Source organism: Dendrobates tinctorius, unplaced genomic scaffold (genome assembly GCF_039654945.1).
Source record: "Dendrobates tinctorius isolate UK_male_01 unplaced genomic scaffold, ASM3965494v1 ptg000015l, whole genome shotgun sequence".
In the NCBI taxonomy this organism is placed as follows: Eukaryota; Metazoa; Chordata; class Amphibia; order Anura; family Dendrobatidae; genus Dendrobates; species Dendrobates tinctorius.
In genome coordinates this window covers 25926939-26215296 of record NW_027361683.1, presented here as the reverse complement: position 1 = coordinate 26215296, position 288358 = coordinate 25926939, and the positions used below count along the sequence as shown (strand labels likewise).

The following is a 288358-nucleotide window of genomic DNA, read 5'->3' as shown; positions in this document are numbered from 1 at the left end:
CTCTTTCCTGCCGGCTGTGACTGCACGGAGGTGGGTGGGCAGGCAGCTGCAGGACACACACACACACACGTACTCAAACACACACATGTACTCACACACACACACCCCACACACACACTTCCCTCCCGATGCGATAGCATTGGGCACACCTCTAGTACAGTATAATGAGCCACATATATTGCTACATACAGTATAATGAGCCACATATATTGCTCCATACAGTATAATGAGCCCCATATATTGCTCCATACAGTATAATGAGCCACATATATTGCTCCATACAGTATAATGAGCCCCATATATTGCTCCATACAGTATAATGATCCCCATATATTGCTCCATACAGTATAATGATCCGCATATATTGCTCCATACAATAGAATGAGCCACATATATTGCTTCATACAGTATTATGGACACCACATAGTGCTCCTTACAGAATAATGACCCCCATATATTGCTCCATACAATAAAAGGAGCCCCATATATTGCTCCATACAGAATAATGACACCCATATATTGCTCCATACAGTATAATGAGCCCCCTACATTGCTCCATACAGTGTAATGAGCCCCATATATTATTCCATACAGTATTATTGGCACCACATAGTGCTCCATACAGTATAATGAGCCCCATATATTGCTCCATACAGAATAATGACCCCCATATATTGCTCCATACAGTAAAATGAGCCCCATACATTGCTCCATACAGCGTAATGAGCCCCATATATTGTTCCATACAGTATTATGGGCACCACATAGTGCTCCATACAGTATAAAGAGCCCCATATATTGCTCCATACAGAATAATGACCCCCATATATTGCTCCATACAGAATGAGCCCCATATATTGCTCCATACAGTATTATGGGCTTCATATAGTGCTCCATATAGTGCTCCATACAGAATGAGCCCCATATATTGCTCCATACAGTATTATGGTCACCACATAGCCCTCCATACATAGTAACATAGTTATTAAGGTTGAAGGCAGACTTTAAGTCCATCTAGTTCAACCCATATCCTATCCTAACCTTCCCTAACATGTTGATCCAGAGGAAGGCAAAAAAAAACCCATGTGGCAAACAGCTTCACATTGGGGGAAAAAATTCCTTCCCGACTCCACATACGACAATCAGACTAGCTCCCTGGATCAACGCAATATTGAGGAAACTAGTGTATATACCCTGTAATATTATACTTTTCAAGAAAGGCATCCAAACCCTTCTTAAATTTTAGTAGGGAATCACTCATTACATCATATGGCAGAGAGTTCCATAGTCTCACTGCTCTTACAGTAAAGAATCCGCGTCTGTGAGTATGCTTAAACCTTCTTTCCTCCAGACGTAGAGGATGCCCCCTTGTCCCCGTCACAGGTCTAAGAGTAAAAAAAATCATTAGAAAGGTCTTTGTATTGTCCCCGCATATATTTATACATTGTAATAAGATCACCCCGGAGCCTTCGATTTTCCAAACAACTAAATAACCCCAAGTGTAATAACCTATCTTGGTATTGTAGACCCCCCATTTCTCTAATAACCTTGGTCACTCTTCCCCTCACCCGCTCCAGTTCAGCTATGTCTTTCTTATACACCGGAGACCAGAACTGTACACAGTATTCCAAGTGTGGTCGCACTAGTGACATATAGAGGTAAAATTATGTTCTCCTCATGAGCATCTATGCCTCTTTTAATGCATCCCATTATTTTATTTGCCTTTGCAGCAGCTGCCTGACACTGGCCACTAAATGTGAGTTTGTCGTCCACCCATACACCCAGGTCTTTTTCAGTGACAGTTTTGCCCAGTGCTTTATAATTAAGCACATCATTATACATATTGTTCATTCTACACAAGTGCATGCCCTTACATTTATCCCCATTAAAGCTCATTTGCCATTTATCAGCCCAAGCTTCTAGTTTACATAAATCCTCCTGTAATATAAAATTGTCTTCCTCTGTATTGATTACCCTGCAGAGTTTAGTGTCATCTGCAAATATTGAAATTCTACTATCCATGCCCCTACAAGGTCATTAATAAATGTTAAAAAGAAACTGGCCCAATACTGACCCCTGTGGTACCCCACTGCTAACAGTCACCCAGTCTGAGTGTGCTCCATTAATAACCACCCTTTGTTTCCCATCCCTGAGCCAGCTCTTAACCCACTTACACATATTTTCCCCTGTCCCCATTGTTCTCATTTTATGTATCAACCTTTTGTGTGGCACCATATCAAAAGCTTTTGAAAAGTCTATGTACACCACGTCCCCTGCATTCCCTTGGTCCAGTCTGGAACTTACCGCTTCATAAAAGCTTATCAGATTAGTCTGACAGGAACGGTCCCTCGTAAACCCATGTTGATATTGGGTCATGAGGTTATTCTTCTTCAGATACTCCAGTATAGTATCTCTTAGAAAACCCTCCAGGATTTTACCCACAGTTGAGGTTAAACTTACTGGCCTATAATTTCCAAGTTCAGTTTTAGTCCCCTTTTTGAATATTGGCACCACATTTGCCATACGCCAGTCCTGTGGTACAGACCCTGTTAATATGGAATCTTTAAAGATTAAAAATAATGGTCTCTCTATGACTGTGCTTAATTCTTGCAGTACTCAGTGGTGTATCCCATCCGGGCCCGGGGATTTGTCAATTTTAGTGATTTTTAGATGCCGCCGTACTTCCTGCTGGGTTAAGCAGGTGACATTTAATGGAGAATTTTTATCCCTGATCATGTTATCCGTCATGGGATTTTCTTGTGTAAATACTGTTGAAAACAAGTCATTTAGCATATTGGCTTTTTCCTCATCCTCATCCACCATTTCACCCAGACTATTTTTAAGGGGGCCAACACTATCATTTTTTAGTTTCTTACTATTTATGTAGTTAAAGAATATTTTGGGATTATTTTTACTTTGTCTGGCAGTGAGTCTCTCTGTCTCAATCTTTGCTGTCTTAATTTGCTTTTTACAGAATTTATTTAATATTCTGTATTTATTTAATGCCTCATCACTACCTATTTGCTTTAATTCACTAAATGCTTTCTTTTTGTCACTAATTGCTCCCCTTACAGTTCTATTTAGCCATAGTGGTTTCCTCCTATTTCTAGCATGTTTATTCCCATATGGTATATATTGTGCCCAGGTCCTATTCAGGATGCTAATAAACGTCTCCCATTTTCTTTGTGTATTTTTATGTCTCAAGATATCGTCCCAGTTAATTGCACCAAGATCATCTCTCATCCATTAGAAATTTGCTTTCCTGAAGTTTAGTGTCCTTGGAACCCCTCTACTACACATCTTATTAAAGGATACATGAAAACTTATTATTTTGTGATCACTATTACCCAAGTGACCCTCAACCCTTATATTTGATATGCGGTCTGGCCTGTTGGTTAATATTAGGTCTAGCAGTGCCTCTCCTTCTTGTTGGGTCCTCCACCAGTTGTGAAAGGTAATTGTCTCTCAGTTGTCAAAAACCCATTACCTTTGCTGGAACTGCAGGTTTCTGTTCCCCAATGTATTTCGGGGTAGTTGAAGTCCCCCATAATAATGACTTCTCCTTGAGTCGCCGCTTCATCTGTTTGCTTTATGAGGATATTCTCTGTTACTTCCATTATTTTTGGAGACTTATAACAAACCCCTATCAGTAATTTATTATTTTCTCCCCCTCTCCTTATCTCCACCCACAGTGACTCTACATTTTCATTAGATTCACATATATTATCGCGCAGGATGGGTTTTAAGGATGATTTTACATATAAACACACACCTCCCCCTCGCTTACTTGTACGGAGCTTTCTGAACAGACTATAGCCCTATAAATTAACAGCCCAGCCATGGCTCTCGTCCAGCCATGTCTCAGATATCCCCACCATGTCATAATTATGTTCCATCAAAATTAATTCTAATTCCTCCATTTTGTTGGCGAGGATTCTGGCATTGGTATACAAGCACTTTATGTATCTCTCTGTATCTCTATTCTTTCTTAAATTATTAACTTTTCTAACCCCACCCCCCATGCCACCCCCAATTTCATTATTTGTGCCCAGGTCTCTATCTGCACCGTCTTCCCCTCCTATAAAAAGAATACCCTCCCCCCCAGTCCCTAGTTTAAACACTCTTCTAGCCATTTTCTCCCCCAGCACAGCTGCACCCTCCCCATTGAGGTGCAGCCCATCCCTAGCGTAGAACCTGTAGCCAAATGAGAAGTCTGCCCAGTTCTCCAGAAACCCAAATCCCTCCTCCCTACACCAATTCCTGAGCCACTTATTAACCTCCGTAATCTCCCGTTGCTTCTCTGGTGTGGCACGTGGTACAGGAAGTATTTCTGAAAATACCACCTCGGAGGTCCTTGCTTTAAGCTTGCAGCCTAATTCCCTGAAATCATCTTTAAGGACCTTCCACCTACCTCTAACTTTGTCATTTGTGCAAATGTGCACCATGACCGCTGGATCCTCACCAGCCCCTCCCAGTAATCTGTCAACCCGATCAGCGATGTGTCAGACTCGAGCGCCAGGTAGGCAGCACACCATTCGACGATCCCTGTCTTTGTGACAGATTGCCCTATCTGTTCCCCTAATAATTGAGTCCCCCACTACCAGCACCTGTCTGGCCTGCCCTGCTCTCTAATTTCCCCCTTTACTGGAGCAGACACTCCTCCGGCTTTCAGAGGGCATGCCTTGCTGCAGCAGTGCTACCCCTGTACTGACAACCCCTCATCTGCCAACTTAGCAAACTTATTGGGGTATGCCAGATCAGGACTAGCCTCCCTGGCACTCTTCCCTCTACCCCGCCTTCTAACTGTCACCCAGCTAGCTGCTTCACTGTCCTGCAGCTCCAACCTAGCATCCCCCCTCATCTATCCCATTGAGCGTCTGCTCAGTGAGCAGAAGACTCCTTTCCATATTGTCTATGGATCTCAGTGTTGCCAGCGGCACATTTAGATCCAGTATCTGGGCTTCCAAATGCACAACGTGCTCACATCTCACATAGCAGTATTCACCCTCGACCGGCTGTTCAAGGATTTCATACATGGCGCAAGACGTACACTGGATGGCATTGGCAATAGTGGAGAACATCCTAATGGGGATTTCACCAGACAGAAAAGATAAGTAAAAATAAATGAAGAGTATTAATAAAATATAAGTAATTCAGTAATACCTCCCTTGGAAACTCCCTGAACCCAAAGTCACTGAATCACAATTCACACACTTACCACAGTTCGCACTTACGCTCAGGTCACACTCAGCTCGTTCACACTCGCTCACTATACAGTATAATGATCCCTATATAGTGCTCCATACAGTATAATAAGCCACATATAATGCTCCATGCAGTATAATGAGCCCCATATATTGCTCCATACAGAATATTGTGCCCCATATATCATTCCTTAAAGTATTGTGGGCAGCACATAGTGCTCCATGCATAATAATGAGCTACATAGAACAATGTGGGAAGGGAAGCAAAAGGCCAGAAAATGCCAGACACCTGACAAATACTATTGAGAACTCTGCTATTAGTTGAACAAATCCAATTATTTCAGGAATTAAATCAAAAGAAGTGAACATATATTCCCTTAAAAACAGTTTTTAATATTCATGTTAAAAAAAACACTGTCAGGAACACCGCACTGCACTTGCTCACTGTGCCAGTGCGGGTGTCCTGAGTACAAAGACAGTACTCACAGATACCTGTGGAGCAGGGCAGCAGCGGTGACGATGCGTGCTTCAGAGTATCAGGACCTGAAGCACATGACTGCTGGGGGTGTGGCCTAAGCTCCACAGATCTAGGAGCTGCAGGGAAACTCCTAGAAAGGTAACTACGGGGCAATGTTACCAAGGAGCATAGACAGACAGAAACCAGACGAAGCCAGGGTCAAAGCACCAGATAGCAATACAGTACCACGGGGTTTAGACAGAAAGGATAGTCAGGACGTAGCAATAGGTCAGAAAACCAGAACGGGCAATAGACGGTACAATAGGGACAAACTGTAACGGAGTAACGATAGCCAAGCCAGGAGGTCAGAACCGGAGAAGACAGTAGTACCAAAGCGAGAGACGGAGTACAGAGTGAGGGAACAGGCCGGGTCATACACGGGAATCAAACAAGCAACGCAGAATACACGCACACCAGGGGTCAGACACACCAGAACAACAGTATAGCTGACAGAGAACCCTGGTAAAGAGTGAGTATAAATACCCCTCCCAGATCCAGAAAGAGGCCACGAACACTTAACCCTGTGAGTGCAGGGCAAGAACCCTGTTCAAACCATGACAGTACCCCCCTCTTAATGGGGGGCCACTGGACCCCCAGGCTTGTCTGGGTATCTGGCGTGGAAAGCCCGCACCAGACGATCGGCATGCACCGAACTGGCCGGAACCCATGACCGATCCTCCAGAGAGTACCCCTTCCAGTGTATCAGATACTGGAGTCTCCGGCGCACCCACCGGGAGTCAACAATGCGCCCTACTTCATACTCCAGCTGCCCCTCTACCAGCACTGGCGGAGCATTTGATGAGGGATCCTCTCTCACCGTCCCCACAGGCTTTAACAGGGACCTGTGGAAGACATTAGAAATTTTAAAGGAGGTGGGCAGCTGCAGTCGGTAGGCTACTGGGTTAACAACCTCCACAACTTTGTCTGGGCCAATAAACTTGGGGCCCAGCTTTATAGAAGGTATCTTAAGCTTGATATTGCGGGTGGATAGCCACACCTTCTCCCCTACTGCAAATGCTGGACCTGGCCCCCTCCTCCTGTCAGCAAACCGCTTATAGTTTTCCTGGGCCTTGGAAATATTCCTCTGAACCTCCCTCCAAAGAATTCTAAGATGTTGTGTCACATCCTCAGCACCAGGACAACCTGAATCCATACGGGAAAACTCTCCAAAATGTGGGTTAAAGCCATAGTTGACCTGAAAAGGAGACTTCCCAGTAGACTGACTCACACGACCGTTGAATGCAAACTCTGCCATGGGCAATACCTCACACCAGTCCTCCTGCCTGGAAGAGGCCAAGCATCTCAGAATCTGCTCCAACGATTGGTTCGTGCGCTCCGTCTGTCCATTAGACTCTGGGTGGTAGGCAGAGGAGAAGGACAACGAAATCCCCAGCTTTTTGCAAAAAGCCCTCCAGAACCTGGCTACAAACTGTACCCCTCTGTCTGACACCACATTCATAGGCACTCCATGTAACCTAATTATATGCTGCATAAATAAGCGGGCCAGGGTTTCAGCAGATGGTAACGCGGGGAGAGGTACAAAGTGAGCTTGTTTTGAAAACCTATCCACCACCACCCATATCACCGAGTTGCCCCTGGAAGGAGGAAGATTTGTGATAAAATCCATGGACAAATGTGTCCATGGTCTATCCAGAATTGGCAAAGGCACCAATTCTCCGGCTGGCCGGACCTGAGAACTTTTAGAACGAGCGCACACCCCACATGCAGTCACAAACTTTTTAATATCTGTTACCATAGAGGGCCACCAGAAATCCCTCGCAATTGCCCCCCGGGTAGCTGCAATCCCAGGATGAGCACTCAACACAGAATCATGAAATTCCTGCATAGGTCCGAGACGGAAACGTTCCGGTACAAACAATTTACCCGGGGGTTTACCACCAGGAGCCCGAGCTTGGGCCTCCAAAATCCCTCTCTGTAACTCAGATGAGATTTCGGCCACCACTACTCCTGGCTGAAGAATGGAGGAGGGAGGTTCTGGAGGGGACACCGAATCAAAGCTTCGGGATAAGGCATCAGCCTTGATGTTTTTAGATCCCGGGCGGAATGTGATGGTAAACTGAAAACGAGAAAAAAAAAGTGCCCACCGAGCCTGTCTGGGGGTCAATCTCTTGGCAGACTCGATATAGGCCAAATTTTTGTGATCAGTGATGACTGTAATGGGATGAACAGACCCCTCCAGGAAATGCCTCCATTCTTCAAAAGCCAACTTTACCGCCAACAACTCTCTATTGCCGACATCGTAATTTCTCTCAGCAGAGGAAAATTTTTTAGAGAAGAAGGCGCAAGGCCTCAGGTTAGTAAGGGTAGGAGGGCCCTGAGACAAAACTGCCCCCACCCCCACTTCCGAGGCGTCAACCTCCACGACAAAAGGTCTTGACGGGTCGGGTTGTACCAATACAGGGGCTGAAGAAAAGCACTTTTTTAATGTCATGAAAGAGTTTTTTGCAGCTACAGACCAATTTTTTACATCAGCTCCCTTGAGAGTGAGGTCCGTTAGAGGCTTTACCACCTGCGAAAAGCCCTTAATAAATTTCCTATAAAAGTTGGCAAAGCCCAAAAATCGTTGCAACCCTTTCAAGTCATGAGGTTGCACCCACTCCGCAACAGCCTGGACTTTCTTAGGATCCATGCGGAACCCCTCTCCTGACACAATCAACCCCAGAAAGGATACTTCTTGCATGAAAAATGAGCATTTTTCCAGCTTGGCATACAAATGATTCTCCCTCAGTCTCATGAGAACCATCCGCAAATGGTGCAAGTGAGATTGACTGTCCACCGAGTACACCAGAATGTCATCCAAATAGATAACCACAAAACGACCGATTAAATCAGAGAAAATTACATTAATAAAATTCTGAAAAACAGCAGGAGCGTTGGTGAGACCAAAGGGCATAACCAAGTTTTCGAACAGCCCTTCAGTCGTCAGGAATGCTGTTTTCCATTCGTCCCCTTCACGGACTCATAAGGTTATATGCCCCACGTAAATCCAGTTTAGAGAACCACTTGGCCCCGGTGAGTTGGTTACATAGATCAGGAATTAGGGGGAGAGGGTATGTATTTTTCACAGTAATTTTGTTTAATTCCCGAAAGTCGAGGCACGGCCGCAAACCACCATCTTTTTTCTTAACGAAAAAGAAGCCCGCTGCCACAGGTGAAACAGAAGGCCTAATATGCCCTTTGCGGAGACTCTCAGTAATGTACTCCTTCATGGCTAGACGTTCGGGCCCGGACAAATTGAACAGGCGAGCCTTGGGTAACTTGGCTCCAGGGACTAGATTAATGGCACAATCAAAGGATCTATGTGGTGGTAGCGCCTCAGCCTCACTTTCAGAAAATACGTCTTGAAAATCTTTCAGGCACTCCGGAATACCTTCCAGATCGACAGACGACACTGACACAGATTTTACTGGGGTGACAAGGGTTGTCAAGTTACAACATAGACCATTAGCCATACAACCCCACTGAATGATTTCCCCTGTGACCCAGTCAATAGTAGGATTGTGACGTTGAAGCCAAGGCATACCCAGTATCAGTCCAGCCGGCAGATTGTTTATGACAAAACATCTTACTTTTTCTCTGAAAGTGGGTTCCACTCACGTGGAAAAATTATCAGTCATGAAACAAATTCCCTCCTGGGTGATAGGAGAAGAATCAATTGCCATGATTTTAACAGGATCTTTTAACCTGACTGTCCCTATCTTATGAAAAGTCACAACTTTGGCATCGATCAGATTAATAGAAGAACCACAGTCAACAAAGGCGGTAGTCCCAACCGGACCGCCTGTAAGTTCCAGTTCCACCGGAAGCAGAATTTTAGTAAGCGAGTAAAAGGGTACCTGGGAGTCTGGGCAACCTCCTCGATTGTTACCCAGACTCAGTCGTTTTCCTGACGGCTTCACTGAAGAAGGGCAAGAAGGACAGTTCCTTCTCCAATGTCCAGCGGATCCACAGTAAAAGCACAATTGGTTGTTTCTTCAGTGTCTCCTCTCTTTTTCCTCCAATGACGTGGCACCAACCTCCATGGGCTCAGGACTAGATGCAGAGTCTCTCAGATTGGAGAATAAAGGGGTCTCCTGCAGCATGACCCCTCTTGCCCACAGCCTACGGTCCATGCGGACAGCCTGGATCATAGCGTCCTCCAAAGAATCCGGTGGAGGATGAAGGGCTAGGGCATCTTTCAAACGTTCGGACAGGCCTCTACAGAACAAACCCCGGAGGGCAGCGTCATCCCAGGAGACCTCCGCTGCCCAGCGTCTGAACTCAGAGCAGAACCATTCAGCAGAGTTCCTTCCCTGTGTCACACTCATCACCATATCCTCTGCCAGACGCACTATCAGGCTCATCATAAATGTGCCCCAGAGCCTCAAAGAACAAATTCACAGACATGCGTTCAGGAGCAGAGGAAGAGAGAGAGAAAGCCCATGCCTGTGGAGCCCCCCGAAGTAGGGAAATGACGACCCCCACCCTCTGGAACTCATCCCCGGAAGAGCGGGGCCTCAGAGCAAAAAAAAGCTTGCATCCTTCACTGAAAGACCTGAACTCCTTTTTATCCCCTGAGAAAAGGTCTGGCAATTTGACCGGAGATTCTGGGAATGCCAATGACACATCTCTATCCCCAGCACAAGAATCCCCTGTAGAGGCAGCCCCCTGTACTGTATCCACCAACTGTTGCTGGGTCTGGGCCATCATGCGCTGTTCCACATTAAGTTTGTGGAACATTTGGGTCAGGTGCTTGACCTGATCAGCCAAGGCTTGTATGGGATCCATGAGGATAACACACTTTTTTTTTCTCAGAGGGGGAAAAAAAAACTGAAATGGTCAGCTATAATGTCAGGAACACCGCACTGCACTTGCTCACTGTGCCAGTGCGGGTGTCCTGAGTACAAAGACAGTACTCACAGATACCTGTGGAGCAGGGCAGCAGTGGTGACGATGCGTGCTTCAGAGTATCAGGACCTGAAGCACATGACTTCTGGGGGCGTGGCCTAAGCTCCACAGATCTAGGAGCTGCAGGGAAACTCCTAGAAAGGTAACTACGGGGCAATGTTACCAAGGGGCATAGACAGAGACAGAAACCAGACGAAGCCAGGGTCAAAGCACCAGATAGCAATACAGTACCACGGGGTTTAGACAGAAAGGATAGTCAGGACGTAGCAATAGGTCAGAAAACCAGAACGGGCAATAGACGGTACAATAGGGACAAACTGTAACGGAGTAACGATAGCCAAGCCAGGAGGTCAGAACCGGAGAAGACAGTAGTACCAAAGCGAGAGACGGAGTACAGAGTGAGGGAACAGGCCGGGTCATACACGGGAATCAAACAAGCAACGCAGAATACATGCACACCAGGGGTCAGACACACCAGAACAACAGTATAGCTGACAGAGAACCCTGGTAAAGAGTGAGTATAAATACCCCTCCCAGATCCAGAAAGAGGCCACGAACACTTAACCCTGTGAGTGCAGGGCAAGAACCCTGTTCAAACCATGACAAACACCTTCCCAGTGAAAAACAGGCCAATACCCAAAATACACAAAAAAAATTATCTAAACCGACCAGAAAAAATCTAGGCATACCTGTAACGAATGGAAACGGAGGCAGAGATGGTGAAGTTCACATTCGTTTTTTATTTTTAAAGTGGAACCTCGGGACCACGGTCCGGGGGGCTCCAAAGGGGGCGTAACTAGTGAGCCCCGGGTACCCGTAGTAAAGCCCCTCAGACAGGACCAGAATGGAATACCCAGAGGACACAGGTGCTACATCCAGTTAGACCCCGGACACGTGGCAGCTGTCCCAGCAGGACCAAAAGGGATAACAGAAATGACAGCAGAGTTCATAATGAGACGGGTCCTGGATCCGGGTAGATGGTGTGTAGCTGGCTCCGATAACCAGGGTGGATAAAAATCAATGTTTTTTTAAAAAAATAAAAAATAAAAAAAATCGGATTTTTTTGATTTAAATCGGATTTTTTTTATTTAAATCGGATTTATTTCAATAAACTGCTTTTTGAGGAAAATATTTTACCATCCAAAGGTTCTTCCATCATGAGATAAAGCCGAGTTGTTTAACTCAGTAGAATAAAGGCTGTATATGTGTAACATTCACAATGCCATGCTCTTCCAGAGGTTTCTGTAGGATTAGTAGGCAGTTTCTCTCCTATATTATCACAGACGCTCGCTTTACTTACGCAGTTCTCAAAACTGAATTTGACTCCGCAGAGGTCCCAGCCTCTTCTTCACGGCAAAAATGTTACAACATGAACAGAGTTGAGAAAAAGACCTTAATCCTATTGTTCTACAAACCTATGAATACAGAATCAACCCCTTCAGTGCCAAGTCCAAGAAGTTAGACAATATGTTTCTGATTGTTTGGAGTGGAATAGATCTGCACAACACAAGAAGAATGTGAATCTAAGTATGAGGAGGAGGAAGGGCAAGCAGACAAGAAAATGAAAGTGTAACTTTGAGCACAATACTGCAGCATAGCCACAGACAGACAAGTCTGGATCTGTTTGTGTGTACGATCTGAGGTTTATTACATTCTTTCCTTATAATGGCAGCAGGCCGTAAAAGAGACCCAGTTTGGGAATATTTTAATGAAGCTCCTTCGCCTATCGGTAAGGCAGGCATGCGTGCAAAATGCAAACGATGCAACAAAGAGATGCAAGGCCTGGTGGCGCGAATGAGGCAACATCATGAGAAGTGCGGTGATGAAGATGACCAAAGAAACACTTCTGAACAGGCAGGATCTTCAGGTTGGTAAACAATTTTATTGAATCCTATTTCTAAAGACTGAACTGTCATGTGTGAGAAAAATTATATTTCTTATTATTACTGCATGTTACTGTCATTTGGTACAGTTATGAAGAAAAACAAATATTCCTTTTGGGGCAGGGGCAGTGATGTGTTGTGTACAATAGGCAGAAATTATATAAACAATAAAATAACAGCATTGACTTTTTTTGTTTAGGGGAATTCATGGATTCTGGAAACTATCCACCTCCGAGATCACCATCATCCTGTTCTACAGTTTCAGAGTTATCCATCCAGGATAGTGCTTCATTAGCAGCAGCAGCATCATCATCATCAGACACCCACAGCCACATATCACCATCACCCAAAAGGAAGAAAAAACCTTTACCTCCTGGAACCACCATAGATAGGTTTGTGATAAGAACTAGCAGATTAGAAAAAAAGAGTTGATTGATGAAAAAATTGCCCAGTTTATTTATGCAACATTCTTTCCGTCTGACTGAGAACCCACATTTCATTAATATGGTTCAGTCACTGAGACCAGGATACAGTCCACCCAGCAGAGCTGATGTTGCAGGGAAACTGCTGGATCAAGTGTATGACAGAGAAATGGAGCAATGTGCAACAGCTCTGGAGGGTAAAATTGTTAACCTAAGTATTGATGGGTGGAGTAATGTCCACAATGATCCTATTGTATGTGCTTGTATAACAACAGAAGAAGGTAAAGTCTTCCTTGCACAAACAACTGATACGTCAGGAAATGCACACACAGCAGAATACTTACAAGAAGTGGCAGTAAAAGCTATAACGACATGTGAACAAAAATTCAAATGTCTAGTACGCAGTTTGGTCACTGACAATGCTGCAAACGTATCCAAGATGAGAAGAGATTTAGAAGAGCAGGGAGGGAATACAAAGCTGCTAATAACATATGGTTGCAGTGCTCATTTGCTGCACCTCTTAGCCAAAGACTTAAGTGTTCCAGAAATAAAGGCTAATGTTGTTGAAATTGCTAAATACTTCTGTAATAATCATTTTGCTGCAGCAGCTCTGAAAAGGATGGGTGGAACCAAGCTAACGCTCCCACAAGATGTTAGATGGAACTCTGTGGTGGACTGTTTTGAGCAGTATATCAAAAACTGGCCTATTCTGATGACACTTTGTGAAGAAAATCGAGATAAAATAGATGGCACTGTCACGGCCAAAATCCTCAACATTGGGCTTAAGAGAAATGTTGAACATATGCTGAGCTTCCTGAAACCCATCTCTCAAGCTTTAAACAAAATACAGAAAAATAGCTGTTTTATTGCGGATGCTGTTGAAATTTGGAAGGAACTGAGTGAACACTTAAAAACAGAACTACACATGGACAGAATTAAATTACAAGCAGTAAACAAACGAATGGGACAAGCACTGACTCCAGCTCATTTTTTGGCAAATATTGTCAATATCCAATATCAGGGTCAAAACCTAAGTGCTGAGGAAGAGGAGTTAGCTATGACATGGGTATCCAGCAATCATCCATCTTTAATGCCAACTATAATAAACTTCAGAGCTAAGGGGGAACCATTCAAGAAATATATGTTTGCTGAAGATATTTTAAGGAAGGTCACACCAGTATACTGGTGGAAGTCACTTAAGCGCTTGGATTTAGAGACTGTTCAAGTAATGATTTCACTTTTAACAGCAGTAGCTTCTTCTGCAGGCGTTGAAAGAATATTCTCTTCCTTTGGACTCATTCATTCTAAATTGAGAAATCGGTTGGGACCCAATAAAGCAGGAAAGCTTGTTTTTCTTTTCCAGATTATGAATAGGAACAAAGAAGAAGATGACGACAAGTGAGCTACAGAGGACAGCAGGGACAGTAGTATTTAAGTTTTTCATGTGTCGGCTGGGCTGACAGTCTAAGTTTCTTAAAATATATATATATATTTTGTTTAGCCAAATTAGTTAACAAACATGGATGTTTGTTTAAGCAAATAACTTATGCTGTAATGTTATTGTTTCAGTTGAATAAATCTATTTAAATTGTTATTAAGGTCAGGATTATTTTTCTCCTTCCTAAGTACAACAGAACAGTGGTGTCCAAATATGAATGATTAACCCATTAAACTGGGGAGAAAAAAGTAATATAAAAAGTGATTCTAAAAATCTTCATCTACTTGCATGTTAAAGTAGCAAGAACTAGTTTAGGTAGAAACTTTGATTTAAATCACTGATTTAAATCAAGCCTTACTGACTAGTGATTTAAATCGTCATTTAAATCAGTTAGATTTAAATCAAATCCACCCTGCCGGTAACCTTGACTCAGTTCTCGGATTCGGATGGCTGTTGGCGGAATGGGATGGCTTTCGCCCAGATGATTGCAGGTATAGCCAGGGTTATCAGGATTCAGATATTTCTGTGGCGACAGACAGCATAAGAAAATGCACAGAGACTGCTACGCAGCGCTGTCATGATCCATGCTGGATAATGACTGATATAATGCAAAGAAACTTTTTTTTTTTCCTTGAGCTGTGTGCTCGGAGTTGGGTTTGCCCCCGGTGGCCATTAGGATTATTTCACGGTGGTGTCTGTTGTTCTGTTTGCCCCGGTGGCAAGTATGGTCATTGCACTGGTGTTTTTAGAGATGGTTTGGCCCCCGGTGGTGGTTAGTGTAATTGCACGGGAATCACTAACAGGTGTGTTTACTCAATAAAGGTGTGTCAGTTGTGCTGCTCACTGACGTTGGTGATATTGTTGGTCTTTCCAACCATGCTGGGTGAAGGAAGGAGCTGAGGAGAGTCCAGGACAACTCAGTCAGAGTCCTGGAGTGTCAGCTATAGTGTCAGCGAGGAGTTTGTGTAAAGCATGGTGGAGTGGCAGCTATGGTGTAGAGCTGCACTCAGTTGCAGGACTCTTTAGCTGGAAGCTGCACTCAAGTGCTGGACTCCGTTGCTGGACAGCTGCACTCAGGTGCTGGACTCCGTTGCTGGACAGCTGCACCCAGGTGTTGGACACGGTGGGAGGAAGATGCACTCAGGTGTTGGACTCTGTTGCCTGGAGCAAGTGCATCAGAGCAAAGCTAAGTGTTTCCCTGTTTGTCACTTTTCCTCATGTTGGTGTTAGTACAGCGGTGAGGCCAGTGCCTGCACCACCCAGCTCCCTAGTAAGGAATAGGTGTAGGGTGTGCTAGGGTTACAGGTATCCTGATCGGCGACAGGTGAGGAGCCTGTATAGGGAACGTAAGGAGTGTTAGGGACACTGACTCAGGGGAGTGCAGGAGGTCTCCACATCCCCCGATCCCTATCGCAGGGCCCACCGTTGTAAATGTTTCCCTATCCCCTGTGTCTTGTTGTATTAGTTACCGACCTGCGGGCCGCGTCACACTAGACAATTACACGTGCCGAGTCCTGTTGTATTAGTTACTGGCCTGCTGGCCGTGTCACACAGGACGGGACCCGTGACAAGCGCAGACAGGTTAGCAACAGAACCGGATGTAGCAATGATTGATACTCGTTGCTCCGGCGCTCTCCCTATGGAGGAGAGGCTAGAAATAGCAGCCAGTGCGCTGCCATTGGATAACTGCTTATTTTGAAAAATGCACGCTGTCCCTTTAAGAATCCAGGGGGGCATGCCCTAATAGCTCTGGCTGAAAACCTGTCGACAGGACGCCAGGGGGTGGGGGAAGGGGAGAGAACTGAACGCTGAGAAGCAGGATGGGACACAGGGAGCCAGCTGCTGCACAGGCACAGCGTGCAAGGCACGAGGTGAGTGCCCTGAACGGGGAGCAGCGGCAGACCGAGGCGCAGAGCCAGGACAGAGACCGGGTGTAACAATACCCTACAATAGGCCTGTCTGTCATCATGCCTTGCTGTGGAGGTTGGCACCCTGGAAGAAATGATTTTTTGGCACCCTCACTCAACGAAGACTCTTCCTCACTCCTTTACCTCACCCTGATAATATATAGGATAGAGACAGAGAGTGTGCAAGTGTCTAGATGTGCGAGGGTTCTGCGGGGGTGTGCATGTTTCTGGGCGTGGGTGACAGGTGAGGAGGATAGAGATGAGAAAGTGAGTAGATGGTCAGATAGAAGGAGAGGGGAGGTTGTGAAGTTAGATAGGGAGCAGAGACGGGTGAAAACCAGGTCTAATATGTGTCCTTCTGTGTGGGTGGCTGAAGAGGACCACTGAGTAAGTCCAAAAGATGAAGTGAGCGACAGGAGTTTTGAGGCTGCTGACTGGTGGGTGTCAATGGGATGTTGAAGTCACCCATGATGATAGTTGGAATGTTAGCAAAGAGAAAGTGAAGGAGCCAGGTAGAGAATTGGTCAATGAAGGCAGTGGTTGGGCCTGGAGGTCAGTATATGACAGCCACTTGGAGGTTGTAGGGAGAATAGATGCAGACAGAGTGGACTTCAAAAGAGGGGAGGACAAGGGAGGGAAGAGGTGGAATTGGGTTGAAGGTGCAGTTGGAAGAAAGGAGAAGGCCCACTCCTCCACCATGTCTGTTGCCAGGGCGAGGAGTGTGGGTGAAGTGGAGGCCGCCACAGCATAGCGCAGCAGGGGAGGCGGAGTCGGAGAATGTCAGCCATGTTTCAGTGAGGCCAAGGAAGGAAAAATTGCGGGAGGTAAAGAGGTCATGAATCACATTGAGTTTACTGCAGATGGAGCGGGCATTCGAGTGATCCCGAGAGAGGGAGCAGGGTGGTGGGCATCAAGGGCATGTATTTGAGGTTGGAAAATTTTGGGTGTTTATATTGGATTGGGAGCGATAGAAGGGGGTAATAATGGGAGGTATGAGCTGTGGGGGTCCAGGGTTGGGAGATATGTCGCCAGCAGTGAGGAGAAGCATAGAGGGGCAGAGCAGGTGGGAGGAGAGTGGGCGATTTGTTTTGTGTGTTATTGGGAGAGATCTGAGGTTGAGGAGCAGGTCAGTGGAGGAGGTCAGGTGGGGGGCAAGAGGAAAGGAGAGATTATTACTTGGTTAGAGGGTGCTGGGGTTTGTGGATAGCGAAGGAGACTTAGGAGTAATGGAGGCAAAACCATTAGAGCATAAGTCAGCATGGTAAGAGTAATTGTGGAACTAACAAAAATAAATTTATAAAATTTAAACAGAGTTTAGAGGTACCTTCTGGTCACTTCTGGCTCATTTCTGGCATATTTCAATTGTTATCCTTAAAACGACATCTTGGAATGACAGACCAGGGTCTACACAGAACAATGGTTCTGAATTTAGAATTAATGCTCCATACAGTATTATGGGCACCACATAGTGCTCCATACAGAATAATGAGCCCCATATAATGCTACAAATAGTATTATTGATCCCCATATAATGCTCGATACATACGGACGCAGCTCCTCTGCCTTGGGTCCTGCTCCTGTGTCCAGATACCGTGTGTGCATTTCCCTGTGGTCTGTGACACTAACAGGCTCAGCGTTTTCGTATGTATATGTTGCGGCGCCTCTGTGTGTGAACAGAGTCCGCTTTGCGCACTTTGGGTGAAGTCTAACCCGTGCGCATTATACCGCCATATTGCTCGTCTGTCGTTACCTAGCAGCAGTGTAACATCTATTGCACGGTGGACCGCGAGCGTCGAACGCACTTTATTATTTATTTTTATTTAGTGTGTTCCGCCGTTCCTAACATTATACTAGCGCCAGGATCTGGCTAGTAATGGCAGATCAGCAGCAACTCCTTCAGTGCATTCACCAGCTAGAGGGCCGGTTGGCTACTCTTGAGAGTGTTATCTCAGCGGCGAAGTCTTCAGAGGCTGCTGTACAGGCGATTGCAGAGGCGGTTTCATGTATGTCCACGTCCTCCCCTGCGCCGACAGTTTCCCGATACATTTTCTGGCGATTGCGCCTCCTGTAGGGGTTTCGTGAGCCAGTGCTCTATCCAGCTGGAGTTACTGGCTGCACGATTCCCTATGGAACGGGCTAAGGTGGGGTTTATTATTTCCCTTCTGTCTGGCAGGGCGTTGGAGTGGGCCACGCCACTGTGGGAGCGTGGTGACCCTGAGGTTCGGACCGCTGCTCAGTTCTTAACATCTATCAAGCAGGTTTTCCTGGGACCACGGGTCATGCACGATACCTCTCTTCAGCTCCTTGCATTAACTCAGGGATCCCTCTCGGTCAGCCAGTATGCCGTTCGTTTTCGAACACTGGCTTCCGAGCTGGAGTGGTCTGATAGAGCCCTCATCTGTTATGAATGAGTCACCGTAGGAGGCAAAAACAGAAATACTAGCTAAATCCAGAAAACTAGAGAAGATGGCAGCTATCGGATTGCAGACCCCTGAACCTAACAACAACAACTAGCAGTAGCCGTGTGGGGTTCCTACGGTGCCCTAGACCCCTCGATCACAGCCGGAGAACTACATAGCCTAAAGACAGAAAGGGAAATCTAAACTGCCCCAGAGCAGACCCCAAAGCAATAGGCAGCCCCCAACATATAATGACGGTGAAGCAAGATGAAAAAACACACAGATAGAAAGATAGGCTGAGCAAATGATGGGGCCAAAGCTAATTAAATAGGACAGGATAGAAAAGCTGCTGTCTGCAATCCGCCAAAAACCCTCTCAAAACAAGAGTCAACAGACTGATAGGGAAAAAAGGCCCTGAAGACGCTAGGCTTCAAAAGACTATATCAGTACTCAGGTATTTTCTGAAGACAGAGCAAAAAGGAATTCAGCTCACCCAGCAGGGGAAGGCAGAAATCCAGAAAAACAAGGCAAAACAAAACCAAAACACAAATGCAAAAAGCAGAGCAGAAAACTTAGCTTTTGAGGAGCAGGAATCAGACTGGTCTCCTAGAATCCCTCAGAGAAATCACCCGCAAGGCAGAAGGGCGTCGGCTGCCTTATATCCAGTCAGCAATTCTAGTCACCCAGTCATCATCATTCTGCTCAGGTGCTTTTTAATCAGCCTCACTACCTTCCTTCACCAGAAGAGGGAGTTCATCAGACCTCAATGGTGAAGGGGAAAATGAACTCACAACAGTACCTCCCCCTTGAGGAGGGGTCACCGAACCCTCATCCACGCCACCAGGGCGATCAGGGTGAGCCCGATGAAAGGCACGCACCAATCTTTTGGCATGAATATCAGAGGCAGAGACCCAGGAATTATCCTTCTGACCATAACCCTTCCACTTAACCAAATACTGGAGTCTCCGTCTAGCCAGACGGGAATCCAGTATCTTCTCTACCTCATATTCCATGTTACCTTCAACTAATACAGGGTCCGGAGGTGCCACCCCAGGAGCAACTGGTTCAACAAACCTCTTCAACAAGGACTTATGAAACACATTATGAATTTTAAATGTGACAGGAAGAGCCAAACGAAAAGAGACCGGTTTAATAATCTCCAAAATCTTGTAAGGTCCAATAAATCTAGGCTTAAACTTAGGAGAAGCCACCTTCATAGCGATATTTTTTGATGATAACCAAACCATATCACCAACCTTAAACTGGGGACCAATGGTCCTATGTCAGTTGGAAAACCGCTGGGCCTTTTCCTGGGTGAGAGATAACTTATCCACCACTTGGTCCCAGATCTGGTGCATTCTGTCCACCACAGTGTCAACACCTGAGCAGGCAGAAGGCTCCACCTGCCCTGAAGAAAATCGAGGATGAAACCCAAAGTTACAAAAAAAAGGTGACATCAAAGTGGCAGAACTAGCTCTATTATTTAAAGCAAATTCGGCCAAGGGCAAAAATGAAACCCAATCATCCTGATCAGCGGAAATAAAACATCTCAAATACGACTCCAAGGTCTGGTTTGTTATCTCCGTCTGCCCATTGGTCTGAGGGTGAAAAGCAGAGGAGAAGGACAACTGAATTCCCAGCTTGGAACAGAAAGTCCTCCAAAATCTAGACACAAACTGAACTCCTCTGTCAGATACAATGTTCTCAGGAATCCCGTGCAAGCGAACCACCTGTTGCAAAAACAGGGGCACAAACTCAGAGGAAGATGGCAACTTAGGGAGTGGTACAAGATGAACCATCTTAGAGAACCTATCACAAATCACCCAAATAACAGTCATTCTCTGAGAGACAGGCATATCAGAGATGAAATCCATTGAAATATGGGTCCATGGCCTCCTGGGGACCGACAAAGGCATCAACAACCCACTAGAGCGAGGTCAAGGTTTAGACCGGGAGCAATTCCCACAGGACTGCACAAAATTCCTGACATCACGAGACAAGGCGGGCCACCAAAAAGACTGACTCACCTGATCTCTAGTACCAAAAAGACCTGGATGACCAGCCAATGCAAAGCAATGAACTTCAGACATCACTCTCTTCTTCCACTGGTCAGGAACATACAACTTTCCAATGGGACAACGCTCAGGTTTGTCCTCCTGAAACTCTTCCAGAGCACATCTCAAATCGGGCGAGATGGCAGAAAGAACTACCCCCTCACCTAAGATGGTAGCAGGCTTGGTCACAACAGGAGAATCAGCAAAGAAACTCCTAGAGAGGGCGTCTGCCTTGACATTCTTAGTGCCTGGAAGAAAAAAGAGACCACAAAATCAAAACGTGTGAAAAACAAGGCCCACCTAGCCTGTCTAGGATTCAAGCGTTTGGCCGACTCCAGGTAAATCAAATTCTTGTGGTCAGTAAGGACCACGACTTGATGTCTAGCTCCCTCCAACCAATGTCTGCACTCCTCAAATGCCCATTTCATGGCTAACAGTTCCCGATTCCCCACATCATAGTTACGTTCAGATGGGGAGAACTTTTGGGAAAAGAAAGCACAGGGATTCATTTTAGATGTTACCGGATCTTTTTGGGACAAAACAGCTCCTGCACCAATTTCAGAAGCGTCCACCTCCACCTGAAACGGGAGCGAGACATCAGGTTGCCGCAAAACCGGAGCAGAAGTGAACCTTCGCTTCAGCTCCTGAAAGGAAGAAACAGCCTCCGGAGACCAATTCAACACATCAGCACCCTTCTTAGTCAGATCAGTCAATGGCTTGGCAATACTAGAAAATTTTGATATAAATTTCCGATAAAAATTAGCAAAACCCAAAAACTTCTGGAGGGCCTTCAAAGAAGTGGGCTGAACCCAATCATAAATGGCCTGTACCTTGGCCGGGTCCATTTCAGTAGTTGACGGAGACAAAATAAATCCCAAAAATGAAATCCTCTGTACCCCAAAAAGGCATTTCGATCCTTTGACATACAGGGAATTCTCCCTCAAGACCCGGAACACAGTCCGAACATGTTCCACATGAGAGTCCCAATCCTTGGAAAAGATCAAAATATCATCCAGATAGATGATCAAAAATGTATCCACAAAGTCTCGGAAAATATCATTCATGAAGCACTGGAAGACAGAAGGGGCATTAGTGAGCCCAAAAGGCATCACCAGGTACTCAAAATGTCCCTCTGGAGTATTAAACGCCGTCTTCCTTTCATCCCCATGCTTAATGCGAATAAAATTATATGCCCCCTGAGGTCAAGCTTGTTAAACCAGCAAGCACCTTTAACTCTAGAGAATAGATCAGAAATCAGGGGTAACGGATACTGATATTTAACAGTAATTTTGTTGAGGGAACGATAGTCAATACAAGGCTTTAATGAACCATCCTTCTTAGCCACGAAAAAAAGCCCAGCACCTAAGGGTGAAGAGGATGGTCTAATATGACCCTTCTCCAACGACTCCTTAATATTGGATCGCATAGCCTCGTGCTCAGGTACAGATAAATTGAAAAGTCGACCCTTGGGAAATTTACGCCCAGGGCTCAGCTCAATTGCACAGTCATAACTCCTATGAGGAGGCAAAGACGCAGACTCATTCTCACTAAATACATCATAAAAATCAGCCAAATAGTCAGGAACATCATGCGACTGGGGAGAGGTGGAGAAAACAGGAGCGTCACTAAGGGCACACCGACAACCCCAACTCACCACAGACACAGATTTCCAATCCAAAACTGGATTATGGATTTGCAACCAGGGAAACCCCAGAACAATGGTATCATGCAGATTATGCAACACCAAAAATCTGCAATTTTCTTGATGGTCTGGGGCGACCCGCATTACCACCTGGGTCCAAAACTGAGGTTTATTCTTCGCCAAAGGAGTAGCATCAATACCCCTCAAAGGGATAGGTGTCCGCAGAGGTGTCATAGGAAATCCACAACGTTTAGCAAAATCCAAGTCCATCAGGTTCAGAGCTGCTCCCGAATCCACAAAAGCCTTAGCGGAAAATGTGGACAGGGAGCAGATCAGAGTAATTGCCAGAAGAAATTTAGGTTGAACACCACCCACAGCAAATGTGTGTGCAAAACGTTTCTCTTGTTTAGGGCAGACAGAAATAATATGCGAGGCATCTCAACAGAAAAAACACAGCTTATTACGCCTTCTGTACTCCTGACGTTGCGCCCTAGACAAAACTATCACATTGCATAGGTTCAGACATTTGTTCAACAGGTGGCAACACCTCTCGTGCAGTTTTGCGTTCACGCAAACTCCGATCAACCTGAATGGCTAATGACATAGGATCGTCAAGACCAGAGGGAACAGGAAATCCCACCATAGTATCTTTTACGGTTTCTGACAAACCCTTTCCGAAAGAGAGCTGCCAAGGCACCATCATTCCAGGTAGTAAGGACTGCCCACCTTCGGAATTTTTGACAGTACAACTCTGCAGAATCCTGACCCTGGCTCAATGCCAACAGGGCCTTTTCAGCCTGATCAATAGCATTAGGTTCATCGTACAACAGCCCCAAATGCGTTCACATTAGTTAGAATAGGATCATCAGGTTTCAAGGAAAACGCCCAATCCTGAGGATCGCCGCGCAGCAAGGAGATGACAATTTTAACCTGCTGTGCGGAGCTCCCTGATGAGTTAGGCTTCAAGGCAAAAAATAATTTACAATTATTCTTAAAGTTCAAAAATTTAGACCGATCCCAAAAAAACACATCAGGAGTAGGGATCTTTGGCTCAGCAACATGTGAATGAGCAAGATAGGCGGAAATTCCCTGCACTTCAGCAGCGAGCTGCTCCACACGATCAGACAATTGCTCCATCTCCATTGAGAAGAAAAAATTCCCCCTACAGCCTCAAAGACATAGAGGAAAAAATATACACAAAAAAGAAAGAAAAAAAAATTCTGATACTTTCTTTTTCTTTTTTCTTTCCCTTTTTTTTTTTTACAATTCTTTCCTGCTATTGAGTACCCTAGAATCTGCGGTATGGCTGGTGATTCTGTTATGAATGAGTCACCGAAGGAGGAAAAAACAAAAATACAAGCTAAGTCCAGAAAACCAGAGAGATTGGTAGCTATCGGATTGCAGACCCCTGATCCTATTCACCACAACTAACAGTAGCCGTGGGGGGTGCCTACAGTGCCCTGGACCCCTCGTTCACAGCCAGAGAACTAAATAAGCCTAAAGAAAGAAAGGGGAAATCTAAACTGCCCCAGAGCAGACCCCCAAAGCAATAGACAGCCCCCAACATGTATTGTCGGTGAAAAGCAGATGAAAACACAAACACAGACAGAAAGACAGGTTGAGCAAACGATGGGGCCCAACTAACTAAATAGGAAAGGACAGAAAAGATGCTGGCTGCAATCCGCAAAAACCCTACCAAAAATGTCCCAACCGTCTGATAGGGAAAAAGGCCCTGAAGTCGCTAGACTTCAAAATCACTATATTAGCACTCATGTATATTCTGAAAACAGAGCAAAGAGATAAACTGATCAGAGACAAAAATGGAGCTCAGCCCGTCCCAACAAAGGCAGGCTGAACACAAAACACGAAGCAAACAGACAAAATCTCATGGAAAAATAAGAGAGCAAAAACTTAGCTTTCAGTAGACAGGACTAACTGATTGCAAGAGCTCAGAGCAGAAAGGATCACCAGCACCCCTGTAGGGCGTCGGCTGCCTTATATCCACTCAGTGATTCCGGGTGTCCAATCAGGCTCCACCTGTTCAGATGACAGGTTCTTCTCAACCCAATCAATTTCACTACCTCTCTTCACCAGCAGAGGGAGTTCATCAGACATCAACGGTGAAGGGGAAAATGAACTCACAACAGGATTCCATATAATGTTCCATGCAGTATATGATGGGCCCCATATATTGCTCTAAATGTAGTGAGCCCTATATAATGCTCCATACAGTTTAGGATGGGCGCATAGAGTATAATGACCCCCATATATTGCTCCATACAGTATCATGAGTCCCATATAATGTTCCATACAGTATATGATGGGCCGCATATATTGCTCTATACAGATTGGCCCCATATAATGCTCCATACAGAATAGGCGCCATATAATACTCCATATATAATGGATCCAATATGATGCTCCATATATAATGGACTTCATATAATGTTCCATATATAATGGGCTGCATATATGATGCTCCACTGTATGATGGGCCCCATATAATGCTCCATATATAATGGGAGTCATATTTGATGATCCAGTGTATAACGGGTAAATATATGATGCTCCAGTGTATAATGGACACATATATGATTCTCCAGTGTATAATGGGTCCATATATGACGCTCCAGGGTATAGTGAGCCCATATATGATGCTTCAGTGTATAATGGGCCCCAAATATATGATGCTCCAGTATATGATGGGCCCCATATATAATGCTCCAGTGTATAATGGGACCCATATATGATGCTCCAGTGTATAATGGACACATATGATTCTCCAGTGTATAATGGACACATATATGATGCTCCAGGGTATAATGGGCCCATATATGATGCTTCAGTGTATAATGGGCCCCATATATGATGCTCCAGTATATGATGGGCCCCATATATAATGCTCCAGTGTATAATGACCCCTATATATGATGCTCCAGTCTATAATGGGCCCCATACACACATGGTCAAAAATGCATAATGTGCAGTGGATTTTCCTGGACCCATCCAGTACCTGGGTTCAAAGGCTTATTGGGGTGCAACAAATGTTGGCAAATTGGTTAGGACACGGAAGTCTTGCCTGTTAGTAGTCTTGCACGCATGGTTGACTTTATGTTGCGCTGCGTTTCCCGTGACCCTCGCATTCTAAAAATTTTCGGGGACACTCATTACTGGTTGGTGACACTTCTAGACTCACGCTACAAGGAAAACTCTCATTCTCTTCTTCCAGAGGCAGAGAGGTGTATAAAAATGATGATGTAACAGAGGGCCCTTGAAGCTGAATTACTCAAAAAAATCCCACGTGAGAACGCTGGCAGCTGACGTCAGAGTTTGTTGTACAGCCGAGGAGTCCAAGCAGGAGAGACAGGACTACAATCCAGTTCAGGCAGAGGAACAATGGCAAATTTCTGGGACTGTTTTCTCACAACCTCACATCGTGCCGCCACAAGAAGTGCAATGTTTGGTAAGATGGTGAGGGAGTACCTTGCAGATCGTACAAATGTCCTCCGGGATTCCTCTGTGCCTTTTAACTATTGGGTATCCAAGCTGGGCACGTGGCATGAACTGGCTCTCTACGCCTTGGAGGTCCTGGCCTTCCCTGCTGCTAGCATTCTGTCAGAGCGGTTTTTAGTGCCACTGGTGGAATTATAACAGATAAGCGCATCCACCTGTCAACTGACAATGCTGACAGGCTGACTCTTATCAAAATGAAGAAAGGCTGGATTGGCCAAGACTTCTGTACACCACCAAATGAAAACATCCAAATATAACCTCAAATAATTTTTTTGGGTGTTTGGGGAGGTGTATTCTCATGCACCTCTTCACAATCACACATGGTTAATCACTTCCTGATTGGGTCTGTTTGGTGTTATCCTCCTTATCCTCATCCTTATCATCCACAACCAGTAGAACACCAGGGTCAACGTATTCCATGATGCAAAAGTCACTATATTTTTATTTATATCCCTGTCTCTGAGCTGTTGCTAGGGACAAATATCTCGTTGAACACATTCTGGCTTCATATCTATGAACCTGTGTTCGCCCCACCCTTTTGTTAGCTTCTTTCATAGGTGAATTCACATTTTTTATTTATTTGTTTCATTTCAGTATGATTTCTCATTATGTCTCCTCATTATCCACCACTAGATCACCAAGGTTAGCGTGTTCTGGCCTGCTATAGGCAGTTTAATTTTTGGCAAGGGTGTCTAAGGCTAGTTTCACACTAGTGTTTATGAGCGCAGCGACGGCCTGCGCACGGCCACCGCTAAGCCCCGCCCCCTGACGCGCCACCGCCGGTAGCTCCGCCCACGGCGCATGATGCTGCATGTGCCCTGCGTCCCCTATCTTTATCACAGGGGGCGCAGTATGTGTTTGGCGGCGCATGCGTCCTTTTGACGGTGCGCCGACCTGCGCCGCCAAACGCATACTGCGCACGGCCTGCGCCCCCAGTGATAAAGATAGGGGACGCAGGGCGCATGCAGCATCATGCGCCAGTGGGCGGAGCTACCGGCGGAGGCGTGGCAGGGGGCGGGGCTTAGCGGCGGCCGTGCGCAGGCCGTCGCTGCGCTCATAAACGCTAGTGTGAAACTAGCCTAAGATGCCCATAGTATACTTTTAAAAAATGTAACCCCCATTGGGAAATGTTTGTCAGGCATGTATGTGCATTCCAAGTCTAGGAGGCACGCTCCTTTACATTGGGCCTAGTGTTTATTGAGGCCTTCATCAATGTCTCTTCATTCTCCGGCACAAGGTCACCAGGGTTCACGTCTTCCATGCTGCCAAAGGCAGTCCAATTTTTGGCAAGGGTATCTAAAATGCCCGTAGTACAAGTTTTAAAAATGTAACCCCCATGGGGAAATGTTTGTTAGGCCATGCACTGAGTATATGGGGGTTACAAATCTAGGAGACCCCCTCCTTAACATTGGGCCTAGTGTTTTGATTAGGTAACCGAGGAGGATAACAGGGGAATAGGCGAGGCAACCAGATAACCAGAGAGGTTGGTAATTTAGCGGATTGCAGACCCCTAAACTGACAACACAACTAGAATTAGCCATGGGATGTACCTACGATACCCTAGACGCCTCGGCACAGCCAAAGAATTAACTAAGCCTAAAGAGAGAAAGGGGAAAGCTAAACTACCCCGGAGTAGAACCCCAAAGGAATAGATAGCCCCCGAACATTGCCAGTGAGACAAGATGAGGCACAAACACAGGCAGAAAATAGAGTAAGCAAATGATGGGGCCCAAACTGTCTACATAGAATAGGACAGGAAAGAATACTGTCTACAATCACGCAAAAAACCCTAAGAAAAACTCCAACACGTCTGATATGCAAAAATACTGAGGCCACACGACCTCTCCCCCACTAAATCAGAACTCTGGTGTAACTGGATGCAAACAAAAGATGCTGATATAACGGGGGATTAGAAATACTGCAAAGACAGACATAAGCTGTGGCAAATAAAACAGTCCAGCACAGGTCCCAGCAGGGAACCAGGCTGGACTCACACCAGCAAGGCAGAAATCAGAAAAAAGCAAAAAATGGATCAAATGCAAAAAGATTCAAGCAGACAAATAACTTATCTGAAAGATGCAGGACGAAGCAGCAGGCAAGCAGACTTCCAAAAAGCTCAGGAAGAAAACCAAATCACCGGCAAGAGCTGAGGGAAGGTTGCTCACTTAAATCACTCCAGTCTGTAACACCTGAACTCCAATCATCCTGCTCAGGTGATTGATTTCTGTCAGCCAGACCAGCTCCATTACCAGCAGCAACCACCAGAGGGAGCCCAAACTCAGAAGCCAGGTCAAAAGTGTTCACAACAGCCTAATTTTTAATGAGGCTTTCATCAATATCTCTTCCTTCTCCGCCACTAGATGACCAAGGTTAATGTGTTCTGTGCTGCTACATGCAGTCCAATTTTTGGCAAGGGTGCCTATGATGCCCATATTAGACTATTAAAAAATGTACCCCCCCATGGGGAAATTTTTTTCTGCCCATGCACTGCTTGTATGGGCATTACGAGTCTAGGAGACCTGCTCCTTTGTAATGGGACATTTTTTTTGGAGGCCCTCATCCATGTTTCGTTCAAGGGGGGATTGTGGTGTGCGAAAATTTGGGTCAAGGCGGCCCTTGCATTCAAGGCATAAGGAAACTGTATGGCAGGACCAACTGAAGACTGTGAAGTGGGTTTTCATTTGGCCTTCCTGTATGTGGGTTCAAAAGCTTATTGGGGTGCATATGACTTGGCAGCAGGGCAGGCCTTGCTGTCAATGCATAAGAAAAGAGTGCAGGAGTACAAAATGCATAATGTGAAGTGGACTTTCCTGGGCCCATCCAGTACCTGGGTTCAAAGGCGTATTGGGGTGCTTATGACTTGGCAGCAGGGCAGGCCTTGCTGTCAATGCATAAAAAAAGTGTACACTAATTAAGACACACATCACATCCAGGGAGTTCATCCCAGAAAAAAGTCCATACTGAATAGTAGAAAAGACAGCGCCTGTGGCACAGGAGGTAGAATAAAATGTGAATTCTTTTTCACCAACGTTTGAGGCGCTGTCTTTTCTACTATTTGGTGTCTGCTTATGTGTCACACACCACATGGCCAGCTAGGGTTGTTAAATGTTACAATGACATTTCCCAGTGAATGCATTTGTATTGGTTGAAGGCAATGTTAAAGTTGAAAAACGATTCAAAAACGCTGCGTCTGAACTAAGCCCAAGTGGGGGAGGAACATTTTGGCCTGGGGTTAATTATTTTGCCTTATATGCAAGTAATTAACCTGCAAAGGATGTACCTTAACATATTTCCCAGCAAAATCCGTTTTGGTTTCGTTTTCATATGTTTTTTGGTGCACCGGTACAAATGGTATGAAACTCTGAAAAAATTGTTTAAAGCTGTGAACTAGGAGTCAGAAATGCTTCCAGGGCCAATCCCCATGATGTCCCTGTGTCATTTGAGCAGTGTTTCCATCATTTTAAGACATTTTTAGAGCCTAAAAGGACGCCCGGCGGGGATCGCGGCAAAAATGCTCGCGTCTCTCATAGACTTACATTGGGCTCATTCTGTCCAAGTACCCGAGTATTCCAATTTGCACGACCCGAACAACGAGCACCCGAGCATTTTAGTGCTTGCCCATCACTACTCATTAACAACAACAAAAAAAATTTTCTGTTACTAACGTCTTACATCAGGGTAGATCTCACTTTGAAATTGTTTGGAGTATTTAGTCTATTTTATACAGGTCTCATCCACACCAGTAAAACAAAATTGTTCTGTTACTAACATTCTACATTAGGTGAGATATCATTTTGAAATTGTTTGGAATATGTAGTCTATGTTATACAGGCCTCATAAATAAACACCTCAAAAACATTTTTTGTGTTACTAACATCATACAATAGAGTAGATCTCACCTTGAAATTGTTTGGAGTATCTTGTCTATTTCAGGGTATGTTCACACGTTGCGGATTCTGCTGTGGAATTTTCCGCGCAGATTTTGCTAAATCCGCAGGTAAAATGACCTGCGTTTTACTTTCGGATTTAGTGCAGATGTACTGCGGATTTTCTGCAGTTTTTGTGTGGATTTCCCCTGCGTTTTGACACCTGCGGATTCCTATAATGGAGCAGGTGTCAAAACGCTGCAGATCTGCACAAAAGAAGTGACATGCTGCAGTTTTGAATCCGAAGCAAATCTGCACGGAAAAATCCACAGCATGTGCACAGCGGTTTTTTTTTTACATAGGCTAAAATGGTACTGTACATCACTTGCAGATCTGCTGCACATCCGCAGGGCCAAATCAGCTACGGATCTGTAGCAGAATCTGCAATGTGTGCACATACCCTCATATAGGTTTCATCCACACACAAAAATATATATTGTTACTAACAATCCACAGTAAGGCTATGTGCCCACGTAGCATTTTAAAACGCACACTGAAAACCGGACTCCTTCCCAGAAATCGCGCGTTTTTTTCCGTGCGATTTCACCGCGATTATGTTCGCGATTTTGCCGCGATTTTCGCGTGCAATAGTCAAGCACTTTCCAAGCGATTTGAAGCATCGCTTGGAAAGTGATTGACAGGTTGGTCACACTCGTCAAACATAGTGTTTGACAAGTGTGAGCAGCTTTTTACTATTGAGGCTGCCTATGCGGCCTCAATAGTAAAAGATAAAATGTTAAAAATGATAAAAAAAAAAAAATCGGGGGTATATTTACCTTCCGACGTCCCGCGCTGCATTCCCAGGCCTCAGCGTTCCCAGCGATGCCTTGTGAGACCTGTGATGACGTTGGTCTCGCGTTACTGTAGCGATCTCGCGAGACCGCTAGAGTCACGCGACACTACGTCATCGCAGGACCTTGCCGCAAGGCATTACTGGGAACGCTGAGGCCCGGGATGGCAGCACGGGACGTCGGAAGGTAAATATACCCCGATTTTTTATTTTTTATTCTTTTTTTTACAGGGGTATGGTGCCCAGGGCCTGGAGGACAGTCTCCTCTCCTCCACACCATGGGTATCAACCGCACATGAGATGTTTAACTTCCCGCATGGTGGGCATAGCCACATGCGGGAAGTAAGCGATTCTCATGCATTCCTATGGGTGCAGAATCGCGGCAATTCTTTGCGATTCCGCACAAAAGAATGATCATGCTGCGATTTTTTCCGCGATGCGATTCCGCCGCGGAAAAAAGCGCAGCATTAGCACAGCATGTGCGGAATGCCATAGGAATGCATGGGGTGCATTCTGTACATGATTTTTAAACGTTTTCACAGCGTCTTTGCACCGAAAATCCAGGCCTCATCCACACAACAAAAAATTTGTTCTTTTACTAATGTCATACAGTAGGGGAGATCTCACATTATATAGCAGGGTAGATCTTATTTTGAAGTTGTTTGGAGCATCTAGTCTATTTTATACAGGCCTCATCCACACACCAAAAAAATTCATTCTGTTACTAGCATCATGCAGCAGGGTCCATCTCACTTTGAAAATGTTTGGAGCATCTAGTCTATGTTATACTAGCCTCATACAAACACAAAAAAAATTCTTCCTTTACTAATATCAACCAGTTGTGGCCAAAAGGATTGACAACCCTGCAATTCTGTCAGATAATACTCAGTTTCTTCCTGAAAATGATTGCAAACACAAATTCTTTGGTATTATTGTCTTCATTTAATCTGTCTTAAATGAAAAAAACACAAAAGAGAATGAAGCAAAAAGCAAAACATTGATCATTTCACACAAAACTCCAAAAATGGGCCAGACAAAAGTATTGGCACCCTCAGCCTAATACTTGGTTGCACAACCTATAGCCAAAATAACTGCGACCAACCGCTTCCGGTAACCATCAATGAGTTTTTTACAATGCTCTGCTGGTATTTTAGACCATTCTTCTTTGGCAAACTGTTCCAGGTCCCTGATATTTGAAGGGTGCCTTCTCCAAACCGCCATTTTTAGATCTCTCCACAGGTGTTCTATGGGATTCAGGTCTGGACTCATTGCTGGCCACCTTAGAAGTCTGCAGTGCTTTCTCTCAAACCAATTTCTAGTGCTTTTTGAAGTGTGTTTTGGGTCATTGTCCTGCTGGAAGACCCATGACCTCTGAGGGAGACCCAGCTTTCTCACACTGGGCCTTACGTTATGCTGCAAAATTTGTTGGTAGTCTTCTGACTTCATAATGCCATGCACACGGTCAAGCAGTCCAGTGCCAGAGGCAGCAAAGCAACCCCAAAACATCAGGGAACCTCCGCCATCTTTGACTGTAGGGACCGTGTTCTTTTCTTTGAATGCCTCTTTTTTTCTCCTGTAAACTCTGTGTTGATGCCTTTGCCCAAACAGCTCTACTTTTGTCTCATCTGACCAGAGAACATTCTTCCAAAACGTTTTAGGCTTTTTCAGGTTAGTTTTGGCAAACTCCAGCCTGGCTTTTTTATGTCTCGGGGTAAGAAGTGGGGTCTTCCTGGGTCTCCTACCATACAGTCCATTTTCATTCAGACGCCGTCGGATAGTACGGGTTGACACTGTTGTACCCTCGGACTGCAGGGAAGCTTGAACTTGTTTGGATGTTAGTCGAGGTTCTTTATCCAACATCCGCATAATCTTGCGTTGAAATCTCTTGTCAATTTTTCTTTTCCATCCACATCTAGGGAGGTTAGCCACAGTGCCATGGGCTTTAAACTTCTTGATGACACTGCGCACGGTAGACACAGGAACATTCAGGTCTTTGGAGATGGACTTGTAGCCTTGAGATTGCTCATGCTTCCTCACAATTTGGTTTCTCAAGTCCTCAGACAGTTCTTTGGTCTTCTTTCTTTTCTCCATGCTCAATGTGGTACGTACACACAAGGACACAGGACAGAGGTTGAGTCAACTTTAATCCATGTCAACTGGCTGCAAGTGTGATTTAGTTATTGCCAACACCTGTTAGGTGCCACAGGTAAGTTACAGGTGCTGTTAATTACACAAATTAGAGAAGCATCACATGATTTTTCGAACAGTGCCAATACTTTTTTCCACCCTCTTTTTTATGTTTGGGGTGGAATTATATCCAATTTGGCTTTAGGACAATTCTTTTTGTGTTTTTTCATGTAAGACAAATTAAATTAAGATAATAATAACCATGAATTTGTGCTTGCAATCATTTTCAGGAAGAAACTGAGTATTATCTGACAGATTTGCAGGGGTGTCAATACTTTTGGCCACAACTGTACAATAGGGTAGATCTCACTTTGAAATTGCTTTTAGCATTTAGTCTATTTTATATAGGCCTCATCCACACCAGAAAAAAATATTCTTCTGTCACTAACATTCTACGGTAGGGGAGATCTCACTTTGAAATTGTTTGGAACAACTAGTCTATGTTGTACAGACCTCATAAACACAACAAAAACATTTGTTCTGTTACTAAAGTCATACAGTAGGATAGATACACTTTGAAATTGTTTGGAGCATCTAGACTATGTTATACAGTCCTCAGCCACACAACAAAAAATTTCTTCTGTTACTAACTTCATACAGTAAGGGAGATCTCACTTTGAAATTGTTTGGCGAATCTAGATTGGTTTATAGAGGCCTCATTAACACCCTGTTAGGGTTAGTGGATCGCACGGAATGTAAAAGATGGTCGAGTGTGATCACAACCCGGGGTCCACCATGTGGTGATGGGAAACCGCAGCTATTGAGCAATGGTGGAGCGAAGCTGCGAGCAAGCACCGTAAAAACACCGAGTCAAAGGTCACTTAGTCTGAACAGAGTGCAAAATACCTGACTCTGTTACTCCACAGAGCAGTATTACAAGAGGAAACACTCGAGACTATACCCTGTTAGATGGCACAGGAGTATAGCGGTAATTATGCTAGTTGGAGGTCCCTATAGCTACCCCCCAGGGAAGTCTAGGCTGATGGTGGTGTTCGCTCTGATGCTCAGCTGTGCTAACTGCACACACGACTTAGGACACCCGGAATCAGATGCTGAGCCAAGCAGGAGTTCCCACCCTACACTGCCTGCCTAGACACACAATCGCAATGCTAGAAGCGGCACACGTACACACAGGGTGGCAGTGTATCCACTAGCACAACAAACACATATGATCTTAGCACACCAGTGAGTGCTCCAGAGAACCTTTTATACGTTCTGTTCAAGTCCAGTCAGACAGGATCTTGCTCGTGGATCAATCTGGAACTGCCACATCATCCGAGCAGCTGACGACCGACCACCAATGAGAGATCGCCACCTCATGAGCATGCTCAATAGGGTGATTTCTGGACTTAGCCTCTTCAACATCTGTTCGCCACTGCCTAAGCTTTGGCTGGAGAGCCAGCAGTAACCAAGCAAACAGCACGAGCCTGAGCAAGACGTTTAGACCGACGTCTTTGCTGAGCAGCTCCCAATGCGGCTGAAGCAGAATGGGAGACAGCAGAGGCAGACAAGGCTTGGAATATACCCCGTACAGAGGGAGAATCCTGGCGCCGAAAATTACCCCCCCCCCAGTGCCACGCCCCGGCGAGCCTCGCTATGCTCGAAGGCCACAATAGGCTGGGGACATGAATGTGCTTGACCGACTCCCAGGTCCTATCCTCCGGTCCATGACCCTTCCAGTAGACCAACAAAAATTTTTTGACGCACGCCACCTTGGAATCGACAATCACGTTCACCTCAAAATCATCCAAGACAAATCCGAAGCCCCAGCAGAAGACTCAGGATACCGAGACGTGAACGGGTTTCAAGAGGGAGACGTGAAAGTTGTCGGTAATATTTAGATGCGGAGGAAGGCTCAGGCGTTACACTACAGGGTTCACCTGCTCAAGGACTTTGAAAGGACCTAAATAGCGAGCAACAAATTTAATGGACTCTACGTGCAGCTTGATATTACGGGCTGAGAGCCACACTAAATCACCAGGCACAAAGACAGGAGCGGAAAAAAACTGAACCACACAGAGAACAAGGAGTTCCATTAGTGATGAGCAAAAGTTCCCGTGGCTGCATGTTTTGTGGATGTTAGACAGCAGCAGCACATGAAGGGACTCAAACATATTATCCAAGCACATTTGCTCATCACTAGTGTTTACCAAAGAGAAGAAAAAAGGGAAGGTGAAGATGGAGATCAATGGATTACTGAATGAAAAATTAGTTGCATAAGTGTTGTGCTCATAAAATAGCCAATGAACACCCACAGATAGCAGTGGGCACTAATTATCCTTAAAAATGTGAATAAGATAACAGTATTGTATACCCATAGTGAAATAGAAGGAGCAACACAATCAATAATGATAAAATATATTGATTTTATTAAATATACTAAGAAAAGTTATAATAGAAAAATACAATAAAAGCAACGACAGAGGTACTATTTTCACCGTCACACATGGTACATACAAACAGTGACAGAAATACCAGAAAATCAGACCATAATATCCTAGAAGAATAAATGCTTAAATAGCACTATGACACTATAATAACAAAATACCTTATGCCAAAAACATCAATTCTTATTACTGAAGCTTGTCAACCTTAATTTACTTCATAATAATAGCTACGCATTGAAAACTGGGGGTTATTTGGCTAAAGTTGTGGGGGGTAGGGCTGGCTCCAGGTTTTCGTGTGCCCTGGGCCAAAGAGTGTCAGTGCGCCCCTTTAACACATACCACAACTCATGATGCTCTGATACGGCACAGAAATATAGGTATAGTACAATGACAAATACTTCACTGCTTACATGACATGACTGATCTATTTTAAACTGTACAATAGCTCAAAAAAAGGACAGTATATTACTCCATACAGTATTATGGCCACCACATTGTGCGCCATACAGAATAATGAGCCCCATATATTTCTCTATACAGACTAATTGGTCACATATAATGTTCCATACAGTATATGATGAGCTCCACATAATGCTACAGTAAATGATGGTCCCAATGGGCGATGCTCCAGTGTGTTATGGGCCCAAATAATGCTCCATATATAATGGGCCCCATTTGTAATGCTCCAGTGTATAATATGCCCCATAGATGCTGCTCCAGTGTCTGATCTGCCCCATTTAGAATGCTCCAGTATATGATGGGCCCCATGGATGATGCTCCAGTGTCTTATGGACCCAAATAATGCTCCATATATAATGGGCCCCATTTGTTATGCTCCAGTGTATAATGGGCCCCATAGATGCTGCTCCAGTGTTTGATCTGCCCCATTTAGAATGCTCCAGTATATGATGGGCCCCATGGATGATGCTCCAGTGTCTTATGGGCCCAAATAATGCTCCATATAATGGGCTCCATTTCTAATGCTCCAGTGTATAATGGGCCCTGTAATTGCTGCTCCAGTGTCTGATGTCCCCCATCGGGAATGCTCCAGTATATGATGGGCCTCATGGATGATGGTACAGTGTATGATGGGCCCTAATAATGCTCAATATATAATGGGCTCCATTTCTAATGCTCCAGTGTATAATGAGCCCCGTAAATGCTGCTCCAGTGTCTGATGTCCCCCATTTGGAATGCTCCAGTATATGATGGGCCCCATTTTTAATTAACCCAGGCATGGTATGTGAAAAGAGCTCCATGGAGTAATCTGAAGTGTGTGCTGCCGCATCCTTCACTTTTGGTGTGGGTGAAGGACACAAGGAAAGGGGTTTCTCTTGACCAGAAGCCTGCACTGACGACTCAGTGCTTGCATTTTTTTAAACTTCAGAAGAGGAGGCGATAGAGCTGGAGGCTGTTTCAGCAATGTAAGCCAAAAATAGTTCCCGATGCTCCGGCTTTAAAAGCAGTCTACCTACTCCCAGAAAAGGGAGCCTTACAGGCCTTCCAGAGCTACACCATGACGCAGGCTCAACACCTCCTGCCTTAGCTGCTATTGTGTTTTTGGCACTACCAGCAGATGCACCACCATCACCATCAGTACCAGGTGGCCCCCCACGCCCACATCCGCATCCTCTTTCACCATACTTCCTCATGTTTTGGAAAATGGACTCAAAATACCAGCAGATATATGGTACTGTATCAGAAGCGTACAGCTCTATACAGTCTAGGGATAACAGTAAATCTCTGTATATATTTCATGAGTCATACACAGATGCTCACAGGCTCAGTATGGCGTACACAATAAAATAAAAAGTTGAAAAAGGGTACAGTATCACCAGATACAAGGTATATATAGTAAAGTGTAAACTTTAGGAATCTCCGTATATATTTCAGGAGGCAGAAACAAATGCTCTCAGGCCCAGTATGGATTACACAAGAATATGAAAAGCTGTAAATGGGTAATGTAACACAAGCATACAGCTGTATACAGTGTTGGGGTAATCTTAAATCTCCAAATATATTTCCGGAGTAACAGACAGACGTTCACAGGCTCATTATGGATTACACCAGAATCTAAATAGCAAAAAAGGTTACTGTATCAGAAGCGTACAGCTGTATACAGTGTTGGCCAAATTTAAAATCTCGGTATATATTTCCGGAGTCACCCTCAGACGCTCACTCAGTCTGGGTTTGACCATAATAAAAAATGTTGCAAAAAAGGTACTGGATAACAAGATAGCAAGTATATGTATTATAGGGTACAATTTAAATCTCCGTATACATAGTCCTTTAGTCACTCTTACTCAGTATGGATTTGACCGTAATACTAAATGTCGAACAAAGGTACTGTATAACAAGATACAAGCTGTATCGAGTATAGGGTAAAAATTGGTATCTCCGATTCACCGTATATAGAAGGCGTAAACCACACACGCTCACTCCCAGTGGATGATACCGTAATAGCAAATTTTTAACAAAGGTACTGTATCAGCACATACCAGGTGTATCCAGTCTAGGGGTAATTGTAAACTTCCATCTATACTTCTGGAGTCAGACACAGACACTCACAGGCTCACTATGTATTACACCAGAATTTAAAAAGTAGAAAAAGGGAAAGGTATTCGAAGTGTACAACAGTATACAGTGTTGTGGTAATTTTAAATCTTCGTTTATCTTTCAATCTCAGTAAGCCAGTCCAGACTCTCCGCTACTGGAAACTACATGGATACAAGTACAGACGGAAAGTTGAGTGTTAGCAGAAATTTGGGAATTACTCATCGCGGGAAAACCTCCCGGTAGATGTGGCAGAGGTGATGCAGACCCTCAATTACTGTGTCTGTGGAGACAGCAAAAACGGTTCTTTGAGAAGAAAGGATTGCTTTATCGCAGTAGCGTGGATCACATGACCGTTACTCGTCTCCATCAAATTGTGATCACAGGGAGAGATGTAGACATGGTTCTCACTGCCCATCATGCTGTGTCTGGTCATTTTGGAGTGAAAAAGACAGAAGCCACAGGCCGTAGGCGATTCTATTGGATTGGCATGAGAGGAGACATTGAAAAATGCTGGCAGGAATGTCACACGTCTGTGACTATCACAACTGTGAAAGGTGATCATAAAGCACCGCTGCATCCGCTTGTAAGTTGACGTCCATTACAAATGGGAGCCATTGATCATCTGAAGGTAGAGGCCAGCAGGACAGGCCATAGCTACATCTTAACCATCATCGATCAATACACCAAATTTCTAGTGGCCGTCTGTGAAGGATTTATCTGCCCAGACTACACAGCGGTGGAGCAGGGAGAGGTAAGTATTGCAACTTGCAAGTGCTGTGGCAATGACCAAGCAGGGGGCACACTCGTGGTCGACGGTACTGGCACAGGGCCCCTCATAGTACGCTGGTGTGTCTGACGGCGAGTGGCCCCCCACTGTCAGAGACACTGTATTGTACTATGAGGGGCCCTGTGCTAGTGCCGTCAGCCATCAGTGGGCCCATCCACCTGTTCAGAGCAACGGCACTTGCCTGGGTGCGCCAAGTGTTGGCCCCAGCCCTTGGGGGGGTGGGCAGCCCAGTTAGGGAGGTTTAAAAAATGGCATATGTTGATGTGTAGGCTGGACATTCAGCTGCTGCAAATGGCGGAATTGGGCAAGTCCGAGGAAGAGGAGGACCAAAGCGAGGCAGTTTTCTGGCAAACTATGTGTCATCAGGGGAAGGTGGGACAAAATCCTTTGAAACTCATGCATGGTTCATTTTAATGAAGGTTAGATCATCAACATTTTGGGTTGACAGACGGGTCCTTTTTTCTGTCAGGATTGAACCAGCAGCACTGAAGACTCTTTCAGATAACACACTAGCAGCAGGGCAAGCGAGTTCCTGTAAGGCATAGTGTGCCAATTCAGGCCAGGTATCCAGTTTAGAGGCCCAATAGTCAAAGGGGAATGACCTGTGAGGGAGAACATCGATATGGGAGAAGTAGTTTGTAACCATAGTTGACAACTGCTGTCTCCTGTCACTTTTAATCGATGCAGTATTAGCAGTCGTGTGAGCGGTACTTTAGAAATCATTCCACAACATGGTCAATAAACTCCTGTCTCCAACGCCACTTCGGCTGTGTGCACCAAAAACACCTCTTCCATTGTGCCCACTACGGCTCGTGGGAGAACCAGCACTGCTGTTGTGTGCTGAGAATGTCTCAAACAAATGGTTTACCAGAGTTGCTTGTTTGTTAGCCAGTATTATCTCTAGGTTCTCCTGTGGCATAATGTTGTGTAATTTGCCTTTGTAGCGTGGATCGAGGATGCTGGCCAGCCAGTTGTCATCATCCTTCATAATTTTGGCAATGCGGAGGTCCCTTTTTAGGATCCGCAAGGCATAATCGCACATGTGAGCCAATGTTCCAGGTGTCAATAATGCACTGCCACTGCTGGGTGAAGGAGCACTTTCTGGAAAATCCACATCCCTACAGTCACGCACAAACACTGTACCTGACCTTGGAATGCCGACATTTTCTCTTGCCCCCTGAGAAGCATCCTCCTGCCCAAAATAATCATCCCCCTCATCCTCCTCTTCCTCTTCTTCCTCCACCTCATCCAGGACAGTTCCCTGACCAGACAATGGCTGACTGTCAGCAAGGCTTCCCGCCTCCTCCTCCTGTTCCTTCTCTGCTGCAGACGCCAGATCCTTAATGTGCGTCAAACTTTGCATGAGCTTTCACATAAGTGGGATGCTCATGCTTATGATGGCGTCGTCTGCGCTTACCAGCTGTGTGCATTCCTCAAAACACTGAAGGACTTTACAGAGGTCTTTCAGCTTTGACCTCTGCACACCCGACAATTCCATGTCTTCCCTCAAACTGCCTGCCCGTGTATCCTCCCACAAATGCATTACAGCCTGCCTCTGTTCGCACAGCCTCTCAACCATGTGCAGGGTGGAGTTCCACCTTGTTGCAACGTCTATGATTAGGCGGTGCTTGGGGACGTGGAGCAATTGCTGCAGCTTCTGCATACGACTGGAGTGTATGGCCGAGCGACGGATGTGCGAGCACAGTCTTCGCACCTTATGGAGCAGTGATGTTAACTCCGGATAATTATTAAGGAAGCACTACACCACCAGGTTCAAAGTGTGAGCCAGGCAAGGTATGTGTGTGAGTTTTGCATGGGCTATGGCTGCCACAAAATTACGGTCGTTATCACTGACTACCTTGCCTGCCTCAAGATGTAGACTGCCCAGCCATGACTCTGTTTGTCGCTGCAAGTAGTCGGCCAGTACCTCCGCTGTGTGTCTGTTGTCGCCCAAACACATAATCTTTAACACAGCCTGTTGACGCTTACCACTAGCTGTTCGATGGTGGGATACCTCGTGTGCAACACTGCCAGCTGCAGATGGAGTGCTCGTGCGACTGCGCTCTGTGGACGAGCTTTCGCTTATGGAGGAGGAGGGTCGAAAGCCTACAGCCAACTGTTTCCTATACCGTGGGCTAGGCAGCACTGTTCCACCGCCGCTGTCCCCTGTGTTGCCTGCATCCACCACATTAACCCAGTGCGCAGTGATGGACAAGTAACGGCCCTTACCATGCTTATTGGTCCATGCATCTGTTGTGAGGTGCACCTTTCCACTCACTGACTGTTTGAGTGCATGGACAATGCAGTCTTTCACATGCCGGTGGAGGACAGGGATGGCTTTTCGAGAAAAGAAGTGCCGACTGGGTAGGTCATAGTGTGGGACAGCGTAGGCCATGAGCTTGCGGAATGCTTCGCTTTCAACCAAACGGTAGGGCTTCATCTCTAATGAGATTAGTTTGGCAATGTAGGCTGTTATGAATGAGTCACCGAAGGAGGAAAAAACAAAAATACAAGCTAAGTCCAGAAAACCGGAGAGGTTGGTAGCTATCGGATTGCAGACCCCTGATCCTATTCACCACAACTAACAGTAGCCGTGGGGGGTTCCTACGGTGCCCTAGACCCCTCGTTCACAGCCGGAGAACTAAATAAGCCTAAAGAAAGAAAGGGGATATCTAAACTGCCCCAGAGCAGACCCCAAAGCAATAGACAGTCCCCAACATGTATTGTCGGTGAAAAGCAGATGAAAACACAAACAGAAAGACAGTTTGAGCAAACGATGGGGCCCAACTAACTAAATAGGAAAGGACAGAAAAGATGCTGACTGCAATCCGCAAAAAACCCCTTCAAAAATGTCCCAACCGTCTGATAGGGAAAAAGGCCCTAAAGTCGCTAGACTTCAAAATCACTATATCAACACTCAGGTATATTCTGAAAACAGAGCAAAGAGATAAACTGATCAGAGATAAAAATGGAGCTCAGCCCGTCCCAACAAAGGCAGGCTGAACACAAAACACTAAGAAAACAGACAAAATCTCATGGAAAAATAAGAGAGCAAAAACTTAGCTTTCAGTAGACAGGACTAACTGATTGCAAGAGCTCAGAGCAGAAAGGATCACCAGCACCCCTGTAGGGCGTCAGCTGCCTTATATCCACTCAGTGATTCCGGGTGTCCAATCAGACTCCACCTGTTCAGATGACAGGTTCTTCTCAACCCAATCAATTTCACTACCTCTCTTCACCAGCAGAGGGAGTTCATCAGACATCAACGGTGAAGGGGAAAATGAACTCACAACAGTAGGCGTTCAAACACAGTGTACGCGGATGAGAGGATGAGTACTTTCTTGTCCTATTCAGAGTGTCTGGTAGGGTGAGCTGGACTGGAGAGCTGCATATGGGGGAAGTAGCTGTGGACCGGACGGAGTGAGAGGGGGTTGGTGATGGTATTGGTGGTGATGGCCTAGATTCTGTGTTGTGTTGCAAAACCATTGTGATTCCCTGAGTGCTTTGGCATTGCGACGACACCTCCACATTTCTGGTGGTGTGCTTAACGGTGGCGGTGGTCTTACAGTGGGGGAAGCGATGGAGCGTTGCTGGCTACCTTCAGTCACAGCAGGTGCACATGTGGTACCTGAGGTTTTGTAGTCCGTCCACGCTTGCAAGTGCATGTTGATTAAATGTCTAAGCATCCAACTGGTATTCAAATTTCTGAGTTGTTTACCTCAGCTAAAGGTCCTTCCGCACTTCTTACAGGTAACCTGTGCCTCATCAGTAGGATTTTGGACAAAGAAGTGCCACACTGCACTCTTCCTACTATGGTATACATTTTCTGTCCTTGCACGCTGTGCTAAGTTGACTGTCTGGCCAAGCTGTCCTGCAACTCTTTTAGTTTTTGTTCCATGTTTTTGGACAGCTACGGGCCTGCCAGGCTGTCAATGTCAGCTACGGCTGCTGCGATGTCAATGCCTGCTGCGGATCCTTCTCCTTATCTGAACTATTGCCAGCGCCACCCTCCTCCCCCAATGGATGCCAATCCGGGTCAAGAACTGGGTCATCCATCACGTCCTCTTCAAAGTCATCTGCACCTTGCACTTTACCTTCCTCTGTGTCACCGTGTAAGGTGGTATAGTATGCGGGAAGGGGCACCTGAGTTTCATCAGGGTCAGATTCTAGCTCAGTAGACTGCGAGGGCATTGTAGTGCTCTGGGTCAATGGGTCAATGTACCAGCAGAATCATCTAGCAGTGGCTGTGCATCAGTGCACTCCATGTCAGATTCATCTTGGACTGGGGAATTCAGGAATTGACTGGATAACCCAGGCATGGTATGTGAAAAGAGCTCCATAGAGTAATCTGAAGTGTGGGCTGCCACATCCTTAACTTTTGGTGGGGGTGAAGGACACAAGGAAAGGTGTTTTTCCTGACCAGAACCATAAACTGACGACTCAGTGCTTGCATTTTTTTAAACATCAGAAGAGGAGGCGATAGAGCTGGAGGCTGTTTTGGCGTACATGTACGCCAAAACCTGTTCCTGATGCTCCGACTTTAAAAGCGGTTTTCCTACTCCAAGAAAAGGGAACCTTACAGGCCTTCTTGACGCTCAACACCTCCTGCCTTAGCTGCTATTGTGCTTTTGCCAGAACCAGCCGATGCACCACCACCATCAGTACCAGCTGCGCCCCCCTGCCCACGTCCGCGGACTCTTCCACCATACTTCCTCATGTTTGGGAAAATGTGCCAAAATACCAGCAGAGAGATGGTACTGTATGAGGAGCGTCCAGCTGTGTAAGGTGTATTAAAAAAATTAAATCTACGTATATATTTTGTTAGTCACAGACGCTCTCCCAGTATGTATTTGACCGTAATCCAACAGGCAGATATACGGAACTGTATCAGAAGTGTACAGCTGTATGCGTTTTTTGTGTAACTAACAATCTCCGTATATGTATTTATGGAGTGTCACACACACGCTGACTCTGTATAGATGGGACTGTAATGCGAACGGCAGATATACAATACTGTTTGAGAATCGGACAGCTCTATACGGTGTCTGTATGGAAATTTGTCAATCTCCGTCTGTTTGTATACGGAGTGACACACGCTGTCTCTGTCTAGTTTTGACCGTAATCAAACAGCAGATATACGAAACTGTTTGAAAAGTGGACAGCTCTATAAGGTGTAGGTCTGGAAAAATGGAAAATCTCCTCAGCTTGTTTTTCCAGAGTCACACCCAGATAGCTTCTATTTGTCCGTTATACCAGCCGGTATACGGTAGTGTGTGAGGAGCGTACACTGCTATACGGTGTGTGAAAAAATGAACGCTCGGTAACTCACCAGAACAAAATAATAAAAGTTGGAGTGCTTTGATAAAAGCAGTTTGAACAGCAGTGTGCACAAAGCAATGCAGCTATCAGGTAGCCTTAAACGGCTGCCTAATCACCACCAGCGCTGCTGCACACAACAAAAATCCTCCCCTTTCACTGCACACTAACTGTACAGTGAAATGCGCTATCAGCAGAAGCAATTTTTTTTTCTTCCCTGCCTAACGCTCTGCCTACTCAGAATCAGCAGCAGCAGTACCTCTCCCTATTCTAAGATCGGCAGAAGTAAGATGGCGGTCAGCGGTCACGGCCTTTTATACCCACTGTGACGCCACACAAAGCCAGCCAATCACTTCAATGCCCTTCTCTAAGATGGTGGTGGCCGCTGCCCATGTCATCGCGTTGCCCACAGTGTGCATCCACTTTCATTGGCTGAGAAAAGGCGCTGGAAGCATTATTTGAAATGCGACTTTGGCGCTCGGCGACATGCTAAAGTCGGCGTTTTTTTAATTTGACCGACCCATTTCTCTTAACTCTACTTATGATGGAGAAGATGCTGAGGCCACTTACTTTGCCTTAGGTCCTGAATATGCCCTCAGTCTTTACACTTCCCTCACCCAGGGAAGAGGGTAGTTGTAGTGTACCATAATACATCAACTAGACTAACAAGGTAATATGAACAAGGGTAACAAAACATACCAAACATACAAATATACTCACACATGTAATAGAGGAAAATACCGGAGAGTGGAAGATGGGGTTAAATCAAAGTAAAAGAAAGGGAATTATCACACGCTCAAAACCTAGCAACAGTCAGATAAATCCACCAAACACCTTTTCCAACAACAACAACCACCAGCCATGCAGCATAAGCTATGCTGACAATGAGTGCTAGCCAGGGCTATACAACTCAGCAGATTAACCCCTGCTCTGCCTAAAGAAATTTACACCATTTAATATGAAAGTGAAGTGCTTCTAATCAATTCAGGAGTAGTACAAATCAGACACTGTGGTCTTCTGTCTCGTCTCTGTAAACCTGTGACAGTGGAGCTACTTGTCAAATGACAAAACCAATATGAGCAAAAAGAGCAAAACAGGGCCTTCACATGTCAGCCAGATCTGTGCAAACAACCATAATAGGTTTAAAAACAAGACTGATGATCCTTAAATGAATGTCGATAAACAGACGACATAGTAAAAAACATGTTAAAACAAATGATGGTGTTCTGCCTTCTTCCACGTATGACGCTGTGTGGATTCCAGCATACGGCTAAACCCTTCATCCACTCCCAGTAAGAAGACTGTACGGGTGCTTAAGTCTATGCTTATTGGGATGATATAGACAACAATGGGAGATGATAACAGATGGTATAGTAGAACACAGTAGTAGATGATATCAGAGGTTGTTGAACACAATTGTGTATGAATCAGGTAAAAACTAAAAGGAAACAGACAATGCAGTATGTCAGTACTGGCAGATATTAACAACAACAGTATTACAAGGTGCTATCATAACAGTAAAGCAATGATACAGAATGCTGTTATATCAGTAGCGTGCATTATACAGAAGCTGAACAATACAACACACAATGCAGTGAAACAAACAGACTGCTAGCATTGTGCTAACTGAACAGAAATGCATATAACTAGATGCAGAGCAAGAGCATTACAGAGCTGAAATGCATTGCAAATATCATGGGGGGCTGCTGTTATGAATGGGTCACCGAAGAGGATAGAAGGACCAGGCTAAGCCACCAGAAAACCAGAGAGGTTGGTAACTAAGCGGATTGCAGACCCCTGATCCTATCCACACAATTAGCAGTAGCCGTACCTACGATGCCCTAGATGCCTCAGCACAGCCGGAGAGCTAACTCAGCCTAAAGCAAGAAAGGGGAAATCTAAACTGCCCCGGAGCAGACCCCAAAGGAATAGATAGCCCCCAAACATATATTGTCGGTGAGACAAGATGAAAACACAAATGCAGGCAGAAAAATAGACTGAGCAAATGATGGGGCCCAAACTGACTAGACAGGACAGGAAAGGAAAGACACTGCCTGCAATCATGCAAAAAACGCTGAAAAATCCAACACGTCTGATGCACAAAAACACTGAAGTCACACAACTTCGCCCCCACTATATCAGCACTCTGGTATATACTGAAAGCAAAGCAAAAAGACCAATATAACAGGGGACAGAACAAACTGACACAAGCTGTAACATATGAGCGGTGATCCAGCACAGCCCCAGCAGGAGCAAGCTGACCTGCACAAAGCAAAGATAGACAAAATCAGATCAAATGCAAAAAGATTAGCAAATGAACACTTAGTTGAACCATGCAGGAACAGAGCAGGAGACATCAGACCTCAGAAGACACAGGAAGAAAATCACCAGCAGGGATTGAAGGAAGTCAACTGTCTTAAATACACCAGTCAGAGACCCCAGATCGCCAATCGTCATCATCATTATCAGGTGGCAAGCCTCTGTCAATCTGACCAGCTCCACTACCTCCTGTAAGCACCAGAGGGAGCCCAGAAAGATAATTCACAACAGGCAGCACTATGACCAGCTAACACAGATGCATAGCATATATTACATAACTGCATTAAACCTAACCGGAATCCGCTTGATATAAGCAGTGATCTTACAGGGAGCTGAGCACATGTGTGTTCCTCAGAGATCTGCGAGAAATGGTTACATGTTGCTGACCCGGGAAGGATGAAGGGGCAGTTCTGAACAGAATAGCCATTAAAGAGACAGAGGATTCTAAACACATGAATAGGAAAGAGAAGGGCAACTATGACATCTAATGGCCATAGCTGGAACAGCACTTGAGAAATGTCTTTCTGCTCATGAATGGGCAGAACACTCCCCGCTTGGCATCAACAGATGTCACTATTTGGTTCTTTTGTTTGAGGGTGGTAAACGCATGCTTGCAGTGATGCCATCCTTTACAAGGTCTCTGGCTTGCAAGTAATGCTGACTTGTAGGAATGGGCCTCATGAAGTAGACAAGCAATGGCTCGAACAAGTGACTTCCAGGTTGAGAACCTGCTGAACCGATGAGATTCCAGGTGATGACTTGAAATCCCTGTGTGCAGAGCGGACACTTGAGGATGGAGCTCTTCGTCGGCATCTGGATTCACTAATTTGAACGTATCAGGCCTGTCGATGTGGGGCGTCGAACGGTACAAGGAAGCAGGGCCTGTGAACCATGTAGTGTCCTTAAGATTACTTGGAGCAACGGATCTAGTCGCATGGTCCTCAGGATTGAGGTGCATAGGCACATAGTGCCACTGATTAGGGCTTCTTATCCTCAGTACCCGGTTGCTGATGTAGACATAAAAGCATCGCGTTTCATTGCAGATGTATCTTAGACCCCCTTGCTATCGGTGTAGAACTCTGCATCTTTGGTCTCCAGATTCATCACATCTGAGATAAACTCGGCCAACTCAACTGCGAGGACAGCAGCACAAAGTTCCAGTCTGGGTATCGTGTGTTCACGGAGTGGTGCCAGTTTAGTCCGGCTCATCACAAACCAGATGTGGCTCTGTTCATCCATGTCTATAATTTTGAGGTATTGTACTGCTGCGATCGCTTTGACTGACGCGTCACAGAAGATGCAAAGTTGTTAGCAGCGGATTAATCAGCGTAACATCCAGAGGCGGCAACACAGAATGTAGATTTATTCATATCCAGGTTGAACAGCTTACAGCATGAAATGTGATCAGTCTGGTATCTGCTGTGGCTTTCAGCATGGGAGCATACAACAACAAGAAGGGAAGAGAAGGAGGGGGCATCCTGTCCTTTTTTTTTTTTTCACTGAACTTTGTTAACAATCTCACAATATGCACAATATATAAAACAGTACAGTAGTAGTTGTTGCAATACATACAGATCAATATGCATTATTCCAACACCCCCACTCAACAACTACTTATCCTCTTAGTCCCAGTGTGGTTCTCAATTCTTGGAACCTGGCTCGTGGCAATGGCTTTGTAATAATGTCAGCTGCCATCTTATCAGTTTCACAATAGACAAACTGAATTATGCCATGATCTATCAAATCACATAAATGATGATGTCTGACGTCAATGTGCTTGGTTCTTTTCACTGCATGCAAGTTTAATGCATCCTTGATTGTCCTCAAATCACTGTCGGCTGAGTTGACGGTGTGCCAAGATCATCCATCAATTGTCTTAGCCAAATGACCTCCTGGCTTGCATAGGCTGCGGACACATACTCCGCTTCTGTAGATGACAAGGCAACAGACACTTGTTTCCTACTAGACCAGGAGATTAAACTTTCTCCAACTTTAAACAAGTATCCGCTTGTGGATTTACGATCATGCGAATCACCAGCCCAATCTGCATCTACATAGCCGGTGAGTTCCAGATCTCCCGTTGCAGACAGCTTTAAATTTACATCTTGCGTTTCTTTTAAATATCGGAGAAGTCTCTTAACAGCATTCCAGTCTCTTTGGCGTGGTTTTTCCACATATCTGCAAAGGATTCCAACTGTTGTTGTGATATCCGGTCGAGTCATAGTTGATATGTATAGAAGTGCCCCCACTGCCTGACGATATTTCTCATTGTTTGGCAACAGGTCGTCTTCTCCTTCCAGCTTCAGGTAGGATGGTTCCATTGGGGTTGATATACCTTTGGCTTCTGACATTCCAAACTGATTCAGAATCAAATTAATTTTTTGGTTTAGAAGAAAACTTCCATCTTCCTCTCTCTGGATTTGGATTCCTAGATAATATGTCACATTTCCAAGGTCTTTCGTGTCAAAATGCTGGTTCAGAATTTCAGCCATTTTTCCAATTTCTGAGTCTTCCTGATGAACTACAATCACATCGTCCACATATAAGAGAATATACATCCACTTTCCATCTGTATATTTTGTGTATAAGCATCGATCCGCTTGACCTCTTTTAAAACCTTCTTCCAACAAGACCTTATTCATCTTGGTATTCCATGTTCTTGCTGATTTGCTTAAGACCATAAAGGGATTTTTGTAGTTTGCAAACAAGATTCTCTTCACCCCCTTTTACATAACCTTCTGGTTGAGTCATGTATAAGTCCTCCTCAATGTCTCCATTTAAAAAGGCAGTTTTTATATCCAAATGTCTGACATTCATCTTTTGTACAGCAGCTACAGCTAACAAAGCTCTATACGTGGTCTGTTTAGCGACTGGAGCAGACGTAGCATCGTAATCTTCGCCATACTTTTGAGAATATCCTTTTGCCACCAACCTTACTTTAAATCTGTGGACTTTACCTTCAGAGTCATATTTGGTTTTGAAGACCCACTTGCACTTGATTGCCTTTTTGCCCTGTGGCAGCTTGGTGAGTTTCCAAGTTTGAAGTTGATGAGGCGATTTGATTTCCTCATTAGCAACATTGATCCACTTTGTTCTTTCATGGACAGGTAGTTCTTGCATTTCATCCCATGACTGCGGCTCTGATTCAGGTAGTGTCTTGACTATGTAGGATAGACGTTTAGCTGGTATGCCTCTGTTTGATCTTGAAGATCTCCTGATTTCAGATTCACCTGATTTTTCTGTTGTTCCTTCAGTGGTTGAAGAATCCAGCCAGACCTCTACATCCTCCTTGTTATTGTCTTGTAATTGTGACTTCAGCTGGACTACTGGCGTGATGTCACAAAACTTGGGGGACACAAAGTTCTCATCAATCACTACATCTCTACTTATTGTGACCTTGATTGTTTCTGGGTATAGAATCCTATAACCTTTCTGGGTTTCACTGTAGCCTACCAGGATCCCTTCCTTAGCATGAGATTCCCACTTAGTTCGCCTTTCTTTGGGAACATGTACAAGCGCTTTACTTCCGAATATTCTTATATGATGTAGTTTTGGCTTTCTGCTGTTCCATTGCTCAAACGGAGTTTTCTCTGTAGCTTTACCTGGTAGTCTGTCCTGAAGATAGCAAGCTGTCATGATTGCTTCACCCCAATATGCTGTGGGCAGATTTGCATCAAGCAACATACTTCTTCCACTTTCACAGAGTGTTCGGTTCCTTCTTTCCGCGACACCAGTTTGCTCAGGATTGTACGGTATAGTGGTCTGAAATTGGATTCCATTTTTCCTTAAAATGCTCTGTGTCTCATTAATTGTGTATTCAGTCCTATTATCTGCACGTAGAATCTTTGACATTCTCCCAAATTTATTATATACCTCAGCTAGTTATACTTCAAGTTTCTCTGGAACTTCTTTCTTGCTGTGAAGCAGATGGACAACTGTATATCTTGAATGATCATCAATAAATGTGAGAAAATATCTCTTCTTCCCAGGAGTCTGAGTGCTCATTGGACCACAGACATCTGTATGTATTAAATCTAGTGTCTGTTCTGTTCTTGTAGTACTTCTCTTAGGAAAAGTTTTTCTAGACATTTTCCCTTTGATGCAGCTAGTACATTTCATTATCTGGTTACATAGATCAATTGTAATGTCCTCAGCTAGTTGCTTTAGAACTAACTTCCTTATTGCTTCTGGGTCTCTGTGTGCTAGGCGCCTATGCCATACATGAATGCAGTTATTGTGCCTTTCTTCCTGAGCAGTGTACACACACTCTTTGCATTTAAGCTGGTAAAGTTCATTTGTGATTTTTCCTTCTGCTAGTGTGTGGCCCTCTTGAGATGATGCAGCTATCATGCTTAAATGTAACTTAATTTCCTTGTTTTGTGAGTTTCTTCACAGATAGTAAATTACTCTCAAGACTAGGCACATAGAGCACATCTTTTACTGGGATCTTCTTGCTTTGTGTTGGTGAGATTTGACAATCAATATAACCATCTCCTATACCTTGTGAAGTCATGTACTGACCATTAGCCATAATCACTTTCTCTGACTTACTTTGGTTAAGTTTAGAAAAGAAGTCCCTGTTATTAGTCATGTGACTAGTTGCTCCAGAGTCTATACACCATACATGCTTTGATGTATTTACACTGACAGTAAATGCAGTTTCAGTATTCACAGAATCTTTTTCTGCAGACACAGCACTTTTAACCCTTTGAAGACTGCTTTGCTTTTTCAGCTGATTCATTCTAGCTTTCCAGACTCTGCAGTCGGCTTTCAAATGTCCTGATTTCTTTTAAACAAAACATTCACATGTTTCTTTTAGGTGCTTTCTGTTATCATTTAGATTTTGTGTCTGAAAAGCAGATTCTGCATTGCATGTCCTGCTGTTTACACCTTCCGCTTTCCGCTTATATTCATCTATGAGCTTCCCTCTGACATACTCCAATGTAAGCTCATCATCTGGGCGCGCATCTAGTGCGGTTACAAGCGTGTCATAGTTTTCTGGAAGACCACTAAGCAGTAATGCGGCTACATGAAAGTCCTTCAAATCTTCCCCAATGCCTCTCAGGCGTTCTACAATCTCTAGAATGCTTGTTATGTAGTCCTGCATATCCTGGCCATTCTGTAGTTTAGACTGGTACAATTTTCTCATGAGATAAAGTTTATTGCTTAAATTTATCCTCTCATGCACCTTTTGCAGCTGCTCCCACATTTCTCTTGCAGTTTCACTTTTACACACATGCACAATCTGATCATCATCTATACTGAGTGATATGGTACTTTGTGCTTTCTGATCCATCTCTATCCACTCCTGTGATACTGGGTCAGGTTTAGGCTCCTGTGTGTATTTCCACGTACCTTCTCTTAACAGCAGCATTTTCACTTTGAATTTCCAGGATTGATAATTGTGGTTAGTGAGACTTGGTACTGTAAACTTCATGGAGTTGCTGCTGCTGGTGGCCATCTTTGCTGTCTTCCTTTCTTTTCTTTTCTCTGTGCTCTGGGGATCTGGGACTCTAGGACTCTGGGCCCATAACCTGTTAGCAGCGGATTAATCAGCGTAACATCCAGAGTCAGCAACACAGAATGTAGATTTATTCATATCCAGGTTGAACAGCTTACAGCATGAAATGATGAAATGTGATCAGTCTGGTATCTACTGTGGCTTGCAGCATGGGAGCATTACAACAACAAGAAGGGAAGAGAAGGAGGGGGCATCCTGTCCTTTTTTTTTTTTTCACTGAACTTTAACAATCTCACAATATGCACAATATCGAAAACACTACAGTAGTAGTTGTTGCAATACATACAGATCAATATGCATTATTCCAACAAAAGTCTTTGTGTCTTGACTTCTGTGGATGGCACAGGAGCATACGGTAAGGATCTGAGGTCTGACCCATACTTTTCTTCGCCCTCTTTGGTGGAATTTCAGAGGCCATAGATAGCGACTGCTAGGGAAGGGCTGTTTCCGAACATGTGCACCCTCATCCGGAATTCTGTAATGTCTTTGTCCGGATTGTTGTCACGGTACCAGACGAACCTCAAGTAGTTTGTGTTCCTCTTTGACGAGAAAACAGTGGAACATCTGTTGTAGGTTAGCCATAAATGCCACCGTATCGCTGCGGAAAGAGTAGTACTTCCCGAAGTCTGTTGTTGAGGTCTGGACCCGGCAATAGGACATCATTCAAAGAAACATCTTCGCATTTGGCGCTTGAGTTAAATACCACTCGTATTTGACCTGGCTTCTTAGGATGGTATACTCCGAAGATGGGCAGGTACCAACACTCCTCTGAGGGCCAAAGTGCAGGTGCAATCTCTGCGTGATTGTTCTGGAATATCTTCCCCATGAAGGTAAAGAGGTGTTCCTTCGTCTCAGGTGATTTCTGAAGCTTGTGCCTGAGGGAAATGAATCGGCTGTAGACCAGTTCCCTGTTGTTGGGTAGGCACCTTCTCTGAGGTCGAAATGGTAAAGGTGCAACCCAATTGTTCGATTTGTCTTTGACTATTTGTCTATCCATGATGTCCAGGAACATCCTCTCTTCTATGGACATCGCTACCTTGTCGTCTTCCTTGTGGAAGACCGTACATCCCATGTGGTCTTGTTTACCTTCACAGGCGTGGTCTTCTTTGGTAGGTACTGAGAAAGGGCAAGGTAGGGGAGTGCTGTTTGGCAATTCCTTTACCAGCAGACTATTGTGACATGGCCAGAAGTGAGACGGACGTCCATTTTCTAGTGTGCTGATAAGCATACTGTTGACTAAGGCCTGCTTGTGTGCTCCTCCTAGGCAGAGATCTCCTATGATGACCCATCCAAGGTCGTGCCTCTGTGCGTACAGAGTGTTCCTGGAGCCATTTATACATTCTCTAACCTTGTGGACTCGTAGTATATCTCTTCCCAGAAGTAGAGCTATTGGGGTTCCTGGATCCATCTCAGGACTCAGGTGGGCTATACGCTTTAGATGGGGCTGATGTGTCGCCACCTTCCGTGAAGGTATTTGACCTGTTGTCAGGAATCTGGTTGGACTCCAGGATGGTCGGTAGTGATAGGCAGAGTTGGTCATCTATGGGCTCCACCTTGTATCTGGTTGCTTTCCTCCCCGCTGTCTCAACGGTACCTGAATACGTCCTCAGGGTGCAGGGCGAACCAGGGCCTACAATGCTGAAGTTGTCAAAGAAGATGGACCTGGCTAGAGACCTGTTACTTTGGTCATCCAGGAAAACATCTATCTTGAGGGCTTTGTCCTTGCGGCCTGCAGGATAGACTCGAACAAGGCAGATTTTTTAACAGGACCTTCCTCCTGTGAGTCCCTTATAGATCTCTTTACATTTAGAGCTGACCTCCGGGGTGTCTTTGTCACTGTCCTTCTGCTTCCCATCGTGCTCCTCTGCTTGCAACAACACTCGTGGAGGTGATCCAGGGTGCAAGGCTGTATTGTGATCCATGCTGCTGTATTCTGCACATTTCACGCTAGCTTCGCAGTTTCTGGCGAAGTGAGAGGTTGTGGCACAACATTTGAAGCAGATATTGTTCTCCTTGAGGAAACCTTTGCGATCCTCCAATGACTTCTCCCTGATGACTCTGCATTTTAGTAGAGGATGTGGTTTCTTGTGTAGAGGACAATGTCTACTGACATCCAGAGGCTTATTCTCGTCTGGAGGAGGTTTATTCACATTGTGAGGAGGGCCTGTGGAAACAATGTTAGTTTTGTGGACTGCCACGGGTGTCTTACTGGGTGTGACACCGGGGGCAGTGGAACATGACAGAGTAAAGTCAAAACTAGGGTCATTTCTGATCCTAGACTGTTGGGTGACAAAATCAACAAATACAGTGAAAGGAGGGAATGATACATTATGATTTTGTTTATACCGTGAACCACATGTAACCCACTTTTCTTGCAGGTTGTAAGGAAGTTTTTGTACTATCGGATTGACACCCTTAGCGGTATCCAAGAATGCCAATCCAGGCAAGTCTTCTTCCTCCTGGGCAACCTGTAACTCAACTCAATCAATAAATCACTTAGCTCTCTAAGCTTTTGATAACCTTTAGGTCCTATCTTAGGAAAATCATCAATTCTTTTATATAGAGCATTCTCTATTACTTCTACTGTCCCATAGCATTCATCAAGTCTTTCCCACACTTACAGTTGTGGCCAAAAGTATTGACACCCCTGCAATTCTGTCAGATAATACTCAGTTTCTTCCTGAAAATGATTGCAAACACAAATTCTTTGTTATTGTTATCTTCATTTAATTTGTCTTAAATGAAAAAAACACATAAAGAATTGTCCTAAAGCCAAATTGGATATAATTCCACACCAAACATAAAAAAAGAGGGTGGACAAAAGAATTGGCACTGTTCGAAAAATCATGTGATGCTTCTCTAATTTGTGTAATTAACAGCACCTGTAACTTACCTGTGGCACCTAACAGGTGTTGGCAATAACTAAATCACACTTGCAGCCAGTTGATATTGAATAAAGTTGACTCAACCTCTGTCCTGTGTCCTTGTGTGCACCACCTTGAGCATGGAGAAAAGAAAGAAGACCAAAGAACTGTCTGAGGACTTGAGAAACCAAATTGTGAGGAAGCATGAGCAATCTCAAGGCTACAAGTCCATCTCCAAAGACCTGAATGTTCCTGTGTCTACTGTGCGCAGTGTCATCAAGAAGTTTAAAGCCCATGGCACTGTGGCTAACCTCCCTAGATGTGGACGGAAAAGAAAAATTGACAAGAGATTTTGTGGATGTTGGATAAAGAACCTCAACTAACATCCAAACAAGTTCAAGCTCGAGAGTACAACAGTGTCAACCCGTACTATCCGTCGGCGTCTGAATGAAAAGGGACTGTATGGTAGGAGACCCAGGAAGACCCCACTTCTTACCCCGAGACATAAAAAAGCCAGGCTGGAGTTTGCCAAAACTTACCTGAAAAAGCCTAAAACGTTTTGGAAGAATGTTCTCTGGTCAGATGAGACAAAAGTAGAGCTTTTTGGGCAAAGGCATCAACATAGAGTTTACAGGAGAAAAAAAAGAGGCATTCAAAGAAAAAAAAACACGGTCTCTACAGTCAAACATGGCGGAGGTTCCCTGATGTTTTGGGGTTGCTTTGCTGCCTCTGGCACTGGACTGCTTGACCGTGTACATGGCATTATGAAGTCTGAAGACTACCAACAAATTTTGCAGCATAATGTAGGGCCCAGTGTGAGAAAGCTGGGTCTCCCTCAGAGGTCATGGGTCTTCCAGCAGGACAATGACCTAAAACACACTTCAAAAAGCACTAGAAAATGGTTTGAGAGAAAGCACTGGAGACTTCTAAGGTGGCCAGCAATGAGTCCAGACCTGAATCCCATAGAACACCTGTGGAGAGATCTAAAAATGGCAGTTTGGAGAAGGCACCCTTCAAATATCAGGGACCTGGAGCAGTTTGCCAAAGAAGAGTGGTCTAAAATTCCAGCAGAACATTGTAAGAAACTCATTGATGGTTACCGGAAGCGGTTGGTCGCAGTTATTTTGGCTAAAGGTTGTGCAATCAAGTATTAGGCTGAGGGTGCCAATACTTTTGTCTGGCCCATTTTTGGAGTTTTGTGTGAAATTATCAATGTTTTGCTTCATTCTCTTTTGTGTTTTTTCATTTATGACAAATTAAATGAAGATAATAATACCAAAGAATTTGTGTTTGCAATCATTTTGTCATGGTATGCCTAGGTTGCTTTAGGCAAAAACCCCGGGACCCCTGCGATGTCCCTCAGACTAGGGGAACCCTGTCTGTCCCTCTACCCAGGGTTTACACTGAAGGTGTGCCTGCCTGAGCCTCCACCCTGTCCCTGTCTCCTGTCCAGCCCTAAGCTGAACCCACCTCCCTCCACCCAGTGAGGGGACCAGACACCAGACCCCACAAATACGTATGGACAGGGGTAAAAGAAACACCACACAGTTAATACACAAGGGAATACAATAATGTGCAAGGGCAACCAAATATATATATAACAGATTGAAGAAAGAACCACTGAGGGATATACTGCACCAGATATCAGACGCTCCAACACCACCACTGCTGACCGGTATTGCTAGCACTAGGCTAAAGCTATAGTCGGCGATGCCCATAGTCAGGACGAACTATTTAAAGACCAAGGGCGTGGCCCAGCCCTCAGCCAGCATGACAACCTGGTTAACCCTATCCTGACTGGAACAGAATACCCAACAGGGTATTACCGCTGTCTGCCGGACACCCTGGTGTGAACAGTGTCCGACATGACAGTACCCCACCTTCTACGAGGGACCTCCGGAACCTCACCATGTCGAGGACCTGGCTTGTCTGGATGGCGACGATGGAACATAGTAACCAGTCGATCAGAATGAATGTCAGAGGCCGGCACCCATGTCCTCTCCTCAGGACCATAGCCACGCCAGTGGACCAGGTACTGTAGAGTGCGACGCACAACCCTAGAGTCCACCACTTTGGACACCTCAAATTCCAACGCGCCATCCACCAAGACGGGAGGTGGTGGCCCGGGGGAACCATCCACCAAACCCACGACCTTCTTTAGCAATGCTTTGTGAAATACATTATGAATCTTATACACAGCCGGCAACTCCAAACGAAATGCCACGGGGTTGATCACTGCGGAGATTCTAAATGGGCCAATGAACCTGGGACCCAACTTAAGTGACGGTATCTTGAGCTTAATGTTCCTAGTAGATAACCACACCCAATCACCCACACACAGGTCCGGACCTGGCACACGTCTGCAGTCAGCCACCCGTTTGTACCTGGAACCCACCTTCAACAAGCGCTGCTTGACTCTCCTCCAAACAGACGACAATTGAGCTCCCAACTGGTCCTCCTCAGGGACGCCAACTGAGCACCCCTGACACAAGGTGCAAGATTGAGGATGTTGACCATACACACAAAAAAAAAGGAGATTCCCCAGACGATTCCTGGCAATGGTTGTTTATTGCGAATTCTGCCAGAGGAAGAAACGCTGACCACTCTTCCTGATTGTCGGAAATAAAGCAGCGCAAGTATTGCTCCAGGTTTTGGTTCATCCGCTCAGTCTGTCCATTCGACTGAGGGTGGAAAGCCGATGAATGAGATAATTTGATTCCAAGGCGAGAACAAAAAGCTCTCCAAAACTTTGCCACAAACTGCGTACCTCGATCAGACACAATGTCAGACGGGACACCATGAAGTCTGACCACCTCGCGAATAAATATCTGAGCAAGAGTCTTAGCATTGGGCAAAGACGGTAAAGCAACGAAATGTGACATTTTGGAGAACCTATCAACAATTACCACAATGACCGAGTTCCCTGCCGAGGCGGGCAAGTCAGTAATAAAATCCATGGAAATCTCAGTCCATGGCTTACTGGGCACCCCGAGAGGCTGCAAGCTACCAGCGGGACGGGAACGAGGAGTCTTGGCCCGTGCGCACGTGGTACAGGCAGCCACATATGAGGCCACATCCTGCCGGATTTTAGGCCACCAAAAACGACGCGATACCAGTTCCAGAGTGCTCTTAACCCCTGGATGACCTGCCAGTACCGTGTCGTGATGTTTGCCCAACACTCTAGAGCGTAGATGTAGCGGCACAAAAGATTTATTAGCAGGCAACCCCGGCGGTACCACCTCCTGAGCCTCCGCAATCTCTGCCTCAATCTCTGTCGTGATGGCAGATACCACCACACCCTTTTGGAGAATAGGCACCGGCTCTTCACATAACTCTCCACCAGGAAAACACCTGGATAAAGCGTCTGCCTTAACATTCTTCGACCCAGGTCGATAGGTAACAATGAAGTTGAACCGGGTGAAGAATAATGCCCAGCGAGCCTGTCTGGAGGACAGGCGCTTAGCAGATTCTAAATAAAGCAAATTCTTATGGTCGGTTATCACAGTAATCTGATGAACAGCCCCCTCCAAGAAGTGTCGCCACTCCTCAAATGCCAGTTTGATGGCCAATAATTCCCTGTTGCCAATATCATAATTACGCTCCGCAGGCGACAGCTTCTTGGAGAAGAAGGCACACGGATGCAACTTGGCCCAAGAAGGGCCCTGAGACAGTACAGCCCCCACTCCAACCTCCGACGCATCCACCTCCACGACAAACGGTAAGGAGACATCGGGCTGCACCAGAATGGGCGCTGAGGCAAAACTATTCTTGAGGAATTCAAACGCCTGTACCGCAGGCTCAGACCAGTCAGAAAAGTCGGTACCCTTCTTAGTCATGTCAGTCAGTGGTTTGGCAATCATAGAGAAGTTCTTAATAAATTTCCTATAGTAATTGGAGAAGCCAAGAAATCGCTGAAGCGCCTTAAGATTATCAGGCTGATCCCAATGTAGTACCGCCTGCACCTTTGCGGTGTCCATCTTAAAACCTGAGGCGGAGATTATATAACCCAAGAACGGTAGCTCCTGTACGAAAAACACACATTTTTCAAGCTTGACATAGAGCCTGTTCTCTCTGAGCAACTGCAGAACCTGTCTAACATGCTCTATATGTGTATCATGGTCGCGAGAGAAAATGAGGATGTCGTCAAGATAAATTATAACGAACCTCCCCAACAGCTGAGAGAAGACATCATTAATGAAGTGTTGAAAGACCGCCGGTGCCATAGTCAACCCAAACGGCATTACCAAACTCTCAAAGTGACCCTCAGGGGTATTGAACGCCGTCTTCCACTCATCCCCTGACGGACTCTTATAAGATTGTACGCCCCCCTGAGGTCCAGTTTGGAGAACCACCTGGCACCAACCACTTGGTTGAATAAATCGGGTATAAGTGGCATAGGGTAAGGATCACGGACCGTAATCTGGTTGAGTTCTCTGAAATCCAGACACGGGCGTAAACCGCCATCCTTCTTTTTAACAAAGAAGAAGCCAGCAGCCAGAGGAGAAGAGGAAGGTCTAATATGACCCTTGCTCAGGCTATCCGCAATGTATTCCTTGAGAGCTAGCCTCTCGGGACCTGAGATATTAAACATTCTAGCTTTAGGTAACTTGGCCCCTGGTTTCAACCTAATAGCACAGTCATAGGGGCGATGCGGTGGTAGTTCTGAACAACCCTTCTCAGAAAATACATCCGCATAGTCCAGCAACGGCTCCGGGATACTGGGGGTCAAAGCGGAAATACATGTAGCCAGGCACTTCTCCTGACACTCCCTGCTCCACTGAATTATGTCCTGGGTCTTCCAATCAATAACAGGATTATGCATTGACAACCATGGAAAGCCCAGAACCATCTGAGCCGGTAAGTTACTAAGCACCTTACAAGTTACCCGCTCTGAGTGTAATACTCCAATGTGGAGTTGTATATCCAACACACACTCTGTGATCTCCCCTTGAGACAACGGGGAAGCATTGATGGTAACCACCCGGATGGGGTTCGGCAATTTCTCCACCGGAAATCCCGCTGTATGCGCGAACTTCTCATCAATGAGATTGGCAGCTGAGCCACTATCAACAAACACTGTAATAGAGAGCATTTGCCCCCCAAGTGCTACCCTAGCAGGGAGCATACACTGGGAAACCATGACGGAGGATACACAAAGGCTCAGACTAGACTCCTCCAAACTCTCTGAGCCTATCAGTTTTCCGCCGGTGCGCCCTTCTTAGGTACCAGGGGGCAAGCGTTAATAAAATGTCCTCCTTTGCCACAAAAAAAACAGAGCCCCTGCCTTCTGTGCCAAGGACGTTTAGGCTTGTTACTCGGTGACTGTGCTATACCAGCGATCTGCATGGGTTCCACGGATTCAGCCGCGGCAACCTCACCGACCACTCCCCCACCTCCCGGAGGCAACGAAACCAGCGCCCCCTGACGGAGACGTCGGTCTATGCGTACTACAAGTGCCATCGCAGCCTCCAGAGAGGCGGGAGTCTCGTACATTAGGAGAGTCTGTTTAACCCTTCCAGAAACCCCATGCAGAAATTGACTTCTAAGCGCAGGGTCATTCCACTGCGTGTCCACCGCCTAGCGCCGGAATTCCGTGCAGTAATCCTCAGCTGGTCGATCACCCTGTAGCAGTGAGCGTATCTTAGACTCTGCTAAGTTTAATCTATCCGGATCGTCATAGATCAAACCCAGAGCAGAGAAAAAAAAATCTACAGATTCAAATGCCGGTGAGTCTGAAGGGAGTGAAAAGGCCCAGGCCTGTGGGTCACCACTCAGCAAAGAAATCACCAAGCCCACGCGTTGAGCCTCATTACCTGAGGAATGTGGACGCATACGGAAATACAATTTGCATGACTCACGAAACACCGTGAACCTACCACGATCACCAGCAAATCGTTCAGGAAGGGGAAACTTGGGCTCAGCTGCCCTGGCTGCAGCCTCAGCAGGTACTGCAGGAGCTGACAGGCCTTGTTGCTGGACCGCCCCCCTGAGTTCAGTGACCTGTATGGATAGAGCCTCCAGCTGCTTGGTTAGGGAAAGTATAGGATCCATAGTAAGTAACCCCTATATTCCCTATCTATACCTCTTTTTTTTTTTTTTTCTCTCACTTTATTATTTGGGCCGACTATAATGTCATGGTATGCCTAGGTTACTTTAGGCAAAAACCCCGGGACCCCTGCGATGTCCCTCAGACTAGGGGAACCCTGTCTGTCCCTCTACCCAGGGTTTACACTGAAGGTGTGCCTGCCTGAGCCTCCACCCTGTCCCTGTCTCCTGTGCTGAACCCACCTCCCTCCACCCAGTGAGGGGACCAGACACCAGACCCCACAAATACGTATGGACAGGGGTAAAAGAAACACCACACAGTTAATACACAAGGGAATACAATAATGTGCAAGGGCAACCAAATATATCTATATATAACAGATTGGAGAAAGAACCACTGAGGGATATACTGCACCAGATATCAGACGCTCCAACACCACCACTGCTGACCGGTATTGCTAGCACTAGGCTAAAGCTATAGTCGGCGACGCCCATAGTCAGGACGAACTATTTAAAGACCAAGGGCGTGGCCCAGCCCTCAGCCAGCATGACAACCTGGTTAACCCTATCCCGACTGGAACAGAATACCCAACAGGGTATTACCGCTGTCTGCCGGACACCCTGGTGTGAACAGTGTCCGACATGACACATTTTCAGGAAGAAACTGAGTATTATCTGACAGAATTGCAGGGGTGTCAATACTTTTGGCCACAACTGTACGTAGACCCATGCATGGATGCTTTATATTAATGTCTCTCAGTCTTTAGGCATGCTCGACCGACTCACTTCCGAACCACTTTACTAGGAGATCTAACTCCTCACTACAAGAAAAGTCCAGACCACGAATAACGTTCTGGAATGAGGCTCGCCATGATCTATAGTTCTTGGGTTTGTCAGTAAACTTTACAAGTCCTTTTGTAGCCAGTTCTCGGCAGGCAAAGAACTTTGCAAAGTCCATGGTGGCTCCGTCAGTGCTGGCACGAGCGGTGTCTTATAGTCATGTCTAGAGTGTGGTGTATCACCATACCTGTAAGACGCTTCTGACTCTGGATAGTCTGTGCAGTACCTTCTCGGTGAAGAAGGTGGCTCTTTAACCCCTTCATGACCAAGCCTATTTTGACCTTAATGACCAGGCCATTTTTTGCAATTCTGACCAGTGTCCCTTTATGAGGTAATAAATCAGGAACGCTTCATCGGATCCTAGCGATTCTGAGAATGTTTTTTCATGACATATTGGGCTTCATGGTAGTGGTAAATTTAGGTTGATAATTTTTGCGTTTGTCAAAAAATCAGAACTTTGGCGAAAATGTAGAAAATTTTGCAATTTTCAAATTTTGAATTTTTATTCTGTTAAACCAGAGAGTTATGTGACACAAAATAGTTACTAAATAACATTTCCCACATGTCTACTTTACATCAGCACAATTTTGGAAGCAAAATATTTTTTTGTTAGGAAGTTATAAGGGTTAAAAGTTGACCAGCGATTTCTCATTTTTACAATAAAATTTACAAAACCATTTTTTTTAGGGACCACCTCACATTTGAAGTCACTTTGAGGGGTCTATATGGCAGAAAATACCCAAAAGTTACACCATTCTAAAAACTGCACCCCTCAAGCTACTCAAAACTACATTCAAGAATATTATTAACCCTTCAGGTGTTTCACAGGAACTAGAGCAATGTGGAAAGAAAAAATGGACATTTTAATTTTTCCAACAAAAATTTTCTTTTAGCATCAATTTTTTCATTTTCACATGGGAAACAGGATAAAATGGATCCTAAAATTTGTTGGGCAATTTCTCCTGAGTACAACGATACCTCATATGTGGTCATAAACCACTGTTTGGGCGCACGGCAGGGCTCAGAAGGGAAGGAGCGCCATTTGACTTTTTGAATGGAAAATATGCTGGAATATTTAGCGGTTGCCATGTCGTGTTTGGAGAGCCCCTGTGTGCATAAACATTGGAGCTCTTCCACAAGTGACCCCATTTTGGAAACTAGACCCCCCAAGGAACTTATCTAGATGCATAGTGATCACTTTGAACCCCCAGGTACTTCACAAATTGATCTGTAAAAAAAAAAAAATCCTTTTTTTCACAAAAATTTTCTTTTAGCCTCAGTTTTTCCATTTTCACATGGGCAACAGGATAAAATGGATCCTAAAATTTGTTGAGCAATTTCTCCTGAGTGCACAGATACCTCATATGTGGTCATAAACCACTGTTTGGGTGCACGGCAGGGCCCGGAAGGCAAGGAGCACCATTTGACTTTTTGAATGGAAAATTAGCTCCAATCGTTATCGGACACCATGTCGCATTTGGAGAGCCCCTGTGCACCTAAACATTGGAGCTCCCCACAAGTGACCCCATTTTGGAAACTAGACCCCCTAAGGAACTTATCTAGCTGTGTAGGGAGCACTTTGAACCCCAAAGTGCTTCACAAAAGTTTATAACACAGAGCAGTGAAAATAAAAAATATTTTTTTTTCCTCAAAAATGATTTTTAGCACACTATTTTTAATTTTCACAAGGCTAACAGGAGAAATTGGACCACAAATCTTGTTGTCCAGTTTGTCCTGAGTATGCTGGTACCCCATATGTGGGGGGAGCCACTGTTTGGGCACACGGCAGGGCTCAGAAGGGAAGGAGCGCCATTTGACTTTTTGAAATGCAAATTACTTCCAATCGTTAGCGGACACCATGTCGTGTTTGGAGAGCCCCTGTGTGCCTAAACATTGGAGCTCCCCACAAATGACCCCATTTTGGAAACTAGACCCCCTAAGGAACTTATCTAGATGTGTGGTGAGCACCTTGAACCCTCAAGTGCTTCACAAAAGTTTATAACGCAGAGCCGTGAAAATAAAAAAAAAAAAATTTCACTCAAAAAATTATTTTTTAGTGCGCAATTTTTTATTTTCACAAGGGTACCAGGATAAATTAGACCCCAAAATGTGTTGTCCAGTTTGTCCTGAGTATGCTGGTACCCCACATGTGGGGGGGAACCACTGTTTGGGCACACGTCGGGGCTCGGAAGGGAAGTAGTGACATTTTGAAATGCTGACTTTGATGGAATGGTCTGCGGGCATCATGTTACATTTGCAGAGCCCCTGACAGCGCCGGACTGGAGTACCTGGGGCCCACCAGGAGAACTCAATCTTGGGGCCCACCAGCCCCATGCAGTTACCGTACTGTATATAAAAATAACATAAGTCCACAAACTCTTTCAAAATTAATTAACTTTATTAACCAATAAATAACCAATAAAATGAATAAATAACAAACTAAAGAAACACTCTGGCAAAAGAGGACACACTGGTGTCTTATTCACATCAGTGTGGGATAAAGTGCCATAACAGAACAATAAATACTTTCAAGGTACATTTTCTTAAAGTATAAGTGCCACAAATTGAACCTGCATCTATCTAGTATCCCAGCAGCCAGCATCATTGTAGCAGTACCAAACTTGCCCCACTCGGAAAACTTAATGAATTCTATAGGAATTTTGGAAGTTTGTATTGCACGTTTTCCTCTCATCTATAATACAATACCATTCAATTTTTATGGGTTCACACTACCATTTTTAGCTCTTTAGCGCTTATGCGCTTCTGGAAAACATTCTAAGTTTTAAGCGGATGCCGATAAAACCTGCTAAAAATGGTAGTGTGAACCCAGTCGTATATTGAAAGGACCTATAACAACAAATAAACACACAACAACGGTCATGCAGCAGCAAAATTGCAAAAGTTTTTTTTTCAGAACAGAAGATGACATTGCATATGTATTAATAATGTCATCATAGTCTAAGTTCCTTGAAATGTCATACTCAATGTTCAACAGAAGGAGTGACTCTAAAAGCCCCTGTCCAATCGAAGACCTCAGACGATTTTTTACAATCTTCAGCTTTGAAAACACTCTTTCACATGAAACCTGGGTGCAAGCTAATGTAAGAAGTGTCTTGTAAACGGCAAAAAGGTTTGTGTAAGCAGCAGAATGTAAATTGTAGTCATATAAAAGTCTGTAGCAGCAGGAAAGACAGTTTTCACAAGCTAACTTTTTGGTATCAATGACCTCCTCTTCATCATCCTCTATTTCATGTGTGATTTCATCCATAGGAGGGCATGGATTTTTGAGAGCAGAATAGTTTTCTTTAAAACTAACTAGCTCAACTTTAAGTTGACTAACATCAACTTCAGCCAGTGTAGCTACAGTCTGCAAAGCCTCTGATGGAATGTCAGTATAGCTAATACGGTCAAACTGTCTGGGGTCAAAGTACGCTAGATCTTGAATCAGGTTTTTTGTTTTTTGAGAATTTGTTTTCAATGCTCATTGTTGCCTGGTCAATGACAACATAAAAAACATGATGCTGAAAACTTTTCAGGGGGTCAGAAGAAGGCTCATCCTTTGCTAACTCACCAGGCATAATTTTTTTTCTACCTATTCTTTTCTGGGGTAAGGCTTTTTCAATAATAACATTGATTGACTGTTCGTCAAGTGTAGAATCTACATTTTCAATAAACGAATTGACTGTTTTAATAAGGTCAGAGAAGGAATCCCTGAGCCTAAAGATCTGAATTCTGGCACTTTCGATCATGCGCCATGCCTGTAAAACATCCAGTCCACGAGTTTGGAGGTAATCAGAAATCGGATTAGCAATTTCAAAAATTTGCATAAACAAAAATGCAACAAGCAAGGTTTCATACTTTGTCCAGCAGTGAAGTAGATTAGTTGCCTCAGTTATTGCTTTGTCATCAAAAGTTGGGCAAGTTGAAATGTAATGCAAGCAGTACAATAATGTGCTGTACAGTTGCCTCGATTGGTCATGGTAGGATCCAAAAATGATATGCAAAGCCCTTGGTTTGCTCCACCAGCGAGTGTCAGCAATTTTCTTAAGTCTAGCCAATTTGTCATGACCTTCAGTCTGTGATCTAACATGTTGAGTCCATACACCAGATCTTTTATAGGATTCTGAGAAAAAGACAGCTGTCTTCTCTAAAAGGCCAAAGAATGATTTTACCTGATAGGCAGATTTTGTAGCATCAACAATGACCAGGTTAAGTATATGCGCATAACACCAAGTAAACACAGAGTTGCATGACATGGTCTTTATGTGGGCCTGTACACCATTGTAGCATCCACTCATATTAGCAGCTCCATCAAAAGAACAACCAACAATATTGGTAACACTCAAAGAAAACTTATCTAATTGTTCTTTCATTCCTGAGAAAAGATCTTGCCCAGTTGTGCTACTGACATTAATTAGAGAAAAGAGTCTTTCATGTACCGTCCTGTCCTTCACATAACGCAAAATTATGCTGCACTGTTCTTGAACAGAAACATCTTGTGTGCTGTCCATTTCCACACTGAACTTAACAGCATTTTTCACATCGAGACTTATTTGGTCTTTCACCATTTTTCCCATTATTACAATTAGACGGTTGACTGAAGTCTTACTTAAAAATGTCACCAAACCACCACGTCCTTTGCTATGTGGGTGTGCTTTTTTTTGTTTCTCACTAATTGCCACAACGTCATCTACATGTTTTTTCAGTATACTATCACACTTGCTAATAAGCAGTGCTATCTCTAGAAAATTTCCATGATTTAGATCAGGATTTAGCAAAGAATGAGCAGCTTCTTCCTTTCCTCTGTACGCAAGGTTTAGTTTGGCTATGCAGAGTATAATGTCAATTACTCTTTTAACAACTGTTCTATTTTGTTGTATTTTTTCTTTGTTTTTATTGACTAAATTTATATTGATCATTGTTTCAATGTCTTTTTTTCTTTCAGCAGACAAATAGGCTGTTGCAGATGACTGATGTAGGATCGATTCCTCATGTTCCTTTATGCGAGCATACACATGTGTTTTATCAACTACCCAGCCATTAATAAAATGGCTTCTTCTGTTGCTACAAAATGCCATGCAAGTAGAGCAAAATAAGTTTTGACTTTGTGCACAGTAAGAAAGCCATTTTCTTTGAATGGCACTACCACCTGGTACAGCACTGAAGTAAACTTTGTGTGCATGGAATGGCAATGTATGGGTTGCATCGGATGATGGTTGAATTGGATGTTTATTCATAAAGTGCAGCTTTGCAGTTAAACTGCTCATCTGATCTGGTGCTCTAAAAGCAATGCAAGTGTCAGACAATGAAGACACATCTGAGGATATGACATCATAGGCTGAAGCAGAACTCTCTGAATCGGAGTCACTTATTGGCTCACAAGTTTCATCTGTGCAATACTGTTCAACTGTATGTGATGTGTAAGGTTCTTTTGCATCACATATTGCATCTACAGTAGTAGCTTCATCTGGCAATACCTCAGGTTGACTAGTAGCAACGTCCGAGGTTGAGGCTGTTTGCTGCACAAATGTTTCACTGGCAACACCTCTTGGTTGCCATAACCTCTGCTGTCCTGGTGCTGAACTGGCTTTGGCTAGCCCCTTTCTTGATGTCTCCTGTCTCTTTATTGCACCAGATTTATATATTTTTTTTGCCACCCTCTTCTTCTGCCTTGTCTTTTGAATCAGAATTTCTTTTAGAAGACATTGCGCTGTCTTCTTCCTATTGACGAAAAGGTAATGTAAGTTATAACTAATTAGTGGATTCTCACGAATAAAATCAGTTTCCCACCATGGCAGGATCAGGTCCGGGGCTGTCCGATGTCAACCTGACACCTCAGACCCGATTTTCACACAATACAGACCTATGGTGCCAGACAGGACTGGATGGCAGTTATTTGCCATCCGGTTTTGTCCCTGTCCGGCATCATCAGGCTGCAAACGATTTTTGCCCCGGACACAAAAATGGAGCTTGCAGCATTTTTGTGTCTGGGCCGAAAAATTAAAGCAAACTGGACCCTGCCGTATTCTTACGGGTCGACAGCGATCCGGCGCCCCTCAACATGGGATTCTATGGGGCGACCGATCTGACAGAGAATCTGTCATGTTCCCAGACTCCGGCTGCTGCAGTTCAGCGTGAGCTCTGCTGAACTTTAGCACTGGGGAGCTGTCTCATGTGAAGAGGTTTAGCACCATTTCAGCAGGGGACAGCTTCCTCAGCTGCGTTCTGTAGAATCCGGCTACAAACAGGACTGGAGGGCATAATAACCCTCTGGTTCTATTTGTCTGGAGCTGTCAGGCTCTGTCCAGTGCCTTCTGCAAAGCACCGGACACAGCCTTACAGGGCAAAAAACGTGGTATGAAACTGGCCTAAGTACAATCTTAGCATACGAGCCTATGCACTTGTACTTCATAAAGCCATGTCAAACTTATATTGTAGCATATAGAATCAGTATGGATACACAATATTCAGCCAAACATACTCCAGCTGCCACAAAATAGAAACTTTGCATTTGCTTCTAAAAAAGAATACTATGTCAACAGGGAGAACTGTCAGCTTACATGTATGGTGTGTGAGGGGCCCGCTGTATGTCACTGCTGGGGCCCGCTGTATGCCACTGCTGGGGCCCGATGTTGCTGGGGCCCGCTGTATGACACTGCTGGGGCCCGACGTATGCCACTGCTGGGACCCGATGTTGCTGGGGCCCGATGTATGCCACTGCTGGGGCCCGCTGTATGCCACTGCTGAGGCCTGCTCATGGGCCCCCTCAGTCACCACTGCACTACAGGCCCCCAGCCAGCAGGACAGAAGGAATGTGGGGGCTGGAGCACTGTCTGGGACCCTGACCCTGGCCCCAGGCTGGTGAGGTGACTGAGAGGAGCCCATCATTTATGGCACTGGCAGAACAGATCATGGGCCCCCTCAGTCACCCACCACACTCAGAGTCACCACCAGCACCAACACCCTCCCCCAATCCCCCCCCGCTCACCCTTCACCCGGCCCCCTGCCTTCCATACTCATCAATCATGCTGCCATGGTTTTTCTCCTTCAGGCAGCCGGGTTCTTCCTCCGCAGTGCGACACAGCGAGCGCCGGCACCCGCGGCACAGGAAGCAGACAGTCATGACTCATCATCGCCGCCAAAACTGTCTCCTCCTGCGCGCATGTGCCGGGCAAGGCAGTGTCGCGCTGCGCAGAGGAGACTCAGAGCTCCCGGCAGCAGCAGCAGCACTGTGCGGAAGCCGCTGCAAAGAGGGGGAACAGAACATGATCACATTCCCTGTGTGCTGTGTCACTGACTCACTGATCATATCGGCAGTGCGCCGATATGAGACAGTGTGTACTGTCATTACCGGACGGGGGCCCCAGGGGGGTAGGGGGCGGGGCTTCGGGGCGTGGCCAACAATGGTCGGGGCCCACCGGGGATTTCCCCGATCTACCGGTGGGCCAGTCCGCCCCTGATGTACCTAAACTGTGGAACCCCCCCACAAGTGACCCCATTTTGGAGACTAGACCCCCCAAGGAACTTATCTAGATGTGTGGTGAGCACCTTGAACCCCCAAGCGCTTCACAGAAGTTTATAACGCAGAGTCGTGAAAATAAAAAATATTTTTTTTCCTCAAAAAAAATGTCTTTTAGCCTGCAATTTTTTTTTCACAGGGGTAGCAGGATAAATTGGACACCAAAAGTTGTTGTCCAGTTTGTCCTGAGTACGCTGATACCCCATATGTGGGGGATGACCACTGTTTGGGTACACGTCGGGGCTCGGAAGGGAGGTAGTGACATTATGAAATGCTGACTTTGATGGAATGGTCTGCGGGCATCATGTTACATTTGCAGAACCCCTGATGTACCTAAACTGTGGAACCCCCCCACAAGTGACCCCATTTTGGAAACTAGACCCCCCCAAGGAACTTATCTAGATGTGTGGTGAGCACCTTGAACCCCAAGTGCTTCACAGAAGTTTATAACGCAGAGAAGTGAAAATAAAAAATATTTTTTTTCCTCAAATAAAATGATTTTTAGCCAGCAATTTTTTTTTTCACAAGGGTAGCAGGATAAATTGGACCCCAAAAGTTGTTATACAGTTTGTCCTGAGTACGCTGGTGCCCCATATATGGGGGGGAACTATTGTTTGGGCACACGTAAGGGCTCGGAATGGAAGTAGTGGCGTTTTGAAAAGCAGACTTTGATGGAATGGTCTGCGGTCGTCATTACGTTTGCAGAGCCCCTGATGTGCCTAAACAATAGAAACCCCCCACAAGTGACCCCATTTTGGAAACTAGACCTCCCAGGTAACTTATCTAGATGCCTGGTGAGCACTTTGGACCCCCAAGTGCTTCACAGAAGTTTATAACGCAGAGACATAAAAATAAAAAATAAAAAAATTTTCCACAAAAATATTTTTTTAGCCCCCAATTTTTTATTTTCCCAAGGGTACCAGGAGAAATTAGACCCCCAGAGTTATTGTGCAATTTTTCCTGAGTACGCTGATACCCCATATGTTGGGGTAAACCACTGTTTGGGCACACGTCGGGGCTTGGAAGGGAGGAAGCACCGTTTAACTTTTTGAACGCAAAATTGGCTGGAATCAATGGTCGCGTTTGGAGACCCCCTGATGTGCCTAAACAGTGGAAACCCCTCAATTCTAACTCCAGCCCTAACCCCAACACACCCCTAACCACAGCCCTAACCCCAACACATCCCTAACCCTAATCCCAACCCTAACCATAACCCTAACCCCAACATACCCCTAACCCTAATCCAACCCTAACCATAACCCTAACCACAAGCCTAACCCTAATTCCAACCCTAACCCTAATTCCAACCCTAACCCTCATTCCAACCCTAACCCTCATTCCAACCCTAACCCTCTTTCCAACCCTAACCCTCTTTCCAACCCTAACCCTAACCCTCTTTTCAACCCTAACCCTAACGGAAAAATAAAAATATTTTCTTTATTTTATTAGTTCTGCCTACCTATGGGGGTGATAATCGGGGGGTTTATTTACTTTTTCTTTCATTTTGATCACTGTGAGAGGGATCAAAATGAAAGAATGGAATCTGCAGCCGGCAGATTTGGGCGGGCGCACTGCGTCCCGGGAGGGACGGGGGGACTCAGGAGGTACCGGGGGGGTGAGGGGGGGGGGCCGGAGGCTGGCGGGGAGCAGATGATGACAGCGGCGGCAGATCGCCGCTGTCATTCAGTTGCGGGGGGCGATCGCCGGTAAGGGGGGGGGGTGGAATCGGTTTCTCCAGCCATGTCCGATGCTACAGCAGCGTCGGACATGGCTGGATTGTAATATTTCATCAATTTTCATTGATGAAATATTACTATCGCTCTGATTGGCTGTTTCACTTTTAACAGCCAATCAGAGCGATCATAGCCACGTGGGTGCGAATCCACGCCTCCTGTGGTATATTACAAAGCCCGTCAAAAAGGCGCATGCGCCGCCAAACGCATACTGCGCACGGCCTGCGCCCCCTGTGATAAAGATAGGGGACACAGGGCGCATGCAGCGTCATGCGCCGGTGGGCGGAGCTACCGGCGGAGGCGCGGCAGGGGGTGGGGCTTAGCGGCGGCCTGCTAGAACTTGCTCATGACCTCGTTTTGAGTGAGGATGTGCTGTTTCGAGACATTGTGCGCTTAGCTGTGTACTGCTGAGTTTATTGGCGGGAAACTGAGTCTATGTATGGCAGGCTTCTGCGTGGCGGGAAAGGTGTAGCATTTGTTGGCGGGCTGCACTCTCGTTCTGCGGCTGTAAGGCAGCTGCTGTGATACCTGTATGCGGAGCAGTTTGGGTGTTAGCAGTCCCATACAGTCTGTGCAATCGCCGCGTTTGACCGGCGGCCCTTTACTGAGCCCTGGGCTCTTATTCCCTGCAACTGTAGGGCGGCTGCTGTAGTACCTGTATGCGGAGCAGTCTGGGTGATAGCGGTCCCTTACAGCCTGTGTAATCACCGCGTGCGACCCGCGGTCCATTTTTTGGGGGCCCTGGACTCTTGTCCCCTGCAGCTGTATGGTGGCTGCTGTAATACCCATATGCGGAGCAGTTTGGGTGATAGTGGCTCCTTACAGCCTGTGTAATCACCGCGTGCAACCAGTGGTCCGTTTTTACTGTTCTGCCTTCTTCCATGTATGACGCTGTGTGGATTCCACCCTTCATCCACTCCCAGAATGAAGACTGTATGGGTGCTTAAGTCTATGTTTATTGGGATGTTATGGACAACAATGGGAGGTGATAACAGATGGTATAGTAGAACACAGTAGTAGATGATATCAGAGGTTGTTGAACACAATTGTGGATGAATCAGGTAAAAACTATAAGGAAACAGACAATGCAGTATGTCAGTACTGGCAGATATTAATAACAGCAGTAATACAAGGTGCTATCATAACAGTAAAGCAATGATACTGAGTGCTGTTTTATCAGTAGCGTGCATTATACAGAAGCTGAACAATGCAACACACAATGCAGTGAAACAAACTAAAGGCCCCTTTACATTTAGCGATGGACCAGCAATCCCGTCCAGCGATATTACCCGGTCAGGATGGCTGGTGCATCGCTAAATGGTCGCTAGTGAGCTGCCATACAGGCAGATCTCACAGCGATGCAGCAGCGATCTAGAAGTCGTTACTTACCTTTCAGATGAGACGATCCTGACGTCCTCCGTCTGCGTCCAGCGTCGCTCGTCGGCGCCAGCAGGAAGCGCCCGATGAGAAATGGAGCTGCGCGATCTCGCATGATCAGCGATGGACAGCGGGGGAGCCGGTCAGAGGTATCACACATAGCGATATCGCTAGCGATATCTCTGCTGCATCACCAAATCAGTGATGCTTTAGCGATATCGCGATGTGTAAAATCCCCTTTAGACTGCTAGTATTGTGCTAACTGAACAGAAATGAATAACTAGATGCAGAGCAAGAGCAATACAGAGCTGAAATGCATTGCAAATATCATGGGGGGCTGCACTATGGCGAGCTAAGGCTACTTGCACACTTGCGTTATCAGGCGCAGCGCTCGGCCGCTGCTAAGCTCCGCCCCCAGCCACACCTCCTCCGGTCAGCTCCTCCTATGGGCGCATGATGCTGCATGCGACCAGCGTACCCTATATTTATTGTTGGGTACGCTGGGCGTGCGCTGGTATGGTTTTGACGGCGCATGCTCCCTTTTTGCCATGCGCTGAGCACACAAAAATGCAATATGGTGCGTTTGGCACACATCGGCACAGCGCAAAAACGGCGCATGCGCCGGCAAAACCATACCAGCGCATGGCCAGCGTACCCAACGCTTAATAAAGGGTACGCTGGTCGCATGCAGCGTCATGCGCCCATAGGAGGAGCTGACCAGATGAGGCGCGGCCGGGAGCGGAGCTTAGCGTTGACCGAGCGCTGCCCTGATATCGCAAGTGTGCAAGTAGCCTTACACAGATGCATAACATATTACATAACTGCATTAAACCTCACTGGAATCCGCTTGATATAAGCAATGATCTCACAGGGAGCTGAGCACATGTGTGTTCCTCAGAGATCTGGGAGAAATGGTTACATGTTGCTGACCTGGGAAGGATGAAGGGGCAGTTCTGAACAGAATAACCATTAAAGGGACAGAGGTTTCTAAACACATGAATAGGAAAGAGAAGGGCAACTATGACATCTAATGGCCATAGCTGTAACAGCACTTAAGAAATGTGCTGCTGCACATGAATGGGCAGAACAGATGGGATGCAAAAATGGTAAGATATTAGTTAATGATCTTTTAAAAACTATATGGCAGAGAGCAAATCAAATTATTACCTTGATGGCCCAGAGAACTGAGTGTGGCGTATATTGGCTGCGGACGCCTTTCCATATCCTCAGTCCCAGTGTTAGGAGTGGCGGAAGGCACTAAAAAAAATAAATAATTAAAGTGCCTTCGCCACTCGGGGTCCACCGTGCGGCAGGTGATATGACCGCTGCTAGAGAGGCAGGGCACTGTGGCGTTAATGTGCACGGGGTTAACTGCACCCAGAGTGCACCAAAGCAAGCTCTGTTAAAGTCACAGAGCTGCACGCTTAAAGCATACAAAACCGCTGAGTCTGTTCTTGGTCACAGACTCCAGCGGAGCAGACACGGTATAAAGGTATAAATAGTCACAGGAGTAGCCTTAGACGTCAGGACAACTCCATCTAGACCTACCGTGAGAGAGAGGTGGGAAACGTCGCAACTGCGAACGCTCGAGGAACTGCAGATGCAGCGTGGTGAGTACAGAGACTCAGCGGAGACACCGCGATATTGCTGGCGCGATGCAGGACGCTAGCTGCTGAGACAGAAATAGCTGGAGCGCGCTGACGCTAGCGCTGCTACTGGCGGCTGCCCAATCACTCACACAGTCGTAATATCAGAGGGAAGGGGTTTCACAATAAGTCAGCCACCAGTCCAAGCATCCATCACCATACATACAGCAGCAGTATGAAAATACTAGCGCATGGCATAGCGGCCATGTGCACGTTTTATAGCGTACGGGACCTGCCAGAAATTTCCAGAGCCCTGAGCTGAGCCAATGAAATCAGGAGCAGGACCTGAGCACCTGACTCCTGAACTCCAATGGGAGCTCGTCCCGTGGGCATGCTCAGAAGTTGGAAAAAAGGACTTAGCCTCTGGAGACAAATGTGAGAATCTGGATTCCTGCATAGGCAGCATAGAACCCAGATTCCTAACACCCAGTATGACACCATACCCTGACGAAGGTTTACCCAAAATGTATGTCGGGGTGAACGCCACACTCTGTTCTCTGGACGACAAAGGTAATACTATAATTTGCTCCCTACCATGTGGGTTTTTAGATTTTTCAAGGTAGCTAACATGTGAAGCCCCTGTTTTGCCATTTTTGCTCATATTGGTTTTGTCATTTGACAAATAGCTCCACCTTGTGGATGCCTATAGTATTTATATCACCACTTATACCATCATTAGCTATTATTACATCTGACTGGCACTATATTTCTGATCAGTACTGTCATCTTATTTTCATTTTTATGGATATCTAGCTGAAGAGCCCGGCGCTGCCCGGGCATAGTAACTAACTACGGTTAGTTATAACAAATTATAATGAATATATATATATATATATATATATATATATATATAAAGCTGAGTGTAGAGCCCCACCCATTCCGCATAGCCACATTCACTATAATATCCCACATCATCCCGTCACCCAGAGCTACCGGACTGCTACCCATAATATCCCACATCATCCCGTCAACCAGAGCCACTGGACTACTACCCCTAATATCTCACATCATCCCATCAGCCAGAGCCACCGGACAACTACCACTAATATCCCACATCATCCCGTCAGCCAGAGCTACCGGTCTACTACCCATAATATCCCACATTGTCCCATCAGCCAGAGCCACCGGACTACTACCCATAATATCCCACATCATCCCGTCAACCAGGAGTATGGTCGCCACAGTGGCTTTGCCTTCCTCCAGGGGAGGGTAATGCCAGGCTTGGAGGCAATGATGGGTCTCTCTCGCAGTCAATCCATGCATGCAACACAATTCCACTCCAGGCCAGCAGGGGGAACTCTGAACCAGGATTAAGGGGAGGAGTGCTCTCTGAGGGCCAAGGGAAAGGAGTGGTCAGTTAGTCTGCGGAGGGTGAAGTGTGCAGACATGTAGAGAGAAGCTGGAGTTTGAGCTGGGAAAGGAGAGCTCCCTCACAGTGAGCATGAATTGGAGCCTGGTCTCCACGGTTGTACGGATACTAACGGTCCTGCAACAGACACCAGAGGAGTAGGAGGCTGTAAATGCCCTACTCCCATCTAAGACTTGAGGGCACAACAGCAGCTTGAATAGAGAGCCGGGACTCAGGAGAAAGGAGCCCCCGAGATAGGCTACAGCTGTCTGCTGTGCAAGTGAGGTTCTTGAGAACATCTGACAGGAGGAACTTCAGTGTAACTCGGTACTGGAGATCCTGCAAACAAGCGCTAGTAAGGAGACTGCACAGCCCGTCTGCTGAGAGAATCCCTGAATTGCTTCCAGGCTAGCCTGCTCCAATACCATCTGTAATCAGGACCCTGGACTGCAGTTATCAAGTAAAGGTACAGAAATTGCACCCGCTGTGTCTTGTCTGCTTCCTACCCTTCCGGCACTGCTACATCCCCGTGCCAACGACATCTACACTGCCCTGGGACTATAGCTTCACCTGTGGGGAGCTATTACATCTTTGCTGCACCATACCATAAGTCCCAGCGGATCTGTCTGCAGCGTCGGCTTAACACCTCCCTTGCCGAGCACCCCAGATGGCGTCATGTACTATTCATCTAACTACATTCCACCATTCACATCTTCCTATTACTTGGGCGCCCAGGGCCACGGTCCGGGTCACCGCTGCTGTGACACGTCCCACTGATACCAGCCCGGTACCGAGTACCCCACACCCCTGGGAGGGCGACCCACTACTACTCCTAATATTCCACATCATCCCATCAGCCAGAGCCACCGGACAACTACCACTAATATCCCACATCATCCCGTCAGCCTGGAGTCAGAACCAGAGCGCTGAGTGGAACGGTCCTAACTTCCATACTGGGGATCCCATTAAGAGAGGCCTGGCGTCAGAACCAGAGCGCTGAGTGGATTTGCCCTGACTTCCATACCAATGATCCCTTTAATAGAAGCCTGGGGTGAGAATCAGAGCGCTGAGGGATTTACCCTAACTTCCATACCGGAGATCCCTTTAAGAGAGGCCTGGGGTCAGCACCAGAGCGCTGAGTGGATTTGCACTAACTTCCATACCAGGGATCCCTTTAAGAGAGCCTGGGATCAGAACTAGAGCACTGAGTGCATTTGCTCCGACTTGCATACCAATGATCACTTTAATAGAACCCTGGGGTCAGAATCAGAGCGCCGAGGGATTTGCCCTAACTTCCATACAGGAGATCCCTTTAAGAGAGCCTGGGGTCAGTACCAGAGCATTTGAAGGCAATTGCCCTGACTTCCATACCGGGGATCCCTTTAAGAGAGGCCTGGGGGTCAGAATTAAAGCGCTGGATGCATTTGCCCTGACTTCCATACTGGAGATCCCTTTAAGAGAGGCCTGGGGTCATTACCAAAGCTCAGAGTGGATTTGCCCTAAATTCCATACCAATGATCCCTTTAAGAGGGAAGATATGCCTATGGGATGGGGGAAGTGTGATGGGGATATAGGTACGTGGGGGGGTTTCATTTCTGTCATGTGCTCTCTGCTCCTTTCAGGGGGGCAGACAATGGCTGGGAGCTTATGTTCCTAGGGATGCTAGATTTTTCCCACCATGTCAGTGTCTGCTGAGGTGTTGTCAAGTGGGAAAACTGTTGGTCATAGCAACCAATCACAGCTCAGCTTCTTTTAACCAGCTCTGGTGAAATGAGAGATGCTTAGTGATTGTTTGCAAGGAAAACTGTTCCTCATAGCAACCAATCACAGCTCAGCTTCTTTTGAACAGCTCTGGTGAAATGAAAGATGCTTCGTGATTGGTTGGTGATACACACACACACATTCATTTTTATATAGAGAGATTAGTGCCCATTACTATCTGTGGGTGTTCATTGGCCATTTTATGAGCACAACACTTATGCAACTCATTTTTCATTCACTAATCCATTGATCTCCATCTTCGCTTTCCCTTATTTCTGCTCTTTGGTAGATATCTTATTCTTCGTGTGGTTCAGAGATTTTTTTACACATTTATACACATTTTAGTTACCATATTTGTACATACAATACCTGTTGTTTTTATCCCCTTTACCCCCGAGGGTGGTTTGCACGTTAATGACCAGGCCAATTTTTACAATTCTGACCACTGTCCCTTTATGAGGTAATAACTCTGGAACGCTTCAATGAATCCTGGTGATTCTGAGACTGTTTTTTTCGTGACACATTGTACCTCATGAAAGTGGTAAAAATTGCTTTGATATGATTTGCGTTTATTTGTGAAAAACTGAACTTTGGCAAAAATTTTGAAAATTTCGCAATTTTCCAACTTTGAATTTTCATGTCCTTAAATCACAGAGATACAGTGGGGGAAATAAGTATTTGATCTCTTGCTGATTTTGTAAGTTTGCCCACTGACAAAGACATGAACAGTTTATAATTTTAAGGGTAGGTTAATTTCAACATTAAGAGATAGAATATCAAAAATAAAATCCAGAATATCACATTGTATAAATTATATGAATTTATTAGCATTTTACAGTGAGAAATAAGTATTTGATCCCCTACCAACCATCAAGGCTGCATACACATGCTGCGGATTGCTCTGCGGAATGTTCCTGCGCGGATTTGAGAAAAAACGCAGTTTTTCTGCTATTTGGCCTGCGGTTTGACACCTGCCATTGAGCAGGTGCCAAACCGCAGCGGAATCCACACAAAGAATTGATATGCTGCTGTTTTGAAACCGCAGCAAATAAGCGCAGAAAATTCTGCACAGTGTGCACTGCGGATTTAATTTTCCATAGGCTAAAAGGGTACTGTACAATGCAGCAGAAGCTTCTGCGGACCCGCAGGGCCAAAACCGCTGCAGATCCGCAGCAGAATCCGCAGCGTGTGCACACACCCAAAGAGTTCTGGCTCCTACAGACCAGTTAGATGCTCCTAATCAACTCGTTACCTGCCTTAAAGACAGCTGTCTGACATAGTCACCTTTATAAAAGACTCCTGTCCACAGACTCAATTATAACCCCCGGCAAAAATTATGGAATCACCGGCCTTGGAGGATGTTCTTTCAGTTGTCTAATTTTGTAGAAAAAAAGCAGATCACAGACATGGCACAAAACTAAAGTCAATTCAAATGGCAACTTTCTGCCTTTAAGGCTAGTTTCACACTAGCGTTTAAACGAGGCGCGCACGGCGCCGCTAAGCCACGCCCCCTGCCGGCTCCCTGCCCGCCCCTTCCTGTCATCGCCGCCTCCGAGCGCAGAGGGCTGCATGCGTTATGCGCACCCTATCTTTAGCATAGGGTGCGCAGGCCGTGCGCAACTATGAATATAGCGTGCGCTGCGCATTTTTGGAGGTGCGCCATGCGCGCCGAACGCAGCATGTTGCATTTTGGCGCGCACGGCGCACATTCAAAAATGCGCAGCGCACGCTATATTCATAGTTGCGCACGGCCTGCGCACCCTATCCTAAAGATAGGTTGCGCATAACGCATGCAGCTTTCTGCGCTCGGAGGAGGCGATAACAGGAAGGGGCGGGAAGGGAGCCGGCAGGGGGCGTGGCTTAGCGGCGCCGTGCGCGCGTCGTTTAAACGCTAGTGTGAAACTAGCCTAAGAAACACTAAAAGAAATCAAGAACAAAAATGTGGTAAGTCAGTAATGGTTACTTTTTTAAACCAAGCATAGGCGAAAAATTATGGAGTCACTCAATTCTGAGGGAAAAAAATTATGCAATCATGAAAAACAAACAAACAAAAAAAGCACTTCAACAACACATCACTAGTATTTTGTTGCACCACCTCTGGTTTTTATAACAGCTTGCAGTCTCTGAGGCATGGACTTAATGAGTGTCAAACAGTAATCTTCATCAATCTGGCTCCAGCATTCACTGATTGCTTTTGGCAGATCAGCTTTGCAGGTTGGAGCCTTGTCATGGACCATTTTCTTGAACTTCCACCAAAGATTTTGAATTGGATTGAGATCCGGACTAATTTGCAGGCCATGACATTGACCTTATGTGTCTTTTTTCAAGGAATTTTTTCATAGTTTTTGCTCTATGGCAGGATGCATTATCATCTTGAAAAATGTTTTCATCATTCCCAAACATCCTTTCAATTGATGGGATAAGAATAGTGTCCAAAATATCAACATAAACTTGTGCATTTATTGAAGATGTAATGACAGCCATCTCCCCAGTGCCTTTACCTGACATGCATCCCCATATCATCAATGACTGTGGAAATTTACATGTTCTCTTCAGGCAGTCATCTTTATAAATCTCATTGGAATGGCACCAAACAAAAGTTCCAGCATCATCACCATGCCCAATGCAGATTTGCAATTCATCACTTAATATGACTTTCATCCAGTCATCCACAGTCCACGATTGCTATTCCTTAGCCCATTGTGACCTTGTTTTTTTCTGTTTAGGTGTTAATTATGGATTTTGTTTAGCTTTTCTGTAAGTAAATCCCATTTCCTTTAGGCGGTTTCTTACAGTTCGGTCACAGACGTTGACTCCAGTTTCCTCCCATTCATTCATTTGTTTTGTTGGGCATTTCCTGTTTTGGAGACATATTGCTTTAAGTTTCCGGTCTTGACGCTTTGATGTCTTCCTTGGTCTACCAGTATATTTGCCTTTAACAACCTTCCCATGTTGTTTGTATTTTGTCCAGATTTTAGACACAGCTGACTGTGAACAACCAACATCTTTTGCAACATTGCGTGATGATTTACCCTTTTTTAAGAGTTTGATAATCCTCTCCTTTGTTTCAATTGACATCTTGTGTTGGAGCCATGATTCCTTTCAGTCCACTTGGTGCAACAGCTCTCCAAGGTGTGATCACTCCTTTTTAGATGCAGACTAACGAGCAGATCTCGTATGATGCAGGTGTTAGTTTTGGGAATGAAAATTTACAGGGTGATTCCATAATTTTTTCCCTCAGTATTGAGTGACTCCACAATTTTTCCCCTATGCTTGGTTTAAAAAAGTTACCATTACTGACTACCACATTTTTTGTTCTTGATTTCTTTTAGTATTTCTTAAATCCAGAAAGTTGCCATTTGAAATGACTTTAGTTTTGTGCCATGTCTGTAATCTGCTTTTTTTTCTACTAAATTACTGAATGAACATCCTCCAAGGCCGGTGATTACATAATTTTTGCGAGGGGTTGTAGTCAGACAGACTCTAACCTATACAACATGGGCAAGACCAAAGAGCTTTATAAGGATGTCAGGGACAAGATCATAGACCTGCACAAAGCTGGAATGGGCTACAAAACCATAAGTAAGATGCTGGGTGAGAAGGAGACAACTAACTGTTTGTGCAATATTAAGAAAATGGAAAAAATACAAAATGACTGTCAATTGACATCAATCTGGGGCACCATGCAAAATCTAAATTTGTGGGGTGTCCTTGATCATGTGGAAGGTGGGAGATCAGACCAAAACTAAATGGGGTAACTTGTTAATGATCTCAAGGCAGCTGGGACCACAGTCACCAAGAAAACCATTGGTAACACATTACGCTGTAAAGGTTTAAAATCCTGCAGTGCCTTCAAGGTCCCCCTGCTCAAGAAGGCACATGTGTAGGCCCATCTGAAGTTTGCCATTGAACACCTGGATGATTCTGTGCGTGATTGGGAGAAGATGCTGTGGTCAGATGAGACAAAATATTGAGGTCTTTGGCATTGAATAATAACACCAAAACTTTTTCTCCACTCATGGTTAGTGGTTGGGTGAAGCCATTTATTGTCAAACTACTGTGTTTTCTCTTTTTAAATCATAATGACAACCCAAAACATCCAAATGACCCTGATCAAAAATTTCCATACCCTGGTGATTTTGGCCAGATAACATGCACAGAAGTTGACACAAATGGGTTTGAATAGCTACTAAGGTAACATCCTCACCTGTGACCTGTTTACTTGTACGTAATAGTGTGTGTGCATAAAGCTGAGTGAGTTTCTGGAATCCAGACACTGACATTTCTGGATTGTGAATCATTGGGAAAGCAAAAGAATTGTCAACCGGATCTACGGAAAAAGGTAGTTGAACTGTATAAAACAGGAAAGGGATACAAAAAGATATCCAAGGAATTGATAATGCCAGTCAGCAGCGTTGAAATTGTAATTAACAAATGGAAAATCAGGGGCTCTGTAAAAACAAAACCACGGTCAGGTAGACCAACAAAGATTTCATCCACAACTGCCAGGAAAATTGTTCGGGATACAAAGAAAAACCCATAAATAACATCAGCTGAATTACTGGACTCTCTGAAAACTAGCGGTGTGGGCTGCATGTTCGAGTCGCCAGAAGAAAGCCATTACTTTGCAAATGCCACAAAGTATCTCGCCTACAATGCGCAAAACAGTACAAAAGTTAAGCCTCAAAACTTTTGGAACAAGGTAATTTGGAGTGATGTGACCAAAACTGAACTTTTTGGCCACAACCATAAATGTTAAATTTGGAGAGAGGTCTATAAAGCCTATGATGAAAGGGTCACCATTCCTACTGTAAAGCACGGTGTTACACCGCTCCACCATACTCACCCGACCTCCGCTCCCACGCCGCAGTCGGTCTCCGCTCCCACGCCGCAGCCTCTCTCCACCCGACGGCCGCGGCGGTCACCTGAGACGGGCTCGCGACTGATGCCTTCCCTGCATGCAATGCGCATGCCCCATAGGCCGCGGCCGCGCCTCCTTCCTGCTTCTTATGCTCCGGCTGTGCCCTGACCCTGAAGCACCTTTGGACCAATGGCTGACCAGACGGGGCCATATCAGGCCGCTTCCCCCTGAGGGAGGCGCCTGATCGTTGTGTTTCCTAGCACTCTGGCCTCACTTCGTGTGCTCTCTGCTCCTGCAGTTCTGTTCTCGGCTGCTCCCCACAGCAGCCTCTCAGTTCTGGTACCTGTGTTCCTTGTTCTCATCCGCAGTCCAGCCTCCAGTGTTCCTGCCGTCCTACTCCAGTCCTGTCTCCAGTGTTCCTGCCGTCCTACTCCAGTCCTGTCTCCAGTGTTCCTGTCGTCCTACTCCAGTCCTGCCTCCAGTGCTCCTGCAGTCCTGCTCCAGTCCAGCTTCCAGTGTTCCTGTTGTCCTACTCCAGTCCTGCCTTCAGTGTCCTTGCCTTCCTACTCCAGTCCAGTCTCCAGTGTTCCTACTCCTGTCATTCCTCGTCATTCCAGTCTTCTGTCTCTCTTCATTCCAGCCTCCTGGTTCCAGTCTTGTTCTGTTGCTCTTTACTCCAGTCTCAGTCTTACTCCGGTCCATCCTGAGCCGCCCCTCTCGGTACCGGCTACCGTGGTACTCAAACCCCTGGGCCTGCTCCTAACGGCCCCTGTATAGGGGTCGGTTCCATCTGGCAGCTCGCCCGGGGCCCCTCGGTGCCACGGTCCAGAGGGTCCACTCCCGGAGGTTCCTTCTCCAGACCACCCACGCTAACACACGGAGGTGGATTGCTGATGTTTTGGGGATGTGTGAGCTACAAAGGCACAGGAAACTTGGTGAAAGTTGAAGGAAAGATGAATGCAGCACGTTATCAGCAAATACTGGAGGCAAATTTGCAATCATCAGCACGGTAGCTGTGCATGAGATGTACTTGGACCTTCCAACATGACAACGATCCAAAGCACAAGGCAAAGTCGACTGGTCTTTGGCTACAGCAGAACAAAGTGAAGGTTCTTGAGTGGCCATCTCAGTCTCTTGACCTCAATATCATTGAGCCACTCTGGGGAGATCTGAAACTTGCAGCTCATGCTAGACAGCTCAGGAATTTACAGGAACTGGAGGCTATTTGCCAAGAAGCGTGGGCAGCTTTACCATCTAAGAAAATAAAGAACCTCATCCACATCTACCACAAAAGACTTCAAGGTGTCATTGATGTTAGAGGGGGCAATACACGGTATTAAGAAATGGGGTATGTGAACTTTTGATCAAGGTCATTTGGATGTTTTGGGATGTCATTATAATTTAAAAAAGAAAACACAGTAGTTTGACAATAAATGGCTTCACCCAACCTCTAACCATGAGTAGAGAAAAAGTTTTTGGTGTTATTCATATTCTCTGAAAGGCCAAGAAAACAAAAATTCTGCCGAGGTATGTAAACTTTTGAGCAGAACTGTATATTAAAATACTTGAGGAGGTCATGTTGCCTTATACTGAAGAGGATATGCCCTTGAAATGGGTGTTTCAACATGACGACCCTAAACACACCAGTAAACAAGCAAAATCTTGGTTTTAGTCCAACAAATTTGAGGGTATGGGGTGACCAGCCAAATGCCCGACCTTAATCCCATAGGACACTTGTGGGGTGACATTAAAAATGCAGTTTCTGAGGCAAAGCCAACAAATGCCAAAAAAATGTGGGATGTAGTCCAAGCATCCTGGCCTGGAATAACAGTTGACAGGTGCCAGAAGTTGGTTGACTGTATGCAACTGTGACGCTTCAGGGATTTGGCAGCGTCCGAAAGTGGACACTCTGGGTCGTGGAACTGAGGCCTCCGGGTGAGCGCGCCAGGTGGATCTGACCCCTATACAGGGACCGTTAGGGGCAGGCCCACGGGGGTCAGACACCGCGACAGCTGGAACCAATAGGGGCTGTTCGAAGGACCGGAGATACCACGGGCAGAGGCGGGATACCGGACAGGAACCAAGGCACGGGACTCCGTGCGGTAAGCGCGGGGAGAGGCACAGAGCAGTTTAGCACCAGGAGCAATTAGGACCACAGACGGACAGCAGACAGGAGAACTGGACAGGAGGCGAGACAGACACTGGAGGATGGAACGGAGACGGGGACCAGAGGAGACAGGACCAGGCAAGGCGGAAGACAGGCATGGAGGCAGGAGAAGGCTCACAGTGACAGAGACAACAAGGCTGGGTCAGGGGAACCACGGGACAGAGACAGGGATAATACAATAGCTATAGGCGGCCAGATAAGTGCAGGTAAGACACACGATAATCAGGCATCCTCCCCTTATGGGAGACGCCTGATATATCTCCTGTTAGCAGGTGATTGGCTGGCCGAGATCCGGCAGCCACCCACCGCAGGGTTAAATGATCAGGGGGACGCACGCCCGCGACCTAAGGCGCATGTGCGGCCTTCGGGAGGAAGGAGAAGGACGTGCGTGTGCACGGAGAGGAGCGCGGCAGGCTGGCTAAGGAGACGCAGCGGCGGGACCCAATGCTGAAGGGACGGCGGCGGGCACGGCCGCCGACGTTACAGCAACATAGATGTGAAGCAGTTCTAAAAAACTATGGGTATACAACTAAATATTAGGTTAGTGATTCACAGGAATGCTAAATCCTCAAAATACAGTACATATTGTGAGATTGTAAAGACAAGTGCAGACACTGCTATTTTTTAGAACAGCCCAATGTTCATTTTTTTGTTATTTTCTGTAAAGTACTTTAAAATTATATACAGAGTGGGCCATTTATATGGATACACCTATATGGATACCTAAATAAAATGGGAATGGTTGGTGATAGAGTGGATTGGTCATCGTGGGCCAGTTGAATTGCCACCAAGGTCTCCTGCTCTCACCCCCTTAGAATTTTATTTTTGGGGTCATCTGAAGGCAATTTTCTATGCAGTGAAGATACGAGATGTGCAGCATCTGAAACAACGGATACTGGAAGCTAGCATTTCTTCTGTGGTTTTGCTATCAGTGTGTCAAGAGTGGGAGAAGAGGATTGCATTGACAATCCAACTGTGACGGAGTCAGCTTCTGCTGAGTCGATTTCTAGAGTGGATCCTCTGGGTCATGGCACCCACCCACCTAGGGCGAGCTGACCTTGTGAGGAACCCCCCATACAGGGAGTGTCAGGGGCAAGACCAAGTTGGTGAGTCACCACGACTGCTGGAAGCAGACAGCCAGCTCAGGGAAGACACGGGTGTGAGTGTCTGGCAACAAGGAACGTGCAGGATACAAGACAAGACAAAGCATGGTCACAGGGTATCAACAGGTGCAAGACATAATTACGAGGACAAAGTGACGCATAGCAAGGCGCGTGCGAGGGCACACCAAGGTCCAAGGCATGGTACGTGCTAGGTGGCATGCCTAGGGCTAGATGGCATCGGACTCGGGACACAGCTAAGTCACTGGCTGACAAGCACGGCTGAGGCACAAGCAGGCGGGCACGACTAAGGCGGGCACGGCTGAAGCACAAACAGGCGGGCGAGGGAAGGCCAGGCGCATGCAAAGGGCACGCGGAGAAACAAGGCAAGACAAAGTACAGAACAAGGAGCGGAACGTAGGCTGAAGCACAGAGCCGGGTAAGAAAAGAGAAGCGGAGCGTATGCTAGAGCCCAGAACCGGGTCAGAGACATAGAGCAGACTACAGACAGGTAGCAGAACGTATGCGGAGGCACAGAGCCAGGTACAAGGGAAAAGCAGAGCGTATTCCAGAGCACAGAGCTGGGTATATGGCAAAGCAGAGTATAACACAAGAGTTGTGCTAAAGGAGCATGGGAAGGCAGAATACAAAGATAAGGCTTAAAGCAGAGTACATGGCCAAAGCGCGTACAGACAGCAAGGCGAGGGACAGTGCGGAAACAGGCTTGTGTAAGAGAGCACGATAGGGCAGAGCAAAGGAAGGAAGCAGAGCTTGTTCAAAAGGAGCACAATAAGACAGAGGATAGGAAAGCCAGGCAAAGCAAGATACACAGGACACAAGACAAAGTACAAGACAACAGACGAGGTACAAGACAACAGACAAACACAAAACACCAGGTGAAGTACAAGCACAGAGAGTATGCGAAGACGCACAACAGGGCAGAGTGCAGGGGCACAGAATACAGGGAGCAACCGAACAGACCAAACAGCCTTGCTGGGAAGCAACATGATACTCAGGCCCCGACCATAGGAAGGGGTGGTCTGATATAGGGCATTAGCACCTGAACTTCCGGGTCATGACCATGGAAGGACTTCCGGGTCGAGTCCTCCAGGACCATAGAGAAGACCACATGGTAGGGTCCTCCAGGACCATAGAGAGGATTGCTGGATTCGGTCCTCCAGGACCATAGAGAGGGCCACAGCAGGCAGAGCAGAGACGGGCACGCACACAGCAAAGGCATGCAGCCATGAGGTAAAGCACACATGCGCACAGCAATGGCATGCAGCCATGGTGAGGTACACGTGCACACTAGCGATGGCGTACAGCCATGAAAGGTAGCACATGTGCGCATAAACAATGGCGTATAGCCATGAGGTAGAGCACGAGTGCGCACCAGCAATAACAACCAGCAATGGCAGGCAGCCATGAGATGAGGTGCGCATGCACAGTGCTCCAGGGGTCATGCAGCATAACAGATATGACAGGTATAACAGTGAGGTGCGCGTGCACACTGCTCCAAGGGTCATGCAGCATAACAGACATGACGGTCATGACAGTACCCCCTCTTACCGGGGCTGGGAAAATTTTTTTTTGACATAATCCAGAGTTTTCGTGCAAGCCACTCTTCACAACATTGATCCACCATCTTGAAACAGACACCTGCATTGGTTAAGATACAGGAGCCGCAGACGAAGACACGGGTATCCAGCGGAGAGGGCTATGAGTAGTCAAGGAAGTCTTCTTTCTCTGGCTGCCACAATATTCCAAGCAAGTTCAAAGGACAGAAACCAGGTTCGATTCTTCAGTAGGAAACACCAGTCCAATTAAAGCAGTAGCCGAGGTACCAGCGGAGTCCATGGCCTGAGTATTCTGTGATGGAGTCAGCTTCTGCTGAGTCGATTTCTAGAGTGGACCCTCTGGGTCATGGCACCCACCCACCTAGGGCGAGCCGACCTTGTGAGGAACCACCCCTATACAGGGAGTGTCAGGGGAAAGACCAAGGGGGTGAGTCACCACGACTGCTGGAACCAGACGGCCGGATCAGGGAAGACACAGGTGTCAGTGTCTGCAACAAGGAACGTGCAGGATACAAGACAAGACAAAGCATGGTCACAGGGTATCAACAGGTGCAAGACATAATTACGTGGACAAAGTAATGCACAGCAAGATGCGTGCGAGGGCACGCCAAGGTCCAAGGCATGGTACGTGCTAGATGGCACGCCTGTGTTCAGGCTAGGGCTAGATGGCATCGGACTCCGGACATCTGACAACGATCGACAGGCTCCGGACATTAAGCCACAGTCATCAGGCTCCGGCCCTCTGGCAGGGATCGGCAGGCTCCGGGGATCCGGCAGGCAAGCCAGGGTTCAGGCAAGGAGGCACGCCAGAGTTCAAGGCATGGTGCGTGTTAGGAGAAACGCCAAGGTCCAAGGCAGGGTTCCAGGCAGGATGCGTGCTAGGAGACACACCAGGGTCCAGGGCAGGGTTCAAGGCAGGGTGCATGCTAGGGGGCACACCAGGGTCCAAAGTAGGGTGCAAGGCAGGGCGAGTGCTTGGAGACATGCCAGGGTTCAGGCTAGGGTCTGTGCATGCTAGTGGGCACACCAGGGTACAGGCTAGGGCCTGTGCGTGCTAGAGGGCATGCCAGGGTACAGGCTAGGGTCTGTGCATGCTAGGGGGCATGCTAGGACCTGTGCGTGCTAGGGGGCACGCTAGGGTTGAGGCTAGGGCCTGTGCATGCTAGGTGGCATGCTAGGGTTCAGGCTAGGGCCTGTGCATGCTAGGAGGCACACCAGGGTTCATGGCAGGACCTGCGCGTACTTTAGAGAAGCACAGGGAGGTATGCCAAGGAGCAGGCCAGGGCCTGCACGTGCCAAGAGGGCATGCAATGCACAGTGCAGGGACAGCGTGAGTGCAAGGAAGCACACAGCACGACTGGGGCACTCGCTAGCTGAGGCTCAGACAGGCGGGCAAGACTGAGGCGAGCACGGCTGAGGCACAAGCAGGCGGGCACGACTAAGGCGGGCATGGCGGAAGCACAAACAGGCAGGTTAGGGAAGGCCAGACGCGTGCAAAGGGCATGCGGAGAAACAAGGCAAGGCAAATACAGAACAAGGAGCGGAACGTAGGCTGAAGCACAGAGCCGGGTAAGAAAATAGAAGTGGAGCGTATGCTAGAGCCCAGAGCCGGGTCAGAGACATAGAGCAGAGTACAGACAGGTAGCGGAACGTATGCTGAGGCACAGAGCCAGGTACAAGGGAAAAGCGGAGTGTATGCCAGAGCTCAAAGCAGAGTATAAGACAAGAGTTCCGCTAAAGGAGCATGGGAAGGCAGAATACGAAGATAAGGCTTAAAGCAAAGTACATGGCCAAAGCGCGTACAGACCGCACAGCGAGGCACAGTACGGAAACAGGTTTGTACAATAGAGCACGATAGGGCAGAGCAAAGGAAGGAAGCAGAGCTTGTGCTAAAGGAGCACAATAAGACAGAGGATAGGAAAGCCAGGCAAAGCAAGATGCAGGACACAAGACAACAGACAAGGTACAAGACAACAGACAAATACAAAACACCAGACAAAATACAAGCACAGAGCGTGTGTGAAGGAGCACAACAAGGCAGAGTGCAGGGGCACAGAATACAGGGAGCAATCGAGCAGACCAAACAGCCTAGCTGGAAAGCAACACGATACTCAGGCACCGACCATAGGAAGGGGCGGTCTGATATAGGGCATTAGCACCTGAACTTCCGGGTCAGGACAAGGGGAGGACTTCCGGGTCGAGTCCTCCAGGATCATAGAGAGGATCACATGGTAGGGTCCTCCAGGACCATAGAGAGGATTGCTGGATTCGGTCCTCCAGGACCATAGAGAGGACCACAGCAGGCAGAGCAGAGACGGGCACGCACACAGCAACGGCATGCAGCCATGAGGTAAAGCACACATGCGCACAGTAACGGCATGCAGCCATGGTGAGGTACACATGCATACTAGCGATGGCGCACAGCCATGAGAGGTAGCACGTGCACACAAGCAATGGCGTATAGCCATGAGGTAGAGCACGAGTGCACACCAGCAACGGCAGGCAGCCATGAGATGAGGTGCGCGTGCACACTGCTCCAGGGGTCATGCACCATAACAGACATGACAGGGATAACAGTGAGGTGCGCGTGCACACTGCTTCAGGGGTCATGCAGCATAACAGACATGATGGGCATGACAGTTATGGGCGTGTGCACTCTGCTCCAGGGGTCATGCAGCATAACAGACATGACGGGCATGACACCAACACAATGGGCGGAACTTTGAACACATTTTAGAAGTGGTCATAAACTTGTAAATAACTCATGAAAGAATAAAGTTACATTAAGGCTATGTGCCCACGTAGTGCTGTAAACCGGACACTCAAAACCGGACTCCTTCCCAGAAAACGCGCGTTTTTGCCACGAGATTTTACCGCGATTATGTTCGCGATTTTTGCGTGCGAAATTCAAGCACTTTCCAAGTGATTTGAAGCATCGCTTGGAAAGTGATTGACAGGTTGGTCACACTCGTCAAACATAGTGTTTGACAAGTGTGACCAGCTTTTTACTATTGAGGCTGCCTATGCGACATCAATAGTAAAAGATAGAATGTTAAAAATGATGAAAAAGTAAAAAATCGGGGTATATTTACCTTCCGACGTCCCGCGCAGCCTCAGCGACGCTCCCGTTCCCAGTGATGCCTTGTGAGACCTGTGATGACGTTGGTTTCGCGTTGCTATAGTGATCTCACGAGACCGCTAGAGTAACGTGAGACTACGTCATCACAGGTCCTTCCCGCAAGGCATTACTGGGAACGCTGAGGCCCGGGAAGGCTGCGCGTGACGCCGGAAGGTAAATATACCCCGATTTTTTATTCTTTTTTTTACAGGGGTATGGTACCCAGGGCCTGGAGGACAGTCTCCTCTCCTCCACACCGTGGGTACCATCCGCACATGAGACGCTTAACTTTGCGCATGGTGGGCATAGCCACATGCGGGAAGTATGCGGTTCTCATGCATTCCTATTGGTGCGGAATCGCGGCAATTCTTTGCGATTCCGCAAAAAGAATGAGCATGCTGCTTTTTTTCCGGGATGCGATTCCGCCGCGGAAAAAAGCGCAGCATTAGCACAGCATGTGCGGAATGCCATAGGAATGCATGGGGTGTGTTCTGTACGAGTTTTTAAAATGTTTTCGCAGTGTTTTCACTCTGAAAATCGCAGCAAAAACGCTTAAAAATAGCATCGTGGGCACAGAGCCTAAAAACCAAGCACACCATTGATTTTCTTGTTGAAATTCTCAATAAGTTTGATGTGTCACATGACCCTCTTCCAATTGAAAAAATAAAGTTGGATCCAAAATGGCCGACTTCAAAATGGCCACTATGATCACCACCCATCTTGAAAAGTGAAAAGTTTTTCCCCTCCCATATGCCAATGTGCCACAAAAAGGAAGTTGATATCACCAACCATTCAGATTTTATTTAGGTGGATCCATATACATAACCCACCCTGTACATTTCTCTTCATTCCATCTCTGTACATTAGAAAACAGTGTGCAATGTTCCCAATGCATGGAAATAAAAACTAGTATAAAGATTTTGTGATTAACTCATGTTTAGAACACACTGCAATTATTTTCAACACTACTGTACCACAAAATGACACAGATGAATCTTATTATGCCCCCAAAAAATAGCCCTCATTTCCTCTATCGGACGTTTGTGAAACTTGGGCTCTAAGAATAAGACAACTCAAAAACAATTTTTTTTCAAAGTGTATTGATAGTAGAAAAAAATAAAAATATATAAAATTGGTATTGCCATAATCATGCTGACCCACAAAATAAAATTAACACTTTCATTACAGCATGAAGAATAGTATAAAATTCTAAATGCATAGTAGCAGGCAGAATTGCTGTTTGATTTATATCCATTCCCTTAAAGTTATGTTAATAATTTATGTGTATTCCAAAATGACGCCACTGGCAAACAACTCATCCTGAAAAAAAAACCCTTGCATGACTTTCGTTGATATATATATAAAAAAAAGTGAAACACCACAATAAAATCACCTTGTCCTTAAATGGCCACGAAATACTGAGAATATGTTTCTAGGAGCATGAATGGGTGTGGCACCACAGGAGTTCGGTTGCCGCAGTGGCCTTGCCTCCCTCCAGAGGGGAAGTGATGTCATGCCTGGAAGAAATAAGGAATCTCCTTACCAGGTAGTTCCAGCATACAACACTGTTCCCGCTCCAGGCCAGCAGAGGGAGCTCTAAATCTGACTTCAGGGGAGCTGCTCTCTCTGGTCAGGAGGAAGTTAATAGTAGTTAGTGCCTGAACAGGGTTGAGACAGGACGTGTGGAGAGAAGAGCTGTGGGACAGGAGCTATAGCTGAGCTCACCCCCAGGCTTGAGTATCAGAGGCTGGACACTGGAGCCCGAGGCTGTGTGGGTACTAAAGCCCCAGCAGCAGAATCTAGAGGACAGAAGACCACAGATTCTCTGTCCCCAACTGATACTCGATGACACAGCAGCTCATGTGAGCCGGAGACGCCTGTCATGCGAGTGGAGTTCTACCTAATTAGCAGACAGAGAGAGGAATTTGAATAGAGTTTACAGCAGCAAGGACCTCAGAGAATAGCGCTAGAAAGGAAGCCTCACAACCCACCTGAATAAGGAGATCCCCAAATTGCTAACAGACTGACCAACTCCAGAACCATCTGTAACCTGAGCCCCTGACTGTACCTGCACAGCTCAGTAAAAAGGTAAAGGAAACTGCACTGTTGTGTCTTCTGAATCTTTCCTGTGTCACCTGCCTTGCACCACATTCACCTCCAACATTATCTTTAATATCCTAAATGCCCTGGGACATAGCTCTGCCTGTGGAGAGCTGAACCAACTCTGCTGCATCAACAACTGTCCCAGTGGACTGAATCTGCAGCGTCGGCTAACACCTTTATTGCCGAGTACCACAGGTGGCGTCACGAACACTTCAGTACAAACACTTTATTTTTCCCTTTTTCTCTATTCCCTTTATTGGACGCCCAGGGCCACGGACCGGGTCATTGCTGCCGTGACACTGCCTCTTTAAGAAGCGGCCCGGTACAGAGTATCCCCACTGCCCTGGCGGGTGCTCCATGGGCAAGTGACATCCATATTGAACGCAAATCATGCATGCGGCTATCTTTTTCCTCGGACATGTGTACGGCCTCATTGAATAACATTGACCCGAGTGTGATCCAATGTTTTGACTGATCGCAACAGACGACCAAACCTATGGTCTGCACGAGCCCAATAGGAGGTTGCTGTATAGCAGAAACTTCATGTGACCTCACTGCGAAAAATGATACCCATGCAACCATTCATCTGAGCATTTTGAATGCACAAGTTTTCCAGAATGAAAATTATTCTTCCCATAGATGTAATTTTAGCACCCAAGAAGTTGTGCCCAATTTGTGCCACTGTAAAAGGACAATTGCGGAGATTCTAAAAATGAAAATATGAAAAAGCTCCAAGATTTGATCCCACACAAACCTCAAGGCATTTATTAAGGGTTGCAGTGATCAGTACGTACAGCACGAGTGGTATCCATGTGCCCTCCGTTTTTAAGATTATAAAGTACAGGAGAAGCTTTGTAGTTTATTTACTTATCCATCTGTGAAATACACTGATGACACTGATGGTAAAACCGGACACATGGACTGAACATATGCACAGCAAGTTGTTTTGACAATGCAATGCACATTAATATTTTTAGCAGTTAAGGCGCTTTTCAGAGCAGATCTCAAGAAATCCCATGTCCACTATGCGTTCAAAGACGCAGGCGGCAGACCTGCGTAAACGGACATGCGGAGCATCTTTCCAGACCGCAGCGTATCCATTTCCGATGTGGAGACGCTCAGTCCCTGCAACGTAAATTTCCCATAGACTATCATTAGATGCAGTAAAACCGCATCCAATTATTAATCATATGCGTAATAACTGCGGAAACACAGCTTACTACACACGTGTACTAATTTACATATGTTGAATCTTGTGACACATCCGGTAGTACATGACACAGGAAGTTCCTGAAAGCAGAGAGGTCAGTAATATGTAATGTCCTTTCCCTTTTTTTTTTACTTTGTTAACCAGCCAGAGTAAAGCAGCCAACTGGTATTTCAGGCTGGTAAGGATCCAATATCCATGAACCTTACCAGCCCGATAATACCAGGCCGCAGCAGTCTGCTTACCTTGGATGGTTAGCAAAAATAGTGGGATCCCTGCAAAAAAAAAAAAAAATAGCGTGGGGTCCCCTTATTTTTGTTAACCAGCCAAGTAAAAGCAGACAGCTGTGGCCTGGTATTCAGACTGGCGAGGCCCATGGGTTTTGGCCTTCACCAGCCTAAAAACAACAGCCCGCAGTAGCCCCACATTTGGTGCATCCAAAGATGCACCAATTGTGGCACTTTACCCAGCTCTTCCCATTTGCCCTGTAGCGGTGGCAAGTGGGGTAATATTTGTAGGGTTGAAATCACCTGTGTATTGTCCAGTGACATCAAGCCCCTGGCTTAGTAATGGAGAGGTGTCTATAAAGACATGCATCAATTACTAATCCTATAGTTACATGTTAAATAAAGACACAACCAGAATAAAGTATTTTATTGAAGTAAAACACAACAGTTTTCCCTTTTTATTATACACCTAATCCATGCGACGCCCTCGATCTCCTGGAAAAAAATAAAATAAACCACCACAAATACTTCCTGTCCAACTTAGTCCTAAATAACGAGTGTCCCACGCTGACTCCAGCTTTGTTACATCTGGATGCCTGGCTAAGCCTCACATTCAGATACAGCAGAGCTTGTAGATGACCACCAGAGATAACTCAGTCTAAAGCGGTCACCTGCACTGCAGTACTCACGGTCAGCTGACCATGAGAACTTGCCATGGTCACGTGCACGGCAGTTTTTCTCAGACAGCTCAGTCATCACGAGAACTGCAGTGTACGCAAACTTCCGGTAGTGTCACAAATACACTATTTAAATTAGTTCTCATGCGTAGTAAGCTGCGTTTTTGCAGTTATTACACATGTGACTAATAATTAGATCCGGTTTTACTGCATCTAATGGTAGTCTATGGGAAATTTACGCTGCAGAGACTGAGTGTCTCCGCATCGTAAATAGACATGCTGCGGTCTAGAAAGATGCGCCACATGTCCGTTTATGCAAGTCTACCACCAAAGTCTCTGAACCACAGAAAAGAGGGATTTTTGGTACTTACCGTAAAATCTGTTTCTTGGAGCCTTCATTGGTGGACACAGGTTACCATGGGTGTATACTGCTGTCGCTAGGAGGCTGACACTATGAAAATAAGAAAAAGTTAGCTCCTCCCCAGCAGTATACACCTACTGACAGGCCCAAATGACCTCAGTTGGTGCAAAAGCAGTATAAGGAGCTACTATAAGAACTCAACCGTAAGAACTCAACCTATGTATCAACCAAAACAACGGCACATTGGCCAACACGGTACAACATTAAGGGATGGTGCTGTGTCCCCCAATGAAGGCTCCAAGAAAGAGATTTTACGGTAAGTACCAAAAATCCCTTTCTTTCTCACTTCATTGGGGGACACAGGTTACCATGGGACGTCCAAAAGCAGTCCCAAGGGTGGGAAAGAAATGCTGAGAGAAGGGTACTTAAGTCGGCCGGTGGGAGACCGCCACCTGCAATATCTTCCTACCCAAGCCTGCTTCAGCAGAGGCATGAGTATCTACCTTGTAAAATCTCACGAAGGTATGGAGGGATGACCAGGTATTAGCCTTGCAAACCTGCAAGGCCGAAGCCTGGTGACGAACGGCCCAGGAAGCTCAGACAGCCCGGGTAGAGTGAGCCCTCACCCCCCGAGGAGGCTGTTTGTCCTGGACGCGGTATGCCTCCAGAACCGCTGAACGAATCCAATGAGCAATGGTGGATTTGGAGGCTGGAAACCCTTTCCGACGACCTTCAGAAACGACAAACAGGGAATCGGACTGACGGAAGGGAGCAGTCCTAGCAAGGTAGATTCGAATTGCCCTGACCAAGTCCAACTTGTGAAGGGAACTCACCAAGGGATGAGCTGGAGAGGGACACAGAGGGGAGGACGATGTCCTCATTGATGTGAAAGGCGGAGACTACCTTTGGCAGAAAGGCAGGAACCGGTCTGAGGACTACCTTATCCTGGTGCAAAACTAGGAAAGGGGAATGGCAGGACAATGCTGCCAACTCTGAGACCCTCCTAATAGAGGTGATGGCAACCACGAGAGAGGAGGGAAAAAGAAATATCCTGAATAGGCTCAAAAGACGCACGCTGGAGGGCCCCCAAAACAAGGCTCAGATCCCATGGGTCGACCGGAGACTGGTAAGGAGGCGCTATGAGCGACGCCCTGAAGAAAAATCTTCACCTGAGGAAGAGAAGCCAGATCCCTTGGAAAGAGGATAGCCAGAGCGGACACCTGACCCTTTAAGGTACTGAGGGAAAGGCCAGAGTTGAGACCCGTCTGCAGAAAACCCAGGCCCAGGACGGAGGGAAGAGAAAAAGTCATAGGAAACAAACTGTTGACCTCGCACCACAGAAAGGCTTTCCAACATCTGTGATAGATGCGAGATGACGCTGGCTTCCTTGCCTTAATCATGGTCTGGATGACCTTGTGGGAAAAACCTGCATCCCTCAGGACCGTGGCCTCAATGGTCATGCCATTAAATTCAGAGACCGAGAATTCGGGTGGAAGAGGGGCCCTTGGGATAGAAGGTCTGGACGGTCTGGTAGCCTCGAGGGAACGTCCGAGAGCATGTTCACTTGCTCCGCATACCAGGCCCTCTGTGGCCAGTCTGGAGCTACCAACAGAACGGGGACCCCTTCTACCTTTATCTTTTTCATGATTCTTGGAATCAGGGGAAGAGGTGGGAACAGATAAGGCATGCGAAACTGGGACCACGGGATCACAAGCACGTCACAACCGACGGCCAACGGATCCCAAGACCTGGCTATGTACCGGGGAACATTGTGGTTTGTTCGAGACGCCATGAGGTTGACATCCGGAACGCCCCACCTCAAATTTGGTGGAAGACGGCACGGTTGAGAGATCACTCGCCTGACACGAGCCTGTTATGATTGAGTCACCGTAGGAGGCAAAAACCGAAATGCTAGCCAAGTCCAGAAAACCAGAGAGGTTGGCAGCTATCGGATTGCAGAGCCCTGATCCTATCACAACAACTAACAGTAGCCGTGGGGGGTTCCTACGATGCCCTAGACCCCTTGATCACAGCCGGGGAATTAAATAGGCCTAAAGAAAGGGGAAATCTAAACTGCCCCAGAGCAGACCCCAAAGCAATAGGCAGCCCCCAAGATATAATGATGGTGAAGCAAGATGAAAACACTAACACAGACAGAAAGATAGACTGAGCAAAGACGGGGCCCAAACTACCTAGATAGGAAAGGACAGGAAGGCTGCTGTCTGCAATCCGTGAAAAACCCTATGAAAATAAGAGCCAACAGACTGAAAAAGGCCCTGAAGACGCTAGGCTTCAAAAAAGCTATGTCAGTACTCAGGAATATTCTGAAGACAGAGCAACCGGCAAAAGGAGATTCAGCTCATCCCAGCAGGGAATGGCAGAATCCAGAAAAGCAAGGAAAACAAAAACAAAACATAAATGCAAACAGGCAAAGCAGAAAACTTAGCTTTAGGGAAGCAGGAATCAGACTGGTGTCCTAGAAGTCCACAGAGAAATCACCCGCAGTGCAGAAGGGCGTCGGCAGCCTTATATCCAGTCAGTGACTCCACTCAGCCTGTCATCCTCATTAGGCTCAGGTGCCTGATAATCAGGCTCATTACCTTCCTTTACCAGAATAGGGAGTTCACCAGGCCTCAGTGACGAAGGGGAAAATGAATTCACAACACGAGCCCCTGACAGCTCAGGAAATCGGCTTCCCAGTTGTCCACCCCTGGAATGTGGACGGCTGATATAGCGGGAACATGGCTTTCCGCCCAACGCAGAATCTTTTCCACCTCCAGCATGATCTGCTTGCTGCGAGTTCCGCCTTGGTGATTTATGTACGCCACGGCCATGGCGTTGTCTGACTGGATGCGAACCGGCTTCCCCACGAGGATGGACTGCCAGCGGATGAGGGCAAGAAGGATTTCCCTAATCTCCAAGAGATTCATTGGGAGGAGAGCTTTCTGAGCATCTCAGCGGCCCTGCACACAAACAGGAACGTGCAAATAAGCATCCTGAATGTCCACAGAGGAAAGGTTTTCCCCCGGCTCCATGGAGGCAATCACCGAGCGCAAGGACTCCATTCGAAAATAGCGGACCCGAAGGTGACAATTCAACTGTTTGCGGTCCAAGTTCGGATGAAAGGAACCGTCCTTTTTTGGGACTTCGAACAGGTTTGAGTAAAATCCGGAAAACCGTTCGGGCCAAGGAACGGGTACGATTACTCATGAGTTTAGGAGGGAAGAGATAGCCTGGGAAAGCACTGGGGCATGAGAGGGCTGTTTTGATGACGAGAGAGGAAGAAACGTCCATTTGGGGGCGAAGAAAATTCTATTTTGTAGCCTGATGTGACAAGCTCCCTGACCTAGGCGTCATTGACCGCCGCCAACCAAGTTTCCTTGAAAAGAAGCCTGCCTCCCACCCTGGAAAGATTTCCAGGTGGGGGTGACCCGTCATTTAGAGGAAAATCTGTGGCCGCGAGAACCGGAGGGCTTAGAGGGGCGGCTCCTACACCTCCAGCGAGGGGCAGGTTTGAAGGAAGGTTTCCTTTTTTCTCCCTGTGTGGATGAACGGTCCTGCTGAGAGGATCCGCCTGAGGAAGAGAAAGGCCCGAAAAGGCTGGGGGCCCTTTCTGCTGAAGGGGCGTCTTGGCATGGATTGGGGCAGAGAAGTACTTTTGCCTCCGGTGGCATCCAAAATGATCTGGTCTAGTTTGGCCCCAAAGAGCCTGGCGCCCTGGAAAGGTAGGCCAGTGAGATTTTTTGGAAGCCAGAACTGCGTTCCACGCCTTCAACCAAAGGATGCGGCAAATAGCAATAATGTTGCTGTTTGCTCTTGCTGAGCAAGCAGCAGCATCCAGGGAGGCATTCAACAGGTATTTACCTGCATGGGCAATTTGGTCTGCCAAATCTGCTAGCTCTTCTGTGGGAGCTGCCGCCACAATGCCTTGACAAAGAATCTTGGCCCAGGGAGATACTGCTTTCACCACCCATGAGGAGGCAAAGATTGGGCAAAAAGTGCCTGACGCTTCAAAGGCTGATTTGGCTAAAGCCTCGATCTGTCTGTCCGTAGCGTCCTTGAGGGACGCCACATCGGGAATGGACAGGACGGTGTGAGATGCTAAGCGTGACACCGGCGGGTCCACCTTAGGAGATTCTGACCATTTGCTGACAGGACTAAAGGGGTATAGGATGTCCAGACGTTTCCTTCCCGGGAAGAGCTTCCCGGGATGTTTCCAGTGTCTAGAGGTAGTGACCTCAAACTCGTTGTGATTGGGAAAAAGCTCGGAAGGACATTTTACCCGTTTGAATGAAACGGATTGGCCTTGAGCAGTAGCATTTTTGTCTTTTATTTCGAGTGTTTGAACAATAGCCGAAATAAACTGTGTTCCAAATTATTATGCAAAGAGTTTAGGAGTGATAAGGTTAGAATTTTTTGTTAGTCATTTAAACTCATTGATGGTGATGTGTGTCAGGGCTCTATATATCACTGAAAGCAATTGCAGATACCTGTGCAAATTAGTTTGGCAGGTGTGTCCAAATAAAGGCAAGACTAATTAAGAAGGCTGTTCCACATTATTAAGCAGCCTACATTTTTTGCCAAAATGGGAAAGAAAAAGGATGTGTCGGCTGCTGAGAAGCAACAAATTGTGGAGTATTTAGGTCAAGGCATGACTACAATCAACATTGCCAAGACACTTCATCGTGATCATCGCACAATCAAGAAGTATGTAGCTGATTCCCAGCACACACGTGTGCGTGCTGAAAAGGAAAAATTGAGGACTCTTTCCAACAGGCAATTGCATCAGGTTGCATCAGGGGGGGGGGGGACCGGACATACTACCTGTTTCTTGGATCTGGCTCCTCTTCATGGCTGAGGATGACATCAGGAGCCCTCGGGATGGAGAGGGTCCTGGGAGTAAGATCCTCCTTCCCGCACCGTCAGAATACGGCGTCACCCCTTATGAATAAGGGGGAAGGCCACCACCGGTGACCACTGTCTTCCTCTCAGCCCTCTCCGAGGAGAGGGGTGAGGAGGAGATAAGGTAAGGACTGGCCACCGAGATTCGCCCTGAAACACCCCGACGGGGGACAGGGGACAAAGTTCTGCCAGCGGGTCTGAGAGTGGGCTCTGTAAAGCACTTGGGGGTTCACAGTGTTCACCACACATCTAGATAAGTTCCTTGTGGGGTCTAGTTTCCAAAATGGGGTCACTTGTGTGGGGTTTCACAGTGGATAAATTATATACATTTATTTGTATTTTGCAGTGAGAAATAAGTATTTGATCCCCTACCAACCATTAAGAGTTCTGGCTCCTACAGACCAGTTAGACGCTCCTAATTAACTCGTTACCTGCATTAAAAGACAGCTGTTTTACATAGTCACCTTTATAAATGACTCCTGCCACAGACTCAATTAATCAGTCAGACTCTAACATCTACAATAAGACCAAAGAGCTTTACAAGGATGTCAGGGACAAGATAATAGACCTGCAGCAAGCTGGAATGGGCTACAAAACCATAGCTAAGATGCTGGGTGAGAAGACAACTGTTGATGCAATAGTAAGAAAATGGAAGAAATACAAAATGACTGTCAATCGACATCGATCTGGGGCACCATGCAAAATCTCACCTTGTGGGGTATGCTTGATCATGATGAAGGTGAGAGATTAGCCTAAAATGACATAGGGGTAACTTTTTAATTATATCAAGGCAGCTGGGACCACAGTCACCAAGAAAACCATTGGTAAGGCTAGTTTCACACTAGCGTTTATGAGCGCAGCGACGGCCTGCGCACGGCCGCCGCTAAGCCCCGCCCCCTGACGCGCCCACCCCGGTAGCTCCGCCCACCGGCGCATGACGCTGCATGCGCCCTGCGTCCCCTATCTTTATCACAGGGGGCGCAGGCCGTGCGCAGTATGCGTTTGGCGGCGCATGCGCCTTTTTGACGGTGCGCCGACGCAACCAAACTGCAGCAGGTTGCGTTTGGCGCAGGTCGGCGCACCGTCAAAAGGACGCATGCGCCGCCAAACGCATACTGCGCACGGCCTGCGCCCCCAGTGATAAAGATAGGGGACGCAGGGCGCATGCAGCGTCATGTGCCGGTGGGCGGAGCTACCGGCGGGGGCGCGACAGGGGGCGGGGCTTAGCGGCGGCCGTGCGCAGGCCGTCGCTGCGCTCATAAACGCTAGTGTGAAACTAGCCTAACACATTAGGCCATAAAGGTGTAAAATCCTGCAGTGCCAGCAAGGTCCCCCTGCTCAAGAAGGCACATGTGCAGGCCCATCTGAAGTTTTCCAATGAACACCTGGATGATTCTGTGAGTGCTTGGGAGAAGGTGCTGTGGTCACATGTGACAAAAATTGAGCTCTTTGGCATTAACTCAACTCGCCGTGTTTGGAGGAAGAGAAACACTGCCTATGACCCAAAGAATACCGTCCACAGCATGGAGGTGGAAACATCATGTTTTTGGGGTGTTTCTCGGCTATTCACCGCATCAATGGGAGAATGGATGGAGCCATGTACCGTAAAATCCTGAATGACAACCTCCTTCTCTCCGCTAGGACATTAAAAATGGTTCGTGGCTGGGTCTTCCAGCAAGACAATAACCCAAAAAAGCCAAGGCAACAAAAGAGTGGCTCAAAAAGAAGCACATTAAGGTCATGGAGTGGCCTAGTCAGTCTCCAGACCTTAATCCCATAGAAAACTTATGGAGGGAGTTGAAGCTCCGAGTTGCCAAGTGACAGCCGCAAATCTTAATGATTTAGAGATGATCTGCAAAGAGGAATGGACCAAAATTCCTCCTGACAAGTGCACAAACCTCATCATCAACTACAAATAACATCTGACTGCTGTGCTTGCCAAGGGTTTTGCCACCAAGTAATAAGACTTTTTTTGCCAGCGGGATCAAATACTTATTTCTCACTGCAAAATGCAAATAAATGTATATAATTTATACAATGTGATTTTCTGGATTTTATTTTTGATATTCTCTCTCAAGGTAAAATTAATCTATGCTTAATGTTATAGACTGTTCATGTCTTTGTCAGTGGGCAAACTTACAAAATCAGCAAGGGATCAAATACTTATTTCCTTCACTGTAGATCAGGAGAGTGGACAGTCAGTCAATACATGTCTCACACTGGTAATGCCCCCTTTCATTTAAAATAAGCTCTGGGAGGTCAGTGTCTTCCCCATAAATCTTAATACTTAACATATTAAGTGTTATTATTATTCAGCCTGCAGGGCTGTAGCGACGCAAGATGGCGGAGAAGACGTCTGGCGGTTCGCAGAAAGCGGGCTCTAAGCAACCTCTCCTGGAGAGTAAGCTCAAAGCATTCAGTATTGGCAAAATGTGCCCTTCAAAGAGAACACTAAGCAAGAAGAAGCAAGAGGAACTGAAAAAGAAGGAAGATGAAAAAGCTGCTGCAGAGATCTATGAGGAATTCCTTGCTGCGTTTGAAGGAGGTGATGCCAGCAAAGTAAAAACATTTGTCAGAGGGGGCATTGTCAACCCCACTAAAGACTTCTCCCGTGCTTCCCCCATACTGTGGAACTCTCTGCTGCAACACATCAGACTCTCACCATCAACGGAAACCTTCAAGAAGAACCTGAAGACCCACCTGTTCCGACAAGCCTACAGCCTGCAATGATCCTCGTTCTACTGAACCACCGCACGACCTGCTCTACCCTCTCCTACTGTATCCTCACCCATCCCTGTAGACTGTGAGCCCTCGCGGGCAGGGTCCCCTCTCCTTATGTACTTGTGTCCCTTGTCTTACACGTGTTTATTATACTTGTCTATATTTCCCCTTTTCACATAGCGCCATGGAATAAATGGCGCTATATAAATGCATAATAATAATAATAATGATAAATGTAGATTTCTCTAGAATAAGATTTTGATATCTGCAATTCAATGTATCGTTTTATTCAACTTCCATATAGTTGGCTTTGGAGAGTTGATCCTTCTGGCAGAAGTCTTTCACATTTTTTCTCAAATTTGTTTGATTGCTGGTATAACACACAAGCCAGTATTACAGAGACACACAGCCTATTAGGCGCCACTGCTCATATTTCATCTTCTTCTATACAGTGTCTAAGAGTAAGGAGGGTTTTCTTGTGCATGGAAGCCACACAAATCACCATACATTAAAAACACAAATCAGTGATTTATTGTACAAGCAGGAGAAGAACAAATACACAAAATGGGACTACTTTGTCTTTAATATTAAACTGTAACTGCTAAAACAAGGAAAAAAACAGGAAAAAATAAAAAGAGAAAATCATTACTACCCTTTAAAATACAAGGGAATAGGAACATAATACACTACAAACATGTCTGGGTCCCCTCTGATAGAAAAAGTGTAATGCTTTAATAGTAACGTCCAGAGCTCTGGCTTTACCTCCACCACAAATCTCTCTTGTTTTACCTGTGCTTGGGTGACCATGGTTTGTGATATTATAAAAACACTATAAAGTCTTCTTTTTCCTTCAGTTCTACAAAACAGATCTAAGTCAAGGTTGCTTAGTCTTCCGTGGTTGATAGGGAAAGAGGTGTTACTGGAAAGTTTTGAGAACGTCTTTTCTAAGGTTTCTGATGGAAGATTTTATCTTTATTGTATGGAAAGCAGAGCATGATGCATGAAAATAAACCGCTATGGTCACATCAACTCTAGATGATGCATGTTAATTATGGGATTTTTTTTCTTATTATTTATCGCTACTCAAACCGTTGTAATGGTAAAAACACAAAATGTACATAAATGGATTTAAATTCAACCTATTTATGCAGCAGTAACTACAGTAGTGGGGCCAACACTGCACACTAACTTTATAGGGAGGATAACTCAAACAACTCTGTTGTAGTGACATTTGTCCCACTGAGTTCACTTTGTAACTGTGTGTCCTACATTATGCAGAACAGAATACTAACTACCGAAAAGAACAGGCCCCTGGGCTGAATACACGTAAGTGTCTGTGCACAGGAGCCATTTCAGTTGTGGTACTGTATCTGTGGTCTCATCTGGTCTATGAAGAAATGGAATCTGGTTCCTGTGAGTTAGATAAATTCAGGCCTGTGTGGCTTGCTCTGCTTATTGAAAAAAAAAAAAAAAAAAAGACTGCAATGTGTGAATGCTTCACTTGAGCCTAAAATTGAAAATTTCAATGTAATTATCTAAATAGAAGAAGGATTTTCAACATGATTTACACATACTTTTCAATAATATAATGTGGGTGGCACCTCAATGCAACTACTCCATTGTAAACCCTTTCTGACATTTCCTACATAGCATTCAGAGACATTTACACAGTAGAAAGAGCTAAAAGTGATCCCCTCTTTGCTCCAGTTAAAAAGAAATTACAGTTTCTATTGTGAGTCTATCACCTAGTTTTAGGTGTAGCATCATGAGAGTCATTTGCTCATCTCTGAGCTCGTTCTTCTACCATAGAAATCCTGGACTGTGTATTATATGTTCCCATCAGTCCCAGCAGTTCAAGACTTTTGTCCATTCATTTCCGGGGAGGGCGTTGAGGGGCTCTAAGGGCAGAGGAGAGCAGTGCACCAGTTCAAAGTGAAAAAAATGTTATGTTCACAGTTCTGCGCTAACCCCAGTTTAATTAGAAGCGGTTTACTGTTTCTGAGTGGGGCATCTAGTGCCACTTTAATCAGACAACTCCCCTTCAGAGTCCTCTTTTGCTTTGGTCAGCTCTTCATGAACTTCTCGAACCATGAGAATACGAGTTAGCATGCTGTCCAATGTGCCTGGGTCAATGGGTAGTGTGGAGAACCACATTGGACTATTGGGTACACAAGAACGTTCTGGCTGAAGGTAGAATACGTCACTTCTCTGCTTTACACTTTCAGAACTGCATGGGAAAAGAAGAAAAGATAATCACAAGTTGCTGTAATAAACAAATGGAAAACACACCAATATAGGCTGGCCTGTAAGAGTCCAATGAACGCAATTCTGAGACAAGTAGTGAGACAAAAACATTTCTGAAACCTGATTGCAACTTGCTTTCAGCTTTTTTTTTTTTTTTAAAGCCCTGATTTTGCAGTAACTCTCTCTCTCCACACCCCAGCCCCCTCCCCACCAAACAAAAACCGCCAACCACTCATTCCTCAGTGGTTCTCAGCCTGAGCAGTCATATCTTGGCATCGTCCAGGTTAAAAACTTAATCCCCAGACAAGGATTGAGGCGTGGGATAGAACGACAGACATGTGAGAGTAATGGTTGTTTTTTATTTTTGTTTTATTACAGGAGACCATGGCTTCAGTGGAATGGGTGATGACGTGAGTATGGTTTAATTTAAATTCATTAACCCCTTTCCAACATCGGGCGTAATAGTACGAGGATGTCAGAGACCCTCCCTTTGATGTGGGCTCCGGCGGGGAGACCACATCTTTACAGGCACATATCAGCTGTTTTGAACAGTTGACATGTGCCTGCAACAGCCGCGGGTAGAATCGCGATCCACCCGCGGCTATTAACCCATTAAATGCCACTGTCAAAAACTGATAGCGGCATTTAACATGACCTTCCAACAATCGTTCCGGAAATCCGCCCATTGGTGACCCCCGTCACGTGATCGCGGGTCACCGCTGGGTGGGCATAACAACCAGAGATTTCCTGGAGTCCTCTATGGTTGTCACTGCCGGCTTGCTGTGAGCGCCGCCCAGTGGTCGTCGCTCATAGCAAGTGAGTAATTCAGCTACATATAGCCGAATTGATCATCGCCTGAATGTAGCAGAGCTGATCAGGTTATGGCAGCTTCCCATGGAGACTACTGAAGCGTGCCAAAAGTTAAAAAAAAAAAAAAAAAAAGTTTTTAAAAATATAAAAAAATATAAAAGTTTAAATCACACCCTTTCGCACCATTCAAAATAAAACAATAAACACAAATTTGGTATTGCCGTGTTCAGAATCACCAGATCTGTCAATAAGAAAAGATTAACCTCATCGCTAAACGGCGTAGCAAGAAAAAAAAAAGTCAAAACGACAAAATTCCGTTTTCTTGTCGCCACACGGAGACGCTACGGGTATCGTAAAATGGTTTTTTTTTTTGTTTTTTTTTTCTTTAAACAAACTTTGGAATTTTTTTCACCACTTAGATAAAAAACAGGGATTTTTGTGATAAACTCACCGTAAAATCCTTTTCTCCGAGACGCTCATTGGGGGACACAGATACCGTGGGTGTATGCTTCTGCCGCGTGGAGGCTGACACTAAGTGAAAAAAAGAGGTTAGCTCCTCCTCCGCCGTATACACCCTCGCCCCTATTGTGGGCGGAAATCAGTTTGGTGCCAAAGCAGTAGGAGGACAACAAAATCAGCCTTAATACAGGTACAACATGTCCAGAAAAAAGACCACCCTTATATGACAAATAAATGCATATAAATTAAACAAAATAGAAGCCAACTTGGCTAATAGGGTGGGTGCTGTGTCCCCCAATGAGCGTCTCGGAGAAAAGGATTTTACGGTGAGTTATCACAAAAATCCCTGTTTCTCCTTCGCCTCATTGGGGGACAAAGATACTGTTGGACGTCCTAAAGCAGTCCCTGGGTGGGAGATTGACTCACCGATCCAAGCTACATGCACCTCTTGTTTAAAGGTTTGCCACTGCTGCTTGGAGAATCCTTCTACCCAGGCTTGCATCCGCTGAGGCCTGAGTATGGATATTATAATGTTTGGCAAATGTGTGCAGGCTGGACCAGGTTGCTGCCTTGCAAACCTGTTCCGTCGAAGCCTGGTGCCGAAGCACCCAAGAGGGGCCCACTGCCCGAGTAGAGTGCGCTCTGATCCCCGCTGGAATCGGCGTGCCTCTAATGCAGTAGGACTCCTGAATAGTCAAACGAATCCATCTGGCTATGGTCGATTTCGAGGCAGCGAGTCCCTTCCTGCGCCCTTCGGGGAGCACGAACAGCGTGTCCGTCTGACGAAAGGGTGCCGTCCTCGACACATACTTCGAGGGCTCTTACCAGGTCCAACGTGTGAAGAGCCTTTTCCACACGGTGCACCGGTGCTGGACAAAATGAAGGCAAGACAAAATCCTCATTAATGTGAAATGAGGACACGACTTTCGGCAGAAAAGGAGGGGCTGGTTTGAGCACCACCTTATCCTTATGGAAAGTGATGAACGGAGCTCGGCAGGATAGGGCCGCCAGCTCTGAAACCCGCCTGATAGAAGTGATGGCCACTAGGAACACCACTTTCCAGGAAAGGTACCTCATAGAGACATCCTGAAGTGGTTCAAATGGAGCTTCCTGCAGAACACTTAGGACCAGGTTAAGGTCCCAGGCATCCATAGGCGCTTTATAGGGAGGTGCCAAGTGGGAGACTCCCTGGATGAAAGTCTTAACCTGCAAATTGATAGCAATTCTGCGCTGGAACAGGACGGATAAGGCCGATATTTGTCTCCTGAGGGAACTTGGGGCCAAGCCCGAGTCTAGGCCCGACTGGAGAAAGGCCAAGATGTTGGGAATCGAGAATCTCAGTGGAGAAACACTCCAGCCTCGACACCAAAGAACACCTTCCAGGTGTGGTGGTAAATCCGTGGTGAAGCAGGCTTCCGGGCGCTAACCATTGTAGCGACCACCTTGCTCCCAAACCCTGCCTGGGTTAGGATCCAAGATTCAACGGCCATGCCGTCAAACACAGGGCCCCTGAGTTCGGGTGGCAAATCGGCCCTTGAGAAAGTAGATCTGGGCGCTCTGGCAGTCGCCCAGGAACGTCGGCGAGCAGCTGCATTAGCTCTGCGTACCACGTTCGACGGGGCCAGCAGAATCCCCGGAACCCCTGCCGTCTTGATCTTTTTGATGACTCTCGGGAGTAGTGGCAGTGGGGGAAATAGATATGGGAGGCGGAACTGGTTCCATGGCAGAACCAACGCATCCACAGCGACTGCTTGCGGGTCCCTGGCCCGAGCGATGTCTGTGGGCACCTTGGCGTTCACTCTGGACGCCATCAGGTCCACATCCGGAGTTCCCCACAGTTGACAAAACTGCTGGAAGACCTCGGGATGTAGTGACCACTCTCCGGACGCAAGACCCTGCCGGCTGAGAAAGTCTGCGGCCTGGTTTTCCACGCCCGGGATATGGACTGCGGAAATCACCGAGTGGTTTGCTTCGTCCCACTGAAGAACGCGCCCCACCTTGCGCATGGTTGCTCTGCTGCGGCCTGCTAAGAAGTGATGAAACTGCTGCAGAGCCAGATGAATTGCTCGTATCTCCAATAAGTTGATTGGGAGGCGTGCCTCCTGTGGCGACCACCGTCCCTGGGTCGTGTGGTGGCGAAACACCGCTCCCCAGCCGAAGAGACTGGCGTCGGTGGTTATCACCAACCAATGGTCTGGGGGGGGGGGGGGGAAGGGTTTCCCCTGGGTCAGAGAGGAACTGGTTATCCACCATCCGAGTGACTGCCTGTCTTGAGAGGACAGTCGGCACCGCCGATCGAGTGTGAAAGGATTCTTGTCCCAGGCTGACAAGAGAGTGTGCTGCAGGGGGCGAAAATGGAACTGGGCGAATGGTATTGCTTCCATTGCTGCCACCATTCTTCCTAGAATCCTCATCCCGAAACGAATGGTATGAGGGACTGGTTGGCGAAGAGTCCGAACACCCTGCCGGAGAGCTAGGGCTTTTTCATGAGGGAGAATTACCAACCCTCGGCAAGTGTCGAAGACCATTCCTAAGAAGGAAATCCTCTGAGCTGGCACAAGGGATGACTTCTTCGCATTGACCAACCACCCTAAGCGGGCAACAGTATCTAGCGTGATGTTGACATTTTCCTCGCATGCCCGTCTTGAAGGGCCCTTGACCAATAGGTCGTCCAAGTAAGGCAAGACGACTATGCCTCGAGAATGCAATATGGCCATGACAACTGCCATAACCTTTGTGAACACTCTGGGAGCCGTGGCTAGCCCAAAAGGTAGCGCTACGAACTGAAAATGTCGACCGTTCATGGCGATACACAGGAACCTTTGATGAGGAGGAAAGATGGGAATATGCAGATATGCGTCCTGGATGTCGAACGAGGCCAAGTATTCTCCCTGCTCCATGGCCGATTTGACTGAACGGAGAGACTCCATCCGGAAATGTCTGATCCTGATGAATTTGTTCAGAAGTTTGAGGTCCAAAACAGGTCTGACACCCATCCTTTTTGGGAACCGCAAATAGGTTGGAATAGAAGCCCTGAGCCCTTTCGTGATCTGGCACGGAAACAATGACCCCATTGAGCTGGACCGATTCGATGGCTCCCGACAGAGCTCTTGCCTGGGTATCCACCCTGGGAAGACGAGAAAGAAAAAAACGTTTTGGAGGGTTTCTGATAAACTATTTTGTAACCTGAGGCCACCAACTCCTTTACCCATGCGTTGCATGCGACACTGAACCAGACGTGGCGAAACCAGAGTAGTCGGCCGCCCACCTTGCTGGTGTCGTCTGGTAAACACCTCAAGTCATTTGACTGACGATCTTTGGGATCTGGATCCCCTCGATCTGGGCTGTTGAGTACGCATTCTCCCCAATGGGTTGGTTCTATATGAGACCTGCCGCTCCCTATCCTGGTTGGGTCGGCCTGAAGCGGTGGAATTGGCCGCTGTGGTCCACCCGGGGTTGTGAAAGGCCCGAATACGTGCCTGAAAAGGGTGGCAAAAAGGTGGTTTGACCTTTTGTTGATGGAGAAAACAGCTCTTTCCTCCTGTGGAGTCAGAGATAAGTTGATCTAACTTCTCCCCAAATAGACGGCCGCACTGAGAGGGCAGGGAAGTCAAGGACTTCTTGGAAGTAGAATCGGCCCGCCATGTCCTTAACCATAGAGCTCTTCTGATAGAAATTGCATTAGCGGCAGCAAGTGCCAAGCAATTGGCCGCATCCAAAGATGCATTGGTTACGTAGTCTCCGGCCATTGCGATCTGACTCCCGATCTCAGATATCTCTGCAGGTAGCTCTTGCTCCTGCGCGACCTTGTTTAATGATTCTGACCATGAGATCATGGCCTTGGCTACCCAAGTTGCTGCGAACGAGGGAGAGAGCGCTGATCCTGATGCCTCATATACTGAGCGAGCTAAACTCTCTATGAGGCGATCCGTGGGATCCTTAATAGCGGAGCCACTAGGTACGGCTAACAGAGTTTTTAGTGGCTAGGCGTGACACCGGTGGATCCACCATCGGAGATTCTGTCCATTTTTTACGGAGGTCCGGGGCAAATGGATACCTTGCTTCGATTGCCTTTTGACCCGAGAAACGCTTGTCTGGTCCTTCCCTGTGTCGCTGCACTATGTCCTCAAACTCAGGGTGAGAGGAAATAATTCTGTGCGGCCACTTCACTCGCTTAAACGCCACCTTATGCCCTGTAGTCACTGCGGGATCATCCTCAATCCCCAAGGTCTGAATGACTGCTTCTATGAGGCTGTCCACTGTCTCACGTGACCCTGGAGCATCCAGGTCAAGGGGCTCGTCTGAGTCGAAATCTGAGGTCTGCTCGCTATCAACCACTGGTGATGGGGAGCGAGAAGCAGAACTTACAGATGCCAAAGCACCGGATGGACTGGGCGACACCGCGTGGATTCTCTTCCCCCGGGTCTGCCTGGAATGAGAGCGGCCCCTGCAGGCCGAAGGCTCTAGTGAGGTGGAGGTTCCCTCTAAGGCCGGGGAGCCACTGTCCCTGCCCCTATCTGGGGCCTGAAGGGACTCGATTGCCCTCGTAAGCGATGCAATGGACTGTGACAGTGATAGGGCCCACTCCGGGGGGTTCGGGACCTCTGTCACAGTCACAGGGGAGGGCTCCTGGGCGCGTTTGGACTCGCAGGCTTCACATAATTGCTTGCTCTGTGCCCGCGGAAACGCAGCCCGACAAAAGATACATGCAGCGTAAAAAAAACGTGTGCGTCTTTGCTTTTTCGGACATGCTGTATTTGTCCGCTGCTGGGTATGGGGGGAGGAGGTAGCACCTCGTTTTCCCTGTAGCATGGCCTCTCGGGCAGCACTTACCCCAGTCCTGTGCCCCCACGTTCCTGGACTCCTCCACAACAAAATCGGGCGCCACCAGCTGTGGGGCGGGTCGCCAGCATATAAACTGCTCCAGGGTCGGTACTTCCGGCTCTGCGGCCTAGCCGCGCTCCGAATCTGGGGACTAAATTTATCCACCGCCGCCCAGGCCTGGGGGGCGGGCCGCCGGAAGCGACGCGCAGCCTGGAGGCGGAACTTCTGGCCGCGGCCTCAATATATCCCCTGCCCGCGACAGGGGGGGGGGTCACGCGGACCTTCCATGGCGCCGCAAAAACTGGCGCTACTTACTGGCGCAGGCTGCTCCACACCGCGCTCTCCATCTGCAGCCACGCTCAGCCAAAAATGGCATCCGCCAGCTAAGGGCTCCAGCCCCGGATCTTCGCTGCGGGATCCCTCCCAGGCCCACCACTCACTGACGATCCTCTTCTGCTTCCCAGCTCAGGTATGTGAGGGGGCCTTGAAAAATAGGCACCCTAGCTCCATCTAACCCCTTCAGGGGGTGAGGAGAGGGACCGACCGCCGCCTTGCAGCACCGCAGTCTAAGCATTGGTGGAGCAGTTGGGGCCGCACGGACTAGTCTTGTGCCTCTGTACAGCCCATGGTTTCAATACCTAGGGGTGGTTAGGGCTATGTCCGGCATCATGTCCCACGTCGCGGGAGAGGATACGTGGAGGGACACTCGTACGTGCTCGCCCGTTGTTGGTTTGGGGAAATCGGACCCTTTCAATAGGATCCGTTGCCCCAGTCTAATCTTCATGGAAATAGTCTGGAGCAAAAAACCAGACATGTGTCTCCATGGACACTAAGCAAAAAACTGATTTCCGCCCGCAATAGGGGCGAGGGTGTATACGACGGCGGAGGAGCTAACCTTTTTTTTTCACTTAGTGTCAGCCTTCAAGCGGCAGAAGCATACACTCACAGTATCTGTGTCCCCCAATGAGACGAAGGAGAAAGAACCAAGACATGTTTGGTGTCTATGAACGCTTAATGACCTGAAGAATCATAATGGCAGGCCAGATTTAGCATTTAGTGAACCTAGTAAAAAAATCAACTGTGGGATTGCACTTTTTTTTGTAATTTCACCGCACTTGGATTTTTTTTCCCGTTTTTCAGCACACGAAATGTTAAAACCAATGGTATCGTTCAAAAGTACAACTCGTCCCGCAAAAACAAGCAATCACATGACCATCTTGACCGAAAAATAAAAAAAAGTTATGGCTCTGGGAAGAAGGGGAGCAAAAAATAAAAACGCAAAACCGAAAATACCTCAGGTCATGAAGGGGTTAAAGGAGCCTGTGTCATTCTTTCAACTGAAGGACTTTATTCTTGCTGTGTGCTTATTTACAATATAACTATAGGATTACTAATGGATAATTTATAAACGCCACTCTGTTACCAAGCCGTGGACATGATGTCACCGAACATTACAAAGGTGACATCAACCCCTCAAATATGAACCCCACTTGCCACCACCACAGGGCAAGTGGGAAAAGCCAAGCAAAGAGCGAGAATTGGCACATCTAATAGAAGTTTTAGGCTGGGGGGAGGGGACATTATCCATGGCCCCTTACCAGCCTGAGAATACCAGCCTCTAGCTGTCAGCTTTAGCTTGGCTGTGTGTCAAAAATGGGGGGGGGGGGGGGGGGGGGAGGGAACTCCACGCAGTTATTAATTTTTATTTATGTAAATAATTTAAAGAAAAAAAAAAAAAACAGAGTGGGGAACCCTCTATTCTTGTTGATAACAAGCATGCAGCTTGTTATCACAGTTATGACAGTATGACAGTACTGTTATGACAGTAACACAGTTGCTTTAAGATGATAATGTTGATGGATCTAAAGTGATTGCTACCCAGAAGTAGCTCACGTATTACAATTAAGACACTTACCATTTGGACAAGTAAAATTCGTACAGTCTAACTGGGCACCTGAGTGGGTTGTCTGTGTTTTCAGCCATTTCCATAACAAATTGTCCATCTTCATCTTCTGATCTCTTCCTCTTCCCTAATACTTTCTCTGTAAAACATTTAAAATATTTATTTATACCTTGTTCTGGAATAATTTGCTTATTACATTCATTTTGGGCATGGCTTTATTTCCCTAGACCCATTAATACATTAAAATAATCAGAAAAGGGGGCAGTAGTAACAAAACCAAAGTCTGGTGCCATCATAGAAAGGCTGGTGCTCATAAAATCAGTAATCAAAACTGCATCGCCAGAGGATGGCTCAACAATGTAATGATGAATGATTTGCAGCCTCAACTGGTGTTTTCACAGGCCACTATACTATTCAGATTCAATAGAACAAGGCTGCAATAGTCAGCACTGCAAACTGCTGCACTCACGGAACACTGTAGTCCCTTCAAACACATTAATCGGATATTGATGGCCTATGGTAAGGATAGACAATATTCTGAGTCTGGACATTCGACCCAGTTCCTGAGCAAACTGTATTTGTGTTGTGAAGAATTTCTAAAATATGTGCATATGGGCACAAACTGCATTTTTTTTTGAGCTATGGGGCTGGATTTTTTTTTTTACTAATTTTTTTATGCTTTTCGTATTTATGGTTTTACACACTCCCTTTGAGAAAGCAAAACTGTGAAACACGCGTTGGGTCGGTTGTGGTAACGTTTATGGTCTGCCGATTTCCCCATGGGTAAGCAATATACTGCATTTAATGATCGTTCTACATGTATTTTTGAATTTGATCAGCATTTTCTGGCTGAACATTGCACAATAAAAATCTACTGACACCCATGGTCAGACTTGACTTACCTCCTTTTTCTACACTTGATTTACTTTCCTTTTTTGAATCCTCTAACATTCATAATTTATGATATGGTCCATGTGTTTTATGCAATAAAATTGTACTTAATTTAATATTTCCATAAGTGGTGTTTTTCATGGATACTTTGTATACTTATGCAGGTTGTATAATGTAGTAACCCACTTTCTACTAACTGAATATTAATACGGACATGTCTAGCCACTATACCGTAATTATGAATATGTTGTTTTAACATTTTTATGATTATTGTATTTTTCGGACTAGAAGACGTACCAGACCATAAGATGCACCTAGGTTTTAGAGGAGGAAATTAGAAAAAAAAATAAGCAAAACATGTGGTCCATTCTGTACTTAATATCCCCTATCCTGGTATATATGGTCCCCTCATCCCTATCCTGGCATACATGGCCCCCTCATCCCCATCCTGGTATGCATGGCCCCCTCATCCCTAGCCTAGTAGGCATGGACCCCCTCATCCCTAGGCTGGTAGGCAGGCACATGGCCCCCTCATCCCTAGCCTGGTGGACATGGCCCCCTCATCCATATCCTGGCGTGCATGGCCCCCCCATCCTGGTGTGTATGGCCCCCCCTCATCCTTATTCTGGTACGCATGGCCCCTCTCATCCCCATGCTGGTATACATGGCCCCCTCATCTTCATCCTGGTATGCATGGCCCCCTCAATAGCCTGGTAGGCATGGACCCCCTCATCCCTAGGTTGGTAGGCATAGCCCCTCATCCCTAGCCTGGTAGGCATGGCCCCCTCATCTTCATCCTGGTATGCATGGCCTCCTCATCAATAGCCTGGTAGGCATGGCCCCCTCATCAATAGCCTGGTAGGCATGGCCACCTCATCCCTAGCCTAGTAGGCACGGCCCCCCCCATCCTGGTGTGCATGGGCCCCCTCATCCTTATTCTGGTACGCATGGCCCTTCTCATCCCCATGCTGGTATACATGGCCCCCTCATTTTCATCCAGGTATGCATGGCCCCCTCATCCCTAGCCTGGTGGGCATGGCCCCCTCATCCCTAGCCTGGTATGCAGGGCCCTCCCCCATCTCCATCATGGCCCCATCCTTATCCTAGTATGATTGGCCCCCATCAGAAAAACATTTAAAAAAAAACATTACCCTTACCTTCCTGCAGGGTCTTGTTCCGGTGCCAACAGCTACGTTATACTTGTAAGCAGTGCATGGCAGTGACATCATGCGCAGCTTACAAGCCAAAGGACAGCTGCCGGATTACTCACCGCTCTCCTTGCCGGGACTATGTGCGTGGAGGGCAGTGAGCATTCATAGCGAGCACAGTGTCAGCCGCAGGCTTCCACGTGTGCTGCTACTAAAGGGAATGAATATTAACTGCTCTCCACTCCCACTCCTGCGGCTAACACTGTGCTCGCTATGAATACTCACTGCCTTCATCGCACCTAGTCCCGGCATGGAGAACGGTGCACAATCCAACAGCTGTCCATCTGCTTGTAATGATTTCACTGCCATGCGCTGCATACAAGCATAAAGCAGCTGCTGGCACCAGAACAAGATGCTGCGAGGGCGTGTAAGGTTAGAGTAAGGGCGTGGAATGCAGTGAATATTCATTTCTCTTTAGCAGTAGGCACAAAAGTAAGCCGCAGCCGTTGACTACTGCCTCCTGTGACCCGCTGCTCGATTTTTCATTGGCCATGAGCCAAGTTCTTACATATTTGTCAATTTTGTTGATTTAATACTTGGGGATAGTGCAATTTGAGCCGGGTGATCAATGGCTTATTGTTTTTGGGCATGAAGCAATATGAAAATGTGCTGTTATGGGGGATTAGAGGTAATAGCAGCGGTTGGTGATTTGAGAAATGTTTATTAATGCTGTTTAAGAATACTCAGATGGTTGTATATCTGTTTTGATTGATACCTTACCCCCTTTATTTGAAACTGCCTTTGTCAAAGTACTATCACCCCGCCTACTATATATATTGAGGTGATTTTTCAGTGGCCATGAGCTAAGTTCCTACATATTTGTTAATTTGCTGATTTTTTTTTTTTTTTTTTTTTTTTTTTTTTGGGACAGTGCAATTTTGAGCCTGAGCGATCAATGGCTCATTGTTTTGGGCATGATGCAATATGAAAAATGTGTTGTTGGGGATTAGAGGCAATAGCAGCGTTTTGTGATGTGAGAAATGTACATTAATGCTGCTTAAGAACATTTAAATGATTGTGTATCTGTTCTGATTGATATCTTACCCCCTTTACTTGCAACTGCCTTTGCTAATGCACTATTATCCCATACACTGTACACATCAGTTTGCAGATACATTTTTTTGTTATTATTATTAAAACATTTTTTGTCTTTGGGGGGGATCTTTTCAGGGATAATTCTAAGTTATTACCCCTGTCTCCCTTGGCCATATGTTCTGACACCCTCTTTCCTCTTTCTGGGTGAGACGTGTAGGGGTCAGTAAGGGTCAGCCCACGTGGAGCGGGGGCACCAGAGTAACGTAGGGTGTAAAAGCTCCGCTGTCAGGCAGGGAGACACCTAAATAGGGTTATTTAGACCCCTTTTCCTCCCAAAGCAAATGTTTACAAATCTGCCAAAAATTAGAGTTTTTTCCAGTTACTATTCCTCACATTTTTGTCTTGGTGGTTTGTGGCATGGGGTTATTATTTATTATATTTTTGTCCCCGGCCATCTGTTGTACTCCAAGCTGATGTCATTTAGATAGGAGACAACAGGGTGATTAGGGAGAGCCGCCGAGGAGCGGGGGCGCCATTTGCGTATCAAGAGGGTGCCAACCTCCGCTGTCAGGTAGGAGAGAGATATAGGGCCCTATAGGGACAAATAGGTTTGTGACCCTCTACCTGACATTGGAACGACTCTCAAGTGTTTGTGGCTGGATTTTGAAAATCAGCAATAAGCCTATTTTTGTTTGCCTGTTTTTTGAAGTTTTGAAAACTTTTTAATGATTGGTTAATAAAGTATCTTTTAAGGATTGATTTTTTTTGTATATGAGCCGTTGAATAATTAATCCAGAATTATATTTATTAAGAATTTTTGAATACTCACTGCCTTCATCGCACCTAGTCCCGGCATGGAGAACGGTGCGCAATTCAACAGCTGTCCATCTGCTTGTAATGATTTCACTGCCATGCGCTGCATACAAGCATAAAGCAGCTGCTGGCACCAGAACAAGATGCTGCGAGGGCGTGTAAGGTTAGAGTAAGGGCGTGGAATGCAGTGAATATTCATTTCTCTTTAGCAGTAGGCACAAAAGTAAGCCGCAGCCGCTGACTACTGCCTCCTGTGACCCGCTGCTCTGCAGCACCCCCACCTCCCCACCATAGCCAGAGAAGGTACATCCCGACTACGACCCCCCCCCCCCCCACCCCCCATTTTCCTTCACATTGTTGGAGGAAAAAAGTGTGTCTTGTAGTCCAGAAAATACGGTATATTTCAAATACGGTCTATTTGGACAGTTGAAGCTTAGACTAGACAATCTTAAAATGCACCAGATTGATCATAGTGATTGATGCAGTTTGAAAAATCCGACATATTATACGTTTACCCAAACCTATTAGTGGGCTTACTTCGTGCCACAATTTTGACAGAAGGTGTTGAATGCTAGACGAGACCTCTATTCTGGCAAACCATACCTCATTTCAGCAAAGCAATGTCTGTTGTCGGACATGGTACATAAAGGGTGTAAAACATAACAAATTATGATGAAAATCATGAAAGACATTTTTCTTGATAAATATGCCCCACTATGAATATGTTCCCTACTGGCCCATGTACAGATCCCTGATGAAAGTGCAATAATTTAACAGCCTCACCGTTATCGGTCATGTTTATATACACAAGCTTCTGACACAGGGTCCAGCAAAGGGTTAATCATTAGCCCAGTAATAGAGAAAAAAAAATTATTATATATATATATATATATATATATATATATATATATATATATATATATATATATATATACACACATATACACACACACAGCATTCAAGTGTGATAATATTAAGACTACATAAAATGACAAAGCTTGCTTGTGATTCTGTTCTACAAATGGTCCAAATTCGGTTTTGATCAATGAATACTTGTTTTCTGTGTTATTGTTATTTAAGAGGAGTGAGACCTTGAAGGCTCTGCTTAGATACTATGGATTATGTGCAAAACAATCTGCAGTAAACGTGTGAAAAGATGCATGAAAAAAAAGAAAAGGATCACTTGGATTTTGTTGCAGATTCCATCCTACGCATAGTATACATCATACTGCAAAATAATACCATAGCCTAAAGGCAATCAACATGAGATGTCTGAATCAGGTCCTATGGCAAATTGCAAGGTTTGATATTTCTGTACTGGGAAAAATTCTTTTTTATTAAAGTATCCGCAGTCCTACTGCTAGTGAATAATCTGGCTGTTCTTCTGATTGTTATTGAGTAATGCATCTTGAAAAAAAATTGCACTCAGTAGAAAGAAATAGATCTCCACGCACTAATACTGTACTAAATAACGAAACTCACCATGCTCCAGTTCTGACTTTGAGAGAGGAGGCATGAAACGCAGATATGTGGTCTTGGTGTTGTACTTTAGAGTCTTTGTACGTCTCATGACATAGGCAAAGGAAAGTTGCTGGTGCTCAGTGATGGTCTTCAGCTGGAAGAATTTGGTGGTGAAGAAAAGCAGGGTATTGAGAAGGATAATAGGCGAGTAGGCACCAAGCTGTTTGCACTCCCATAAATGTTCTTCCTCAATCCTCGAAAACATATAACCTAGAACAGAGTTGTACAAGTCAGCTAAGCAAGCATGCTGTAAAAATACATGTAGAACGTACTGTGACAAATATATGCCAACTGCTCTACTGATTTACCATTGGGTAAGACAGGCAGGTGCCAGCTCTTCAACAGCTTTGTAAGGTCCACCATAAATCTGGAGTACGGTTCTGTAAAAATGTTGTCTATCCTTCCATTCTCAAAAAGAAACTACAAAAACAGAAAGGGGGAACCTATGAATAGAAGACTTATACCGGCTTCAGAAATAAGTAGAGAAAATGCAGAATGTTCAAAATCTTTTGATTCTAGCCATGTTATTGTGCTGTTAGACGATTTTTCCCAGTTTAGTGTCCGTGAGGATTGTTACACAAAGATAGACCGAAGCAAGCTTGTCCCCTGTAGCTGTGATAATAAAGCTAATTTTGATATTAAAGTGAATTTTGTACGAAACGTTACTAGGAAATTCCAAATGTCACATAAAAGTAACAATGCCACTAGAACTGTTGCTTCAAAGCTTTATGGATTGCTTTTTATGGCCTAACGCCCGCATGCATTGACATCAACATTTGCTATGAAGCAAAGGAAGTACATACTGCTGTGAAACTTCAACTCCCAACATGCTGTGACAACCTGTGGAAAGCTGGGAGTTGCAGCATCACACCGCTAGGTTACCAAAGGTTGCCGATTCCTGATTTAGAGTTGGGCACTATTTTAACCTTCCTGTTTTAGAACAACAATGCCACCAAGCACAAATTAAATCTTTAAAGCTTTATATAACAAGTCTGCCCAGACAAAAACGTGACCAACTCCAAATTTGAAAGAACAGTCACTAATTTACCTGCTGAACTCCAAGGCACAGGTACAGGATGCTATCTGCATTGTATTTCTCTCCATTGGGCCGACGTACTTCATGGATAAACTGACATAAGCCAAAACTAAGTTCAGCAAAGGTGCACGACAGAATATCTTCTTTGAATTTTACAGGTCGTACTATGAGAGAACAAGATAGTAAGTAAGAAAATAAGAGAGAAAACAGAATATGATGTTTGTCGCACACAAAATTTACCTCCAAATTTAATGTCTTCTGGTTCTTCTTGAGCATTTTTCCATCGTACCCAATTCTTCCAGGCATTTACCCCATACATGTATTTTAATGTGGAACCTAATGCAGAACATCCAGGATATGATCCCTGCATAAGGTTTCGTGGCTCCACAGCAACTACTGACTTTTTGCGACCCTTAGAAAAATCAGAAAACAATGGACAAATAATTGTCTGAAACACAGTGACTTGTAGTTGCTGCGGCATGATCATTTGCCAATATTGCGTATTAACAACAAGTCACTATACATTTCTAAAGAAAAAAACGTCACCAAAAGTCACCAGCGCTAGCACAGTGAGTATTACTGTATTTTTCGGACTATAAGATGCACACGACCATAAGACGCACCTAGGTTTTAGAGGAGAAAATTAGAAAAGAAAATTGAAGCAAAAAACATGATCAATTCTGTACTTAATATCCCCTATCCTGGTATATATGGTCCCCTCATCCCCATCCTGATACACATGGCCCCCTCATTCCTATTCTGGTATGCATGGCCCCCCGCATCCCTACCCTGGTATGCATGGCCACCCTCATCCCTACCCTTGTATGCATGGCCCCCCTCATCCCTACCCTGGTATGCATGGCCCCCCTCATCCCTACCCTGGTATGCATGGATCCCCTCATCGTTATCCTGGTATGCATGGCCCCCTTACCCCTATCCTGGTGTGCCTGGCCCTCATCCCCAACCTGGCATGCATGCCTCCTCATCCCTAGCCTGGTAAGAATGGTCCCCCTCATGCATATCCTGGCAAGAGTGATCGCCCTCATCCCTATCCTGGTATGCATGGCCCCCATCTCATCCTAGTGTGCATGGCCCCCATCTTGTCCTAGTATGAATGGCCCCATCCCTATCCTGGTATGCATGGCCCCCATCTCATCCTAGTGTGCATGGCCCCCATCTTGTCCTAGTATGAATGGCCCCATCCCTATCCTGGTATGCAGGACCCCACCCTTAACTTGGTATGATTGGCTCCCATCCTGGTCCTGGATGGTCCCATCAGAAAAAATAATTAAAAAAAATAAAATAAAAAACAAACACATTACACTTACCTTCCTGGCCCTCCCTCGCAGCGTCCTGTTTCGATGCCAGAGACGCCACGCGCTGCTTGCAAGCCGAATACACAATGCTATGCATGCTGGGACTGTGTGAGTGCAAAGCAGTGAGTATTCATTGCTCTCTAGCGAACACAGTGTCAGCCAGAGACTTCCTGCAGCTATGGTCACGTGTGCCGCTACTTAAGAGAAATGAATATTTATGGTAATGGGGTGAATATTCATTTCTCTTAAGTAGCAGCACACGTGACCGCCGGCAGCAGCAGGAAGGCTCCGGCTGACACTGTGCTCGCTAGAGAGCAATGAATACTCACTGCCTTGTGCGCACACAGTCCTGGCGTGCAGAACATTGAGTATTCCAGCAGCTGCCCTTCAGCTTGCAAGCAGCGCATGACGTGCCTGCCATGCGCTGCTTACAAGCATTAAGCAGCTGGCATCGGAGCAGGACGCTGTGAGGGAGCGCCGGGAAGGTAAGTGTAATGGTTTGTTTTTTTAAATGTTTTCTGATGGGGCCATGCATGCCAGGACCAGGATGGTTGCCAGTCATACCAGGATAAGGAAAGAAAGGGACTAATCATACCAGTACCGGGATGGGGGCCAATCATACCAGGATGCCATTAAAGAGAGATGAATAGTCATTGCCCTCCACGCCCATGGCCAAGAAATGCAGTGAATATTCATTTCTCTTTAGCAGCAGGCACAAGAGTTAGGTGCAGCCGCCGGCTCCTGCCTCTGTGACCCGCTGATCCGCCGAAACCGCTCCCTCACCTCCCCACCACAGCCAGAGCAAGTACTTCGGACTATAAGACCCACCCCTCATTTTCCTCCACATTTTTGGAGGAAAAAAGTGCGCCTTATAGTCCGAAAAATACGACATATGCACAGTTTAGAAGAAAGAACATAACATTTTCTTGCACCACTAACTTTAAATAACAATGACTCACCCGGCGTTTGGGCTGTGGGAACCCATCACGGTGTTTTCGCCTTCCTCGAGTCCGACCAAAGAAACTCGAACCTTTACTCAATGGGTCAAATGCTTCTACGATAGGTAAAAGTGCAAGTTATTACATAATCTTCTGTAACATTTCACACAAATTAACTCTAATATCTGAACACTTGCAGAAATCCAATACTAAAGTGTCATGTTTTCAAGGTTTGTGACACTGTTTTGATGAATTTGTTACGGTTATTGATTTGTATGATATAATTGTTGTATGCAGATAGGTTATAATTTATAGCACTGGTTAAAATAAAAACCACTGTTTGTACAATTGTTTTCCTTACTCTTATTGGAATGTGCACATTGTAGAGAAAGACTTAAAGCAGCAAAACCTCAAAGGAACACAGAGGGAAAAAAAGAGGAAAGAAACATGTGTAAAACAAAATCAGAAAAGTGTTAAACCTCAAACTCCTCAAAATCCCATTCCACTCCTTTTACTCTGATCACAACTTTAAACCCCCTTAACATTCTTGTAAACAGATTCATCAGGTAGTCACATGGAATGAAAGGTGTACCCAGAGGTGCTGAGCACTTTTTGGCTGTTTTGCCTTCACTGAGGTCAAACTCATCCCAGACCATCTCAATTTGGTTGAGGTTGGGTGATTATGTAGACTACATCATCTAAGGCAGCAAACCATCTCTCTCATTCTTGGTCATAGTTCTTACATAGCCTGGAGGTGTGCATTTATTTGGTCATCATCCTGTTGCAACACAAATGATGGTCCTACTAAGTTTTAAACTATTTTTCGCTTTATAAGACGCAATTTTGATCCCCCAAATTTTGGGGGAAAGTGGGGAGTGCGTCTTATAAAGCGAATCTGTGTGCTGCTGTGCTATAGAGTGGGGGGGGCAGCTCTGGCGTGGAGTCAGGGGGCTGGGGTGGGCTGGATGGGGGCTGCAGAGACAGCGGGAGGTCCTGTGCTCCCGCTCATTAGCCTCATGTAGTATTCATTGCACCCGCTGTCCATGACCTCGGTGCTGAAACAGCGCCGAGTTGGTAGACAGGGGAGCGGTGCATATTACATGTGCCTGCACTCACCCCCAGTCACTATAGACACCTACTGATGATCGCTCCTGCTCCCAGCTCCCCCGTAGCTTTAATGTATCGAGCACATTGAGCCAGCAGGGGGGATTATAGGACCGGGGGGACAATGTGAATGCCAGCAGGGGGGAACATAGGGACGGGGGGGGCCATGTGAATGCCAGCAGGGGGGAATATAGGGACGGGGGGACAATGTGTGCCAGCAGGGGGAATATAGAGATGGGGGGCCGTGTGCGTACCAGCAGGGAGGCATATAGAGGGGGGCCATGTGAGTGCCAGCAGGGGGGCATATAGTGACTGGGGGGGCCATATCCAGGATAGAATGGGGGGGCTATGTGCCAGCACAAGAGGGCAATGTGCCAGGATGGGGGTTATATAAATACCAGGATGAGGGACATATACAGAATATGATTTGAAAGACGGACACTGGCATTATAAGACACTTCCATTTAACATAAAAAAACATTTTTTTCTCTTTTTCTTCACCAAATTTGGGGGTGCGTCTTATAAAGCGAAAAATACGGTAAGTGAAAAATAGATGGGATGGCACGTCATTGTAGAATGCTGTTGTAGTCATGCTGGGTAAGTGTGCCTTGAATTTAGAATACATCATCAATAGTGTCAACAGCAAAGTATCATAACCCTTCCCCCCTCTATCAAACACACGTAGAAACCATTCACTCACCCTTTTTTGTGTCTCACAACGACATGACGATTGAAGGCAAAGTCTCTAATGTTATTAACCAGCCCGGCGTCCGCACTTACCTGTACGCTGCCATGAGAAAATAATCTTTATCCCCCTACCCTGTCAGCGCTCGGGTTTCAGTCACGGGCTGGCGCCAGAGCAGGTTCAGTCACCGCTCTAAGTATACAGATAGCGGCATCTGTAACCAACCCTAACAAAGGCTCCGCAATGGGGCCACTTGTCAGTCAGAGACAGAGGCACAGTTACAGTTGCCACTCTGAGGCTAAGGCAGAGCAGTGACTGAACCCATGCCGGCTCAGCCCCCCGTGACTGAAACCGGAACGCTGCAGTGGGGAATAAAGTTTGTTTTCTCCCCGCAGCGTTCGGGAAAGTGCGGGTGATGGGCAGGTTAATAACATTATTAACCTGCAGATTAATCCCATATCTGCAGGGTTAATAGCAATTGTTCTAGAAGGTGACAGGTTCCATTTAAGACCTCAGTTCACGTTTCCACAAATCCAATGTCCAGTCATTGTGTTGCTTGGCCCAAACAAGTCTCTTCTTGTCTGCTTTCCTCAGTAGTGAGTTCTTTGCAGCAATTCAACCATAAAAGGTCTGCTTCTTGCAATTTCCTTTGGACAGCGATTGTAGAAATGTGTTGGCTACTTGAAGTCTTTGCATTATTTATGAAGGCAGTTATCAGAGGAGCAGTTAATTTGCAATTTCTAAAGGCCCCTTCACACATAGTGACGCACCAACGATAACGATAGCGATCCGACCTGGCAAAGATCGCTGGTACGTCGTTACATGATCGCTAGATAGCTTTCAAACAGTCCATTCTCATCAACGACGCAAGACAGATCAGCTATCTGCATAACGACCTCGTTGGTCGTTGAGTACCTTTCAAACAACTTAATTGTAACCGATTCAGACCTGTATCGCCGAGCTCTGCGTCGCTAACGACGTCGCTCGTCGTTTTTAAGCTTCAAACACAGCGATAAGTGCTGGCCAGCGGGACGCCAACGATTGAAAAATGGACCTGCTCATTCTAGCTCGATTAGCGATAGCCAGCGGGGGGTCCGGTCGCCGCTACATTTCACACTTAGCGAGATCGCTAGCGATCTCACTGTTGCGGCACAATATCGGTGACGCTCGAGCGATATCGCTAGCGATCTCGCTATGTGTGAAACCCCCTTTAGGTTGGTAACTCTCATGAACTTCTCCTCTGAGATATTCCTTGGTCTTCCATTTATGGGGCATTTTCCCCTTAGCAATAGATGGTTGTTGTGATTGCATTTCAGGATACCTACAAGGTTCTAACAATTTTCTGTACTGACTTACCTTAATGTTTTAAGGTATCAGTGGACTATGTGTGCATATTCATCTCGTTGTAGCTCATTCCACTTTTTGTTTTAAAATGTTAAATAAAACTAATGGAAAAAAAAAGTGATGGACCGTCATATCTCTTTGCTGAATCCTATTCCTCAACTGTAGTAAACCACTCAACTAAGTACTGTATCGAACTGTGCACCAACACTGTCGTTGCAAAACACACCTGAAGTTTGGAAACACTTTCTGAATCCAGGCAATTCCACAAATAAACTCTTGAGGTACACCTTTCCATTAGAAGCAATTTCACAAATCAACCTAATGTAGCTACTTGATAAAATGCCAAGAGGGTTTAAAGCGGTCATGAAAATAAAGAAGAGGGAAACTTTGAGAAACGTATGGCTTAATACATAATCTTGTTTGTTTCACACGTTTCTCTTTACTCCTTACTTCTATTTGCATTGTTTCATGGTTTTGTGCTGCACATTCCAATATGAATAAGAAAACCATTGCAAGAACAAGTTGTATTATATACCATTTAAACCAATATTTTTAATTGATCACTATTCATAAAAACAAACAAACAAACAAACAACCTGTTGGGAAGTCTAATTCCAGATCTTGCTCAGTTCCCACTCTGGAAAGCTGCCGGATCTCTGTGTCTGGCTCTTGCAGGTTGTTGGATTTAAGGGTGTAGTGGTTTAATTCATCTTCCCAACTGTGTGGAGTAGATACAGCTTCAGATTCTAGGTCTCCACTGTAAGTACTGCCTTGATCTGGAGAAAACAAACATATTAGTATGTGCAATCATGTAGGAGAGGAGGGACGTTGGTTACAGTGACTACCAGGCTCTCCAGAGGGGATAGAAATTATTTGCATAGCCCCAGTCTTCAATGAGTGGTACAACATAGGATCAAGCAATGCACCACGCATGTATCTAACCTGAGGTTCATATATTGGACAGATATCCTGCCAGTTTTAACATGGCTCAAAACAGCTTTAAAAAGTCAAATGAAACACAGCAGTTTTTGTTTGCATGAGGTGAAATGCAAACCGAATGTAGAAAATCTATATACGGTATATAAAAATGAATGTATGTGTGTATCAGCCACATCTACTCCACAGAGCCCCACCCAATCACTAAGCATCTTTCATTTCACCGGAGCTGTTTAAAAGAAGCTGAGCTGTGATTGGTTGCTATGAACAACAGTTTTCCCACTCCACAACACCTCAGCAGACACTGACCGGGTGGGAGAAATCTAGCATCCCCGGGAACATAAGCTCCCAGCCATTGTCTGCCCCCCAAAAAGGAGCAGAGAGCACATGACAGAAATGAATCCCCCCTCCCTACCCATATACACATCACACATCCTCCATCCCATAGGCACATCTTCCCTCTTAAAGGGATCTCCGGCATGGAAGCTAGGACCGTTCCACTCAGCGCTCTGGTTCTGACCCCACACTTCTATTAAAAGGATCATTGGTCTGGAAGTCAGGGCAAACACACTCGGTGCTCTGATTCTGACGCCAGGCATCTCTTAAAGGGATCCCCGGTATGGAAGCTAGGACCGTTCCACTCAACACTCTGGTTTTGACCTCAGACCTCTCTTAAAGGGATCCCCGGTATGGAAGTGAGGTCAAATCCACTTTGCGCTCTAGTTCAGACCCCAGGCCCCTCTTAAAGGGATCCCCGGTATGGAAATGAGGGAAAATCCATTCTGCGCTTTGGTACTGACCCCAGGATTCTAGGGATCACTGGTATGGAAGTCAGGGCAAATCCACTCAGCGCTATGGTTCTCAGCCCAGGCCTCTCTTAAAGGTTTCCTCGGTATGGAAGCTAGGACCGTTCCACTCCACTCTCTGGTTCTGACCCCAGGCTGACGGGATGATGTGACATATTAGGGGTAGTAGTCCAGCGACTCTGACAGGATGATGTGGGATATTAGTGGTAGTAGTCAGGTGGCTCTGACGGAATGAAGTGGGATATTAGGGGTAGTAGTCCGGTAGCTTTTGCTGATGTGGGATATTAGGGGTAGTAGTCCGGTGGCTCTGATGGGATGATGTGGGATATTAGGGGTAGTAGTCCAGTGGCTCTGATGGGATGATGCGGGATATTAGGGGTAGTAGTCCAGTGGCTCTGTCTGGATGATGTGGGATATTAGGGGCAGTAGTCCAGTGGCTCTGGCTGATGTGGGATATTAGGGGTAGTAGTCCGGTGGCTCTGGCTGACTGGATGATGTGGGACATCATCTCGTCAGAGCAACCAGACTACCACCACTAATATCCCACATCATCCCGTCAGAGCCACCGGACTACTATCCCTAATATCCCACATCTTTCCGTCAGCCAGATCCTACAGACTACTACCCCTAATATCCCAGATCATCCAGTCAGAGCCACCGGACTACTACCACTAATATCCCACATCATCACGTCAGCCTGGGGTCAGAACCAGAGAGCTGAGTGGAACGGTCCTAACTTCCATACCGGGGATCCCTTTGAGAGGCCTGGGCTGAGAACCAGAGCACTGAGTGGATTTGCCCTGCCTTCCATATCAATGATCCCTTTAATAGAAGCCTGGGGTCAGAATCAGAGCCCTGAGGGATTTGCCCTAACTTCCATACCGAAGATCCCTTTAAGAGAGGCCTGGGGTCAGTACCAAAGCGCAGAGTGGATTTGCCCTCACTTCCATACCGGGGATCCCTTTAAGAGCGGTCTGAGGTCAAAACCAGAGTGTTGAGTGGAACGGTCCTAGCTTCCATACCGGGTATCCCTTTGAGAGGCCTGGCGTCAGAACCAGAGCGCTGAATGGATTTGCCCTCACTTCCATACCGGGGATACCTTTAAGGCTGTGTGCACACGTTGCGGATTCCGCTGCGGATTTTTCTGCGCGGAAACGCAGGTAAAACCGCAGGTAATGTGACCTGCGATTTGGTCTGCGGTTTTACACCTCTACTATGTTAAAGATGTGAAACCGCTGTGGAAACCGCACAAACAATTGACATGCTGCGGTTTGTAAACCGCAGCAAAACCGTGCGGAAAAAAACGCACCGTCAGCACAGCGTTTTGAAACCCCATAGAGTTTCATTGTACTGTACTTGGTCAGCGGAACTGCTGCGTTTCCGCAGGGGCAAAACCGCTGCGGAAACGCAGCAGAATCCGCACCGTGTGCACACAGCCTAAGAGGGGCCTGGGTTCAGAACCAGAAAGCTAAGTGTATTTGCCCTGACTTCCATACCAATGATCCTTTTAATAGAAGTGTGGGGTCAGAACCAGAGTGCTGAGTGGAATGGTCCTAGCTTCCATGCCGGAGATCCCTTTAAGAGGGAAGATGTGCCTATGGGATGGAGGAAGTGTGATGGGTATATGGGCACGGGAGGGGGTGATTCATTTTTGTCATGTGCTTTCTGCTCCTTTCTGGGGGGCAGACAATGGCTGGGAGCTTATGTTCCCAGGGATGCTAGATTTCTCCCACCCGGTCAGTGTCTGCTGAGGGGTTGTGGAGTGGGAAAACTGTTGGTCACAGCAGCCGATCACAGCTCAGGTTCTTTTAAACAGCTCTGGTGAAATGAAAGATGCTTAGTTATTGGGTGGGGCTATGTGGAGTAGGTGTGGCCGGTACACACACATTCATTTATAGATAGATATAATCAATATAATTGGTTATAACTAACCATAGTTACTATGCCCGGGCAACGCCGGGCTCTTCAGTTAGTAAGATATATTTCTAATGAATCCCACCCTCTATTGTGAACATTTAGCAAACTTGACAGACATCATGTTTTGCTTTCACCATAAAAAGTAACCATGGCATCAAATGTCTACTTCACAAAACGGATTAGTAAATTAGAGAACTATTTGTGAAGCATTAATCAAAAGAATGATTTTTCCAGTTACAACTCTAAAATGAATGAAGTTTCCAATAATGAAAAGTACCATTTTCAAGAAAAAAAAATTACTGCTGCATCTACTGACCTCCATGAGATAACGTTTTCTCCTTTTCCTCATCTTCAGCAATCATTTCTGCCATTTGAAGTATATCTGCCTCAAAGGGATCAGATGGGATTTTTTCTTTGAGGTCCTCAATGGCATCTATAATCTTGTCGGCATTATCAAGAGTGGTGGGAATCAGCATTGGGACAGGCACCTTTTTATTTAAAAAGAAAAGGCCTGAGTTTAAAATCACTCACTGAGAGAATACTACCTTGCATTGACAGAGTTGTCCATCCCTGTGACACAATAACAACAGGCAGTGTTGGAATAACAGAGTAGGAGGATCAGGAAGGTGAGTCAACTGTATACTGGATTTTATTGTCATAACATTATGAATTATCAAAAAGTAAACAACCCCTTTAAAGTACCAAAGACTAAAAACTTACCGGGACTGGTAAACTTAGTGGAACTGGGGCAAACTGAGTATACAAGTGCATGGGAATAGGAATAAACACTGGCACTGGCACAGGAAGAACCAGGATCTGTGGCTTCCCATCATCTTCTATAGATTAAAAAACATAAATAGGAATTAGGCTCATAAAGCAGAACAAAAGATCCAAATATTGCCAAAATGCTTTGGAAGCATGAGAAATTGAAGCTAAATATACTTGTGATGCTTATAGAAAAACTACAATGCATGTTACCCATATGTTATATGATACCCATCTGTATAACATAATACGGGAGGATCTACTTCAGACTACTCATTTTCACATAAAAAGACCCTAGATAACTGTCTTATTTACAGCTGTTACCAGTAAGGAATTCAGCTACATATTTTTTGCTACAGGGAAACAGAACCATTATACACTGAACATGAAAATTATTGGACATGTTGTAGCTGTGGGGGTCCCACGTATTAAATCATTGTGCACTGATAAGCCATATGGAAAAAAGTGGAACATTTAAATTACAAACGTGGACTTCACGACTCAACAAAGAACCGCAACACCATGTGCATACCTGTCTGACACTCCTTGTGCTGAGTGTGAGGTTTGCACGAGGTTGCCTTGGTTTGTGTAATCGGTTTGCAGAGCAGAGCCTTATTTTTTAGGAGACGTGGGGGCTGTGAAGCAGGAAGTTTCAGGGCATCTGTCTGAGTACTTGCCTAGAAGACCCCCCAAAAATTGAGAAGGTTAATGATGAATAAAAAAACAAAATATGCAATTTACATAAGAAAAACATGATTCCACGGGTTAAAAAAACCAAAAACTTACATCTCCAATTATTTTTGGTGTTGCTGTTGGGACAGCACCTAAAGAGCAGTGAAATGATAAAAACACTGTTAGACTTTGGAAATCAGAATTGTATGCCTACTATATGGGAACTGGAAGTTTTTTCTTCCAGGTGACACTCTTTCTACAGATCACACCTAACCCGTAAAATGTGTTAAACTATACCAAGGAGTGATTCTGCAAGATGATGTGCACTTACCTTGTAAGACATTATTGGAGTTTGCAGTGGGTTGAGTTGCAGGGGTACTTGCAAGGGACACTACATTGGCAATAACTGGAGTGGAATCTTTGGCTCCAGAAGAGCCAGTGGAAGCTGGGACAGCTTGGACCATGGGGACATTGGATGCTAGAAGTAGGAAAGTATGACCATATTATAATATTTAACCACATAAATACATTGAGCAGCATTTGTAAAAAAAAAAAAAAAAGAAAAAAGAAAAATACATAACAGTATTCTGGGAATTCATAGGTGTTCAGAATTGTCCAATTTTAAACAGAAACAACAAAGTCCCCAACACAATATGAAATATGGTGATTTAGGAATAACACACAATCAGCCTTATATTTAAGTAGTTATGCAAGTCAATTAAAATGAAAGACGAGTTTCAAAGAAAAAAGTAGGAACATAGAGAAAGTAAGGAATCCTGTGGCCCATATACGGTTCTCCTCACTGGTCCAGCTACAGTGATTTTCTTCTCTTTGGGAGCTGCACATAAGTCAAGAATAGGGCTCACATCCAGGTAAAGAAAGAATGAAGCAGAAAACAGAATGGAATAAATGCACAACCTTCATTCATTTTGTGTTCAAAACACTTGAGTCAGTGCTATGGAAGTTACAGGAAAACAGACCATGTGGGACAGGGTATCCCCATTTTCTACATAGGCAGACGTCTCAAAGGTAAGACCAGCATCTATCAGACAATTATGACACACCTGTAGCTATGACAAAATCATCTTAGAAGGGAACATGCCCCTAATCAGTAGAATCATGCAATATATATATATATTTATTACCATTCATATGCCATCAACGACAGCAAACAAGAGGTTGCTAAACTAGACAGATTTTATGGCTATGTGCACACGCTGCGGATTGGTCTGCGGATTTTTATCTGCGGAACTGCAGGTAAAATGACCTGCGGTTTATCACCTCTACAATGGAGGAGATGGTAAACCGCAGCAGAATCGCAGAAAAGAAGTGACATGTCATTTCTTTCTGCGGATTCAAAACCGCAGCTTTTCCGCAGTTAAAAATCCGCAGCATGTGCACTGCAGATTGTAAATCTCAGACTTACATTCTACAGTACACTGTCTGCAGAACTGCTGCAGATCTGAAGCGGATCCGCAGCAAAAACCGCAGCGTGTGCACAAGGCCTAAGGCTACGTTCCCAAGTAGTAAAAATGCAGACTTTCCCATTTTTTTTTCTTGCAACAAATCTGCTACCATTTTTTATGCCAGCAAAGCGCATGAGATTTTAGGAAATCTAATGCAAAACATATGCTGTGGATGCAAGTGCATAATTCACTGCAGTGACATCTGCAGAGGTGATTACTACTGCAGCGATTACAGCATAACTTCCACTGCGGGAAGCCCTCAGTAAATATGTTCCATATAAATGATTCCCACTGCAGTGTGCATGCAATGCTTTTAGCATTTTAGCAGTGTAGATGGGTTTATACCTTATATGCATGAAATTATGCACATAAGGCCCACTTCACACATCAGTTTTTCATGGCCGTATGCAGTCCGTTTTTTTTTTTTAAAGGACCATAAATACAGACATATGCACACCCATTGTATTCAATGGTGGTGCGCACATGAGGTTTTTCACATGGACTGTGTATACATGAGAAAACCCTGCAGACATGTCCTTTTTTTCACGCCGCACAGTCAATATGCGTGCTGTACATGTGCACACTGATGACATATGGATTACATCCTTGTGTCATCAGTGTGACATGTACCGGCGCCTGGGAAAAGCAGTATAATTAGCGCTGTTGGGAAAAGCAGTACAATTAGCCCTGTTCCCAGGCGCCGGGTACTGAATGTAGCTCTCATCATTGCCGCTTGGTCTCCTTGCACTCAGCGAGACCAGGCGATAATGATGACAACTGTAGTCAGCGCTATACACTGACAGCGACCGCTGACTACAACTCCCATCATTATCGCCTTGTCGTGCTGATCGCAGAGAGACCAGACTACAATGACAGCTTTAATCAGCGGTCGCCGTCTGTGTATACCACTGACTACAACTGTCATCGTTGTCGCCTGGTGTCCCTGTGATCAACGTGACCAGGCAACAATGACGGGAGTGGTATTCGCACCCGCTGTGCAATTTGTTTTAAATAAATAATTTAAAAAAAATATGGTGTGGGGTCCCCCGTAATTTTCATAACCAGCAGAGGGAAAGCCAACCACTGGAGGTGGAAAGGGGCCAATAGCCCTAAAGTTTCCCAGGCTATTAATAACAGCTGACAACGGTTTGGTTAGTACACATTATGTACCTTTTTTCTTTTTCTTAAAAATGGATTATAGCTGATTCATGTTATCTTTGGACATATAGGTTTTTTTTTTTAACATGTTTAATGTCTCATGCCACATATGTTGGAAAATGTTAGGTTTGGGCAAAAGCTAAACAACACAACTGTATGATGTATACTAATAAAATCTTTGTAATACAGGTAAGTTAATCAAGTTCTTTATGATTTGCATACAAACCTGTATTACTGACTGGTGAAGGGTCTCCTGTGCCTTGCTGATTGCAGAAGACTAGTGCACACATCAGATTACAAAAGTGTTTCATATCCCCTCTCCATTTCAGAGATTCACAAAGCTTCCCTTGTCTCTTGCAGCTTTCACATTTCCCCATCTATGGAAGACACAAACATGCATTAGACAAGTTTTAAAAGGCCAACTTGCGACAGGAAGTTTGAGGGGTGTTTTCGTGGTATCATAAGTATAAAAAAAAAAGGAGGATTTCAATACTTCATTGAGAGACACAGAATCCAAAAACCTACTGGCACCAAGCTAACACCAGGTACTAACAAGGAGAATAGAGAAAACTCTACTCCACAAAGAAAAGAATGGAAACGCCTGTTAGGGCAACCAGGAAGGGAGCTATTTCCCCAGTAAAGGCCATGACAATGTAATTTTACTGTAGATACTAAAATTCCTCTTTTCTCTGGTGCTACGGGGAATAACACAGGAACTATGAGATGTCCTAAAGCAGGCCATTGGGTATGATAGTTATAATGAGGAAAATGGAGTAGGTCCTGAGATTCCAGGCTGAGCTACTGCGATCGGCAGCACCTTCCTGACAAAAGCCTACATCTGCAGACGGAAGGGTTTGCACTCTACAACGTAGGTGGCCCAATTGTCTTTTCTGGATATGTGAACGGCTAAAATTGCTGTGCTTTCCACATAGAGGAGGATCTGGAAGACTTTAGCCATGGACAGGCAGCTGCGTGTTCAACCCTGATAGTTGATGTATTCCACATCTGTGCCGCTGTCCGTTTAAATTAGACATAGAGGGGGACCCTCAAAGTTTGTCATGCCAAAAGTGAAATGAAAGACGAATGGCTGTTATCGCCAGAATCTTGTTGGGAGGGCAGGTAGGCTGGCTTCTCGATGGTTCCAGCATCTCTTGACTGCAAACTGAAAAAAGACTGCTCCCCAGCCTAGGAGATTGGCATCCATGGTTAAATATCTTCTGCTGTTACTGTTTGTATATACCTCATATCAACCCGTGACTAATGAAGGTCCATGTTCTGGGACTGAAACATTCTATTACTACAACTTTTTGGATTGCCTACAATAAAAAAATTGAATATATTTTTTCAAACTTCTTTTTGGAGTGCAAGTTCTTCAGTATTCCTACTGTAACAGAGTAAAACCCTTCTTGAGCACCCCCTTCTTATAGGAGTGCGGTATACCCATAACATCTAAATTAAAATAGTGTTAGCTTGGTGCCAGTAGGTGGGTTTAGCCACCTTTTTTATTTCATAGGGTCAACCTCTTTGTGGCAGCAACTAACACCCATGCTTTCTGCATCCCCAAATGAAGTGACAGAGAAATTAAGTTTTTGATTAACCCAATTTCACTCTTACCTGGTAAAACAGCACTGTATACTTTGACATGCACTCTTCCCCACAGAACTCCTCCAACCTCCCTCCAAAATGATTCCGGACCAATTTAGACGAGGTCTGGCTGCAATAACTACACATTTTGCAGTAATTGCCCCACTTCTTTGAAAGGTCATGCTTATATAGCAGCTTGCAACCTGAAGAAAAAGAAAAAATAGTAAAATATTCAATAAATTCTAGGCATTTCGAATAAGTAGGAAAAAAAAACGGACTTGACTGTACAAAAATAAATCTATTACTCACCTTCACTGCAGAACACCTTCTCAATCCCTGTGAAGCGTACAACCTCCTTGATGGTCTTCTCTATCTTACAATACTCACACATGGCCATAACCATGTTAATCTTTTTGTACTCATCACAACATGCTTTGCCACAAAACTGATGCATTTTACCCTGAAAATAAAATGTAGCATATAAAGTCAGTTCCAAATACATTGTAATAAAACTTGTTGGGTGAACACTCATCTGTTTCCTTCTTTATGCAGATTTACTTACTAGAAGGGTGTGTTACATCCCTCTCGCTTTGGTTTCTCATAGTGATGAGCGGATGTGCTCGGATAATGTGCAATCAGAGCATGCTCCGAGTATCTTGGGTGTGCTCGGATAATATGGGGTGACTGCCTAACAAACAGGAAATACCCACGTGTTGCGGATGTCTAATAGCTGTAAAACATGCAGCCACAGGGACTTGAACAAAGAAACTCTGTTAGGCTATGTGCACACGTTGCGGATTCTGCTGCGTTTCCGCAGCGGTTTTGGCCCTGCGAAAATGCAGCAGTAACATGTTACCCTATGGCATTTCAAATCCGCTGTGCTCACGCTGCGTTTTTTTCCGCGCTGTTTTGCTGCAGTTTACAAACCGCAGCATGTCAATTGTTTGTGCGGATTCCGCAGCAGTTTCACATCTTTAACATAGCAGAGGTGTGAAACCGCAGGCTAATCCGCAGGAAAACCACAGGTCACTTTACCTGCGGATCGGCGCGGAAAAACCCGCAGCAGAATCCGCAACGTGTGCACATAGCCTAACTCTGACAGCACACAACCATGTTCGGATAACACCTTATCTGAGCACGTTCGCTCATCACTACCCATTAGTAACAGAAGACAAATCACAACTTGGCAGTAGTATAAAAGCTTCAGAGCAAATAAAAAGCACCTGTCTTACTGAAATGTCACCTAGTAAATTCGTATTCTGCTAGTAGACAAGCAGAGTCAGGGATTATTTTTTGTGAGACAATTTTTCATTGGTACCATTTTGGGGTAAATATGCCTGTTTTATCACTTTTGATAACACTATTTGAGAGGCAAAATGAACACATTCTATTCGATATAATTGACATACTATATTATCCGGGTTCGGTGGGAGATACAATTATGAGAATAACACATTTATATTGATTTTTATAGGCTGCCATATTTTGAGACACATACATATTTTATTTTTCTAGACAAGGAGTTATGTGAGGATGTAATTTTTTCAGGCCAGGCTGTAGCTCTCAGTAATACTATTTTGAAGTACTTACAACTTTTAATTACTTTTTTTTTTGTTTTTGAGAATCGGCATGAACAATTCTCCATTTTTTTTATATATTTTTCATCTGACGTTCACTGCGGTGGAGGACATTGTTCTGCAGGTAGATATGATTACAATGATTTTTTTTTTTATATATGTTTTACTACTTTTGGTCAAGAAAAAATACTTTAAAGAAAACAATTTTTACTTTGGTTTTCATATTCTGAGAGTAAGGCCAGGGTCACACTTGTGAGTGTGATGCGAGAAACTCACATCTATACCCGGCACTGCCGCCGGCACTCAGGACAGGAGCGTTCAGCAGAATAAAAATACATGCAGCTGCACACTCCGGTCCGAGTGCCGGCGGCAGTGCCGGGTATAGATGTGAGTTTCTCACATCACACTCGAAAGTGTGACCCTGGTCTTAGAAAGTTATCATTTTCATTATTTACCGAGTTTTGTAAGGGGGCTTGTTTCTCTGTGGATGGGCTGTAGATTTTCTTGGTAACATTTGGGGATACATACAACTTCTTTATTGCGTTATTTTTATAAAGTGAAATGAACAAAAACAGCAATTCTGGCATTGTTTTGCACATATTTTTTTTTATGTCATTCACCGTGGGGGATAATTACGTGGTGGTACATGATGATACTAAATATGTGATTTTTTTTTTTTGTCTTTCGCTAAAGTGAAAGAGCTTTTAAGGGTCAGGTAAGCCAACATTCTTGACCAGTGATCCATCCAAATTCCTCCTCACCGTGTTCCTGGAGCTTAAAGGGGTTGAGGAAGGACAAGAGAATTAGGACCTTTCAGGTTGTCGTATCACCCACATATCTAACAGCTATCACCTATCCATTGTATGCTTGCTGCTGTAAAACTTCATTATTCCCCTATAAATTACATTATTTAATATGTCTGTACATTTCAGGGTTTAAAAGAAAAAAAAAAAAGACGAAGATGCTAGATTTAGAACTGTGTGAAGAGATCCATATTGGGTGACCTTTCAGCGAATGTATCCGTAATGTTGGCCTAATATCATAGTTCCAGATAGATCAGTATAAAATACCCATATATTAAGAAGGGGTAAAGTTTTGTGACTGTCCAATGCTGAAATGATGCATTAAGGTCACAAATAAATTGTACTGAGGTAAAATGAAAAGCCACAATCAAGAAATCACAAAAGGAATGGGAAGAGGTAAGGGTTGCTGAAAAATATAGCAATTAATGCAGTCATTGCATTTGCCTCCTTTCATGAACATGTCAAATGTAATTGCTTGGAAGCTTCATATAACCATGTCATCGGGATCTAGTTTGTACCTTGTAGTCCAAAAGTTCAGGCTTATTGGCAAATAGTCGATTGCACTGCTGGCACCTCAGTTTAACAGGAAGTCGTGAAAAGGCGTTTTGTTGCTGGGATTGTGTTTGCGCCGCAGCTAGTCTCTGTAGACCGGCGGCTGCTGAACTGGTGACTGTTGAAGAGGAGGACGTCGATGTAGCCGAGACCACAGATGGTGTGCTATTCCCCGCTTGTGTTGCTGTTGCAGCATTGATGTTCATAATCACTTGGCCCTGGGACAGTGGGACCACAGATGAATTCATGCCTCCTGAGGACTTGCTGAACAGGTTCTGTTAGAATGAAAACATTAAGGCACAAAAGAATGGTGATAAAGCTGAAAAATGATTTATAGCAAAATCAAATCATTTGCATAGCGTTTTAAGCCATTACGGTTTTATAGTTTCACTTCTTAAGGCTCACCTGAAATGACACCACACAATTGTAGGTGCAGAAATTTCGGATGCTCCCATCAGACATTGCCAAATGATACTGGGGCACAGCCATCACTTTGCAGCTGTTACACTGTATCTGTATGCCTATTGATCATAAAAATAATGGGCGATCACCACATAAATTATTTTTATCATAGTATAATGATTAATACACAGAGAAACTGAAGGTATAATAATCTCAAAAGCTTTCTCTTATTATGTGTAATCCACAAAGGAAGATTACAAGTAACCTGTTATTGTTTGCAGTGCTGATATCACATTGAGAGCGCTACAGCCAATACCTGAGCTCAGCGGCTTTACCCGGCTGGTGCATGTCTCGTGCTCAGTTATTGGAGGCAGCGCTCCCGATGTGCCGACAGTGCTGCTGACAATAACGCTCACCAGGAGCAGAGGCGGAATCGCAGGACTCCACTAGGAGGGTAAAAAAAAAAAAAAAAAAAAAAAAACTGCAGCCAGGGTACAGAGATTTTCTAAAACTGTAAAAAAAAAAAAAAAAATTTTGCCTACTGTTCCAAAAGCGATAATTTACATAAGTGCTTGTTTTTGAAGGACTAGTTGTAGTTTTGAACGACACCATTCATTTTATCATATAATAGGCTGAAAGATGGGAAAAATTTCAAAGTGATACAACATTGAAATCTACCCCTCCTGCCCCCACAATCCTGCTATTGTTTCTTGTTTATACAGTATTTTTTTGTGTGGCAAAAATGAATGGGCAAAATGATTCTCCGGGTCAGTATGATTACTAAATGGTTTAAGTTATTTTTGCTATTTTAGTGGTGAATAAAAATTCTGAAACTTGACAAAAAAAAACAAACAAAAAAAACACTCTGTGTTGTTATTTTCTATGACCCGTTAATTTTTCACTTTTCCCTCACATTGTAAGCTGATGCTTTCATTTATACCATTTTGGGGTAGCTATCATGTTTTGATCACTTTTTATTGCTTGAATCTTTGTGGGAAGTGGGGCAACCGAAAAGAGATAATTCTGACTTGTTTTTAATTTGGTTTGAATTTTAGACTTTGACACAGTGATACCAATTATGCTTATTTTTTATGGGGAAAAATGTGAGTGATTCTAAATTTTACATTTTTAAAACTTTATTTCACTTTTACTTTATTTTTTAGATTGGGCGGCACTCCGGTTTCCTCCCACATTCCAAAGACATACTGATAGGGAATTTAATGTCTGTAAAGCGCTGTGGAAATACAGTGCTGTGAAAATTAATTGGGACAAAGCATTTTTTTAAGTAAAATCATAAGTTGGTTACCAGTCAGTGATTCAAACCAGTTTTAACTGCTTTGAACAGGTGTGAGTGCCTGTTCAAAGCAGTTAAAACTGGTTTGAATCACTGACTGGTAAACAACTTACGATTTTATTTAAAGGGAATCTGTCCCCCCTTTTTTGAGATATCATATAATGATATCAATCAATTGTGTGTCACATAAGGATTCTCTTAGTACTTTTGCTTCCCCCTGACCCTGCACCTTTCATGCATAAATACCTTTTTTATATCGGTTCAGATGTATGTAAACTGCCGCGGTCCGGTCCGATGGGCGGGGCTTATTCAACTGCTCCCCCCCTCCCTGTCTTGCTCTACACAAGAAGAAATGCATAAAACAAGACAGGGAGGGGGGAGCAGGTGAATAAGCCCCGCCCAGCAGACCGGACAGCAGCAGTTTACATACATCTGAACTGATATAAACAAGGTATTTATGCATGAAAGGTGCGGGGTCAGGGGGAAGCAAAAGTACTAAGAGAATCCTTATGTGACACACAATTGAATGATATCATTATATGATATCTCAAAAAAGGGGTGACAGATTCCCTTTAAAAAGATGCCTTGTCCCAATTTGCACAGCACTGTAATAGTGCTATATAAATGAGACACAGGTACTGTGGGACGTCCCAAAGCAGTCCCTGAGTGGGAAGTTGACTCACCGATCCAAGCTACATGCACCTCCTGTCTAAAGGTGCGCCACCGCTGCTTGGAGAATCTTTCTACCCAGGCTCGCATCCGCTGAAGCCCGAGTATGGATATTGTAATGTTTGGCAAACGTGTGCAGGCTGGACCAGGTTGCTGCCTTGCAAACCTGTTCCGTCGAAGCCTAGTGCCGAAGCGCCCACTGCCCGAGTAGATTGTGCTCTGATCCCTGCTGGAATTGGCGCGCCTCTGATGTGGTAGGACTCCTGAATAGTCAAACGAATCCATCTGGCTATGGTCGATATTGAGGCAGCAAGTCCCTTCCTGCGACCTTCAGGGAGCACGAACAGCGCGCGTCTGACTGACGAAAGGGTGCCGTCCGTGACACGTACCTCTTGAGTTCTCTCACCAGATCCAACGTATGAAGGGCCCTTTCCACACGGTGTTCCAGTGCTGGACAAAAAGAGGGCAAGACAATATCCTCATTAATGTGAAACGAGGAAACGACTTTTGGCAAAAAAGGAGGAGCTGGTCTAAGAACCACCTTGTCTTTGTGAAAACTCAGAAACGGGGCTCAACAAGATAGAGCTGCCAGCTCAGAGACCCGCCTGATTGATGTTATAGCTACATGAAACACGTCCTTCCAGAAAAGGTATGACAAATACACATCCTGTAGTGGCTCAAATGGAGCTTCCTGCAGAACGCTTAGGACCAGGTTAAGGTCCCATAGGCGCCTTATAGGGAGGTACCAAGTGGAAGACCCCCTGGATGAAAGTCTTTACCTGCAAGTTGGTAGAAATCCTGCGCTGAAGAAGGACGGATAAAGCTGATGTGTCTCCAGAGAGAACTGGGGGCCAAGCCTGAGTCTAGGCCAGACTGGAGAAAAGCCAAGATGTTATGGATAGAGAATCTCCATGGAGAACAACCGCGGCCTCGACACCATGCAAAGAAAACCTTCCAGGTGTGGTGGTAAATTCGTGCTGAGGCAGGCTTCTGGGCACTAACCATTGTAGCAACCACTTTGCGCCCATACCCCGCCTGAGTCAGAATCCAAGAGTCAACGGCCAAGCCGTCAAACACAGGGCCCCTGAGTTCGGGTGGCAGATTGGCCCCTGAGAAGAGAATGTAGATCTGGGTGCTCTGGTAGTCGCCATGGCACGTCGGCGAGCAACTGCACTAGATCTGCGTACCATGCCCGACGAGGCCAGAATCGCTGGCGCCCCTTCTGCCTTGATCTTCTTGATGACCCCCAGAAGTAGTGGCAGCGGGGGAAATAGGTATGGGAGGCGAAACTGGTTACATGGCAGAACCAGCGCATCCACGGCGATTGCCTGCAGGTCCTGGAACCGGGCGACAAATATGGCCACCTTGACGTTCACCCTGGAAGCCATCAGATCCACATCTGGTGTTCCCCACCGTTGGCAAATCTGCTGAAAGACCTCGCGGTGTAATGACCATTCCCCGGATGCAAGCCCCTGTCGGCTGAGGAAGTCTGCTGCCCAGTTTTCTACACCCGTGATGTGGACCGCCGATATCACTGTGCGGTTCCTCTCGGCCCAGTGAAGAATATGCCCTACCTTGCGCATGGTTGCCCTGCTGCGGGTGCCCCCTTGGTGATTTATGTAAGCCAACGACGTGGCCTTGTCTGACTGGATCCGGACTGGGCGGCCTGCTAGAAGGTGATGAAAATGTTGAGTAAGCCGGATCGCTTGTATCTCCAACAAGTTGATCGGGAGGCGTGCCTCCTGTGGCGACCTCCGTCCCAGGGTCGTGTGGTGGCGAAAAACGGCCCCCCAGCCGAGGATGCTGGCGTCTGTTGTGACCACCAGACACTGACCTGGGGGAAAGGGTTCCCCTGAAGAAGGGAGGAACTGATTGTCCACCACTCTAGTGACTGTCTGACCTGAGAGGACAACCGGCATCGATGATCGAGCGTGACCGGGTTCTTGTCCCAGGATGACAAGAGGGCGTGCTGCAGGGGGCGAAGATGGAACTGGGCGAATGGGATCGCTTCCATCGCCACCACCATTTTTCCTAGAATCCTCATGCAGAAACAGATGGTGTGAGGGACTGGTTGGCGCAGTACCCGCACTCCCTGCCGGAGGGCTAGGGCCTTGTCTCGAGGGAGAATTACCAACCCTTGGCAAGTGTCGAAGATCATCCCTAAAAAGGAAATTCTCTGAGCTGGAACAAGGGATGACTTCTTTACATTGACCAACCACCCTAAGCGGGCAAGAGTATCTAGCGTGATGCTGACACTTTCCTCGCATGCCCGCCTTGAAGGGCCCTTGACCAAGAGGTCGTCTAAGTAGGGAAATACGACTATGCCCCGGGAGTGCAGGATGGCCATGGGGACTGCCATGACCTTTGTAAAAACTCTGGGGGCAGTGGCTAGTCCGAAGGGCAGTGCTGCAAACTGAAAATGTAGACCGTTGATGGCGAAGCGTAGAAACCTTTGATGCAGAGGGAAAATGGGAATATGTAGATAGGCATCCTGGATATCGATAGAGGCCAAGTACTCTCCCTGGCCCATTGCCGATATGACTGAACGGAGACTCCATCCGGAAATGTCTGATCCTGATAAATTTGTTCAGGAGCTTGAGGTCCAAAATGGGCCCAACAGTCCCGTCCTTTTAGGGGACTGCAAACAGGTTGGAATAGGAGCCCTGAGTCTTCTTGTTTTCCGGTACTGGAATGATGACTCCGTTGTAGCTGAGGGAATCGATGGCTCCCAGTAGAGCCTTTGCCCTGGTATCTACTTTGGGAAGACGGAAAAGAAAAAATCGTCTTGGCGGGTACCTGACAAATTCTATCTTGTACCCTGTGGATACCAGGTCTCTCACGCATGTGTCGTGTGCGACATTGAGCCTGACGTAGTAAAACCAGAGTAGGTGGCCGCCTACCTTGTTGGTGTCGCCTGGCAGATGCCCCGAGGCTCTATTCAATGATTCTGACCAAGAAATCATGGCCTTGGCTACCCACGTTACTGCGTACGAGGGAGAGAGTGCTGATCTCGATGCCTCAAACACTGAGCGAGCCAAGTTCTCTATGAGACGATCAGTGGGATCCTTAATAGAAGAACCACTAGGTACGGATAGTAGTTTTTGTAGCCAAGCGCGACACAGGTGGATCCACCGTTGGGGATTCCATCCACTTTTTACGGAGATCCGGGGCAAAAGGATACCTCGCCTCGAGTGCCTACTGGCCCGAGAAACGCCTGTCCGGCCGTTCTCTTTGTCGCTGCACTATGTCCTCAAATTCAGGGTGAGTGCAAAATACTATGGGGACGCTTGACTCGCTTAAATGACACCTTATGGCCCAAAGCCACGGTGGAATCATCCTCAATCCCCAGAGTCTGTTTGACGCATCTTTGAGACTGTCAACCGTTTCCTGACCACCCGGCGTATCTAGGTCAAGGGGTTCGTCCGAGTCGTAGTCCGAGCCTTGCTCGCTATCGACTGCTGGTGACGGGGAGCGAGAAGCAGAGCTCACGGATGCCGAGGCACCGGATGGACCGGAAGACGCAGTGTGGGTTCGTTTGCCCCGGGTCTGACTGGAGTGAGAGCGGCCCCTGCAGGCCGGAGGCTCCTGTGAGGTAGAGGACCCCTCTAAGACAGGCGAGCCACTGTCCTTGCCCCTATCTGGGGCGCGAAGGGACTCGATTGCTCTCGTGACGCCATGGATTGCAACAGCGATAACGCCCATTCCAGGGGACTTGGTACACTGGGCTCGGTCGCAGGGGAGGGCTCCTGGGCGCGTTCGGACTCGCAGGCTTCGCATACTCGCTTGGTCTGCGCATGCGGAAAAACAGACGACAGGAGATGCATGCAGCGTAAAGAAACGTGTGCGTCTTAGGTTTTCCTGACATGCTGTACCTGCCAGGCATCCGTGCCGCAAAAAAAAAAAAAAAAAAAACCGCTGGGGGCGGGCGCTCCTTGTTTTTTCCTAGTGTGGCTTCTCAGGGAGCTAGACGGCAGCACTTACCCCACTGCCGAGCCCCAGCAAAGGCCGGAACCGTGTCTGCCGCTGCCCGACGCCAGGGAGCTCGTTGTGGCGCCTGGACGCTGAGCCGCTGCAGGGGCCCTCCCAGGCCACCTTCCTCCGTGCTTCGTCTCCATACCTGCCAAGTATTCCCTCAGGTAGAGGGGAGGGGGGGCTATATGACAAAAAAGGACGGTGCAGGCACCCTGGCTCCATCTTCAAGGGTTGAGGAGAGGGACCGTCGCCCCCCTGCCGCACCGCAGTCTTAGCACTGGTGGCACAGTGGAGGCCGCACGGACTGCACTTGTGCCTCTGCAGCCTAGGGTTTCAATACCTTAGGGTGTCAGGGCTAAGTCCGGCATCATTCCCACAGTGCGGGAGAGGATACGTGGAGAAGACACTCGCACGTGCTCGCCCGTTGTTGGTTTGAGGAGATCGGGCCCTTTCAATAGGGACTGTCGCCCCTGTCCATGGAAAAATCCCACGTTGCGGGATAGGATTCGTGGAGGCGACACTCGCACGTGCTCGCCCGTTGTTGGTTTGGGGAGATCGGACCCTTTCAATAGGATAATAATAATAATAATCTTTATTTTTATATAGCGCTAACATATTCCGCAGCGCTTTACAGTTTGCACACATTTTCATCACTGTCCCCGATGGGGGCTCACAATCTAAATTCGTCACCCCTCTCTCATCTTCATGTAAGAAAGGAACGTCCGGAAAAAAATCCCCGTTGTGGAGAGGAAACATGGAGGTCGACACTCGTATATGGTCGCCCGTTGTTGGTTTGGGGAGATCGGACCCTTTCAATAGGATCCGTCGCCCCTGTCTCATCTTCATGGGGAAAAGAAAAGAAAATAAAGAAAACAAAAAATCCGTCTAGAAACAGACAGACGTGTGCCTCCAACAGACAATAAGCAAAAAACTGATTTCCGCCCGCAATAGGGGCGAGGGTGTATATGGCGGAGGAGGAGCCAACCTCTTTTTTTCACTTAGTGTCAGCCTCCAGGTGGCAGTAGCATACACCCACAATATCTGTGTCCCCCAATGAGGCAAAGGAGAAAAATGTTTTGTTTGATTTACAGTGTATTTATTGTACAAAACTAGTAAGATAGAAATAACATGTATGGACGGTGAGCCCTCGTGGGCAGGGCCCTCTCTCCTCTTGTACCCGTCGGTGACTTGTATTGTTCTTGCTTACTGTCATGGAATACATGGCGCAATAATAATAATAATAATAATAATAATAATAATAATAATAATAATAATATACCGTGTAAGCCGAGATTTTCAGCCCATTTTTTTTGGCTGAAAGTCCCCCTCTCGGCTTATAAACGAGTCATGTATGCCAGGGGGTTAGTGGGGGAGGGGAAGCGTCAGATCATACTTACCCCCTCCTGGCGCGCTCTCTGCGGCCGCCCTGCTTCTCCTACGGTTTCAGGCTCCTTCCTTCAGCGGTTACGTGGTACCGCTCATTAAAGTGATGAATATGCGCATATTCATGACTTTAGTTAGCGGTACCACGTGACCGCTGAAGGCAGGAGCCTGAGACCATAGGAAAACCAGGGGGCTGCAGATACCGCGCAAGGAGGGGGTAAGAATATGCGATATTCACTTGTCCCCGGTCCACCGCTGCGCGCCGCTCTGTCCGCCACTTCCTCTGGCTGTGATGTTCAGGTCAGAGGGCGCGGTGACGTAGTTAGTGCGCGCCGCGCCCTCTGCTGCCTGACCGTCACAGACAGACGACCCGGAAGACAGAGCGGCAGCGGTGGACCGGGGACAGGTGAATATTTGAGGAGTCGGGGCCCTGAGCCACCGGCACCTGGCCCCCATAGCGCGCCGATGTCCCCGCCTGCTCAGGACACCGACACCTGGCCACCAGCGACAAGAGGCGAGTATGACATTTTGTTTTATTTGCAGCAGCAGCATATGGGGCATATTCTATGGAGCGTCTTATGGGGGCATAATCTATGGAGCATTTTATGGGGCAGCATATGGGGCATAGTCTATGGAGCATCTTATGGGGCAGAATATGGAGGCATGATCTATGGAGCATTTTATGGAGCATCTTATGGGGGCATAATCTATGGAGTATCTTATGGGGCAGCATGAGGCATAATCTATGGAGCATTTTATGGAGCATCTTATGGGGGCATAATCTATGGAGCATTTTATGGGGCATAATCTATGGAGCATCTTATGGGGCCATAACCTTTATGGAGCAGCATATGGGGCATATTCTATGGAGTATTTTATGGGGCCATTATTAACCTTTGTGCATTATATGGGGTGTATTTTGTATGGAGCATCTTATGGGGCCATCATGAACTGTATGAAGCTTTTATGGGGCTCCGGATTCAATATGGATATTCAAAAACATTTAACCTACTGATGTCTCAATTAATTTTACTTTTCTTGGTATCTATTTTTATTTTTGAAATTTACCAGTAAGCTGCTGCATTTTCCACCCTAGACTTATACTCAAGTCATTAAGTTTTCCCAGTTTTTTGTGGCAAAATTAGTGGGGTGGGCTTATACTCAGGTCGGCTTATACACAAGTATATACGGTACACTTAGCATTCCTATATTCACACTAACCCACAGAATAAAATTAACACTTTATTCAGTATTTTTAACAGCAGAAAATGTAACATCAAAAACCAACAGAACTGCTGTTTATGTTTTTTGTTTCTTTCCCCATAAAGCGGTAGTAAACATTAGGCAAGTTATATCTATGCCAAAATGGTGCCAATGCCAAGTATAACTCATCTTGAAAAAAAACAACAAAAAACCTTATACAGTTTTGTTGGGAAAAAATAAAAAATATAGCCCTGAAATGAAATGTGACAACAAAAAATGTTGTGCCCTAAAAAGTCCAAAATAGGCACACACTGAAAAGGTTAATGAGATTCTGTATAGGAAAACTATAAAAATGAGACTGCAGCACAAAATGAATTTTTCAACCAAAGCACATCTCTGGTATGGCTGAGCAGTTCAGTTCACCATCCCAACCTATTTGTTTTCCACCTTTCTCAGCCATCCTCTTGTTCATGGTAAAGCCAAAGCTGTTACTCAAGGAAGAAGAGAGATAAAAACAAAACAAGTAGGTGGGAAGGTTCACTGAACTGCTGAGCCATGCCATGGGCGCACCAAGTGCTTGAGCTTGGTTTGAACAGTCATCTTGTGACGACAGACTCCCATTAACATTTTAAACAAAATAAAGACTATTCATATCTGCGTTATTCAACTCTTTTATTCTGCATTGTTATAGAAAAACAATATTGACAGAGGGCCAGGTCAGTAATATGACCGATACCAAAGGCACCTGATGGACCCCACTTAATTATAATATGATCCTTCAAGTTTTAGCCATGACAACATTTTATTGGAAAAAATAGTGCAGAACGCCAAGCTTAATTTTTGGGAGACTCCAACACAGACGTGTTAAAAACATTTTCTAAATGTCTCATGTCCTCCAACCTACAACTGAGAAATAGGTCTGCATATACGAGGTACTGTGAAAAATAAAGTTTTAAAGGTTTCCCTCTTAAACTTGCCATTTGGACAGTAAAAATGTTACCTGATGATGTGACATTCTGCACTCTGTAGGCAGACAAGCAATTTACCGAACAATACAGCTCAGTGCGGCCCACATTGTTGGTGTTCTCGATCATTTCTGCTGATGAGCGTAATGTTTTACACAGTGCACAAGGTGTGATCTTAGCAGTTTTCTGGGAAGGAAAAAAATCTCATAATGAAAAAACAAATGGTAGAAAAATTCTGTGGCATGTGTTTATTATACACAAACAGCAATTGATTGCGTAATCAGGATATAGTTGAAAAGAAATGTTAAAAAAAGGATACAAAACAAATTGCTTACATTCACTATACAGGATAAGAAACCCTTTATATGACACTAGACATGACAGTGTAAAAGGAATTAGGGGTGATGTTGCATTCACCTGCTTAAAGGCGGTCACACACGTTGAACTGCAGAACTTTTTGCACTGGCCATCAATGTTCAGCAAGTGACATTGTCCAGAACCGCTATAGCAATATCCCCCGCAATTTTCACAGCAATTCATAGTCAGGTTGTTGGCAGAGCGAAATTTAGAGAAGCAGCCATCACTGCAGAGCTTGTGAACCACATTCTGGTAGTTTACTTCATGCCGGATCTAAGAAAAAAATAAAAAAGTTTGGGATAATTGTAATGTTATCACCTTTAAGAGCCTGTATGAGATTAGGCTGCTTCTGGACGTGACCTACAGTATGTTTAGCACCTTAATGACCGTCAATAAGTCTTTTTACTGACCTGAGATATAAGAGAATATTATCCTCCTACAGGTGACCATCCAGCATCTGTCAGCTGTGCACTGTAGCTGACAACTTGCTGCATCAGCCACGATCAGTGTTGGCACCATCCATATCTGTTTAACCCCTTAAATGCTGCTGTCAATAGTGACTATCATATAAATGTTTTAAAGAGTGTGGCTTCTCCCTCTTTATCCAATTTGGCACTCTGAGATCATGATTGTGTGGTCCTGATGTTTGCCATGGCAATTCATGAGTAAATAGAGTCCTTAAGGGCCTGTCACACTAAGAGATATCGCTAGCAATATTGCTATAACTTGTGACGTTATAGCGATATTGCTAGCGATATCGCTGTGTGTGATACTTACCTACGACCCGCTCCCCTGCTGATTATCGCTGATCGCGCGAGAACGTCCAGGACCGTTTCTCGTCGTCAGCTTCCTGCAGTGACGACGAGCGACGCGTGGAGCCGGGCGGGAGAACGCAGGATCGCCTGGTGTGACAGGTAAGTAGCGACCCCCGACCCCTGCGATGTCGCTGGCGAGATCTGCCTGTGTGGCAGCTCACTAGCGACCACTTAGCGATGTACCAGTGATCCTGACCGCGTCATATCGCTGGTACATCGCTAAGTGTGACAGTACCCTTAGAGTCTGCTGGCTACACTGACCTGTTCAAAAGTCAGCAACATTTAGGTGTTAAAAATCAACTTTTTCATTCCTATCATGCCTTTTGTCTTAATTACTGAAAAGCACCTGAAGGGTTAATAAACTACCTGACAGCAATTTTCAATAAGTCAAGGGGTGCTGTTTTTAAAATGCTATTACTTTTGGGATTTTTCCAATATATACGACCCCCAAAGTCACTTCAAACCTGGAGAGGTCCCTAAAAAAAATTATTTTGTAAATTTCCATGAAAAATTACTGCTACATGTTTCAACCTAAAATGCTAACAAAACAAAATAACATTTTTCAAATGGTGCTGATGTAGAGAAGACATGTGGGAAATATTATTTATTAAAGTTTTGCTATGGTATGACTATCTGAATTAAAGGGATAATTATTCAAAGTTTGAAAATTACTAATTTTTTCAAATTTTTGTGAAATTTGATATTTTTATAAATAAACACAAAAAACATGTGAACCTAAATTTACCATGATCATAAAGTATAATGTGTCACAAAAAAATCACTGGATTTTGTTAAAGCGTTCCAGAGTTATTACCACATAAAGTGACACTGGTCAGATTTTTAAAATTTGGCGGTCAATAAGGGGTTAGTATTGCAGCTCAGTCCCAAGGAAAATATTGGAGCGGAGGTACAACACAAAACTTTCTAAAATCACAAGCAAGTCCATTAATCTCATTTCCCTGCAGTCAAGTTTTGTATTTGCACAAAAGAATGACTCCATTCATTTTACCATTCAATGTACTGAACATTCGAAGCAGAGTGAAAATGAGAAGAAAAAAAAAAAGTAATTTATTTATTTTAGTCATTTATATAGCGCCATTAATTCCACAGCGTTTTACAGACATTATCATCACTGCACCCGATGGGGCTCACAATCTAAGTTCCCTATCAGTATGTCTTTGGGGTGTGGGAGGAAACCGGAGTACCCGGAGGAAATCCACGGAAATACGGGGAGAACATACAAACTCCTTGCAGATGTTGTCCTTGGTGGTTTGAACCCAGGACTCCAGCGATGCAAGGCAGCAGTGCTAACCACTGAGCCACCGTAATTCTGCCATGTTTCTTTTTTGGCTTTATTGTTACAGCCTACATTCTGTGGTAAAGGGCCTGTTATTTTTGCAGGACCAGCTGACTGTTTTATTGACATTTTTGGGGTATATATGACATTGTGATCGGTTTTCATTGCATTTGTGCACAGAGGAGTGGGGATTGAAAAGAAAAACAAAACAATTCTGGCGTTTTGATTTTCCTTCCCGTTATATATTGATTGGGTTAATTAGATATTTTTATAGAACTTTTATGAAAACTGCAAATACCAAGTATGTCTTTTTTCCATTTCTTTATTATAATTGCTCAAAAAGTGAGCAATTTGAACTTTAGGTTTTTAAAAACTTTTTTTTTTAGTTCCCTTGAACCTGCAATCATTTGACCACTTGTACTATATACTGTAACACCACAGTATTGCACTATAGTGAAAATCAGTCTACTTTGAAACTCGGCACATAACTGAGGTCCACAGAAGTACCAAGATGGCAGTGACAAAGGCTGCGGCGGCGGACATCTGGCTGCAATGGTAAACAGTCAGCGCTCTGCAATCGCGCCATGGGGGTGGCGTAAATTACGAGCACCGCTTCACATTCCATTAACATTCTGTTCTCAAAAATTGACAGTGGCATTCAAAAGACAAAAATCTGCGGCTGGAGCTGAGCTATTAAGAGGCAAATGCCAGCTTTGTAATATATCCAGTATCTGCCACATGTAAACAGCTACTGCTCCATCTCCATACACAATCGTCCCTCAAATTAAGTGCATGTAGATTAAGGGGTTAAAGCGAATCTGCCAGCACAATTTTATTATATGGAAATAGTGGTATGGCTGTATAGGTGCTTGTCGTGAGAAACCTATTGTATATGCCATATGCAAATCAGGCTGGAAGTGCATAGGGGGTGTGTCAATGCACTTGGAAGAAGCAATCAGAATAACTTCTACACTAAATTTCTCATTGGTCACACATTGCATCTCTACAAAACAGATCAGTTTTACTGGGGGTGATAGGGACAATCGCTTTCACAGCCATACCACTACTTCTGTATGTGTAGAATGTGTAATTTGTCAGCATGGTATTACATAAGGCTCAGCTAGTCAAGTTCTCATTGCCTACATCAAGCAGGGAAATAGTTAAAAGGCAAACATTACTACTATAAGGCTAAGTGCACACGTACCGGAACTCTCGCGGAAATTACCGCGAGAATTCCGGAATTCCAGTCCGCGGGAAAATCGCATTTTAAATTCCCGCGATTTTCCCGCGGAAAAACTAGCATTTTGCAAGTGTATTTAGCTTGCAAAATGCTAGCGTTCTCCAAGCGATCTGTAGCATCGCTTGGAAAACTGATTGACAGGTTGGTCAGACTTGTCAAACATAGTGTTTGACGAGTGTGACCAACTTTTTACTACTGAGGCCGCCTATGCAGCATCAGTAGTAAAAGATAGAATGTAAAAAAAAAATAAAAATAAAAAACGGTGTTATTCTCACCCTCCGACGTCCCGCGCATCCATTCCCAGTAGTCCTTTGCGAAAATGCCCGCGATGACGTCAGTTCTCGCGGGATCGCGACGTCTCGCGGTAATTCGCAATGACGTCGCGCGAATGACCGCGAGACTTCGCGATCCCGCGAGAAGGGACGTCATCGCTGGCATTTTTGCAAAGGACTACTGGGAACGAGAGCGTGAAGAGAAGCGGGAAGACTGCGCGGGACGTCGGAGGGTGAGAATAACAATATTTTTTATTTTAAATTCTATTTTTTACAGGGATATGGTACCCAAAGCCCGGAGGACAGTCTCCTCTCCTCTGGACCGTGGGTACCATCCGCAATTGTTCTGCTTACTTTCCGCATGGTGTGCACAGCCACATGCGGGAAATAAGCGGAACAATGCATTCCTATGGGTGCGGGATCGCCGCGATTCCGCAAATTAATGAGCATGCTGCGGTTTTTACCGCGAAGCGATTCCGCCGCGGTAAAAACCGCAGCATTAGCACAGCATTGCGGAATCCCATAGGAATGCATGGGATGCTTATTTTTCGCGTTTTCGCGGCAAAATCGCGCGGTTAAAACCACCGCGGAAACCCGAAAAAAACGCCACGTGTGAACTCAGCCTTAGAAAGCCTGGCACTTCTAGCTAGTAAATTGCAGTTATTGTCATATTATAATTGCATTTAAGTGTTAGGTACATTTTTGGTTTCGTCTACTTACCACGGCATTTTTCAGACACACACTGCACTTCGTAGAAATGCTATTGGTGTGAATGGTTAGTGTTGCCTTCTTCTCATAAGATGCCAGACAGGGCTGACTGCAGAAGTCCTTACTGCCACTAGGGTTTTCAAACTGGGCGGTAATAACATCCTTGGGTTCTGCAATAACCCTAAAGAAAAGCCACAAATAAAACAATGTGAGGTCATGTGACAGGCCAATCATCTGTCTGCATACAGAACTATTTGCTAAGGGATATAAGTCCAATGGAAGACATGGCCGAAGTGCAGTGTATGTTCACATGGGAAGAAAGTTTGCAGAAAGTGGGGGCACATCTAAAGTAGCAGAGCCTCACCAAATAATGCAGATTTGGTTACAGATCTGCCTGCACTCTTGCAGCTGCTGAAAAGGTAAAAGTCACTAGGCTCGCTCTTCACTAAAGTGCTTCTGTGGATTCCTTGTCCGATTCTCCGCTGCACACACACTGCAGAGCAGCCTATCAATGTACTGCTGAGAGCCACTGTATAGTGAATGCTGACTGTATGCGTTCCCTGTACTGCACCTATTTATTTCTCTCGCTTCACACTTCAATTTTTTTTCTGTACTTGTACTTGAATGAGACTGATTACAATCTCACCCACTTTGTCCTACTTAATACACTGCATGTTTTCTGAAATCTGCAGTACATGTGAACATACCCTAAGAGCAGCCATGAATAAACAGCTGATGAAAAGGTGATTCACTTCAAAGAAAAAACTTCATACAGGACAAAATATTGGTCTAAACACAAACACCATAATACACTTTTTAAAAATGCTTCAAACTGTGACAGATTTTTGCATGAGATTAATATAATGTATTAATATTTGATATCTATATATTTGACATATATATTATATATACATATATGTATATATTACACTATATATACAGTAGAGACCAAAAGTTTGGAGACACCTCATTCAAAGTTTTCTTTATTTTCATGACTATGAAAACTGTAGATTCACTCTGAAGGCATCAAAACTATGAATTAACCCATGTGGAATTATATAATTATCAAAAAAGCGTGAAACAACTGAAAATATGTCTTATATTCTAGGTTCTTCAAAGTAGCCACCTTTTGCTTTGATTACTGCTTTGCACACTCTTGGCATTCTCTTGATGAGCTTCAAGAGGTAGTCACCGGAAATGGTCTTCCAACAGTCTTGAAGGAGTTCCCAGAGATGCTTAGCACTTGTTGGACCTTTTGCCTTCACTCTGCGGTCCAGCTCACCCCAAACCATCTCGATTGGGTTCAGGTCTGGTGACTGTGGAGGGCAGGTCATCTGGCGTAGCACCCCATCTCTCCTTCTTGGTCAAATAGCCCTTACACAGCCTGGAGGTGTGTTTGAGGCCATTGTCCTGTTGAAAAATAAATGATGGTCCAACTAAACCCAAACCGGATTGAATAGCATGCCGCTGCAAGATGCTGTGGTAGCCATGCTGGTTCAGTATGCCTTCAATTTTGAATAAATCCCCAACAGTGTTACCAGCAAAGCACCCCCACACCATCACACCTCCTCCTCCATGCTTCACGGTGGGAACCAGGCATGCAGAGTCCATCCGTTCACCTTTTCTGCGTCGCACAAAGACACGGTCATTGGAACCAAAGATCTCAAATTTGGACTCATCAGACCAAAGCACAGATTTCCATTGGTCTAATGTCCATTCCTTGTGTTCTTTAGCCCAAACAAGTATCTTCTGCTTGTTGCCTGTCCTTAGCAGTGGTTTCCTAGCAGCTATTTTACCATGAAGGCCTGCTGCACAAAGTCTCCTCTTAACAGTTGTTGTAGAGATGTGTCTGCTGCTAGAACTCTGCGTGGCATTGACCTGGTCTCTAATCTGAGTTGCTGTCAACCTGCGATTTCTGAGCGATTTCTGAGGCTGGTGAACTCGGATGGACTTATCCTCCGCAGCAGAGGTGATTCTTGGTCTTCCTTTCCTGGGGCGGTCCTCATGTGAGCCAGTTTCTTTGTAGCGCTTGATGGTTTTTGCCACTGCACTTGGGGACACTTTCAAAGTTTTCCCAATTTTTCAGACTGACTGACCTTCATTTCTTAAAGTAATGATGGCCACTCGTTTTTCTTTACTTAGCTGCTTTTTCCTAGCCATAATACAAATTCTAACAGTCTATTCAGTAGGACTATCAGCTGTGTGTCCACCAGACTTCTGCACAACACAATTGATGGTCCCAACCCCATTTATAAGGCAAGAAATCCCACTTATTAAACCTGACAGGGCACACCTGTGAAGTGAAAACCATTTCCGTTGACAACCTGTTGAAGCTCATCAAGAGAATGGCAAGAGTGTGCAAAGCAGTAATCAAAGCAAAAGGTGGCTACTTTGAAAAACCTACAGTAGAATATAAGACGTATTTTCAGTTGTTTCATATTTTTTTGTTAATTATATAATTCCACATGTGTTAATTCATAGTTTTGATGCCTTTCAGAGTGAATCTACAATTTTCATAGTCATGAAAATAAAGAAAACTCTTTGAATGAGGTGTATCCAATCTTTTGGTCTGTACTGTATGTATGTATGTATGTATGTATATATATATATATATATACACACACATACATATATATATATATATATATATATATATATATATATATATATATACACACACACACAAACATATATACACACATGTATATTACACTGCTCAAAAAAATAAAGGGAACACTTAAACAACTGAACATAACTCCAAGTAAATCAAACTTGGAAGCAACACTGATTGACAATCAATTTCACATGCTGTTGTGCAAATGGAATAGACAACAGATGGAAATTATTGGCAATTATCAAGACACCCTCAATAAAGCAGTGGTTCTGCAGGTGGGGACCATGGACCACATCTCAGTACTAATGCTTTCTGGCTGATGTGAGCACAACCCCCATCTGTGGACGTCGGGCACTCAGACCATCCTCATGGAGTCGGTTTCTAACCGTTTGGGCAGACACATGCACATTTGTGGCCTGCTGGAGGTAATTTTGCAGGGCTCTGGCAGTGCTCCTTCTGTTCCTCCTTGCACAAAGGCGGAGGTAGCGGTCCTGCTGCTGGGTTGTTGCCCTCCTATGGCCCACTCCACGTCTCCTGGTGTACTGGCCTGTCTCCTGGTAGTGCCTCCAGCCTCTGGACACTATGCTGACAGACACAGCAAACTATCTTGCCACAGCTCACATTCATGTGCCATCCTGGATGAGCTGCATTACCTGAGCCAGAATGCTGTAGATAAGTCCCTGATGGCGGTGCCGGCAGCTCATAGTTGAAAAATGGGGTGACAGATTCCCTTTAACATCTGCAACCAGGTTGATATGGGGCCCGGTTGCAACCCGGAGGATATCAAGGACTGTGTATGGTTGTGATTAGAGACTGTGATACAGCGTTGCAGGACACCCACGAGAACTAGTCAGTGGAGGACTAGTGGGTGTAGTGACTGCAATCTAAAGGATGCTGTGTACTAAGAAGTGCTATGAACTGGTGTGAATTGAACACTGATAATATGCACTGAAGTTATATGCAATTGTGTGGATTGGAACCTTCTCTGTGTGAAGATAACGCAATAAAGAGACTTTTATGTTTGAACTTTATGGGTCACTGCCTCATCACTGTGTACGGTGCTACGCCTTACACATGCCATGGCATACAAGTGCCTGTGTGCGCTCAAACTTGATAATGAAGTTTTGAAAAATGTTTTGTTTCCATTTTTTCATTATTTGCATGTTAAAAACATATCTATTGATCCTGTCATTTCTATAATTCCACGACTTTTCAAGTTTGCTGTTGCAATTTCAATGTTGAGATGTGTATGCACAAATACCTTAAAGGACCTTTTACCATTTTTTTCATATTGAACTGGACACACAATTTTATGGTCTAGAGAGAAGAATATAACATTTTTCTTTTTTCATTTCATCTCTCCGTTACGGAGATATTAACAACCAAAGTGTATGGCACCTAATGAGTTAACTAATTATTTTTTCTTCCCCCAAACTGGAGTTATCAGTTTTCACTGAGGGCATGTACTTCCACTCCCTGTATGATGCTGACCAATCATAAACAGGCAGCAACACTCAAAGGAAAGAAGAACATGCCCCCACTATAGCCTAGAACATTTTTCTCAGAGTGTGAGATACATAATAACAGACAGTCCTGATCTTTTCTAACTTCTTGAGTATATTAGTGAGAAAAGAGGAGTAATGTGGCAGAGTTTAACGGTGTCAAATTACAAACTATTCCATCAGCTTTCCTGATTACTGAGAGTGTAAGTAATGACTTACGGTATATCTTCTGTGCTCAAGCAACTTGTAATGCAGTGAAATCAGGGCTATCATTATGTACCACACAAAAGTAACTTACCTGATCTGTGCTAATTCTCTGTGAGATCCTGCTCTGATCTCACTGCAGAGCAAGTACAAGTTGTGAAGTTCTCATTTGTGTATAGACACTGTGTGGGTAGGAGCACAACAGCAAAGCTGGCAGTGCTAGGAGATGAGAGCTGATAAAAGGGTTTGTAATGGAGCACGGCAAAACTCGGCTGTGGTTGCCCCTCCCCTCAAACATCTTATCTGAAAAGTGTTCCTCATCTGTGCTTTCTAATCATTCACAAGGTTACAACAGGAGATCAAAGCTGTATTATTACATCAAACATACCTGAGAAATCAGTCCTAAGTGAGTTAGGGATGTGATCGCCTTTCCATTGAGTGTTGTTACCTGATTATGATTGGTCAACATCATACAGGGGAAAGAAATACAATGAATACTATCTGATAACACCCAATTATCCTAAAAAAAATTATATCATTGAGTGTCAAATACTTTGATTGTTAATATCTCTGCAACATAGAGGCAAAATAAAAAAAAAAAAAGAGTTTTAGTCATCTCTGGAACAACTGTTACATCGTGTGTCCAGTTGAATAGAAAAAACATTAGAAAAAATATGGTGAAAGGTCCTTTTTAATGACATTACCAAAATCAGAATCCTTTGCTTAACTTTAACTGCAACTAAATGCTTGTCAAAATGCAGATAAATTGGTGACATATTAATAACAATTGCAGCCTACTTTGAGCAGCTGGAGCAGGTTTTCTTGGAAGCAGGAAATGGCCGGGTGCCGGGAGGTACAGTGTAGCCAGTAAGGCAAAGGGTGGAGCAGAAGAGTTGGGTAGATCCCTTTCGCTGGTATGCAGTCTGTCCCTTCTGGAGAATTTTTTTGCAGCCTGAACAGGAGACTCTGACAGAGGTTGCAGGGACTTCTGGAACAGATTTGTTTGCCCCTGGGGAACTCTCGGGTGCCTGCACTCCACTGGAGAGCTGGGGAGCTATTGAAGAACACATGAATCAGCAAACTGGTTAGATTGAAAGTGGCAATAATTTACTTTCTTATAAACAGAACTTACAAATATGCAACAAAGGAGCAACGAAGGCCTGCGCTTAAATGTCAATGTGCAAAAATATCCAGCCTTTATTTCACACTAATTGGAAATTCTACTGACGCAGATGTGCACTTCCCTAGTTTTTGAAGATGCCATAAGGCAGTTGCATTTTACTTTTTTGTTTGCCCTCTGCTTTTGAAACACTATTAACCTAAAAAACACTAGCAATGGTAAAATCATTAAAAATTGGGTTATGTTCACACATGGCGTTCTTTTCTGCAGCTAAACCTTCACCGTTGGCAATAAAAACCATACATATCAAACACAGCAAATTCAGTGCATGTAAAAGTTTGGGCACCCCTAGTCAAAATTACTATTATTGTCAACAATTAAGCAAGTTGAAGATGAAATGATCTCTAAAAGGGCTAAAGTTAAAGATAACACATTTCCTTTATATTTTAGGCAAAATATATTTTTTTATGTTTTACATTTTAAAAATTACAAAACTTTCAACTTCAGCTTTTTTTGCAGATGATGCTATGTTTGCATCAAAAATGTGTTGAAATGTGATTGAATCCATTCTTACCTCAACCTGTGAAATGCTCCACGTGTCATTGGCTGCCACACAACCCCAAGGCATGAATGATCCACCCCCATGCTTAATAGTTGGCGAGATGTTCCTCCACACATACCTTTGATCATTGTAGTCAGAGTTCTGTTTTAACCTCATGAGTCCACAAAACTAGTTTCCAAAATGCATCAGGCTTTTTTAGATGTTCTTTTGCATATTTCTGAAGCCAACTTTTATGATTTTATGGTGAGGACGCAGGAGAGGTTTTACTTCTGATGACTCTTCCATGAAGGCCATATTTGTGCAGGTGTCTCTGAACAGTATAATAATGTACCAAAACTCCAGAGAGTCTGCCAAATCTTTCTGAAGGTCTTTCGCAGTCAAACAAGTGCTGATTTGTCTCTAGTAATCCGACAATCAGCTCTCACTGAAACTTTTCTTTGTCTTCTAGACCTTATATTAACCTCCACAGTTTCTATTAACCACCATTTTTTAATTACATTTCGAACTGAGGAAAAGGCAACTTAAAAATGCTTTTCCATCTTCTTATAGCTTTCTCCTGCTTTGTGGGCCTCAACTAATTTAATTTTCAGAGTGCTGGCAGCTGCTTAGAACCACCATTGGCTGCAGTTTTTTGGTACAAGGTTAGAGGAGGCTGCGTTTTTATAAACCTGGGAAGTTTGCATCACCTAGCCTTTCCTAATGACGATAGAGAACAAGCCATTACCCTAACAGGATAATTAAGGTCTGAAACCTTGGTCAAAATGATCTGAGCACACAAATCTCCAAAGGTACCTAAACTTTTGCATCAGCTCATTTTCCTTTTTGTAATTTTTAAAATGTAAAAAGTTACTTTTTTTTGTACCTAAAATACAAAGGAAATGCATCATCTTTAACGTTAAGCCTTTTAGAGATCATTTAATCTTCAACTTGCTTAACTGTTCACAATAACAGTAATTTTGACAAGGGGTGTCCAAACTTTTACATGCCACTGAAGCTGCAATTTCAGGTGAATCACGTGTAATTTATCTACAGTACGTTACATTCATTCACACAAAAAAACGCTGCATAAATGTGGCGCTTCATTTTTTGCACTCAATGCCATTTACGGATAAAAAGAAAAAAAAACACTATACAAACGTTGCAAAAAACTGAAAGAATTGTTTTACTGCAGAGTGTAAAAAACACTACAGTGCTCAAATTCAGTCACAACAAAAAAAGCTATGTGCATGACATTTTCAAAATCTCATAGGTTTTGTGGATACACTAAAATGCAGCTTTTTTGCCTTCAGAAAATATGGCAGCAAAAAAAAAAAAACAACACTGCAAAAATAGAAAGAGTAAACAGCCTTTGAGTTGGAAAAGACCAAGACGACTTTCCCTAGAAAAGGACAGGATTGTTCACGCTTATTCATTAATGGTGGAGTCTAATTTATGCTGAGGACGTGCAGTTTAAAGAAAATTTGTGAAAACAGTTCGGACTTTTAAGGATGACACAAGAATTAATTTATACATACTAAGGTTACAGGGATTGTACAAGACTGTGATACTGATGACGTCTCCTTTTGTTCGGGCTCTAATAACAGGTCTGTGTGCAGTGCCTATTCCTGCAGTTCAGTTCCTACAAAAGTGATCAGAAGCTGAACTGCAGTAATGAAGACCAGCCACTACAAAGTGAAAAGATTAGTGCTGTACCGCCTCTGCTCATGGCTGACTTTCGGCCATAGCTGGAACAGCTGATCGGTGGGGGTGTCAGATCCCCACAAATCTGTTATCAAAGGGCTTGTCTAGCCTTGGAATTTTTGGCAAGCTGCCGGGTCCTAATAGATTGTAATCTGCAGATAGGATTCTGTTCCGTTTGCCGGTTACAGCAGGCATCACGTGATCGCTAGTGTGCAATTTGCATTCCTGCAGTCATGTGCCACCTATATGCTTCTCTCCGTGTACCATTGAGACAACTGTTAGTGCTCAATCAGTCGTCAGTTTTATACATATTGATGCCATCAGTGTTTTCAAGGATAGAACTCGCATCTTTAATCTATGGTTCATATGTCTGATTTTTTTCTTTTCTTTTTTTAAGGACAGAGTGGTCTGTGCAAAATCACAGGCGTGTCCAATATTGTGTGTCGGAGTGTCAAACCCAAAAATTAAAGTCTATGGATCGTTGAATAAATCAGACAGCACTCTGATGATAATCTGATCAAACTCAGTGATAAAACTCGGTCTGTTTTTATCGACTATGAAAAAAGCTGACGTTTGAATGAGCCCTTAGAATTCAGCAAGCGGCAACACATGTCCAAAATTCCACCAGAGCTGGAAAACCCCTCCACTGACCTATCAAAAGAGCAGGTGCAGACTAGCATAATTTCAGTCCTAGTCCAATCCGACAAAAACATTGGATCGTACTTGGACAAATTCTATTGGCCTGTGCATATGTCCGTTTTTTTTTTTTCCTTAGGTCAGTACCTGTTTTAGGGGAAAAAAATTGTTGCATGCCAGAGTTTAATCTAATCTTCATATCGCACTCGGGCAAGCCAGTCAATGAGTGCGTATTGGAAACATCGGACTGTACTCGGATGACATTTGAGTGCAGTCAGATTTTTATAGCCTCACAGAATGGAAATTTTTTTTTTCCATATTCTCTTCATACAAAAGAATCAGATCACACTCTGATCAAACTCTGAGGTAGAGACGGAGAAGCAGACTTCAAGGATGTGTCACTGTTTCTATACAACACATGTTTAATTACAAGCAGATTATCTAAGAGTGCTCTGAATGCTAAGCCCTGTATAACCCCGCCCACACCAATGATTAGCAGCCTTCTGTGTAATCTACAGAAATGTAGGGAAAGAGAACCCAATTCCAACAATGTACCACTAGACTGCTTGCCGTTGTTTTAATAAAACTCGTATTATTTGGTTGTATATGTGTTGGCATAATGCTAAGCACTATAAAATCCCGCTCACACCACTGACTGGCAGCTTCCTGCGTACAGAGAACATTGTCTGCAAAAAGCTAATCAGTGCATGACGTGGGGTTAAAAAAAAATTAGCCTGATATGAGATGTGCTCCTGAGACCTAGTTAGTGATAATCTCCTGCTGATGAAACACTGATAGCACTGAAACAACTCACATTCTAGTAAGATATCCTTGGAATAAAGCTAACCTGCCCTATATTATGCCGCTCTCAAATTATATAGCAAAAACATGCTGACATATTACGTCAAATACCATAGAATTGCAAGTATTGCAGTGTACAGTGAAAATTGCTGTCTCCTTCAAAGCTCTGCAAAAGGGAACAAGATGGCAACAACTAAGGCAATCAGCAGGGGGGAGCTGATAAGTGATTCTCCGGTATTCTTCTCCATCGTTCGCGCGTGTGCAAAGCTATCTTGCTTTGCGCACGAGCAGTATGCTTTGCGCACGAGCAGTATGCTTTGCCCACGAGCAGTATGCTTTGCCCAACTGCGGGCAAAGCCGAAAATCATTACTGCACATGCGCCGGCACACTATGTCCCGGAACACAGCGAAATACTTCCAGGACATAGTGTACCGGCGCATGCGCAGTAATGATTTTTTACTTTGCCCCAAGTTGGGCAAAGCATACTGCGCGTGCGCGAAGCAAGATTGCTTTGCGCGAAGATTGCTTTGCACACGCGCGAACGATGGAGAAGAATACCGGAGAAGAGCAAGGACGGGGGCCACGGATAGGGTGGAGAAAAAAAAGAAGAAACACCGCCCATCGGACCGGACCCAGGCCATTTACATAGGCCTGCAACTTCCAGTGACAGATTCCCTTTAAAGGCCACTGTGGATGATTGACAGTGGTGCTTAAATAGTTAACAGCCGTTACATAAGAACAGTTCTGGTAGCAGTGGAAGGACAAAGAACTTGGCTATTTAATATAGCCAGTATCCAACATGTGTGGAGAAAGCTCCACCATTAATGAGGCCCGACATGATTTTGGTTTATTTATGAAAAAATATAACAAAATTTGACAAGAAAAAAATTAGAAAATTTCACAAGATTCAAAAACTATAAATTTTATAAAATTAGAAGGGTTAAAAGTTTATCAGCAATTTTTCCAACACTTACAAAACAATTTTTTTTTAGTTATCACATCACATTTGAAGTGACTTTGAGAGGCCTATATAACAAAAAAAACAAAAAAAAACCAAAAGTGACACCGTTGTAAAAACTGCACCCCTCAAAGTGCTCAAAATACACAATCTAGAAGTTTATTAACTCTTCAGGAGTTTCACAGGAATGAAAGCAATATGGAAGGGAAAAAATAACATTTTTTCCCAACAAAAATGTTCCTTTATCCCCAAATTTTGCATTTTTACAAGAGTAACAGGAGAACATGGATACAATTTGTTGTTCATTTTCTCCTGAGATTGCAAATACCCCATATGTGGTGGAAAACTACTGTTTGGACGCATGGCAGGTCTCGGACCATTTGTTCTGAAGTGCAAAACTGGTTGAAATAGATAGCGGATGCCATGTCACGTTTCCAGAGCACCTGATGTGGCTAAACAGCGGAAACCCCACACAAGTAACCCCATTTTGGAAACTATACCCCTTAAGGAATTTATTTAGAGGTGTGGTGAGCACCTTGAAAGCACAAGTGCTTCACAGAATTTTATAAGGTTAAGCGGGGAAAATAAAAAAAAAACAACACATTTTTCCCACAAAAATTTCGCTTTTGCCTCAAATTTGTCAATTTGTTGTGCAATTTCTCCTGAGTACACAAATACTCAATATGTGGTGAAAAACTACTGATTTGGTACAAGGCAGGGCTTAAAAGGAAAAAAAAAGTGATTTGAATTTTGTAGCCCCATTTTGGGTGAAATTGACTGCAGAAGCCATTTGAAGAGCCCCTGACATGCCAACACAGCTGAAACCCCCACAAATTACTCCATTTTGGAAACTACACCTCTCGAGGAAATCATCTAGGGGTGTAATGAGCGCTTTTAAGCTTCCGTCGGTTCACAGAATTGTTTAACATTGGGCTGATTAAATAGAAAATTACCATTTTTTCCACTAAAATGTTGGTTTGGCCCCAAGTTTTTAATTTTCAAAAGGGGTAATAGGAGAAAATGAATGGTACAATCGGTTAAACAATTTCTCCTAAGTACGCCAATACCTCATATGTGGTCAAAAACTACTTTTCAAAGTGTAAAGCTAAAAAAAAAAAAGTGCAGATTTACTATTATGGTTTAAGGGTGCTATGTCACAATGGCAGAGCACCTGAAGTACCAAAACAGCAGAGCGCCCCAAAAGTGACCCCAATTTGCAAACTGCACTTCTCAGTTCAGTCATCTGGCTTGCAGTGACCATATTGACACCACAGGTGGGTCACAGAATTTTATACCCTTGGGTGGTGAAGAAAAAATAGTCACATTTTTACCACAAAAATGTAGGGTTTTTTTCACAAGGGAAAAAGGGTAGAAATTGCACCAGAATGTGTCCCACAATCTCTGCTGAAAGTTGCAACACCCCATATGTGGCTGTACAGTACTGCTTAGCCACGTGGCAAGACTTCGGAGAGAAGCAGCGATTTTTGACTCTTGCAGAGAAAAAAAAGATTGTAAAAGAAATTATGGACTCCATATACAGAGCCCCTAAGTGTCAGAAGAACAGGATCCCCTCCTCTGGGATTTTATCTACAGGTGTCTGACAATATTGACTCCATGGGTGTTTTCCAGAAACAAGCGCAAGGATGTTACTGAGTAAAAATTGCAAATCTGCCATTGTAGTGCCCAGTACGTTGTAATCCCTATATATTGTGCCTAGATTGTGATTCTGGGGTCATGCACACCATAAATTAAGCGGGCTCTCTTCGCTACAGAAATGACAAATATGTGAACACTAAATGTGGTTTAGGCACACTGTGGGGTTCGGAAGGGTGTCATGCATTTGGATTCAGGAGCGCAGAATTTGCTTGATTCTTTTTTTTTTTTTTTATTGGGGGGGTACTTCCAGAGCCTTTGTGCTACCAGTAACGTGGAAGGCCATATACTTCCATTGACTGTGGCAGACCCAAGTGGGGACTTGCTTTGTGGATTATGTTGGTGCTTTTAATGGGAACATTTTGGATAACATTTATCCTGTGCTCTACACTGAGCACTTACTTATTTACTTACGTCTGGCCTCTGTTCAGGGGTGTCCTTTTCAGAGATGTGCAAAACTGTGGCTAACCATGCTTTTGTGAACATCTAAAAAGACGCTTAAAAAGATGGATACCGCTGGATCACAGGCCAGACCGCATCCAGAGTGCCTCTATCTGCCTCATTATAGGGAATCTTCCACCTGAGGTTTTGCCCAAATCACATATTGCAGAGATTTACATGGAGACCCCAGTGTAAGCGCTCAGCACAGGAAAAATGCGAGCCAAGCATTACTGCGAGCTTTGGGAAGCAGAATGAATGAATCAACAGCAGCTGAAGAATTGGTTTTATTTTTTTAAGCGTTCCTCGTGTGTATAAATGATTAGATGACTTTATTCTTTGGGTCGGTGCGATACCAGATTTACATACAGCATTTTTCGGACTATAAGACACACTTTTCCCCTCCAAAATTTTGTCGGAAAATGTGGGGTGCGTCTTTAGTCTAGATGGACCTGCTGTGTCTGTGGATGGGGTGGTGGAGGAGCGGCGGATGAGTGGGTCACAGAAGGCAGGAGCTACTGCAGCTGCAGCAAACACTGTGCCCAAAGTTATACTCCACAAGCCCATAATCCTGCCTACCGCCATGCACTGAAGCGGCGTCGAGAGGTTGGAGCGACTATGAGCAAGTGGAGCACTGGAATATTATTCTTCTTTAATAGCAGACACACCATGGGCCGCAGCAGCCAGCTTCCTGCAGCAGCTTGGTGATCACATGAGCCCGCTATAAAATAGAATGAATATTCACTGCTCTCCACTCCCATGGGCGTGGAGAGCAGTGAAAATAGATTCTCTTTATTAGCGGGCATACGTGATTGCCCGGTGGCTGCGGCTACAGGCTCTTTCACACATCATGATATTTCTGATACCGGAAAAAAACAGTACCGGAGATATCGGTGTCTGTGTGTACAATACTTGTGACATATGTGTGACAACCATGTGCAGCATCAGTACTACACCTACCGGCCCTTGGGAAGCGGCGGTATTGTTTATGCTGTTCTCCCGACCAGGGTGCTAAAGACAGCTCTCATCATTCTCCCCTGCACATGCTGCATTGTATTCTTATAGACGCCTTTCCATTACTAATCCGTAGGCTTGATGTCACTAGACAATACAAAGGTGGAAACACACTGACATGTGCACAGACCCATTCACTTTAAAGGGTCTACATGCGGCAAGTGTCTCCGGTACGTGTGAAAACTCATGACACATACCAGACCCACTGACATGTGAAAGAGCCCTTACCACTGTGCCTGCTATTAACCCCTTTATGACCAAGCCTATTTTGACCTTAATGACCAGGCCATTTTTTGCAATTCTGACCAGTGTCCCTTTACGAGGTAATAACCCTGGAACACTTCAACGGATCCTAGCGATTCTGAGACTGTTTTTTCGTGACATATTGGGCTTCATGTTAGTGGTAAATTTAAGTCGATAATTTGTGTGTTTATTTGTGAAAAAAATCAGAAATTTGGCAAAAATTTAGCAATGTTCAAATTTTGAATTTTTATTATGTTAAACCATAGAGTTATGTGACACAAAATAGTTACTAAATAACATTTCCCACATGTCTACTTTACATCAGCACAATTTTGGAAACATTTTTTTTTTGTTAGGAAGTTATAATGGTTAAAAGTTGACCAGTGATTTCTCATTGTTACAACAAAATTTACAAAACCATTTTTTTTTTTAGGGACCACCTCACATTTGAAGTCAATTGGAGGGGTCTATGTTACGTTTGCAGAGCCCCTGATGTGACTAAACTGTGGAAACCCCCCACAAGTGACCCCATTTTGGAAACTGGACCCCCCAAGGAACTTATCTAGATGTGTGGTGAGCACTTTGAACCCCCAAGTGCTTCACAGAAGTTTATAACACAAAGCTGTGAAAATAAAAAAATAATTTTTTTTCCTCAAAAAATGATTTTTTAGCTCGCAATTTTTTTATTTTCACAAGGGTAACAGGAGAAATTGGACCCCAAAAGTTGTTGTACAGTTTGTCCTGAGTACGCTGGTACCCCATATGTGAGGGGGACCCATTGTTTGGGCACACGTCAGGGCTCGGAATGGAAGTAGTGACGTTTTGAAATGCAGACTTTGATGGAATGGTCTGCGGTCGTCGTTACGTTTGCAGAGCCCCTGATGTGCCTAAACAGTAGAAACCCCCCACAAGTGACCCTATTTTGGAAACTAGACCTTCCAAGGAACTTATCTAGATGTCTGGTGAGCACTTTGAACCCCCAAGTGCTTCACAGAAGTTTATAACGCAGAAACGTGAAAATAAAAAAAAATAATTTTTTATCCACAAAAATAATTTTTTAGCCCCCAATTTTTTATTTTCCCAAGGGTAACAGGAGAAATTAGACCCCCAAAGTTGTTGCGCAATTTTTCCTGAGTACGCTGATACCCCATATGTTGGGATAAACCACTGTTTGGGCACACGTCGGGGCTTGGAAGGGAGGGAGCGCCGTTTGATTTCTTGAACGCAAAATTGGCTGGAATCAATGGTGGCACCATGTCGTGTTTGGAGACTCCCTGATGTGCCTAAACAGTGGAAACCCCTCAATTCTAACTCCAACCCTAACCCCAACACACCCAACAACCCCTAACCACAACCCTAATCCCAACCCTAACCACAAGCCTAACCCCAACACACCCCTAACCCTAATCTTAACCCTAATTCCAACCCTAATTCCAATTCCACCCCTAACCCTAATTCCACCCCTAACCCGATTTCCAACCCTAACCCGATTTCCAACCCTAACCCTAATTCTAACCCTAATGGAAAAATAAAAATATTTACTTTATTTTATTATTTGTGCCTACCTATGGGGGTGATAAAGGGGGGTTTATTTACTTTTAATATTATTTTGATCACTGTGAGAGTTTACCACAGTGATCAAAATGAATGAATGGAATCTGCAGCATTTTTCAAGATGGCGGCACCCATGATCCAGGACCACGGGAGCGACAGCGGCAATCGGAAGGTACCAGGGGGTGGGAGGGGAGGTGATCGGAAGCTGGGGGGAGCGGAGGGAAGGCGGGGGGAGCAGATGATGACTGCGGCGGCAGATCGCCGCTGTCATTCAGTGGCGGGGGCCGATCGCCCCCGTTAGCCGGTGTGGGGGGGGGGGGGGGTGTCGGATTGGTGTCTCCAGCCATGTCCAATGCTACTGCTGCATCGGCCATGGCTGGTTTGTAATATTTCATCAAATTTCATTGATGAAATATTACTATCGCTCTAATTGGCTGTTAAAAGTGAAACAGCCAATCAGAGCGATCGTAGTTACGTGGGGGCGAAGCCACTCCCCCTGTGGTGAAGTACAAAGCCCCCTGTATCTGCGGGTCGGGTGACCTTCCACTAACCCCGGTCACTTGACCTGCAGGGGGGCTTTAAAGTCATGACACAGCATATGCGTCATTGGTCGGATTGGTACCGACTTTCATGATGGATACGCTGTGTCACTGGTCGGGAAGGGGTTAAAGAAGATGAATATTCACTACTATCCATGCCCATTGGAGTGGAGAGCAGTGAATATTCATTCTCTTTAATAGCGGTCATAGTGATTGCCCAAACGCTGCAGGAAGCCGGCGACTACGGCCAACACTCTGGCCACTATTAAAGAATTTGAATATTCATTTCTCCACACGCCCATAGACCTGGGGAGCAGTGAGAATTCCAGCAGCTGATCTTGGCTTGTAAGCAGCGCATGACGTCACTGCCGGCATCAGAACAGGATGCTACGAGGAACCAGAGGGAAGGTAAGTAGAATGGTTTATATTTTTATGTGTGCAGTGTGATGGGGCCCATGTACACCAGGATGGTGATGAGGGGCCCATGTATGTATGCCAGGATGATGATGAGAGGGCCATGTATACTAGGATGAGCACGCGGGGCCATGTATAAACCAGGATGGGGGATATTAGTACAGAATTGGGGGACATTACCTCTATAACCATGTTGGCATCAGACCCCCCCCCCCCCCCCACAATAGTGCCTCATGACCACATACCACATTTCTTTGCTTCAATTTTTTTCTACTTTCCTCCTCTAAAAGCTAGGTGCATCTTATGGTAAGGTGCGTCTTATAGTCCAAAAAATATGGTATAAACGGTGTTCCAAATTATTATGCAAAAAGCGTTTAGGAGTGATAAGGTTAGAATTTTTTTGTTTGTCATTTAAACTCATTGATGGTGATGTGTGTCAGGGCTCCTTATATCACTGAAAGCAATTGCAGATACCTGTGCAAATTAGTTTGGCAGGTGTGTCCAAATAAAGGCAATAAAGGCAAGACTACTTAAGAAGGCTGTTCCACATTATTAAGCAGCCTACATTTTTTGCCAAAATGGGAAAGAAAAAGGATGTGTCGACTGCTGAGAAACAACAAATTGTGGAGTATTTAGGTCAAGGCATGACAACAATCAACATTGCCAAGACACTTCATCGTGATCATCGCACAATCAAGTAGTATGTAGCTGATTCCCAGCACACACGTGTGCGTGCTGATAAGGAAAAATTGAGGACTCTTTTCAACAGGCAATTGTGTCAGATTAAAAGAGCAGCTGCAAAAATGCCTTGTCATAGCAGCAGACAAGTTTTTGAAGCTGCTGGTGCCTCCAACGTCCCCCGAACAACAAGATGCAGGGTCCTTCAGAGGTTTGCAGCTGTGCGTAAGCCATCCTGTCGACCACCTCTATCCACTGCACACAAGCAGAAACGGCTCCAGTGGGCCAAACGATACATGAAGACTGACTTCCAAACTGTTTTGTTCACCGATGAGTGCCGTGCAACGCTCGATGGTCCAGATGGATGGAGTGGAGGATGGCTGGTTGATGGACACCCCATGAAAACACGGCTAAGGCGCCAACAAGGAGGTGGTGGAGTATTGTTTTGGGCTGGAATCATGGGGAGAGAGATTGTCGGCCCCTTTAGGATCCCTGAAGGGGTAAAGATGAACTCCATAATCTATGTGGAGTTTCTAAAACAGCACTTCCTGCCATGGTTCAAGAGGAAGAACCGTGCTTTCCACAGCAAGATCATTTTCATGCATGATAATGCACCGTCTCATGCTGCAAATAACACATCTGCATCTCTGGCTGCTATGGGCATAAAAGAGGACACCATCTTCCCCTGACTTCAACCCCATTGAGAACCTCTGGAGCATCATCAAAAGGGAGTGTCTATGATGGCGGGAGGCAGTTCACATCTAAGCAACAGCTCTGGGAGGGTATTCTGTCCACATGCTAAACAACTGAAGCACAAACCATCCAAAAACTGACAAATTCAATGGACGAGAGAGTTCAGAAGCTTCTTTTGAACAAGGGGTCCTATGTGCAAATGTAACATCACCTAGAATAAAGTTTTGACTTGAAAACTGATTTCATTTTGTAATAAGCTGATAATGCTTATAATTTCACAATTGACCATTTTTTGGTTCAAAATAAAAATAAAAAGGTTGAAAACTCTGCTGTTCATAATAATTTGGAACATGCATTTTGAGTGTTTCTTATTTTTAAAAATATACTGTTTTCATAGGCAGTTTGTTCAAAAACATTGCAATTATACTAGAATATTAGATGACTGGAAAATAACAATGACTGCAATTCATATAGGTAATTTAGAGAAAATATGAGGAAATATTTTTTTCATAATAATTTGGAACACAGTATGTTTGACTACTAACACACAAAAAATGTTTTTTTCTTTACAAAAATTTTTTTTGCATAACCATATTTTGAGAGCTATAGTTTTTCTATACTTCTGCTGAGACATGAGAGGACTTCTTATTTGCGGGATGAGTTGAACGTTTTTATTGGTACCCTTTTCAGGCACATAACATTTTCACTTTCTATTCCGCTTTCTGGCAGAAGGAATGAACAAAATCCAGCAATTTGGAATTGATTTCTGTTTGCTTTTCTGCCATTCTCAGTGTTGTAAAACTGATAAGGCCGCTTTATTCTTTGGGTCGGTACATTTACAGTGATACCATAATTACAAATTTATTTTATTTTTGGTGCTTTTACACAATAAAATTTTTTTTAGACAAAAATTGTTTTTGCATCGCTATATTCTGAGAGCTGTAACTTTTATTTCTCCACAGACAAAGCTGTATGGCAGCTTGTTTTTTGCATGACCAGAAAAGATTTTCAGCGATACCATTTCAATTTCCATTTAACTGTACGATTGTGCTTTATGTCACTTTTTGTTCAGCAGTATGATGAAAAGCATAGTTATTTTTCTATGTTTTTTATTTATTTATTTTACGGCGTTCAATGAAGAGGTTTACCAGTTTTATAGATCAATTTGATTTGGATGCCGCGATAACAAATATATGTACTTTTTTTGTTTATTTTTCTTCTCACAAATATATGTCAATATTGGTATGATTTTTTTCCTTGTTTTGTTCCATATTTTGTGATTTAAAAAATTATATATTTTTATAATTTGTTTTTGTTTTTTTTTACTTTGCCCCTCTATAGAACTTCAACTTCCTACTAGCGTTTTTGATGGTGACCGATTCCCTTTAAATCACGGGAACCCACTTTAATCCCTTAATACCCAGCAGTCCTAAAGCTAGTGGTTAAATGGCAATGGAAAACAAAAGAAAAAGATGGCTCTGCTGCCTAGTCCTTCTCCCTTGGCTTTCACAGACGGATACAAGACTGCAATCCATCTTCTGAAGTCTGTTCCAAAGCCAAATTCTCAAAGGGCCTTTTCAAGATAGGCCCAATGGGCCGAAACAAATGCCTTATCAGTATCCAGAGGTGACAAGGCCCAATCTCATTGTCCTTTTCAACCCTACTGTGCAATTAACTGCGCTCTCCTTATATTTTCGGATGTAGACCAACCTGGAACAAATTTGCGCTGGTTGAGGTGAATAATTTTCTGAATTATTTTATTTAGTGGTTTTGCTCACATTTTTGTCCATACTTTATAATCTAATCCAAAAGGAGGATTTTTTTTATATAGATGGTAGATCTATAACATCCATGTCCCCTTCTTTGAAGCAACTAAGGAACAGGAACGGAGCTTGGTTGGAAAGAGGAATCCATCAAACGTAACTTGATTTGCAAATTTGAAAAGATGTGGAGTCCCTGGTTGGAAATTCCAGTTCTTCTCATAAATCTTCCAATTAAAGACACAATATTTACGATGCTATCCCTTGATTGTTAGTCCTCTTTTTTTCCTTCTCCGCACATCGACTAACTTTATACTCCGTTATTCTAGAACTGCTCTGACAATGAAAATGGTCTTCTCAGGAATGTTGGGATTTGGGTTTAGGGTGGTTTAAGGGAACTGAAGTTGTGATAGTTTGTCTATGTTTTATAGTATGGTATTATATTTTTCATTCATGCTATTTAAAAGATGAAAAGTCTGTAATAGGACTTTTTCAATAAAAGATATTTGATTTAAAAAAAGGAACAAAGCTTGCATCGCTGCTGCCAAACATCTTGAATTTGTTTCTAACGGCTTAAATAAACCTCTTAAATGCCACTGTCAATCACTAACTAATACTGGCATTTAATGCATGAGAACCAGGGAGACCGGCAGTGCTGATGGGTTGCTATTGCAGCTGAGGGTCTGGTAAAACCCCAGTGCCTACATTACAATACCACTATGAAGACTAGCCAGTGGCTTGCGTTCATAGGAGATTGTGATTCTACAGAGCTCAGTATTCAGAGAACTGGTAGATCTGTAGCAGATAAAACTACAGCAAGCAGCCCAGTATGTAACTGGTGTGTGGAATCAAGGTCTCTTCCCATACATCATGCTTCTCTCACAAAGGGTATCAAAAACCTGGTGATATATTCCCTTTTAAAATAAATAGTACAAGTAAACATATGTACATAGAAGTCAGCTCTATTGAAATCTAATATCGACTAACCAAATCTGTAAACACTGTAGAGACAAAAAAAAATGCTAGATTTGCATGTTTCTTTTTGTTGCCACAATATTGAAAAAGAATGCTAGAAGAAGCTATAAAAACATTGTATCACCTCCAAAACTGTATCAATAGAAGCCTGACTCACCAGGAAAAGACAAGTCCTCACACAGCTCCATTGAAGGAAAAATGAAACAGTTATGGGTTTCGGAAAATAGCATCACAACAACCTTTTTTTTCTCTTACATATTTCCACTTTTTTTTTTTTTTTTTTTAAGTGGCAAAAATAAAACAACCTATACATGTTTGGTATAGCTGCAATTTTACTGACATGGAAAATAATGACGAGAGCTCAGTTTTGTGCTGCTCCCGTGTTAGGTGCATGCCAGGAGGAGCAAGAAACTGATCTCCACTCCACGCAGAAGCCGCTGGTTACACTACTGGGTGTAGCAAGCAGAGGCCAGTGTCAGGAGGCAATGGTGTAAGGTGGGCCAGCCCCCGAACTGTGTGTGCACTGTTGACTCCTTCATAGTGAGTTTAGGCAGCACTCCCTCTTGCCAAGTGAGCAATGTCAGTCGGGGAGCTGCTCAGTATGCACAGATAGGGGGAGCAACAGTGCATAAAGCACTTGGCCACGCCAAAAATGCAACGTGGACCCCTCATTCTTCATATGGAATATAAAGCGTTTTCAAACTAATTATAGCAATGAAACGTATACTGCTAATATGATTTCAATTGGGAAATTGACTTTTTGTTGTTGTTTAGTTTGCAATTCCAGAGTAACAAATGTCCTGTAATGGTGCAATTTGCTTAGTGGTTATGTCCCCTTAGTTTATCCTGTCAGTTTGGGATGACAAATCCCTTTAAATTACATAAAAAATCTGCTTACCTAATGGACTGCCACTGACTGAAAACACTGCACTGATTTTAAGCTCCCCATCAGACGTTTTTGGTTGCTGGGAATATTCCTATAACAGTAAGAAATGAATTTGCAGTTGTTGATTAATGCTACCATGTACTGTTAGTAAACTGTAAGAACTATTTGGAAAAAGTGTGAGAATATTCCAAAAAGGTGGTAAGCACATATACTACGTTATTTTAGAGGAAAAAGGTGATCATTTAAGGACTGCTATACCTCAGAGTTGTCGGGTTCATCTTTGACTTTGTCTACAAAGCTGGTGGGGGGTGCCAGTGCCCGATCATAATCTTCATCCATTGGCTCCTCCTTTATTCGCACATTTGAAGCATACGAATTTCCCAAATTTTCACCCATCGGTGATTTGCTACTGTAATTGTAACCAGGCTCCTGAAACAGAGCAATATAACAAAGTCAAAACAGAGCTATAATTATCATGTCCATTTCATCCTCCTCAGGTCCGACACTGCCTTTGCCACTGCTCACAGCGTCAGCTATTAACTGTAGTGCTGCCGTCACATCAACAATGCTGCAGCCACATCAACAGTGCTGCAGCCAATCGGTGGCCTCAGCCACTCTGCCAGTGTAGACGGAACACCCTCCTCAGAGCCACTGAGCTCTCTGATTGGCTGCTGGCTGTGGACGGGACATCAGCGATGCAGACAATAACAGACAGAGTTAGCAGCAGCGGAAACTCAATGGTAAACCAGTGGACGGTAGTGGTTATTGTTTTTTTTAAGAACAAAATTAGGCCTGGGATTTTATGGAAGGAGACAACTCATTTAAAATTGTCGTCATCTCAGTGCGGGTTTGACTCGCACACGTGGGGTTAATGTCTGGAACCAGTGTTGATGACTGGTATTTCTGGGGTTAAAGGTTGTGATCCCAGTGCAGGCTTACCTGCACACCTGGGGCTATGATTGTGGCCTCTCCCTGGTTCTGGGAGAGGCTTCTTATAGCCTCAGGACGCTCCCATCCCCGTCAGCTATACTTTCGCCCTTGGCATTGTGTGGTGACCCCTGAGTGTGTTTGTGCTGTGTTCTGGTTGCTTGATTCTCTGTGTACGACTTGGTCTGTTCTCTGGGTATTGCTTTGGATTCTGCTTGGTACCTTCTATGTCTGTTTGGTTTTGACTTCTGCTTGGCCCTGACTATCAGTTCTGTCTCATCCCTGGTACTTTACGGATATCTCTGTGTATGACCTCCATTTTGCCTGAGTCTGAGTATTTCTGTATAGTGTCCTGCCATCTCTGAAAGCAGGACGCTAAGCCCCGCCCCCTTGCAGTCACAAGACCGTAGGTCCTGTGACTGCTTGCTAAACTTCAGCGTATCTGTACATTCCGGCTGTACCTGACCCCGGGCCCCCCCTACAGTGCAGGTGAGTCCCTGCTCAGCGGAGGCTGCACGCCGGCGCTAACCGGATCCTGACATTATAACTGATCGTTAAGTTTTTCTCTACTGAGAAAAATGGATCCCATACAATCTCTTGCTGAGCAAATGAAAAATCTGAGTCAGATGTTTCAGGGTTTATCTCTGGAGCAGCAAGCTCTGGCTCGTTCTCAGCAGCAGGTTTCTGAGACAGTGCGGGGGGCTTTAGCTGCTGGGTCTCTGGGGGCTGGGGCGAGTGATGTTGTTTTGGTGTCCCCAGAACCACCTGTTAAAACTGCCTGATTTCTTTTCTGGGAACTAAAAAGGAGTTCAGGGTCTTAATGGAGGGGTGCAAACTTTTCTTTAGTTTGAGGCCACGTTCCTCTGGGGACGAAAGTCAGAAGGTTGGGGTCATTATGTCTCTGTTAAGAGGGTCCCCACAAGCTTGGGCTTTCTCCCTTCCTCCCACTGCCCCTGAGAGAGTGTCTGTGAATGCGTTTTTTGAGGCCCTCGGGCACATATATGATGAGCCGGACCGAGTGCGATTGGCAGAGGACATGGTGATGAGTGTGTCAGGGGAAACACTCGGCTGAATGGTTTTGTACAGAATTCCGCCGCTGGGCCACAGAGGTCTCTTGGAACGATGCCGCACTCCGAGGACTCTTTCGCAGAGGCTTGTCCGAGCGGTTACAGGATGCCTTGGCATTACATCCCCCACCTAACTCACTCGAGGACGCCATGACCCAGGCCGTCCGGATGGACTGCAGGCTGCGGGCCAGGGGGTTGATGCAGGCGGAGACTCCATTGTTCCCTAGTGGAAAAGAGACTGTTTCTGTGCCCATGGACGTAGGGGCTCTCTCCCTGAAGGAAAAGGAGAGACAGTGCAGGAGAGAAAAGCAGTTATGCTTCTACTGTGGTAAAACGGGACATTGGAAAAGGGAGTGTCCTGATTGTCCATCCTCAACCCGGTCGACGGGAAACGACTAGGTCTGGGTAGTCAGCGGGGAGACTACTCAGACCCTCAGGTACCCTTTTCCTCGTTTTCTAAGGTGTTGCTTCATGTGGAACTGTTAGTGGACAATTGTTGTTTTCCCTCTACAGCTTTCGTGGACTGCAGATCATCCATCAATCTCATTGACTCCCAATTGGTCACACACTGTAAGATAGGGACAGTTAGACTTAAGGTTCCGATCAAAGTGGTGGCCATTGACTCCTCCCCCCTCACTAAAGAGGGAATTCTCTTTATGTCTGACTTGTTTTCGCTCAAAGTGGGCACTACCCATGTGGAAAAATTAAGTTGTTTGGTTCTGGACAATCTACCAGCAGGATTGGTGTTGGGCATGCAGGGCTGTGGAGTCGGTAAACCAAACCTGCGACTCTGACTCCGACTCCTCAATTTCCCTTACACCGACTCCGACTCCAACTCCGACTCCACGACTCCGACTCCCACTCATATTGCTTATATTTAAGTGAAAAATTTATTGTAGTACAATGTGAACCTCAGACATTTAATCATTTTTATGATCCAATAATCAAGATATTTAGATAGAACAGAATATATATTGGTGTACTACCCAGTTTTCATTCTTTTTGGTACAGATACGATATGGATAGACAGATATGGATAGATAGAGCAGATTTCTAATCTGCTTTTGCTATTGAGTAACATTATCTATGAGCTCAAAAACCTTTCAGGTGATGCAGTTTTTTAAAAAGATGATCAACTTTTGCAGCTGAAAAACGTATCCTCAAAAAACACAGGAAAAACGCTGTGTGTGAATGTAGCCTTAGATCAGGAATAGAACAGCCATTTATAGGACATTTCATAACTTTCCCAAACTCCTATGAAAAAATATTCAGCACATCCTGCATTGAATTACTGTACCCAATTTATTATATATTTTAGGAGTCGGAGTCGGTCCATTTTATACCGACTCCAACTCCGACTCCACCAAAATGAGCACCGACTCCGACTCCACAGCCCTGTGGGCATGCCCTGGTTACAACGCCATAACCCAGTCATTAACTGGAAAACGGGGGAGATTGTTCAGTGGAGGTTTAATGATTCGATGTTATGTGATAAGTCTGCACTATTGGTTGAACCTGTTAAATCTGTATCTGTGTCATCTGTCGAGCTGGAAGGTATTCCGGAGTACCTGAAAGAATTCGAAGATGTGTTCTCTGAAAGCGAGGCAGAGACGTTGCCGCCACATAGACCCTTTGACTGCGCTATCAAGTTAGTCCCGGGGGCTAAATTGCCTAAAGCCTGTCTGTTTAATTTATCTGGCCCTGAGCGCTTGGTCATGAAAGATTACATTGCTGAGAGTCTTCGCAAAGGACACATACGTCCCTCAGTCTCACCTGTGGCGGCAGGGTTTTTTTTGTAAAGAAAAAACATGGTGATTTACGTCCCTGCCTCGATTTTCGTGAGCTCAACAAGATTACTGTACGAAATACGTACCCCCTTCCGTTGATTCCCGATTTGTGTAACCAACTATCAGGGGCAAAATGGTTCTCCAAACTGGATCTTCGGGGGGGCATATAATTTGATAAGGGTCCGGGAGGGGGATGAATCGAAAACCGCGTTCCTCACGACCGAGGGAGTGTTTGAAAATTTAGTCATGCCGTTTGGTCTTACCAATGCCCCAGCCATATTTCAGAATTTCATCAACGTGGTATTCTCAGATCTCATTGGTCGTTTTGTTGTTATTTACTTAGACGATATTCTGATATACTCTCCCGACAGTCAATCTCATCTGAATCATGAACGAACCGTTCTCCAAAGACTGAGGGAAAATCATCTGTATGCCAAATTGGAGAAATGTGTGAATTTTGTTCAAGAATTGTCATTTTTGGGATTAATTGTGTCCTGTGAGGGTTTTCGCATGGACCCCAAGAAGGTGCAGGCCATTGCGGATTGGGTGCAACCCCGAGACCTTAAGGGTCTTCAGCGTTTCTTGGTGTTCGTTCGCCAATTATTACCGCAAATTTATTCGGGGGTTTTCACAGGTGGTCAAACCACTCTCAGATCTTACTTGTAAAGGTGCGGATGTGAGAAACTGGTCCTCGCTCGCAAAAGAGGCCTTTGCGACCCTGAAAAGAAGCTTTATGCCTGCTCCTGTGTTAGTACAGCCAGATCCGTCCAAACCATTCGTCGTGGAAGTGGACGCCTCTGAGGTGGGGGTGGGGGCGGTGTTGTCCCAAGGGCCTGCCACTCTAACCAACCTTAGGCCATGTGCTCTCTTTTCCAAGAAGTTCTCTGCTGCGGAAAGAAATTACGACGTAGGCAATAGAGCTTCTTGCGGTCAAATTGGCGTTTGAAGAATGGAGGCACTTTTTGGAGGGGGCCAGTCACCCGGTTACGGTGATCACGGATCACAAAAATTTGTCATACATTGAGTCTGCTAAAAGACTAACGCCCAGACAGGCCCGTTGGTCACTTTTTTTTTTCCCGTTTTCAGTTTACGATTACATTTCGTCCAGGGTCTAAGAATGTCAAGGCTGACGCCTTATCGCGCAGTTTTCAGCTGGGGTCGCCCCCTGAGCCACCATCCTCCATTCTTCACCCTGGGGTTGTGATAGCAGAGGACTCGTCTGAATTGGAACGGGAGATTCAGGGGGCCCAGTCGCGGGCCCCGGCGGCCAAGCTGGAGGGGAAGTTGTTTGTCCCAGAGCAACTTCGCCTGAAACTATTGCAGGAGTTCCATGAATCCAAGCTGAGTGCTCACCCTGGTATTTCAGCCACGCGTCTGGCGGTGGCTAGAATCTTTTGTTGGCCTACCCTTGGTTCGGACATAAAAATTTTCATTGCTGGTTGTGGGGTCTGCGCTCGTTCTAAAAGCTCTCATAGCTGGCCGGCAGGGGAGCTGATGCCCTTGGCAGTGCCCGAAAGACCATGGACTCACTTATCCATGAATTTTGTTACCAATCTCCCTCCATCTAAGGGTAATACAGTGGTATGGGTAGTGGTGGACAGGTTTTCTAAGCAGGCTCATTTTGTACCCCTGTCTGCACTACCGTCAGCTGAGACGTTGTCCAGGTTGTTTGTGCAGCATGTGATCCGGTTGCATGGGGTACCCCTGAATGTGGTGTCTGATCGTGGTGTGCAGTTTGTGGCTAAGGCTGGTTTCACACTTGCGTTTTTTTTCGCGGTATTTTAGCGCTAAAAAACGCATGCGTTTTTTTTCCTATACTTTGCATGGGATGCGCTTATGTGCGCATACACATGCGTTTGTATGCGTTTTTCCGCGCATGCGTTTTTTTGCGGTATGCGCTCGGGCGCACAAAATGCATCCTGTTGCATTTTTTGGGCGTCCGACTTGCCTCAAAAAAAACGCATGCGCACGCAATGCGTTTTTTTACAGCAAGACACCCATTATAAGTCTATGGGTGCGCATATGTGCGCATTGGCATGCTTATGTATGCGTTTTTTTGCGCATGCGTTTTTTTTTTTTACCATTAGTTGGACAATGGAATTTAGGGGTTTGGGTTAGAGTTAGGGTTAGTTAAGGGGGTTTAGGGCTAGGGTTAGGGTTAGCTAGGGTTTAGGGTTAGGGTTAGTATGGTTTGGTTAAGGGTTAGGGTCAGGGTTAGGGTTAGTATGGTTTGGTTAAGGGTTAGTAAAGTCATGGTTTGGGTTAGTGTGAGGGGCCACCTAATGTTGGAAAAAACGCAAACACGGTAAAAACGCACTAAAAACGCATACAAACGCATAAAAACGCTGCGTTTTTTTCATGCATGCTCATAAAAATGCTTGAAAAAAAACACAGCATTTGTATGCGTTTGTATGCGTTTTTTCAATGCGTTTTTTTGCGGGAAAAACGCGCTGCAAAAAAAAGCAAGTGTGAAATTAGCCTAAGTTTTGGCGTGCTTTCTGCAAAAAATTAGGGATGTCTCTGTCCTTTTCGTCTGCATACCATCCTGAGAGCAATGGTCAGACGGAGCGCACTAACCAGTCCCTGGAACAGATCCTCATGTGTCTAACCTCTGCTAGACAGAATGACTGGTGCGATGCACTGCCGTTGGCTGAATTTGCCTTTGTCGGGTGAGTCAATCAAGCGGGTAGGACTTCTTTTTTGAACAATTACGGGTTCAGTCCTCATTTTGGTGAGTTTTCTCGTCTGGATTCGGGGTGTCCCGGGGCTGAGGGCTCTGTTCAGCGATTACAGAATACGTGGGCAGAAGTTCAGCGGAGTATATCTAGGTCTCAGGGCAGGTATAAGTTTTTCGCGGACAGGAAACAAACACCAGGGCCCACGTTTCAGGTTGGAGACAAGGTTTGGCTCTCCATGCGAAACATTAAGTTGAAGGTTCCTTCAGCCAAGTTGGAGCCCAAATTCATTGGCCCATACAAGATTGTGGAAAAAATCAATCCAGTGGCGTATAGGCTGTGCCTTCCACCCTCTTTCAAGATCCCTAACGTCTCCACAAATCTCTACTGAAACCTTTTGAAGCAGTCTTGGGAGACTTCGAGTCCGCTGCTCCTCCTGTTTTGGTAGAGGGGCAGGTGGAGTACGAGGTTGGTCATATCGTAGATTCCAGGTTGGCACGGCGGTCGGTACAGTACCTGGTTCATTGGAAGGGGTATGGACTGGAAGGCAGGTCCTGGGTACCTGCCCGGTTGATGCATGCTGATCGCCTGGTGCGGGCTTTCCATCCTAAGTACCCGGGCAAGCCTGGGGATCCAGAGCCCCCCCCCGTTGAGAGGGGGGTACGGTCATGATCTCAGTGCGGGTTTGACTTGCACACTTGGGGTTAATGTCTGGAACCAGTGTTTATGACTGGCATTTCTGGGGTTAAAGGTTGTGATCCCAGTGCAGGCTTACCTGCACACCTGGGGCTATGATTGTGGCCTCTCCCTGGTTCTAGGAGAGGCTTCTTATAGCCTCAGGACGCTCCCATCCCCGTCAGTTATACTTTCGCCCTTGGCATTGTGTGGTCACCCCTGAGTGTGTTTGTGCTGTGTTCTGGTTGCTTGATTCTCTTTGTGCGACACACGGTCTGTTCTCTGGATATTGCTTTGGATTCTGCTTGGTACCTTCTATGTCTGTTTGGTTTTGACTTCTGCTTGGCCCTGACTATCCGTTCTGTCTCATCCCTGGTACTTTACTGATATCTCTGTGTATGACCTCCGTTTTGCCTGACTGAGTATTTCTGTTTAGTGTCCTGCCATCTCTGAAAGCAGGACACTAAGCCCCGCCCCCTGGCAGTCACATGACTGTAGGTCCTGTGACTGCTTGCTAAACTTCAGCGTCCACAGGTCCCGTGTATCTGTACTTTCCGGCTGTACCTGACCCCGGGCCCCCCCTACAGTGCGGGTGAGTCCCTGCTCAGCGGAGGCTGCACGCCGGCGCTGACAGGATCCTGACAAAAATGCACAGAATTTATTATCGTGACTCCCTTCAGCTTTTTATTTGTATAGACTGTCTAGTCCAAGTCTATACCACATATTTCGTGGAATGTTTTGATCAACTAAATTATGCCAAATTGTTGTAATTGTTCACAATTTTGGCCACTACTGTCTGCCCACCCACTTTCTGATCAGCCACATTCTCACAGAACATTACGAATAATGTGTATAAAAATACAAATGTGGTGCAAAGCATGAAAGACAACTTTTTGACCCAAACGTAGCCCGACTTCTAATGAATGCAACATGATATATCAGCCTTGTTGGTTTATTTTTAACCACTTAGAGGTCGTCCATTAATTGAAAACGGGAAATAAAAAGCTCCATATGAGCATTTCGCTTTGCTCTACACTTGCCAGAATTTGCTATTCACAGCCTAACGTGGAACTGAAATAATAATGGATTTAAAAAAAAAAACAACTTTTATTGGGTGTGCAGTGGCTTGGGGTGATGAGCGGTGTTGCTTTTGTGCCAGACATGGCATTTACCTTGGTGGCCAAAAAGTTCAATTTTGGTCTTATCTGACCACAGCACCTTCCTCCATACATTTGGAGAGTCTCCCATGTCTTTTGGCAAACTCAAAACAAGCCTTACAATTTGTTTGTGTAAGTAAAGGCTTTTTTTCTGCCCATTCTTTCATAAAGGCTATCTATATGAAGCGTGCAGCTTATTGTGGTCATATGGACAGATACTCCAGTCTCAGCTTGAGAACTCTGCAGATCATTCAGGATTACCTTTGCTCTCTACACTCCCTGACAGAAGTTATGTCGCCTATCCATGTTATGTAAATAAAAGCTTATAACCTGACGTTAAATTCATCCATTGGTTGTAGAAATTATTCTTTTGAAAGCCGAAACCCTCCGAAACGTGGTTTAGGTTAAGAAACTAAATTGCCGTCAATGCAGAAATATTGATCATTTAATGGACACAGAATGGTCAGATTTTTAGCAAGACAAAATTTTGTGACGCTGAGGCCCGGGATGGCAGCGCGGGACGTCGGAAGGTAAATATACCCCGATTTTTATTTTTTTATCATTTTTAACATTCTATCTTTTACTATTGATGCCACATAGGCGGCCTCAATAGTAAAAAGCTGGTCACACTTGTCAAACACTATGTTTTGACGAGTGTGACCAACCTGTCAATCACTTTCCAAGCGCTGCTTCAAATCGCTTGGAAAGTGCTTGAGAAAATCGAGGCAAAATCGCAAACAGAATCGCGGTAAAATCGTGGTGAAATCGCGAGGAAAAAACAGCGCGATTTCTGGGAAGGAGTCCGGTTTTCACTGTGCGTTTTAAAACGCTACGTGGGCACATAGCCTCAAACAAATAACTTAAAATACAAATATATGTTGCATAACATTGGTGAATGAAGTTGTGGTGTTATTAGAGACATTTAATATTTTTGTGACTTCCATGAGCTTGAAGGACTGCATCTATGCGGTTCAACAATGATGCATACAATTTATTAATTAAGTCATCAGGAATAGCAAAGAATGCAGTCTTACATGCCTCCCAGAGTTCATCTAAATTCTTTGGTTTTGTCTTCGAAGCTTCCTCTGTCATCCTACACCAAACATGCTCAATGATGTTCATGTCTGGTGACTGGGCTGGCCAGTCATTGAGCACCTTGATTTTTTTTGCCTGGAGGAACTTTGTTGTAGAGATGGATGTATGAGATGGAGCACCATCCTTCTGCAGAATTTGACCCCTTTTATGATTTGGAATATAAGAGGTAGCTAATACTTCTTGATATTTTAGGCTAATGATATTGCCTTCCACCTTGCAAATGTTTCGCACACCCCCATACTGAATGTAACCCCAGACCATGATCTTTCCACCACCAAATTTAAGTGTTTTCTGGGTGTATTTTGGATCCATACAGGCTCCAGTAGGTCTCCTGCAGAATTTGTGGCAGCTGTGGTGTAATTCTACTGAAGATTCATCAGAGAAATCCACCTTCTGCCACTTTTCCAGCATCCATCTGTTTAGCAGGCTGTAGGACTTTGCAAATGCCACACAGTTTTTTATTTGCCTTTTGTTTAGTGCTGGCTTCTGGGCACTGATTCGACCATGGAGGCCATTTCAAGACAGAATCCTACAAACTGTTCTAGTTGACACAGGGACTTGAGGTGACCAGGCCTTTTGGAGCTCTGCTGCAGTGGAAGAGGGGCCTGCTTTGGATTTTCTAACCAACAAACGTTCTTCCTGAGCAGTTGTCTTGCGGGGTCTGCCGGACCTGGGCTTGTTAAACACATCTCCAGTCTCTTCAAATCTTTTTTTTAATTCTTTGTACTTGACGCTGAGACACATTAAATGTGCCAGCCACCTCTGCAGTGGATCTGGTCTTCAGCCTCTTGATATCCAGGTTTTGGTCGCAGGGTGGATTTTTGGCATGTTGTCAGAGCTCAAGTTGCAAGTCAAGTGAAGGTCTGGGGTGCTGGGTTTCTTTTTAAACACACCCACTAATTAACCGATCATTTTACTTAACACAGGTGAGGATGTAAACTAGGATTTGGGTGCATTATATGACCAGGCGACAAAACGTTTGTCTTGCCAAAATCTGACCATTCTGTGTCCATTAAATGATCAATATTTCTGCATTGATGCCAATTTATTTTCTTAACCTAAGCCACATTTCGAAGAGTTTCAGCTTTGAAAAGAAAAATTTATACAACCAATGGATGAATTTAACGTCAGGTTAGAAGCTTTTATTTACATAACATGGATAAGCGACATAACTTCTGTCAGGGAGTGTATGCTGCCTCTCTGATTAATACCCTTTTTGCCCAGTGTTTTGGTGGGCGACACTCTCTTGGCAGGTTTGTTGTGGTACCATGTTCTTTCCATTTGATGATAATGGATTTGAAGATGCTTTGGGTGATCCACAGAGAATGGGATTTTTTTTTTTTTATATAATCAAGCCCTGACTTGCACTTCTTAACAACTTAGTCCCTGACTTTTTTGGAGCTCTCCTTGGTCTTCATGGTTGTGTTTGGTTAGCGGTGCCTCTTGCTTAATGGTGTTGCAGTCTCTGTGGCCTTTCAGAAAATGTGTGTATATACTGACAGACATGTGACACTTAGATCACACACAGGTGGACTTTCTTACACTAAGCATGTGACTTATGAAGCTAATTGCTTGAAACGGATTTTTTAAGAGGCTTCATAGCAAAATACATATGCACATACTAATTTTTAGTTATTTGATATAATAAATTTAATTTATGCATATATTTTTCTCACTTCACTAATTTAGACTATTTAGTGCAGAGCGAGCGTGCTCAGATAAGGTGTGCTCGAAAAAAAATGCTTGAGTCACTGCGGCTGCATGTCTCACGGCTGTTTAACAGCCGCAACACATGCAGGGCCTGCCTAACAAACAGGCAATCCGTGCATGTCAAACAGCTGCAAGACATGAAGCCGCAGTGACTAACTTTTTTTTTTAGCATGCCAAATATACTTGATTAGGACATGAGCGTGCTCGGATAACACCTTATCCGAGCACGCTCGCTCATTAGTAGTGCTGATGCATCACACACAAATCTAATTACAAAAATATTTAAACACAGGTTGCAATGTGACAAAATAGGTAAAAAGCCAAGGCGGAGGGGGGTGAATACTTTCACAAAACACTATGTTAACATACTGAAATTAGTTTCCGTGCCAGTGTTGTTTTTTATTTGCATATGTAACCATATAGGCTTTCTTGGCTATATAGTGTAAATATTAAATTCAAATAAAAAAACAAATACAAGTGTCCTAAGATAAAAAAAATCTCCTGATTGAGCCATTCATATCAAGTGGAACAACCCTATTCAGGAACCATCTATTCATTGAGGGAGAGATCGCTTGTTGGTACAGAGCTGCACAGTGGCCAGCCATAAAAGTTAGCGCTCTGCATTTTTCATAAGTGTAAGTGACGCTATGGTACCAATCCTTTTTTAAGAACAGACTTCCATAGGTCTGCTGGTAGCTGTTAAAGCTGTTCTACATGGCCCCAATTGGACAGACCATCAGCAGATTTGGCTTTCAGTACCATCTTTATGCTGATGACACACAACTATATACGTGATTCCCCGACGTTACCTCCGCTGTACTACAGAACGCCAGTGACTGTCTGTCCGCAGTCTCCAACATCATGTCCGCTCTCTATCTGAAACTCAACCTCTCCAAAACGGAGCTTCTTCTGCTCCCGCCGTCTACTATCCGCCCTAAATCTGACATTTCCCTCTCCGTGGGTGGCACCATAATAACACCCCAGCAGCAGGCGCACTGTCTGGGTGTTATGTTTGACACCAATCTCTACTTCATATCCCATATACAATCTCTTGCCGCTTACACCTAAAGAACATCTCTAGAATCTGCCCTTTTCTCACCATGGAAACAACAAAAACCCTCACTGTAGCATTGATCCACTCCCGCCTGGATTACTGCAACGCTCTATTAATTGGCCTCCCCGTTACTCGACTATCCCATCTCCATTCCATACCTAATGCAGCGGCCAGGATCGTCCATCTGGCTAATCAGTACTCGGACACGCCCACTCTTCGCCAGTCCTTACATTCGCTGCCCATTCATTATAGGATCCAATTCAAAGTACTTGTTCTCACCCACAAAGCTCTCCACAGTGCAGCACCCCCCTACATCTCCTCCCTCATTTCTGTCTATCGGCCTAACCGACCGCTGCGCTCTGCAAAAGACTTTCAACTTACCTCTGCACTAATCCGTACCTCCCACTCACGACTCCAAGACTTCTCTCGTGCTGCGCCAATCCTCTGGAATGCTCTAACCCAAGAAATTAGGACTATCCACAATTTGCATACTTTCATGCGCTCCCGCAAAACACATTTATTCAGAGCGGCCTATCAAGTTCACTAATCACAGTCATTCTAATCTGTAAGTATGCATGTGTAGCCCATTCACTATCTCCATCCATCCCTCACTCCCTCAAGATGGCTGGACCATCATTGTAAAAAAAAAACATTGTAAATACACACCTGTACTCTGTATCTCCCCCACGTCATTGTAGATTGTAAGCTCTCACGAGCAGGGTCATCTTATTTTGCTTTAATTATTGTATTGTTAACGTTGTTACTTATGATTTATGTTTGGAACTGTTAAACTGTAAAGCGCTGCGGAATATGTTGGCGCTATATAAGATTATTATTATTATTATTATTAAAGCAGTTGTCCACTACCAGGGCAACCACTTCTTGATCTGTATGTTTAGCGCTAATAAAATAAAAACACTTCTACTCACCTCCTGTGCCATTCCAGCTGTGTTGGCACTCGCGTTCCCGACACTCTCGTGCAGGTGATATAACACGTGAGCATTGCACCCAGTCAGTCCTGGTATCACTATCCCCACCTTCGGACGTATTAAACATCAACTGGGATCCAGGGCTGTTTTTTAACTGCCTCTTGATGTTTGATTTGTCTTATGCCGGGGACAGAGACGCCAGTGCTGACTGAGCACAGGGATCACGTGCCAGCACCACTGCAACGGCTCCAGAATGAGAGGTGTGAATAAGTGCGTTTTATTTTATCTGTGCCAAACATTCAGATCAAAAAGGGGTTGTCCTAAGAGTGTACAACTGCTTTAACAACCATCATCTCCACCAGGAAAAGGAAGGCTCTATATGTAGCACCTATAACTCTTCAATAAACAGGCAACTTTCGAATTTCAACTTAAACACAAGCCACTGGAGCCAACACAATTGGCAACTTCTTGTTTTGTCATTCAACAGCTTGGCTTTGTAGACTGCAGCAGGTTCAAAAGAGTCATTTCATTCCAAAATCAAACACACAGATAAGATCATATCAATCTTGCCCGTCTATCCCTGGGAAAGAGGCATGGCTCAATGTCTTCCTTGAGACTCTTATAACGATTGTCTCCTATTCATTGTAGTATCCATTAGGCACACAAATACTGTAGCACCTTACCCTAAAATTGCTATCTGGGGCTTGTGCCGCCAACTGTCCTCGCGAGGAATCCTCCATTTGACCTGAAAGAGAATCCGTAAAATTGTTATGGATCATGGACAATGTCCTAGTTGAGGTCAAGTAATGAACACATCTAGACATTTAAGCATCTACCATGTTAAAATGAACTTCTGAGAATGCCAACACTGACATTTTACTCTAGTATTAATGTCTAATATTGCAATTCTTTACAACAACTCAATATGTTAAGGGAACCTATCATCAGAATAGTGACTGCTAATCTAAGGCTCCTTCAGACATTTACTTGATAACTACAATGATGTTGGTAGCTAAACTAAATGTGTATTGGCTTTGCTATAGTTATAAAGTTCCCAGTCATCAGGATAATACAGTATGTTGGTCAAGTCACAGTTTGAGTAAAACGTCATTTCCCTTCAACTGATCGCTTCAGCCAGGTGACGCCAGCATCGACTTCTTGGAAATACAGAGTATACACTTGCATCATATGGTGTCAGAGCACCAATGTCATGTGCAATTACGAATCTTCATAGCAGGGCTGTGGAGACTGAGTCGGTGTCCATATAAAATGGAGCAACTAAAATATATAATAAATTGGTACAGTAGTACAGTATAGGATGTGCTGTAAATGATTTCATAAGAATTTGTGAAAGTTATCAAATGTCCTATAAATGTCTGTTGTGTTCCTGACCTAAGGATCTCGGCTTTTAGTTGAGATGCATCTGTGCTCCAGTTTATATACATGCTCTGTAGTGACCAGTGCAGTGGAGTCTGGATCAGAGTCGGAAGTCAGAGAAACTGAGGAGTCAGAGTCGGAGGTTTGGCTTACCGAGTTCTACAGCCCCGTTGCATAGTCAAATATGTATTGTACTTGTTTTTTGAGGGAGCTGTACTTTTTAAATATAGCATGCAATAGAAAAAAGAAACACACATGACTGGCTTGTGTCGCTATTTACAGAGACCAGTAATTTTTTACATTTTTCCCCTTAATCTGTGTGGCGAGCTTTTCTTTCATTGGTACCATTTCTGGGTATATATGACATTTTGATCACTTTTTTGCAATGTTAGATGGAGATGACAGAAAAATAGCAATTCTGACCTTTCATTTTCTTTATGCCCTTTACTGTATGGGTTGAATATTTTTAAAAAGATTGGACTTTTAGGGATATGACATTATAAAATATACTTATTTAAAAAAAATAAATAAAATTGATCTGTAAAAGGGGAGATGATTAAATTTTATGATCATTATTTTTTCATTTTTTATTACTTTTCACTTATGTTTTGAATCCCGTAGCGGACTTGTACCTTGAAGCTTGCTTGTATTATACATTTCATTATTGTACTAAAATGGTAAAAATCATGATCTTCTAGCTAAAGGCTGGGTTTCATAAGAGTACAAATTTTGCAGTGATGGAAGCCTTGGAAACCCGAGTCTGTTTTGAGCTGAGGGTAATTAGCACCACTTAAAGGGAACCTGTCACCTGTTTTGGCCGCTATAAGATACGGCCATTGCCTTTCAGGGCTTATCTACAGCATTACTGTTGAGGGCAGAGCAAAGTCCTGCAGTGCGCAGGTGCTGGGCCTCTCTGACCTTTCCCGATGCCTGCGCACTGCAGGAATCTGCTCTGCCCTCAACAGGGCAGAGAAGTACTCCTGCGCAGGAGCGCAATGCCGGGGAGCCATGAAGCAAGCATGAGGGCAGCGTCGCAAGTCAATGGGAGGTGCTGGACCCGGACCTGTGACACCCATCGGATCGGACCACACCAGACTGCCCCATGGGTGAGTATAATGAAACATTTTTCTTATCTTGCAGGTCGGACTGGGGGCTTATCTACAGCATTACAGTATGCTGTAGATAAGCCCTGAAAGGTGGCGGCCGCATCTTATAGCAGAGAAAACAGGTGCCAGGCTCCCTTTAAATGCTGCTGTCAGAGATTGACAGTAACATTTAAGTACTTCACACAACTTCTAAATTCCTTAACTATCCCAATATGTAGTAGGTGTAATAAAAATAATATTAGCACATATCTGACTACCCTGTTTCCCCGAAAATAAGACACCGTTGCTCAGTGGTCCAAGGTGTTGTTTTCAAATGAAAGTAAATGTTGCATTTCATCTGGAAATCAAGGTCCCAGAGTCTGGAGGGAGAGTGGAGAGGCCACAATCCAAGCTGCTTGAGGTCTAGTGTGAAGTTTCCACAATCAGTGATAGTTTTATGGAGCCATGTCATCTGCTGGTATAGGTCCGCTGTGTTTTATCAAGACCAAAGTCAGCGCAGTCGTCAACCAGGAAATTTTTAGAGCACTTCATGCTTCCCTCTGCTGACAAGCTTATTGGAGATGGAAATTTCATTCTCCAGCAGGACTTGGCTCCTGTCCACACTGCCAAAAGTACCAATACCTGGTCTAAAAACAACAGTATCACTGTGCTTGACTGGCCAGCAAACTTGCCTCACCTTAACCCCATAGAGAATCTATGGTGTATTGTCAAGAGGAAGATGAGAGACACCAGACCCAACAATGCAGAGGAGTTGAAGGCTCCTATCAAAGCAACCTGGGCTTCCATAACACCTCAGCAGTGCCACTGGTGATCGTCTCCATGACACGCCATATTGATGCAGTACTTGATGCAAATTGAGCCTCGACCAAGTATTGAGTGCATTTACTGAACATGCATTTCAGTAGGCCAACATTTTGGATATTAAAATCATTTTCTCAAGCTGGTGTTATAAAGTACTCTAATTTACTGAGATAATGACTTTTGGGTTTTCATTGGCTGTAAGCCATAATCATCAACATTAACAGAAATAAACACTTGAAATAGATCACTCTGTAATGACTCTATATAATATATGACTTTCACTTTTTGTATGGAAGAACTGAAAGAAATTAACTTTTTGATGATATTCTAATTTTGTGAGACGCACCTGTATCAATGGTTAAAACCACTGATGTAGTTAGTCAGCTAGGTGCTAGTGGTCATAACCATGGATACCTGAGGTCCTGCAATGCCACGAATAGATACAACTAACAGCAGCTGAAGAACCTAATAATAGGATAACACACTGATCAGTGTAATTAGCAGTGAGTGTGACGAGGACAAACTTTGTGGTTGGGGGGGGGGGGTACAAATTAGAAGAACCTAAAAACATAGAACAAGGCGTTACAGTGTGGTGAGGGGATAGTTTGCACAATGGTGGTCCTGGTCACCACTTAAAAAAACCCAAAAACAAACAGAAAAATAATCAAGATGCCAGAATTACAGTCTTTTGGTTACCTCACCAACCTAAAAAAGGAATAAAAAGCGATTGACTCTAAATTGGTATTAAAGGGAATCTGTCAGCAGGTTTTTGCTACCTCATATGAAAGCAGCCTGATCTAGGCAAAGAGAAGCTGAATCCAACGATGTGTCACTTAGGCCCCTTTCACATATCAGTTTTTTGCCATCAGTCACAATATCAAATTTTGAAAAAAACGGATCCGGCGACTGATGCTGGATCCATTTTTTTTCTCATTGATTTGTATTGGCGACGGATGGCCGCACGTTTCATCCGTTGGAAATTCTTTGTCCGGCGGCCAGAGACGACGGACATAAGAACGCTTTTTGTCTATGTCAAAAAAAAAAAAAAATCGGACAGCGACGAATGGAAGCCTATGGGCGACGGATCCGGCGTTGTCAGACAAAATGACAGAATCAGCGACGGATTCCCTTTTTTTTTTTAAACTGCGCATGCGCCAACACTGTGTGCCTGTATGGTGTGGTGTGGTGGGGCTGTGCAGGGGTCTGTAGAGCTGTGCAGGGATCTGTGCAGGGGCATGTGGGGCGGCATGCGGGGGTCTGTGCGTTTAGGCATCGTCCAATGGGACTACAAGTCCCATCGGGCTATGCCTGCTACAGTGACAGTGATTGACTGACACATTAGCCAATGATAGGACAGTAGTAGTCCCATCATCCGGCTAATGTGTTGAATGTAAAAAAAAAAAAAAAAAAACAGAGTTCATACTCACCATCTACATCTAATCCCCGAAGCCCTCAATCTCCTGTAAAAAAATGTAAAATAAAAAAACCAACAATATACTCCCTGTGTCTGACGTAATCCAATTAATACAATTGTCCCACAACAATCTCCCACGGAGAGCTGTCGCATTAGCTGATGCGGTGATACAATGACGGAGATAATCCTCCGCATTGTATCACCTCACCGCTGACAGGTCACCTGAGTTTACCTGTCACTTTGCAGCACTACAGGTAAACTACCTTTGTGGCACTAGCAGGTGGCGCTCATAGCAATGACTCATCAACAACCATAGAGAGTCTCTATAAGACTTCAGGTTGTAATGGCAACGCATCGCTAATGCCGGTCACGTGACGGGGGTCAGCGATGCGCTCATTTCCGGTCCGGCAGCCGGAAGCGCCAGTTAAATTCCACAGTCAGCGTTTGACAGCGTAATTTAACTAGTTAATAGGCGTGGGTGGATCGCGATTCTACCCGCGCCTATTGCGGGCACGTCAGCTGTTGAAACAGCTGACATGTCCCGGCTTTGATGCAGGCTCACCGCCGGAGCACTCATCAAAGCGGGGGATCTGCCATTGGACGCACTATTGCGTCCAATGGCAGAAAGGGGTAATTAATCCGTACTTTAACCCTTTAAGGATCAATACTTTTTTTGTTTTTGCGCTTTTTTCCCCTCAAGGAGTATGAGGGGCTTGTTATTTCACAGGACAAGCAGTAGTATTGTTTCATTATAGTACTGTATATACTGTAAAATGGGAAAAAAATTCCAATTGTGAAGAAATGGTGAAAAAGTTAAATTTCTTGATTATTTCCTTTAGCTATATATATTTACTATGACAGGGTCACTGGCACAGTGTATGAAAGGAGATTAGTGTCACTGCATATGCTACAGTCAGTGATGTAGAACCAAATGATTTTTGCCTCCAGCACGCTAACTGCTGACAGGGTTAATCAAAGTTACAATGGGTTGGTTTTATGTGAGCACCCATAGCGTGGGAAGGGTGCTCACTGTATTCCTTCTTGCAGAGCCGACACCGGCAGGTGTACTAGCAGGACCTGTGGTGATGTCACGATCATGTGATCATCACATGGTTCTGGTTAAATACCTGGATATGAGAGACAGTCTGGGTGTGTTGGGAGAGGGAACACTCCCACGTGGCCAAGTCAAAGTCCAGACCTGAATCCAATCGAGAATCTGTGGAAAGAGCTGAAAACTGCTGTTCAGAAACAATCTCCATCAAACCTCACTGAGCTCGAGCGGTTTGCCAAGGAAGAATGGACAAGAATTTCAGTCTCTCGATGTACAAACTGATAGAGACATACCAAGCGACTTGCAGCTGTAATCGCAGCAAAAGGTGTCACAACATAGTATTAAGTTAAAGGGGCCAAATAATACTGCACGCCCCACTTTTCAGTTTTTGACTTTCCACAAATATTTATAATAACCAATACATTTCGTTCAACTTCACAATTGTGTCCCACTTGTTGTTGATTCTTCACCTAAAATTTACATTTGGTATCTTTTATGTGGGAAAAGGTTGAAAACTTCCAGGGAGCCGAATACTTTCTCAAGGCACTGTAGAGCCGTGAAAATACAAAAATCTAATGTAAAAATGTAATTTTAGTTCCAACTATTTTATTTTCACAAGGGTAACAGGATACAATGGACCCCAAAATTTGTTGCGCAATTGAGTATGCAGAGACACCATAATGTGGGGGAAAACTGCAGTTTGGGGGCACGTCAGGGCTCATAAAGGAAAGAGTAACGTTTTGAAACACAGTGTTTGATGGAATGGTCTGCAGGTGTTATGTCATGTTTGGAAAGCCTCTGATAGACTCTGGGAAAACGGCAGCCGAGGGCGGCGCATGCACAGATGGAGATCTTGGCACTGAGATTTCATCTCCCAAGATTTTAGTGCCAAGATCTCCATCTGTGCATCTGTAAGGGACACAAAGGAGTGTCCATAAGTGTACAGATATACACGTGTGTGTGTATATGTGTGTGTGTGTATATATTATATGTATTTAACATTGGACACTTACACTCACTGGCCACTTTATTAGGTACACCATGCTAGTAACGGGTTGGACCCCCTTTTGCCTTCAGAACTGCCTCAATTCTTCGTGGCAGAGATTCAACAAGGTGCTGGAAGCATTCCTCAGAGATTTTGGACCATATTGACATGATGGCATCACACAGTTGGCGCAGATTTGTCGGCTGCACATCCCTGATGCGAATCTCCCGTTCCACCACATCCCAAAGATGCTCTATTGGATTGAGATCTGGTGACTGAGGAGGCCATTTGAGTACAGTGAACTCATTGTCATGTTCAAGAAACCAATCTGAGATGATTCGAGCTTTATGACATGGCGCATTATCCTGCTGAAAGTAGCCATCAGATGTTGGGTACATTGTGGTCATAAAGGGATGGACATGGTCAGCAACAATACTCAGGTAGGCTGTGGCGTTGCAACGATGCTCAATTGGTACCAAGGGGCCCAAAGAGTGCCTAGAAAAAATTCCCCACACCATGACACCACCACCACCAGCCTGAACCGTTGATACAAGGCAGGATGGATCCATGCTTTCATGTTGTTTACGCCAAATTCTGACCCTACCATCCGAATGTCGCAGCAGAAATCGAGACTCATCAGACCAGGCAACGTTTTTCCAATCTTCTACTGTCCAATTTCGATGAGCTTGTGCAAATTGTAGCCTCAGTTTCCTGTTCTTAGCTGAGAGGAGTGGTACCCAGTGTGGTCTTCTGCTGCTGTAGCCCATCTGCCTCAAAGTTCGACGCACTGTGCGTTCAGAGATGCTCTTCTGCCTACCTTGGTTGTAACGGGTGGCAATTTGAGTCACTGTTGCCTTTCTATCAGCTCGAACCAGTCTGCCCATTCTCCTCTGACCTCTGGCATCAACAAGGCATTTCCGGCCACAGAACTGCCGCTCACTGGATTTTTTTTCTTTTTCGGACCATTCTCTGTAAACCCTAGAGATGGTTGTGCGTGAAAATCCCAGTAGATCAGCAGTTTCTGAAATTCTCAGACCAGCCCTTCTGGCACCAACAATCATGCCACGTTCAAAGGCACTCAAATCACCTTTCTTCCCCATACTGATGCTCGGTTTGAACTGCAGGAGATTGTCTTGACCATGTCTACATGCCTAAATGCACTGAGTTGCCGCCATGTGATTGGCTGATTAGAAATTAAGTCTTAACACACAGTTGGACAGGTGTACCTAATAAAGTGGCCAGTGAGTGTATATAGATAGGGAAAGTGTAGTACCCTAGTTTGCCCACTAGATGGGGTTAGAGATGCTCAGCTTGTAAATAGTTAAAGTAGGAGGGGCTAACAGCTGTTAAGCTAGGGAGCATCTGCAATTTGAATCAGTTGGGCGGGAGCGCCCTGACGGGGCTGTTGGTTACGTAACGTTAAAGTCAAGAGCCCAGTCATACAGAATTCGGGCCAGTATCTCATCGGGGAGTAACACCAGGAGAAGTGCTTACAGTGCAGAATTAGTGGGTCTGCAGTTGCCAGAAGACGACTAAGCAGTACGGACAGGTCACTCAGAATGTGGCGACTTATTTCATCTGTGGATATTCTTGAGACGGAAACTAAATGGTTAAGAGGGTCCCCTCCCAGATTTAGATTAAGCAGAGTTGATGCTGAAAAAACGGAGAGCATGGTCCGTCCCGGAAGCGAGCTTAGTGGGAGAGAGGTAAAGACAGGACAAAGAAGAAAATGTCCATTGCCAACCCTGATGCTGATGCTGGAGTGAATATGTATGCGCTGTGTAAAGGAAACAGGAAAGTTGATTGTTCTAGTATTGAATAGGACTGTGACTCTGTTTGTTCCACATAGCCTGAGGAGACTGTGCAGCGCATAACAAAAAAGCCCTGAGGGGAAGCTAGAGAAAGCGACAGTTATGCTGACAGAAAACTGTCATATCTATGTGAGAGGAGGCCAGGACTCGGTTGCCCCAGAGTCCTCGGCCACGACTACGGTCCTGGCTGAACCTTACACATGCGCTGCCCCAGGCAGCCAATTTCCTGGAGTCCACCGCAATGTAAACCATGGAAATGTGGGGTCCAGAGCTTTCACAAAATGTTGGTGGAGACCCCACTGAACACCCACTCATGCCAGCCTGCAGAAATGTGCCACTCGCCTCCTCTGCGACCCTGCTCCCCCGCGGCCGGTAAATTCGAATTATAAGACGCACCCCCATTTCCCCCTCAAATTTTGGGGAAAAAAGGTGTGTCTAATAATCCGAAAAATATGGTACATCTGGGTTTCCATATAAATCTCACAAAAATGTGATTCAGATGAAACCCCCAACAGAAACATCCACCATAATGAAGCAGATGTAGACACTTTGGAGAGCGTTTGGCATCTGCTACGGTGGCATCCACCTTTTTAGGCGTGCACAGATTTCGGGTTGCCCACACTTGTGTGCTAAAAAGATGCCTAAAATGATGGGACACCGCCGGAACAGAGACCAGTCCAAAGTGAATCCATCGATCTCATGAGTGATTCCATCCGAGGTTTTGTCTGAATCATGGTTTTGGTGAAATTACACGGAAACCTTGACGTAAGGGCTCAGCGGAGAGCGCAGGATAAATATGAACAGAGACTTGTTCTGATTTTAGGAGGTAGAATGAACAAATAGACAGCAGTACAGGAATAGTTCTTATTTATATTTTTGGAAGTTCACAGTGTGGTATAAGTGATAAGGCGGATTTATTCTTTTGGTCAGTATTATTACAGCAATACATGATTTATACACAGTAAAAATGTTTCTTTATAAAAAGTAGTTTTTTTTCATCGCTATATTCTGAGAGCTGCAACTTTTTTATTATTTGGCCAACAGAGCTGTATCATGGTTTATTTGGCGAGACGAGATGAATATTTTTTCGTACCATTGTGGGGTATGTCATATTTTTGGATTACTTTCTGTTCATATTTTTCAGACACAGAACGAACAAAAACCTGTAATTCATTTACTGGTTTCTTTTCTTATTTTTTGTACCATTCACCGTGCAGTAAAAATGATAAGACGAATTTGTCCTTTGTGTCAGTGCAATTACAGCAATACCAGATTTATATAGCTGTTTTGTAGGCTTCACTATTTTTACACGCTAAAAACAAATGAATTTGTTTTATCATTGTCTGTCTCAGAGATGTAATTTTATTTTTTGTCAAATGAGAAGTATTAGGGCTTGTTTTTTTTTACAAATGCTGCGTTGAGTGGTAAAACAGCTTTTCTTGATTTGTGTTTTTTGTTTTTGTTTTTTTACTTTTTATATGCTTTATTTAGTCCCACTGAGGGACATGCAAAATATTTATTTTGATCACTGGTCTCCTACACTGCTGTACTGGTGTGGTGTACTGTAGTGCATGAGACTGTCGGTGTCTCACTGACTGTGCCTGTGAGACCCAGTTTATGGCCGGGATCACACTCTGTGTGTGATGCGAGAAACTCGCACAAATCTGTCACATCAACACCTGGCGCTGCCGCCGGCACTCAGGACCAGAGCTGCGGCTGCATGTATTTCTATGCAGCCGCACGCTCCGGTCCGACTGCTGGCGGCAGCGCCGGGTGTTGATGTGAGAGACTCGTGTGAGTTTCTCACATCACACACGGTGGTGTGATCCTGGCCTATAGCTGAATCTCACAGAGTTGCAGAGTAACAATTGCAAACTGTCGTTGTAGAGTGACCAGTATATTGGAGTCACCAGTACATTAAGCCCAGCCCGTGCTTCTGAAGGCATGTACCCGTAAGTTAGAGGGGGCTCTCATCGCATCAGAAATGCCAAACATGCGGACGCTATAGGTGGATTAGGTACATTGTGTGGCTCAATAGGGAAGGATGCATTTGGATTTGGGAGCGGAGAATTTGCTGAATTTCTTTTGGCGGGTGAGGAGTCAATTTGCTTTTCCAGAGCCTTTGTGCTACCAGTAACGTGGAAGCCCCCTATAGTTCCATTAACAGATGAGAGATCTGAGTGTGGACTTGCTTTTTTTTTGTGGATTGAATTGAAGCTTTTATTGGGAACATTTTCAATAACGTTTGGGATCACATTTTTTCAGCGCTCTATGCTAACCACTTACTTTGGGGTTTCCATCGAAATCTCTGAGTGAAGTGATTCAGATGAAACCTCCGAGGGATCCATTCACTATAATGAGGCAGCAGTTACTCTGGACTCCGTCTGGTCTCTGTTCAACATTTGTCGTCCTTTGCAGAAGTGCACAAAACTGTTGCCGACGGCACTTTTATGCAATCCTAAAAGGATGGACACCACCAGATCACAGGTCCTATGGCGTCCACAGTGCCTCCATCTGCCTCATTATAGGGAATCTTCCGCTGGGGGTTCCGTCTGAATCACGTATTTCAGAGATTTACACGGAAAGCCCGATGCAAGCGCTCAACGCAGAGCTCAGGATGCAGTTGTGTGGCGTTGCGTTCTCATGTGGTGTATGAATGAGGGTTGTACTCCTGACAGGGTATGATGTACCTTATGGTGGCCAAGCTTTCTGTGAGGAGAAAAGACTTTCCTTCTCAGATCACAGGCACACAGGAAACTCCACAATACAATGTTTACACAGTAACTGCCTCTAGGCAGAAGATGATAATGGTGGTAGTAATTAGTGCATTTGAGTACCAGTCCTGAAGCAGCCATAAGAACTTGAAACAGAAGTCTTTTTACTTCAGGCAGCTCTTAGTAACCTCTTGTTTTATTAAGTCTGAGTATCTCTTCAGCACTGTGCTCCGTTTCTGCCCTGAGGTAATTCTTCCTACAAAATGGCTTCCTCCTCTTAAGATGTCCGACCACCAACTGCCACTTCAAATTTAAAACTATCCCCCAGGACTTGGCTCCACCCCCTTCTATGTGACTGTAAAGCTGCAGTCGTTGGCTGACTGCCCTGAGGTGTTTTTCCAGAACCTTCTGGATATTAACACAGAGCTGGGTCACCTGATCAAGCCTGGGAAGGGAAGATTGACCCTTTTTGTGCTGCCTGTCAGCAGGTCTCACAATGTACTGTATATACTCGTGTATAAAACGAGATTTTCAGCCCATTTTTTGGGGCTGAAAGTCCCCCTCTCGACTTATACATGAGTCATATACCTGGGGGTCGGCGGGGGAGGGGGAGCGGGGGTGTCAAGAGATCATACTCACCCCTCCTGGCGCGGTCTCTGCAGCCCCCCAGCTTCTCCATGGTCTCCCTTCCTGCCTTCAGCGGTCACGTGGTACCACTCATTAAAATCATGAATATGCGCATATTCATGAGTGTAATGAGTGGCATCACGTGACCACTGAAGGCAGGAAGGGAGACAGTGAAGGAGAGAGGCTGCAGAGACCGCGCCGGGGGGGTGAGTATAGCGATGTTCACCTGTCCGTGGGTCCAACGCTGCTCACGCTGTCTGCTGCTTCCTGTGTTCGTGACGTTTAGCCAGCAGGGGGCGCGGTGACGTGGTTAGTGCACGCCGCGCCCTCTGCTGGCTGAACAGTCACTGACAGAGGACGCGCAGACAGCGGTGAGCAGCGATGGACCCCGGACAGGAGAAAATCTCAGGTGCCGGGTCCTGAGCAGGAGAGGCGAGTACGGAATTTTTTTTTCTGCAGCAGCAGGAACATATGGGGGCATAATATATGGAGCATCTTATGGGGGCAGCATATGGGGCAGCATACGGAGCATATTCTATGGAGCAGCATATGGGGGCCATAGTCTATGGGGCAGCATATGGGGGGCATATTCTATGGGGCAGCATATGGGGGCATATTCTATGGGGCAGCATAATCTATGGAGCGGCACATGGGGGCATAATCTATGGAGCGGCACATGGGGGCATAATCTATGGAGCAGCATATGGGGGCATATTCTATGGAGCAGCATATGAGGGAATAATCTATGGAGCATTTTTGGGGGGGGCATAATCTATGGAGCATCTTATTGGGGCATAATCTATGGAGCATCTTATGGGGGAATAATCTATGGAGCATCTTATGGGGCCATAACCTTTACGGAGCATTATATGGGGCATATTATTCTATGGAGAATCTTATAGGGGCATTATTAACCCCTTCACAACCAATGATGCCACGTAGGCGTCATGAAAACTGGTGCAAATCTGACCAGTGACGCCTATGTGGCGTCATGACTTTAAAGCCCCCCTGCGGGTCGGGTGACCTAGGTCACTGAAAGGTCACCCGACCTGCAGATACAGGGGGCTTTGTTCTTCAGCATAGGGGGCGTGGCTTCGCCCCCACGTGACTACGATCGCTCTGATTGGCTGTTCACTTTTAACTTTGGATGTGCCTCCGCTGTCATCATCTCTCCCCCCGCCTTCCCCTCAGCTCCCCCCGGCTTCCGATTGCCGCCCCCCCCCTTCCCACCTCCCGGTACTCACCGAGTGCCGTTATGGCTCCCGGTGTCCCGCGGTCCCGGACCATGGGCGCCGCCATATTGGAAAATGGCGGGCGCATGCGCAGTGCGCCCGCCGGCTCCAATTTCCATTCATTCATTTTGATCACTTTCACAGTGATCAAAATAGAATGAAATGTAAATAAACCCCCCGTTTCTCACCCCCATAGGCAGGATCAACTGATAAAATAAAGAAATTATTTTTATTTTTCCATTAGGGTTAGGGTTGGAAAGAGGGTTAGGGTTGGAAAGAGGGTTAGGGGTGGAAAGAGGGTTAGTGTTGGAATTAGGGTTAGAATTAGGGTTAGGGTTGGAATTAGGGTTAGGGTTGGAATTAGGGTTATGGCTAGGGTTGGGATTAGGGTTAGGGGTGTGTTGGGGTTAGGGTTGGGATTAGGGGTGTGTTGGGGTTAGGGTTAAAGTTAGAATTGTGGGGTTTCCACTGTTTAGGCACATCAGGGGGTCGCCAAACGCGACATGGTGCAACCATTGATTCCAGCCAATTTTGCATTCAAAAAGTTAAACGGTGCTCCCTCCCTTCCAAGCCCCGACGTGTGCCCAAACAGTGGTTTACCCCAACATATGGGGTATCAGTGTACTCAGGAAAAATTGCACATCAACTTTGGGGGTCTAATTTCTCCTGGTACCCTTGGGAAAATAAAAAATTGGGGGCTAAAAAAATATTTTTGTGGAATTTTTTTTTTATTTTTTTTATTGTCACGTCTCTGCGTTATAAACTTCTGTGAAGCATTAGGGGGTTCAAAGTGCTCACCAGACATCTAGATAAGTTCCTTGGGAGGTCTAGTTTCCAAAATGGGGTCACTTGTGGGGGGTTTCTATTGTTTAGGCACATCAGGGGCTCTGCAAACGTAACGACGACCGCAGACCATTCCATCAAAGTCTGCATTTCAAAACGTCACTACTTCCATTCCGAGCTCTTATATGTGCCCAAACAGTGGTCCCCACCCACATATGGGGTACCAGTGTACTCAGGACAAACTGGACAACAACTTTTGGGGTCTAATTTATCCTGGTACCCTTGTGAAAATAAAAAATTGCGCACTAAAAAATAATTTTTTGAGGAAAAAAATATTTTTTATTTTCACGGCTCTGCGTTATAAACTTCTGTGAAGTGCTTGGGGGTTCAAGGTGCTCACCACACATCTAGATAAGTTCCTTGGGGGGTCTAGTCTCCAAAATGGGGTCACTTGTGGGGGGTTCCACAGTTGAGGTACATCAGGGGCTCTGCAAATGTAACATGATGCCCGCAGACCATTCCATCAAAGTCAGCATCTCAAAATGTCACTACTTCCCTTCCGAGCCCCGACATGTGCCCAAACAGTGGTTCCCCCCCACATATGGGGTACCAGCGTACTCAGGACAAACTGGACAACAACTTTTGGGGTCTAATTTATCCTGGTACCCTTGTGAAAATAAAAAATTGCGCACTAAAAAATAATTTTTTGAGGAAAAAAAAATATTTTTTATTTTCATGGCTCTGCGTTATAAACTTTGTGAAGCACTTGGGGGTTCAAAGTGCTCACTATGCATCTAGATAAGTTCCTTAGGGGGTCTAGTTTCCAAAATGGGGTCATTTGTGGGGGTGCTCCAATGTTTAGGCACACAGGGGCTCTCCAAACACGATATGGTGTCCGCTAACGATTAGAAGTAATTTGCATTTCAAAAAGTCAAATGGCGCTCCTTCCCTTCTGAGCCCTGCCGTGCGCCCAAACAGTGGTTCCCCCCCACATATGGGGTACCAGCGTACTCAGGACAAACTGGACAACAACTTTAGTGGTCCAATTTCTCCTGTTAGCCTTGTGAAAATTAAAAATAGTGTGCTAAAAATAATTTTTGAGGAAAAAAAAATATTTTTTATTTTCACTGCTCTGTGTTATAAACTTTTGTGAAGCACTTGGGGGTTCAAAGTGCTCACTACACATCTAGATAAGTTCCTTAGGGGGTCTAGTTTCCAAAATGGGGTCACTTGTGGGGGAGCTCCAATGTTTAGATACACAGGGGCTCTCCAAACACGACATGGTATCCGATAACGATTGGAGCTAATTTTCCATTCAAAAAGTCAAATGGTGCTCCTTCCCTTCCGGACCCTTCCGTGCGCTCAAACAGTGGTTTATGACCACATATGAAGTATCGGTGTACTCAGGAGAAATTTTTTAACAAATTTTAGGATCCTTTTTATCCTGTTGCCCATGTGAAAATGAAAAAACTGAGGCTAAAAAAAAATTTTTGTGAAAAAAATACTTTTTTTTTTTTACAGATCAATTTGTGAAGTACCTGGGGGTTCAAAGTGATCACTATGAATCTAGATAAGTTCCTTGGGGGGTCTAGTTTCCAAAATGGGGTCACTTGTGGAGGAGCTCCAATGTTTATGCACACAGGGGCTCTCCAAACGTGACATGGCAACCGCTAAATAGTCCAGCATGTTTTCCATTCAAAAAGTCAAATGGTGCTCCTTCCCTTCTGAGCCCTGCCGTGCGCCTAAACAGTGGTTTATGACCACATATGAGGTATCGGTGTACTCAGGAGAAATTGCCCAACAATTTTTAGGATCCATTTTATCCTGTTGCCCATGTGAAAATTAAAAAATTGATGCTAAATGAAAATTTTTGTTGGAAAAATTAAAATGTCCATTTTTTCTTTCCACGTTGCTTTAGTTCCTGTAAAACACCTGAAGGGTTAATTATCTTCTTGAATGTAGTTTTGAGTAGCTTGAGGGGTGCAGTTTTTAGAATGGTGTCACTTTTGGGTATTTTCTGCCATATAGACCCCTAAAAGTGACTTCAAATGTGAGGTGGTCCCTAAAAAAAATGGTTTTGTAAATTTTATTGTAAAAATGAGAAATCGCTGTTCAACTTTTAACCCTTATAACTTCTAACAAAAAAATATTTTGTTTCCAAAATTGTGCTGATGTAAAGTAGACATGTGGGAAATGTTATTTAGTAACTATTTTATGTCACATAACTTTCTGGTTTAACACAAAAAAAATTCAAAATTTGAAAATTGCGAAATTTTCTAAATTTTCGCCAAATTTCTGATTTTTTCACAAATAAACGCAAAAATTATCGACCTAAATTTACCACTAACATGAAGCCCAATATGTCAGGAAATTTACCAGTAGCTGCTGCATTTTCCACCCTAGGCTTATACGCAAGTCAATAAGTTTTCCCAGTTTTTCGTGGCAAAATTAAGGGGGGGTCGGCTTATACGCGGGTCGGCTTATTACAGAGTATTTAAAATGCACAGGCCACATAAAAATCACAGCATTTATATGAAAACACACTATATATCCGTTATGCCACAGAAATGGCCACTTTGTGGGATACCACAGTTGCATTTCCATACTAGGCAAACTGTCAGAGAAAGTTGCAGTGCAGGACCGCTCCTGGCATTTAGAGCCGAGTGTCAGTTGTCAGAATCACCTGACACCCAGCGGCGATCGCGCATGCAAAGCCTGTGTGCATGCACAATCAGGTAAGCTTAATAATCTGTCCCTAGTCAATAAGGCCCAGGTCGCAGGGACTTATTATTATTACGCCCTATGTCTCTTACATCCTATGTCAGAGAAGAGTTAAAGGAGTATTCCCATTTCCAAGATCCCATCCCAATGGTTGACTTAGGAGGAAAACATTTTTTGTGGAATTTTTCGGCGCTGCCGTAGATCAAAGAAAAATCCGGTGCCAGGAGATATTTATCAATGCTGGTTGTATTCAACATGTTTCTAAGTATATCACACTTCTTCAGGAATAACAACATAGGAACACAATGACATAGAGGAGAGTTTATAAATGGATAAATGAATGAGTTATAAACGCCAAAGAGACACATGACGACACCTGACATGTCAAAGCTCACTGTACAGCTATTCCAATAATACAACTTTTTAAAAAGTTGTATATGGTACATAACTGAAACTATCTATCTTGTGTGTGTGTGTGTGTGTGTGTGTGTGTGTGTGTGTGTATATATATATATATATATATATATATATATATATATATATATATATATATAAATATATATATTCACAGAGAGAGAGAGAAAGAGAATAATGTGTGAAAAATTACTAGAAAATATTATTTCTGTTTAAAATCTGATGTGTCAAGTGGTAAACATAATAGGAAAAAAAAAACATGGATTCGAAATGAAAATCCTTTGTTGATGTGAAGTACTATTTACAGAGCCACGGCGAGCTTTGGTGAATAGCTATACAGTAAACTGTGACATGTCAGGTGCAGTCATGTGTCTCTTTGGCGCCTTTATTGAAACCTTTAACAACCAGGGGTATTTCAGTTTTTGCATTGTTATTTGCTCCCCTACTTCCCAGAGACGTACCGTAACTTTTTATTTTTCGGTCTATGTGGTCATGTGAGGGCTTTTTTTTTTTTCACAAGACAAGTTTGAACAACACCATTGGTTTTAGGCCCTGTGCACACGGTGCGGATTCTGCTGTGGATCCGCAGTGGTTTTGCCGCTGCGGATCTGCAGCAGAACTGCAGGTGATGTACAGTACCATTAAAGACCATGAAAAAAAAAACCGCTGTGCACATGCTGCGTTTTTTTCCGCGCGGAAAAAAAAAAAGCAGCACGTGACTTCTTTTGTGCGGTTTTCCTGCAGTTTTCCACCTACTCCACTATAGGAATCCGCAGGTGGAAAACCACACAAAAACCGCAAGATAACCGCAAAAAAACAGGAAGAAATCTGCAGGAAAAATGCAAGTCATTTGACCTGCAGATTTCGTGAATTCTGCACAGAAAATGCAAGTACAGAATACGCAGTTCCACAGTTCATCTTTATTTTTTTTTCCCATGTTCACTAAATGCTAAAACTGACCTGCCATTATGATTCTCCAGGTCATTACGAGTTCATAAACACCAAACATGTCTAGGTTCTTTTTTATCTAAGTGGTAAAAAAAAAAATTCCAAAATTGTGTGTAGCAGAAATGCTAATGTGCTATGAGCACCGACCACCGAGTGGCGCTCACAGCAATCCGGCAATGACAACAATAGAGGTCTGCTGGAGACCTCTGATTGTCATGCCAAACCATCAGTGACCCGCGATCATGTGAAAGGGGTTAAAACTCATCCATTTATAAACTGTCCTCTATGTCAATAGTTTGTATGTGGTTATTTCCTGAAAAAGTATGATATACTTCGAAATTTGTTGAATAAAAACCGCATCGATAAATATCTCCTCGCACCAAATTTTTCTTCAATCTTCAGCAGCGCGATAAAACACCACAAAAAAGATTTCCACCTATATCTGCAAACGGTCTGGTGACCTGTAAATCTTCAGCAGCTGATCACCCATTTAAATGCACAAACTTCTACTGCATAATGTTAGCATATCCTGTTTCAATATCAATTAAGTGTGTTGGATAAGACCCTATTTGTGCTTTCTACTCTCCAGCTCCTTTATTACGTCCACGTTGGCAGCTCCTTGGAATCAACTCCCTATCTGACAAAAATATCTAGTTGGTGTAATATTAGCAAGTAACTCCAATTCGAAATGTAGTCTAGTTCTTCTGATAGGTATGTCGCTCAGCACAAGTGTATGGTACTGAAGTAGCTTAGGTATCCATGGTTACAACCACTCATATAGTAACTAGGACTATCGATAATGAAGCTACTGCAATGTAAATGAGGTAAGCAACACAGTTTATTGGAAGAACTATACCACATTTCTAATTGGAGGTATTTGCTAATATTATTATTACACCTATTGCACACTGGAATAGGCTCTTGGAGATGGGAATACCTCTAACCTCTTTATCCCCCAAGCCTGTTTTGCACCTTTATGACCAGGCCAAATGTAACAATTCTAATCATTGTCCAACAGATTCTGAAATGGTTTTTTTGTGACATATTGTACTTCATGTCAGAGCTAAAATTTCTTTGATGTGACTTGCGTTTATGAAAAAAATTGAAATTTAGCAAAAATTTTGAAACTTTTGCAATTTTTAAACTTTTAATTTTTGTGTCCTTAAATCAGAGTCATATCGTACAAAATAGTTAATAAATAACATTTCCCACATGTAATCTTTACATCAGCACAATTTTGGAAACAATTTTTTTGTTCTGACGTTATAAAAGGTTAAAAGATGACCAACGATTTCTCATTTTTCCAACAAAATTTACAAAACCATTTTTTTAGGGACCATCACACATTTGAAGGGAGTTTGAGGGGTCAGTATAACAGGAAATACCCAAAAGTGACACCATTCTAAAAAAACCCTCAAGGTGCCTCAAACCACATTCAAGAAGTTTATTAACCCATCAGGTGCTTCACGAGAACTAAAGCAATGTGGAAGGAAAAAATGAACATTTATTTTTTTCACTAAGACTTCACTTTAGACCAAAACTTTTTTATTTTCACAAGGGTAACAAGAGAAAACAGACCACAAAGTTTTCAATTTCTCCTGAGTACACAGATACCCCATATGTGAGGGAAAGCCATGGTTTGCGAGCATGGCAGGGCTCAGAAGTGATGGAAAACAGTTTGACTTTTTGAACCCAAAATTGGCTGGGATCAATGGATAGCGTCATGTCGCGTTTGCAGACCCCTTGATGTACCTAAACAGTGGAAACCCTTAATTCTAACTCCAACCTTAACACAGTCCTACCTCTGACCCTAATCCCAACGCTAACCCCAACTCCAACGCAACCCTAACCCCAACCAACACCACAACTGTTAACCCCAACACCTCAACCGTAACAGCAACAGAACCCTATCCCAAACCCCAACCCTAACCCAAGCACCAACCCTAATCCTAAATCTTAGCTTTAACCCCGATGGTAACCCCAAACCTAACCCTAATGGAAAAATGGAAATAAAAAAATGTTCATTTTATTATTTTTACCTAACTAAGGGGCTGATAAAAAAAAATTGTAAATCAAACCCTTTATTTGGATCACTGTGATAGGGTCTATCACAGTGATCAAAATGAACCTATAGGAAAAATCTCCTATTGTTGCCGGTTGCTGGCCAGCAGACCTCGGTGAGTGCACTGCGCATGTGCCGGAAAATTTTCTTCCCGGAAGAAGACGCCGAGGGTCGGGGGACAGAGCTGGTGGGTCCAGGGGGGTGCTCGGGGGACCCCATTTCTCTCTCCTCTGGTATGCTAGATCATATCAGGAGAGATAAATAAATGGGAAATCACTTTTTTTTTGCTGTCACTGTTAATCGGTGAATAACGGCAATCGCAACACGGGGGACGGTAAAAACAGACCCGAATCATGTTCTACGGGGTCTTAGCTACCCCCGGTAGCAGAGACCTCTGAGATATTCCGACGCTGGGGGGCACTATACCCTTATTTCTCAGCGCTGTTAAAAAGCGGCACTGAGGAATAAGTACCCTTAACTACCACCGTTAAAAGGCGTATTGGCGGTCGTTAGGTGGTTAAGCCAAGAGCTATGTCACAAATAGTTCATAAATAACATTTCCCACATGTCTACTTTACAGCAGCACAATAAAGTACTGCAGTGCGCAGGCGCCAGACCTCTCTAACCTTTCCCGGCACCTGCAAACTGCAGTACTTTACTCTGCCCTCAATAGGGCAGAGAAAGTATGCCTGCGCCAGAGCCGCGGCAGAAGTAAGAAGGAGGATGGCATCATATGAAGATGGGAGGCGCCGGACCGGACCACGACACCCACCCCCTCGGTAAGTATAATCTAACTTGTTTTTCTTATCTTTCAGGTTACATCGGGGGGGGGGGTCTTGGCTTATCAACAGCATTACAGAATGCTGTAAATGTGCCCCTGATGGCGGTGCCGGCAGCTGATAGGGCTAAAATGAGGTGACAGGTTCCCTTTAACGGTTTCTGCATCTCTTGGCAGGAAAACGGTGCACTTTTTGCATGTGTTTTTGTACAGAAATGAAGGCTTTTTTGAGCTAAATAAAAGATTTTTCTTTTATAAAAATAGCTAATAGCCATAAAAGTACCCAGGCTATTAATATCAGCTCACAGCTGTTTGCTTAGCCTTTACTGGCTAGTTTACAGGGGGACCCCAGAAAAAAATTGACATAGGTTCCCCCTATAAAATCTAACCAGCAAAGGCTAGGCAGACATCTGCGGGCTGATATTAATAGCCTAGGAAGGGGACATGGATATTGGCACCCCCGGGCCAGAAACATCAGCTCTCAGACGCCCCAGAAAAATCTGATGCTTAGCCTCGCTCTTCCCACTTCCCCTGTAGCGGTGGCAAGTGGGGTTCATGTCACCTTTGTATTGTCAGGTGGCATATCAAGCCCACAGATGAGTAATGGAGAGGCGTCTATAAGACACCTATCCATTAGTAACCCCATAGTGACATTGTATAAAAACACAGACACCCAAATAAAGTCCTTTATTTGAAATAATGACACAGACTCCTTTACTGAATCTTAATTAAACCATAACTCACCAAACGCCTAATCCACGGAAGCCAATGTCTCCTGTAACAAAAATAATAAACTACAATATTCCTCACCTATCCGCAGAGAAGATAATACATAATGTCTCACGACGATCCTGATGACTTTGAGGGCAGTCACTATTGTGATTGCTCTCAAAGACAGCCGGTGATACACTGATAGAAGGAAATCGATCCCGCAGTACATCACTGAACTGCAGTGAGAAAGTTCTCATGCAGCGGTGCCATAAGTGAGAGCACCAGAGCTGAGCTGATGAACTCCAGTGAACTCTCTCATGGCTGCTCAGTGATAAACTGTGGGAGCGATTACCTCCTGTCAGTGTATCGCCGAAGGCCAGGTAGACCTGTCACATCTCCCGATGTGACTGTTCTATACGCGAGATCGCCGTGGGACACTCAGGATTACGTTGACTATGGCAGACAGGTGGGTATATTGTGGTTTATTATTTTACATTTTTTCTAGACGAGGGCATTGGGGATTTGGTGTTCGGTGAGCACAATTGTTATTTTATTTTTATTCGAATATGCATGTAATTATTTTACTTTTTTTTTTTTTTTAACTGAACACAGGGGCCGGCTGATGAGACTACGTCTCCCTTCAGCGGCACCTGCTGTCACTGTTATTAGACAAACTGTCAGTCAGAGCGCTGCGGGATCATGTCAGATGTCAGCATGACCCTGCAGCTGTGACTGTGACCCGCATGCATGGGACGATGAGACTACTGCTCCCAGCAAGACCATTTTTATTGCAAAAAACAGCTTTTGTATCCCCATACTTTGAGAGCTATAATTTTTCCATATTTCATCCAACAATTATGTGACGGCTTGACGTTTTTATTGGTACAGTTTTTCGATCACATGACATTTTTGGATCCCTTTCTATTCCGATTTTTGGGAGACAGAGTGAACAAAAATGAGCGATTCAGTTTTTTTGGGTGGTGGGGGGGTTATGCCGTTCCGCTTGTGGTAAAATTGATAAGGCAGTTTTATTTTTCAGGTCAGTACGATTACAGCGATACCACATTTATATCTTTTTTTTATGTCTTGCCACTTTTACACAGTAAAAGCTATTTTATAGAAAAAAAAAAATTGTTCTTCCATTGCTTTACTCTGAGAGCTATACTTTTTCCTTATTTTTCCACAGATGGAGCTGTATAGCGGCTTGTTTTTTGTGGACAAAATGACATTTCCAGAGATGCCATTTGTATTTACATTTGCCTTTTTTATCACATTTTATTCGACTTATTGATCAGAAATGATCAAATAAAGCATGTCCCCCCCCCTTTTTTTTTTTCGATGTTATCTAGCGGGACAATTTTATGGGAAAAGTCGTCATGGACGCGGTGATAAAAAACATGTACTTTTTTTGTTTGTTTTTATTTACATAAAATTAGAAATTTATTAGTAAAGTACCGTATATACTCGTGTATAAACCGACCCGAGTATAAACCGACCACCCTAATTTTGCCACAAAAAAACCTGGGAAAACTTATTGACTCGAGTATAAGCCTAGGAAAATGCAGCAGCTACTGGTAAATTTCAAAAATAAAAATAGATACCAATAAAAGTAAAATTAATTCAGACATCAGTAGGTTAAATGTTTTTGAATATCCTTATTGAATCGTGAGCCACATATAATGCTCCATACAGTTTATGATGGCCCCATAAGATGCTCCATACAAAATACACCTCATATAATGCTGCACAAAGCTTAATAATGGCCCCATAAGATGCTCCATAGAATAATATGCCCCATATGCTGCTTCAAAAAGGTTATGGCCCCATAAGATGTTCCACAGATTATGCCCCCATAAAATGCTCCATAGATAATGCCCCATATGCTTCCCCATAAGATGCTCCATAGATTATGCCCCTATAAGATGCTCCATAGATTATGCCCCTATATGCTGCCCCATAAGATGCTCCATAAATTATGCCCCCATAAGATGCTCCATAAATTATACCCCCATAAGATGCTCCGTAAATTAAGCCCCCATAAGATGCTCCGTAAATTATACCCCCATAAGATGCTCCATAAATTATGCCCCCATAAGATGCTCCATAAATTATACCCCCATAAAGTGCTCCATAGATTATGCCCCCATAAGATGCTCCATAGATTATGCCCCCATATGCTCCTGCCGCTGCAAATAAAAGAAAAAAAAACATACTCACCTCTCTGTCGCTGGGGGCCAGGTGTAGGGTACTGAGCAGGTGGGGACACCAGCGCGTTATGGAGGCCAGGTGCCGGTGTCACCGCTGGCTCAGGGCCCCGGCACCGGAGATATTCACCTGTCCCCATATGCGCATATTCATGACTTTACTGAGCGGTACCACGTGACCGCTGAAGGAAGGAAGGGAGATCGTGGGAGAAGCGGCGGGGCTGCAGAGACGTGCCAAGGGGGGTAAGTATGATCTGACACCCCCGCTCCCTCTCCACCGCCGACCTCCTGGCGTAAATGACTCGCGTATAAGCCGAGAGGGGGACTTTCAGCTGAAAAAAAAAAATGGGCTGAAAATCTCGGCTTATACGAGAGTATATACAGTATATATTTATTATTTTCTGATTTTTTAAAATATTTTTGCATTTTTTGTTAATAGCTTTTTTTTTTTTTTTTGTCCCACTATGGGTCCTTCACTTTCACAAGCCTGATCGCAGCTATAATGCATGGCAATGCACGACATGACGACATTGGGTTACCGTGGCAACGATCGGCCACCCGCTGTAACGTTGCAGGGCTCCGATCGGATAGTGTAGAGGGGGCTCCTTGCCCCTGTACGCCTACTAAATGCTGCGATCGCTAGCGATTGCAGAATTTAGGGGGTTATAGTGGCGGGAGTGGTGTAGGGTGCAGGGTTGTCAGCTGTCAGAATCAGCTGACACTAGGCAGTGATCGAGCATACACAGCATCTGCGCGCGCAAAATTGCCTGGACATGCTCAATACCTCCAAGGTCGGTACGTACCAGCCGAACTTATTTTATACACTCACTGGCCACTTTATTAGGTACACCATGCTAGTAAGGGGTTGGACCCCTTTTGCCTTCAGAACTGCCTCAATTCTTCGTGGCAGAGATTCAACAAGGTGCTGGAAGCATTCCTCAGAGATTTTGGACCATATTGACATGATGGCATCACACAGTTGGCGCAGATTTGTCGGCTGCACATCCCTGATGCGAATCTCCCGTTCCACCACATCCCAAAGATGCTCTATTGGATTGAGATCTGGTGACTGAGGAGGCCATTTGAGTACAGTAAACTCATTGTCATGTTCAAGAAACCAATCTGAGATGATTCGAGCTTTATGACATGGCGCATTATCCTGCTGAAAGTAGCCATCAGATGTTGGGTGCATTGTGGTCATAAAGGGATGGACATGGTCAGCAACAATACTCAGGTAGGCTGTGGCGTTGCAACGATGCTCAATTGCTACCAAGGGGCCCAAAGAGTGCCCAGAAAAAATTCCCCACACCATGACACCACCACCACCAGCCTGAACCGTTGATACAAGGCAGGATGGATCCATGCTTTCATGTTGTTTACGCCAAATTCTGACCCTACCATCCGAATGTCGCAGCAGAAATCGAGACTCATCAGACCAGGCAACGTTTTTCCAATCTTCTACTGTCCAATTTCGATGAGCTTGTGCAAATTGTAGCCTCAGTTTCCTGTTCTTAGCTGAGAGGAGTGGTACCCAGTGTGGTCTTCTGCTGCTGTACCCCATCTGCCTCAAAGTTCGACGCACTGTGCGTTCAGAGATGCTCTTCTGCCTACCTTGGTTGTAACGGGTGGCAATTTGAGTCACTGTTGCCTTTCTATCAGCTCGAACCAGTCTGCCCATTCTCCTCTGACCTCTGGCATCAACATGGCATTTCCGGCCACAGAACTGCCGCTCACTGGATTTTTTTTCTTTTTCGGACCATTCTCTGTAAACCCTAGAGATGGTTGTGCATGAAAATCCCAGTAGATCAGCAGTTTCTGAAATTCTCAGACCAGCCCTTCTGGCACCAACAATCATGCCACGTTCAAAGGCACTCAAATCACCTTTCTTCCCCATACTGATGCTCGGTTTGAACTGCAGGAGATTGTCTTGACCATGTCTACATGCCTAAATGCACTGAGTTGCCGCCATGTGATTGGCTGATTAGAAATTAAGTCTTAACACACAGTTGGACAGGTGTACCTAATAAAGTGGCCAGTGAGTGTATGTGCAATGTATGAAGCAGGCCTTAGCTGGCTGCATACTTTCCTAGCGACTTATGCTATACAGTTGAGCTATATGGGATTCTAATTTTTGAGCACTCAAAGAACTGAATCTCATCCATAATACAAACAGTGCATACTGTGATATTTTTTGGAAGTGGAAATTTGGTCCATGAAAGGAAATAAAAAAAAACCCAGTAATCTGCACAGTCTATTGAATAACATTAGTCCGAGTACTGTCAGTTTTTTTTATAATGAGATGAATATTTTTTTTTTTTTTTTTTAATTCACAGAGCAGTTGGTCTATCTTTACAGTAGGATGAGATTAATTAAAATCTAATCCACATATCTACTACTGTATTCTGCTGCCGATTTTACTTCTACATTGCCATAGGTAATATATACTGCTTTTCCATCCAGTGTGAATCTTGCAGCTCTCCAGTCATTTTTGTTTCACTGAACTGTATTGCTTTTAACAATTCAAGAGCAACTTTTATTGTAACCACACCTTATGCAGTTCCCATTATGGGCTGAGAGTAAAGTGATACACCTATCTGAAAAAAAGAGAATGGAAACACGCATTTATCCATAGAGAGGATAACAGAGGAAGGCCAGTGCCATCTTTTCTTATAAAAGATGTTCCTAAATTATTTAATGGGCAACAGAAGTAAAAAATACATATCCGAAGTGTAAGTTCACCGATGAGTAAAACTTAAAAGGGAATCTGTCAGCAGCTTACTGCTACTCCTTCTGAGAGGCATAATGTAGGGGCAAAGACCTTGATTCCAGCAATGTGTCACTTGCTAATCTGCTTGCAGTCATTTTGATAAAATTAGTGTTTTTTCTGCTACAGATCTACCAGTTCTTTGAATGCAGAGCTCTGTATAACCCCACCTCCACCAGTGATTGGCAGCTTTCTGTGTACACTGTGCATAGGCGAAAGCTGCCAATCAGTTGTGTGGGCAGAGCTATACAGAGCTCATGAATACGCTTGACTACATGGCAGCAGGTTTACTAATACACTAATGATAATCTCCTGCTGATAAAACAGTGATTTTATCAAAACTACAGAAAGCAACCCAATGACACCGCTAGAATCAGGGTCTGCATCTATACTATGCTGTTCTCAGATTAGGTGGCAGAAATATGGAGAAAGATTCCCTTTCAAAGCTGATAAGGGAAAAGGAAAAGGTTTATACAGGCTTTTTTGGGAAAAGAAAAGTTGTGCATGGACTAACTGAAGTGAAATGTTTTTTTCTTGATGAAAATTAATCCCACTGATGTTTACGAAAATGGGGTTGAGGGTCACAACTAATTAATAAAAAAAAAGAAAATGTGTATATTGTAAAAACCTTTTTAAATAATCCTATGGCATTTCAACATGTGAGAAATGTTTATGTCTCTAGGAACTTATAGCCATTTACCTCGGTTTGTGTCAAAATATCCTTTTAATGCGAAATCTGAATCTCCAGGAAACGTGCCTTGGAATATCCCTGCCCGATCCGATTCCTTAGATGTGTATGGCTCCTGGAGCGCTCTTTCTCTGCCTAAAGTTAAGTCTTTTCGAGCTGTCTGTAGCATAGACTCGTTGTTTAGTTGAGGGAGGAAATCTGTTAGCGTCAAGTTACTGATATGAATCTCCCCTTCACCTTCTGTTTTGAGCTCTGTAGCAGTAGTCCTCTCTTTTTCCATACTCTGTAGGGAATGGAGTGGGAAAGAAGTGCTACCCGTCAGCAAATAATCCTGCTCATCCTCGCTAGCAATACCTGGAATTCCCGTCAACACCTCGGAGTTCATGAAATAATTTTCATCCAATAGAGATTCTTCTGGTACCTTTACAGCCTGCTTCTTGTAAAAGGTTCCTAAAACCACAGGCTTCACTCCCTTATTAATGTCGGCATCCATATTTTAACCTGTATGAAGAAAAAAATGGAGACTTAAATCTAATTATTTGCGGAGCTCACAAACCAACGCGACTAGATTTGTGGATCATTACGTTTTGTCAGGTCAGTATCTACTGTAATCTAATGTCTGCACACTATTGTATTACAACAGAATGCGATATACAGTGAAAGCTCTCCAAAACACCACCTCCTTGAGAGGAACACCCCCTTATCCAGACAGTTCCTTGTGACAGATTTTCATATATAGTTATTACATGCGTAACTCCCCATGACACCTATACAAAACAAACACTTTTTGAATGTAATTTTGGGTGGTCATCTTAAGGTTTCAGTGTACGTATTTCATTGACCTCAAAGAGATGTCTCATCTTAAGACAGCTGGTAGCATGATATCCTGTGCTCAAGTGGCTGCAGTTTTCAGAAGAAAGAAAATGGTACAAGGTGGTGTGACAGATAACCAAACATGAACTTCCATGTTCTAGAAAGAAATGGGGGTGGCTTCTTAAAGAGATGGTCCACCGGCAGGATTATATAAATTTGCGGATTTGGTGGATGGAAACACAGTTCCCTCGTTTGATGATATAAAATTTGAGAGGCTTTGTAAGAAAGGCCAGCCAACTAAAGGGTTAATATCAGATATTTACAGGATCTTGGGTTCTCCTTGGACCGACCCCCCACCCAGAAATATCTGTATGTGATTAGATGGAAGTCTCTCCTGTGAAGGACACTGTCTCCCCAATGCTGGCAGAATATATGGGAAAGGTGGCCAAATCCTCTATCTGCACCCCTTTATAAGGAAAACCATATAAAATGTTGATATTTTGGCATCACACTCCAGAGCTCCTTCATAGACTGAACCACTAGCTCCCTAATATTTGCTGGCGTTGTTGCCCAGCACCGGGTTCTCAGTTTCACATTTTCTGGTCTTGCCCTAGGCTGGTTGGATTTTGGGAAAAGCTGAAAACCTTTAGGGTATGTGCACACGTTGCGGATTGCTGTGCGGAATTTTCCACACGGAATCTGCATCTTTTGGCAGAATCCGCAGGTCAAAATCTGCGAGTTTTTTATGCGGATCTCCTGCGGATTTGGCATGCGTTTATACGTCTGCGGATTCCTATAATGGAATGGGTGCAAGAACGCTGTGGAATCCGCACAAAGAATTGACATGCTGCGGGAAAAAAACTATGCGTTTCCGCGCAGATTTTTCCACAGAATGTGCACAGCGGTTTTTTCCCCATAGAATAACATTGTACTGGTACTGTAAATCCCTTGCGGATCTGCAGCTTATTGAATATGAGTTTGGACAGATTTGAGACCGTCTGGGCTTCCTGGGACTATTTTAGGGCCCAAAACAACAGGAGCATGTTGGGTTTTAAACAGGTTTCTTCTTCCCTTCCCTATGTAAATGTCTCATTTTGTTTAGTATTGTGGTTTTATAAGAATTGTAATATGAGTATTGGGATGGAGTCATCTTAACTTAGCATCATTTAGAACTGCTCTTGGACTTTGTCTTTCTGTTCTATTGCACTAGGGGGAAACGTCTTCCAAGAGTTCATCTAATATATAAAGCTCAATGTGGGTGTGTATGCATCCGCACCGTCGCAGCTACAGCCACAAAATTTGGCACAGTCACACGTCTGGACCCCGAGAGTGCCATAGGCTATGTTGTGAGGTGAAATTTTAACCCCACGCGTTCCAATTCACCAAACAATTTTGCCCCTATCTACATAATGGGGAAAAAGTGAAAGGAAAAGTGTTGGGAGGCAAAGTGACAGCTGCCAGATGTGAACAAGGGGGACTTAAAGAATGAGAGCGATGGCGCCAAACAGTATATACCGTACAGTTGTTAAGGTGGGGCCCCTGACATGGGAGACTCACCACACACACACACACAAAATGCACCACACACTACCACGTGCTTCAACACATATACCACCCTCAGCGCACATTTCACCACACATACACCAACCTTGCCACATAAAAGTCGAAACACAAGTCGCCACTTCAAAACTCGCCACGCTGTCCCAGAACTGTTTAAAAGATGAAAAATGAGCTGTGATTGGTTGCTATCAGCAACAGTTTTCTTTGTAGACAGTTGTGGTAACTGAGGCCTATTATTCTTATCATTTCTATGGTGTTATCATCCTTCTGTAAAGCTGGAAATAACACTATTTATTACCGTGCCAACACAGACCACCCTCTGACACAGACTGCAGGGGGAGCCCAGTATCACACAGGATAGGATTAGATACACGGCTCAGCAGTCAGTATCACACAGGATAGGATTAGATACACAGCTCAGCAGTCAGTATCACACAGGATAGGATTAGATACACAGCTCAGCAGACAGTATCACACAGGATAGGATTTGATACACAGCTCAGCAGACAGTATCACACAGGATAGGATTAGATACACGGCTCAGCAGTCAGTATCACACAGGATAGGATTAGATGCACGGTTTTTATGTGCAATATAATCAAAATTTGTTATAACTAACCACAATTGGTTGCTATGCCCAGGCAACGCTGGGCTCTTCAGCTAGTTCTAATTATACGCCATTCTTTCTGATCCTCTAATTTGTAAGCCAAATTGTGATTGTTTTGTCTCGTCTTATTTCTGATTGTAAAACTTTATAAAATTTAATAAAAATTATAGTTTAAAAAAAAAAAAAAAAAAAAAAGGTGGTCCACTACTTTGTATAATGCGCCCATTGATTTACACCTTATAAGTATTTTTGTAAATACATACTGCTGCCATATGTGACTGTGAGCGGCGCTATCGCTGCTCGTTCAGTCCGCATGTGATCCCGTCTGCAGCCGCAGCTGACTTCCGCTGATGTTACGTCAACTTCCAGACTTCCATGATTCACCCAACTGGGCTGAGGGTGGCATTTCACCGCAATTCACAGCAAAGTATGCAGCGCGCGCTTTCCCTCTCTCATCTGCTTTCATTGGAGGTGAGCGAGCGCTGGATACTGGGCTGTGACATGCAATGAACACCGCCCACAGCCTAGTCAATTAGGGGGATTGCGTGCGACTGCGCCTCGCCTGGGTGAATCGAGGAAGTCCGGAAATTGACGTGACATCATTGGCAGCTGCAGCCGGGGTCACATGATGCGGACTGAGCGAGCAGCAATAGCGTCACTCACAGGCACATATGGCAGTAGTATGTATTTACAAAAATACTTGCATTATATAATGCAGTGGATCATACAACATCATGTCCCATCACATGGCATAGACTGTCAGGGAAATATCTCTTTAATATAACCTGTGCCACCAGATCTTCATATGCCCACTGTACAGACTTCATGTGAACAAGATTTAACAGCTTTAACCCCTTAAGGACACAGACCATTTTCATTTCTGTTCTTTTGGGGGGGGGTTTATCACATTCTTCCAAGAATAATTGCTTTTTTATTTATTTTATCCACAAAAATGGTTTTGTGCATATTGTTTGTATACTGTTTGTTCCACTTTTTTCACTTTAAAATTTCAACATCTACCCCACCATTATTAATTTTACAGCATGTATAATGCAGTAAAAATGTCCTGGCATTCTCCCGATTAGGACAGGGTCCTACTAGCGAATCACATCCGACGCAAGAGATGCGACGTGCTAATGACACTCGGCTCCTGCTCTGCTGAGAGCATGATCTGAGTGTCAGTGCTCCGATCCCCTGGAATAATAGAATTGTACCACAGCTGCGGAGGAGACGAAGAAAAGTCATTTATCCATTTCCTCTGCTGCCGGCGGGAATCACAAACACCCATAGATTTTTATGGGTGCGTGCGATCCGATTCTCGGGTGCACTCATAGTATGCTACGACTGTTTTCACATGTCAAATCGGCATGGGGAAAAAAAAAGAATCAGATGTGAGCTGCCCCATAGGCCTCTTTCACACATCAGGTTTTCTGCTTCAGGCGCGATCCGGCGCTTTTGACTAAAACCGGATCCGTCGAAATGCAATGCCGGATCCGGTTTCCCCCCCCATTGACTTGCATTAGAGCCGGATCGAGCCGGATGGCCATGCGTTTCATCCGATTTTTGCCGGATCCGGCAATGTGACGCGATCCGGCGTCTGGAAAAAACATTGACTGTAACGTTTTTTGTATCCGTTGAAAAAGGCGGACACGCCGGATCCGGTGTGTCCGGCTTTTTCATACAATGAAAGCCTATGAGCGCCGCAATGCGCCGGATCCGGCGAAAGCCGGATCCGCCGGCCGGATCCGGTTTCTTTGGTCTGAGCATGCTCAGTAGCTCTGCCCACAGGACATATATAAAAGCAAGACAATGGGACCCTCAGCCACACCCAACATGCCACCCAAGCCAAGAACCAGGAGCAGGAGAAGGCAGCAGACATCTGCAGCAGCAGCACCATCAGCACCACCCCAAATGGAGCAGCATGCTGAACAGCGGGAGGGGAGTCCAGCAGCAGATGAGAGACGGTAATTATCAAATCCCCCATTCCTCCAAACTAGGGCTATGGAATATCAAGATATTCATTGGCCCTTTGTTTCTCTTTATTCAACAGCCGCCCAATAGATGCAGCAGCAGCAGCAGCAGCAATGGCAGCAGCAGAAACACCACCCACAGCCATGGAGTCTGGCCATGAGGAAGACAGCACATCTTCAGGGAGCCCTCCCTCGCATCGTCAGCGTTTGACGGTAAGTTTTTATTTCCAAAATCCATCATCTCTGTAATATATGTGTATTCATTGCCTTTTATTTCAAAACAGGAATCACAAGATGAAGAGGAGCTCCCAGAAGAAGAAGGAAGGGGTGGACAGACACTTTGGGTGGGCTCACAATTGGTAAGTTTTTTGCATCAAACGCAGAAACACAACATCACACTACACACAACACATAGAAAACAATGTTCTGCAGACCACACACAGCAAACAAATGCCTACATCCAAAGACATAACATTTTTTGTTTTCTTCTCTAGTCTTCCCAATCTGGTGCTCGGCCAAGAGGTCCTCGCAGTGCCTCCCAGGGTCGTCGGCGACAGCAACGCGGCGGTCACCAGCGTGTAAGTATAAATATTTTTGCTTTGTTTTTTTGCACTTTTTATTTCATTTCTTTTGTGGAGGCTAATTATGTTATTTTTGTCTTTTTCTTTAACAGCGTTCACAGCGTGCTCCCGACTCTGACGGTGAGGATGGAGGGATTGATGTGGACCGCCTCATCGATCTCGTCAGAGAAAGGGAGCCGCTCTGGAATATGGCTGACCGACGCCACGCTGACCTGATCGTTACCCGACGACTCTGGGAGGAAATCTGTTCGCTCCTTGTGGACCGCTGGGAGGACCTCGAAGCTCGGGCCCAGATTAAAGAGCGTAAGTATATACAGTACCGGTTGCTTGATTTAAACCAGTGTTTCCCGAACTCCAGTCCTCGTGGTCCCCACGGATCATGTGTTCAGGATTTCTATTTACTTTGGAAATCCTCAAAACATGACCCCTGGGGACCATGAGGACTGGAGTTTGGGAAACACTGATGTTGTATACTAACCACTTTGTCCTTTCTCGTTTCAGGGGAGAGAATTGTGAAGCGGTGGCGGTCTGTGAGGGATCGTTTCAAGAAGGAGTTCAATAAAGAGATGCGGGCCCCGAGTGGATCTGGAGGACGCAGGAGCAAGTACAAGTACGCACGAGCCCTGTCGTTCTTCCGGGAGACAATGCTCACCAGAAGGTAAATATTACACACCACATGTGACAAAAAAATGTTTAGATGTAACTTTTTTTTTTCAGCCAGGGCCATACCATGTCACTATTTTAATTGTTTTTTTTTCTCTTTATTCCACAGCACGGTGAGCAGCACTCGGGAGCCTGCACGATTGGACCCTTCTGAGGCGATCCCTGAAGAGACCGGCACCGAGGGACACTTCGACCGCCCCGGTACATCTGCACCTTCCCACACATTCGACCCATCTGTCCCATCCACCAGCACAGGAGCATCGTGGCCGCCTACATTACATGAAGCTGCTGGTGAGGAGATCGCTTTCCCTTTACCCCACCCTTCTGCCCCTGCCACCTCTAGTACACCTGCGGGTACTAGGCGGCAGCGGCAGAGGGGTCAGGAAAAGACTTATGCGCCAGAGTTCTTGCATCTGAATGCATCTTTCCAGAACTGTCTAAAAGTCTTGTCAGAGCAAATCTCCGCAGGCTATCAGCAGATCAACTCCAGCATTCTGGAGGTGAAGACACTTCTGCAAACCATGCATTCAGAAGCAAGATCTTCGCCAAACCACACCTTTTTCAGGTCTGTTGTGGAGTGCATGGAAACGCTCTCTCCTGCCCAGCAGATGCATGTAATGCATTCATGCCACGCTGCTCTCCAGCAAGTTACCTCCCAACCTCCTCCTCCCACCACAGTAGTTCCTCCACCTGCACCCCCTCCAGCCACTTTCCATCCTCCCCCTCCTATTACATCTACACCCCCTCCAGCAACTTTCCATCCTCCCCCTCCTATTACATCTACACCCCCTCCAGCCACTTTCCATCCTCCCCCTCCTATTACATACCATCCACCTCCCCAGCACCATCCACCTCCCCAGCACCAGCAACCTCCCCAGCACCAGCAACCTCCCCAGCACCAGCAACCTCCCCAGCACCAGCAACCTCCCCAGCACCAGCAACCTCCCCAGCACCAGCAACCTCCCCAGCACCAGCAACCTCCCCAGCACCAGCAACCTCCCCAGCACCAGCAACCTCCCCAGTACCAGCAACCTCCCCAGTACCAGCAACCTCCCCAGTACCAGCAACCTCCCCAGTACCAGCAACCTCCCCAGTACCAGCAACCTCCCCACTTCCAGCAACCTCCCCAGTACCAGACATCTCCCCACTTCCAGCAACCTGCCCCGTACCAGACATCTCCCCACTTCCAGCAACCTGCCCCGTACCAGACATCTCCCCACTTCCAGCAACCTGCCCCGTACCAAACTCCTTCCCCATACAACTTGCCATCAACATCATCTGCTCCTACAGTCCCTGCCCAACCCTCCACTCCACCACCTCTTCTGCTTCCCACATGTCCACCCATTCTGTAGTTTTTTCCACACCTTCACCTCTAACTGTTCCTTCCCCACCACGATCCCAGTCCTCTCTCCACACTCCCAGTGTCGAAGTGTCCCGCAGCCCCTACAGCAGTATTTCCACCACACACTACACAGATTTATAATGTGTGTATTTAAATAAAAATGACCAGTTTTATGGTTTCAAAGCTTTATTAAACAAGTTTATTAAAATTTTAAAAAGTTTACTAAAAAAAACATTTTTCAGTAAAAGTTAAATTATTTTACACTGGTTGTCTGTCATTTCTTTCTGCGGCGAAAAAGGTTTAATACAGGGTATTTAAAAGGTGAAATGGTATTCAAAACTAGGTATATAACTGTGGGTAAATTTTAGCTTTTTGCCACAGTTGTGTTCCTGGTTGTGTTTGAAGCAAAGTATTTCACCTAAAAAGTTGTGTTTATTGTTGGTGATTTCATAACAATGTACACAACTTTTGTTAAAAGGTGAAATACTTTGCATAAAACACAACCGGGTACACACCTGTGGCCTAAAGCTAAAAATAGAGACCATGACAAGATAGCCAACTTTGGTTGGCAAAGGTATATACTGTTGGTACAGAAGGTACACAAGTTTGGTTGGGCACAAATCTTTCACACTCTGTCATCCTGCCAGTGTACTCTGCCTTGAGGTGACAAAGTATAGTGCAAAATTGTCCCTCATTACTGAAACCGTCACAGAACTTCTAGTGGTAATGTCATGGTAATCTTGCAAGGTGGTTTCTTCAGAGGTGTCCTCAATGGAAATGGGTTCCTTGCAGATAACAAAATTGTGGAGTACCACGCACGCTTTGATCACCTCGTCCACAGTTTCTGTCTTGAGGTTGATCGCAGTCAATAGGACCCGCCATTTGGCTGTCAGAATACCAAAGGTACATTCAACCATTCTTCTTGCTCTTGTGAGGCGGTAATTAAAAATGCGTTTTGGTCTTGTCAATCCTCTGCTAGAGTACGGTTTCCAAAGGTGTTCTGACAGCTGGAAGGCTTCATCCCCTACACAGACAAATGGCATAGGTGGACCAGATGTTTGCGGCAGCGGTCTAGGTGGTGGGAACTGGAAGGTGTTTCCATACAGTTTACGCCCCATGGCAGACAGTTTGAAAACTTGAGAGTCATTGGAGCGGCCATAGGCCCCAATATCAACCGCAATAAATTTGTATTCCGCGTCAGCGATGGCCATGAGGACAATTGAAAAATATTTCTTGTAATTGAAATATTCCGATCCCGATCCAGCTGGCTTTACAATGCGGATATGTTTCCCGTCCACAGCGCCCAAGCAGTTGGGAAACTGACATATCTGTTGAAACTTGTCAGCAATTTCAATCCACCTCTCTGTTGTGGGCTCTGGTAAAAACTCTTCAGCTAAGGAGTCCCACAGTGCACGGCATGTGTACTTCACTATTCCAGATATGGTGGAAATCCCGAGTCTGTACTGGAAATGCAGTGACGAAAGGGATTCTCCAGTTGCAAGAAATCTGTGGGGAATTAAAAAACAATCAATTAGTTTTAAATCACAGCATTACATACCAAAACTGAGCTATAACACTTGGAGATACAAACTACCACCAACAAGATTGCAGTGAAAGTGTGCTCTGATGCGATCACATCCAATAAATGTGGCTTACCTTAAAGTCACCATCAGACGCTCTGCGGGTGAAACAGAGAAGCGGCAATAGGTGTCTGCTTTTCTTATGAGGTGTGCAATGCGCTCCACCAAGTAATCAAAATTCTCCATTTTCATCCTAACATATCCAAAAAATTTATCCGGGTTTCGTCGAAGGTCCATGCAGAGTGTAGAATAGACCCCACGCGTCATTCTCTTGGCTGTGATGGGGTGGATCCACAAACGTAGTCTACGATGCCTGATGCGCTGCTGTCTCGCTCTCTCCTTCTCCAGAACAATCACCCTCAAACGATTCGCCTCCGCTATAAAATCCGCCAAATTCTTCAAAATATTTCCAATGACAACATCCATCTTCGCCAGTAACTTGCTCTTCTCTCCAACCTGCACTTTCTCCTCTACAACCTGTCAAAGAAGGGCTGTAGGAACATGCTATATTTAGTTTTCCAGTAGCCAATCCCGTTCGGAAGGCCACAAGGGTCAATTTTAAAAACCGGATCCGGCGTAATCCGTCGAAAAACGGATAGAAAAACGGATGGACCGGATGAGACGGATCCGGTTTTGTCTGTCAAGAAAAAGACGGATCCGGCAGAAAACCGGATCCGTCACATCCGGTTTTACTAAACATTTGCCGGATCCGGCGTTCCGGCATGACGCCGGATCGCGCCTGACGCCGAAAACCTGAAGTGTGAAAGTAGCCATAAAGAAACAGTGGGGCGAGTGCAGTCTGATTTTTTTTTTTTTACTGGACTGTACTCGTCAGAGTGCATCACAAGTGAGAATGAGCCCTTAGTACGATAAAGGCAATGCTATAGCAATCTTATCTTACATCATGTTTTTATTTTAACATTATATGCCTTAACAAAAATCAGAACTGTGTAAAAATTGCTGTCTCCATTTTCCAGACCCCTAACTTTGTATTTTTCCATTAATGTAGCAGTGAGAGAATTTATATTTTTGCATGCCAAGCAGCAATTTTTACGGGTGCAATTTTGCGCTACATACAGTACAAAGTTATGATAGCTTTATATTGCACTTTTTGGATGTGGTGCGGTGCCTGAAAAAAATGGCAGTTTTGGTGTTTTTGATTTGACTGCAATGATTACTTGTTTAAAATAATTTAAAATTTTTATAGATCAAACTTTCTTTTTTCTCATTTTTGGATGATGTAATGCTAGTCTTTTATATCCATTTTTAAACTTTTTTCCCCACTTTATTTTGCTGTCCCACCATGGGACTTGAACCTGCAATCCTTTAGCGTATTGCAGTATATAATGAAAATCAATGTCTCCTGTGAAGCACTGTTTGTGGGCACAAAGACGTTGGCGATGGGGGGCTTTCAGCAAATCCTAGGCTGCCATGACAATTCATCAGCACCCCACAATCGCAATGCAAATGAATGCCTACTAGGATCGCATGACTTAAATGCCATCTTAAATGGTTAAACAGCAGCACTTAACTACAATTTCTGCTGTTAGAGGCAGTGGCTTGCTATGTAACACACTGGCACCTGACCTCCGTGAAGTAGGCTCGGCTCTTGAGCCTGCTCACACCACGAAGTAATAGTATGCAATAGAGTAGGGAGAGGTTAAATGGGTTGACCACTTTATCGTCATGTGCTGGGGACATGGATTCATGGCACTTACTAATATAGAACTACTTGACATTCTCCTCTTGCATATATTAGTTAGTACAGCCTCTCTCACAAGCTGCACAGCTCTTCTATTATTGACTAAATGGAACCCGTCAGCAGGATTGTGCTCAGTAACCTACAGGCAGTGTCAGTTTGGTGCCTTTATACTGGTTACAATGATACCTTGGTTGATGAAATCCGTCTTGTGGTTGTTGTGTAATCTTTATTTTCAGATCTCAGTTAATGTCTGAGATTTGGGGTGGCCTGTGGGGCTTCTGACAGGTCACTGATCCCTCAATGACCTGCCCCCTTTTGTCATAAGCATACAGATGCAAAATGTCAGCAGAGCACCACATCAAGACCCTCTCCCCACAGGCCGCCCCGAAGTACGAGAATCTCATTATCTGAAAACTGAAGATTAAACAACAACAACAAGACAGATTTCATCAAACCAGGCATAATTTTAATCAGTATAACGACGCCGACCTGACACTGTAGATTACTATGCACAATCCTGCTGACAGGTTCAATAAAGCTTGTTGAAATGACAGTAAAACTCCCCATAGCTTGCAAAGGATGAGAACATAATGATCATCCCTTGGCAACCCCAACAGAAGGTTCACATGGTAGCACAGAAATACATGCCAGTTGAAAGCTGCTTGGAGGCAAGGCAAAAACCTGCCTATAAAACCATCATATATGGATGAATCTCTTCCTACCTAGAATTGTCAGAATCCAAACAGTGTATTAGTCCTTTACTGAAATAATCCTCAGCCTTGTTATAAAATAAGAACACGAGAATGTGAAGCCAAGCCAGAAGAAAAGGTAAAATCATTTAATTTTAAAATTATAATAGAGTGGATCCTAGGAATTCACCAAGAAAGGGAAAGGTCATCAATTTCCAAACCATGGAGAAACTCTTTAATTTCACCCCTTAATGCTGGAGCCTATTTTCATCTTCCTGACCAGGCCAAATTTTCCAAATCTAACCAGTGTCACTTCATGTGGTAATATCTCTAGAACGCTTCAACGTAATAAGTGATTCGGAGATTGTTTTTTGTGACGCATTGTACTTTATGGTACTGATAAATTTAAGTCGATATTTTCAATAATAGTCACAAAAAATATCGGAAATTTGTTGAAAATTTTGAAACTTAATTTTTATGCCCTTAACTCCTTCACCCCCAAGGGTGGTTTGCAGGTTCATGACCGGGCCAATTTTTACAATTCTGACCACTGTACCTTTATAAGGTCATAACTCTGAACGCTTCCATGGATCCCGGTGATTCTGACGACATTGTTTTCTCGTGACATATTGTACTTCATGTTAGTGGTAAAATTTCATTCAAATAACTTGCGTTTATTTGTGAGAAAAACGGAAATTTGGCGAAAATTTCGCAATTTTCCAACTTTGAATTTTTATGCCCTTAAATCACAGAGATACAGCACACAAAAAACTTGATAACTAACATTTCCCACATGTTTACTTTACATCAGCACAATTTTGGAACCAAGGGTTCCAAAAGGAGGGTTAAAAGTTAGGGTTAAAAGTTGACCAGCGATTTCTCATTTTTACAACACCATTTTATTTTTAGGACCACATCACATTTGAGGTCACTTTGAGGGGTCTATGATAGAAAATACCCAAAAGTGACACCATTCTAAAAACTGCACCCCTTAAGGTGCTCAAAACCACATTCAAGAAGTTTATTAACCCTTTAGGTGCGTCACAGGAATTTTTTTGAATATTTAAAAAAAAATGAACATCTAACTTTTTTTCACAAAAAAAATACTTCAGGTTCAATTTTTTTTATTTTACCAAGGGTAACAGGAGAAATTGGACTGCAAAAGTTATTGTGCAATTTGTCCTGAGTACGCTGATACCTGATATGTGGGGGGGAACGACTGTTTCGGCGCATGTCAGAGCTCAGAATGGAAGAAGCGCCGTTTGACTTTTTCAATGCAAAATTGGCTGGAATTCAGATCAGACGCCATGTCACGTTTGGAGAGTCCCTGATGTACCTAAACAGTGGAAACCCCCTACAAGTGACCCCATTTTGGAAACTAGACCCCCCAAGGAACTTATCTAGATATGTGGTGAGAACTTTGAACCCACAAGGGCTTTACAGAAGTTTATAACATACAGCCGTACAATTAAAAAATCATATTTTTTCCACAAAAATGATCTTTTCACCCTCAATTCTTATTTTTCCAAGGGTAACAGGACCCTAAAAGTTATTGTGCAATTTGTCCTGAGTACGCTGATACCCCACATGTGGGGGTAAACCACTATTTGGGCGCATGGCAGAGCTCGGAAGGGAAGCAGCGCCATTTGACGTTTTTGGCTGGAATTGAGATCGGACACCATGTCGCGATTGGAAAACCCCTGATGTACCTAAACAGTGGAAACCCCCCACAAATGACACCATTTTGTAAACTAGACCCCCCAAGGAACTTATCTAGATGTGCGGTGAGCACTTTGAACCCCCAAAGGCTTCACAGAAGTTTATAATGCCAGGGCATGAAAATAAAAAAATCGTATTTTTTCCACAAACATGATCAATTAGTCGCCAATTTTTTTATTTTCCCAAGGGTAACAGGAGAAATTGAACCCCAAAAGTTGTTGTCCAAATTGTCCTGAGTACGCTGACACCCCATATGTGGGAGAAAACTACTGTATGGACACACGTCAGGGCTCGGAAGGGAAGTAGTGACGTTTTGGAATGCAGACTTTGAGGGAATGTTCTGCGGGTGTCATGTTGCCTTTGGAGAGCCCCTAATGTACCTAAACAGTGGAAACCCCCCACAAATGACCCCATTTTGGAAACAAGACCCCCTAAGGAACTTATCTAGATGTGTGGTGAGCACTTTGAACCCCCAAGGGCTTCACAGAAGTTTATAATGCCCGGGCATGAAAATAAAAAAATCGTATTTTTTTCCACAAACATGATCAATTAGTCCCCAATTTTTTCATTTTCCCAAGGGCAACAGGAGAAATTGGACCCCAAAAGTTGTTGTCCAATTTGTCATGAGTACGCTGACACCCCATATGTGGGAGAAAACTACTGTATGGACACACGTCAGGGCTCGAAGGGAAGTAGTGACGTTTTGGAATGCAGACTTTGATGGAATGGTCTGCGGGTGTCATGTGTGTTTGCAGATCCCCTGATGTACCTAAACTATTGAAACTCCCCACAAGTGACCCTGTTTTCGACACTAGGCCCCCCACGGAACTTATCTAGATGTGTGGTGAGCACTTAGAGTGCTTCACAGAAGTTTGTAACGCTCGGGCGTGAAAATAAAAAAATCTTTTCCACAAAAATGATATTTTTGCCCCCAATTTTTTATTTTCCTAAGGGTAACAGGAGAAATTGGACCCCAAAAATTGTTTTGCAATTTGACCTGAGTAGGCTGATACCCTACATGTGGGGGTAAAACACTGTTTGGGCGCATGGCAGAGCTTGGAAGGGAAGGAGCACCATTTGACTTTTTCAACTCAGAATTGGCTGGAATTGAGATCAGACGCCATGTTGCATTTGGAGAGCCCCTGATGTGCCCAAACAGTGGAAACCCCCAATTCTAACTCCAACCCGAACCCCAACACACCCCTAACCCTAATCTCAGCCCTAACCCTAATCTCAGCCCTAACCCTAGCCCTAACCCTAATGGAAAAATGGAAATAAATACATTTTTTTTTATTTTATTATTTTTCCCTAACTAAGGGGGTGATAACGGGGGGTTTGATTTACTATTTATGGCGGTTTTTATGTTTGGCGGCTGTCACACGCTAAAAGACGCTTTTTATTGTAAAAATAGTTTTTGCATCACCACATATTGAGAGCTCTAATTTTTCCGTATTTTGACCCACCGAGTCATGTGAGGTCTTACTTTTTGCGGGACGAGTTGACGTTTTTATTGGTACCACTTTCGGGCACGTGACATTTTTTGATCGCTTTTTATTCCGATTTTTGGGACGCAGAATGAACAAAAACCAGCGTTTCATGAATTTCTTTTGGGGGGGTGCGTTTACACCGTTCCGCGTGCGATAAAATTGATAAAGCGGTTTTATTCTTCGGGTCAGTACGGTTACAGCGATACCTCATTTAGGTCTTTTTTATGTTTTGGCGCTTTTATGCAATGAAAAGTATTTTATATAAAAAATAATTATTTTTGCATCGCTTTATTCTGCGAGCTATAACTTTATTTTTTTGCGGATGATGCTGTGTGGCGGCTCGTTTTTTGCGGGACAAGATGACGTTTTCAGCGGTACCATGGATATTTATATGCGTCTTTTTGATCGCGCGTTATTACACTTTTTGTTTGGCGGTATGATAAATCATTTTTTGCTTCGTTTTTTATTTTTTAAGGGGTTCGCTAAAGGGGTTAACTAATGGGACAGTTTTATAGGGCGGGTCGTTACGGACGCGGCGATACCTAATATGTGTACTTTTATTGTTTTGTTTTTATTTCTAAAAAATGGATTTATTTGGGGGAATATTTTTTTTTTTTCTAATTTATTTGGCGATTTTTCTTAATTTATTTTAACACTTTTATTTTTTTTTTTTTACTTTATTAAATAGTCCCAGGTGAGACATCACTGTCCTGTGACAGATCGCTGATCTATCACATCACAGATCACTGTGACAGATCAGCAATCTGTCACAGGCACTGCAGAAGGCTTCCTCATGTCTGCGCTTTGCAGGCACTGAGGAAGCCAGATTCCTGCAGGCCCCCGAAGGCCCCCGTCGCCATCTTGGATTCTGGGGCCTGCAGGAAAGGAGCCCCCGGCAGCAGCGCTGCACATTGCGCTGCCGTGGGGGGCTCAGGGAAGCACGGAGGGAGCCCCCTCCCTGCCGATGCTTCCCTATAACCCCCGGTACACCGCGATCATGTTTGATCGCGGTGTGCAAGGGGTTAACGTGTCGGGGGCGGTCCGTGACCGCCCCTGACACATTGTGCCGGGTGTCAGCTGTGATAATCAGCTGACACCCGGCCGCTATCAGCGGCGCTCACCACGTGGGCGCCGCTGATCGCGGTAGACGTACTATCCCGTCCATGGGCATAGGGGCCCGGGTCCCATGGACGGGATAGTACGTCTCATGTCAGGAAGGGGTTAAGGCTGGGTTCACATAGCATTAGGGGGTGCGTTTAACGCATATGTTATATAGCGGTATTAACGCTATGTAACAGATGCGTTAACGCACCCATAGACTGCTATAGACAAGCGCATCACTAACGCATGTCATAATCAGCATGCGTTAGCGATGTGCCGTCATTCTGTGATGGACCCTCAGACGCGGTCTGCAGCATCCGAGGGTTCGTCACTGCTAGCGCAGATGAAGCATCTGCAGTAGCGTGATCGCGTTAGGGAGTAGTGTTAACGCAGTCCGTCAACGCTATGCATTGAACGGACTGCATTAACGCTATGTGAACCTGGCCTTAATCAGAAAGTCATGTCACACAAAATAGTTAATAAATACATTTTACCACATGTCCACTTTACATTACCATCATTTTTTAACCCCTTAATGACCGGAGCTTTTTTCGGTTTTGCGTTTTCGTTTTTCGCTCCCCTTCTTCCCAGAGCCATATCTTTTTTATTTTTCCGTCAATATGGCCATGTGAGGGCTTATATTTTGCGGGACAAGTTCTACTTTTGAACGACATCTTTGGTTTTAGCATGTCGTGTTCTCGAAAACTGGAAAAAAATTCCAAGTGCGGTGAAATTGCAAAAAAAGTGCAATCCCACACTTGTTTTTTGTTTGCTAAATGCTAAAACTGAACTGCCATTATGATTCTCCAGGTCATTACCAGTTCATAGACACCAAACATGTCTAGGTTCTGTGTTATCTAAGTGGTGAAAAAAAATCCAAAGTCTGCTAAAAAAAAACAAAATAAAAATTACTCCATATTCCGATACCCGTAGCGTCTCCATTTTTGTAATCTGGGGTTCGATGGGGGCTTATTTTTTGCGCGCCGAGCTGACGTTTTTAATTATACCATTTATGTGCAGATACGATCTGTTATTGCATTTAAATGCAATGTCGCGGCGACCAAAAGCGTAATTCTGGCTTTTTTGATTTTTTTTCCCGCTACGCCATTTAACGATCGGGTTAATCCTTTTTTTTTTTTTATTGATAGATCGGGTGATTCTTAAAGCGGCGATACCTAATGTGTATGTGTGATTTTTTTTTTTTATTGTGTTATTTTGAATGGGGCAAAAGGGGAGTGATTTAAACTTTTATATTGGTTTTATTTTTTCGTATTTTTTAAAACATTTTTTTTATTTTGGCATGCTTCTATAATAGCCTCTATGGTAGGCTAGAAGTTGCCATACCCTGATCGGCTCTGCTACATATAGGCGATGAGCAGATCGCCTATATGTAGCTGAATAACAGCTGAGTAACAGCATTGCTATGAGAGCCGACCACCTATTGGCACTCATAGCAATCCAGCATCAACAACCATAGAGGTCTCGTGGAGACCTCTGGTTGTTATGCCAATGCATCGCTGACCCCTGATTACGTGACTGGGGTCAGCGATGCGCGTATTTCCAGCCCGGTGGCCGAAAGCGCTTGTTAAATGCAGCTGTCAGCGTTTGACAGCGGCATTTAACTAATTAATAGGCCTTGATACGGGCTCAGCGCCAGAGCCCTCATCAAAGTGGGGGTACTGCCATTGGATGTACTTTTGCCTCCAATGGCAGTAAGGGGTTAAACAATTTTATGCTCTTTAGAAGTTGGAATGGTTAAAAGAATATCAGCACTTTATCATTTTTCAAAAACATTTACAATTTTTTTATTTTTATAGGAACCCCAGCTTGCTTGAAGTTACTTTAAAGGGGCCGATATTACAGAAAATACCCAAAAGCGACATCATTTTAAAAGCAGAGTCCCTTAAATTTCTCAAAACCACATTCAAGAAGTTTATTAACACTTTAGGTGCTCCACAGGAATTAAAGCAATGAGGAAGGAAAAAATTAAAATATTAAATTTTCCAACAAAAATGTTGTTTTAACCCCAAATTTGTCATTTTCACAGGGTTGTGGAGTCTGTAAACCAAACCTCTGACTCCCAACTCTTCAATTTCCCTGACTTCTGACTATGACTCATACTCCACAGCATTATCTCACTACTGAGCATGTACACATGCCTTAGGTCAGGAACACAACAGACATTTATTGGACATTTCATAACTTTCCCAAATTATTATGAAAACATTTACAGCACATTCTGCATTGTACTACTGTACCAATTTATTAAATGTTTTAGGAGTCCGAGTTGGTCCATTTTATACCGACTCCACCAAAATGGACACTGACTCCACGTCTCTGAATCCACAGCCCTGCATTTTCACAAGTGTGAAAGGAGAAAATAAACCTCAAAATTTGCTGTCCAATTTCTCTTCAGTACACAGATACACCATATTTGGTGTAAAACTGTTTGGGTTCCCCCCAGGTAAGGGAAGTGAAGAAACACCATTTAACTTTTGAAGCGCAAAATTGGCTGGAAGATAGATGTCATGTCGCGTTTGCAGAACCCCTGATGTGCCAAACATTGAAAACTCCCATGACTAACCCAATTTCCAAAACGATACCCCTTGGGAATTTATGTAGAGATGTGGTGAGCACTTTGAACCCACAGGTGCTTCTCAGAATTTAATAATGTTGAGCTGTGAAAATAAAAAAAATACATTTTTCTCACAAAAATGTTGCTTTAGTCCCAAATTTTTCATTTTTGTAAGGGTAAAAAGAGAAAACGATTGGTGCAATTTCTCTGTGAACACTAGGGTGACCGGATCTCATGTGGGGGGGGGGAAAAATGTCACTCTTGTTCGTGTGGACCCCACAAAACGATTCCCCTTTCCAGATATTGAGAGAGCCAAAATTTGAGCTCGATCAAACGACGTTAACCCGTGCCGCTCGTCGCTCAAAGTTTGAAAAAATCCAAATTGAGGTATTTTAAGATTTAGGTATTTTGCATAGTCTGTTAGACTATAAAGAATGTGACAACAACATTGCAGAAATAGCCCTGACCAAATTTTCGAACCATTTGTGGTATTTGAATGCAGAGTTGGTGGGATTATCGTTTTTTGATCCCACCATTACAGACAATGAAAAGTTATTAATGGCTAATAAATTGCTCAATAGCACAGATGAACCATCAGAGCACGCTAACCTACATGAGTTGATAATTTTACATAGTTATCTAATCTATTCTAGAGCTTTTGTTAAAGTAGTTTTTGAAACGTCAGAATATAATGCTCGGCATTTGCTTACAACTTGCAGGACATATTGCTTTTGTTCTTCATCTTTTGTCAGAAGGTCGTTAAAGTCGGTTACTTCCTACCTCTTTTAATTTTTCTTTCCTAACTTTTGGATTTACAACCCTAGCGTGCTCTGATGGTTCATCTGTGCTACTGAGCAATTTATTAGCCATTAACAACTTTTCATTGTCTGTAATGGTGGGATCAAAAAAACGATAATCCCACCAACTCTGCATTCAAATACCACAAATGGTTCGAAAATTTGGTCAGGGCTATTTCTGCAATGTTGTTGTCACATTCTTTATAGTCTAACAGACTATGCAAAATACCTAAATCTTAAAATACCTCAATTTGGATTTTTTCAAACTTTGAGCGACGAGCGGCACGGGTTAACGTCGTTTGATCGAGCTCAAATTTTGGCTATCTCAATATCTGGAAAGGGGAATCGTTTTGTGGGGTCCAGACAGACAAAATTCCGACATCGATTTTTTGCGGTCACCTTAGTGTACACTGATGCCCCATAAGTGGTCAAAAACTTTTGAGGGACTTTGCAAATTTCAGAAGGGAAGGAGCGGCAATGATGGACCTGAGTCGCTTTTCTTGTGGATTGAATGAAAGCTTTTACTGGAAATATTTTACAAAAGATTTCACATTTATTCCGCGCTCTACGCTGAGTACTTGCATCGGGGTTACCATCTAAGTCTCCAAATAACATGATTCAGTTGAAACCCCTGAAGGATCCACTCACTATGAGGCAGCAAAGTTAAGCCCCCTTTTCACATAGCGAGATCGCTAGCGATATCACTAAAGCGTTACCGATTTTGTGACGTAACAGCGATATCGCTAGCGATCTTGCTACATGTGACACGTACCTGCGACCGGCCCCCCGCTGGATATCGCTGATCGCGCTCGAACGTCCTGGGCCATTTCTTCCTCGTTGGCGTCCCGCTGGTGCCGACTAGCGACGCATGGATGCAGGCGGAAGTTGTCATCATCGCTGTGGTGTGACAGGTAAGAGCAACCCCCGACGGATCGCTTATCGCTGCTGCGATCTGCCTGTTTGGCAGTTCACTAGCGACCATTTAGCGATGCACCAGCGATCCTGACCGGGTCGTATCGTTGTTGGGATCGCTGGTGCATCGCTAAATATAACGGGACCCTTACTCTAGACTCTGGCCAACCGCGCTTTTATGCACGCCTAAAAAAAACAAACACCGCAGGATCTTAGGCCAGACAGCATCCACAGTGTCTCCATCTGCCTCATTATAGGGAATTTTCTGAAGGGAGTTTTGTCTGAATCATGTATTTCAGAGATTTACACGGAAACCTCAATGCAAGTGCTCAGCGTAGAGCGCAAAATAGTTGTGAGCCGAGCCTTACGCCTATCTTTGGAAGGCAGAATTAACAAATCAACATCAAGTCAAGAATTTGTTTAATTTTTTACACCGTTTCTTGTGCGATATAACTTGATTAGACTGCGTTATCCTTTAGGTCAGTAAGATTACAGCGATATGACATTTAGGCAACATGCAAACACTGAGTATTTATTTGGTGACTTTTTAACCTCGGTATTTGCAAGACAAAAGCAAAAAAATTTTTTCGTCTCGCTATATTCTGAGAGCTATAACTTTATTATTTATCCGCTGATTGCGCACGTCATCAGGCCAAAATCATTAGGGTATGTAAACTTTTGATCAGGGTCATTTGGATGTTTTAGGTTGTCATTACGAGAAAACACATTAGCTTGACAATAAATGGTTTCACTCAACCACTAACCATGAGTGGAGGAAAAGTTTTGGTGTTATCATTCACATTCTCTAAATTCAGGTCAAGAAAGCAAAAATTCTGCCGGGGTATGTAAACCTTTGAGCACAACTGTAGAGCACAGGATAAATGTGGACAGAGCCTTACAAGTGATCCAGAATGACACCAAGAACAGCTTCAACTCAATGCACAAAAACAAGTCCCCACTCAGGTCCATCATTTATTAGACCTACTTACAGCCAAAGCAAACGGACAATACTCTATACTCCTGCTTCTAGACCTGTCCTCTGCATTCGACATAGTTGACCAGTGCCTCCTACTACAGATCCACTCCTCATACCTCTCAAACCGCACATTCAGGGTCTCCCACTCCCACACTACCTCCTCATCCCACCCTCTCTCTGTTGGAGTCCTCTGTTCTAGGACCCCTACTCTTAATTTATACCCTTGGCCTGGGTCAACTCAAAGTCCCATGGATTCCAGAACCACCTTTATGCTGATCACACTCAGATCTACCTCTCTGGCCCAGACGGACAGCAGTGTGTCTATCAGCCATATCCTCCTTCTCTCACTTCCTCAAGCTCAATGTGGACAAATCTGAACTCATCATCTTTCCTCCATCTCACAGAACATACTTACATGAGCTATCACAATTAATGACATCACGCTTTCCCCAGTACCTAAAGTCCGCTGCCTCGGAGTAACCCTTGACTCTGCCCTGTCCTTCAAACTGCACATCCAAGCTCTTTCTACCTCCTGTTGCCTCCAGCTCAAAAATATTTCCGTCCTTTCCTCAACTCTCAATCTACTAAAATGCTTGTGCACGCCCTCATCATCTCCCGCCTTGACTACTGCAACATCCTTTTCTGTGGTCTCCCTCGCACCTCTCCAGTCCATCCTTAACTCTGCTGCCCGACTAATTCAGCTCTCTCCTCCGCAAATCTCTTTACTGGCTCCCATTTCCTCAGCGTATCCAGTTCAAATTACTAATACTGACCTACAAGGCCATCTATAACCTGTCTCCCCCATATGTCTCTGAACTAATCTCTCGATACCTTCCCTCACGTAATCTCCGATCCTCCCAAGACCTCCTTCTCTCCTCCACACTTATTCGCTCCTCACCCAACCGCCTTCAAGACTTCTCCCGAATAGCCCCCATCCTCTGGAATTCTTTGCCCCAACCTGTCCGACTATCAACCACAATCGGATCCTTCAGACGGAACCTGAAAACCACCTCTTCAAGAAAGCCTACAGCCTGCAATGACCCCACCACCTCCTCACCACTGCTGGAGATATCACCTCAACCAACACCGGCACTGCTGCAACCCCCCCACCTACTGTCTCCTTCCCCACCATCCTGTAGCATGTAAGCCCGAAAGGGCAGGGTCCTCTCCCTTCTGTATCAGTCTGTCATTGTAAGTTTGTTTACTGTAAGTGATGTGTAATATGTATGTAATCCCTTTTTATGTACAGCACCATGGAATTAATGGTGCTATATAAATAAATATTATTAACAGAAATACAGGGTGTTTCAAAATTACTGATAGCACAAAAAAATGTGAAAAGCAACGTTTGGCATTTCGGTAGCAAGGAGACCAACTTAATTTAAGGGTACATGGTTCAAGAAGCACAAGCAGGGAACTACAACGTAAATGGCACTACAATGGCAGATTTGCAATTTTTACTCTGAAACATCTACTGCATGTTTATTTCTGGAAAACACCCATGGGGTCAAAATCGTCACTACACTTGTAGATGAATTCCCAGAGGAGTGTGATTTCCAAAATGTGGTCACTTGAGTGAGGAATCTACTGTTCTGACACTTAGGGGCACTGCAAGTGGAGTCTGCAAACTATTCTAGGAAAATCTGAGCCCCAAAAGTCAAATAGCGCTTCTTCACTCCCGAGCCCTGGTGTGTGGCCAAACAGTACTGTACAGTCACAAAATTGTGTAACAAACTATGGGACCAGTTTTACACATTTCCACTTGTGAAAATGTAAAGTCTGGGACTAAACATTTTAGTAGTAAAAATGTATTTATTTCTTTTTGACTGCTCACTGGTATTAAATCTTGTGAAACACCTGTGGTGTCATTATATACACAAAACAGCTCGCTCTATTCATTGAGGTGTGTAGGCTGTAAAATGGGGTCATTTATGAGGGGGTTCTGCTGTTCTGGCACTTCAGGGGCTCTGCCAAAGTGACACGGCACCCGCAAACCATCTCAGCAAAATAGTCACTGTATTATGGCACTTTTTCCCTTCTGAGCTTTGCACTGTGCCTCAAAAGCAGAGCTGTGGAGTCGGAGTCGTGGAGTCAGAGCCAATTTTGGTGGAGTCGGTGTCATGGAAAATGGGGAGTCGGAGTCAGGTTTGGCTTACCGACTCCACAGCCCTGCTCAAAAGTAGTGTCTGACCACATATGGGGTATCGGGGTACTCAGGAGACATTGCGCAACAAATTATGTGATCCATTATCTCCTATTAGCCCTTTTGAATATTACAAACATGGGGCTAAAACATTTCAGTGACAAAAAAACAATTTTCACAGAACAATGTTATACAATTCTGTGAATTAACTGTGGGTTGAAAATGATCACTATAACCCTAAATGATTTCCTCAAAAAGTGTAGTTTCCAAAATGGGGTCAATTGTCAGGGGTTTCTGCCAGTTTTACCTCTCAAGGTCGTGTCCCAAACAAGAGTTTCCAACAACATATGGAGTATTCATTTTCTCCTTTTAAACTTGCGAAAATGAAAAATTTGAAGCTAAAGCAACATTTTAGTAAAAATTTTTGCATTTTTCATTTTTTTCCTTTTAGTTTGCAATAAATTTTGTGAAGCACTTGAAGGGTTAACCAACATTTTGAAAGCAGTTATAAGTACTTTGAAAAGTGCAGTTTTAAAAATGATATGTTTGTGGCTTTTCTGGCATATAAGCCCCTCAAACTCAGTTTAAGGCTGTGTGCCTACGTAAGCATTTTTTTAAGCGTTTTTGAAGCGTTTGTCCCGGTCAAAACGCTTCACAAACACTTAAAATAAGCATCCCATTCATTTTAATGCATTTTGCCCTTTTTTTGCCAATTGATGCTTTTTTTTCCCGCAAAGGAAACGCTTAGCGGTTAAAAACGCAGCATGCTCATTAAATTTGCGGAAAAGTCCGCATTTTTGCTATTTCTACGTCAGAAAACGTGCTGAAAAAAAAGCATCAAAAACGCGCGGTTTTTAAGCAAAAACAGAGCGGAAAATGTGCGTTTTCTGGGAACGTGTCCGGTTTTGAAGCAGAAATTTTCTGCATACGTGGGCACATAGCTAAAAGTGGAGAGGTCCCTAAAAATAAAGATTTTGACAATATATTGAAAAAAATGAAAAATTGCAGCTAAACTTTTAACATCCCAACAAAACAAATGATGATGTAAAGTAGACATGTCGAAAATGTTATTGTATTAATAATTCTGTGTCAATTTTTATGCCCTTAAAACAAATGGCCTATACGCAAATTTTTCAATATTTGTCAAATTTTTAATATTTTCATAAACGCAAATCATATGAACCTAAATTTACCAGTAACATAAAATAGAATGTGTCACTAAAAAAAAAAATTTTTTAGATGGAATCACTGAGATATGTGGAAACATTCTAGAGTTATTACCACAAAGTGACAGGCTGGATTTGAAGTATTTGGCATGGTCAGGAAGGTGAAAATGGGCTTAGGTGTGAAGGGGTTAAAAGTTTAAACATTTCCATTTTGAAGTGTATTTCATAAAATATAATAAAAATAAATAATCTGAATAAATTATCCCATGTGGGTAACCTCGCCTCTCAGAAATTGGAATAAAAAGGTGATTGAAAAGTCTTAAAGGCGTTTTTCCACAAACAGAAGCTTATCTTAATCAATAGATCTTGCAATAAAAATAAGTTCCACAATTGGATGTGTTTAAATATAATGTTCCTGTACTGAGATAATCTTATAAATGTGTCCCTGCTGTGTGCTGGGTAACGGCCGTGTCTGAAAGTACAAGAACATGGTCTGATCATACCACAGCTCCTGGGCAGGGGAGGAAGCCAAAGAGGATACACACAGGACAGCACGGGATCGCAGCTGATTCTTTTTGTCACTGCCTGTTTTTAAACCATGTTTTACTTCATAGTAACATAGTTATTAAGGTTGAAGGAAGACTTTAAGTCCATCTAGTTCAACCCATATCCTATCCTAACCTGCCCTAACATGTTGATCCAGAGGAAGGCAAAAAAAACCCATGTTGCAAACAGTAAGCTTCACATTGGGGAAAAAAATTCCTTCCCGACTCCACATACGGCAATCAGACTAGCTCCCTGGATAACCGCAATATTAAGGAAACTAGTGTATATACCCTGTAATATTATACTTTTCAAGAAAGGCATCCAGTCCCTTCTTAAATTTTAGTAGGGAATCACTCATTACAACATCATATGGCAGAGAGCTCCATAGTCTCACTGCTCTTACAGTAAAGAATCCGCGTCTGAGTATGCTTAAACCTTCTTTCCTCCAGACGTAGAGGATGCCCCCTTGTTCCCGTCACAGGTCTAAGAGTAAAATGATCATTAGAAAGGTCTTTGTACTGTCCCAGCATATATTTATACATTGTAATAAGATCACCCCTAAGCCTTCGATTCTCCAAACTAAATAACCCCAGGTGTAATAACCTGTCTTGGCATTGCAGACCCCCTAGTTCCCCAATAACCTTGGTCGCTCTTGTCTGCACCCGCTCCAGATCAGCTATGTCTTTCTTATACACCGGAGACCAGAACTGTACACAGTATTCTAAGTGTGGTCGCACTAGTGACTTATATAGAGGTAAAATTATGTTCTCCTCATTAGCATCTATGCCTCTTTTAATGCATCCCATTATTATATTTGCCTTTGCAGCAGCTGCCTGACACTGGCCACTAAATGTCAGTTTGTCGTCCACCCATACACCCAGGTCTTTTTCACTGACAGTTTTGCTCAGTGTTTTACAATTAAGCACATAATTATAGATCTTGTTCGTTCTAGCCAAGTGCATGACCTTACATTTATCCCCATTAAAGCTCATTTGCCATTTATCAGCCCAAGCTTCTAGTTTACATAAATCCTCCTGTAATCTAAAATTGTCCTCCTCTGTATTGATTACCTTGCAGAGTTTAGTGTCATCTGCAAATATTGAAATTCTACTCTCTATGCCCCCTACAAGGTCATTAATAAATATGTTAAAAAGAAGCGGGCCCAAAACTGACCCCTGTGGTACCCCACTGCTAACCGTAACCCAGTCCGAGTGTGCTCCATTAATAACCACCCTTTGTTTCCTATCCCTGAGCCAGCTCTTAACCCACCTACACATTTTCCCCTATCCCCATTGTTCTCATTTTATGTATCAACCTTTTGTGTGGCACCGTATCAAAAGCTTTTGAAAAGTCCATGTACACCACATCCACTGCATTCCCTTGGTCCAGTCCTGAACTTACCTCTTCATAAAAGCTTATCAGATCAGTCTGACAGGAATGGTCCCTTGTAAACCCATGTTGATATTGGGTCATGAGGTTATTCTTCTCCAGATACTCCAGTATAGTATCTCTTAGAAAACCCTCCAGGATTTTACCCACAGTTGAGGTTAAACTTACTGGCCTATAATTTCCAAGTTCAGTTTTTGTCCCCTTTTTGAATATTGGCAGAGTAAGAATCATCTGTGATTCCCTCCTGTAATGTCTGTATAGTTTTTTTTCTCCCCACTCCATGCTGCCCAGAAGCTGTGGTATGATCAGACCATTTCCCTACGCGGTCAGAGAATCATTACACAAGTACACAGCAGGGACACATTTATAAGATTATCTCAGCACAGAAACATTATTTAAAACACATCCAATTGTGGAAATTATCATTCCAAGATCTATTAACTAAAATGAACTTTTGTTTGTGGTAAAACCCCTTAAAGTGTGCTCTTACACTGTTCATTTGACGGGAAAAAAAATTATAGGCCTTAGAATATGGCAACATAAACCACAGATTTTTCACTCCCTTCACGACATGCACGTACATGTACTGCGCACGTCATGTCTCTCCATTTGATGTAGGCTCCGGCACATGTCAACTGATTTGAACAGCTGACATGTGCCCCTAACAGCCGCAGGTGGAATCACAATCCACCTGTTGCTGTTAACCTGTTAAATGCCACTGTCAATCTCTGACAGCGGCATTTAATGTGATTGCACCAGAACGTCACTAATCCCGCCCACTGGTGAGATGGTTCAATCCCAGCACATGGAGGAACAGATTATTCAAACACAAGATACAGTTAGATCCAGAAGTATTTGGACAATAACCCAAATTTGGGCATTTTAGCTTACCAAAACATATCCAAGATACAGTTACATAATCAATATGGGCTTGAACGGCAGACTCAACTTTAATTTGAGGGTATTACATGCTAATTGGAGTAAAAATTACAGACCTCTCCATTCTTTGTAGCTGCAAAATCGTCAGTGTATCAAATACTTATTTTCCCCACTATAACTCTACCATAAAGAGAAGACTTCATGAGAGCAAATACATAGGGCTCGCCACAAGGTGCAAATCATTAATCAGCGTTAAAAATAGAAAGGCAGGAATAGACTAACAAAAAAAAAACATCTAAAGAAGCCAGCCCAGTTCTGGAAAAGCATTCTTTGGACAGATGAAAATAAAATCAACCCAATACTAGAATTATGGGAAGAAGAAAGTATGAAAAAGCTTAGAACAACTCATGATCTAAAGCACACCACATCACCACATGGTGGAGGCATCGTGATGGCATGGGCCTTCATGGCTTCCAATGGCACTGGGTCACTAGGGCTTACTGATGATGTGACTGAAGACAGAAGCAGCCAGATGAATTCTGAACTGTACATGGCTATATATACACAAGGGCTTCTCACTAAATTAGAATAGCATCAAAAAGTTAATTTATTTCAGTAGTTCTTCAATACAAAAAGCAAAACTCAATATATTATAGAGTCAGTAAAAACATAGTGATCTATTTCAAGTTTTTATTTCTGTTATTGCTGATGATTATGGCTTACAGCCAATGAAACCTCAAAAGTCATTATCTCAGTAAATTAGAATAATTAACAGAAAACACCTGCAAAGGTTTCCTAAGTGACTAAAAAGGTCCCTTAGTCTGTTTCAGTAGGCTTCACAATCATGGGGAAGACTGCTAACTTGGCAGATGTCCAGAAGGCATCCACAGGATGCATGTACCAGACCCCCCCTTTTAACTGACATACCATCATTTGTGTAAGTACGAACCTTATGCATTTTTTCACTAAACTATTTAGTACCAGTCATGACACTTGTTAGTTGACTTGAATTATGTAGATGGGGTTCTTGGTCCTATTTGGACTTTGTACATGTTACTGGTGCCACTTCTAGGAACATTCTGCTTTGGTATATGTATGTCTTTTGTATTTAAATCTTTTTTAAGTATATTTAAAAATTGTTAGTTTTTATGAGACCTTTGTGTGCACTTGGTTTCATATGTTGGTTGGTAGATTAGTTTCGGAGTGTGTCTCTCTAATATTTTCCTCTTGTTTGCTCAGTCTTTTGTGTTGTTATTCAAAATACTTAATAAGTAACTTTTCCCACATGTCTACTTTACATCAGCACAATTTTGGAACCAAAATTTTTGTTGGGAAGTTATAAGGTTTAAAAGTTGACCAGCAATTTTTCATTTTTCCAACAAAATTTACAAAAGTAAAATATTTGAAGTCATTTTGAGGGGTCTATATGAAGATACACAAAAGTTACACCATTCTAAAAACTGCACCCCTCAAGGTGCTCAAAACCACTTTCAATAAGTTTATTAACCCTTCAGGTGCTTCACCGGAATTTTTGGAATGTGGGGAAAAACCGGATTACTTACCGGTAATACTCTTTTGTAGAGTCCACGACAGCAGCCACTGAGAGAGGGGATCCGCCCCTAGGAACAGGAAACCTACAGAGTGATAAATGGGGCGGTCCCCCTCGCTCCCTCAGTTTGTATTACAGAGAACAACGGAGGAACCGCCATACATGTTTTAGTCAATTTGTTTAGGTAATTCACCTATCCTTATACTTCTATGCTTGCTATAGTTATCCACATCTCAAGTCCTAATTCTAATCTCCACCACCAAGGAGAACCATTTGTGAAAATTTTAAGGGCGGGAAGTGAGCGGGTGCTGTCGTGGACTCTACAAAAGAGTATTACCGGTAAGTAATCCGGTTTTTCCTCTTCGCCACGACAGCACCCACTGAGAGATTTTCAAAGATAATCACCTGGGAGGGCACACCGTGTTAAGGACAGATCTACCAAAAGTCAAATACTCAGTAGAGGACAAATCTAATCTATAGTGACTATAGAAGGAAGACGGAGAAGACCAGGTTGCAGCCTTACATATTTACTCAATTGGGACGTTCGCCCTCTCGGCCCAGGAGGATGACATGGCTCTAGTAGAGTGCGCCTAAATACCCTGTGGAGGGTCTTCTCCTTTTGCCGAATATGCCATTGTGATCGCATCTCTGATCCACCTGGACAACGTGCCTGTCGTAACTCTAGCCCCTTTCTTGTTACCCTGGAAGGAGACAAAAAGAGACCTACTCTGCCTCCAGGGACTGGTCCTATCTAAGTAGGCTAGCACAGCTCTTCTTACATCTAAAGTGTGATATTTAACCTCGTCCTGTTCTGTTGGGTTCTCATAGTAGGAAGGTAGGCAGATCTCCTGAGACCTATGAAACTTAGTAGCCCGTTTGGGAAGGTAGGACGGGTCCGTTTTCAATACCAGTCTGTTCCGTGTTACTGACAGGAACGGGGGGTCTACTGACAGGGCGTGAAGATCATTTACTCTTCTAGCTGATACTAAGGCTACTAGCATAGCAGTTTTTAATGAAAGGCATTTCATTGATGCTGAACTTATGGGTTCAAACGGGGCCTGAGTGAAGGCATCCAAAACAAGACTAAGGTTCCATGCTGGTAGTTGAGGAATATGAACTGGCTCTGACCGCTGAAAAGCTTAAATAAACCGGGTCACCCACCTATTACCTGCCACGTTGTGGTTAAACAAGGCTCCTAGGGCCGATACATGGACCTTTAGAGTATTTACTGAGAGCCTCAATTCTCGGCCCTTCTGAAGGAATTCTAGAATGGCCGTAATGGGCACTTCACCTGATAATTTTGCTGGGTGAAAGGCCAGGAATTTCCTCCACACCTTAGTGTATATTCTTGTTGTAGATTCCTTCCTACTTTGCAGAAGGGTACTAATCAGGTTTTTTGAGAAGCCTCTCTGCTTCAATAGTTCCCTTTCAAATTCCAAGCCACTAGGCACAGGGCTTTGACCTGTGGATGGTAGCAGGGTCCCTGCGAGAGAAGGTCCTGGTGTAGCAGCAGAATCCATGGGTCTGTTATTGACATGGCTCTCAGCCATGAAAACCACGGCCTCTTGGGCCAAAACGGGGCTATCAAGATGACCCTCGCCTTTTCTTGTCTTATTTTCCTGACCACTGTTGGTAACAGAACCATTGGAGGGAAGGCATAGGCTTGCTGGACTGTCCAGGATGCCTGGAGGGCATCTAGTATGTCTGGGTTGTCTGCTCTGTAGAGAGAAGAGAACTTTTTTACACGCCTGTCGGCTCTGGTCGCGAACAGGTCTATTTCTGGTCTGCCCCATTTCGCCGCTATCATCTCGAAGATGTGCCGGCTGAGGACCCACTCGCCTTGATACAAGGTTTGGCGGCTGAGGTAGTCTGCTCAAGAATTGTCCACTCCTCTTATGTGGAGTGCAGATAAGGAGTGAAGATGCACTTCGGCTATCGCTAAGATCTTTTCCGCTATAAACATCAATGGTCCTGATCGCGTACCTCCTTGCCGGTTAATATATGCCACTGCGGTGATATTGTCTGACTGGATCCTCACATGGGTTCCTTTTAACTGCGGGAGAAATTGAGATATAGCATAGTAAGTTGCTGCTAGTTCCTTCATATTAGAGGAGCTTTCTGCTTCATGCTCCAGCCACCGGCCCTGTACCATCTCTTCCTCCAGGTGGGCCCCCCACCCTGAGGGGCTAGCATCCGTGGTGAGTACCATAGAGAGGGAGTAACCCACCATTGAACTCCTTTTGACAAATTGGTAGGATCCAACCACCAACCTAGGGAGTTAACTTCGGGCGATAGGGACATCCTCCCTTCCAACCGCCCCTGCAGTCTGTCTGTCTCCTGTAAAACAGCCCACTGCAATTTTCTGGAGTGGAATTGGGCCCATTGCACCGCTGGAATGCATGATATTAGGGACCCTAGCAAGGACATACCCTGTCTCAATGATATTACGGGTTTTTCAGTAATGTTCCGTATTTTACTAACTATGGCCTGCGCCTTAGCATCTGGTAGAAAGAATTTCTGACTTACGGAGTCTACTTGAAGGCCTAGGAACTTCTGACAGGTTACCGGTTTCATCCTGGACTTCTCCCAGTTGATTAGCCAGCCTAATGTCTGTAGGGATGAGACAATATCAGCTATTCTTCTTTCACATTGGTAAACAGATTTTCCTACTATGAGTAGGTCATCCAGGTAGGGGACCACTAGGGTGTCATTCAGCCTTACATATGACACCACCTCTAGCATCAATTTGTTAAACACTCGAGGAGCCATAAATATTCCGAACGGCATTGCTGTAAACTGGAAATGTTGAATCCGACCCTTGAACCACACTGCTACCCGCAGGAACTTCTGGTGCCCCTGGTATATGGGGAGATGGTAATAGGCATCCTTTAGGTCCAAGACTGCCATATACAGTGGGGAAAAAAAGTATTTAGTCAGTCAGCAATAGTGCAAGTTCCACCACTTAAAAAGATGAGAGGCGTCTGTAATTTACATCATAGGTAGACCTCAACTATGGGAGACAAACTGAGAAAAAAAAATCCAGAAAATCACATTGTCTGGTTTTTTTTCATTTTATTTGCATATTATGGTGGAAAATAAGTATTTGGTCAGAAACAAAATTTCATCTCAATACTTTGTGATATATCCTTTGTTGGCAATGACAGAGGTCAAACGTTTTCTGTAAGTCTTCACAAGGTTGCCACACACTGTTGTTGGTATGTTGGCCCATTCCTCCATGCAGATCTCCTCTAGAGCAGTGATGTTTTTGGCTTTTCGCTTGGCAACACGGACTTTCAACTCCCTCCAAAGGTTTTCTATAGGGTTGAGATCTGGAGACTGGCTAGGCCACTCCAGGACCTTGAAATGCTTCTTACGAAGCCACTCCTTCGTTGCCCTGGCGGTGTGCTTTGGATTATTGTCATGTTGAAAGACCCAGCCACGTTTCATCTTCAATGCCCTTGCTGATGGAAGGAGGTTTGCACTCAAAATCTCACGATACATGGCCCCATTCATTCTTTCATGTACCCGGATCAGTCGTCCTGGCCCCTTTGCAGTAAGACAGCCCCAAAGCATGATGTTTCCACCACCATGCTTTACAGTAGGTATGGTGTTTGATGGATGCAACTCAGTATTCTTTTTCCTCCAAACACGACAAGTTGTGTTTCTACCAAACAGTTCCAGTTTGGTTTCATCAGACCAAAGGACATTCTCCCAAAACTCCTCTGGATCATCCAAATGCTCTCTAGCAAACTTCAGACGGGCCCGGACATGTACAGGCTTAAGCAGTGGGACACGTCTGGCACTGCAGGATCTGAGTCCATGGTGGCGTAGTGTGTTACTTATGGTAGGCCTTGTTACATTGGTCCCAGCTCTCTGCAGTTCATTCACTAGGTCCCCCCGCGTGGTTCTGGGATTTTTGTTCACCGTTCTTGTGATCATTCTGACCCCACGGGGTGGGATTTTGCGTGGAGCACCTGATCGAGGGAGATTATCAGTGGTCTTGTATGTCTTCCATTTTCTAATTATTGCTCCCACAGTTGATTTCTTCACTCCAAGCTGGTTGGCTATTGCAGATTCAGTCTTCCCAGCCTGGTGCATGGCTACAATTTTGTTTCTGGTGTCATTTGACAGCTCTTTGGTCTTCACCATAGTGGAGTTTGGAGTCAGACTGTTTGAGGGTGTGCACAGGTGTCTTTTTATACTGATAACAAGTTTAAACAGGTGCCATTACTACAGGTAATGAGTGGAGGAAAGAGGAGACTCTTAAAGAAGAAGTTACAGGTCTGTGAGAGCCAGAAATCTTGATTGCTTGTTTCTGACCAAATACTTATTTTCCACCATAATATGCAAATAAAATGAAAAAAAAAAAGACAATGTGATTTTCTGGATTTTTTTTTCTCAGTTTGTCTCCCATAGTTGAGGTCTACCTATGATGTAAATTGCAGACGCCTCTCATCTTTTTAAGTGGTGGAACTTGCACTATTGCTGACTGACTAAATACTTTTTTTCCCCACTGTAGCACCTGGGGAACAAGAGTTTTATTGACTCCATTTTAAACGGCCTCAGCTTCAAGAATGCATTAAGCTTTTTTAAATTTATTATAGTCCTAAAAGAGACGTCTGGTTTAGGGACTAAAAATAGGGGAGAATAAAAGCCCCTTCCCTTTCTGTCCCCCGGGACCTCTATCAGAACACACTTAGTTAACAGTGCTGCAATCTCCATCTCCAGTGCTTCCTGCTGTGTTTGGGACTTCATAGAAGTCAATAGGATGGAGTTCGGTGGATGCCGAACAAATTCTAGTTTTAGGCCCGATGAGATGATATCAATGGCCCAGGGGTTGGATGTAATTTTTCCCCATTGGTGGCTGAATTTCAGAAGCCTGCCACCTACCGGTGTACTGGTGTTAGCGGAATCTGTCTCCTCTGAAAGGACGTTTCCCAAATAGGCTGCCCCTCTGTTTGGCATCCTTATTTCCCCAGCGGTCCTGAGGTTTGAAATCTCTCTTTTTCCCAAACGGAGGCTTCCTGAAGGCCCTCCTGGTAAAGGGAATATACGGGTTAGGAAAACCTTTCTTTCTCTCCCCCGCTTTTGTTAGGATCTCATCCAGCTCCGTGCCAAATAGGTACTTACCCTGGCAGGGTATAGCACAAAGTTTAGTCTTTGTCTGTGTATCTCCTTCTCCATCCTTTCAACCATAAGGCCCGCCGCCCTGAGTTGGTTTGCCCTGCTGCTCTAGCTGACAAACGGAGAGAGTCCGCTGAGGAGTTGGACAGGAAAGCGGCTGCTCCTTTAATCAGGGGAATAGAGGAGAGGAGCTTATTTCTAGATACTCCGCTTTTAATTTTCCCCTCTAGGTCATACAGCCATACCAACATTGACCTTGCTGTGCACGTGGCTGCTATTGCTGGCTTAAAAACTGCCGTGCAGGCCTCCCAGGATCGTTTAAGAAAGGTATCTGTCTTACGATCTAATGAGTCAGCCAATGTCCCTGAATCCTCCACCGGCAGGGAGGATCTGCGAGAGGTAGAGGCCACTGCCGCATCTACTTTGGGGGCTCTCGACCAAGATGTTAACTCCTCATCGTCAAATGGATATTTGCGTTTTGAAGTTAAGGGGAGGAAGGTTCTCTGACCCTGTTTCTCCCACTCCCTCCTCACCAGCTCCTTTATAGCTGGGACTACTGGGAAGGCCCGGATCTTTTTCCGGGAAATGCCCGCGAACATCATGTCTTGCGGAGACTTGGGGTCCTTAGTCTCGGGTAGCCCCATGGTATTTCGGACAGACTTCACCAAGTTATTAACACTGTCCGTAGGTGTCATGTCGGACGCTGTTCACACCACAGCATCCGGCAGGCAGAGGTAGTTCCACCTCCAGCCACTATAGCCTCAGTGGCGCCGGCCTGATCTTCAGGCTCTCGGGGGTTAATCCTGCTGGAGACCAGGTTGGCTGGTTAGTCACGCCCACGGTCTTTAAATAGTCATGCTGGCCTATGGGCGTCGCCGATTATAGCTTGTGTTTCATACCAAGTGGTTCCGGTCTGGAGTGGAGGTGTTCAAGAGAGAGAGATTCATATCTGGTGTCGTATGATCCGTCGTTATCCTTTCTCCTTCCCATATTTGTGTTTAGTTGTGCCCTGTTCACATTACTGTTTATTCCTGTGTGTGTGCGGCGCAGTGCAGTTTAAGTTCTCCCTGTCTGTCATTATTTGTGTGGGAGCTTTGGTGGTGACTTCTCACTGGGTGGAGGGTGGAGGGTTAAGTGCAGGGCTGAGCAGGAGATAAGGAAAGGTCGGAGGCTCAGGCATTTGCACCTTCAGCAAAAACCCTGGGTTGAGGGTCAGACAGGGTTTCCCCTAGTAAAGGGACACCACAGGGGCCCCGGGTCTTTCAGCCTTAGTTGAACTAAGCCCCCGTGACATTATAATCGGCCAGAGGAAAGGTCTTGGGTTCCAGCCTCAGACATACATGCGGATCGGCTGGTCAGTTCTTTTCACCGTCGTCATCCGGACAAGCCGGGTCCTATGAGTCTTGAGGGCCCTGGGGTCCCTCGTAGAAGACGGGGTAATGTCACGGGGGCTTAGTTCAACTAAGGCTGAAAGACCCGGGGCCCCTGTGGTGTCCCTTTACTAGGGGAAACCCTGTCTGACCCTCAACCCAGGGTTTTTGCTGAAGGTGCAAATGCCTGAGCCTCCGACCTTTCCTTATCTCCTGCTCAGCCCTGCACTTAACCCTCCACCCTCCACCCAGTGAGAAGTCACCACCAAAGCTCCCACACAAATAATGACAGACAGGGAGAACTTAAACTGCACTGCGCCGCACACACACAGGAATAAACAGTAATGTGAACAGGGCACAACTAAACACAAATATGGGAAGGAGAAAGGATAACGACGGATCATACGACACCAGATATGAATCTCTCTCTCTTGAACACCTCCACTCCAGACCGGAACCACTTGGTATGAAACACAAGCTATAATCGGCGACGCCCATAGGCCAGCATGACTATTTAAAGACCGTGGGCGTGACTAACCAGCCAACCTGGTCTCCAGCAGGATTAACCCCCGAGAGCCTGAAGATCAGGCCGGCGCCACTGAGGCTATAGTGGCTGGAGGTGGAACTACCTCTGCCTGCCGGATGCTGTGGTGTGAACAGCGTCCGACATGACAGTAGGGAAACAAGTCTGTTCCTCCTCATCTGAGGAAAAGTATTCCTGGGACCTATCAGAGTCTAGTTCCCCAGTTTCTGACAGCGATCCTGACGCCGGTGAAGCTACTCCTCTTGGTGAAACTATTCCTCTGACAGAGGAGTGACCCCCCAGACTACTGGAGCTGCCCAAGGCCCGTAGCTCCTCTCTAATTATTGCTCGGATATCCTCCTTCTTCCCTGAGGATTCCTCCTGCAAGGTCCTTTCAATGTAAGACTGGCATAATCTCTTAGGATGGCCATCTGGGAGGGGCTGAGAGCATAAGGCACACTCTCTATTTTTCGCCTTCTCCGTGCTCTTGGCCTAAAAAGTATGGATCAGAGAAACGTCATCAGCTATAAGCCTGACTAAAAACACTCACCCGTGAATCTCGTCACCAAATTACCGGCTGCGGGGTTCGCGGCTCGCTGAGGCGAGGCGTGGATCGGCTTTTCCGTTTCTTTTCCGTGGGCTCCTTTTGCCTGGAATGCCCGCTGGACTCTCTTCTGGAGCTGCCACTTCTCCTAGTGCTGCTGCTCCTTTTTGTAGTGCTCTTACTGTCCTGTGGGGACTCGCCTGGCTGGCTCAACTGAAGCGCCATCGGGTCGTTTGTGGACGACATAGCTGCGCACAGCTGTAGTATTACCGGTGTCTTTTATGCAGCTTTTCCGGTTCCGCCTCTCTCTTTTTCCTTTTTTTTTTCTCGGCCATTTTTTTTACCTGCCTCCTATTGCGCATGCGTGGCTCCAATTCCCGCGATACCGCTCTTGCTCGCATCCTCTGACCCGGGAAGTTGTTGCTGAACTTCCGGGTCGCCTCAACCTGGGAGCGCCAGCTACCCCGACTCGCCGCTCGATCGCTGCCCACGCCGGACATATTGCAGGTATTCCGCTCTGCCTCTTAGCGCTGCTGGCCCCTTCATATTCTGCGAGCTCAGGATTTCCCAGTTTATCCGGTCTCGCTATATCGGGGGGGTTACCATCCCTGGTACCGCGCTCCCGTAATGCGTCTCCCTCCTGAGGGGATGGGGGGGCGGGGGGAACCTGCCCCATAATAGTGAGCCTCGGCACTGCTCACCACGGCCTCACCTGCATTACGAGCCAGGGTGGTTTCTCTCCACCCGACGCCGCTTCCAGTCCTGGCTCATATCATGCACGCGGGCGGCTACCAGACCAGGGATCCTCTTCTCTCTATGGGTTCCTTCTAGGAACAGGAAAACAAACTGAGGGAGCGAGGGGGACGGCCCCATTTATCTCTCTAAGTTTCCTGTTCCTAGGGGCGGATCCCCTCTCTCAGTGGGTGCTGTCGTGACGAAGAGGAAAAAAAATGAACATTTAAACTTTTTTTTCACTAAAAATTTACTTCAGATCCAATTTTTTTTTTATTTTGACAAGGGTAACAAGAAAAACAAGAAAAAAATTGACCCCAAAATTTGTTGTGCCATCTCTCCTGAGCATGCAGATACCCCATATGAGGGAGAAAACCACTGTATGGGCGTGCAGCAGAGCTCAGAAGTAAAGGCGTGCCATGTGACCTTTTGAATGCAAATTCAATTGAATGCAATTGGAACAATTGGCGGATGCCATGTCGCTTTTGGAGAGTCTCTGATGTGGCTAAACAGTGAGAATATCCCACAAGTGACACCATTTTTGAAACTAGACCCCCCCCCCCAGTGAACTGATCTAGACGTGTGGTGAACACATTGAACGCTCAGGTGCTTCACAGAAGTTTATAACGTTGAGCCGTGAAAATTTAAAATATAAAAAAAAAAAAAATTTTCACCACAAATGCTTTAGCCCCTTATTTAACATTTTCATAAGGGTAACAGGAGAAATTGCATAATACAGTTTATTGTGCAATTTCTCCTGAGTGCACCGATACCCAATATGAGGGAGAAAACTATTGTTTGATGTGCGGCAGAGCTCGGAAGGGAAGGGGCGCCATTTGACTTTTTGAATGTAAAATTTCCTGAAATCAGTAGCAGACATCATGTCCCATTTGGAGAGCCCCTGATGTGCCTGAACAGTTGAAACCCCTAACAAGTGACCCCATTTTGGAAACTAGGCCCCCTCAAGGAATGTATTTAGATGTGTGGTGAGCAGCTTGAACCCCCCCAGATGCTTCACAGAAGTTTATAACTTTGAGTCGCAAAAATAATTACATTTTCCCACCAAAATTTTATTTTGGCCCCAAATTTTGCATTTTCAGGAACAATTGCACCATACAATTTGTTGTGCAATTTCTCCTGAGTACGTTGATACCCCAATATGTGGGGGGAATACTACTTTTGAGGCACAGTGCAAAGCTCAGAAGGGAAGAGGCGCCATATTGTAGTTCAGATTTTGCTGTAATGGTTTGAGGGTGTCATGTCACATTGGTAGAGCCCCTGAGGAGCCAGAACAACAGAAACACCCCCATATGTGAACTCATTTTACAAACTACACTCTCCAATTAATTCATCTAGGGGTACAGTGATCATATTAACACCACATTGCCTCACAGAATTTTATACTATTGAGTGAAGGAATAAATTACATTTTTACCACTAAAATGTTTTAGCCCCAAGTTTTTAATTTTGCAAAAAGAAAACAAGAAAGCACCGCGCTAAAGTTGCTACTGTGCGAGTCAAAATCAGAGAAGCAATACCTAGAGATCATGGAGGCATAACATACAGATAAATGAAGAAAACAGTCTGCCTACCTTGAGGTGACTATATGATCCAGCACGGATAGAAGGGTACTATGAAGAAAGTTTCTGGGTTACCAACCCGCAAAATAATCCACAGGGTTAGCTGCACCAGAAGGATCCTATACGCTGGAGCAGGGAGATGAGAGCCAGCAAGTATACAGGTACTGACATGAAAACACAGCGGCACGTAAAAAAGATACTGTGCACCCCAGGTGGAGGATGAGTGGGGATCGGGGAGCGTCCCTCCCTTGGCAATGGAGCCCACCTGAATCCTCACCAAGGATAAGAAGCACACAGCGTGCGACGACCGGGAGACGCCGCTGTCAGTGCCGAAGTGTCGGGGGGCGTGGTCTGGGTGACGTCACCTAGAGCAGAGAGCTAGAAGCAGAGGGACGGAGGCTGAGGGGCCAATCGCAAACGCGTTTCGAAGGTGCAAGGCCCTGAAGTGTTGCTTTTTGTTTTTGCAAACCTCTTTTTTTTCAGCCATTAGCACAGAGGCTGTCTTAGCACATGCAGCTCTAGTTTGTATCAGGTGGAGCGCCGGTGTATATATCTACATTTATTCCTCAAGTTTTTAATTCTGCTAAGGGCTAATAGGAATTTTTTTTTACAACAAACAGGTCCATTTTTCCTGAGTGCGCCAATACCTTACCATTAATTGGGAACTATTTTTCAGGCACAGTGCAAAGCTCAGAAGGCAAGGAGCGCCAGATTTTACTGTTATGGTTTGCAGGTGTCATGACCCACAGGGAGAGCCCATGAAGTGCCGGAACAGCAAAACCCCCCATAAGTGACCCCATTTTACAAACTACACTTCTCAATGAATTCATTTAGGGTGCAGTGCTCATACTGACACCACAGGTGTGTCATAGAAATTTATACCATTGGACATTGAAGAAAAAAAACATTTTTCCCACCAAATTTAGTTTTAGCCCCAGATTTTACATTTTCACACAAGAAGTGGGTAAAAATGGCACCAAAATGAACATGACAATACCCCATATGTGGCTGTACAGTACTACTTAGAGACTTGGGAGGAACGGTGCGCTATTTGCCTCCTGCAGCCCAGATGTTCCTAGAAACAGTTCTCTGCACTGACAAAGTTGATGATCATGCACTGCACATCATCAAACAACTTTACTAGCTCTAGTGAAACTGAAGTCCCCATGGCAACATTGGGTCACCATGGCAACGATCGGGACCCAGCATCACGCCACGGGGTCTCAGATCCAAGGGCAGAGGGGCTGTCATCCCTCTGCCGGCTTCCGGAATGCTACAATCACGTTCGATTGCAGCATTTAGGAGGTTAAAGTGCCGGGAGCAATGCACTTAGTGCTGGGTGTCCTCTGTCAAAATCAGCTGACACCCGGCGGCGATCGTCAGCACACAGCCCGTGTGTGCGGACAATGGTGAGGACATAATAATCCGTCCCTGGTCAAATAGGCACAGGGACGCCTTATTACAACATGTCAGAAAGGGGTTAAATCAGACAGGGAAAAAAGGCAGCATGCTGTGATTGCATGCAAAATTCAGATAATATGCACCCACATAAGTTTTTGGATGCATGTGAAACATCGCACTGCATTCCGACATCACCCGAGTGCAGTGCCATTCCATCAGACTCTGACAATGGAGGAGATGGAGAAATTAATTTCTCCGTCTCCTCAGCTGTGCTCCAATCCTCTCACGTGAGGATTGGCGCACAGGGCACTGAAACTCGGCTCACCATCGCAGCAGACCAGGAGCAAGGTGTCATTAGCATATTGCATCCGATACTCTCGCAATGGATGTGATTCGCTAGTGTCTCCGGCCTAAATCTGATGTCGCTGTAAGCTTGCTATCCCAAAGAATAAAGCCATCTTATCACTTATATCGCAAGGTGAACAGCATTAAAAAAAAATAAATTAAACTAATACTTGAACTGCTGTTGATTTGTTCATTCTGCCACCCACCGATCTAGCAGTAAGACTCCGTTCACATTTACCCTATGCTGTACGCTCAGCACTTACATCGGGGTTTCAAAGTAAATCTCTGAAGTACATAATTCACCCAAAATCCCAAACGTAACATTCCCTATAATGTTGGCCAAAGGAGTAATTTTGGATTCCATCTGGCCTATGATTTGGTAGTGTCCGTCGTTTTAGGCGTGCACAAAAGTGCAATCAGCCACAGTTTTGTGCACCTCTGAAAAGCCAGACACTGCTGACCAGAGGCCAGACAGAGTGCAAAGTATCTGCAGCCTCTTTCATGGGAGTCTGTCACCTATTTTTAGTCCTATGAGCTGCTGCCATCGCCATCGGGGGCTTATCTACAGCATTCTGTAATGCTGTAGATAAGCCCCACATGTAACCTGAAAGAGAAGAAAAATAAGTTAGATTATACTCACCGGGGGGCGGTGCGTGTAGCGGTCCCGTGCCTCCCATATTCTAACGATGATGTCCTCCTTCTTACTTCTGCCGCTAGAAGATGGGAGGCTCCGGACCGGACCACGACACCCATCGGACTCGTTTTTCTTATCTTTCAGGTTTCATCGTTGGCTTATCTACAACATTACAGAATGCTGTAGATAAGCCCCTGATGGCGGTGCCAGCAGCTCATAGGGCTAAAAATAGGTGACAGATTCCCTTTAATGAATGGATCCATTTGGGGGTTTCATCTGAACAACGTATTTCAGAGCTTTAGCAAAATCTGAGCTCCCAAACACTAATGCCCCATCACTTCCGAGCCCTACAGTGTGCATAAATCGCAGCATCCACATGTTTGCCATTAATGCAGTGAGAAGAACCTAATTATTTTACTGTTACAAGGCTCCAGAAGCACAAGCTGTGCACAATGCATTGGGCACTACAATATATTGGACACTAAAATGGCATGTTTGCAATTTTCACTCAGCAACTTCCACTTCATGTCTGTTTCTGGAAAGCACCCATAATGGAGTCAAAATAATTACTACACCTGGAGATGAATTCCCAAAAAAGGTGTAAATTCCAAAAAGGATCAACCAAAACCAGAAGTGGCTGAAAATGCAGAAATGGTGCACATATTTCTATTATACTTTTCGTCTGACGGTTCCACTCCTGGTTTTGGCTTACAATAACTGAGGTTAAAAAAACTCACCAAATACTCTACATGTGCACATGGCCATATAGCGCTCCTTCCTTCCTGAACCCTGCTGTGTGGTCAAACACTACTGTACAGCCACATAGCCACGTTCAGGAGAAATTGTGCAACAAACTGTGGGGCCTTTTTTTAATAGCCATTTCCCCTTGTGAAAATGAAATCTGAGACTAAAATAGTATTTTAGTAATAAAAATGTATTTCTTCACCAACCAATGGTATAAAATTCTGTTCCACACCTGTGGTGTCAATTCACTGCACCCCTAGATGTATTCACTGAGTGTTGCAGTTTGTAAAATGGTCACTTATGGGGGATTCTGCTGTCCTGGCACCTCAGGGGCCCTGACATTGTGACACTGGTCCCTCAAACCATTCCAGCACAGTCAGCTTTTCAATATGGTGCTTCTTCTCTTCTGAGCTTTGCACTGTGCCTCCAAAATAGATGAATTAATTGAAGGGTGTAGTTTGTAAAAGGAGGTCACTTTTTGAGGTTTCTGCTGTTTCGGCCCCTCAGGGGCTCTTGCCAATGTGACATGCACCAGGAAATCATTCCAGCAATATCTGCACTCCAATATGGCGCTCCTTCCCTTCTGAGCTTTGAACTGTGCCAGAAAGTTTCCAATCACATATAGGATATTGGTGAACTCAGGAGAAATTGCGTAACAAATTACCGTATATACTCACTTATAAGCCGAGAATTTCAGCCCATTTTTTGGGGCGAAAGTCCCCCTCTCGGCTTAGGCCTCTTTCACACTTCCGTTTTTGACCATCAGTCAAAATCCGACAGGTTTTGAAAAAAACGGATCCGCCATTTTTTTTTGCGGATCCGTTTTTTTCCCCATTGAGTTGCATTACTGGCGGATCTTGACGGATGGCCATCCGTTGGATCCGTTTTTTTGAGGATCCGCCAAATTTTTTTCGGCTGCCAGCATGCTTGGACGGACCTTGCAACGTTTTTTTTGCTGTTGGATCCACATTTTCAATTGCGCATGCCCGGAGAAAGGAAGTCAGGGAGAAAATTAACCCTGAAATCCTTTCTGGTGGACGAAAAAAATTCTCTCTCTCTCGGCCAGCGGTTCCTTTAAAATTCTTCATTCTGCGGATGCGTCACAAAACGGATCCTGTGGCATCCGTTCACATCAGTTAATAACGGATCCGCTTTTCCGCCTTTTTGGCGGATTTTAACTGACACAAAAAACTGAAGTGTGAAAGAGGCCTTATATGCAAGTCATATACGCCAGGGGGTCGGTGGAGGAGGGTTAGTGTCAGATCATACCGACTCCCTCTAGTGCGGTCTATGCAGTCCCCCCGCTTCTCCCATGGTCTCAGGCACCCTCCTTCAGCGGTCACGCGGTACCGCTCATATTCATGACTTTAATGAGCAGTACCACATGACCGCTGAAGGAAGGAGCCTGAGACCGGGAGAAGCGAGGCTGCAGAGACCGCGCTAGGAGGGGGTACCGCTGAAGAAAGGAATAGCTGCCGGAGAACATGGGAGAAGCAGGGGGGCTGCAGAGACCGCGCCAGGAGGGGCTGAGTATATGCGATATTCACCCGTCCCCGGTCCATCGCTGCAAGCCACTGTCCTCCGCATCCTCTGGCTGTGATGTACAGGTCAGAGGGCGTGGTGACGTAGTTAGTGCGCGCCGCGCCCTCTGCTGCCTGAACGTCACTGACAGAGGGACCCGGAAGACAGAGCAGGCGCAGCGATGGACCGGAGACAGGTGAATATCGCCAGTGCGGGGGTCCGAAGCCAGTGGTGACACTGACACCTGTCCCCCATAGCGTGCCTTTGTCCCTGCCTACTCAGGACACCAGCACCTGGCCCCCAGTGACGAGAGGTGAGTATGCCATTTTTTTTTAATTTGCAGCAGCATATGTATGGAGCGTCTTATGGGGGCATAATGTATGGAGCATCATATGGGGCATATTATTCTATGAAGCATCATATGGGGCCATAAATGTTATGGAGCAGCATATGGGGCATATTATTCTATGGAGCATCTTATGGGGCCATTATTAACCATTATGCAGCATCTTATGGGCCATAATTAACCATTAAGTACCATTATATGGGGTGTATTTTGTATGGAGCATCTTATGGGGCCATCATAAACTGTATGGAGCAATTATGGGGCTCCCGAGTCAATATGGATATTCAAAAACATTTAACCTACTGATGTCTCAATTAATTTTATTTTTATTGCTATCTATTTTTATTTTTGAAATTTACCAGTAGCTGCTGCATTTCCCACCCTAGACTTATACCCGAGTCAATAAGTTTTCCCAGGTTTTTGTGGCAAAATTAGGGGGGGGGTCGGCTTATACACAAGTATATACGGTATGTGGTCCATTTTCTCCTAATAACCCTTTTGAAAATTAAAAACTTGGGGCTAAAACAACATTTTAGTGGCAAAAAATATATATTTTAATTTCCACAGCCCAATGTTACACAATTCTGTGAATCATCTGTGGGTTTAACATTCTCACTACACCCCTAGAAAAATTCCTCAAAAGGCGTAACTTTCAAAAAGGGGTCAAGTTTGGGGTTTCGACTATTTTAACCAGGCCAAGGCTGTGGAGTTGGTCAGCCAAACCTCCAACTCAGACTCCTCAGTCTCCATAACACCGACTCAGACTCCACAGCCCTTGTTTTAACACCATAAGTGACTCATCAAATGTGACATAGCGACTGCAATCTATTCCTGCCAAATCTGCACTCGAAAAATCAAATAATGCTTCTTCCCCTCCCAGCCCTACAGTGTGCCCAAACTGTAGTTTTTGAAAACATATGGGGGTACTGGCGTACTCAAGAGAAACTGTACAACAAATTGGGTAGTCAATTTTCTAGTAACACTTGTTAAAATGAAGAATTTTGAGATAAAGCAACATTTTAGTGAACTACAAGCAATCTTTAGGTGATTCACAGGAATTCCTGAAGGACCTTCCTGAATGTGGTTTTGAATACCCTTTTTACAGTGAGGTCTTGTTTTGGGTTTCTCTCACATGTAGGATCCTAAAATTCTTTGAAAGTGAAGTGGCTCCAAAAAAAATAAGATTTGTAAATTTAGTTGGAATAATGAAAAACTGCTAATTTTTAACCCTTCTAAATTCATAACAAAAAATATGTTTCAAAAATTGTGCTGACATAATAAATAGCATTTAGTGCTTACCTACTTTTAGGTATGACTGCTTTGAGGGCATAAAAATTCAAAGTTCAAAAGATTGTGAATTTTTAAAATTTCAATTTTTTATATTTTCATTGAAGAAACATAAATCATATTGACCTAAATTTGCCGGTATCATGAAATACAATGTGTCACAAAAAACATTGTCAGACTCACTGAGATATATAGAGGCATTCCAGAGTTATCACAAAGTGACACTGGTCAGAACTGAAAAGTTTGGCCTGGTCACAAAGGTAAAAACAGACTGTGGCTTGAATGTGTTAAATACCTTGCATGTGATGTATTTTATACCATAGACATCAAGATTACTATACATATAAAAGGACCACCGTTGCCCTAGGGTGTGTGCACACGTTGCGGATTCTGCTGCGGATCCGCAGCGGATTTGGCCCTGCAGCGGATTTGGCCCTGCAGCAGTTTCTGCTGCGTTGTACAGTACCATATAAGTCTATGTAATATGAAAACCACAGTGCACACGTTGCGGATCTTTCCGCGGTTTCAGAACTGCAGCATGTCAAGTCTTTGTGCGGATTCCGCTGCGGTTTAGCACCTGCTCCATGACAGGTGGAAAACCGCAGGCTAATCTGCAGGTCTTTTGACCTGCGGATTTAGACAATTCCGCAGCAGAATCCGCAACGTGTGCAGACACCCTTATGTTCACCCTACTATTAGAGCCTTATATTTCATGTTTTTATTCGTGATGCAACTCTGGACATACGAATGTACATGATATTACTGTTCTATATCTCTCTGTATTAAAAACAATAACATTTTTAATTTGGAAAATTTGACATCCCCATAATCTATGGTCACGTTTATTGTTAAGTATATGGTGAGTTTTTTACCTCAGTATGTGTAAGCCAAAACCAGGAGTGGGTGATAGATACAGAAGTGGTGACGGGTTTCTATTATACTTTTCCTCTGATTGTAATCCAAAACCAGGAGTGGAACAAATACTGAGGTAAAATACTGACCAAATACTGAACATGGCCTAACACACGCAATACAGTCTCTGGGTCATTTTTACAGCACAATGAATGTCATGAAAATAAAACAAAACAAAAAAAAACATTATGGAATTTCTTGCCTGTATCTACAAATTATTATTTACATTTTTCAATGCATTATCTGGTACATTAAATGGTGTTCTTAAACAACTTCTTGCACAAAATAGTTATGTTGTAGAAAAAATAAAATTTTTATGGTTTTTGTAAAGTTGAAAAAACTAATTAAGCGCCATACTTAGAACTGTTAGGGGTTAAAATCAAAAATTAATGAATATAGTTTTTCTTATTATACATTTTTGCACATGATTATAGTTGGCAGTCATAGTAAAGGAAGGGAGAGAGCTGGGTCTATCACTTATTTTGAAAGCTGGATCCGGTGTTTTAACCCCTTCATGACCGGAGCTTATTTCGGTTTTGCATTTTCATTTTTCACTCCCCTTCTTCCCATAGCCATAACTTTTTTATTTTTCCATCAATATGGCCATGTGATCGCATATTTTTTGCGGGACAAGTTGTACTTTGGAACGACACCATTGGTTTTACCATGTCTTGTACAAGAAAAAGGGAAAAAAAAATGCAATCCCACACTTATTTTTTGCATGACTTTTTTGCTAAGTTCACTAAATGCTAAAATTGACCTGCCATTACGATTCTCCAGATCATTACGAGTTCATAGACACAAAACATGTCTAAGTTCTTTTTATCTAAGTGGTGAGAAAAAAAATTCCAAACTTTGATAGAAAATTTTTTTTTTACATTTTCCGAGACCCGTAGCGTCTCCATTTTTCATGATCTTGGGTCGGGTGAGGGCTTATTTTTTGCGAGCCGAGCTGACATTTTTAATGATACAATTTTGGTGCAGATACAATCTTTTTATTGCCCGTTATTGCATTTTAATGCAATGTTGTGGCGACGAAAAAAAATGTAATTCTGGTGTTTTGATTTTTTTTTCCCGCTACGCCTTTTAGCAATCAGGTTAATCCTTTTTTTTTACTGATAGATCGGGCGATTCTGAACGTGGAGATACCAAATATGTGTATGTTTGATTTTTTTTTTCATCGTTTTAATTTGAATGGGGCAAAAGGGGGGGTGATTTGAACTTTTATATTTTTTTATCTTTAAAACTATTTTTCTTTAACTTTTGGCATGCTTCAGGCTATGTGCACACGTTGCGGATTCTGCTGCGTATCCGCAGCGGATTTGCCCCTCCGGATACGCAGCAGATCTGCGAGTGATGTACAGTGCCATTTTAGCCAATGTAAAACAAAAACCGCTGTGCACATGCTGTGGACTTTTCCGTGGATTTGAATCTGCAGCATGTCACTTCTTTTGTGCAGATCCGCAGCGTTTTGACACTTGCTCCATTATAGGAATCCGCAGGTGTCAAAACCTCCCTGTCTTTCGGTGGATACTGCGGCATAGGAAACCCGGCATATACCTATTTTGGCATACCCGATTGCAAGTCACTGACCACCTATGCTCCGGGCTACACTCTTTACCTGATCTTTGGCTACTATTTGTGATTTACTCACACTAGCATCTAGAAATTAACCCTAGTACATTGATGAAGGTCGATCACAACCAAAACGTTTGTAACTAGTGGCTACTGTATATATTAAAATTGTGATTTTGTTTGCACCAAAAATCCCTGAGTGTGCCCGGTATTTGATACTTGGTTATAAGGTTTGGGAACCTACTGTATGGCACACCTCCCTGTTTGGCTGTGCTAACATTTACTCCTAAAACGCAGGGGAAATCCGCACAAAATCTGTAGAAAATTTGCAGTAAATCTGCACTAAATACACAGGTAAAACGCAGGTATCCGCAATGTGTGCACATACCCTCAATAAGCCTCCATGGGAGGCTAGAAGCTGCCGTAGCCTGAACGGCTCTGCTACATAGAGGCGATGCTTCATGCGATGTAGTCCTCTTCCTTGCTTCGTGTCGTGGCTCCTGCACAGGCGTACTGATCTGCCCTGTTGAGGGAAGAGCCAAGTACTGCAGTGCGCAGGTTTCAAGAAAGGTCAGAGGCCCAGAGTCTGCGCACTGTAGTATTTGACTCTGCCCTCAACAGGGCAGATGAGTACGCCTGTGCAGGAGCCACGACATGAAGAAAGGAAGATGACGACATCTCATGAAGATGGGAGGCCCTGGACCTGCAACGCCCATCTGACCAGACCGCCCCCGAGTATAAAACTTTTTTTTCTTATCTTTCAGGTTAGATCGGGAGCTTAACTACATCATTATAGAATGCTGTAGATAAGGTCCGAAAGGCAGTGGCCGCAGCTTATAGCTGAAAAAAGGGGTGACAGATTCCCTTTAAAGGGTTGTCAACTACAGGGTAACCCCTTCTTAATAGCTGTGCAGTGCAAAACAAGCTAAAATGCTAACCTTCTGGAAAGGGGCCATTCCTCAAATGTTGGTGCTGTGTCTCCGTCTCCCAGCATTCAAGTAACATTGCAGCTTCTGATCAGGTGCAAAGGTCATGTGACGTCTGGGAGACACTGGGCTACAATAGAGGAGTCCAGGAGGTATTAAAGGGAATCAGTCAGCAGGATTGTGCATCAGTCAGGTCGGCGTCGTTATACTGATTAAAATGATGCCTTGGTTGATGAAATCCATCTTGAGGTTGTTGGGTAATCTATTTTCAGCTTTCAGTTAATGAGATTCCTGTGTTTTGGGGCGGCCTGTGGGGAGGTTTTTATGTGGTGCTCTGCTCAGGTATTCATCCTTATGGCTTATGACAGGTCACTGATCCCTCAGTAAGGCTAGGTTCACATTGCGTTAATGCAGCCCGTTCAACGCATAGCGTCTATTGCAGTCTATGGGTGCGTTAACGCATCCATTACATAGCGTTAATGCCGCTATGTAACAGATGTGTTAAACGCTGGCCACAAACGCAAAGTGAACCCAGCCTAAGCTGAACAGAGACTTGGCACACAGGCGGATGGAACATTAAAACATTCAATGTGGTCCAAAGTAATGTGAATGCTCAGATTCAGTACAGTGACATAAAAACGTTACGGTCATATAACTGTGACCTTCATCAGTGTACCGACTGCTTATGTCCTATGTGTGGAATACATAAATAGGTCCGTCAGCGTTCTGGGGTTCCTATAATGGGAGGTATATAATGGTTGGCGCCTAAAATGGGCTGTTTTGTTCAGTTGGTATTGTAATGCAAAGCTCTTGGGACATGGTATCTATTGGTATTACACTGATGAAGGTCACAGTTGCATGACCGAAACGTTTTTATGTCACTGTACTGAATCTGAGAATTCACATTACTTTGGACCACATTAAAACATTCAATCTTCCATCCGCTTGTGTGCCAAGTCTCTGTTCAACTTATTGTAAAGGTCTGGGATCCTACTTGAGCACCAGCAAATACTAAAAGGTTGTGTCACGTTATATTCTTACTCTACAGATTCCTCAGTGACTTGACCCCCTATTTTACATACTGAATATATAAAAAAAAAAAAAATAAATAAATAATTTTTTTTTAAAAATCACATTTAGCAGGTCAGCACCAACACTGAAGCATGATAGCATCTATAATATGCATTAAATGGTTTTATTTAGTCAAACATTTATTCTGGAAAAAAAAAAATCTTTCTTAAAATGGTGCCGCCGACACCATCTTGCCAGAGGAGGGGAGTTGTCTCCAAGATGGCGCCGGCAGATTGCCGATAGATACTACTGTGCCGGCGCCATTTTGAGATTATTTTTTTCAGAATACATGTATTAAAAAATTTAATGCATATTATAGATTCACTCATGCTGCAATGCAGGCGCCGCCACCACCTGCCTGCTGAAGGTGATTTTTTTTTTTCCCAATACATAATATATTCTGTATGTAAACTAGAGGGCAGGTCAGTGAGGGATCAGTGACCTGGCATAAGCCATCAGCCTGAATAGCTAAGCAGAGCACCACATGAAGACCCCCCCCCCCCCACAGGCCCGTCCCAGAGCACAAGCATGTCATTAACGGAAAAAAAATATTAAACAACAACCAGAAGACTGATTTCATCAAAGCAAGGTATCATTGCGCCAACCAGGCACTGTCTGTAGGTTCTTGAGCACAATCCTGCGGACAGGTTCCTTTGTATTTTGTGTTTGAGTTGCTGAGCTATAAGAAGGTGTTGTCCCACAATGAAAACATATTACCTATCTGCAGCATATGTGGTGAATATCTAATCACCGGGCGCTCCACTGCGTTGATACCCACTATCAGTAGAAGAGAGGTGTAGGGCGAGGGTCAAGTGTAGGTGGTGCCAGTCCATTTATTGTGTATGGGGCAGACAGAACCGGCTGGGCGGTGTTCTGATGGTTGAGTGCATGCTCCATTCTAACTCCTCCCCATGCACGGCCGCTCAGGACCTCCTGTTCTGGTGAGAGTGGAAGAAATAGACGTAGACATTGGTCAAATATACCTATGCCAAATGGAACGGGTTACTGACATCGGTTTCCAGCCGGCCCCATACCCATTAATGCTAATCTGACTGCACATGTTTCCTGGGGACAAAGGAGAGAGATCTCCCGGATGCGGTGGACATGTAACTGACCAAGTCTAGATGTGGTGGAATCAGGAACAATTCTACATGAAGATCACACCTGGTTTTACCCCAGAGGGCTGACCTGTGCGATGAGGTCCATGGCACGGGGCCATGTTTGCCCCAGATTGGGGGTGCAACCTCCACACCACCAAGCCACAGATCTGCCACATGGAGCCACACAGGGGCCCGGTATCTCTGCCTTTAGTTTGCCCAGATGACATGAGGCAGGAATGATGGAGGCTTTCCATTAGGGGCCACAATAGCCTCCATGGCAGCCCAGTGAGCAGGACACAAAGTTCCTGAGCCAGGCAGCAGCACACAATGGCCGCACATGGAGGCAGCCTCAGGCCACAATGCTGGGGGGCAGCACGGCCATGTGGGCTGGCTGGTCGCGGCACTCTCCATACACACAGCCCACCATGCACCGCACTCACACAGCACCGTGTACACGAGTGTCGGGGCAGCGCGGGCCACACACACGTGAGCCCAGCCTTTTCACAGCCCCAATTTCCTCCCGGTAAGCCACTCCCTATAAACCGGTCCTTACCCCCCGGCCAACCCGGGTTCTGTGTCCCGCCGCTCCGCCATGTCGGCCCCGGACCCGTCCAACTGCAACACTCCGCAGGGGGGGTGAGAGGTGGGCGGGTCAAGACAGTTCCACGGCAGTGAGAGGGGAACAGAACATTTCCTTGCTTCTTCTCACACACCTGTCGGTTTAGACAAGATGACCACACGACGTCATCACCGGGGTCCACAGACGACATTATGTGCCCGGAAATCATGCAGGAAATGCCAGACGGAAGCAAGCGGACATGTAATGCCTTTATAAACTCGGTCTGAATCTCCCCAGTACAATTGATGGGATGGTTCAGTCCGTAGACCCGGGAAAGGACGCAGGCGCACACGTGAAGGGCGGGCACTAGGGCGGTAAGCATGCGTGGGGAGGTGGGTTCTGCACATGCGCACTAGAAAGCAATCGTTTTCGCAGCAACATACTCTTAAAGAGACAGCAGCACATTCTCACTGCTTCCATTTTGTCTGCTCCCTAAAGTACATGGCCTCACTACTCTCATAGGCCATTGCTATTAGCAGTGCAGAAGAGGGAAATGCACCCAGAAGCTTCCATCCTGAAACTAGGAGCTTCTGCTCAGGAATGGCTGCAGGCACTAAATATACTAATGCTGCAGATAAAAAGGCCAAGGGTGATGAACTATATACAGGGAAGCAAAGTGCAAACACATGAAGACAAGGAAAAGTAGAAATATCTGCTGGTCAGTGACTGGAAGCAGGTGGCGGACCTTAATGATGTTAGGAATAGGCCACCATTTTTCTGTCACCATGGACAGAACTTGTAATGAAGGAAAAACATAAAATCCCGTCTTCAGCAAATAAATGTAATGCGCTGTTTGTTGGAAAGTCGTGCAGTTCTCTGATATGGTTTTTATAGAAAGTCCTTACAGTTTCCTGGGTCTCTGCGGGCGTCACACCAATAGGAAGCTTCACTGTCAAAGAATCTGCCCTGGTCATGTGACTCGAGTGCAGTCCTATGAGGAGGTGCGCCATCTGTACAGGAAGTAGTCACATGACCAGGACGCATCTGCAGCCTCAGGAAATAACAGGTCCCTTTAATGCCTTTCCGACAGGCCAGAGTGTATGTTATAGAGCTGACACCAGAAGGGATGAGATCTTAGATCTGGTCACCTGTTTCCGAGTGGTTGGCGGGCCTGCTGCCTTAGTGCTTAGAGAAACACTACTCTCTTGTAAATGTAGTGTAGAGTAAGTGCTGGAAAATACTCACTGATCGCCATCTTCTACATTTTCCAGTGCCTTCGTTCTCCTGATTCACATGATTTCTATTCTAACTGGCTGGATCACACTGTGGTTTATATAGAAAGCTGGAATTTGCTTCTACAATGTAAGTCTATGGAGCCCTGTTCTGATGCTCCATAGACTTACAATGTAAAAGCAACTTTAGGCACACGCATGGACCGCACTGAAATCTGGCGAAGCAGAATAGAAGCCATGTGAGTGAGAGGAGAAACCGAGCGGTGCAGGAAATTGAGGAAGATGGCGATCAGTGAGTATATTCTAGACCCCATTGAGATCTGGCAAATCGGAATAGAAGTCACGTAAGTAAGAGGAGGACAAAAGCGGTGCATCAAACGGGAAGATGGCGATTGGTGAGTATATTATAGACCTGCTTAAATGTAAAGTGCTGCAAAATATGTTTGCACTATATAAAATAAAATTATTACTTATTAGACCCCACTGAGATCTGGCAAATCGGAATAGAAGTCACGTGAGTGAGAGGAGGATCAGAGCGGTGCAGGAAATTGGGGAAGATGGCGGTCAGTGAGTATATTATAGACCCCACTGAAATCTGGGAAAGCGGAATAGAAATCACGTGAGTGAGAGAAGGACCAAAGCGGTGCATCAAACTAGGGAAGAAGGCGATCAATGAGTATATTATAGCCCCCACTGAGATCTGGCAAATCGGAATAAAAGTCACGTGAGTAAGAGGCCTGTCACACTAAGCAATATCGCTATAATGTCACTGGTTTTGTGACGTTATAGTGATATTGCTAGCGATATCGCTATGTCTGATACTTACCTCCGACCGGCTCCCCCGCTGATTATCGCTGATCGCGCGAGAACGTCCTGGACCGTTTCTCATCGTCAGCTTCCTGCTGGGCTTCCTGTGGCGCTGACGAGCGACACGTGGACGCGGGCAGGAGGACGTCAGGATCGCCGCGTCTGACAGGTAAGTAGCGACCCCCGACCGCTGCGATGTCGCTGGTGAGATTTGCCTGTGTGGCAGCTCACTAGCGACCACTTAGCGACGTACCAGCGATCCTGACCGCGTCATATCGTTGGTCGGGATCGCTGGTGCATCGCTAAGTGTGACAGTACCTTAAGAGGTGGACCAGTGCTGCACAGGAAACTGGGGAACGTGGCAATTGGTGAGTATATTATAGACCCCACTGAAATCTGGCAAATTGGAATAAAAGTCACGTGAGTGAGAGGTGGACCAGTGCTGCGCAGGAAACTGGGGAAGATGGTGATTGGTAAGTATATTACACAATATTAAAAACAAGCTTAGCTAATAAAAATATATTGGGAGTGCTTTTTTTAAAGAAGTTGTCCTTTCAGTAGAATAACACATAATACCAGGTGATTTTGCACACTTCTCAGGAGGTATGTGCACACACGCTATCATCAACACTGCTCACTTTCCTTTGCAGTAGCGTTAAACAACCCCTTTTATATGCAATACCGTAATATTACACCAGTATATTGTACTAGTCATTGAATGATACCAGGTTTAAGCCCCCAATTGAAATGAAAAAGTTTGAAGAAAATTCAAATATTAATCAAACAAAAAAGGAAATTGTTTAAATCCCAGCACCTTTATTCAGTTGTTACATAAAGAATACGAACAATGAAAGCTAAATATGATTAGTATTTCCACGATAATATCAGCTGGTTTGACCAATGGGCTATAAAAAGATGTCTCATTACCAAGGTGCCACACAAGAAACATCTCATGTTGGGTAAAACTAGTGATCTGCCTCGATACCTTTGCAACCTGTCACGGCACCACCAGACTCAGGGCCTGCTGTCCCGGCCTCGGCCAGTAGGAGGCGCCGGACTATCACATCACCATCAGACTCAGGGCCTGCTGTCCCAGCCTCGGCCAGTAGGAGGCGCCGGACTATCACATCACCGTCAGACTCAGGGCCTGCTGTCCCAGCCTCGACCACTAGGAGGCCCCGGACTGTCCTATCACCGGCTGACCCGTGGCCTGCAGTCTCGGCCTTGGTCTCTGGGAGGCATTGTGCTTCAACCCCGAGTGATGGCGGTGATAGTCATGAGGCTCCTGCGCAGGCGTCCGCTGGACGCAGGCTTCGCTCCTCGATCAGTCATGAAGGGGCTGGTGCATTACCATCCAGCCTGGTCCTGGGGGCGGTCCGGATGACATCATCAGGCCACGGGCCTGTAAGGGATGACCTGATCCCTCAAATACCTTGGGACTGCTCTTGCAGGCCGCCGGATATATTCTTGGTTCCCCTGCGTGTTACTGTGTGAATTGCTGTTTTACTGACTCTGACTTTTGCCTGGACTTCTGACTCTGCTTCTGCCTAACGATTCTGTACCTCTGCGACTCTCCTGGTTTATGACACTGACTTCGGCCTGGATTCTGACTCTGCTTCTGCCTAACGATTCTGTACCTCTGCTGCTCTCCTGGTTTATGACTCTTACTTTGGCCTGGATTCTGACTCTGCTTCTGCCTAACGACTTTGTACCTCTGCTGCCCTCCTGGTTTATGACTCTTACTTTGGCCTGGATTCTGACTCTGCTTTTGCCTAACGATTCTGTACCTCTGCGACTCTCCTGGTTTATGACACTGACTTCGGCCTGGATTCTGACTCTGCTTCTGCCTAACGATTCTGTACCTCTGCTGCTCTCCTGGTTTATGACTCTTACTTTGGCCTGGATTCTGACTCTGCTTCTGCCTAACGACTTTGTACCTCTGCTGCCCTCCTGGTTTATGACTCTTACTTTGGCCTGGATTCTGACTCTGCTTTTGCCTAACGATTCTGTACCTCTGCTGCCCTCCTGGTTTATGACTCTGGCTTCGGCCTGGAATCTGACTCTGCTACTGTCTACTGTTTTTATACCATTTCTGCCTGACTGGTTTAGTCTCGGATATCATTGCCTCTGTGTCCTGTATTGGAACACCTTTCTGGCGACCGTCGTGCTCTGGTCATTGCTCCTATTCAGACAGCGCCTCCTGGGCTCTGCTATAAATCCAGATCCCTGTATAGGGGTAAAGGGTCTCAGTGTTTCTCGGGGTGCTCTCTGGCTGCAGTCCAGACCGCAGGCAGACGTCACACAACCTTTTTGCTGCAAAACATACCAATGACATTGGTTACAGAAGAATTTCTTAACTACTGAAGGTTCCAGCAAGCACTGTTGGGGTCATAATCCAAAAGTGGAAAGAACATCATTTCAACATAAACCAGCCATGACCAGGTGCTCAACGCAAGATTTTAGACCAAGGAATGAAAAATAATTATCAGAAGAACTGTTCAAGACCCAAGGACCATCTGTGGAGAGCTACAGAAAGACCTGGAATCAGCAGGTACAATTGTTTCAAAGAAAATAGTAACAAATGCACCATCCTCCATGGCCTGTATGCATGCTCACCTTGCTAGACTCCATTGCTGAACAAATAACATGTTCAAGCAAGTTTAACCCCTTCATGACATATGACATGAAGTCCCTGACACTGGCTCTGATTTATTCAGCTGTCATGTGCCTTTATCAGCCTTGGGAGGAGTGGAGTTCCAACCAGGCCTGTTAACCAGTTTAATCCCATTGTCAATCTCTGACAGCGGGATTTAACACACACAAGCCAGAATCATGTTACCAATCCCGGCCATCAGCGTCCCATCATATGATCCGAGGGCTAGCAGAAGACCCCCTTGTCGATCATTATGATACTCCTGTGTACATTGGCTCATGGCCAGCATTCATACATGATCTTTATTTTTGCTATAAGAGCTTTCAATAATCTACTATATAATCGTCTAATTCTGTCTGTAATGGAAATCCCGCGTCACTGATTGGTTGCGGCTGGCCGGGCGCGACCAATCAGCGACAGGCACAGTCCGGCCGCGAACTGGTGCGGAATTCGAACTACGCATGCCACCGCTACCATCGGAAGATCTGCGGCGCTAGCCGCTGATCTCCTGATGGTTCCCCGATGAAACCTGAAAGATAAGAAAAAAGAGTTAGATTATACTCACCCCGGCGTTCGATCCGGTCTAATGGGTGTCGCCATCCCGTCCAGTGCCTCCCATCTTCATACGATGACGTCCTCCTTCTTGCTTCTCCCTCAGCTCCTGCACACGCGTACTTTATCGGCCCTGTTGAGGGCAGAGCAGAGTACTGCAGTGTGCAGGCGCCGGACCTCTCTGACCTTTCCCGGCGCCTGCGCACTGCAGTACTTTACTCTGCCCTCAACAGGGCAGATAAAGTACGCGTGTGCACAGGAGCCAAGGGAGAAGCAAGGAGGAAGACATCATCGTATGAAGATGGGAGGCGCCGGGCCGGACCACGACACCGACTGCCCCCGGCCCCCGGTGAGTATAATCTAACGTGTTTTTCTTATTTTTCAGGTTTCATCGGGGACTTATCAACAGCATTACGGAATGTTGTAGATAAGCCCCTGATGGCGGTGGCCCCAGCTTATAGGGCAAAAATGGGGTGACAGATTACATACATATTCTAGAATACCCGATGCATTAGAATCGGGCCACCATCTAGTATTAAATAATTCACAGGGTAATTGATAAGACAAGTCATGATTAATATAATGAACATAATCAATAGTGCAGTCTTAATCACTAAATGAGGATAAAAATTATACAAGAAACTCCTAAAAGATATAAATAAAGATAATTGGAGTGCTGACTTAAAAAATGAAACATGATTTTATTGATACAATGATATGTAACATACATAATCTTATACACAAATAATTGAAGATGGAAAAGAAAGGATCCACAATAGAAGCCCTAGGAATGAGGCGTTAGGGGTAAGAGGCAGTTCCACAAATTACCGTACATAAGTATACAGTATTGGAAGATCATGGAAACATATACTCTCCTAGTGCAAATGTAGTAATACTGCAACAATCATAAAGTGCTTGTGCTGAGAGGGTCTACCATTAACTATAAACTGATAATGTGGAAAGCAGGGGCATAAAGTAAGTGTACTGCCCGTGCCCAAGTTATAAGGGTTGCATACACTTACCCATGTTGTAAAGTGCCGGTGCACAGACCACAGAATTCCCGGGGGCCGACCCCAGACGCACGTTTTGCATAAGCTTTTTCAATGGGGATTCAGTTTTTTCTATTGAAAAAGCTTGCGTGAAACGTGCATCTGGCATCTGCTACTATTCAAAGAGGGATCCTTTTTGGACCACCACTTGTCAAAAAGCCATGGCTCTTAATGTATACACTGCATGTATACAACAACTGGCATTGAAGGCATCTGCTCCTAAAAAGTGATAATTTTTAAACCATTTATACATATTAAAAAGCACAAAATGTCTGTGCAGTATTATTAAACCGGTTGTTAGTTACCATCTGTTTACCTATAGCCATATATGTCACTTAGGCATTACTAAGGTGGTGTTTTGCATTAGTTAAAGGTTACATCCAGGTTAGATACAGCCCCAGGAAACCTCTGAATGTTATACATGACTTTTCAGAACAATCGAAGAAAAATTTAGCAAAGCTGGAAATTTAATTTGTATTTGAAAAGATTTTATCATCTCTTTATATACAGTTCGGTCCTGAAATATTTGAACAGTGACAGAAGTTTTGGCATTTTAGCTATTTACCAAAACATATTCAATATACTGTTATATCAATATGGGCTTAAAGTACAGACACACAGCATTAATTTGAGGGTTTTCACATCCTAATCAGAGTAAGAATTTAGGAATTACAGCTCTTTGATATGTAGCTGCCTTTATTTAAGGAAAGGTAATCGGACAAATACCTCAAAAGCTCTGTAATGGGCTGCATGAGCTATTTTCTCATTAATTCATCTTCAAGTAAGCAGGTAAAAGGTCTGGAGCTAATTCCAAGTTTGGAATTTGCATTTGGATGCCGCTGTGAACCCACAACATGCTGTCAAAGTAGATCTCAAATGGAAGAGAAACTGACCATCGTTAGGCTATAAAAAAGAAGAGATCCATCTGAGAGATAGCAGAAATATTAGGAGTGGCCACAGGGCAAGCGTCACCACCTGGTGCACCAAGGCAAGTGCCGGACCCCTGGACAGCCGACCCACTCGCCGTGGGGGACACCTGCACGCTATGAGGCCAGTGAGTTGGGGGGCCTGATGCCAACGCTGGCTCCATGTACCCCCCCCGCATCGTACTTTCAACTATTGAAAATGATGGGAGAGGGAGCATCCATTGACCCTCCCTCTCCTATCATGCCCCCTCTGCATTCGAGCTCTGTGATGTCTCACAGAGGGCACAATGATGCCACTACATCTCTCCCTCTGCTGAGCAGTGCAGAGGGTCACGACGCTGTGGAGACCAGAGCAGCGGGGGTACAGGGAGAGGTGAGTATTTAATTATTTTTTATGTATGGAGTAATATATGGGCCCATTATACTATACGGAGTAATATATGGGGTCCATTATACAGAATTGAGTAATAAATGGTGCCCATTATACTGTATGGAGTTATATATGCAGCCCATTATACTATATAGAGTGTTATGAGCTCATTTTCTGCTCCTCCAGTTGAGAGTTCTCCTTCCGTTCTCCCTCTGGTGGTGACAGGAGGTAGTGAGGTTGGTTTAAGTGGTAGTGATCTGCCACCTGATGAGAAGGATAACGATTGGATCTCTGGAGTATCAGACTGGATATAAGACAGCCGACGCCCTATCCTGCTGCTGGTGATTCAGTCTGCTTCTCAGGTCTTGGACTTCAGCTCTCTTCCAGTCTTCTTAAGTTAAGTTTGTTTTTTGCTAATGTTCACACTTGCGCTTGTTGGTCAATTCAGTTTCTTGTGTGGTCAGATTGCCCCTGCTGGGGCTATGCTGAACTTCCACTCCTATTTATCTGTATTTGCCAATTTGCCTTTTTGTCCATTATTAGATTGGCCTCTTTTTGCTCTGTTTCAGAATATTTCAGAGTGCTGATATAGTGGGAGAAGTCTAGTGACTTCAGGGTTAATTTTGCTATCAGAAGTGTTGGACATTATTTTTGGTAGGGTTTTTTGGCAGATTGCAGACAGTGGCTTTCCTTTCCTGTCTTTTCTAGTTAGTCGGGCCCCATCATTTGCTCAGCCTATTTTCCTGCCTGTGTATGTGTTTTCATCTTGCTTCACCGTCAATACATGTGTGGGGGCTGTCTTTTCCTTTGGGGTCTGCTCTGGGGCAGTTAGTTTTCCCTTTTCTTTCTTTAGGTTTATGTAGTCCTCCGGCGGTGACGAGGCATCTAGGAACAATGTAGGAACACTCCACTGCTACTATTAGTTGTGTGGTTAAGATCAGGGATCTGCAATCTGCATAGTGACCAACCTCTCTGGTTTTCTGGGACTTAGCTTTTGTTGTTCCTCCTCAGTGACCGATTCATAACAATAGAGCACTATATGGGCCAATTATACTGTATAGAGCACTATGTGGGGCCATTATACTGTATGTGTCACAAGTGTGTCACATCTCCTGGGAGATCTGGGGTTAGGCGAACTTTACATACTGTGAATCGCAGATCATCCATTTAGCCTGTGTGTTTTGTTCCTCATATTAAATGGACTTTGTTTCCTTTGGCGCTGAAGAGGTTAATGACTCTTTTTCTGATGGTTAGAGAGATGCAGCTCCATCTCACAGCTGCTCCTGACATGCTCATTTTCTCCCTCTATAAAACCTGGCCAGACCTTCACATCCCTGCCTATGAAAGTTTTACTTCCTGGCTTGTTGAAGTTCGTAGTTGCTGCTGGAGATTGTTGTCTGCTGTTTTTTGGGTGTATGCTTTCTCCATTATCCAATTCCTATTTGGTTTGTACCTTCCCTTTATTCCTCTTTACCCTTGGTTAGTGTTTTTGTATGTAAGTTTCTTTTTGTTATCCCTGCTTGTCTTACATGTATATAGACTAGAAGGGAAACCAGAACAATATTGTAGGGTCTTATTGTAGGGTAAAGGAAACAGCAAAAAAGCAGAGAGGTTTACCCGTCCAGGCCTCCAGACAAATGCAGTGGACGCATATAAGTAAGATGGCAACACAGGTGCAAGAATACCGATGAAACAACCGCTCACAGCCTACCAATACATGGAGGGGGCGGTTGCTTGGTATATTGATGCACAATAAAAACTTGTATGCGGTGATGTTCACACTGTGGCGATGCACAGCATCCAGGTTAACAGCCTTAGTAGTGACTCCCTTCTATTAGCTCAGGCGGGCTGCCCAGCGCTATGAAAATGCATGCCATGTGAACAGACACCGCAGTTTACAAGACCAAATGGGCCCAACTGCACCCTGAATAAAAAGTGCAAAAAAACACATAAAAAATGTGAGGTATTAGCTGATATTTTGGCCAAAATACATGAGCCCGTAACCTGCGCCAAAGGTCTCCACGTTTACAGGTCCCTAACACTAAATCCAAACACTGAAATAGCACAAAAAGAGGACTTAAAAATCCTCCAATAATACAAGAAAACAGCAAAAAAGCAGAGAGGTTTACCCGTCCAGTCCTCCAGACAAATGCACTATCAGGATGCAGTGGACCCATATAAGTAAGATGGCAATAAAAAGTGCAAAAAAACACATAAAAAATGTGAGGTATTAACTGATATTTTGGCCAAAATATGTGAGCCCGTAACCTGCGCCAAAGGTCCCCAAGTTTACGGGTCCCATACGGGTGCATGAACCAAGATTTTGCTAGTTTACAGGTGTTTAGGGTTGTTGAAACACTCATTTCAAGGGCATATCCTATTCAGCATAAGGCAATATGACCTCTTCAAGTATTTTAATGTATGCAAACTAGTCTATGATTCCTGGTATGCGATAGGTCCGGCACACAGTAAGAGAAACATGCTGATATCATGATGCTTGCACCACCATGCTTCAATTATCTTCAGAGTGTACTGTGGCTTGAATGCAGTGTTTGGGGGTCTTGATGAACTGTCTGTGGCCCTTGGACCCAAAACGAGCAATTTTACTTTCATCAGTCCACAAAATGTTTCTCCATTTCTCTTTAGGCCAGTTGATGTGTTCTTTGGAAAATTGTATCCACTTCAGTGCACATTTTTTTTCAAGAAATACATGCAACTGAACGCTCCGATCCAAGTCCCGGCGGCAGTGCCGGATATTGACGTGCAAGACTCGTCTGAGTTTCTCGCAAGTCTGACCCCGGCCTAACAGTGGGACTTTGCAGGGACTTCTTGCCAAGATATTAGCTTCATACAGGCGTCTTTTAACTGTCACAGTACTCGCAGGTAACCTCATCCTGGAGATGATCAGTAGCTGAGCCTTTGCCATTCTGGCTATTCTTCCATCCATTAGAATGGTAGTCTTCCGTTTTCTTCCACGTCTCTCTGGTTTGGCTTTCTATTTTAAAGCACTGGAGATCATTTTAGCTGAACAGCCCATCATTGTCTGCATTTCTTTAGAAATTTTACCCTCTCCAATCAACTTTTTAGTCAAAGTACGCTGTTGTTCTGAACAATGTCTTGAATGACCCATATTTCTCAAGCTTTCAAGGAGAAATGCATCTACAACATGTCCTGGTTCCACCCTTAAATAAGGGCCACCTGATTCACACCAGTTGCTTCACAGAGTGACCTCACTGATTGAACTCCACACTGCTATTATTTTGAACACACCCCTTTCAATTATTCTAATACACAGACTCAAAGACATGCAGATCAAGAATTCTGAGTCTGTTGGTTTTCTTAGAATCTACTGCACCAACTGGTGAATTGTTTGACATGTGGTAACATATACTAAAAGCAGTGATCTGGTTAGTCATATTGGACAGCTATTATTTTGAACAATACTGTACTGCTATAAATATTTAGCCTTGGAAACTAGTTGGTCCATTCAAATACCTTAATATTTTGTCTTTTGCAACAGTTTTAGTTTAAGGCCGGAGTCACATTAGCATATCACATCCAATGCGGGAGCATCATATGTGATATGCTAATGACAGTCGGCTTCTGCTCTGCTGCAAACGTGATTTGAGTGTCAGTGCTGTGTGCTCCGATCCTCTCGCATGACCGGATAGGAGCTCAGCTGCAGAGGAGCCAGCGAAATTAAATTTCTCCATCTACTCCATTGCCGGCATCCGAGGGAATTGCACTGCACTCGGGTGATATCCGAGTGCAGTGCGATGCTTCACACTCACCTATGGGTGTGTGCGATTCAAATTTTGCATGCAATCGCAGCATGCTCCGTTTCTTTTTCTGTCTGATCGCAATCCAATCAGCAGGAAAAAAAACCCCATTGAGAACACAAGCATAGGATTAAATTGATACGAATGCAATCCGATTTTTAATTAGATTGCATTTGTCCGTGCTAATTGCAAGTGGCGCCCTTAGGGTAAGTTCACATGCATTTTTTATACCGATTTTTGAGCCAAAGACAGAAGTGGAAGAAGCAGGAAGATGTCTAAGGGTTTGAGCACAAAATGTCTGCGTACTCTGTAGCCTGCCTGAAAATCCGCTAAGCAAATGTCAAAAAGAATGAACATAAGACTCTTTGCCTCATCATTATTCCATGGTCTACAGACCTTCATGTGAAAAAGACTTGGGTATACTAATAGATCACAGACTGAATATGAGTCAACAGTGTGATGCAGCAGCAAAAAAGGCAAATGCAATTCTAGGATGTATTAACAGAAGCATACAGTCTAGATCACGTGAAGTAATTATTTCCCTCTACTCCTCTTTGGTCAGACCTCATCTGGAATATTGTGTCCAATTTTGGGCACCACATTTGAAAAAAGACATCAACAAACTGGAGCAAGTTCAGAAAAGAGCGACCAGAATGGTGACCGGTCTGCAAACCCTGTCTTATGAGGAAAGGTTGCAGGATTTGGGAATGTTTAGTTTGCAAAAGAGAAGACTGAGAGGAGACTTAATAGCTGTCTACAAATATCTAAAGGGCTGTCACATTGTAGAAGGATCAACTTTATTCTCATTTGCACAAGGAAAGACTAGAAGCAATGGGATGAAGCTGAATGGGAGGAGACACAGATTAGATATTAGAAAAAACTTTTTGACAGTTAGAGTGATCAATGAGTGGAACAGGCTGCCACGAGAAGTGGTGAGTTCTCCTTCAATGGAAGTCTTCAAACAGAGGCTGGACAGACATCTAACTGGGATGATTTAGCGAATCCTGCTTTGAGCAGGGGGTTGGACCAGATGGCCCAGGAGGTCCCTTCCAACTCTACGATTCTATGATTCTACCTCCTTAGAGAGACTGTGCAAGAAAAGGTCAACAAGAGTACCATACACCTAAATTTTTATATAAATCTATACCTTCCCTTTGCTGGCATTGCGTCCTGTCTAGAAATTCTATATATTTCACATTTTTTTAGGCCTGTCCACTGATTATACCTTTCTGGATAATAGTCCAACTCCTCATTAAGCAAGTTTTTGGAGTGGGTCTCCCATTAAGTCCTCAGCTCTTTCTATGAAATATTTCCCTGAATCCATATCCAAGAGATCCATTAGACTGCTTTTACATATGTTAACAGCAGCACGCTGTTTGACTACCATTGTAAGCAAACCTCTCCACCTTCCCAAGTAGATCTATATTCTCACATCAGAGATAGGAACTTTGAATACTGGGCAGCCTTAATGCTAATTATTTTTTCTTTTGATGATAAATTTGAAAAATTTCAATAAAAATTACATTTTAAAAAAAACAAAGAATGAACATATATACAGCAAATTTAAATTTGCGGTGCATTTATTCCATCTTATGTAACTTCTTTCAGTGCCTTCAGGCTTCAAAATCCGTGAAGTGGTTAAAAGAGGTAACAGGTCTATTATTATGGAATGGAAGCCACCGCAATGTTATACAGTGTGTGCTTAATTATTAGGAAAGTGAGTATTTTAACCATAACATCATTTTTACGCAGATTTTCAAACTCATAAGCCATCTAATGGGCGTGGTTGTCTAGTGGAGCATGGCCATATTGCGGGTGTGGTTGTCTACTGGAGCGTGGCCATCTAGTGGGCTCGACCTCGCTTAACACACTTGTGTGGAGTGAAGCCGAAGTCCACTACATGACCTCTTGTCCAGTATGCATATCGCATATATCACCAAAGTTCCTGCCTCTGAAACCAGCGAATCCTTGAGCCACTGCAGACTTATCATTAGTCACACTACTTATATTAAATGATTGTTTTGTGCATACCGAGACATAAAATTGCATACATGGACCCCTTACCCTTTAAGATTATCTTGTTTGGAGTGTTCATTTTCCATTTTTTTAATTGTATTAAATCTGCATAACAAAATTTTTTTGAATTATTATGGTAGTGGTGTGGCTTGTAACTTGTAGGATGCATAATTCTCGTTAACACCACACCAAGTAGAATTTGATGTTCTTACGGAAGCTCTTTTCCTTTGGCCGTCTATGTAGATTCTATAAACTACAAACTTCAAAAACTCAGGAAAAAGACTCAGTGTACACATAACTCAACTCTTCAATCAGAACTGAAGTATGAGTTTTTGAACTCCTCATGGTTTTTTAAAAGTTTTTCGTGAACACATACTAAGGGTATGTGCACTCGACATCTTTTTCAAGCAGATTCCACCTGGAACATGTATGAAAAAGAGTTGCAAAACTGCCTAAAAAAAAGTGCACAGCATCGTAAAAATGACTTGTTCAGTCGTTTGTTAGTTGTTTTTTTTAATCTCTTCAGGATTCATAAACCTGAAGCGAAAAAAAAAAAAAAACACTTGAAAGACTGAACATATAACCACTTTTAGGCATTTTTCAGAGCAGCCCTGCTCGCAGAAAACTCCTAGAAAAAGTCTGAGGGTGTGTGCACACGCTGCGGATTCTGCTGCGGATCCGCAGCGGATTTGGCCCTGCAGATCCGCAGCAGTTTCTGCTGCGATGTACAGTACCATTATAACCTATGGAAATCAAAAACCGCTGTGCAGACGGTGCGGATTTTTCCGCGCGGATTTGCTGCGGTTTCTAAACCGCAGAAAGAATTGACATGTCAATTCTTTCTGCGGATTCCACAGCGGTTTACCATCTCCTCCATTGTAGAGATGATAAACCGCAGGGCAAAACCGCAGGCTAATCCGCAGATAAACCGCAGGTCTTTTGACCTGTGGATTTACCTGCGGATTTTGCAAAATCCCCGCGGATCAATCCGCAGCAGATTCCGCAGCGCGTGCACATACCCTTAAGGTATGTGCACTTAACGTCTGTTTCAGGCGGATCCATTCCGAAACCCATCTGAAAAAGCATTTAAAGGATGCTAAAAAAGAATGAACATGTGCACTGCAATGTTAAAAGACAAACTGTGTTTATTTTCACTGTTAGACGAGTACAATCTGATAAAAATTTGAAATGCACCCAGACAAATGTTATTCAATGACGCAGTTCAGATCTGATATTTTTTCTCACTTTTTCTCATTCCAATTTCGTCATGAGAACATCATCACAGCTCGCTGCAAGTGCCCTCATGGGCAGGGTCCTCTCTCCTCATGTACCAGTTGGTGGCTCGTTTTGTTCAAGATTATTTTATTTATTTTTGTTATGTATGTTTCTTTTCATATAGAAAGTGCCGTGGAATAAATGACGCTATAATAATGAATACTAATAATAAAGTGCATCCTAGGATCGGACTCAAGTCTATGGATGCAAGTGAAAAATTGGACTTCACTCAGATGTCATCCAAATATAGTCCAATGTACTCACACAGAGTCAACAGAGAAATTTTGTTCTCCATTTTCGCCGCACCAATCAGATCACACTAAGGTGACACTCGGATCACACTGTGACAGATTCCTGAAATGTAAGGAAAATAAATGCAGGTGGCAAAACTGCCCCAAAGAAAGAAGCAAAAGAAGTCGCTTTAGGAAAAACACTGCCAGAGCTTTCCAGAAACGTCTTCTGCTTGAAAAATGTGTAAGGAGGAAGACCGGGCGGTACCTGTGCTGAGTCGAGTCCAGAACTGCCGGGGCTGCATCCTATGTTTCACCGGGAAGGAATAGGGGACTGGACAAACCCTATGACCCTATCAGGAACACCGTACTGCACTTGCTCACTGAGCCAGTGAGCGTGGCCTGAGTTGAACAAACTATGTTCAAAGATACCTGTGGAGCGGGGCAGCAGTGGTGTAGATGCGTTCTTTAGGTAGACAGGAACCTGAAGCACGTGACTGCTGGGGGAGTGTCTGGGGGTGGAGAAAAGCCCCAGTGCTCCGGAGACCGACGCTTGGGTAAGCGATGCCCAGAGAGTTGTCGGGCAGGTGCAGGTATAAGGCTGGAGTCACACACAAAGTTTTTCACGGACCAAAATTGCACAAATGTTTCATGAACAGTGATCCGTATGTGATCCGATTTTCATGCGAGGATGCAATTTTCTTGCATCTAAGTATCTGTGTGACATCCGTATGGCATCCACATGACGAGATTTTCTCGCCGGCTTGCAAAATGGACATATAATGGAACCCGATGACAGGTTAAAACACAAACGAAATAGATATATGCACATAGAATACACACACATATATACAGTATATACATGTCTGTTATGAATGGGTCACCGAGGAGGATGGCACGAACAGGCTAAGCCACCAGAAGACCAGAGAGGTTGTTAACTAAGCGGATTGCAGACCCCTGATCCTATCCGCACAACTAGCAGTAGCCGTGGAGCGTTCCTACAATGCCCTAGATGCTTCTTCACAGCCGGAGGACTAACTAAGCCTAAAGAGAGAAAGATGAAATCTAAACTGCCCCGGAGCAGATTCCCAAAGGAATAGACAGCCCCCAAACATATATTGTCGGTGAGACAAGATGAGACACAAACACAGGCAGAGAACAGACTGAGCAAATGGTGGGGCCCAAGCTGTCTAGACAGGACAGGATAGAAAATATACTGTCTGCAATCACACACAAAACCTTGAAAAAGTCCAACACTACTGATATACAAAAAAACTGAGATCACACGATCTCACCCCCGCTAGATCAGCACTCTGGTATTAACTGGCAGCAAAGCAAAAAGATACCAACATAACAGGGGACCGAACAAGCTGCAACATATGAAGCAGGGCCCAGCGCTGCCCCCCAGCAGGGAGCACGCTGAAACCTAGCAGCAAAACAGAAAGCAAAAAAAAGACACAACCAGATTAGATGCAAAGGATTAGCAAAAGAATCACTTAGCTGAACCATGCAGATCGCAGATCAGGCAGGGGACAAAAGAGCTCCAAATGCACACTGAGGAAATCACCAGCAACCTCCAAGAGCAGCCAGCTCAATTATATGCTCCCAGTCAGTAATCCCAGGTTTCTAATTATCGTCATCAGGTGGGGAACTTCCATCCACCTGGCCAGCTCCACTACTATCAGCAACCACCAGAGTTAGCAGAGGGAGCTTCGGCTCAGAACTCCGAGCAAGAGAATTCACAACAGTACCCCCCCTTGAGGAGGGGTCAACGAACCCTCATCCACGCCACCAGGCCGATCAGGATGGGCCCGGTGAAAGGCACAAATCAATCTCTTGGCATGGATGTCAGAAGCAGAGACCCAAGAATTATCCTCCTGGCCATAACCCTTCCACTTGACCAAGTACTGAAGTCTCTGTCTAACCAGACGAGAATCCAACATCTTCTCTACCTCATACTCCAAATTACCCTTAACCAGTACAGGGTCAGGAGGCGCTGCCATGGGAACGACTGGCTCCACAAACCTTTTCAACAAAGATTTATGAAAGACGTTATGAATCTTAAACGTAACTGGAAGAGCCAAACGAAAAGAAACGGTTAAGGATTTCCAAAATCTTATCAGGTCCAATAAACCTTGCCTTGAATTTTGGAGATGCAACCTTCATGAGAATATTTTTTGAGGCCAACCAAACCATATCACCCACTTTAAACCGGGGACCAATGGTCCTATGCCGGTTGGAAAACCGTTCGGCCTTTTCCTGATAGTGGGACAACTTATCCACTGCTTGGTCCCAAATCTGCTGCATTCTCTCTACCACAGGATCCACACCTGGGCAGGCAGAAGCTTCTACCTTCCTCGAAGAAAATCGAGGATGAAACCCAAAGTTTCAAAAGAAAGACATCAAAGTGGCAGAGCTAGCCCTATTGTTTGGCACGAATTCGGACAAGGGCAAAAATGAGACCCAATCATCCTGATCAGCAGATATGAAACATCTCAAATAGGACTCCAACGTCTGGTTTGTTCTCTCAGTCTGCCCATTGGTCTGAGGATAAAATGCAGAGAAGAAAGACAACTGAATTCCCAGTTTGGAACAAAAAGCCCTCCAAAATCAGGAAACAAACTGGACCCCTCTGTCCCACACAATGTTCTCAGGAATCCAGTGCAAATGAACCACTTGCTGTAAAAACAAGGGCACCAACTCAGAAGAAGATGGCAACTTTGGGAGTGGTACAAGATGGACCATCTTAGAAAATCTATCACAGATCACCCAAATAACAGTCATTCTCTGAGAGACAGGGAGATCAGAGATAAAATCCATTGAGATATGGGTCCATGGCCTCCTGGGCACCGGCAGAGGCATCAGCAAACCACTAGCACGAGAACAGGGCTTAGACCGAGAACAAGTCCCACAGGACTGCCCAAAATTCCTGACATCACGAGATAAGGCAGGCCACCAAAAAGACCGACTCACCAAATCTCTGGTACAAAAGATACCTGGATGACCAGCCAACACGGAGCAATGAATTTCAGACATTACTCTTTTCCTCCACTGGTCAGGGACATAAAATTTTCCCATAGGGCATCGTTCAGGCTTATCCTCCTGAAATTCCTCCAGGGCACGTCTCAAATCAGGAGAGATGGCGGAAAGAACTACACCCTCATTTAGAATGGTCGTAGGCTTGGTCACGTCAAGAGAATCCACAAAGAAACTCCTAAAAAGGACATCCGCCTTAACATTCTTAGTGCCCGGAAGAAAGGAGACCACAAAATTAAAACGCGTGAAAAACAATGCCTGTCTAGGATTCAAGCTCTTGGCTGATTCAAGATAAATCAAATTCTTGTGATCGGTGAGGACCACAACTTGATGTCTAGCTCCCTCCAACCAATGTCTCCACTCTTCAATTGCCCACTTCATGGCCAATAATTTCCGATTCCCCACGTCATAGTTACGTTCAGATGGAGAAAATTTTCGAGAAAAGAAGGCACAGGGATTCATCTTAGAGGTTACCAGATCTCTTTCAGACAAAGCGGCTCCTGCACCAATCTCAGAAGCATCTATCTCCACCTGAAATGGGAGTGAAACATCAGGTTGCTGTAGAACCGGAGCAGAAGTGAATCTCTGCTTAAGCTCCTGAAATGCCGAAACTACCTCTGGAGACCAATTTACCACATCAGCGCCCTTTTTGGTCAAATCCGTCAGAGGTTTAACAACACCAGAAAAATTACTTATAAATTTACGATAGAAATTTGCAAAACCCAAAAACTTCTGAAGAGCCTTCAGAGAAGTGGGCTGAACCCAATCATAAAAAGCCTGTAACTTGGCTGGGTCCATTTCAATAGCAGACGGGGACAAAATGAATCCAAAAAACGAAATCCTCTGTACACCAAAAAGACATTTCGATCCCTTAACATACAGAGTATTTTCCCTCAAAATCTGGAACACATTCCGGACATGTTCCACATGAGAATCCCAATCACTGTAAAAAATCAAAATATCATCCAGATAAATGATAAAAAACTTATCCACAAAATATCGTTCATAAAAGATTGGAATACGGAAGTGGCATTAGTGAGCACAAAAGGCATCACCAGGTACTCAAAATGTCCCTCCGGAGTATTAAACGCCATCTTCCATTCATCCCGGTGCCTGATGCGAATAAGATAATACGCCCCCCTGAGGTCAAGTTTGGTAAACCAACAAGCACTTTAACTCTGGAAAATAAATCAGAAATCAGGGGTAACGAGTACTGATATTTAACAGTGATTTTGTTAAGGGAACGATAGTCAATACATGGCCTTAATGAGCCATCTTTTTTGGCCACAAAGAAAAAACCAGAACCCAAAGGCGAAGAGGATGGTCTGATATAACCCTTCTCCAATGATCCCTTGATATAAGATCGCATAGCATCATGTTCAGGTACAGATAAGTTGAAAAGCCTACCCTTGGGAAATTTACAACCGGGCATTAACTCAATTGTGCAGTCATAACTCCTATGAGGAGGCAAAGACGCGGACTTACTCTCACTAAATACATCAGAAACATCAGCCAAATAGTCAGGAACATCTTGAGACTGGGGAGAGGTGGAGAAAACAAGAGTGTCACTAAGAACACATTGACAACCTCAACTCACCACAGACAGAGATTTCCAATCTGAAACAGGATTATGGGTTTGCAACCAAGGAAAACCCAGTACAACAGTATCATGTAAATTGTGCAACACCAAAAATTTACAATTCTATTGATGGTCCGGGGTGACCCGTATTACCACCTGGGTCCAAAACTGGGGTTTATTCTCCGCCAAAGGGGTAGCATCAATCCCCCTCAAGGGAATAGGGGTTCTCAGGGGCACCATGGGGAAACCACAATGCTTGGCAAAGTCAAGATCCATCTGATTCAAAGCTGCTCCTGAATCAACAAAGGCCTTAGCAGAAAAAGTAGACAAGGAGCTGATTGTTGTGAGTTCATTTTCCCCTTCGTCACTGAGGTCTGGTGAACTCCCTATTCTGGTGAAGGAAGGTAATGAGCCTGATTATCAGGCACCTGAGCCTAATGATGATGACTGGCTGAGTGGAGTCACGGACTGGATATAAGGCTGCCAACGCCCTTCTGCCCTGCGGGTGATTTCTCTGTGGGCTTCTAGGAGACCAGTCTGATTCCTGCTCCTCTAAAGCTAAGTTTTCTGCTTTGCCTGTTAGCATTTGTGTTTTGTTTGCCTTGCTTTTCTGGATTCTGCCATTCCCTGCTGGGGTGAGCTGAATCTCCTTTTGCCGGTTGGTCTGTCTTCAGAATATTCCTGAGTACTGACATAGCCTTTTTGAAGCCTAGCGTCTTCAGGGCCTTTTTCACTGTCAGTTTGTTGGCTCTTATTTTCATAGGGTTTTTCACGGATTGCAGACAGCAGCCTTCCTGTCCTTTCCTATCTAGTTAGCTTGGGCCCCGTCTTTGCTCAGTCTATCTTTCTGTCTGTGTTAGTGTTCTTTCTTCTTGCTTCACCGTCATTATATGTTGGGGGCTGCCTTTTGCTTTGGGGTCTGCTCTGGGGCAGTTTAGATTTCCCTTTCTGTCTTTAGGCTATATAGTTCTCCGGCTGTGATCGAGGGGTCTAGGGCATCGTAGGAACCCCCCACTGCTACTGCTAGTTGTGTTGATAGGTTCAGGGGTCTGCAATCCGATAGCTGCTAACTTCTCTGGTTTTCTGGACTTAGCTAGCATTTCTGTTTTTGCCTCCTACGGTGACTCATTCATAACAGAATCACCCGCCATACCGCAGATCCTAGGGTACTCAATAGCAGGAAAGAATTGTGTTTTAAAAAAAAAAAAAAAAAAAGTGTGTATATTCTTTCCTCTATATCTCTGAGGCCGTAGGGGGAATTTTTTTTTTTCTCTCAATGGAGATAAAGCAATTGTCTGATCATGTGGAGCAGCTCGCTGCGGAAGTGCGGGGAATTTCCGCCTACCTTGCTCATTCGCATGCTGTTGAACCGAAGATCCCTACACCTGATGTATTTTTTGGGGATCGATATAAATTTTTGAGTTTCAAAAATAATTGTAAATTATTTTTTGCCTTGAAGCCTAACTCGTCAGGGAGCTCCGCGCAGCAGGTTAAAATTGTCATCTTTTTGCTGCGTGGCGATCCCCAGGATTGGGGGTTTTCTTTGAAACCAGATGATCCTATTCTGACTAATGTGAATGCATTCTTTCAAGCCTTGGGGTTGTTGTATGACGAACCTAATGCTATTGATCAGGCTGAAAAGACCCTGTTGGCATTGAACCAGGATCGAGATTCTGCAGAGTTGTACTGTCAAAAGTTCCGAAAGTGGGCGGTCCTCACTACCTGGAATGATAATGCCTTGGCTGCTCTCTTTCGGAAGGGTTTGTCAGAAGCCGTAAAAGATACTATGGTGGGATTTCCTGTTCCTTCTGGTCTGGACGATTCTATGTCATTAGCCATTCAGGTTGATCGGCGTTTACGTGAACGCAGGATTGCACGAGAGGTGTTGCCACTGGTTGAACAGACGTCTGAACCTATGCAATGTGATAGAGTTTTGTCTAAGGCGCAACGTCAGGAGTTCAGAAGGCGTAATAAGCTGTGTTTTTTCTGTGGAGATGCCTCGCATATTATTTCTGTTTGTCCTAAACGAGAGAAACGCTTTGCACACACGTTTTCTGTTGGTGGTGTTCAACCTAAGTTTCTTCTGGCAATTACTCTGATCTGCTCCCTGTCCACATTTTCCGCCAAGGCTTTTGTGGATTCAGGAGCAGCGCTAAACCTAATGGACTTGGATTTTGCTAAACGTTGTGGATTTCCGATGACACCTCTGCAGACGCCTATCCCTTTGAGGGGGATTGATGCTACTCCTTTGGCGAAAAATAAACCTCAGTTTTGGACCCAGGTGGTCATGCGGGTCGCCCCAGACCATCAAGAAAATTGCAGATTTTTGGTGTTGCATGGTCTGCATGATGCCGTTGTTCTGGGGTTTCCATGGTTGCAAATTCATAATCCAGTTTTGGATTGGAAATCTGTGTCTGTGGTGAGTTGGGGTTGTCGGTGTGCCTTTTAGTGAGGCTCCGTTTTTTTCCACCTCTCCTCAGTCGCATGACTATTTGGCGGACTTTTATGATGTATTTAGTGAGAATGAGTCTGCATCTTTGCCTCCTCATAGGAGTTATGACTGTGCAATTGAACTGAGCCCGGGGTGAAAATTTCCCAAGGGTCGGCTCTTCAATTTATCTGTACCCGAGCACGAGGCTATGCGATCCTATATTAAGGAGGCGTTGGAGAAGGGTCATATTAGACCATCCTCTTCACCCTTAGGTGCCGTTTTTTTTTTTTGTGGCCAAAAAGGATGGTTCTTTAAGGCCTTGTATTGATTATCGTGCCCTCAACAAAATTACTATTAACTATCAGTATCCGTTACCCCTGATTTCGGATCTATTCTCTAGAGTTAGAAGTGCTTGCTGGTTTACCAAGCTTGACCTCAGGGGGGCGTATAATCTTATCCGCATTAAGCAGGGGGATGAATGGAAGACGGCGTTTAATACTCCGGAGGGACATTTTGAGTACCTGGTGATGCCTTTTGGGCTCACTAATGCCCCTTCTGTCTTCCAGTGCTTCATGAACGATATTTTCCGAGACTTTGTCGATAAATTTTTGATTATCTATCTGGATGATATTTTGATCTTCTCCAAAGATTGGGATTCTCATGTGGAACATATTCGGACTGTGTTCCGGATCTTGAGGGAGAATTCCCTGTATGTCAAAGGATCGAAATGCCTTTTTGGAGTACAGAGGATTTCATTTTTGGGATTTATTTTGTCTCTGTCAACTATTGAAATGGACCCGGCCAAGGTACAGGCCATTTATGATTGGGTTCAGCCCACTTCTTTGAAGGCCCTCCAGAAGTTTTTGGGTTTTGCTAATTTTTATCGGAAATTTATAGCAAAATTTTCTAGTATTGCCAAGCCATTGACTGATCTGACTAAGAAGGGTGCTGATGTGTTGAATTGGTCTCCGGAGGCTGTTGCTTCCTTTCAGGAGCTGAAGCGAAGATTTACCTCCGCCCCAGTTTTGCGGCAACCTGATGTCTCACTCCCGTTCCAGGTAGAGGTGGATGCTTCTGAGATTGGTGCAGGAGCTGTTTTGTCCCAAAAGGATCCTGTAACATCTAAAATGAATCCCTGTGCTTTCTTTTCCCGAAAGTTCTCTCCATCTGAACGTAACTATGATGTGGGGAATCGGGAACTGTTGGCCATGAAATGGGCATTTGAGGAGTGGAGACATTGGTTGGAGGGAGCTAAACATCAAGTTGTGGTCCTCACTGACCACAAGAATTTGATTTACCTAGAGTCGGCTAAACGCTTGAACCCTAGACAGGCTAGGTGGGCCTTGTTTTTTACACTTTTTGATTTTGTGGTCTCTTTTCTTCCTGGAACTAAGAATGTCAAGGCAGACGCCCTCTCTAGGAGCTTCTTTGCTGATTCTCTTGTGGTGACCAAGCCTGCTACCATCTTAGGTGAAGGGGTAGTTCTTTCTGCCATCTCGCCCGATTTGAGACTTGCTCTGCAAGAGTTCCAGGAGGACAAACCTGAGCGTTGTCCCAGTGGAAAGTTGTATGTTCCTGACCAGTGGAAGAAGAGAGTGATGTCTGAAGTTCATTGTTCTGCATTGGCTGGTCATCCAGGTATTTTTGGTACTAGAGATCTGGTGAGTCGCTCTTTTTGGTGGCCCACCTTGTCTCATGATGTCAGGAATTTTGTGCAGTCCTGTGGGACTTGCTCCCGGTCTAAATCTTGTTCTCGCTCTAGTGGGTTGTTGATGCCTTTGCCGGTCCCCAGGAGGCCATGGACCCATATTTCAATGGATTTCATCTCTGATATGCCGGTCTCTCAAAGAATGACTGTTATTTGGGTGATTTGTGATAGGTTCTCTAAGATGGTTCATCTTGTACCACTCCCTAAGTTGCCATCTTCCTCTGAGTTGGTGCCCCTGTTTTTGCAACAGGTGGTTCGCTTGCACGGGATTTCTGAGAACATTGTATCTGACAGAGGAGTTCAGTTTGTGTCTAGATTTTGGAGGACTTTCTGTTCCAAGCTGGGAATTCGGTTGTCCTTCTCCTCTGCTTTTCACCCTCAGACCAATGGGCAGACAGAGAGAACAAACCAGACCTTGGAGTCTTATTTGAGATGTTTTATTTCCGCTGATCAGGATGATTGGGTTTCATTTTTGCCCTTGGCCGAATTTGCTTTAAATAATAGAGCTAGTTGTGCCACTTTGATGTCACCTTTTTTTTGTAACTTTGGGTTTCATCCTCGATTTTCTTCAGGGCAGGTGGAGCCTTTTGCCTGCCCAGGTATTGACACTGTGGTGGAGAGAATGCACCAGATCTGGGACCAAGTGGTGGATAAGTTATCTCTCTCCCAGGAAAAGGCCCAGCGGTTTTCCAATCGACATAGGACCATTGGTCCCCAGTTTAAGATTGGTGATATGGTGTGGTTATCATCAAAAAATATTGCTATGAAGGTGGCTTCTCCTAAATTTAAGCCTAGATTTATTGGACCTTACAAGATTTTGGAGATTATTAATCCGGTCTCTTTTCGTTTGGCTCTTCCTGTCACATTTAAGATCCATAATGTGTTCCATAAGTCCTTGTTTGAAGAGGTTTGTTGAACCAGTTGTTCCTGGGGTGGCATCTCCGGACCCTGTATTGGTTGAAGGTAACATGGAATATGAGGTAGAGAAAATACTGGAATTCCGTCTGGCTAGACGGAGACTCCAGTATTTGGTTAAGTGGAAGGGTTATGGTAAGGAGGATAATTCCTGGGTCTCTGCCTCTGATATTCATGCCAAAAGATTGGTGCGTGCCTTTCATCGGGCTCACCCTGATCGCCCTGGTGGCATGGTTGAGGGTTCGGTGACCCCTCCTCAAGGGGGAGGTACTGTTGTGAGTTCATTTTCCCCTTCGTCACTGAGGTCTGGTGAACTCCCTATTCTGGTGAAGGAAGGTAATGAGCCTGATTATCAGGCACCTGAGCCTAATGAGGATGACTGGCTGAGTGGAGTCACGGACTGGATAAAAGGCTGCCAACGCCCTTCTGCCCTGTGGGTGATTTCTCTGTGGACTTCTAGGAGACCAGTCTGATTCCTGCTCCTCTAAAGCTAAGTTTTCTGCTTTGCCTGTTAGCATTTGTGTTTTGTTTTTGTTTGCCTTGCTTTTCTGGATTCTGCCATTCCCTGCTGGGGTGAGCTGAATCTCCTTTTGCCGGTTGCTCTGTCTTCAGAATATTCCTGAGTACTGACATAGCCTTTTTGAAGCCTAGCGTCTTCAGGGCCTTTTTCACTGTCAGTTTGTTGGCTCTTATTTTCGTAGGGTTTTTCACGGATTGCAGACAGCAGCCTTCCTGTCCTTTCCTATCTAGTTAGCTTGGGCCCCGTCTTTGCTCAGTCTATCTTTCTGTCTGTG

The 288358-nt window shown here is 44.7% G+C and overlaps 1 protein-coding gene across 1 annotated transcript; it reads right to left on the bottom strand.

The window, feature by feature from the left end:
- Window positions 1-102338: 102338 nt before the first annotated feature.
- ZMYM4 (zinc finger MYM-type containing 4) lies at window positions 102339-263293 on the bottom strand. The gene is given in 28 exon segments (XM_073563082.1): window positions 102339-104057; window positions 112083-112209; window positions 117500-117748; window positions 117847-117958; window positions 118587-118773; window positions 118775-118986; window positions 120850-120944; window positions 124558-124737; window positions 127937-128108; window positions 128341-128456; window positions 128918-129062; window positions 129172-129209; window positions 129389-129535; window positions 131908-132058; window positions 133296-133468; window positions 133575-133725; window positions 136164-136472; window positions 136603-136718; window positions 146121-146271; window positions 146503-146715; window positions 150787-150955; window positions 155893-156148; window positions 171712-171790; window positions 171958-172128; window positions 185459-185520; window positions 211979-212249; window positions 212388-212467; window positions 263161-263293. Coding segments are annotated over 27 exon segments (4329 nt in total). The 5' UTR covers window positions 212460-212467; window positions 263161-263293; the 3' UTR covers window positions 102339-103852.
- Window positions 263294-288358: the final 25065 nt, after the last annotated feature.